General features: G+C 37.7%; 1 protein-coding gene and 1 long non-coding RNA gene across 2 annotated transcripts; one reads left to right on the top strand and one right to left on the bottom strand.

The window, feature by feature from the left end:
• Nucleotides 1–50,492: 50,492 nt before the first annotated feature.
• On the bottom strand, nucleotides 50,493–205,945 carry Sema3c (sema domain, immunoglobulin domain (Ig), short basic domain, secreted, (semaphorin) 3C). Its single transcript, NM_013657.5, has 18 exons — nucleotides 205,796–205,945; nucleotides 203,791–203,931; nucleotides 126,893–127,053; nucleotides 125,696–125,758; nucleotides 117,722–117,841; nucleotides 110,221–110,311; nucleotides 108,213–108,332; nucleotides 105,577–105,719; nucleotides 104,336–104,450; nucleotides 102,380–102,449; nucleotides 98,678–98,822; nucleotides 85,896–86,118; nucleotides 69,287–69,375; nucleotides 66,309–66,350; nucleotides 63,693–63,850; nucleotides 58,840–58,907; nucleotides 56,550–56,680; nucleotides 50,493–53,418 (listed from the first exon to the last, which is right to left on the bottom strand). Exons 2-18 carry the CDS (start codon nucleotides 203,891–203,893, stop codon nucleotides 53,005–53,007), a joined length of 2,256 nt encoding a protein of 751 aa, NP_038685.3. The 5' UTR covers nucleotides 203,894–203,931; nucleotides 205,796–205,945; the 3' UTR covers nucleotides 50,493–53,004.
• A 3,131-nt stretch (nucleotides 205,946–209,076) lies between these two features.
• Nucleotides 209,077–209,976, top strand: Gm31555. Its single transcript, XR_389765.1, has 3 exons — nucleotides 209,077–209,146; nucleotides 209,343–209,457; nucleotides 209,744–209,976. It is a non-coding gene; the product is annotated as a predicted gene, 31555 (long non-coding RNA).
• Nucleotides 209,977–226,223: the final 16,247 nt, after the last annotated feature.

Here is a 226,223-nt window from a genome sequence, read left to right as displayed (position 1 = left end):
GTAGTCAGCTCTGTGCTGGTTCTTAGCATAGCATTTAATAACATTTTACACAGAGTCTATAAAGTATGGAAAAAGTGCTACCTCCCTCAGTTGTGTGGATGTTGGTGCATGACCAAAGTGCTAAAACCATCAGGAAGCATGGAGTGTGAAAAGATGAGGACATGAACAGCATGCTCGGGAAGAATTCAAATAACTGACCTATAGATGTCATAGCAAATTTAAAATATAGGGAAACAACTGAATGCAGTAAGAAAATAATCTATGTGAGCAGACAAAAATATGATAGAAATTGAAATAGAAATAACATTCCAAGATCTTGAATCTGAGAAATACAAGAGATTTAAAAAAAGAATATCAGATATTGAAGACATGTTAGAAAAACATGGATAACTCCATCAAAGAAAATGTTATATTAAAAATACTCCTGGTACAAAATACTCAGAAAATCTGGGAAAATATGAAAATAACAAAAATAAATCAAAATGAGAATAATATGAATAGATGGGAGAGAAGAAACCCAGGTCAAACACACAGAAAATATTTTTTTCTCCATTTTCTTTATGGGATATGTGATATATTTACATTTCAAATGTTATTCCCTTTTCTGCTTTCCCCTCAGGAACTCCCCAATAACATCACCGCCCCACTTTGCTTCTACAAGGGTGCTCCTCCACTTACTCAACCACTCCTAACTCACCACACTGGCATTCCCCTACACTGGGGTATCGACCATTCACAGTACCAAGGACCTCTCCTCCTATTGATGGCATCCTCTGCTATATATACAGCTAGAGCCATGGGTCCCTCCATGTGTAATCTTTGGTTGGTGGTTTAGTCCCTGGGAGCTCTAGGAGATCTGGGTGTTTGATACTGTTGTTCTTCCTATGGGGTTGCAACCCCCTTCAGCTCCTTCAGTCCTTTCTCTGACTCCTGCATTTTGGTCCCAGTGCTCAGTCCAATGGTTGGCTGCAAGCATATGCCTCTGCATCTATCAGGCTCTGGCAGTCTCTCAGAAGACAGCTATAACAGGCTCCTGTCATCAAATGTGGCCAGCTGCGGCCACACAAACCAGGTACCTGACTGGGAGGCATGAAATGTAAGGGAGGGAATGGCGAGAGAAGAAATGAGAACAAGACAGATTTCTTTCTTTCTTTCTTTCTTTCTTTCTTTCTTTCTTCCTTCCTTCCTTCCTTCCTTCCTTCCTTCCTTCCTCTCTCTCTCTCTCTCTCTCTCTCTCTTTCTCTCTCTTTTTTTAAAAAGATTTATTTATTTATTATGTATACAGCGTTCTGCTTGCATAGATCCTGCAGGCCAGAAAAGGACACCAGATCCCATTACAGATGGCTATCAACCACCATGTGGAGTTGCTGGGAATTGAACTCAGGACCTCCAGAAGAACAGACCGTGCCCTTAACCTCTGAGTCATCAATCTAGCCCCAAGTCAGATTTCTGAACAAGGCCAATGTTTACTAAAAATCTGTGCCTATACAGGGGGAAAGCCCATCTCCCCCAGATCCACTCTTGATGCTTATCACCAGCCTGTAAGCAATGTGTCTGACAGCACTGCCTGTCTTCACAAAGCTTTCAGCCTCGCCTCCAGCAAGAGCAGGTGGCAAAAATTCATCAATATGAAGAAACATATTGAGTATATATTGTGGCTTTGATCTGATTGGGAATAAAGTGTGCTGTCGTGGACTGTCCAGTGGCTCGCAAGAAATGGGATATGGCTGAAGAGGCAGACTTGAGCTGAAAGAGAGGGAACTAGATGGACGAGAGAAAGAATGGAGCTAAATCAAGACTTCCTGATCAAAGCTCAACTTTAATGTTGGGGAACACGCCTTATAAAGAAGAGGGGGAGGCCCATTCCTGCCAAATCATCCTTGGAGCCCAGCTGCAGGTGACCACGTGTAGGGTCCAGAACAGCTAGGTAGCAGGTAGCAGCAGTGGCAGTGGCAGAACAATAGAGTGATCCAGGGAGGCAGGCTCCACCCCAAGTGATCTCCTAGTGACAACAAAGTCAAGCCTGCCTCAGCCTGCTTCAGGCTGTGGGGAGAGGTTACAGTGTGCTATGAGGACTGGTTAGTCAATGAAGGGCAACCAGATTTCTGAACTATATCAATCTAAGACAGAGGTATATGCCAAGAGGCCGTGGTTTATTAATAATACATTATAGAGCCATGATTGTGCAAAATAAACACAAGCAAGCTGCTCATGCTTCCTTGATGAATAAGAATAGTTCATAGAGAATCTAGTCCCAAGCCACCATAATTCCCAGGCAGGACTGTGGAGCATAAATACATTTTATGTCCCAGTCCAGCTAATTTTTATTGTATATTTAGGGAGGAATTGTAGCCTTCCCCAGACTTGAGCAGGCTGGCTCAGACCTTGCTGCCACTGAGAATAAAACCACCTGGGGTACAGCCTTTCCACCTAGATGGTTCTATTGTTCTGTCACCTGTACTGTTCTTCTCCAAGACACTGCTACCTGCTGCGAGGCTGAGAGATTCCTGAGAAAGCAGGCAACACAATGATTGACAACTTTTTGCCAAACTAGTGATGTCAGACAAATTGCTTACAGGCTGGCAGCAGTCATCAAGAGTGGATCTGCGGGAGATGGGCTTTTCCCCCTTTATAAGCACAGAATTTCAGTAAACATTGGGTTTTCATTAGCAGTTGTCTTGACCTTTATTCTCTTTTAACCCCAGCCTGCTTTTTAGGAGGACTCGGTTCGTGTGGCCAAATGGACAGATCCTGGAAATAGAAATTAAACAGAGACACATTGAAACTAACAGAAGTTATGAAACAAATGGATTTAACAGATATATACAGAACATTTTATCCTAAAACAGAAGGATATACTTTCTTCTAAGCACCTCATGGCACCTTCTCCAAAACTGACTATATAATTGGCCACAAAACAGGCCTCAACAGATACAAAGGTATTGAAATTATCCCATGCACCCTATCAGATCACCATGGATTAATGCTGATCTTCAACAACATAAATTATAGAAAGCCAACATTAACATGGAAGCTAAACAACACTCTACTCAATGATACCTTGGTCAAGGAAGAAATAAGAAATTACATACTTTTTAGAGTTTAATGAAAATGAAGCCACAACATACCCAAACTTATGGGACACGATGAAAGCATTTCTAAGATGAAAACTCATAGCACTGAGTGCCTCCAAAAAGAAACTGGAGAGAGCACACACTAGCAGCTTAACAGCACATTGAAAATCTCTAGAACAAAAAGAAGCAAATTCACCCAAAAGTAGTAGATGGCAGGAAATAATCAAACTCAGGGCTGAAATCAACCAAGTAGAAACAAAAAGAACTATTCAAAGAATCAACCAAACCAGGAGCTGATTTTTTTAAGAAAAGATAGATAAACCTTTAGCCAGACTAACTAAAGGGCACAGGGACAGTATCCTAATTAACAAAATCAGAAATGAAAAGGGAGACATTGAAAGACCCCCATTTCTGGGGAGACTCTCGCTCAAGTCCCGGGATGAGCAGAGGCCCCAATAACTCTAGAGAAACCATTCTTGATGCAATATTGCATGAGGTTTATTAGATCTCATTTTGTAGCTGTGTAGGCCACCTGTCGGCTCCCGGGATATTTTTTCTAGCCTCTAATGGAATTCTCTCTTGATCTTCGGTTGTGAAGAGCGTCTGCAGCATCTGCTGACAATCACCCCAAGTAGGCTGATGAAAGAAAATAAGGGACTCCACCAACACTGTGAGGTGTTGGGGATCCTCTGAGAAAAGGGGGTGGTTAGTTTCCCAGTTATAAAGATCAGCAGAGGAAAATGACCAGTACTGAAGGGGTTGAAGGTTGGTTGGGTCCACTGGAGTCTGTCAGGACTCTGCACTCTCTGGCTCAGTGTACCCGCAGCAGGTCTGCCTACTGCTGCCCAGAGGGGTTTGGTGGTGGACTTTTCCGTGCCTGGGCTGACACCTAGCAGACTTAGAACTGTTGCGGACCAGGGGAATCCGACTGTTTAATTAAAACAGAGCATCGTGGAGGCCCATGGTGGGTGTTGAGGCTGTGGATAAGTGGAAGGTAGTGGAGCCAATGGATTGATTAGCTGGTGGCTCCAATTCAGGAGAAGCCTTCACTTTCGATTTCTCCTGTGCTCTTGGTTCACCAGAGCACAACCACAATTTTGGGAAGCAAAACCCAATTTTTAGAGTGTAAACAATCAATTCTCTTTAAAAATCAACACCAAGAGCATTACTCGCTACAAAGTTTGTCTGCCTGTTCCTGAACACAAACGCAAGAAGGTTCAGCCCCCAATACTTCAGATACACTGTCTAAATCCTATCTTCTATAAGTCTGGTTCTAGGATAAGAATTACATAGAGTATTACCCAATTTAGGTGTATCTTTAGAGACCTGTTTCCTTGGGTTGTCTCATGCTGCATGTTGTAGTTCTAAATTACTCCAACCCAGAGTTATCAGTTTTAAACCAACTTTCTGTTACTAATGGTACAAATTTTTAATCATAACCAATAACTTATGACCAAATAATGTTAACCAAGACATATAAAACATATTTATACCTTTAAAACTATTCAGAAACAAAAATGAAATGGCTGCATACATTTGCTTATTTAAACCAAAAAAAATTTTTAATTTTTTTAGCTTTAATTTCAAGAGAGGAGCACCTTGTCACCTGATGAATCCAATAATCAGAAGCACAGAGAGTTTTGTAGGAAAAACAGCTATCCGTTCTCTTACCATAGAACTTGAGAAGCCTCTGGTCCCTTTAAGAGCAGCGTTTACAATCAGCTCCTAGCAGGACACTAGACTCCTAACGATAGGTGCAGGGCTCCAAAGACCAATTGATACTGTTTATTTTTTTCTTTTTCTCTTCCATGAGTTTTCAGAATGCCAGGACTTGGGAGCCTGGCTTCTGGACCAGGTCTTGCCATTACTGTAATGTACAGCTCTTGGTAAGGGTGCAATTCTGGTCCTTCCTGAAAGATAATGGCTTAGTCAAGTCAAAAGTTCCCTCCGGTGACCAGTCAATGTCAAAACTTGGCCACTCAGAGGCACAAAAAGTCTGCCAAGATCATTTCTTGATTTACACAGACAGGTAATGGGCTCTAGTTCTAACTTCAGTCCAATGGTTAAGAGTCAAGCTAGGGGAGTCGTCACAGTCTGTCTCATCATCTTAGTCACAAAGAATACAAACAGCACACAAACTGTCAACAAACACAAAGACCAAAACCAGAGAAATGACCCAGAGGGTCGCTGAATCAGATGGCCGGTTCTCGACAAGAGGGTTACAGTATCACTACAGACATTCAGATGGGACAGAGGTCCCCACAGATGGGGCGCCCCCCAGGGCAATTTTTAAACCAGACTCAGGCTGATCAGTATAAACTCAGGCGGATCAGAATCAAAAACTTAGGCTGATCAGAATAAACTCAGAGGGATCCAAACTCAGGCTGTGCCGTGCTTCAGAAACAAAGGACTAGACACAGACAAACAAACCAAAACAACAAGTGCAAGATCGTTTCAGAAAACAGACACTCAGAACAGAGACACCTGCCAGCACGCACACATTCCAGAGGAGATCCCCATACCTCCAAGTCAAAGCCAGGATCTGCTTCCTGTGGGACTTCCAACACCAAGAAACAGAATCAGATGGTCCAGTGGGCACAAACTCTCTCCTCTCTATGAGGGATTCAGGTTCCAACTTGGCACCCAGATAGGAAATCTCCAGGCATCCCTGGAGCTCCCTCAGACCTCCTGGGACTTCTCCTAGGGTGACAGCCAGTTATCCCCTGACACGTCTGTCTATAACCCTCCCTTCCGTCCTGGACAAGGAGTCTGTTGCTCTCACGAGCATGGACGACTACAAACCGAACCGAAAGTACCTAATTCAGACACAGCTGTCTTACCTCAAAGAGGGGTCTCCGAGAAATGGGGAGGCCACAAAATCCCGGAGAAGCCCCCAACTGAAAGACCCCCGTTTCTGGAGATACTCTCGCTCAAGTCCCAGGATGAGCTGACGCCCCAATAACTCGAGAGAAACAATTCTTGATCCAATAACGCATGAAGTGTATTCAAGTATCAGCATGCTGAGGCCAAGCTCGGAACCTACACAGGGGTAGAGGAGATCGACCCCAGCAGTTGCAATTGAGGGTTTTTAAAGAATAAACCGCAAAGTAAGGGGAGGATAAGATCACAAAGAATGGGGAAGCTGAGTAAACATTGTAAGAATTGGGATGATGAATTACAGCTCATCTCTCAGGCTGAAGGCGAAAGAACAAAGAACTCCATGCTGGGATTCGTTTCTAGGGGTCGAAGAAACACATTGAGTTGGGGGGGGTCTTACAACATAACAACAGAACCTGAGAAAATCCAAAACATCATCAGATCCTACTACAAAAGGCTATACTCAACAAAACTGGAAAACCTAGATGAAATGGACAATTTTCTAGACAGATACCAGGTAACAAAGTTAAATCCGGTTCAGATTAATGAGCTAAACAGCCACATACTCCCTAAAGAACTAGAAGCAGTCACTAATAGTCTCCCAACCAAAAAAAGCTCAGGACCAGATGGGTTTAGTGCAGAGTTCTATCAGACCTTCAAAGAAGACCTCATTCCAATTCTCCTCAAACTATTTCACAAAATAGAAACAGAAGGTACTTTACCCAATTCATGCTATGAAGCCACAAATTACTCTGATACCTAAACCATACAAAGACCCAACAAAGTAAGTAAATGAAGAAAATATCTAACAACAACAAAAAAAAAGAATTTGAGAATGCATACTTGCATGTTGTTGCTTCCAATTACGTGCAGAATTCAAATTGCAGGTTGTCTCTGAAAAGTCTTCTGTAAAAATACTAAATACTTAGGATTACATTAGTTCATGTACAACATCTGTCAGTCTTTTAACTTGTTAGCGTCATCTGAACTACATCACTTGCTTTCAGGCTAGGGTTCACATAGCATAGATCTTAGTGTTCCAAGCACAGGTCAGTGTGCTTGCTAAAGTCCTGTGTGTGTGAGATACTGAAGCTGTTCTCCTGTGGCCTGCCTCTTTTAGCTCACAAGGTTTTGAACTGAAATGCTATCCACTATGGCTTTTCCATTAAATGAACAAAACCACCTGTACTCTTTTCCTTGCTATTCATATGATGTTGCGATGAGCTACATAAATGACCTAAGAGTGAATTGTATTTATCTCTATCAAATACATACAGTAATCCTTGGCAGGTTTTTTGTTTGCTTGCTTGTTTGTTTTGTTTTGTGGCTCCAAGGAGCTACAATTTTTAAACTGTTAAATTTTTGTTCAAATGTTAAAAAAACTTTGCTCTGAATGTAACATGATCTGACTTGTTTTTATATTTATACTACATTTGGCTTCTGCGTGGTTTTAAAGTTGCTACTTTAATTTTATATTGTACAATCAGGAGTCATTTCCATTTTCCTTCTTTCTCAAATGTTCTAATACAGTACTTAACAAGTCTTCTGTTGCCCATAGTTTTGAAGGGAGACTACAATACAGCTAGGACAGGTATAAATATTTGGTACTGGTGTTGTTTTAATTATCTAAATTCTGTGGCCTTAGCAGCCTCCAGATCATCTAGGAACTTGTTAAAAGTACAGAATCTCAGGCCCCATACCAGTTAAAACTAGTAGTGCAATGTAGTACATAACAGACTCACATGTGCCAAAGGACTTGAAAAGTGAGGGGTGAAGTCTAAGGAAGCTGGATTACCTGAAAGACTTTTATTTCCTTGTTGCTGGTATTAAGTTGATTTATGATCAGAAGGACATAAGAGATCAAAGTTGGATAAGCATAGTGCGCTGAAATGAAATCCAACCAATTTGAGAAGGCTGCTATAAATATTCTTCTGCTTGTCATTTTACTCTGTTCAGATGGTAAAATGATATTTGCAGGCAGCAATAAAGCTAATCTGGATGGCAGAGTGGAGAGTAAAATCGTACTAACTTTATGTTCTCTCAGTTTGCTGTAATGTGTTATGTGATTGTCTCAACAAAATGGTTGACAAATAGTCACATTTACTGCACTAAGGAGAGGGCAGGTGAGAAGGAGCTTAAAGACAGTGAGGTTTGTTGTGTGCCTTAGAAGTCTGCTGAAACAGAAACAAATCCACTTGGAAAGGAAAGCTTTCAGGATCCAATAGTTTGGAGTAGATATTTTGTGTATACAGAATGTCATACTAGTTAACAGTTGTTAATGTTGGCACGACTTGTGCTGGTCACAGAGTCATTGTATGTCTGTTCCAGAGTAGTGAACAGGAAGAACAAAAATAAATAAATAAATAAATAAATAAATAAATAAATAAATAAATAATAAATAAACAAAGAGAAACATATTGTTGCCTGCTGTGTTTTGCTGTGCAACAACATGAGCTCTAATGTGCTGAGTGGCAGGCACAAAGGAGCTTAAATGAATGATGGATCAAGGTACCAAGTTAAAGGTATTTCGGCCCTAATCGTATCTTCATTCCTAATAGCTGAGGCCTAAGATGTTTTTGGAAAGATGGGTCTATAAACCTGGGAGAGAGAAGAGGTATGGAAACTGATTTCACATATTCTCACTTTTAGCCATTAAAGCAGATACTTTAATTTTTGTTGAGCTCCATGGGAATCAAGAATGAAAATAGACATGCTGAATATTTATCACTATTGAAAAATGTACTTTAGTGTCCCTAAATAGGAATTAGGGATGTTTTTCTCATGAAGAACCTGGTAAAAATAATATAGTTTCTGATTATTTAACTTGTGTATGATTTTAATATGGCTAGGATATAAAAAGGTCTCTACAAATTACTTAGTGTCTGAAATGTTAGTTGGCTCCCTATTTTCAAAATTCCATTGGCATATCACACATCCAGTTCCAATAGTGACTTCATGATTTTCATTTATATAAGATGTCTCTTTTTTTGACTACAAAGCTACAGGGAAATCTCACCATCAAATGTTCCTTAAAGTTCTTGCTGTAACTCCGTGGAATTCTTTCTAAGACCTCAAAGAGGTTGGTAAATGTTAAGCCTTCCTTTAAATTCATTACCCATTGCCAACTTTAGCCATCATCTTACAATATGTATGTAAATCTATCCCAGCCTTCCAGAATCATTACCTCATAGTCTGAATACCTGATTGTCGAAGATAAGTTGGGAAACTTCTAACTGTGACACAGTCAATGATGGTCCCTCAAGACTGTTCTGCATCGGCTTGTTTAGATACAATTAGGAGGGAAAACACCATGAATTCTAGGTATTTGTTTGTGGAAGCACATGTCAGATGATTCAATAATCTGCAGAAGCACAAAGGAGATTTCATACCCATGTCAACTGTTAGAACAAGTGATAAAAACATAGAGCAAGTGGGAAGCTGTAGGCAGCCTGCTTCCTGCCTAACTGCAGAGAGACTTTAGGAGCATGATTGGAGTGCCTTGGGGAATGCCTTGGAGATTTTATGAAGATTCATAGTTTTAAAACCATATATTTTTAAATGCTAATTTAAAGAATTTAAGAATCTCTCCAAGCTGAAAGCTTTTCAGGTTGTCTCTTGAGCTACCAATAGCTATAAAACTCTTGTTCTAGTCATATTTCTTGTAGCACCATTACATCTCTTCATATTGTAGCACATCTACAATATATATTATAGAATCAACCAAGTTCTTCACCATGAGAAAATAAAGAAAATGTGATATATACTACATCTATTATTTTATATAGTATATATTGTATAGACACAATGGAGGTTTATTCAAGAATAAGAAATAAAGTTATCTTGTTGGCAGAAAAGTAGATGAAGCCATATATAGTCATATGTAAAGTGAGATAACTTAGACATTCACAATTCCAAAGGATAATACCATCTTCTAGCCTCCATGAGCACCTGTACTCATAAGTGTGACACACACACACACACACACACACACACACACACACACACACACACAAACACACATGCTTAAATAAAATAAGTATTTTCTTGAAGAACAAAAGTGGGGGAAATATATCACACACTTAAACACACAGATGCATATATTCATGTGTTCATACAAACAAACACAGTAGCATTTGAAATGCTATTTACGCTCTGTTCTCTCATGTTTTCATGGACATGGTAGTTGTCTCACACTGGCAATGACTGCATACTTTTTCGCTCTGCACATTCCTCAATTACACATCAACAGAAAGAGGAAGGGGAGGGCCCATAAGGGTAGATATGGCAAGAGCATGGGAAACATCTGGAAGTTAAAATGTGTTATGAAGCTTATCACTATGAGCACATGCCAATAAAAAATTACCAGAAGAAGAAGAAGAAGAAGAAGAAGAAGAAGAAGGAGGAGGAGGAGGAGGAGGAGGAGGAGGAGGAGGAGGAGGAGGAGGAGGAGGAGGAGGAGAAGAAGAAGAAGAAGAAGAAGAAGAAGAAGAAGAAGAAGAAGAAGAAGAAGAAGAAGAAGAAGAAGAAGAAGAAGGACGATGACGACGACAACAACAACAACAAGAACTCAGGAAGAAAGAAACAAGTTTTAAATATGTTTACATAATGAAATCCTCACCTTGAAGAACTAAAGCAACCCACACATGGTGTGTCCTACCATATTTACAGATACATAATGGGAAAATGTCCTTATAATAAAAATTTTGGGAAGTACTGCACATTAATAGAACTGTAGTCACCAAACAAATAAACAATATTAATGTTAGACTCCATAACACTCTTACTTCAGTGTTTTTGTAAACTTTTGTATGAAACACATACTTTCTCTAGCCGATATTTGTAGTAGTGAGTTACAGAATTCATATTTAACAAATATCAACACAAATAAAACATTATTTTAAGGTTTCTATGTTATACCAGTCATGTATATTCCACATAACTAACAGCTCTGGGAAAAATAGTATAATATCTGAAAAACTCACTTCAACTTTAACTGTCTAAATTATAGCAAAAAATTTCCATTACATACAAAATTGTGAATTATGAACTGGCTGAGAAATTCAGAATGCTTTTGATATACTCACAGACATGTATGTTGACATATGTAGTTGTGTATCAACAGATGTGCTTATATAAAAACATAAAATAACCTTGTTTCACTGATAAGTTCCCATGTAAATGTATACATGCTCAATCATTTTGTAAACCTTAAAAATTAAACAAAATCCACTACCAATTATTTACCTTGTGTCTATTTAGCACCAAATTGCAGTATCACCATATTCTAGTTTTTCTTTTTGAATTATATTAAGTGATATGAGAAATTAAGAAATGCAGCCATAACTGAATTTACATTGGAGAAATGAATCTTTTGAGGACCTCCTTTGGTGGTCCAAGAAGATTTTACTAAGTGTGTGTGCAATGTGGTAAAAAGAATGGCCCTCATATTTCATTTTAAAATTGTTATCACCAGACACCCATTGTGCACAATGATGAGTTTCAAGATTCCTGAAAACTACAAATATATATCATTCCATGAAAATGACTTAGAAAATGTAATAAAAGTCTCCATTTGCTAGAGTTGGAAACTGCAATGTCTTTCCCGCATTCCTGTTTAAAATACTTGATCCCTAGCTGGTCTCTCTATATGGAGAGCTTCTGGCAGCTTTGAGAAGAGGAGGTAGTTGAAGGAATTAGGTCTTGGTGATTGATATTTATGGGGGTATATTTTCCTAGAACCTTCATGTCCTTCCCATCTTATGTCTTCTACATCCCTGCCCATAATGGGCTTCTCTGTCATATCTTCCACATCCTGATGGATGGAACTCTCTGAAACCATGAATCAAAATAATTTTTTCCTCTTCTGAGTGTTCCATGCCTTTTTGCTGTGCCAAGAGCTACAGAATTAACTTGTACACAGCTCTTACACCAGGCAGAATATCCAGCATTATTTTTGTGGGTTTAATTATAGTTTGTGAGTATCGAGACAAAGGAATCACAGCAGCAGAGAACACAGTAAGATGGCTAACCAGAATTTCCTAGTGTACACACACACACACACACACACACACACACACACACACACACACACACACACACACAAACACCAGAACAAAGGGGAGATCACAAAATAAAAAATCTCACAGGGTATCTATTACCTCACTCCACCTGTAGGCTCAAACAAGAGTAAGAAAGGATTTCTCCCTTAGGGAAGACTTGGATGTGACATCCCCACAGCTTCTTTGCTTGTTAGGACATCTCCAATTTCTACTGTCAGAGCCTCCTAAAGCCTCCAGGGGCTCTGCCAGCTGATAGGTTTCTAATCATATGGATGATGAGCTGTCCTAAAGATAGAGCTGATGCTGTGTGCCCCTTCCTGACCATGGCCTATGGTGCTGTGCCACTAAATTAGACTAAGTGCTAGAGCAAGTTCTAGTCCATGGGCAACCAGCCTTTTCATTCTTTTTCCTCTGAGGCTAAATAGAGTGCTTTATTCTCTATTTATGCTAATAATACACCATACCTGCATGGGAAGATAGGAACACCTTTCCCAACCCTGAAGTCAGGAAATGCTATGAATCTCCATCCCAATTGCTGATGCCCTCTCGCTATAGTGTCAAGATGAAAGAGTATTTTCCTTGATCGTTTATGTCTTAAATTAGTGGAAAGTGCTATTCCACACAGTAAAGGCAAAAAGCTAGATCCAGAACATCTAGCAAAGCCTAGAAATTGCACATTCCAGCATCACAGACGACTAAGGAACAACTCTGTGATACCAGCTGTTGTGTTCTATGGGCAGAGCATACACTATGTTTCAGGAAATCAGAGACTTCACTGTGTTGCTCTACCCTGCACATTGCAGCCTCAGCACTCCAAGTGAAGCACTTGAAGCTGAACTGACCCTCCAAAGTGCTACCAGGCAAATCTCTTCTCTTCATAAAGTAGAGTCAGTGTTGTTCTACTCAGTCTGGCCACAGGTGGATCTTGCCCATGATATGAACATATTCAGTGGATATAGACATACCCAATGTCATAAACAAGGGTAGAATAAACCTCAACACAACAACAGTTAGTGATTACAATGCCCTACCAGAACCTTAATACACTTCACACACACACACACACACACACACACACATCCACACACACTACATACATATATACATGCATACCGACATAATACATAGAAAAGAAACTCCAGAGTCATATGACACTAGAGATTAATTGGATGTAAGGGACATCACACAATAGTCCATTCAGTTGCCTCAGACTGTACATTCTTCTAATCACATAAAATGTTTTACAAGATATAACAAATTTCACATAATAAAATTAAAATAGCCAGGCAGTGGTGGCACACACCGTTAGTCCCAGCACTTGGAAAGCAGAAGCAGAAGGATTTCTGAGTTTGAGACCAGGCTGGTCTACAGAGTGAGTTCCAGGACAGCCAGGGTTACACAGAGAAACCCTGTCTCCAAAAACCAAAATAAATAAATAAATACATAAATAAATACATAAATAAATAAATAAATAAATAAATAAATAAATAAATAAATAAAATTAAAATTAAAATAATTTGTACAGAGGAGTGGTGAGATGGCTCAGTGGGTAAGAGCACTCACTGACTGCTCTTCCAAAGGTCCTGAGTTCAAACCCCAGCAACCACATGGTGGCTTACAACCGTCCATAGTGAGATATGATGCCCTCTTCAGCTGTGTCTGAAGATAGCTACAGTGTAGTTACATATAATAATAAATAAAATCTGTAAAAAAAAATGTACATTTTATCTGGTCAGCAAGAAATAAACTCAAAACCTCAAACCTCAAATAACTCCAAATAAACTCAAAAATTGTAAAAATAAACTCAAACTACAGAACTAAAGAAGACAGCCAAACCATTAAAGATTAAGGAAGAAATATTAAATGATCAGAGAGCTAATTGTTAGATCAACAAGAAAGTTAACAAAAACAGAAACAAAAAATATCTCAACAACAACAAAGCCCCAGCCAATAAAAGCAAAAGTGTGACTCATTAGCTACGGAATTGTAACAAAAGCTGATCAAAGAAGGACATTTGAAGCTGTGAATGCTCACATTAAATATGAGAATATTAAAATAAATAACTAAACAAAGAAACTTAAGGTTTAAGAAAAGCAGAGAGAGACAAATTCTGTCGGCCGAAGACAAAAACAATGTTAAAAACTAAAAAGGAAGTAAATATAATTAGTAAGACAAAGGTTTGAGTCTTTTAAAAGATTGGGTAAAATGGACAAGCAGCCAAACTAAGGAGAGAGAATGAAGGGGGAGGTGTGGGGCAGTGGGCAGAGATAAAAACACTAGCAATACCCAGAGGGTAGTTATATACTGTTTTGAAAATGTATTCTGAAAAAGAAAAACAAAAAAGCCAAGACCATCTTTTTAAAAATCAGTAAATTTCTAGACATATAATGTAACAAGTTTGAACCAAGATAGAAACTTACTATATGTACAGACAAATGGGTTTAAACTCCTACAAGGATGATCTTGAAAATTTTTACATGTGATTTGTCAGTATTCCACTAGATGGCAGACAAAATCTAATGTTAGCTCAATGAGAAAGGAAAAGGAGGAAAAAACAAAGAGCAAGTCATTCTATGGTAAGAACAGGCTGCTGGCTTTGAAAGGCTTATTCAATTCGTTGACATAAAACCTTGCACTAATTGAACATATGTATAGGTGCTTCATATACTGTACTTTGTAAACACCTTTTAGTTGACGCCATGGCATGCCTACATATGTAAATAAGGACTTATTTGTTATATTGGATAAAGAATGGATTGAAACTTGGGTCTTGGTATAGTTCCTTCTCCTACCTTCTTCCTTCATTTCATTTCTTTTCTTTTCTTTTCCCCTTCCTTTTCTTTTTGCCTCTAGCTAGCAAATGCTATGAGTTGGAAGCACCTCATCCACCTTACATTTTAATTGTCATTGAATGTCCCTAAAATCTCAGACTAAAGTGTCTTGATATTTTTCAATCATCTGAGAGAATACACAAGATTTTTGGATTTTCTTAATAAATAAATGGGCAACCAGGGAAGAAATAAATAGAAAGGCTATTTTCAGAATGATTTGCCACAAAACAGGAAAATTAAGAGAGATGTGTGTTTGTTTTTATGTGAAAAGTTGAGAGAGATAAGGACAGGTCTTGCAAAATATGATGTTAATGTGTTGACTGACAGGCTTTTACCTGAATAGTTCTAGAATGGGTGGCAGCAGATCTGGACACCCATGGATGGAACAATGTGGAAGAGGTCAAAGTGAGAGACCAAATCTCTTAAGTTCAGACTCCATTTTTCAAAACTTGAACTCGGGTAAATTAACAGGCCGGTACCTAACATTAGTTTCCAAGTTACTACCTCCTCCCCCCACAACAAAACCCAAGCCTAGCTCCACTTTCTAAACTAACCCCAACAGACCAGAGTCAATTTCCCCCAACAATCCAGTGTTTCCCAGTAAATTCCCACCAAGCCTGCCCTTGTCTGACTACTACCAATGCAGAGGGAAAAGAAGTTAAGTTTGTGGTTTGACTCCCAGCACCAGCCAATTATGCTAAAGGCCACAGTAGCTCTCCAATTAGATGCTTGCCAGGCTAGAAATGCTCACTCCCCACTTGTTGCTTTCTATAAAGCCTTACCCCAATTGATGTGGGCACACATCTCCACCAAAACAATCCTGCAGGTAGGCACTGGGCCGAGGGGCCCAAGCTAGCTTGAATAAAGGCCCTGTTGTGATTTGCGTTGGATCAGCTCCTGTCTGTTTTGGGAGGGGTTCACTAACACTTTCTTGGCACTACAAACAGATATGAACATCAAATATCTTACACCCCTGAGGATGGGACAAGAGCTCCTCAAAGTTCAAAGAAGATGAAAATGTTGCCTGTTTTGTACTCTGATATAAGGTTCAGTTTATCCAACGCATTGAGAAGCACACACAAGAGCCCAGGAGAGTAAGCACAAAATGATAACTGAAAGGCACTCTTCCTGGCATCGCAGCAAGAAGTAAATCAAAGCAGAGGACTGAGTAGGTGACATGAGGAATTCAGCACTCATCTGCCTTCTATAATTTAACAATTATGCAATCACTCTCTCACTTTGTTTTTTATTAGATAAGCTACTTCTCCCAACTAGCACCATGTGAACGTATGCAGGTCATTTTCCACAGGGGGCCTATAGTGGCTTTAGAATATGTATGTGGTTTTTGCTATTTCCATCCAGGAAGGGATCCTGGTTCTCCCTCTGTATGTGTTGGCTTCAATAATTAATTTAAGAGCATGTGCTGAATTGATAACCGCTTTATACAGGTCAAATCCGATAATATAGCTTTGTCTTTCTGTTAAAACATGACAATTTGGACCTTGAGGTCATCGTAAGATCAGCTTGGCTACATTCTGTGAAAGACAACATAGAGAGAGGAAAATGACTACAGTTTCATAATACCTCCATTCCCAACTAAGAGATGAGTCCTCCATCTTCCTCAATATGAAGGTGAAGGGGGGCTTTTTGGATGGTTCCAGTCTCAGTCATCATCCTGCTGTCACAGAGATTTGAAATAGTTTGTACTACTGGGTAACACTATTAAATATCTTAGAGGGCCATTCTTGCAAAACTGCATTTCCAACCTGAAGGCTGGAGGTCTGAGATAAAGGTGTAGTAATAGCCACGTTCTGCTGTAGGCTGTCTTCCTGAATTATAGTAATCTTCTCATAGTGACAGTACATGACAGCTCATAAACAGAAAATGCTTGGTATTCTTTCTATAAATGGAGCTATGCCCATCAACCCAGCTTCTAACCCTTATGCTTTTATCTTATCTTGATTCCCTCACCAAGGCCCCATTTCTATGTACCATCCATCACATTGGGATTTAAGGTTTTAACATAAAAGTTGCGATCACGGTGGGGATAGCTGACCTGCCTGTAAACAGCTACGAAAGGAGAGGTGTAATGAATGGCCATGGTTGTTTGGTTTTATGAATTAAACTGTAAATAATTTGAGAGCTAGTAGGAAACCAAACCAGTTGACTCCTTTTCATTTTCCATATTTCTGTTGTTTCTGCCCTTCTTCATTTCTTTCAGCCAGATGTAGGACAGGTATTTCTTCTATATCATTATTCCCAAGCTTTCATTTTATTTAATGCATGTACCACAAAAAAGTACTATTTTATGCTTTCTCTAGAGCATGACCTCTGAAACATAACACCCTAGTAGTTCTGTTTTAAAAACCTTTGAAAGTTGAAACATTTAAAACCTCATAGTATTCCGGAAGGGCAGAGTTGTAGGTTAAAGGCACAAGAATTTTTTTTTTGTAGGACTATATATTGCAGTAAATAAAAGAGCATTTGTTTACCACTTATATTTATCACCCCTAGTATATAATATATAATTATATCATATAACATTATATTATTAGTAACATATATAATAGTATATACGTTGTGAATGGCCCTGGTGCTGCTTGTATTTTGATGTTAATTCTGCTTTCCCAGTAGGGGTTATCTGGAATGAGGAATGAGTCATGTACTCAGGTGACTTCTTTTGAACCCTAATGAATTATCCCCTAATGAATGAAGGAACCAATCACTGGGCAAGTAGGTGGGACTTCCGGGTTTGAGGGAGGAAGAGAGTCCGCAGGAGAGAGATATGGGGATTTAGGACTGGGATAGGAAGAGGACAAGATGTAGCTCCTGGTTTATATGGCAAATCCATCAGAGGATTTAGATTTATATGGCTTACAAGATTAGGATTCTAGTTGATGTGCCCAGCGATTGAGTTACCATTGATTCTGAACTAAGTTTGTGTGGTGTTTTCCTTCATGCGGCAGTTCAAGCGGGCTCCAGAGAGAAAGGTACAGCGGCAAAGTGTGGGTTTGCCAGAAGTGCACTACAAAAGGCCACGGGAATTTTGAAGTATGGGGCTGGTGTGGTAACGACCTGCCAGAGGAAACTTAGCAAGCTGGGTGGAGAGATTTCAGAATACTGAGTCAGAGAGGCTCCACAAGATGAGAACAAGACAGCCATTGCCTGCCAGTGCCTGGCCTATCAGCCCACTCTGCTGGCAAGAGCGTGGATTCTTTTTAAATATATCCTGAAACATATATAAGTCAGCAAGACAGTGGTAGGAAAGAATAGAGCACAAAGAGACATTTGAACGTGTATCGACAAATCTGATATATGAGTCTCCATTTATCTGAAGGCTTCACAGACATACAGAGGAGGGTCTGAAATTACATGCTTGGTTTGTATTTAATTATAGAAGAATTCAGAAGAGCCACAGATGGTAATTAATACTGTAAACACTAAACAGAAGAGAGTCCATATGCACTCAATTAATCAAAGCATATTTATTGAATATCTGCTGTGTCTAGATTCATCTTATTTGCTATGGAGGAAATAAGAGGCATATAATAATACTTTCTAGAAAGTATTTTACTAGTCAGTGAGGTAAGACAAAATTACCAAAGACATTCTGGAGAGGCAATAGATCGCTTGCCCATTACCCTAAAAAAGGCTATAAAAATCGGAAATGATCCATGTAAATGGCTCAAAAACATTTTCACTAGTAGTAGTCTTGGGTGGAAATAGAAGGAATTGGGGAGACAGAATGCAAATATCAGAACAAAGGATGGATAAATCTAGATTTAACATGCAATCTAAGAACTACAGTGAATGCTCTATCAAGAATTTTAGTTGAGATTTTAGCTTCTCCTGTCACTAACAAAGTGGTAGCTATGGTGTGGCTTGTTTCTCTATAGTGACCATTTTATCAGCATGCATTATTTGACATATTTAAGGTATGTGTTGCATACCTTAAATAATGATTCATTAATAAATACTTTAACAAACTGGGCATTTATTATTTATGAGTTAGTATTAAGTATGCCTACCCAAAAAAGCAAAGACTCTATTTTTATGTCTTAATGCAAGAATTATATACACATAAGTATTCACTGACTGAAACAAAAATATAAGATTGTTAAAATTAGAGAGATTAACTGCTAACATGTATCTATTGGTTTCCATCATACACACACACACACACACACACACACACACACACACACATATATATATATATATATATATATATATATATATATATATTTCATATATATTTATATGTATTTCACACACACATGTATATGTATATGTATACTATTGCTCCTTAGTGTTTTCAAAATGCAGACTTTTACTTTTTTCCAGTGGTCTATAGAAATAACACTATATTAAATTTGCCTTGAGCCATAGAGTAAATTATAGTAAGAATTATTTTTTGTTTTCATTTTTACCCCAAGGCTCAACTTAGTAATTTTGTTTGGTCAAAATGTAGGGCTTTTTGTTCTAATAAAAGGACATTAATATAACTGCAGAAGTAGAAAAATACAGGGCAGATGAGCCAGGAGATAATTAGTTTAGCACTTTTCTACAACTCTCTACCCTGTGCTTTTCCTTTTTTGTTGTTAAGAGTGAATAAGTCCTCCACTTAAGCCTATTGTTTAGAAGATGAGTCCAAGTAAACCTTATTTCATGGGCATGAAAATAAGAGAAGAGGACCTGCCACTATATTGTTATCTCCTGCACTACAGGTAGGATTGAAGCCTATGGCACCAAGGGACAACAACAAAGTATGAGAAACATGATTATGAATTAAATCGAATAAGGGTCAATTCTGGACAGAGTTAAAATCATATGAAGATTCACAGGACAGAGAGAAATAAAAGAGCCAAACCTACCTCATTTGGTAAAATTTTAAGGGGAATTAGAGACTGACTAGAGAGGGCTGGTAAGAGGAAAACTGTGAATAGCGAAAGACCCAAAGAAGCTAGCTAATGGCAATTGGACTCACTGAGGGCAATGCATGATTTTCCAAGGGAGATTGACACTGTCAATAATATTACAGAAATAGTCCACTTAGAGGATTAAATGGATGATTGTTTAATAAGTTTGATGTAAGATACTGGCAAGCTGAACTATGACAGTGAAGTTTGAAATTGACATAAATTCTGTCCAAGAAATACCAAGGGAATTAAATTAGGATTTATATAGAACTTTTAAAAGTAGACTCTTGTATAAATGGGTGGATAGACTTATATGCTAAACATTGCATAGCCATTGTATAAGTAAAAATGATTGGAAATGAATCATGTAGATTCATTATGCCTTTCTTTTGAAATGTTGCTATTTTTGAGGTGTATGTAGATCTTGTAATGGTAAGGGACTATAGAGATGGGAACTGGCAGGAAATGAGTATGATCACATGACTAATTGGGTAGAGGTAACTAAAACCAAGGACTTGCATGAGATTACTCAAGACATGAGAATCAGTAAAAATATAAAGTAGTCTAAACAGAAATCCGAGGCACACTGACTTTAATGATGGGCTGGAAGAAGAAGCACTTCTGACAGAGACTGGAAGGAATGCTAGAGCACAGCATTCACAGAGCCAAGAGAAAACGGAGCCTTAGAAAGCAGGCCTGGTGGTTAGCTGCATCCATTCTAAGGTAGACCTTTAAAGGGGCTGTGACAGGGGCGAGCAGAGTTGGTAGACAAAGAATGATTAAGTGCCAAATGTAGAAGAGAAAATACATCATTATTTTCAGAGTCTGGATAAATTTCATCATATAGACCAGTCAAATTTTTCAGGCCTGCCCAAATGAGTTTTAATAAATGGGACCTGTATGATGGAAGAAGACAACCGAATCCTGCAAGTTGTCCTCTGATCTCCACATGTCACACACACACACACACACACACACACACACACACAAACAAATATATAAATACTGTAACATAATAAGTGCTTCTACTGAAAATTAAAAAGCAGATATTTTGGACTTTATGAGTTTCTGTACTTACTTCTATGCTTTCAATTTTGCCTAAGTGCCACATTATGACAGCATCTCTTGGCAAGTTTTCAAAAGTCCATACATTTCAACTCAACATTCATGATCCAGTGAGTCCCCACATAAGATCTGGTCTCTCAGACACTTGTCCTGTTTTGTTAAAATTCTAATTTCTTTGATTTTCTGCTTTTCACCTCATTCAAACGCAAAGACTGAAATTTTCTTCTGTTACAGGAATGTAAGTGCCTGACGACAGACACTGGCAAGAGCCTCACTTTGGGATCCAGATAGGAGGAATGTGGGTTTGAAGAATGTCTTCTAGAATCTTTAGGAGCCATATCAAAATATGACTTTAACTTGCCCTGTTTACTGTTGCATTTCACTACTCTGAAAGCCTCTATCAGGAGAGAATATTTTTGTTTCTTTTAACGAGTATTGAAGCTTGTATTCCAGGAAGTTTACTGAGCTCTTTTCTATCATGCTGACACCAATAGGTAAAACTACTGCCATGAGAATGGCCTCTGTAGTGTCTTTTACCCATGTCTTTTCCTCTGCTAGACTTTGTGAAGACACAGCTATGTCACTATAATAACTTAGCATAAGATACCACCAAAGTAAACCTGTGAAGCCAATCTGCTTTTGATGGGATTATTTTGACTCTAATGCTTGCCTGCCAAGGTTATTTCAACCAAATAATGAAAAAAAAAAAACCCACAACCAAAAAAACTACAAACAATAAGCTTTGTTCAAAGCAATTACTCTGTTAGTAGATAACAAAATTCTGATGCTCCAAGAAAAGAGAAAATAAGTTGAGCTGGAGGTTGTTACAGAATCTCTTTCTTCCACAGTTGAGTTTCAACTCCTTGGTAGACAGCCCGTGTAATTCAATATTTAACTAGGCTAGTATGAATGTTTCTTACACCATATAAACTTCTTCTAGCTTGTCTATGTTACTAGAATTGACATAGACTTTATATCTTTTTTTGCAAGCATCAGGACAATCTTGATCCAAAATGTCTGCCTGTAAATCTTTGATCCGTTTCTTACTATATTTGTGACACTGGGAGAAACAGATTAATTTTCCTGCCTTCAGTTTGTTCGTGTCTAACATAGTGATTCTCGTGGAATCTGATCCACGGTGTTAAGATGTAGAGAGTTAGCATTTCAAAAGAACTTAGACTGGGACGTAGTATATAAAACCACATATTCTACCTCACACGTAGTTCATAGTAAAATAGAATGGAAGGAAGATTTCCAAACTCCTCTTTGTGAAGCTAGAGTTACACTGATACAAAAGCCAGATAGAAACACCAGAAGAAAACGACAGACCAATACCTATGATGACTATGAGAGCAAATGTTCCCAGTAAAATGCTATGAGCAAAATCTAACAATACATCCAAAAGATCATATAACATGAAAAAAAAATGGTTTGTCCTTGGATACAAAAGCAAGTCAGTCAATGTGATACCTTATACTAATAGATTGATTGATAAATTATATGATGTATTTGACAAAATTTACCATGGTTTTTAGTAAAGACTCAGAGAAAAATTTATTCAAACCCATAGAAGCGAGTTTTGAAAATACCATAGTTAACATTTTAATTAAATGGTGAAAAGTGTGAAAATATTCTTCTAAGGTCTAGTAAGGGCAAAAATGTTCACTCTGACTGCTTTGTCAACATAGTTCTAGTAAGTTCTGGTAAAAGTATAGATCAGGTAAGAAAAAAGACAGCCAAATCAGAAAAAACAAAAGTATTCCACTTAACATCCTATGAAATAGCACATGTCAGATGGCCTAAAGGCCTCACAAAAACTTTGCAATCAATGTATTCAATAAAGCTCAATGGTACAGAAATCAACATAAAAATTATCTATCTTTCTCTTTTTGTTTTCCAAACATCCATATGCTATTTAATTTATTTTATACATAGATTATTTAAAAGGATTTAAAATATTTCTATACATTTATGGGTTACAGTGATATATATATATAGTTATTTATTATATATTAAGTCAAGCTAATTAATAGATCAATCTAAAATACATCTCTGCTTCAGATTGATTTCTCTTATGAACATTTATATAAAAATATCCAATAAAATACTAGCAAACTGAATCCAGGAACACATCAAAAACATCATACATCATGATCAAGTAGGATTCATCCCAGGGATGTGGGGATTGTTCAATATATAAAAATCCATCAATGTAATCCACCATATAACCAAATTGAAAGGAAAAAATGTTATCCTCTCATTAGATGCTGAAAAGTCTTTGACAAATCCAATATCCCTTCATGTTGAAAGTATTAGAGAAATCAGGACTACAAGGCACATACTTAAAGTTAATCAAAGCAATATACAGCAAGTTGGTAGTGTAAATGGAAGGAAATTAAAGTAATTCTTCTAAAATCAGGAGCAAGACAGGCTTCCCACTCTCACTCTATTTATTCAATACAGAACTTGAATTTCTATCCAGAGCAATACTTAAAGTGATTCTACTAAAATCAGGGACAAGACGGGCTGCCCACTCTTACTCTATTTATTCAACATAGTATTTGAAGTTCTAGCCAGAGTAACAAGACCACTGAAGGAGATCAAGGGTATACAAATTGGAAAGGAAATGTCAAAGTATTGCTATTTGCAGATAATATGATACTATACCTAGACAACCCCAAAAGTTCTACCAGAAAACTCTTATAACTCATAAATCATTTCAGCAAAGTGAAGTGGCTGGATAAAAAATTAACTCAAAGAAATCAGTACCCTTCCTCTATACAAATGTTAAACTGGCTGAGAAAGAAATTAATAAAATACCCTTTACAATAGCCACAAATAATATAAAATATCTTGGTATAACTAATCCAGTAAGCGAAAGATCTGCATGACAGAACTTCAAATGCCTGAAGAAAGAAATTGAAAAAGATAACAGAAGATGTAAAGATCTCACATGGTTCTGGATAAGTAAGATTAATATAGAGAAAATGACCATCTTACTTCAAGCACTCTACAGACTCAACGGAATCCCAAAAGATGCTCTACCATCGCACATGTGTTCAATTGCTTTATTTGTGATATCTAGACTAGAAACAACCCAGATGTGTTCCTCAACTGAAGAATGGATAAAGAAAGTGTGGCACATCTACACAATGGAATACCATTCAGCTATAAAAAAACAAAGACATCATGAATTTAGCAGGTAAATTGGTGTTTCTTAGAATATCATCTGGATAACATTGGTAACCCAGTCCTAAAAGGGCATCCAAGGCATGCATTCACTTATAAGTGGATATTAGCCATAATGTACAGTATGTCCATGCTACACACAACCCCAAGGAGGCTGGACGGGAAGGGCACAAGCTAATATGTGTGAGCCTCACTTGGAAGAGGGAATGGAGTGGTTGTAGAGGGCAGATAGACGGAGGATCAGGACAGGAGTGAGGGGGTTTCCAGGTGGGGTGTTGGAGGGGGAGGGGGGAATGGTCTAATAGCCATGAGAGTCAATGGAAATCTGCAAACATTTGGGGCAGGGGACAGGAGAGGGCATATCCAGTCATAGGGACCTGGGAAAGGGGAGACACCCAAGGATGAATGGGGTTGTCCTTATCTACAACTCACAGCTTTAGAGATATGTAGCCTAAGGGGGCTGCCTCCTGGCCAGATAGGGACACCAACCCACCCACAAGACTTTCAACCTCCAATTTATCCTGTCTTTGAGAAATGCAGGCACAGGTGATTGAGCAGAGACTGAGGGACTGGTCAACCAATAACTGACCCAACTTAAGACTCATCCATCCCATTGGCAAGCATCAATCAGTGACATTATTAATGACACTCTGTTATACTTGTAGAGAGGAGTCTAGCATGGCTATGACTGACCCACCAACTGACTCAGACAAATGCATACAGCCACAGCCAAACAGAGGATAGAGCTTGGGGACACTTACAGAAGAATAGAAGGAAGAACTGCAGTCTCTAAGGGGATTGGAAATCCACAGAAAGACCAAAAGAATCAACTAACCTAGAACCTTGGGTTTCTCAGAGACTGGACCACCAACCAAAGTCCCTGGGTCCAAATGCTACATATGTAGCAGATATGCAGCTCTATCTTCATGTGGTTCCTGAAAAAGTAGAACTGGGGGTTATCTCAAATGCTGTTACCTGTATGTAGGATGTGTTCTTCTAGCTAATCTGCCTTGTCTGGCCTCAGTGGGAGAGGAAGTGCCTAGACTTAGACAAGACTTGAAATACCAGAGTGTGGGATATCCAGGGGGCCACACCCACTGAGAGGAGAAAGGGAAAGGAGATGAGGGAAGGATTGTGGGAGAGATGAAGTGAGCAGGATGTAAAGTGAGTAAGTTTATGTATGTGTGTGTGTGTGTGTGTGTGTGTGTGTGTGTGTGTATTATGTATATATCTAAAGAGGTAATTAATATCCCCTTCCCTCATGATCATCGGTACACTATTGTAAAAGCTAAGAAATACAGGCTTAATGCTCTATCAATAGATAAACAGAGAATATGGTGCCTACCCACAATAGAATTGTATTCCCTATAAATAAATGACCAGGTCCTGTCATTGCAACAATGTAGATACAACTGAAAGTCATTATGGTAAGTGAAATAAGACATGTACAGAAGTGACACAGACACGTATATCGATTATTTCTTTTTACCTTGATCACATTGTGGCTGAGAGTAGAATAAATTTATGACAGAAGAGGCTAGAGCTTGAGAAATGTTGGTCAAAAAGTACTAATAATTGAGAAAAACTTTTTGACATGCTATTCTTATCATCTGGATCAAAAAAAAATCACAGTGGTAGCTTCACAGTTATAAGAACTGGTTCTAAATGGAATCAGCATAACAATTATAATGTTTAAGAGTCAGATGTGTTTAACCTGATATAAGTTTTGCACAATGAATATATGGATCAAAATATCAATTGATACCTGTTAAGTATGTATAAGTCTGTCATTGCCAAGATGATTCATTTGAGAGAACAGTAAAGTTAACTCCATGAAATTTTGTATTTAATACATTAGTTAAAATAATTGAACTTGAATTAAACATAGAAAGGCAGTCTTTTTGTTTATTGCAATGTTGCCCACAAGAACAATGATAAAGAAATAGGTTAAGTAGCTGTGGAGGTGGGATTGCTACAGTGTAACAGAGCTGGGCCTTACCAAAAGGACGTATGCCATTTGCAATATCACCAATAAACCTGGAAGTCATTGTCTTAAGTGAATAAGTCAAACACTGTGATTTAACTTTGAGGTGCAATTTAAAAAGCTGAGAACAGAAAGCCAAGAAAAAAATATATTTTTTTTTTGTCTATAGGCAAAGAACAGGGATAAACAAAGACTGGTTAAAATGTACAACTTCAAAGCAATATGGTTTGACTCTTGTCAGCCCATGAGGGTATAGCATGGTGGTCAATGCTGACCCTGCCCTGTGTCAGAAGAACCTAGGGTGCTTCAAGGCACCTTCCTGACGATAAGTTGCTTACTGCAGAGCAACACAACATGCTACCAACCTTAAACAAATTTCTTATTATTTTCAATTGAAATAATTTTTTAGATAATCTAAATCACTTTAGCACACCAATTGGGTTCACTCACATCTAAATTGCATGTTGTGGATCTTGAAACAGAGTCCTCTATGCATTTTACCTGTGTTTCCTGCACATAGCAAGTAATTTTAAAGTGTCAATTTATTGTTTTTAACTTTTCTCCCTGAGAGTAAAAGCCTACCCAACGCTGAAGAATTTGAGCCAGGGGATACTCTCGCTGTATGCCAAAAAGAAGACAGAGCTCTGGGAAGTATTGTAAGAACATGAGTGTACCATATGCAAACAGTGGGATTTCTGGTCAGAGCTATAATAATCATACTAACAGCAAGCATTTCCAAATGCTGAAAGTGTGATAAATGCTGCTGTCGTGCCTGGTATGAATTTCTATTTATTATTACCAAACATCTCTGGCTCACAATTCAATTCTCCCTGACCTAACTGTCCTCCTCTCTGTGTATACGTGACTCAGCTTGATGCCTTGGGTCTCAGGAGCATCCCGTGGCTCTGTTCCCATAAGTTCTTTGTGGCACGTGCAGCATAGCACACACCTCATGGTCAGGCACACCCACCTGAGCCATTTTCCCCCTGGTTTGAATGTGATCTGGATCCTGCCAACTTCTTCATCATCTTCTTGAGTCATGAATCCTTAGTGGCATTGCATCAGGCTGAGGGACTTGGAGAATTACAAGTCCAGCCCAGAATTCCTGGATATCTCTCACTGCCAACAGCGATTAACATCTGTGCTGGACAAGAAAACCTTTCAGCATTTCTGAACTAAGGAGTGCAACGGGCTAAGGGTGTAGAATGACAGCGGATAACTTCCTAAATCCCCAAGCTTTCTATACACAGCCAAGACTTAGAATTTTTCATTTCTGTTTCATTCTGTTGCATAGGGTCACACCCATAATTTTCTTTAGCTATTGCTAAATGGGTGAGGACCCCACTAAATGGAACTCCAAGAATGTTAACTTTTCATGAGATTAAGAAACAAAGTAAAAATATTTTAAGGTAACAAGGAAGCTTTCTAATTCATCAAGACTTACTTCATGTTGAACACAATTAAGTGTAAATTGTTAGAGACACTATTCTACTGATGGTCTGAGTACTATTTCCAATGACCATTTCTCCTTGATAGTAAAAGCCTACCCAACGCTGAAGAATTTGAGCCAGGGGATAGTCTTGCTGTATGACAATACTTATCAAAGAAGGAAGGGAAGGGAGATGGGCATCGAGCTGTGATGCTGGGTGGAGAGTTCAGAGTGTAACGTTACTTTACTGCTAGATTATTCTGCCACTGATAAGTATCAGTGTAGTACATAGAAAAGGTTCTCCTAATGACGTTGCTACAGACCGGATCACACAGCCATGTGCATGCTTCCAGTAGGGAACTGCTGATTCTTTGGCTTGCATTAATATGGATGCTGAAGCTGACCATCACCCACATTTTGTGCTGATTCCCCTGTAGACTTAGCTCAGGAGAATCTGTGCTTGGTTAACTTAAGCAGGTCACAGGTTCATCAGCTGAACACACTACTATCAAGTTCAACTCAGTTACTTTGTCTAGACTGAAAGCAGTTAACCTGTTTTCTTCACCAGCCAAGTACTTAAGTTGCTTGACATGATCGCTAAAGAGCCCCTCTAAATGGAGAAGTTGCAAGATAAGAGACACCTAATAAGGTATAATTTCCTTTTTAAAAATAATAAATTAATTAAAGGTGGTCTGATTACCTAGGGGCCAGATTTTCTTATATTTCTACACTTAAAGAAAACATCAACTAACGTACAATAGTCTGGTGAACTCTGTTCTTGAAATGACTCAGCTGAGAAGGACCCAGTTTTGGAAGACACAAAAAGGAGAAAGGTTCCTACTCACCTACTATGGTCAGAGTGTGTTGAGGAAACTGGCATGGAGAAGTCTGAATGTAAGAGAGCCAGGCTGATTCGATGAAAGGCTTCAAATGGGCAGTAAAGGAGACTAGGCCTAAATCTCTGCTTGTAAGAACCGCGCAACTGTGGGACCATGACAGGTAGCCTTGTTCCTGGTTGAGCTAAGGCTCGAAACCCCAGAAACTTTGAAGGGACTGTAGGTGTTTCGCCTGTTCCTGGGCTCCAGACCCCTGTCAGTAGTCGCAGCCCCCCATAGATTTGTGGTTATCAGCCACATAAGAGCAAAGCCCCAAGCCCCTCCACAGGTAGAAGATGTGACCTGTGGTCATGTAGGCTCAAGACAGATCTCCATTTTAAAGAGATACCTAAAGGCCTGGAGGCTTAGCCAATAAGCTTTCCTTCCCAGACACTCCTCCCTGCAAAAGGTATTTAACCTCAGGCCCACCCTGAGTAGTGGGGTACAGTTTTACTCATCCATTTTCCGCAATGACAATAAATGCCTTAAAACCACGGACTGTCTCTTTTCATTGGGATCCACTGTCAGGAGTCATAGAGAAGGCCTTCACCTATAGAGCAACTGTCTAGTCTCCTGAAGAAGGCCTCTCTGTGCTCCCAGCCATGGCTTCCACCAAGCCAAGCCCAAGCCAAGGACTACAGCTCAAGCCAGCCACCATCAAGCCAAGGACTATCCCCTTGGCATCAGCCAGAACTTCTCTTTCCCTCCACCGCTCTCCCCACCCAACCTTAGGCTAGATTCCAGCCTGCAGGGGGTGGGACACTTTTTTTCTCAGCTCTTCATCAGCTCCCAGCAGTGCCTGGGTGTCTGAGAGCCTGAGAACCAGACAGCCCCGGTCGTTGCAGGCCTGGACACCCTGAAACAGCTCTGGCTGTCCCACACCGCAGACTGTGCTTTCCCACCCCCTGACCTACAGCCCCACACCTGCCTGACGTGGGGCGAGTGAGGTAAAAATTTCCCATGTCCTGCCTCTGAGAGCGACTGAGCCTTGTGTTGGAGCAGACGCTGGAACCATAGCCCTACAAGCAATTCCCTTCCCGGCAAGTCCAGACCTCAGAAGCTGCCCAGTCTCCTGTCCTGAGGTGAGGGCAACAGGTCAGAAGCAGTTTCTAGACCTCTGCAGCAAATTCCCAACCCCTACATCCCAGTAATGGAATGTTCATAGAGATGGACCCAGCAGATTTACATAGATGTCACCTACCCCATAATTCCCTAATGTGCTTTAAATCAGGCCTCCAAAGCTCACTTGGGTGTCTCCCTATTCTGGTAATGGAAGACCCCAGTATGCTGGACTTCCATAGAACACTCTTTGCGTCTACATACTATTTGAGTCCAGGGTGTCATTCTTTGGTGAATCATGGATCCTTACAAAAATGGTGTACCCAGACGTCTTCAGTGTTGTTCCCTGAGAGATTACTGAGTCCTCTTATCTGGGCATGGAAGAGCTTTGGGTTCTTAGGAAGAGGGAGAACATATTTGCGTTGAATGTAAGGTGTTCTGCTTAGACATGTTTGCTTAGTAGAGTTCTCTCTGGACATGTAGGTTTGCTGTTTCTATGTTGCCGAGCTGCGTTAGTGGTGTCATGCAACACTGACAGAGAGTAGTGGCTTGTGCCACAAAGTGAAAGAACAGTAACAATTCATTGAGGCAATAAGAGCCATCCAAGCTTTATCTCCTCCATGTAGAAGGTATTGTGTCAAGGAAATGAAACCGAACCTGCACAGAACCAGCAATCTTTGAGAGGCTTAAGTAGGAATGTGGGTACTGCAGAGTATGACAGTAGAGTGTATAAACCATGTCGACAGAGAACTTATATAACGACATGTACTAACATGTTACACTTAGCTATTAAGCTCTAATGCACATAATATGTAAACTAAAATAGTAATATATTTATTAAGATACACATTTTAGTACAACTTTATAGTAAAATATTTAGGAACTAAATAGTTAATGAAGATAACATGAGCCTGTAATGATTCCAAGTGATTGTAAAATGCTATTTGACCATGGTAAGGGGATTAATTTTATGTACATTATATATGTATATATATACATCTATGTATGTGTGTATGTGTGTGGATAATTAAATAGTGAAATAAGCTCAAATATCCACCAATTCATATGTGGGGAAATAGTTAACGTTAGCATACACACCCAATAGAACATTTAAAAAATAAGAGAGAAAGAAGTAACAGATAACACCCTACAGACTACCGGGTGCCTTGAGTTAAAAGAATACAGGAAATCAATCATGGTGACAGTGTAAGACTCTGGTGCGCCTTAGCTTACTGGGGACTTCTTGAGTGAGTGATGCAGAGCCAGGAATCAATGCAAAAAGCAAGAGGAATTTATTGTTCCAACATGTTGGGGTCTCCCTGCACATAGAGAGAGAATGACCACTCGCAGCCTGTCCTGAGAGCCTTTATGCAGTTCTCCAGGCAGCAGCCATTAGGCACAATGTGATTGGCAGAACAGTGTGACTTATAAACTGATCGGTCTATAGGGAATGTGATGGGTGGTCACCTGTCACTGAATGTGTGTGTCTATGAGCTGCCTTGGTCTGGTCGGTCCCTCCTCCCTGTGGTCTGAGGAATGTAATTGGTCAGGTCCTTCCAGAGGGGAGGGATCCCGATGTATTTTATGACCTTTCACTTCCAGGAGGGGAGGGGTCTGGTGGAATTTCTAAAGTTCCTGAGCTGACCTCTTCAATAGTTGTAGGACTCTGGATATACTGAAAATTACTGAAGTATACATTTAAATGGGTGAACTGGGAAATAGACATATTATTTATGGAAAAGCCACACATGCAATAAAATGTTCTTGTGTCATAGGATCATTTTGCACGATTGTTTTATGAGGATTCAAAGGTTTTTGTGTGTGCCAACTAAGGAAAGAATGCTGAGATGTTTTAAATTAACTCCAAGTATTTTCTTTTACCTCTTAATTTTCAAACAATTTCAGCTTTTCTTTTATAACCTTGGGAAGTGCTTTCTCCCTCTCTCTCTCCCCCTCCTCTCTCTCTCCTCCTGTGTGTGTGTGTGTGTATGTTTTTGTGTATGTGTGTATGTATGTGTAAGCTTGTGCATGTTTGTGTGTGTGTGCTTGTATGAGCATGAGCATGTGTGTGTGCTTGTGCATGAGCATGCACATGCTTGTGTGTGTGCATGTGTAAGTGTGTGTATATGTGTATGCACATGTGCTTGTGTATAAATAGATCCTGTGACTACTTTGTTGACATGATCTGCACTCTTGTCACCATAAACAAGTTATATCTCCCTTAGTCACACAAACTTTTAGAAACTATTTCTTTTGAACACCAGGGATGGTCTTGGTGATGCTATTCTGACAGCCTTAACTCTTATAGGGATTTCAGAAGAGTAAGGGTCAAGGTTTTTATGAATATTGTGTTCAAAGATGGAAGACTTATACTAGCAGTCTCCATCAAACAAGATCTTTGTCTGAAATGTCTGTCACTTTTTAGGTGCCTGTAATATCCCCAGGAGCCAAGAGGTCTGCATTTAGGGACAAATACTTTTTCTTCCTTCCCACTCTCAAGAAACCGTATTCTCCTTCTTCCCGCCACCAGTCCTTCTTTATAGTCTCTCAGCATGAATCCTATGAAGAGTTCAGTCTTTCTTTCAGAAAATGGACCATAGCACCTACACTTCAAGGCAACGTACTTTTTAATCAAGCTTTACAATTCTCCCCAGGTGTCAGCTGGTACCATGGTTTAGGAGGAGGGAACATGCGGTGTATGCAAATTAAACTATGCTTAATCCAGTCTGCCTCCTTTGACCCTGCTTTCTAACACTATACTCTTAATACCTCTGTAGTTAAATGAAACCAACTGTGTTATGCCATTTGCCATAGCTGACGGTTCACATCTTGTGACCCATGTTAGTGAGTGGTGATTCTTGCTGATGCTCAGTCAGCTCTATTGTTGTGTCTTCCAGCCATTTTATCAGCATGAGTCACTCCCCTTGTGCCAATGCCTGCTGATCACACTCCACTTTATGCTTTCTTCTTAGTCATCCTGGTTGCCAGTCTTTATTTAGACAAACTAGCAGCTCATATAGCGCATTTCTCCCATCTGGCATTAACTGTTTTGTTTGTTTGTTTGTTTATTTATGTTTTCTCGTGAAGCCTTTTGCTCTCCTGCTTTCTTTTTCTTTTAATCTGATGGCTCTATGATAATAAATGAAGACTACAATACATATTTGTAATTTATCTCATAGCTTCTTCAACATTCATTTGGTTGTAGCTATTATACTAAATCTTAATATGTAACATTAAAGATTAGATTAATAAATTTTCATCATTTAAATGAGATTATTTCTTTAGTACACTTTCATGCCAGCTGGAGTGTGTGTGTGTGTTTCTTCCCCATGTATATCGTGGAAGTAATGAATGAATAAGATAATTATATAAATCAAATGAGAAGGAAGGATGAAGATAGGAAAGCAACTGATTTAAGTAGCTCATCTTATGCCACATTACTTATATTAAAGATTCAAAATCATCTGATATGATGCTTCCACATAAAACAAAACAAAACAAAACAAAACCAGTGTCAATGAATTCTACTGTCTGTAGGTAACAATTTTTTTTCCTTCTTTCCTTCTTCCTCTTTCTTTCTTTCTTTCTTTCTTTTTTTCTTTCTTTCTTTCTTTCTTTCTTTCTTTCTTTCTTTCTTTCTTTCTTTCTTTCTTTCTTCCTCTCTTTCTTTCAGAACACATTCAGAGGCCTGTTCAAGCTCATACTTTAAATTTTACATGGAATGAGTATTCAGTAGACATTTTTTGTTTGTTATTACCCCTGCCCCCACCAGGAAACCATCTATATTCATAAACGTCAGGGCTAATATTGACAGATGGTGCTACAAATGAGATTGGAGAAATAAGGACAAAAGAAAATTCAGAGAGAAGAAAGAGAAAGATAGAGTTTAAAAGGAGGAGAGGTAGATACAAAAGCAATAGAGGAAGACAGACTCCAGTGCCACGTGGCTCAGCTGCACCTGTGACGGATCCTCCTCCACACGAGGGTGGGGATGCCTGAGGGAAGTCAAATCCACATGAGCATGTCACTCAATTCACTTCTCTCATTTTTCTTTTGGTAAAGGGTAAACCACATGTTGGTGATCACCAGGATTCCTTTTTACTGAGAACTCCATAAAAGGTCACATACTAAGCCAGGTGGCAGCTTGGCAACTCCAGCAAATGTTTACATTCCAAACATACTCCGAAGGCACCCCACGGAGCTTGAACAGGCCTCTGAATGTGTTCTGAAAGAAAGAGAGAAAGAAAGAAAGAAAGAAAGAAAGAAAGAAAGAAAGAAAGAAAGAAAGAAAGAAAGAAAGAAAGAGGAAGAAGGAAAGAAGGAATCTTAAATATGAATTGCTTTTTGGAATTTACTGAAGTGTCCTTTCATTCTTTTCTAAAAGAATTCTGTCTGAGAAAGCCATCTGGGAAGTATGCAGCTCAGGTCTTCCTGTGGGTTGCAAACACTACTGTGTGCTGATTACAAACCAATGGAAGGGTCACTTTCTGACATTGAAAGTCTAAATCACTTTCAGCATGGAGGAGACATATGTGTTGGGATGGATCCCATTTAATTAGTTTGCTGTAGCTGAACTCCAGAGTGAATCTGGCTGAAGCCAACTGTTAACAAATACACCAGATTTTAGCATCTGGAAGGAAGGCCATCCAAAACAAATTATATGAGCTACATAGAATGTAGCTCTGGTGTGGTCATCTGATTCCTTAGCAGTGACCATAGCCTGCTTATGTAGGATGAACTTTTAACCCAAGAAATGACAATTTTGCAAACAACAGCTGCACAGCTCTTATGCCAATGGAACTATAAAGATTCAAATAAAGTGATTTGTGTGTTTAGTGGTATTAGCCCTTCAGAAATGGCTATTTCTTTCAGACTGAGAAAATAAGAATGTTTGGAGCTCATCTTTAGAAGATAAACCATGACTTAGGGAAAACAAATATAATTGTTTCTCCTTCTCTGAATCAACTGAATCAATGTCTATTTTTCTCTTACATCTGAAAATTGTGTTGTGCCATAAATCAATTTGTTCCCATCCTGACATAGTGTGGTCTTCCCTATACCTGCCGACCTGCCATGCTTGGCACTTTCAGGTAGTTATTGATTGAATCTACAGATTCAGTCGCATCTCATGACATACTGTCATCACTCTCTTAATTACCTAATGTAGTTGCTGCTGACCATGACAATGTGCGCAATAAAGTAGACACACATTAGTAAAGTGTAAACAGAAAAGAAATTAGATGAGCTAAGGCAATTTTCATAAAAGCCCCTTCACCTAAATGGGAGGTATCACAAATTTTGTTAGAGACTTTCAGGGAATGAGATGGATCATCTTTACAGCCATCTGAATGGTGGTATATGTTATAGATGAAGTGAGCATATTTAGAAAGAAAGTCAATAACACCTCCCCCCCCACACACACAAACATACAGATATAGATACAGACACACACACACAGACACACACACACACCTGTATACTAGGGTTCTTTGGGAAGGGTTGTGCTGTGTTTGTCAGTACATTTACTTCTCTAAGCACGAATAGGAAAGCATCACCTGTCTCATCACTAAGCAAAGTTCCACAAGGTCTTGTTAAGGACTTGTCCTGAGCCTCAGCATCCAAAAAGCTTCTCTAACAGTGAGTGCAGACACTGAGTAGTCCATAGCAGGCCATCAATTCATCTGCAGCATCTGTCTACTTTTGACATGTCTTAAGAGTGAACAAGACAAATTCTCTTGCTATTCTCTATTCTTTAGTAGGTTGAAGGTAATTTGGTGATTATGAATATTTTCTTCTCACTTGTTTTTCCCCTTCTTTCCTGCCTTCTTCATTCTATTTGATTAAAAAAAACATTTCAAGGAAGACTAGGCAGAAAAAAAGGGGTTATAGAGAAAGCTTTAGATTTTGGCAGTCAAAAGGAATGAGCATATTCCATTTTTTAGAAATTTCATGGTAGCTAAAAACCCTTTAATTATCTGAAAGTTATGTATATTTTCACATCGATTAATCATTCCATTCATACATTCCTATCATGGCATATATGCATTTTCATTAGGAATTTTGCCAATTATATTTTTATGGAACTACTAAGACTCAAAGTCCAGAGCTACATGCCACTTAAGATCATATATGTATATGTGTATGTGTGTGTGTATATACATACATCAGTATTTAGATATCTATATAACTTGGAAAAGTACAAAATAGATCGAGGCTTTATCAGGATTTTTAATGTTTCTCTAATTGTTATATTACTTTCAAAATCTAGTTAAAGCACCACTTTATACTCTGCTATAGAAATATTTTATACTGATTTTGTGATATGGGAAAGGCTGTGTCCATGAGAAGACTAAGGTATTTTCTCATATAGAAGCCAATTCAATTTGCTAATAAGCATGGAATAAAAATGCCAAAGAAACTGCTCTTTATTTGCTCAGGAAATGAGTGCATGGTAAGTGTTGTGGGAATTGATTTTTGAAAAGTAAAGCTGTTCCTTAAACTCAAGTAGCTATGCTGTTTTTCCTATGTATTCGTCAAACTCATGAACTCTGAGATCATAAGAGTACAACATGAGTTTAAAGTTAAGGAAATTTGAACAATTCTCTTATGACTCATGTGAACCGCAACCCCTGTGCCAGTTCAATTGCACTGTTGAGAAGTTTCATCTTCAATAGACGTGACAGACAAGTTCCTTTTTGCTGACCCACTACCATCTGTGATCCTGGATTCTACCTACAGTAGGTTGTAGGAGCTACAGCAAATAGGATTCACCCCGGCCAAGGTCACTACCCAGCCAATGGGAGCTGCCTGGGTCACTGAAAATATCCAAATTACTTCCAAATGGAGGTGCTGACAGACACTGTTAATGAGCACTGCTTTGTCAGACTTATTGATGACCTTTGACAACATCTTTCTTTCAGACTGCCAAGACTAGTCTAATTTCTCTTTCTCCCTGACATCTAGGTGGTATCTGATACTTAAATGCACATTTGAATGTAATCTTAACACAGTGTCTGAAGATGAAGTTGCAGAAGTGGTACAACTGATGGCATCATTACCCATCCATTAACTACGAAAATGTTTTCTTTGCTTATCTTAGTACTGTATCCACGGATAACTGTTACTGTGGAAATGGCTGTGAGGGGAAGAACATGAGTCTGTATGTTTGTAAGTATACCCAATGATGAGCACAGAAGAAACAATCCTCTTTCAGGTCCCCAAGCTTTGCAATTGTGCTTGGCCTCTGCTGGCAGTGAAGCATGGCACACAGGAGACTACAGATCAAGGATCCACATTGTCATTCTTAAATAACAACATATGCCATTGCTGATCTTGGGCTATTGACAAAACTGCCAGGCTCATTACTCAAAAGATGTTGCTCATATTACTTTAGATCCCAGTCTCAATCTTTTATATGTCTGTATATCCTCTCCAATTTCTAACACATTAAAGCACTAATTAACCCCAATAGCCCTGAGCGAAATAAATAGTGTCTGTGGTTTTCTAACACCTGACTTTTAATTATACTGCAGAGCTACACACACACACACACACACACACACACACACACACTCAGAGGACATAGATTTATGAAATGAAATAGAAGAGACAACAACAACCTATAACAATGTCCTTTGGCAAATAGTGTTTTGGAAACTGCATAGTCACACACAGAAGATGGATATTCCAGTCTTATTTCTTACAGTGTACAAAACTTAGTTAACAAAGAAATAAATGAATCAAAATAAGACCCTAAGCTTTGAAATTAATAGTAGCAAAAAAGAAGACAAAGTATTTTAATAATTAAAAGTCTTTTGAGCTACAAAAGATATAATTATCAGTATGAAGAGACAGTATACAAAATGGAAAAATTCCTTAACAGATATTCACAAAATTGGGAATTATTAATAATATATAAAATATATAACTTATGTAAGACATTAGCTACAATAAACATAGATCATTGTACTAGTAAATGGACAAATGAAAGAGTCAGTTAATTTCTGAAAGACAGAGTGGAAATTGCCAATAAATCCACTAAGAAATGCTCACCCTCCTTATCAACAGGGAAAACCAAATCAAAACTACACCCAGAGCCCATTCCACCAAAGCCTGCATGGCTGTCATCTAAAAAGCAAACAAGTGCCAGCAAGCTATCATGAAAATAATCACTTATAAAAACATTTGATGATAATGTTGATTAGCTGAACTGCTAATGGAATCAATATAGAAATATCTAAATATAGAAATATCTATAGTACTCTAAGTACCCCTTTCCATCTAACCGGAGCACTTTGGGATTATACCTGAAAGCATCACTGTTTTACTATAGTGATACAGACATATCCATATTTACTGCTAGATTAAGCACAGTCACCAAGTAACGGAGTCAACTTCCGTTTCTACTAACACAGAGTGTGTAAAGATGGTGTGGACATACACACAATAAAGTTTCATTCTGTCACAAAGAATGAAACTTCGAGGCTAAAGAGTACACCATCCTGTTAAACAGATTCAGAAAAGCAAACACTGTTTTTTCTCTTCCTGGTAGGATCCATTTAGACAATTTAGGAAAAAGCTGAGAGTCTACTGAGTGGCGGTGTGAAGGTGTAAAGGGCCTAGAGGAGGCAATGAGGGGTGAATATGGCCAAAGTATATTATATAGTCATATGATAACAGTGTAATGAGACCCAGCATTTAGTAATGCATATGTACATTTTGTAAGGTATATGTAATGTGAGGGCATCACGAGAAATAATGCTTTACAAAAATTCTGTTTATCGCAATGTGTGGGATTATGCTGGTAAAATCATAAACCAAGAGCCGAAAACTTGATGGTTCAAAAATGGCAAGTTTGATATGAAATTTTGTTCCTTAATTTTAAAACTGGATTGTTTGCCTGCGCATTCCCACACGCAGGTGTCTGGCTGATCAATGCTGCTTGGTTTCAAACCTCGGCCTCACGGCCACTCTGCTTTACCTCCTCTGCTCACTAGCTCACGTAACCTGAAGGGAAATGTATGCCGGCTCTATGCTTCGCCTCACATCCATTTAGTCCTCAAATGAAATTCCATTATTTCTGCCCTCTGGTTGGCTTGACTTTTCTTTATTTCTCCGAGTCATTTCTAATTGTCAGCTTCATCAGGATTCTACTATAAGTTTCTTCCAAACTAGATTTTAAAGGCTGCTTTACCACAGCTTTATCTCATCAGGTCAAATTCCTATGGAAGTGTAGATAATTCTTCAGAAGAGCTGTAATTTAACAGAACTTTATTCATAAAATGCGGTTAAAGACACTTGCTTCATTAGCTAGTCTATTTTTAATTAGAAAGTTGTACATGTGGTACAGACATTTTTCTTTGAAAATATATTTAATAGAGAAAATATTTATACTCCCTTTCCTCTGAAATGCAGAATCTAGTTTTGAAGATCAATTATTATGAAGAAAAATTATTTTAAAAATAGGCCCATGCTCTAATGTCTGAAGGAAAAAGCATAAAGTGATAGAGACATAAATAAATGAAAAGGAAGCTTTGATGCAGACTTGATACCATTTGATAAAGCTCATCAAATGAGGTCCTCATCATTCTTTGTCCTTGAGATGTTTTTCTTTTTTTTTACTTTTTTCTTTCTTGTAGGCTCATCTCTCTCTTCCTCTCTCTTCACCCCTCTCTTCCGCTCTCAGATTTATTGATTCATTTATTTATGTATTTTATATATGTGGGTATTTTGTCTTCATGTAAGTTATTGCACACGAGAAGAGGGCATGAGATCCACATCAGACACTATGGCACTACTACAGTGACAGATGGTTGTGAGTCACTGTGTAGATATTGGGGAATGAACTCAGGACCTCTGGAAGAGCACCCAGGACTCTTAATCACTGAGCCTTACCTCTAGTGGATTCTTTTAAGATTGTTTTTAAAATTTATTTATTTATTTATTTAAATGTATGGGCACTCTGCATGTACATCTGAGTACCAGATGAGAGTATCAGATCCTCTTACAAATGGTCCTGAGCCATCATAGTGTTGGGAATTGAACTGAGGACCTTATTTATTTATTTATTTATTTATTTATTTATTTATTTAAATGTATGGGCACTCTGCATGTGCATCTGAGTACCAGATGAGAGTATCAGATCCTCTTACAAATGGTCCTGAGCCATCATGGTGTTGGGAATTGAACTGAGGACCTTTGGGAAAGAAGCCAGTAATCTTAATCACTAAGCCATCTCACTAGTAGTCCCCTCTATTTTATTTTTATTTTTATTTTTATTTTTATTTTTTAAGGCAAATTGTGTCATTCACTTCCTATGTCCTGTTAACCTAATCTGCAGTAGGTGACAATGCTAACATCATCATAATAGCAAGCAGATGATCCCTTGGGAAGCTCGGTCCCACTGGAGCTTCCAAACGTGCTCACCCACTGGAGCAAGCGAGCTGCTACTACTTCATAAACGTTCACAATCTTACCCAGCTGAATTCAGATAATATCTTGGTGAAAGCAATTTGATTTGAAAATGGGCATATCAAAATAATAAAACTTACCAAGTGTCTGCTAAGAAAAGTAAGCAAAATTGACCATTTTGGCAAAATCGTCATCATAGGTTAACTCAAAAGGTACCAGGACTTGAATGAAAAATATAATTGTGTAGTCTCAGTTGCTGATATGCCTGCTTGCAGAGAAAAACATTTCTTTGAGAAGTACAGGGAAGAAAAGAAAAAAAGAAAGGTGAACTCTATTCTTTTGTAATTTTCATTTATTCTTTCTATCATTGATTATAAAAGTAAGAGCCTTGTCACTCAATGTCCTGGAAATTGTCGGTCTGAGCACCTCTGAGGATGATGTTACAAGTGGAGATACTTCTGTGTAGTTTCTGACCTTTTGCAGAAAAACCTACATTCCAACTAGGCTCAGTAATGACTGATGGTTATAGTCAACTTTCAGTAGCAATACAATTGAGATAGATGGAAGGAGTGGTAGGCAGAGGAAGAGTCAGGGACGATTAGGGCGACATTAGGTAATGTCAGACCAATACTTCCAATCAGGAGCTGATGTGCTGCCATCCCTGCAAAGACAAGTCAAGGACTGCCTCGCCTCTTTAAATGGCTATTTTCCGATGACTTCCTGAAAACAGCTGTGACTGCTCATCTCCCTTTTGACACCCTATTGAAATGAGGGGATGCTGACATGAGAATCCCTAACTACTGTTGAGGAATCTAGAGAAAGTTGCCAGTTTGACCCAGAGGCTGAGGCCCTTTGCTTCTTACCCAAGCAGCTGTAGATCCATGAAAATCAATAGTCTTCTGTAATTTTGGCCCCGTTTCACACTAAAGCCACGTGTAGCTGAGCAAAACCAAAGGAGACTGACCAAAAAAATCTGGCCTAGTTATGCAGGCTTACTAAGCAGCTGCCAGGCCATGAACTGGAATTTCAGGAATTCAAGCCCCTTTTTAATATGATGCTGACAGCCTAGAAGAATAACTGTTTGGTCGTGTGTGTGTATTTTTCTGCTACATAACCATGTCTCTGGGTCACTTGAGTATATGGAAAAAAAGCCCTACATGGAGACACTGAGAACCTGGCTTTGTTGCAAAATGTGTGACCTCTTTGCAGGCCCCAGCTTTATCATCTGCAAAATGCTCTCCTTTGACAGCTCCAGGGACCACCTTGGTTTTCCCACCTGCCATCATGCTTTTTACTGCAGAGTATTCTGTTCTGTGAGAACCACTTAGTGCAAAGCAAATTGTTCTCTGGCCTCAGCTGCTTTATCACATCCTGATAAAGTATGTCCTTTGCCATTATCTTTGTTTTAAAGCCGAACCTTACATTGTTTGCTTCAAAGATTTTCTAAAATGTGTGCAGATTTCACAAGTATATCCATATATGTAAACTATCTTATTTATTAATTTTCTTGTGACAGAGTTATATTCTGAAATTTAAAAATTATTTTTCCATACTCTGGATATTCTAGCATCAAATGATGAAGTTATTTACAAAGGTGAACATATACAGATAGAAAAAGCCAGGAGTCCATATTTATAGAAATTACACTGATGCCTTCTCTCTTAGCACCAACATTAATGCTTGACAAAGTCTGAAAGAACAAATATAATATTTCTGCATAACGAAAACCTTACCAATTTCAGAATATTCTGCTCATTTTATTGTTAATTGTTTCTTAATATCATTATGCTTCTTCCTTTGTAAAAGAGAAATATTACCAGTCTCAGTAGGTTTGAACATGGGATAAATAAGGTCATGGGATTAACCACAACCCCCAGCGATTAGTTAGCTTTCTTAACATGTTTTTACTTTTAAAACTTATTCTTAAAAAAATTCATAAACTGTAAATATGGCAAAATTAAAATGCGTTTAAAAATTACTTGACCAAAAGCTAACATTTGTGCTTTAGTAATATATGTATTAGGAGAAAAATTTCAATGTGCATGACAAATTGTTGAAAAGGTTAAACTGTTGTTATTAATGTGGTTTCTACTGATGTGGTTTCTGTATAATTTGGTCTTGAGGTCTTAAGATCTTCATCACACTAGAGACCCCCTTTGGGAGAGGCTGGGGTAGATGAAACTAGGATTTCATTCAGCTTAGAGTGATTGATGATATAAGAGCCAAGGAGATAGCAAAGCTCAACATACTGGAGCATAGGAAAGCATTTACACATTTCACAGAAGTAGGGTATGGATGGAAGACCAAGTATCATAGTGCTGTGGTGTGCATTTCAGCAAACTGGGATGTGATAGAGAAACTGGGCATTCTGGTTTTATTTATATAATGCACATGTAAAAGAGAGATATTATTAACATGATTCATGTGCTTGTTATCGGGTGTTACTGTTGCCTGCATCTGTGGAGTGTGTTGACTTTCAGTTAGTGAAATGAAAAACAAATAGATAATAGGGCATCAACCCCCAAGAGTATCTACCATGTCAAAGGTGATAATGCATGGGAAGGTTTCAAACAAGTTGTTAAACCTAAAAGTGAATACCATGGCAACTTTTTTAAACCAATGTATGATGACCACTCTTCATTGACCTCTTCGCTTTATGGACTCTTGTATCTCCAAACATATATCCCAGACTGGACAACAATTAGTTATCTGATCACTCACAATAAATGTTTGCATCTCATCTTTTCCTTCCTACATATGAGTTGCAGACTTCCAACATTGATCAACCTTTCTCAAAATTCAAGGGCACATAACGTTTACATTCTCTGTTCAGTCTCTAGTTCAGCAGCTCTGTTCTTATTAAATTTGGGGCTTTATTTTTCTAACTGCAAAAATTCATGTAATTATGTCTACCAGAGAACTGTTTCTATGATTAATAGATTAAAAAATACACCATTAAAACAGCACATGAAGAGAAAAAACTTGATTTCATATCAAGTTCTCTTGCCTGCTGTGCTATGTACTAAATATTTCTCCTATAGGTTCATTTCCATACTGTATACTCTGTGCTTTATTTTTCTCAACATTTACTCTAGGAAAAGAAACATGGTGCAGTTTCCCATGGTGGCTCACACTAGTATTTTAATTGCCTAATTAGTGTGCTTTGTAAATGTTTGACTTATCATAAAGATATTTATACAGATTTTCAAACCAATAATTGTTCATGTTCTGAAATTTGTGTTTATAAAGTACCAGCAATACTCTATTGATTAACTGTGTCTACAAGGGTTCACTGAGTGAAAACCTCAAGTACATACTGTATGTATGCTTTAAGCAATTAATAAACTGTTCCATAGCTGGCACTGACTCAGAAACAAAGACTAAGACACAATTCCGACACCACCTTTATTCACTAATAGGTAAGAGAAAAAAATTATAGATTGTATGGAAGAGGGTGAGTGATATAACACTGGGCAAGCCATGCGGGACCAGCAGAAAGGGTCAGAGGGCATAAAATGCCTTAACAAAGCTGTGTTTGCCGTTTCCTCAGTCATTGGCATGACAGTACTAAAGCATGCCTAGAAAAGCCTCACCTGAATTTTTTTCTAAGTCATAAAAAGGTGTTAACAATTTCAGAGAATCCTAAGCAGTTTCCTCTGATATTGTTGACTAATATTAGTCCTGGTGCCAGTTCCTGGCTTTTGGGTTGGTGACAATGGAGGCTAACACCCAATGACAGACAAACACAAAATTCTGCTGTTTGTTTTTCTTTTCCTCAGATTAATCTTTCTTAAGTTATTTCATCCCCCAAAGCTCATAATTATTCTGCTACAGAGAAGGAAACTAGATTATTCTTCAGTTTCCATCCTCAATGCCAACTTCTGGTTGCAGACATCTCAAGGAAGTCTGGATACCATTGTTTTTTTCTAGAAATTGTTCCCCTTCACTAACCTAGCCATCTGTGGAGAAGTTACACTGAGACATAACAGTTTGGGTGTCCTGCTTCAGTATAAACTCCTGGTCCTTAACTAAAGGTTGAGTTCACAAATAAATAATGCTGCCCTTTCTGTAAAGGAATATCTTATCACAAACTCTATCACAAAATCACAAACTCCATTGTATAAATGTCCTTTCACTTAGATAGCTTGTTTCCAAATCCAGAAACAAAATGCATTTCCCTGTAAGTAATATCAGGATTGAGTAATGAGCACAAGGCCTTACAGAGAATTGATAAATTGAACCTCACTATTTTATCTTCAGGTAATGTTTATTGTGACCTGTCACCCAGAGATGGAATCGCAGCTTCCAAGTTTAGATCCACTGTGTATAAGACACAGCTGGCCACACTAGCATCCATACTATACCATGGCTGCTTTGGTTCCCATAGTGAAAGCTATGCTATTTATTCCCCTGGATACTATTGGATAACCTACCCCCATGACAGTTTCTACATATTATAGGATCACGACTACAGCATTCTTGACCTCTTTCTGATGTTGGTGTTTCCCATAGAGCAACTCTTCCTAACCCCCAGGGGTTGGAAATCAGTGCATTTCATCTATTTCACAGGTGCTTCAGAGAAGAGACTGTTACAGTTGGTTATATCTCTTTGCATGCATGGAAGCCAACAGAATTATCAATATATTTTCTACTATGATATTTATGTCAGCTTTTTTTTCCCCTAGTGAGTGTTCCATAAACATTTGGTGAAATAATTAACAAATAGTATTTTCAATAGCAGAATCAGGAAAAATAATGTACAAAATTTTTAGGATGTTCTTTTTAACTCAAGCAATTCCTCTGCATTCTATGTGAACAATCTCAATTAACCTTGACAATAGGACCGGGAGATTTGAATTATAATTGAAGATTATCATAGTTAAAAGTAATGGCTTAGTAACCTGAGCCCATGGGGAATCACAGATTCAATTGGCAACTAGGGAGCATGCATGGGTCTGATCTAGGCCCTCTGCTCATCTGTTATGTAGCTTTGTCCTCATATGGAACTCCCAACAGCAGGAACAGAGGCTCTTTATGAATCTATTGCCTGCATTTAGGACCCTTTCTTGCCTCATCTTGTACAGAAATTTTAATCCAGCAAATGGGTGCTCTGGCAAGGAATCACATCCAAATACCTTCTAGGTCTGTGTGATCTGACTGGAATATAGACACACGCTTAGTACATACTTTTAACCCCAAACAATAAAAATAAGTTTATATTTAAAAGAAAGCAGTCATGTTTCAAGTCAAGTATAACTGAGTGGCTGATAAAGTGATAGATTTGACAGAATGAGTTTGGATATGCTCAATTCTTAGGAGAACATTAAGGAAAGAGAGGTAACTTAAGAGAAAAGCAGAGAGAGAGGGGGGAGGGGGAGAGAGAGAGAGAGAGAGAGAGAGAGAGAGAGACAGAGACAGAGACAGAGCTTGAGAGACAGTTTCTACAGAAATAGGTAGAAGGCGAAGACAGAAGGAACTAGAGAACAAAAAGAATCCAGAACATTAGAACAAATTGGCAGAGTTATTTTGAAGCCAAGCAGAGGAATTCAGTGAGAAGCCAAGTCAAGTTGTAAAGAACTTTGAGCCAGAACAGCTAAGTTGAACCAGCCAGTCCTAGTTCAGAAAGAACTAGAAAAGGAGAGTTTATTTAGCAGTAAGCCTCCAAGATGAAAATTACATCTGGAGAATAAAAGTTACTTTCACATCATCTAGCCTCCATAGAAGATGCACCTAGTCTTACTGTAACTTGATTTGCCAGGGCTGGTTGATATCCATGAGAGGCCATGCCTTTTATAAAAAGAAATGAGTGAGGAGACAGAGCTATGGCCCTGGGAGTGGAGTGCAGATCCAGGAATGTAGGTAGAGGTGTGGACCAGAAGATGGAGCTAGATGGGATGGAGCAGTCCTCATGGCTGCTAGGATTTTCATTTCTACCACAAGAACCCTGCTCATCGAATACAGGAAACCCAGGATATAATAACCCCCCTGAAAAGTAAGACCATGACCTTAAATCTCAACTTGTGAAGAGGTTAGAGGCCTCTAAAGATAAAAATGAATATATATATATATATATATATATATATATATATATATATATATATATATATATATGGAGAGAGAGAGAGAGAGAGAGAGAGAGAGAAATGCAGGAAAATACAATCAAACAGGTGAAAGAAAGAAACAAAGCTATTTAAGACATGAAAGTGGAAATAGAAACAATAAAGAAAACAAAAAAAGGAGGCAATCCTGGATGTGGAAAACCTAGAAATCTAGAAAGAGAACAGGAACTACAGAACAAGCATCACCAACAGAATATATGAGACAAAAGAGAGTATTTCAGGTATAAAAGATACGAAATAATAAATTGATACATCTGCCAAAGAAAATGCCACATCTAAAATATTTCTAACACAAAACATTGAGGAAATTTGAGACACTATTAAAAGACCAAACTTAAGAATAATAAGGAGAAAAGAAGAAAGAGATTCCCAAATCAAAGACTCAGAAAATATTTTCAACAAAATCATATAAGAAAACTCCCTAACCTAAAGAAATAGATGGCTATAAACATAAAAAGACCTTACAAAACATCAACTAGATTGTATCGTAAAGTACAATCCTTTTGCCACAGAATAAAACACTAAATGTACAGAACAATGAAAGAATATTGACAGCTCCAAGCTCCAAGGGGAAAAGGCCAAGCAACATAATAGCAAACCTTATGTTTCCACTAATCCAGCCTTAAGATATTGGAAGAAAAACTATAACACAAGGATGCTAACTCTACCCAAGAAACCAGAAATTATTATTTTCAAAGTAAAACTGAAAGAAAAGAATCTCTCTGTCTCTGTGTCTGTCTTTCTCTTTCTCTCTCCCTCTTTTTCACACACACACACACACACACACACACACACACACACACACACACACACTAACAGCACCAGCATCAAAAAAATGGGAACTAACAACCACTGGCCATTAATATCTCTCAATATCAATTCACAGATGAAAAGACATGGAGTGAGAGATTAGATGCATAGACAGGATCCATCATTCTGTTGTGTACAAGAAATAGACTGAAGCAACAAATGAAGAAAGCATCTTCAACAACAGGTGCTGGTCTAATTGGATGTTTGTACATATATAGCAGATGTGTAGATTGGTCTTCATAACTCCCCAACAAATGGAGCAGAGGCTGTTCCTCATACTGTTGACTGTGTGTGGATGCCTTTTACCTAAATGGCCTCAGATTGGGGGATACTGAGAGTGAGCCTTTACCCTCTCAGAGGAAAAGGTGAGGAGGGAATGGAGGGAGGGACTATGTGAGGGGTGGGCTGGGTTTGGGGGGGAAGATATTGGGTTGTACATGAATGAATGAATGAATGAATGAATGAATAAATAAATAGACAAATAGAGGGCATACTACTCATTGGTATGATATTTCATAACATCCTGAGAAGAAAACAGACAATTATGGAATGAACTTCATATGGAAATTGTCAGAGAATATGTTCCATAAATGAACATTTGTAAGAAGAATGGAAACCCTTATGCTGCTGTAAGAGCAGCAGTGATAAGTTTGCGTGGTGGTGTTTAGATTTTTTTCCTGGGTTAAGTCAGATTGATGCTCCAAAATACCTGGTAAGGACAAAGCCATAATGAGGACTGAACTGTGTGAAATAAGATCCTACCCTTCTGGGGCTGAGAAGAGAACTTAGTGTGGTTCAGAGGCATTGTTGCTCTTCTAGAAAGCATGGATTGGATTGCCAGCACCCAGAGGTTAGCTAACAACTATAGAAGAAGAAGAAGAAGAAGGAGGAGGAGGAGGAGGAGGAGGAGGAGGAGGAGGAGGAGGAGGAGGAGGAGGAGAAGGAGGGGGAGGAGGAGGGGGAGGGGAGGGGGAGGGGGAGAAAGAAGAAGAAGAAGATAAAAAGAGAGGAGAGAGGAGAGAAGAAGGCAAAGAGAGAAGAGAGAGGATGAGAGTGAGGGGTAAGAGGTAAGAGGGTGAGAAGTAAGAGAGACAAGAGAACGAAGTGGGTGGGGCTAAACAGTCCTTTTTATGGTCTTTACTATTGCTAGGTAACTAGGGAGGAGTTTAGCCTGAAGGTCAGAAGCTTGGGCCATTGCCTATTTGACTACTGACCATGCTTCTCTTGTGGGGGTTGTGGGGGACGGTAACTTAGGCAGGAGCCAGAGTTCCAGGAGCATGAGGGAATGCCACCGTCTCATGTAGGTGAATTATGACTTCAGGGTTCAGACCTCAGCTCAACTGGAGACCAGCCTGTCTGTGCATAACCTAATGCCCCACCTATCTCTCTCTCTCTCTCTCTCTCTCTCTCTCTCTCTCTCTCTCTCTCTCTCTCTCTACCTCTACCTCTACCTATCTATCTATCTATCTATCTATCATCTATCTATCTATCTATCTATCTATCTATCTATCTATCCATCTATACATATATATATATCCACATACAATAATACAATCTATCCACATACAATAATAACAAAATTTGATTTAAAACAAAAATGCAATAGTTATTGAGAGGGGTTTGAAATATTTCTAAGTATAGATAGTGGAATAGATATTTGAAGCAGAAATTGAAATTTCTTCTTTAATATCTAATAAATTAAATGTAGCCTATATGTAAATATAAGTACATAAATCCACCTATACATACAAGTCCATAAAGAAATCACTAGGACTGTCCAAGGCTTGTGGGTCTCTGATACGGTTTGTTTCCTGTGGCCATCTTTCCCTCTCCATGACACAATCTATTGGCATCATATCACTCCTATCAACTGCCAGTTCCTATTGCCTCAAAACAAATTATCTCATCAGTCTACATTCTGAGTCCTAGTATCTGAGATGCGAATGGCTAGTAAAGAAGATAATGATTTATCTTCAAAATGAATACAAAGAAAAGTAAAAGATGTAGCTTGTTTTTCTTATTTCAAATTGGAGGAATGAAATTATGACGAGAACTGAGAAAAGAGAGAAATCATTCCATTTTATGAGACACAGTGTTCACATGGAATGACACCCAGAGTAGCAAGTGCGGTGACATAATTTTATAACAATTTCATCAAATATCCATTGCGTCTTGAATAAATAATTCAGTTTTGATTTTATAAGCTATTTGAAATGTATTTTTACACTAATTACTCAAAAACAAGAAAAGCATTTGAATAAAAGCACACCCTCTTTTTGTTCTTGGGGTTGAGAAGTAACCCTACCTAGAATAAACAGCTGTAATGTGTTTGTTATAATGTCATTCTTTAATAGCACTTTATGTAAGTAACACTCAGGCATGGCAACATAATAGCCCTGGGAAACACACAATTCTAACTATTTGGAAAGTGGGACTTTATGAGGTGAATCAATAAGTACATTAGAGTCACTAGAAGACAACATTTGATACATTATGAAGCTTGCTCTTCTGCCTCTTGATGCCTGTATACTAGAGATATTATCATAGTCGAATCATGAAAATAAGAATGTCTATTAGTGGGCACCAATGTGAACAACCTATTGATGGAAAAATTCACCAGTTGGCATGTATATAGATATATTGTGTGATCTTCCAGGACTGTATTGTCATGCATAGACATCCACCAAAACCTCTAACTATCCAGTTAAATAAACACTCTGTTTTGCTTGCTCTTGTTATGTCTTTGTCTAGACGGTTTGCTTTTTAATAGCCTTAAGTACACAGTAAAGCTGGCTCCCTCTCCTGGCTTTAGCTAGCCCCAAACATGTCAGAAACTGTTATTTATTTCATTTAGATAAGAAGCATAAAAGATCAGAAATATATCAAAGCTTCTTTTTAAGCTCATTAAATGATGTTTTTTAAAGGGCAACTTTTAATTCGCATGTGAGAAAGATACTGAGGAACAATAAGACCATCAGTGGAAAGCTGAGTAATCATGTTGGATGTGATGCTTCGGCGAGTATTTGTTTCTTACTACTCATGTTGATGTAGATAGATTCCCCTGGAACAGACAGAACACAGTGGCAATGGTCCTCTCACTCAGATGGGCTCTTTGTGCTAATCTGCGGCTTGCTCCTCCCGTGTTTATAACTGCCTTTCTCACTTGTGAAGGGACCAGCCGATCCTTTGAGCACAGATTTTCTTCCTGAAAGACTGATGTTGAATTTTACATAGAATACAAATCCTCCTTATTGTTCTAGCAAATATGGCAATGTCATAAAACATTTTTGAAAACATGTGCATATATGATGTGTTCTGTCCGAACACTTTCCAGGTGGGGACTCATGCAGAATGCTGAGGTAGAGAGAAACGCAAAATCTTTCTCAAAATAAAATCATAAGCCTGGAATTAAAATGTAGGTAGAGTAGATTTAATCATATACATTCCCAAACTATGACTGTTTCAAATTATAGACATAATATATCATGAAAATTTTATATATGCAAGAGTAAATATAAAATATTGAGTCTAAAAATGTGTTGATTTTCATATGCTAATATATTTTTTATGAATATGCATAGGAGATGAATGGCACTGGATGATTCAAGTTTGGACTTGAATGAAAACTGCTGGTCTAATAGTTAGAAATACATATATCGTAATTTTTAAATTCTGAAGCACTTAATGGTTTGTTTTTAAAACATTGGATAACTAATTCTTTAAATGATAATAACAATTCAAGTTTCTGTCATGTGAACACATACCACCTTAAAAAGAAAAGTGAAAGACATCTTTCAGGGGAATTGAATGCTTTATTTTTCCAGACAAATTATTTTTTTCAACATCTAATTAAATTCTCATGTGGTAACTACATCTAGTTTGCTTTCTCTACACAGGGTAAGCATTCACTGTAAAGACAGCTTCATCATGCTAAGTCTATTCACGAACCTACATTTTGGAGGAAAAGTGCATTTCTAGGTAATTTTATGTACAATACAAAAGAAAAACATGTTTAATTATTAATTTTCCCAAGTAAACAAAATAAAACCGAGTAATCACCCATACTCAATATGTATTAGTTATGCTTTTGAGAGATATATGTTTTAGTTTTGGCCGGGCTATGCTGCACAGCAATTTCTATATCTTTAAAGAAAAAGAAATGAAGATTTGAAATGTAATTATGGTTAAAAACCAACCCAGGAGGTACTAAATAGAACAAATAATAGCCAAGTGGCTGGCAGTTTGAAGGTAAGTGGAGCAAGGGGAAGTAGCTGTTTCCATACAATAGATTAATTACAAACACAGAAAGAGGATGGTGTTAGCATCACACGTGAACGCATGGCTATTTTTATATGTATAAGAAAACCCAAAGTGTGAACATTTTAAACATGCTAACCAAACATTTTAACCATATGCTAACCCCATAGATTATTGTAGCACTGTACACATTTGGGTACATTTATGCTATTTTAACTGGTGTTTTCTACAACACTGAGGTGCACTCTTAAGAACACCAGAATTGACCATCATTTAACTACCATTTTTTAATCTTCTGATAATGAATGTATTCCCTCCATCTTTCTTTGCCTTCTTTACCACTTTCCTGCCCTTCTTCTCTCCAGTCAGTCTGTTCTTTTTCCTGCTTGCCCTCCTTCCTTGGTGTCTTTCTTCCTTTCTTTCTGTTTGAGCCCAGGTCTTTGTGCATGCTAAACACGTAGTCTACTACCAACTTACACTCCTATCCATAGTTTTACTTCCTGCAGGTTTTTCCACAGCATTATAAAATGATGTAGATCCCCTGTAGTTACATTCTAGATGAACTGTTAATAAGAAGTATGTTTCAATGGTGTTTTAGTAAAACTTCTCTTTTTATCTGAAAATATAAACATATTAAAATAAAATTAAATAAAATGAAAGTTGTATAATTAAAAGACATATAAGAAAATCTCCTATATTTTATTCATTTAAATTGGAGAAACTAATTTTAGTATTATACTTTTCTCATTAAACAATCCAAGTATATAATTAGAAGATAGTGCTAAAATTTTCCAATAGTTAAACATGTGTATCAACATTCCTAAAGAAGTATTATCAAGTGGAAAAAATATCTGGGTGAAAATAGATAGTCTTTAAAAGAAGTCTGTTTTGTTTAAAATGTGTTGAGATTTTCTTTCTTGATGTAATAATAACTTTCCCATCACAGATATGTTTACAAATCATGAAACCTTGCCTGAAAAATCATTATGCTTTGTGAAACTGGTTCCTTGGATGTACAAATTACTCCTAGAATTTGATTACTAAGGTAGAAAACAAACTACATGTTACTAATTCCTTTACATGACAAATTGTATGCTTTTTTTTTAATCTTCCTTTTCCCTTTGGATAGCTTCACTCTGCATGGAAAAGTTGAATGCTTTAATAATACTGCATCCTTGTTGTCTTTAATTTTCCAGGTAGACTAGGGGATTAAAACCAAAACAGTAAATCAATTAAATAATGCAATAGTTTATGTAAGTCTATAATAACTTAAATAACTTCCAAAAAAACAAAGCACTTTTGTTTGGAAGATGATAACATAACAGTAGAAACGTCAATGGCTCACTGATAGATCTCCCATCAAAGGCCTTGGATGGTACAGGCCATTTCTTTTGTTTTTCTAAAACAAGAGAACAAACATTGATGGCAGCTATCAGCAGCCGACACATCTTACAATCTTAAACAAAGGAACAAGCAAGAAGATAAATCACTGGAAGCATATGAACTCATCACTTGCTCTTTATGAGTCACTCTTGACTTTACGTAACATCTGGATGCTCTCTTCCCTGTCATTTGTGTAACCTACATGACACTGGATGTCACACACATTTATATGACATTTACTATGTGAAAATTGTGAACTGGAATTCTTTTTCATGTATAAAAGCCAGTGACAATTAGAAAGCTAAACCCCTAGAGCACGGAAGGAAGAGCACAGGGAAATTTATGGCCCTCGCTCAACCGAGGCTGTAACAGTTCTGCTTCTGTTGTCGCATTGATTTTGAAGAAAAGACACATAAAGATATAAATAAAATCTGGGATAAGTTAAATATTTTTTATGCACCACAAGGACCATGACATGTCTAGTGCTAGTCTGTATCATACAAGAAAATGCATGCTCTTTTCAGTTCACAGAGAACACACTTTAGAGTGAGTCTCCAGCTTTTGTCAGAAATTTCTCATGGGTAAAGCACAAGATTTTATTTAATAGTTGACTAGTGAAGACAGAGCATTTGTTCCTGGAAGCAAAACTTCATGGATGAATGTTTTATGACTCTGGAAGCTGATTCCTCCTGTTTCTGCTTTTCCTGCTGTTGATGAGAGCCTTCAGCTTGCCATAGTCCCCTCTCATCTTCTGTGGTTCTTCCCCCAGCTGCTGCTGCTGCCGGGTGTCTTTGCAGTACTGATTGATGAGCTGCATTTCCGAGTGGCTGAATGCCCCCAGGATGTCCTTTGGATGGAAGGGTAGAGCCCTCACAGAGCCAGCCCATGTCCACGGGGACCACTTGTCTGTCACAACGGCCACCATTTCTGAATCTAAAACTTTGAAGTTGATCTTGGCTATGGTCTGTTTGAAGCTGTTCTCAGTGGCAATGCAGTGGTAGAGTCCTTGGTCAGAATCTTGAACAGAGCGAATCAGTAGTCCTTGGGAAGTAGCTATAATGCGCTCGTTCAGTTTAACCTATGAGAGAAACACAGTGAATATCCCAAATGGAATACTACAATTTTAACATAACACAGTCAACATATACAATACATGGTTGACTTTCACAGCTAGGCAACAGCATTGAGGATCTTCCTTCTTAAAGTATGTAGCATTATGGTTAGATCCACTGCACATGTACCCTTTTCTCTGCAATGTATAATCTTGTCCCCTGGGTTCCGAACTAAGACATAGTGAAGTAAGACACAACAAGAAAATCTGAAATGTGTTTCTGTGCTGGCTATCAACTTGACACAAGCTAGAGTTATCTGAATGGAAGGAACTTCGACTTGAGAAGATGCTTCCATAAGCTCCTGCTGTAGGTCATTTCCTTAATTATCGATTGACAGGAGTGAACCCTACCCATTGTTGGTGACATCATTCTTGGCTTGATGGTCCTGAGTTCTACAAGGAAGTAGTGTGAAGCAATCCAAAAATACTGCAGGGGTCTGTGTTAGGTCATCTGCATATATGTTAGGGTTGTTTAGCTTGGAATTATAATGGAACTACTCCTAGCCATAGGAGTATAGTGTCTCCAACTCTTTTGCCTGCTCTTGGGACCCTTTGCCTTTTACTGCTTTGCCATATCCAGCCTTGATATAAGGACGGGTGCCTAGTCATATTCCTTTTGTTATACCACGTTTGGTTAATATCTCTAACAGGCCTGCCATTTCTGAAGGGAAGTGGAGAAGCAGTGAATCCCAGGGAGAGAGAGAGAGGGTGGGAGGAGTAGCTGGGAGAAGTGGAAGGAAGGGGGGAGGCTATGGCTAATGTGTATTGTACTGGACAAGAACATTAAATGGGAAGAACATGCATCACACTGATGTGTTCTCTTTTCATTATATATCTTATGACATTAAAAATAAAGTAGTATATAATCCATGCTAGGAAAAGGAAAGGGAAGGGGAAGGAGGCTGAGCAAGTCAAGGGAAGCAAGCCAGTAAGCAGCACTTTTCCATGGCCTCTACATCAGTTCCAGTCTCCACGTTTCTGCCCTGTTTTAGTTCCTTTCCTGATTTCCCTCAGTGATGAGCAGTGATAAGCAGTGCAAGCTAAATGAAACCCTTTCCTCCCCAAGTTACTTTGGTTGTGGTGTTTGTTCATAGCAACAGTAACCTTAACTAAGTCAGTCCTCTTCAGCCAAATGCAGTTTCATTCTTCACAAACACAAAGTTGGTAGGTTGTTTTATTTGTTTTGTTTTGTTTTGTTTTTGTTTTTGTTTTTGTTTTTGTTTTTGTACCTGACTCAATGGGAAAGGTTATATTAATGGAACTCTAACATGGTATCTAGTTCTAAAATTATTTTTTATTTTTGAGAAATTACTCACTTTAAAAGCCCAAAACAAATATGATGTGGTTCATTTCTTTTTATTTCAATAAGTACTCTCAGAACACACACACACACACACACACACACACACACACACACACACACAGAATTTTGAATATTTCAAAGGCCTCATCCAATTATCACACACTATAGAATGTCTAAAAATAAGTTGCAAGGGCATAACCTTACAAGACTTTCAAGAAATGCTATTTCTACAAGGTAATAAAAACATGTGACAATGTTTAGTCACTACAAGGCATATAACAGAAAGAGATGTAGCTGGATATTGGCTACATACATAAGTCATTAATTTGGTTTACAACTGTAAGTGTTGTATTGTCAATGAAGAGATTTATAATCTACTGGAGGGAAATTTGATGACATCTATATTTTGGATTCTCTCTCTTAACAAAAACAAATATCACCAAAATTAAGAGAAGTAATGCATTACAGGTAAATTTTTTTATATTATGAAAGTTCTGTACAAAAATTTCATTGTTAATAGAGTCCAAGTCAAAGATTGCATTTAGATTTAAAATGTGTAATCTTGAGTGAGTTACTATGGGTCACGTTCCATCCTGCAGAGAGCAGAATGATTTGGATTCCCAGAAACTGGAATGAGAGGATTGCGTGCTTCCTGATGTGGGTGCAGGGAACCAAAACTGGATTCTCTGCAAAATCCCCTGAACAAAATCTAAACTAATTCAGAGGACATAGGGCGATCTAAAGCCCACCCACCCTGCCCTTTCTTCTACAGACTTGAATCTCCATTTGTATAAATGGTCATCAGCCTATGTTTAATGTTTCAGCCTCACGGCATTCAAGTTGTGAAAGACTACATAACATGTTTGAATAGACAAGTGTGAGAGTTGCACATGTTTTTTCCTGTGGAGCAGAGGTCTCAGGCACTTTGACAGTATCTACAGGTTTCAGTAGTGTGCACTTGCACAGACTTAACTAACAATATACAGGAATAAAATCACCTGCATGAGAACCCACACAAATGCAGGGGGTTGTCCAATTTTCACTTGGCTCCATCAAAATTCAGAGTGTATTAGCCACATGCAACTTTAGAACTAGGGGCTGCATATATAATTTTTTTCTTCTCAGTTGTCAAGACAGATGCTAACAATATTATGGAATTCCGTATGTGTTGCTCTATGCCAATTTGCAATATCATTCTTTTAAAATTTGTTTTTAATAAAAACTGAAAATTTAGAGTAAGAATGTGTTTATTTACTAATCTAGGGGACTTTTCCCATACTAATAAGTAAATCCAGTGGTCTCACAATAATTGCATAAATTACCTGAGTGACATACAAGGGTCATGAATGCTAATACAATGGAAACATGACCACACAGCAAAAAAATGCTCCTTGCTTCAAAGGATTAAAGTTCAATGTAATTACTTGCTGAGGAAAACGGAACATTTTTAAAGGTCCTTTAATCTTGTGAGTCACACAAAGGTGCTGTTGTATGCAGTCTTAGCTTCTGAATTTGAACACATTTTGTATCTTTCACAAATGCTTCTTTTTTGACACTGTCTCTTGTTACAAACACTAGGCTATAGCGGTGGCTGGCAAGAGTATTTCTAATTAATCCTTCAACTCTAAGGGCAAAGGATTTTAAAGCAGATGGCACTTGACATGCCATTGACATAAAAAGGATGTTTCTATGTCTCTCCTTCCCAGTTTCATCTGTGCCTCCCTGAGGAGTGGTGATTTAGTGCTCCTTCTACAGCAGTGATGGATGGCTGGGAAGGTGGGGGCCGGCCACTCACCTCCTTCCTCCTGTCTTTGTCTTTCTGCAGCAACCACTTGATAGATGCCTGTGGAGACTTGGGAGCACACTCAAGGAAAGTGCTGTTATTTCTTACTCCATACTGAACAATTTCAGCTGCATTTCTGTATGCTGAAAAGCAAAAATAGCAGCAGAGTGAGAGAGAGCTGATTTCAAAGATGACTCTTCCATGTGAATGTTCCTCTAAGATTGTGCTCAGGATGGCTGTCACCAAAAGGAAGTAGGCACACTTTCATGATAAAATGTTTTCATAGGCTCTAGCGGTTTTGTTTAAATGTAAAATGAAATAAACCCTAAAAAAATTTATCTAAGGTTGTGTTGGTACACATTTATTGCTCTGCACTGAGGATTGTAATGTAGCTTTAGTTATCTAATTATTGTATGATTATCTAATTATAATAGCCTTTTAGTTAGATTTTCTCAGTTGTGCAAAGTGGTTAAGAGTCATAAAGAATTATAATATAATATTCATACATGTGTGTGTGTGTGTGTGTGTGTGTGTGTGTGTGTGTGTGTGTGTGTAAATTTCAGGCAAAATGGGATTTGAGTTCATGCCACCCATGAAACCATACTCAGTGTTGAATAGAAGAAGATCAACCAGAAAGCACAGTATATCCAGTGTGATGCAATGATTGAGTAGCCAGGCTTTAGAGTACGAGGAACACGGGATACATTCCTGTGCACCCACACTACTGGCTGTGTAACAAGCGACAAGTTACTTGAACCATCTCTGTGCTCATTTTATTCATTTCTAAATCATAGATTATAACATTTTAAAACTTCAATAAAAACTTTACAGCAAATAAAGTACTTACAGAAAGGAGACAGATGTTAAATGAGCATCAGACTGCTTTATTTATAAATCAGGGATAGAAATCGATGTTGATATAGGTTTTAAACAATGAATGAGGCTATCACAAGAAAGTACTTGAGCCAAAGCTCAAAGTCAGCACAGATACTTGACAAATGCCACCATTCTCACCACTGTCAAGATGGACATTATAAACAGGAACTGGCATAATGCTTTATAAAATGCTTCGTGCTTAGCATATGCAAAGCAGATGCATGCCCCTGAGTTAAATGTAGAAAACAATGGAATAAAAATCTACCTCGGAGTGAGATCTTGCAGTTACCATAGTAAGGAAGAGGAGTGGCATTCTTTACTACATGAAGGCCCAGGCTCAACTGTGTGGTCACTGTGAGTCTTCCTCTCTAGCTCAGGACTGCTGTCCCCTAAACCTGATTCCTGAGGCTACAGACCTGGCTGACACTCTCCCCTTCAGCTGCTGCTGTTGTTTTAATTTTATAAGGTTTATTATATGAAAATTTCAGTGTAGTTTTATCTTTAAAGCCACATGCCTGCAGCTCCACGGAGCCAGAAGGAAGAGCTGTTTGAGAAGGAGGAAAGCGATCAAGGAATAGTTTCACAAAATGGACTCTTTGTAAGGACAGGGTTGGGTTAACTCTCAAACAGGATATAGGCCTATGATTGAGTCTCAGCCTTGACCTCTGATGGTTTATTCTCTGCATCTATGGAACTGGGAACAGTATATGTCTCTAGAAAGGGAAAAGTCAATAAACAAACTGTGCTATGAACATATAATGAATTCTATAAATAGGAAAAATTGTATGTGTTTTCAAGAGAGTGAAAATATGAGAAGAGTGAAATGAAACTGCAGATTCTGTGTTCAGGCGCTTAGGAAAGGAGGACAGCTCCTGGCCGGCACTAGGGAACAGGGGATGATTAGTGAATTGTCAATAAATTCTGTGTGCAAGTTTGGGAAGACAGTAAGCATCATACAATGCCTGGCAGATTGTCATGAAATATGAATGTTCTAAACAGTACAGAGGTTCCAAATAACTAAACTAAGTACTAAGTACTATTGTTCACAATAACTAAAGTCATAAATGTTTTCTTACATCTATTTTCTTCAATAAAATAGTGTTTAATGTGTTGTTAGTCAATATTAAAATTACAAGTTTTGCCTCAGAAAGAAATAAGTAGCTAAGAAAATCTGTGTTGGTCATTTGTATGTGAGACCTACCCACTCATACACTGGCAACCGTTTGTTCCAGAAGATTTGTGTTTTGTGGTTCAGTATTCACATGAAGAGCACTTACAAACGTAAGTAATTATCATTAACAAATATTAATCACAAACTTAGGAGGATACACTCTTAAGTGAATGTCGCGGGTGAAGGTCCCTTACTAACCGACCTACAGAATGTTGCTTCTGTGCACCCTGACTAACACTCCCTCCCTTCTCGTACCTTTCAGATTGAACCCTCGGCATTGTGTCAGTGGGTTTCCATGTCTCACATCTTGTCTTCGGCTCCTCCTGTAAGTGCAGAAAAATATTCCAAAGAGTTGGCATTAATGACAACTATTCCACATTAAAAATATTCTGGTTTAAATTTGGTAGCCTTCCGATTGCCTGGGCTTTAATTTAGAGAGCCGATAGGAGAGTCTCATTATCTCACTCAGGGGTCTGACCTGTGGGACCCCTTTTTCCTTGGCATCTAGTCTGTTCCTCTCCTTGATCTGAGAGCCGACAGCCACAAAATCTCTAGTTGATACTAGATTGCCTAAATAACTGTATTAAATTTTATTTCACAGTGGTTAATCTGAAATGCACTAACATGAAAACACCTAAACAATAAACATACATTTCTCATACAAGTATTCATATATTTATAGAGTAAACTAGCAAATTTAAAGATATATGAACATATATGAAAACATTTAGACAATTAGATATAGGTATGATATCTTACCCTATTAATAAGGTAATATTCTTATGCTAATGATACTAACATTTATTTAATATCATCATTAAATAGTTTCTTTGTCCCCCAAAATACTTAGTAGGAGATTTTTAAGGTTTACTCTGTTCCCAGTCAAATAGATTCTTTGCTAGGAACATATTAATGGAAAAACATTTTATTTTATTATTTTTGTTTGTTTGTTTGTTTTGTTTTGTTTTTTGAGACGGAGTTTCTCTGTATAGCCCTGGCTGTCCTGGAACTCACATTGTAGACCAGGCTGGCCTCAAACTCAGAAATCCGCCTGCCTCTACCTCCTGAGTGCTGGGATTAAACCATGCCCGGCTGTGGAAAAATATTTTAAATGGAATCCTTGTCAATGAAAGATTCATTATATAAATTATCTGGATTTGCTCATTATGGATTTCACTGTGTGCACTGCAGTTTCATGAGGTCTCAACTTCATAATGGAGAGGGGAGCAGCTGGATACATACAGTCAACACTGAAAATCATATGGGCCCTCACTTTAAATACTGGGAATGCACAGCTAAATGGTTTATGAATGAGAATAGTATTAATTTGATTATGTGTTAAGTCCTAATATCTTGGCCTGATGATAACATATTGAACAAAATTAACAGAAATAAAAATGTACACAGCGATAATTAAACATACAAAGCAGTATTAATCTCACAGTCACCCATAATTTTAAAATCTCCATGTAAAATTATCAAAAAGGGTAGGTACTTTATGGTCACCAATATGTTAAAAGAAATATTGATTTATAAATTGTACCATTCAATTATTTATGTGTATATTATCTCTCTCACACACAGATTGGCAGACATACCATTCACTCTTATGCAATGAAATATAGTCAGTGTCCTCTTCCGACTAGCTCCATGCCAGTTTTCCTGCCACGAATCTGCATTATTTACTATTGTACATCCTGGGAACATATACTCACTTTGTGAGTGTTCTTACGGCTGACCTGGTCACTTTCTGATTCTAGATACTCAATACCATTCACAATGTGTAAATTTATTGTCCTTTAGTCAGCACCATGGGGTGCTGCTCATTCACAGTGCCATAAACTCTCAAGCTAGGCGAACTGAACTTGCCACATCAACTTCCAGACATTCAAATGGAAAGCCTTGTTATAACACTTTTCAAATGATGAGATCAGCGAGAGCCTTTGGGATGTGTCAGTTCCCTTGCAAACATTCCTGGCGTGTAACAGCGCCATGCTGGTAGGGAGCATGATATTAGATTACATGTAGGATTTGGGATTTGGCTCAGTTTGCTGAGGTTTCATCATTATTCTCAATTCTTTTGGATAAACAATGAAATCATTTTCTACTTTCACAGAAAAGATGTTTATAAAGATTGAACTGATTACCCTATCTTACATTTACTATCTGCCTGAATTCAGGCTAATACAAACAGATATCGAGAAAAAGTATATATTGTTTGCTATATGCCTGGTTCTTTCAAATTAAAGAAATCATTTAGACAGTATTTAATGATGTGTAAATGTATGGATTTTGTTTTCTGGCTGTAATTGTACTTCTCTGCTCGTATGTAAAAGGTAAATTTTTCTTTAGTTACAATAAATTCATCTATGTAGTGTTTGCTACAGAGAGATAATTCCAGGATAATAAAGACAGATAACACCAATAGAAAAGGAAGCTAATACTGAAAATATTAAAAATGGTCTTTTCCACAACTACTGTTTAATCTGTATAAACAAAAATAGGGAGAATGAATCAATTTATTCTGCAAAAACACTTTACATTCCCCAAACATGTTTGAGTTGAAAATATTTTGGAATGTTTAAAGAACATAGATATTTTTAGTGAAACTTCTATTATACTAGCCAGAAGGAAATCTGGGTAAGCTATAAATATGGGTAAGCTCATCCGCACACCCTCCTCCCCCCGTGTGCATGTGTGCACATGTATGTGTGTCTTTTGTATTGTGTAGGTCTTTGTCATAGAATTTGAGATATTCAAAACAGTTATTTAAAGAGTTGACACTTTATTTTCCAGCCCAGCATGTATGTTTCAATACTAGGCACAATAGGAAGAGAAATCAATGTAAGACAGTTTCAATAATTTGTATATAAAGAGCCATGACTAAATATATGGTTTGTGGGGGTCGAATGGCAAAATGAAACCATACTACAGTATGGATCTTAGAAAATGTAACTGGATTTGCAATAGGAGAGGCAGCATCACAACTATGTATTGATACTCCTCACGTGGAATGAAGTTTTACTTCAGATGCATTGCTTGTGTGAAAATTAGGATTCCTATCAGCCTAGGACAAAGTCTTTGCAAGGAAGAGGCACCGCCCTTCTATTCTCTCACATTACAAGCATATATACTTACACATAGGCTGTTGCTTATATCCTATTTATAATTCCCACTTTACTTTGCAGAAAGTATCATGTGTGAGTTTTGTCTGGCATTAAATCTGGCTAAAGGGTCAGGACTCTAACTCTGGTGTTAGAGACACCATACTTAGCTCTAGAACTCTTATGAAGAAAAATGTGTCCTCTGGTTAAAAGCTGGGAGAACACTTTCAAAATACTACTTTTATTGTATTATAACTAGAAAGGACATATTGTTGAAGAATCTACTGATAGCTACAAAAATCAAATTTGTTTGAGATTATGTTTGAAATTTAACTCCCTCACATGCCTTGTTCAGGTTCTGATCTCTTTGGCCAATGCAAATGAAAACAATTGCTGGGGAAGGAAAGTTGATAGAAGTGAAGGACTTCCTGCCCAACTCCTATGACAAATATGGGAGAACACTGGGTATTTGAGGAGAAAGTAAGACTTCTGGGTTAAAGATGGAGTCCTCCTCAAACTCATGCATGTAAAGATCACTCCTCTCTACCCCAGATTCACACTTCTTCCTCCACTCCATAGCCTTGCTGGAGTATCTCATAGACTTACGTGGTTTAATGTCTTCTTTCTCCCTCATAACTGCTCCTTTTACAGGGTTAACTCTCAGACAGCACACATTTCCTACTGCTTTGCTTTTCAGAAACTGCGAGTATTTTACCTCTCTAGTTTTCTAAGCTCCCACGCCGAATACTTCAACAAAGTGCTTATGTGAGCATACAAACTCAGAGCACTCTTTTGCTACCTCTGCCTCTGCCACCCCCACACAAACCACTCCTGTATGTGACCAAGATTATAACCGACTTCTGGATCCTTTGTCCTTCTGCTGTGTTTCAACTGCTTCCAAGGAAAGAAACACCCAGCCTGTGTTGGGAACCAAGAGTCAGATGGTGTCAGTATGTTCCCCTAAATCAGTCATCTTCACCTCCATTCTAAACAAAATTAGGTTCTGATAGATTACTGATACAGTCCTCATTACCTGGCATTGCAAACTTATTTCTTTCCAGCCTTCCTTCTCCTTTTATAGGCTACCAAGTCCTGTTATGATATTTGATTTTTTTTTTTCTTGAATGTTTGATAGCACACTTCTAGAGTGCTATTCCTCCAGAGAATTTCTTGGTATTGTCCTTCCCACATTTTTCTCCTGGTTTCACTTTTCTATGCCAACCATGGCCCTTTCTGACCATCCTCTCAACCTTTCAGAAGCTGCTTCCCCCATAATATAATCCCCCTTTCACTCTCCCATCCAGAGACCTTGTGATTACTTGACATACTGGCAGTCTTCTCTATCTGGGGTCTATCTTCTCTCTGGCGACTATTTTATACCTAAACACGGATTTCTTATTTTTGTTGTTGTTTTTCATATTTTGTAGATATTTTTCTACAACAGTGTCTGAAAAGGATTTGTTTCAAGATAAATATTTGGTGAATTAACAGAAAAAAAAAGGGACAAGATGCCCTTGACATATGAAAATAAAATAGCATGGGTCTTGTACTGCTTAAAAACCAACTATAATGGTCTCCAAAGTTGTATGTATGTATGTGCATGTGTATGCTTTCACTTAGTTACAGTTTCGTTGTTTTCTTTTAAGTCATGGTTTTATTTTGTATTCTTGGTTTTAGAGGGATTTATTGTATTGAGTTTTTGTTTTTGGAGAAAAAAATTGGATGAGTAGGATGGAAGATCTGAAAGGACTTGCAGGATGAAAAGATACATTTAAAAATAAAAATGGTTTTAAATTATCAAAATATAACAATTAAAAACTTGAAATGTTTTCCTGGACAGTTCAATGTTGCTTAAGACTGTAGTCATCCCTGAAAAGCTGAATGCCATGGTAAACATGGCTTCATTTTGCACTGTCTTTTAGAAAGAACTGGCCATAGAACTCATCCTTGACTACCCTGCCCTGTGAAGTACATGTGGATGTTCACAACCATGCTTGCACTCACCGCTTCCCAGTGGGGTAGAACCTAGAGCAAGAGTGGCCATCCCAGGCACAGTATGGATCCCTCGCCAAGCAGCAGTCCGCACAGGCTGTGCCGTAGATATGGCAGCGATGCAGAGAGACTTGGGAAACCCCCTCATTGGAGCTCACGTACAACTGTTGCTATAAGAAGAACCATGATGATTTATTTCAGAGGTAAAAGTTAAAAAGCTTTCAGCACGAACGAACACATTATAATATATAGCCACAAACCCATGGATTTCTGTAGAAACAGACTCAAAACAAGAAGCAAAGAGAAGATAAAGCCAAAATAAATAGACTTTTCCTACATTTATATACCTATAATATTACCACTTTCTGTTTAAAAAAATACCTCTTAGTGTACTATGTAGAATGGTAATGTGTTTTAAACATTGGGGTCCATTGTTCTCTAAGATTTGACCTATTTATTGCAGATTTAAATTACGATGTTTTCTTTTTCCTTTGAATGCTGTCTCTTAGCAAATGACAAGAAAGCTTTCACAGTCTTCAAGTACAGCAGCCCAAGTCAGTTTTGAAATAAAAGGCAGTTGTGTTCAGAAGAAAAAATGTTCTCGATAATCAGTCATATTTAAAGTGAAAACATTTGGATACGTGTCTTTGAAAGTAACAATCATACTTAAAACTATGTTTCGATTATTTGGAAAATGTACTTGTTTGTTCTGTGTGGGTACTTGGATTGGATGTACATGTATGTGACAGGCATGCATCAGTGTGTGTGCCTGTGTTCTCATGCAGAGGCCACAGGAGGATACTGGGTACCTCTGTAAATCACACTGTGCCACAATCCTTTCAGTAAGTTACTGCACCTGGAGTTGTGGTGGAAAGTTGCCATCCTCCTCTCCCTTCTGTGGTATTGCTGTGCCCAAAGTAACCTCTTGCTATCTAGTAAGGCTATGTGACCAGCCCTAATATACAGGTTTACATTTAAACATGATTCAAAATTTCTTCTTTGTCTAGCAATCTTTATTACCATAATAGAGTAAAAAATAGTTTACCCCTTCATTTGTAAGACATTGAGACATTTTTTAAAAACAGACTTTTTAATTTTTTAGTAATGTCAATATTTTTGCAATTTGGTACAAAGAGTAAATTGAAAGAATCAAAGGTACAAGATATATGATTAAATAGTTTGAGTACTAGGGAAGACAATTTCAAAACTAAACAGGTATAACATTCTCTTCACAAACTTCAGTATTCCCACCTCGGAGAGTAATAAAGTACTTAGCAAAGCCAAAGATGTTCAGAAAACCAAGTCATTACCCTAGCTGTGACATTCACTGCCTCACTGAAACATTTTAAACCATCTGCATATAAGATGTTGAAAACCAACATAACAAATGACCTATTAAGACTCAGAGACATACATTTTATGTACGAGGAGGATGCCACACAAATGACTGTGAAGACTTTGAATCTTGCTTCTATATTGTGTCCTTCCATTAAGCCATCGTAAACTAAAAGCTTCCCTGCTGGCTTCAAAGACAATTCTGACTTGAGATCAGCTCCATAGGACATTAGCAAAATGACAAATGACTTTTTGTTACTTGGGAAAATGTTTGTTATGCACCATGCAAACATTTTTACAGATGAGATCTTTAACTCCATTATGTCATATTTATTTGTTCTCATAAAACTCAGTCAAGTGTAAAGATCAGAAGTCTGACTATGAGTACCACATCATGTCTAGTATGTTGGATATGGCAAGGAGCACTGCAATTATAAAGTCAGTTGTTCAAACATCTAACAACTTTAGTCTGTGTTCCAAGAAAAATAGAACCCAAGGTTCTTAGAGACAGGACTAGCTAGTGCCATTTTATTCTAGGCAATTTACATATATCATTTGTGAGAAAGGCATTGCTTTCTAGATGTAGAAACTTAGGTCAGGGAAGTTAAACAACTTCCCTATAATTTATAGTCAAGTAGAGATTAAAGTACATGTGAAGATGACTCATTCTGACTGTAGGGAGGTAACCCTTGAGGCTTTAGGAATTGGAGCAGGGTGCATCACAGACATGAAAAATTAGAACTGCCATCTCCTCTTTGTGATCATTGAATATTTGTATGTTTAAGAAACTTAGATTAACTTAATTCTTGATAATCACCATCACTCAGTCCTTTTCCAAATCCACTTCCCTTTGATAGGGTACAGTAAGGGTTTTGTAGCTATACATAAACCGTAGGAAATAACATTGCACAATTCTCTTAAAGATGTAACACTGGCAGGAAATCAGAAGTGGGTGGATTATTCACTCTAGTCCTTGAGGATGTCTTGACATTATAGTAGCCCAAAAATTATGCTGCCTCCTTTTAGAATACTGATTTTTATTAGCGTGGGCATACCATCATAGTTAAGGATATAGCATATATAAAAAGGTGGAATGACTTTTGTATATGTGGTTTGTTCTCATTATCTTTGAATCAGTTTTCACTGACAGACAAGTGAGGTCTACGTCAAATCAGAGAGCATTCTGGATGATTATTTGTCAATAATAAAACTTATCTTTCAGAAGTTGGAAACATACTATCCTGACTGTAATATTTTATTATGCATAGAACATGACATAAAAACAGTTCTTACCTTTTTGGATGAGATTTTCATTGTTGTTATGGGAACATGATTCTAAAAGATTAGAAAATATACATTACTTGCTCATTTGATCTTTAGAAGCAGTTTTAGATGTAAAAATTCATTTGTACAAAAATTCAAAAGTCATATCTGTTTTCAGTGCATATAGTCTCTGTAGCATGTATTTCTTCTTTGGGACTAAAGATAGACTCATATAACATGTGTTTAAACTTGAAAGAAGTATAATTATCATGCACTAATTACAATGATCATTAAAATGAAAATGGACAAATGAGATCATTCAAAAAAGTATTTGGAACATTGACTGGAACATTGGATTTGTATGCAGGAGGAAGCCACGATAGTGCAAACTCTGCAAGAGATGTTACTATTCACCTCTCAAGAATTGTTTAGGAAAAACCTGCTGTGCTAAACCATCCTGTAGAGTTCTCATTGGTAAAAACAGAGACATATATAGTTATAAGGGTCTCTTTGTGAAAGGATTCACTGCGATGCTAATCCGGCTGAAAACCACTTGATAACTTTACTTCCTAAATATTATCAACTAATTTTAAACTTAAAGTTAAATTTCTGATGTTCTGCTGCTGTTCCACGATTAATTCAGGAAGGGTGGTGCTCCCAAATCCAATAATCCCCACCACTCTAATTCCTTGGGTTGCATATATTTGTAACCATTTAAAATGAACAGTGGTGATCTCGCTAACTTTCAGTTGCCATGATTTGTATTACCCTTCATTAACATACTCACATACACATGTGCAACAGATGCGATGACTTACAATCACTAAATCAACTGCTAAACTTGTATCTCATTTCAATTTCAGCTTAAAGAAACTAGACACCTTCAGAAACACCAATAAAGGATTAAAGAGGAGGTTATGGTTCTGTGCTGTGTAATAATTCCTCTAATTCTTCTGAAAAGCTACACTGATATTTCTGCAGTATGTCCATATGACACTTAACTAAGGATATTTTCTACTTAAATCTATTTTATCCTTACAGGACCATCATAATATATCATACACATCCAATGACTTTTTTTTAACCTCACCTCAAAAATGTGACACAAACACATGCCTAAGACAATTACTACAGTTGCCAATAGTGGCTTTTGACTCTGCTGTTTCAATAACCGTACAGGCATCAGTAAGTAAGCTCAAACACCTTTTCAAATGATGGCCCATTCATGAATTGTGACTGTGTATTTCCACTGGGAGCTTCTTTTCTTGATGATAACAACAGAACAAATCATGTAACAGTCCATACATAGTTCTCACTTGATCAGAATAACACTAATGTCTTTACAGATTTTCCATAATATATATATATTTAGACTTGTGTCAAACTCACTTCATTTTCCGCTAACCAAAACTGATACTTCAGTATTAAAAATGAAGTGTTTGTGCTATATAACTTTTTATTATCTTCAGGAAACATGAACTTATTCCTGGTTGGTTGCATGAAAACAGGTGTACTCTGCAATACAATTTCAATTAGTGCAGTGAGACATTCCATTTCTTTACAAAGCAAAGCAGGCGAAACCTGCTGGGATAGATACTGTCAATCAATATTTATGTTAGTGTGATGGTCACAAAAACCCTAGTGCAAATTAGAATCAAGTACTAAAAGTTATAAATGTAATAATACCCTGGATAGTATTTGGAGAATCTCCAACTGATATTGGACTCCATTCATTGTTATATTCTTCAATTTTAAAATTTAATTGCAATCCAGTGTCGTTGATTAAGCAATTAGATGCTTATGAGACCAATAGCTTCAGTAAGCACAATAATGATCTTAATGAGACAATCTGTTTTGAGTCAAGTCAGCTAGGCAAAACATAAGTGGGAGAGAGAGTGTTTACTTCTGGGAGTTCCGAGGTACTACAGAGTACCAACATCCTTAGTCAGAGGCTAGCTCTGCTCTTCAGGATCCCATGTCTCTTAATTGGCAGAGCTGTAACGAACAGTCTATGAAAGCCTGGATGCCTCACTAAGGTTTCCTTCCAATTCGTTTGCTGTGTTTTCCCCAGGTTTCCAGATAAAGACCATTATAAAGGAGCAATGGTCATGCTAGGAAGGAAGCAGCTAGTTAGGACCAGCAAGGAATGGTTCTGCGAGTTCCCAGATACCTGAAAAACAGGCAGCGCAGTATGGTGGCCTCAGGCTGTTATTGCAGAACTTGGGAAATTAACTAGGCAGATAGGAAGCTGGAGGTCAGCCTATCATCAGAGGGATTGTCTAAGTTATAAAAAAGAAAGGGGTATCTGGACCCATGTCATGAATGGCAGAGATCTTAATGAAGTGAAATGGCCCAGTGGACACTTTGTGCTTTTTTTTTTTTCTATTTCCTTTTTAAAAACTGAAGCTTCAAGGACTACAGTGGAATCTAAAGTATGGACAGAACTTAAGCCTTCAAGTGCTAAGAAGGGACATTTGTTTTATTTAACCAGCTAGGTATTTGAGTGAAAGGCAATCAAACAGCAGCAGCTTTTCTGGAAAGGACTGCTTGTGAAACTATGAGGAAGCTTATCTATAATCACTAATGTGAAAGCATTCGGGTTATAGTGGCATGTGAAGGGAATGATAAAGCCTCCTTCATTACAGACTCCCCTAGACCTTGGCCAGAGGGCATCATTTTTTTAAAAATAATTATGACCAAATCTCTTTGAGTTGTGATGATAGCTGGTAAAAAATGTCAGCCTTTTATGTTGAGATAACTTGAGGAATAAGAAAATACTTCATGAAAATATTTGTTCTCTCTTCTTTTATCTGATGCTTTCCTGCTCTTCAAATTTATTACATTTGCTTATTTAATCTTTTATTGGCTATTTTTATTGGCTAGAGGAAAGGAGTGATGTCATCATGCATGTGATGAGATAGACAATAGAAGTGACCAATGATGTCATCATGCATGTGTCAATGATGTCATCATGCACGTGATGAGATAGACAGTAGAAGTGACCAAACCTTGAAGACTTCCAGCTCCTCCAGGATGAGTTCCCCACTGGCAGAGCTATTGGTAGGAAGGACTACGACCTTCTGCACGGTGCCCCGATCTAGATGGGAGAGATAGCAGATGCTGTAGAATATTGCCTTCAGACCCAAACTATTGTTAATGCAAGAGCCCAGTCCTCAAACAGATTAAACATTTATAATACAATGAATTTGTCTTATCCCATATATTTAAATTGAGGGTATATACAACTGAAAGGAAAATATGGAATCTTATATTTTGCTTAGTGTTGAGTCATAGCTATCCTAGGACAAACATGTCTTTATAAACGTTATCCACATGTCTTAAATCAAAAGTTGTCAGTCAGGAATCCATACTCACATACATGTGTGTACGTGTGTGTGTGTGTGTGTGTGTGTGTGTGTGTGTGTGTTTGTGTGTGCACATTTGCATGCACACACAAACACACAATTATGCATATAACTTTAAAAGAAGTTGTCCACCAGGTATATGTTCTTGAAATGTAATAGGAAGCTTTAAGTTTTGCCATTAAAAGCATTCCTACTTCCCCAAGATAGTATTATAAAATGATACTCCTATCATTTTGTTAACATTTAATCTCCTTTTCGTTTCCTTATCTGAGAAAGTCCTAGTAGAAATAGTTGGCTATCAAAATAGCATAAAGTCACTAGTCTTGGACAACAAATGATGATTACCAATTTATATAAGGTAAAATATCTTATTTCCATTATAATGTACAGTTGAAATGACAAAAATAATTGTGGTTTGTTGTTGATAAAAAAAAGTTATGAAATAATCATACTGATATGATTTTACTTATCATTTGACAATATTTCTTATAATGTTCTTAAGATATAAGGGAAAATTTGAAATTATATGGCCCAAAGTAATGTACAGTAAAAATGTTCTTGTATCCTATAGACATATTGAATAATAATGGTATTTACAGAAAATAGTTTCTAAGCTGAGATGTATAACTCAGATTGTTTTATAAAGTCATGCAGACATTTTTATGCATATGATTATTTTACTTTACCAGTTACATGAATTTTAGATCTAAGAAAACTAGTTGAGATTTAATAATGAGAACATGAAAAAAAAGTCTAAGTAATTTGGTAAATAAAAACGTAAGTACTAATTAAAATAAGTTACTCTTTAAATAATGCATAAGATGGATAATAAATACCAAGTTATAAACATTCTCAGTTGTAACTATGAACTTATAATTTACAATTATCCACCATCCTCAACCGATAAGATGACTTTTTAAACAAATTTAGCTGAGAAATGTCCACAAGAAGAGTTACCTAGCAGCAAACTGTGAAGGATTTTTGATACTACAAGTCTTAAATCTTAACAACCTAAAACTGGTATCAATCTGTAAATAAGTTACTTTAGTGTAAAAAGTTGTAATTATGCTTACAATTCATATTTTATGAACCTTATCAAAAGCATTACAAAAGTTCTTATTGAGAAAATCATGGCTTACAAAATGGTACAAACCAATAGAATGGTTTGAAAAAAGAAAAACACTACTAAAAGATAGGCAGAACAGAAAGACCTGGTATATGCTAGAACAATCACTAGACTTAGAAGGGTGCAGCACATGAGAGTGCGACTTCAGAAGTGTTCAAGGTTATTCTGTGAGTGCAATATACTGTGCAAAGCCAACCAAAAGTTAATGGTGGTTCCAAAGCATTGACCATGCGTTGTGCAATTTACACACTCACAATATTTTCCTTCTCTGAGCTGCTCTCTTAAAATCAGCCCAGGTAATGAATTAAGGAACTTCTTAGAGATGCCATCCAAATATGTTGTAATGGAAAATGGATGAATGTGGTTACAGATGTTCCTCATTTTCAAAGGACTACCCATCAAAATGATCACTAGAGACATCCAGAAAAACCGCATATAACCAAAAGTCCTAATCAGAAAATCAGGAGGCTATGATTTCTTAGAAAAAGATGTGTGCTTCCTCTCCCCTACATGTCTCTGTGTGTGTGTGTGTGTGTTTCTGTCTCTGTGTATACATGCATATACGTTTATGTAGATGCTCCTGTTGTATATGTGAGTCAATGGTCTTCAAGGGCTTAGAAAAATCAGGGCAAGAGTGGGAGTATTTAATTTGATTGACATTATGTATGATAAATGTCATAACATTTTCTGGCTCCTTACTTTAATGTGTAAGGACTACTAGCATTCTAGCCTTCTCCACAGTGGTAGAGACTTCCTCCACAAAAGTGTATCCTGATTGCAATGTCTCTCAAAGACATAACACAGCTGTGAAAGGTTCAAATAGTTAGGTTGCTTTAGTCATTCCATAATGTATACATGTATCAAATGACTGTGCATTTACAAAGCAAGTGAACAATAGCCAATTTTCGATATAAAAGACAAATAATTAAATGTTTTCAGATCTGTCAGAAGTCTCTTGCTATTTTCTAATATGTTAACGTACTATAAAAGCAATTTTGTTTTATGAATCATCAGTCACTTCTAAAAGGTTCTTGGTAGAGTATCTCTATTTATCCATAATATGAAAAAAAAAGTGGCTCATAAAATATGGTGAAGAACATGCATTTGACTCATTAAAACAAAACGTACATTATACAATGTCTTTTGGTTTTCTTATTTTAGATTGTTAAAAATTTATCTGGCAATGGTGATTGTGTAGAAAATATATTTACAGTATCTCAGGCTGTATAACTTATGTTAAAATAAAGTAAATTTTGGTTATCTGCCATCTATTTAAACTCATTGACTTAGTAGAAAATTATCAAAGGTCTTTAGTGAGTAAGACTGTAAAGATAAAAAGATAAATAGATTCAAGGGCCCGTGGTCTAAAATTTATGGGTTTTAAATCGAGTGTTCACATTAAAATGTTAGGCATTGTGAGATATACATTCCAGAATGGCCATAAAGTTCCCCAGTACTGACATCCACATAAAGCCTTCTCTGTATCGTTCCCTTTGAAGAAAATATGGTTATCAGATATCTTCCTTTTAGGGGTACTAAGAATGGCTTTCTTTGAAAGTATTCACCATTATAAAACCATGGTTTTTTTCTTTGGAAAAGGCATCATGCCCACAATGGAGTTACAGTGGTGTAGTCTCTCAGGTTCTTCTCCAGCTTCACTTGGCGTGTGTGTACACAGTCAATACTTTCACAGTGGGTGTCTGCTTCTACAACTTATATCGAACCATTTTCCATCCTTACACTAATATCAACAAGTAGCTTTTGGAAAGAACATGTATTCCATTCCGAGTCTACATAGTAAAGGATACCTCTGCATTCAACAGCTCCAAGGAGACCTCCCATAACAGCATCTTTGCCTCTGTGCTCACACAGAGTAAGCCAATAAACAAGTCCGGGCATTGGAGTAGGACACAGCATGAGTCTCCTTTAACCCGTTATTAAATACTTCTACATAGCCTTGCTAGCGTCCTTCCAGCTACTGTGCATGAAACCCCCTTGGAGAGTTAGCCGCATAGAAGACAGAGCTGAAAGATGCTCTCTAAATTCCCAAATAGGAAGTCTTTTGTTGTGTTAACTAGCCTGGGTAAGGTATGTGGCCATTTTGGTTGAGTTTTTACTAAAAAACATACTATAGAAATCATGTAAAACCACGCCTGCTCTGGCACATAAGGTATCCTCAGAAGGTGAGACCACTTTACCTCTATGAATCTGACCTACCAAATTGTGGCTATATTGAATTATCTGTCTTTTATTGAACCTAGCTTCTTCATCTAGACTATGTAGATAATAGATCCCTGAATAGTAGATCCCTGAATAGATTAAAGCACTCATAAATGTGTGATTTACCAAGACAAACTTTAGAAGTGATTTCCATAATGCAAATTTACACACAAAGATAACAGAAGAATCATTAATATGCATTTGTTATTTAATTTCCTCTCTATTCAATATATAAAGAAACTTCCCCCAAATAAGCATTCTTTCTGATTCTTTATTTTTATTTCTTAGAAATTGTAATACAAGGGATCACAGCGCTAATCCTTCGAGCTCTTCTGTCTAACCCAGAGTCTGCATGCATTACACAGTAGGTGCTGGCTGTCTCAAGCAAGTGATGATGCATAGCTCTTTACTCAGCAGGTCACCAGAGTCATCATTGGTATTTATCCCCCTGCCTGCGTTTTAACTGAAGTCCTCAGGTTTCCCTGGAAACAAGCTGTGCCTGCCATTGGATTGGAGAAACTCTGCCTCCTCAATCAGGTCTAGTCCCTCCCTCTCAGTGGTTGCTAACTCCTGAAAGAATTCTAGTCAAGCCTGCTTCCTCCTTGTGTATCCCAGTAACATAGGCACCTGTGCTCAGGGAGGTCACAAGGTTGATTGAGTGGCCTTTATCACCTCCTTAAAAGCCTAACTTTTTTTTTTTTTTTAAAGAATAGACACTGAATTCTACTTTAGGCCATACCCTACAAATGATGCACACAGTTGTGATTCTGAGGGCTTGCTAATGAGTAATCACTCATGTCAGGCAAGATGCTGTCCTTGCTCCCTTTTGAAAAGACAAACACATAATCCCAGATGACCCACTAATTTCTCCCTTTTCCAGTTTTACCTCAGTGGATCGAGGTAGAGATAATTGTCATGCAAGGTTCTAGTATTTGTTTTAAAAGTCAAGCATTGGAAAATAATACACAAGTATGTTAGATGTCCACACTCCCTTATTATCATTTTCAGAGTCATGTCATTTATGGAAGCACCAAAAATGGTAGAGTGGAGGCAAAGCTGTAAAATCTCAGGCAAATGGAAGCGTTAAAGAAGTGTAACTAAGCTCCCTCCCTCAGCAGTTTTCAGAACTGGATCTAATTAAGTGGCTGCCTCTTTGGAAGTCAGGATAAGCATCCATTCCAAGTGGAAATCATTTCCCTGCTTGATCACCAACCCACTGCTGCTGTATTCTTTTGTTGCTACTTCTATAATGTGAAAATAAAAAGGGGGAAGCAAGTGTCTTTGTCACAGTCCTGATAGACGACAGAGAACTGTTGACAATCTCATCAGCCCCAGTCATAGGTGTTGACCCTACTCCATTCTTGGCCATCAATAGCATCTTAAGTGTCTCCTTTTAAGGGGACACACTTGAGCCACTAGCAGCCATCAGTCTTTTCTTGAGTTTGTTGTCATGAGTGTCTTTCGGGTCATATAATGGTTCAAGTACGTGTGCGCCTAAATTAAAACAGATTTCCTTGGGGAAGAACCTTTCAGAAAGTTAAAACTCCTCTGTGCGTTATAAATAAATAGGCAGCATAGAACTAATTGATTTTCAGTTTCACTTGCTGATAGCATTTAGTTTTATTTGGCTCCTTAGCACCTCTAGTCATGTTCAATTATATAAAGTTTCAAACACAGGCCCTTCATATCACCTCAGCCAAAGTCACCTACAGAGTTTACTAAAATACAGATGATGTTTCCCATGCTAAATTACAGAAGGCAGTTTTAGAAGTACTACATATGCATAAACTTTACAGAGAAACATATGCCTGTTCAAGTGGTTGAGACTCTCAAGTGATAAACAGTATAATAGTCATAAATGTATTTAACTTCTTTGTAGTTGCTTATATTCATCATAAGTAGAACTACCAAACCATTTCTAATCTATATTTGTGGAACTTTATTTCCATTTTCTATACATTAGGCTAAGATAACACATTTTCCACTAATGTATTAAATATCTCATGTACAATGAAATAAATATTATATAAAACTTCTATGAGAAATTATAATCAGTAAATTTTAGATACATAAAAATTCAAGCATATGATTATAAAGTTTCACAAGTATATTCAAACTCTAATAGTACTCTTATAGGTTAAAACTGGAGTGGATATGGAAATAAGGAGAGAGGGATTTCAAATACTTTTGAAAGAAATATAGGAAAATTTTTTGACAGCATTTATGATCAATGGCCACAAGGAGTCAAGGAAGCTAGAAAAGTTTCCTACAGGGAACATTGTAAGGTAAACCATATGAGAAACTCTTTTTAATATCATTAATTAATTGTATTCATGTATTAGTGTTCAATTGCAAATACATTTGCCATGGTGTAAGTGAGGAGATCAGAGGTATATTTTCTCTGATTATCATATGATTTATATTAATCAAATTTGGGTTTCTTAGCTTGGATACAACATGCATTTTCCTGTTGAACCATTTTTCCAGGCCCAGAGGCAATTCTATTATTATTTTTTATTATTATTATTATTATTATTATTATTATTATTATTACCATTAATCATATGGCACAGGATTCCATCCTCAGGGGCACTGTTCACTCTGCTCGGGGACAGTTTCCTAAAACGAGGTTCTGAGTGTGCGAGTACAGCACAGAGATCACACGGAGGTAAGTAGCTGACACTGGAATTTGGAGCACCAGAAGACAGTGCAGCTGGGAAAGACTTGTGGGACAAGGTGATGGGTACCCTCACCGTGAACAAGCAGAGAGGATATATGGGAGGTTCTGCAGTTGTGGGGAGGGAAGAAGGGAAGCAATGTTTTTGGAAGCCAAAATGTGAGCCTCACCCAGATCTTATTAACACACTGATAACTTTCTGGTCTCCCCCAAAGACAGAGATTTAAGTCGATCATATTTAAAAGCAAGACCTTGTTTAGGTCTAACCTAAAAACAAAACAAAAACAAAACCCAAACCAAACAAACAAACAAAAAGCCCAGTAACCAGGATCAATAAGGCAGAATAAGCATTTCTTGGCCAGCTGACTCTGCTATGCCTAATACTTCCCCTGGGATTTTCCCAGACGTCTAAGTCTTTAACTCCCAGAAACTTAGAAGTTAGATTGAGATGGTTAGATGATTAACAATTTGATTTGAAATAAGGGATGGTAAACGGTAATTTATTTTTCTTCTTTTGTAAACACGTTTTTGCAATAAATGTTTACAACTTAACACAAATAAACAAACAAAAAGGAGATTGAGTTAAGTAAAACTACAGAGTGAAATCAGACCATGTTTTAAAGTACACAGTTTGTCCATCCCCAGAAGAGGAGTGGCTTACGGTTCCCTGCTAATTAAGGATACCACAGCTGTGTTTCCCCAACAGCAGTTGTTGGAAAGCCTGCTTCCCAGAACTTTGATCTGGGACTAGCACAGCTCTGCTCTGCAATGGTTGTTTGCAGCAAGCATCCAATGGCGAAACAGCTGCTTGCCTAGTAGCCCAGTTAGCGGCACATCTTGAACTGGTGATCAGTAAATCATGTTCATATCCATGTAATCCAAAATTGTGGCCTAAAAGATTCCTTTGTCTATAAAATACAGATGTTACAATTTCCCAACACACCTAACAGGCTGCTTAAGATCAAAGGAGACAAGTTGTATGAACCTTCCTTGAAAACTCTAGAGAAAGTATATAGAATGGGCTTCCTTTTCCTGGCCTCTCCTTATTGCTAGCCTCTCCACCTGTCACAACATCCAATCTCATAAAGCAGTGCTTTGTTCTTTAATTTCTAAACTGCCACCAGCAGCTCCCGCAATGATCTGTCACTAAAGCTATTTTCCATTTATTTTCCACTTATTCTTTTATCGCCTTCTTATTTCTTTTCTTTCTTTTCTTTGCTTTCTTTCCCTTTCTTGCTATTCCTTTTGTTTTCATGTCTCTGCCCTTGCTTCGCCCCCCCCCCCCCGCGCCCCTTTGCCTGGTGGTAAGCATCTATTACTCTAGCTTGGCCAGGGAGGGGAGACAGGTGAATCTTTGAAGCTCATTCGCCCACCATGCTAGTTATCTGGTGATTTTTGAGCTTGGAGAAAGACTATGTTGCAAATAAAATTATGGAAGTATGATAGAGGATAACACATGCCATCTATGTGTTGTGCAAACACAAATACTTTACACACATATGTATACATTTAAAAATAAGTTCAAATTTCAAACAAGCATACTTTCTACAAATAATGCCAATGTATTATGTAAGATTCTTCGGGTCCTATTCAGGAAGCTATAACAAATTTCTAAATGGAGAACTGAGATCAGCCTTTCTAGTAAATCTCATATATTACTCAGGGACAGAACTTCTCTTCTGAAATCAAAGGGTTGTATGGTCATTAATGAGCCTCTTTCCAGCACTATTTTAATTGTAAGATGCACTCATCTGCATTAGCTTTGACGTTCAAATTGTTTGCACACAATGGCTTAAAACAACCTTGGTTTTGGATTTACAAATAAGGAAGCCCTCATTGCCCTGTAGTCATATCCAGACCCACCTTAACTTCCCCTTGTTGACCTTTCCCTATGGTTTGGTTTCCTTTATATACTAATGAAATGGTTATTCCCTCCTCAATGAGACTATAAGAAGATAGTGTAATGTGGGAACTAGCATGCAACAAGTACATGCAAATATAACGATCTTGTCCACTGCATCTTCCTGCCTGCCCCGCTCTTTTCGGAAGGTCACTATAAGATCACTTCTTTTGATTCTACACTTATTTAATCATAAATCTTCACTCTTATTAGGAAATACTCTTTCTTACTCATCCATGGAATTCTCGGTTACATCTTTACAATTATAACTCCTCATTGGGTCTCAGCACTGTCAGGGATTCATCTAACACATACTTGGCTAATGAGTCTCCTATCTCTCTCTGTAGCACAGCACTCTCTGCTGAAGTGCATCTGTAGTAACACCTTCTTTGACTTATCCATCTGGATAGTCCACCAAAACCTCAAACCACTGTGAGGGAGAAATCAGCTTTATTTTAATACTGTTTCCGAAGACACCACAATCTTAAATAAGCCATTTCGTTAACCAAATTCTCTGTTTATAGAGTTTTAAAAGGGAAGAGTTTCAATTAGTTAACTCAGTGTTAACTATTAGCAAAGCCACAGTGTGTATGTGTGTGTGTGTGTGTGTGTGTGTGTGTGTGTGTGCATGTGATGACAATGAATTTGCCATCATTTAATCTCTTCCTCTGCATATTTTTTAATTTATATAATCCCTTTCTATCTCCAAATTCCAGGTTCTATTTTATATAGGCACCCTTTCATACCTTTGCTATACAAAAAGCTATCTTTCCTCTTGGCTATTTTAATGTACTTCCTGCATTAGTATTATGGGGTGGATGGAATGGCTGAGTGGGAGATGGTCACTGCTCAACTGAGTCGGGATCCTTGTGGTGGAGTGGCAAGCAACTCCCAAGTATCTCTCTTCTGATTTCCACATACATGCTACATCATGAAAGCACATGCATGCATGTTTGCAAAATATACATTAAAACCTAACATGAAAATGCTTTAAATAGATTATAAGTGTGGCTGGCATATTTAAAGTAAATACCCTATAAGTCACCCCTTTGTTCAAGTCATGGAGGAGCACGTGACTTTGTCTGTAGGCAATAGCAAAATGCTACCTGATAGAACCTCAGTTTCATGACTGTGTGCATTGTATGGTTCTCAGTCTTAACAGACTGACGAAGTGACCCTGTCTACCCTAAAGTAGCCAATGAAGCATTTTGATTACAAGGCGTTGTAGTTTGTTATTGTGCTGTATCTCAGAAATTTAAAAAGAAGCTTAAATTGAAATATGATATTATCTTTATGCATTAGTCAGTGCTGGCTTTCCTTTCAGAGTCTGAAAACAGAATATTTGTTTAATCATTATTGTAAAGTTGTTTATATTTAATGAAATAAGCTAGAATTCAAAAGCTGATTGAATTAGTTTTTAATCGCTACATAAACAATTATTAGCAATTTAGTGTTTTTGAATAGCACACATTGCTCCTCTTAGTATTATGGTGACTAGAAATTCAACATGGATATCAGTATGCCAAAATAAATATTTTCAGCCTTATACTCTGGATTTTCTAAGGAGAACTGGTTTCCTGTGTTTTACAATTGTTTAGAGACTTCTATATTCCTCCATACATGATTGCTCTCTTCCATCTCCTGGGACATCAGTGTTACATTTTTGACATAGCTTCCTATGCCTTCCATCTTTTTTTTTACTATAGCCAAGGGCAATTCTTTCTTTCTTTCTTTCTTTCTTTCTTTCTTTCTTTCTTTCTTTCTTTCTTTCTTTCTTTCTTTCTTTCTTTCCTTCTTAGAGACACAAGTTTGTGTTGAGCACACTCACACTGTTTGCAAAAATGCCCCCCTTCTCAAGGTCAGAAACATTAAACACACCTGGGAAACCCTTTGCTAATTAAGTGCCATCATCTCCAGTTTGACCTTTGAGGAAGAGATATTTGGGTGTTCAATATTCTGCAACTGCATGAGTGGGAAAGAAAACTAAGCATGCAGATTTGAAAAGTAAAACATACAATTTTAGTCTCATACACTTAGCTCAGAAATTCTGTGTTAAAACATTTCTATTTTTTTTATGTCCACTGCATTATAAAAGCATTCCCTCCACTTTTCTAAAATTTAAACATTCCCAAGAGCAATCATTTTGTTTTTGCCAGACGTGATTCCCACACAAACACCCACTACAGACATGACAGACAACTACAGGCCTATGGGAAATCATAGGAGGTCCAGGTTGCTGGGCATTTCTTCTAGGACAAGGACTTTGAGGCTTGTCCCCAGGAAGCTGGCAGTACTGCAAGAAGAAAAACCTATCATGGTGATTTATGCCTGACACACAGACAACAGACTTCATAAATCAGCACTGATGCTCCTACGTGAGCAGGACTAAACAGAGGCAACCATGATGAGGTTTGACTCTAGTTGTCCTCAAACCAGCTAGAAAATACCAGTGATTAAGTAGAAAACAGAGCAAATCACTCCATCTCTTGCTGAGAGCTCTATGCTCTTGCATACTCAGAACCCCTTCAAATACATCAACCCATTTACAAAATCCATTCAAGTGAAGCAAAAAGAAACTTGGCAGGCTTTCCTATGTGTTTGGTCAAACGTTTGAAACATTTTGGATACAGGTATAATCTCAAATAAATGTAGCGATATTCCAAAAACTCAGGTGAAGTTCTACGTTTCCCCATCAAAAAAGTGTATACCTTCATGTCAAAATGGAATATAGCAGACAAGAATGTATTAAATTTACAGATTAAATTTTAGCAGTTAATTTACACACAAAAATCCAGTCAGTTTCATTGAAAAGTGTGCCTTTGTCTTTTCTCTCTCACCTTGTTAGGTATATCTGGCTCACATGTAGGAGCTGGTGACAACAGTTAGATGAGGTTAAGTGTGTGATATTGTTCACACAAAGGAATGCCAAGGCCAGTGTTCTGTCAGTTTATTATCAACATCAATTTGGTAAGTGCAGGTAAAACATGTTTGAAGTCAAATAAGAAAATGAAAATCAAATTAACTTTAGTAAAAGAGAAATGTAAATAGTCTATGCTAAACAAAATAGGAACTTGAAGGTAAATGTCTAGAATGTGAAATTAGTCACCAGGTATTTGTATTCTGAATCTGTTGCAGCCAACACAGAAATAATTTTACATGACCTAGAATGATGTCTGACCTAATACACAAAACTCATTTTCTCACTCACCAAAGTAATTCCTATAAGGCAGCTACTTTTCCTGATATATCAGTCCAGTAACTTGGTGTTCAATAATAAATATACCAAATCAAGTCACCTGAACCCACAAAGTCTATCTTCAGGTTTGGGTTTTGAGACTAGCCTTTGAGGGCCAAGTTATCTTTCCAGCTCAATGGAGCTTATATTCTTATACTTCCTCAGAGAAAAAATTTGATGGTTAAATAAAATTATTCATGTGCCTGGGAAAAGCAAGCATCATTGTAATAATAAGATATCTCAGAAAGGTTAATATTAATTTATTTACTTTACACAATGGTAATCAGTGCATATTTTAGGCAAGTCTAGATAACCTATGAGACTTTTTCTACCTTACAAAGAACTCATTTCCAAAGAATGGCATAGAGGAAGATATGCTGTGTTTGAAAGAATTATTTTCAGTGATTATAAATATATTTTGGTTTTAGTAAAGTATCATCCCATAGAATAATTTATTATCTTAAATAAATGTCTTGTGTATATATGAGATGAGTGTGCATGTGTGCATGCATATAGACCTTCATGAGCATGTATGAGTGTTTCCAAGTATGCCTTGATTACTCTCTGGAGATCCACTGTGACAAGCAGTAACCCCCTTTGTTATAAAAGCCCACTTATTTTAAAGAGACTTTTTCTCTGCTCCAAAATGACAGAGAAATGTGTACATCATCCTTGGAGTATTTTCATGTGTAGTTCTCAATTGATGGTAGGCTGTTCCCAACTCAAACACATTTCTACAGCTATCAAATTTTACATGAGTATTTTTGAGAGTTCCCTAAAACTCAGCCTTCCTGGCGCAGCAGCTCATTCAGAATGCCATTTCAAGAGCAGTGACTGCCAACACCTCTAGTTATAAAGAAAGCAGTTATTCTGTGGTGTTGCCAAGCAGGCATTTTCAGGCTCTGCTCACACATGTGGCACATACTTCAAGACTTCCTGGAGCCAACATTTCAACTCAGTACTCATCCAGTTAAACGGAAGCTAATAAGAAGCAAGAAATGGTATATTCCATATAGGAGTTGTGGTGGAAGACCACTCACACTGATCCTACCTAAAAATCCCACAATGCTGTTAAATCATCCTAAATCTTTGACACCATTCCCAAGAACACTAACCTTTTCATCAAAGATCGCATCCTGATTCACGTGTAGTGCTAAGAACGGAAACTTGACAGAATGTATCTGAACCTGACCCAGACACTTAAATATTTTCATAACTCCAGAAGCAAAAGGAAAACAGCCTAAAATTTCTTGACTATGTAATAAAGTCTGCTCTGGGTCAGTGGTCTGGATGCTAGTGGTAGATGGAAAAGTTAAAGGAAAATTATTAATCCCATGATAGCATTTACCAACCTTCCTAAAGACTAAGATTTTTTAAAAAGGAAATTGAATATTAAGGAATAAAACAAATAGTTGATTTTACTTACACACACACACACACACACACACACACACTTTCTTAAAAGTTATTAGCCAGAACTTTTAGAAAATAATTAAATACACTCAACTTAAAACTTTACTAAAGTAGCATGTGGTAAATATAACTTACCACAAAATAAATTTTATTTGGGAAAACATGAATATCTATACAGTCTCCACGGATTAGAAAATACTTTTTTAAAGATTAATTTTATGAAATTCTATGTTTATCAACCCAAATAAGGGAAGGTATTTTTTTTCTATAAAAGACCAACGAATCTCTATAGGCTTTGCTGCCTGTAACCCATCTCCAACCCTGCTGATTCTCTTCTCTTATCCTCTCTGTCACTCTTGTTTCTCCTTTTATTTAATTATTTTCTTCTGACCTCATGACACACAAAGAAAAATTTTATTTATTTTTTTGTATGTTGGGTCATGAGCCATAGTCTGATAATTTAGTCTGATGATGAAGTTTAATTATCAGCATCCAAGACTCAGCTAAATTCTATAACGACAATGAGTTAAATAATAATCAGGGTTTGAGCCTACACAGCTAAATTGGAGGTTCTGTGAGCTACAGTGTCATTCATAATACTCAAAGTGGGTACACTTACATAATTACATACTATCCTATTAGAATACCAATGACCTTTCACGTTAGTTTTCTCTATGGAAACTCTCTTGATAACAGACACTTGCATTGAATCCTCCTGAAGGTCTCAAGATAGCAGAGTGTAAGTGAAACCATGATAATGGCTTTCCTTATTGTCACCATAATCACTGCACCATATTCATTTATGACAATGGAAATACTCTCCTGTACTTAAAAAAAATTGGCAACATCCAAAGAACTTGACTTCCCCCTACTTACATACAGATTTAGTTACACTTAAGACAATGATTAGATAGTTTTATCAAAAGCCACTTCAGAAAAGATTAACTGATGATCTACACAAAGAAATATTTTTAAAAGAAACGTCATTTCATATCAGTGTACTATTTATCCCAGCTTCATAAATGCTGAAACATTTGTCCAAAAATTACAGTGTTCTCTGGTTGGTCAACATAAATAATGGTCAGTGGTTAAGACAGTGGCCATCTTTCCAGAACGGTGCTGTGGGCAGAGGCCTTGCCGCAACATGCACTCTCCTACTTGGACAGAGTTCTCAAGACACTCCTGAGGCTTTGTAAGCAATCATTAGGGAAGTCTCCACTACAATTAAAAGCATATGCCCAAACACAGATTCTGAAATGGCACACATGTTTAAATACACACATAAAAAGTCTTTGACTTATGTGGGGAGAAAAGCCGAAGCATCCTTGCAGAATGCTTCTTGCTCTCTTCTATTTAAATAAACATTGCTGAACAGTTTTAAAAGACTTGAACATTCCACCCATGAAATCTACATTTATTATGTAGATTTTCACAAGAAAGCAATCCTAGGATGACATCAACAAACACCTCCTAAACAGGTTTCAAAAGAAGCAAACAGACTACAATCATCTAATTAACAGACACTGAGAGAAATGGAACTCCCAAATGGCACTGTCTTTTGAGAAATATATGTTTTTTTTTCATGAAAATTCCACCTTGAATATTTTATCGTTCTAAAGGAAACTCTTTGTATTGATTTAGTAATCATGTATGAGACCATATTCATATATAAATGAATATTGTCTTCTGAGAGCATGCATGAATTCACTTTATTGCCTGGGTAAGAGTGGACATACTCAAATGCCTGTGGTATGCCTATAGAGAAACTATAGGTTACAAAGAAATCAAAGCATGAGAACAATATGCCCTAGAGAATGCAATATGGGAACGCATATCAAGCATTAGTTAGAAAGTCTTGGACGAGTATAAACTGAGTTTGCATCACAGAATTTGAAATCTAAATTCATCCATTCATTTGCCAAGGATTACTGACACACATTTAAAATTTGTTTGCTCATGATACATAATTAAATGTGGTCAAAGAATCTATAAGAATAAGAAGACAGAAAGAACCTCCAGATACACCAATGAACAAGAAGAATGAGGACAAGGATTGTATGTCCCATGGATGAAGTAACAAACAAGGATAGATTCTGAAGTGCAAGGGCAGGGAGGTATTTTAGTGGTCAGAGCATGAGAACATTCAAGAAGTCTGTAGTGAAATAGCATTGGCAGCAGGGTGAATACTCACTAGTGCTTTGTGTGTGGGAAGAAGCTTCCTAAGCCAAAATTGGTGTAGGATGAAATAATAGGATCTAGGGATTGAGATGATAACTGACAGCAAAGGTCCTAGAGATGGCAGGATAGACAAGAGACAAGGACTGATTAGATTAGGAAGGAAGGATTTTATGTGTCAGAAGCCACAGAAGCAAAGCAGAACCAGAATTCTTCCAGATTCTTCTAGGCGTGCCAAAGAATACATTTTAGAAGATTCTCTGTCTCTAGGATTTCAAACAAAAATTATGTGTGAATGGAAGATTTAGATCCAGGGTTTTTGTCATAAGAAGGTATAAAATAAGAACTTCATAAGAAAAAGCAGGCTGAACATTTTATTTAGCCAAGAAAAAGTTACCACATTTTTGAAGTTGGTTGAAATCTTAGCACTACTCCTTCAATTCAGACTACATGTTCCACAACCACCACATTTTACAGTGACTTTCACAGGCATGTTTTATGTCTGTTTCCTTAATTAGAAGACACACTGCATACTTCATGGAGTTGTTTTTACATTCTAGAAAGACAACTGATGAGATCTGTATTGCTGCCTCAAGGGCAGAAAGTGTGTGAGATCCTGCTGCTTGGACAATATAGAGGAACCTCGGAGACTTTGTGTAAATGGAATCAGGCAGCCATGGAATTTGTAATCTTCTCTACCCATCAGGCAAAGACTACTTTCTCCCTTCTAGTGCTTTGCAAACATAGTGTGCATTAGAAACACCAGAAGGGCCTGCTTAAGCACAGATGGCTGGGTTTCCTATCTGCCATTCTTGGCAGAGGGCCTACAGATGTACTTCTAACAAGGTCTGGGTGATATTGATCTTGCTAGTCTGAGGACCACACTGTGAGAACTAATGCTATAAAAAAAAAAAACACTTATAACTCATTGTCCCCAGTAAGGAAAGATTTTGTAAATAAGACTATTTTTGTTGAATTTCTCGTAAAAAAAATTGAAAATTTAGGACACTGGCTCTATTAAAAGAGCAGACATAATATTTTCCAAATGTCTTTAATATTTTCCAAATATCTGTCTATACTTCAAGCAGCTTACCAAGGTTACCGACGAGAATGTCTTGTCTATCATTTTCATTCTGGAAAATGACTCCAAGTCATTATTAAGAAGTCATAGATTCTGCTCCATTCAGAAGGATACTATCATATTTAAAACTCCCTTCTGGCCCCTAATTTAGCCCTCTTTATATTTATTTTTCACTATGATACAGCTAAGGAACTATTTTGGATGCCTTGAGTATATGAAATTCGGTTGTTCATCACAGCCTCATAAGTAACTTACTAACTCCATTTACAGTTGTAGAAAAGGAGTCAGGTAAAGACTAAACGCCTCACTAAAGACCAAACAAAAGGAAACATTGATATCCTTTTTAATTTTAATATTTTGGTCTTACCTTTTCATGTAAATTTATGCATAGTCTTTAACAGTACAACATGAGCTTAAACACCTACCTGTGCCCAGAAACAGAACGTGGTATCTCCCATCAGCAGCGTTGACACGGTCCACAGCAATCTTTGTGTACTTGTAGTCAGTGCCTATGCGGACTATCAGAGGCCTTCTGTGGATGGGGTAGATGGAATTGTACATGAGAGGGTGGTTCCGAATAAAAGTGACAACGTCATCTGGGAAGTCCTTGGTGGTTCTCATATTGGGTGTAAAGGCCCCTCCTGGGCACTGAAAAAAGTAATAATAAAGAAAAGGAATAAATTAATAAAAAGCATCCCTTTGTCATGATAATCATTTCCAAAACACTTAAAAAGTCAACTTGACTTGTTCAAAGTACATTGAAGATCTTCTGAGAAGGACAAGGAGAGTCTTGAGCCTCAAGTTTTCACAGGCAGGAAGCAGTGATGACATTACAAACATAGACAACTGGGAAGGTACCACAGTTCTGTAAGGGGACCCAACAATGGCTTCAGAGGAAGAAGTTTCCACTGTTAGCCAGTACCAAATTTTCAGGTAAAATGGAACTGCTGAAGCTTGAAGTTCGAACACAGTAACCAATAGTATTCAAGTGTTAAGTCCTGTGAGCCAAATTGTCAAATACAATTGTACAATGGACATGTGCCTAAGTGTATTAAACACTTCATAATATATCTTCAGAAATAAAGCTGGCTTTTATGTTTCTCTTGAAATAAATTATCTCTGCTGTAGTTTTTACTTAATATTTAAGGAGGTTCTACAAAACTGCTGTTCTTAGCATCTTGGTAACTGTGATATGCTATAAGGACTATGACCCTCTAGAACATTACACCTCACTCAAAGCTTACAGCAACCCTTAAAATGAACTGTTTACTTCTATCAGGTACATAGGATGAACACTGCTACATTTTAACAGAAGACAGAAATGGAGAAATCTGTCAAATCTTTCCTGCTGATTTAGTTAAGAAAGAGGAGCTACAATGGAAACCAAGCAAGATTTACCATCCTCTGTGTTAAACCTTTGCATTAACTAGTCAATGATGCCAGGGTCTTTGTGTCAACATGACAGACAAACATTCACTCAAATCTGTCAGCAGAATTCAATACAAACCTATTATCATCAGGAAGTTTTAGACCAAGATCAATCAACTCAACCAAAACTTTTTATAGGACACACACACACAGACACATACATATACAAACATACATACACACAATCACACACACTCACACACACACCTTCTGTTTTTAGAGAAAATCAACAGGAACAATGAAAAGATTCGTGAAATAAATAATAAAAGACAGCCTGTCCCTGAATATTCCCATGATCTGGGAATATGTTTTCATTACAAGAAAAAAAATTCAATATTCCTGTTTCTAAATTTCCTAAAATGAAGGCCAAATGTGGACAAAGAATTTAAGTTGAGGTTGTTCCGAGCTGACAGTTGTGTTCCATTCTTCTTCAGAGTATGGGTTCTGCTGTTTTCAGCCCTCATTCTTCACACAAAGTGGAAAAAGGGCAATATGATGCCCACTGAATGAAACTATGGAAAGAACAATGCAAGGGCAATTTCTGCAGCTCCAGACATGCAGAAGACACCACTAATTACAGCTTGCTGTGTTGAGCCACCTTCCTAAGTGTTTGTAGGAACTCTTGCTAGTACACTGTAAAACCTCCACAGTTAACACACATCGCTTGGCAATTTGTACAATTTCCAATTGTTAGTTTGATTTATGATTTCCTTTAATAATTCTTTCTTTTGTTCTTTGAGATTATGCTATAATTACATATTGTATGCCTCTCTTTCCTCCCTGCACACTCTCCCCTATATCCTTTCTTGTTTTCTCTTAAATATTTGGCTCCTTTTCCACTAATTGTTATACACATGTAAGTGATGATTTATTAAATTTTCAGTATCCTATTTAGAACTTTTACTTAAAAATAAAGATCTTATCTGCAACCCTATAGGTGGAACAACATTATGAACTAACCAAGTACCCCGGAGTTCTTGACTCTAGCTGCATATGTATCAAAAGATGGCCTAGTCGGCCATCACTGGAAAGAGAGGCCCATTGGACACGCAAACTGTATATGCCCCAGTACAGGGGAACGCCAGGGCCAAAAAAAATGGGAATGGGTGGGTAGGGAAGTGGGGGGGAGGGTATGGGGGACTTTTGGGATAGCATTGGAAATGTAATTGAGAAAAATATGCCATAAAAAATATTTAAAAAAATAAAGATCTTAATGAAAGCTTTGTTAAGGTTGCTCAAAATCATGCTGGTTAAACAGGTAACAGAAATCAATAGTTTTCAAAAGGTATTTTTATTGTTACATGCATTATGATTGTTATTGATATTGGTAGTGGTGGTGGTGATGTGTGTGTGTGTGTGTGTGTGTGTGTGTGTGTGTGTGTGTATGTGTGTGTGTGTGTGTGTGTGTGTGTGTTGTAAGGATAACTTTGCAGAGTCAGCTCTCTGCTTCTACTTTACATAGGTGCCAGGAATCGAATTCGGGTGATAAAGTTTGCAAGACAAATTTCTTTACCTGCTTAGCCATCTTGCCAGCCCCTAATCAGTGACCTTTACATTTTTATAATCAGTGACTCATCTTCTACTTTTGCTATGGATGCACAATGTACTCCTCCCTTAGAAATAAGACTTTCCCAGTATGACATCATTTTCAAGTTTAGAAAAGAAGTAATTATGGTATGAATCATACATTCCCCTGCTTCATGCCATAAGATTAGCATTCAAGGCAAATTGAGTTGTGAAAATGGTGACAAGATAAAAAGTTGTCTTCCTCCTCTCAAACTCTATCTGAACTGGTGCATTTCCTCAGTGAAATACAGCCAAATATTTAGTGTTTAATAGTATTTGTATCATCTTAAGGTATAGGCAAGTATGCACATTGGGACCTTGAGATATTGTAAGTTATCTTCAAGAAATTTCAGCAGTTCAATTGCACTTGGGAATCTTTTTCAGAGTTGATTGTTGTTCAGGATAATAGATAGGTACCCAGTTTTAACTATCTGATCGGAACTAAGGGTCTGTAAATTAAATTGGGACCATTATTGTACTATGTATTTATCCAACTGCCTGTGGCTGGAGGGATCATAGACTCTAGGGGAAAACCCTACATTGATATTCTCCTAGAGCAATAGAATTTTTAATGGTATTGTAAATCTATATCTTTATATCTTTATATCTATGGATAAGTACAGTTGTCATCCCTCATCAATGAAGGTTTTTTGAGCAGATGAACACTATTGCAGTGACTCATAAATGGTCAAAATGTAAAGAGTAGGTGACTGGAGGATACCCAAACCCAGCTATATCTACAATATAACCCTCCATCTAAGGATAGAATAGCCCCAAGTAGGAAAGGGTAATAGATTTATAAGAGTAAGAGGCTGAAGACACCTGTTTCTAGCTAGTGTTCCCTAAACATGACAGGAAAGCTGATCTTATGAGATCTCAATAATTTGTTTGCATAAACAAGACCTGAATAATGGATACCAGCTGGGAAATTTCACAAGAACTTACCACTAGATGAAGAGGGGTGGGGGTGGAGTCAGACCTGACCCTAATAGGTTAGTCAATCCCATGTAGTCACCTCTAAAGCACATTGCACATATAAGTTTTTGTGTGTGCAACAATGATAATGGAAACAATAATAATTAAAGAAAAGGTCATGGGTTTGAGAGGGTTGGAGTATGGGAGAATTTGCAAGGGGCAAAGGGGTAGAAATGATGCAAATACAAAAAGAAAATGATAGCAGAATCAATAAGCATTATCATAAAACAGCTCCATTCTGTAGGTTAATTTTATCATACAGATTAGCATTAAGTAATTTTAGATAAACTCAAGTATTGTTTTCCCAGTTATTCTATCCTGTTTTGAAGCAGAGGTAAATACCAGTTTCTGAGACATTTTGACTAATGATGAAATGCCAAGGGAGAAACTGAAAACAAGGATTGTCAGTAACATTAACATTGAGCATTGACAGCTGCATGCCTAACTCCTGGGTTACACTCAGGTGGTCATAGCACCCCTGCCGCTAGTCCTCCCATGTTCTGCTCCTCAGCTCTGTGATGGAGGTCCATCAGTTCCAAGGCAGTTCTAGACTACTGCATAGATGAATAAATATTCCTTGACTATTTATTTTTTTCTAAATGTCATTTGATGAGTCCTGTAGTGAACATTAGAACAAGAGATGATGGCTTTACAGATATAAGCACACTAATAAAGAAGAAAAACAGCTTTGTGACAACAAAGTAATGGCTGGAGACATACATAAAATATAAATGACAGATCATGGTTCAGGAACAATTGTCATAAACATGAATGAGTCAGTATTTTTAAAACCAATTTACAGAGGCACTGAGGGCTCAGCAAGTTTACTGCCAAACTCGATGACCTGAGTTCCATTCTACCTACATGGTAGAAGCTGAAAATTGACCCTACCTACCTACCTATTTACCTAAACACACACACACACACACACACACACACACACACACACACACACACACACCTCACTAAAATAAATATAAAAGCAACATTACAGGACGGAGCAGGTAGTATTTATGAGTACACACACATTTAAAAATACTAAAAATTTATAAATTTCATGTGCTAGCAAACAGCTCAACTAGCATGAAACAACAAAGAGGCCATGAATTTGAAAGAGACTGAAGGAGGCTTTGGAGAGAGGAAATGAAAGGAAAGATATAATTTTGAAATTATAATCACAAAAAGAAAGAAAAGAAAACAAATTTAGAATCATGGGTAAATATGACTTCTAGGATCATTGAAGAATCTTGGAGAACAGCAAGCAGGCTGTGCTCTTTAGGGAACTGTCCTTGGAACAATGGAGGATGTGGTTCTGGTACACGTCTAGATGGGAGTTTAGAATGAACACATTGTTAGGTTCTGTTTCGGCTGGATGTACAGGTTACACAGAGTCTACAGAAGCTCTGTCCTCACAGCAACAGGATAATGGAACGCATTAGCTCAGCCGCAGAGAGTCTGAGGGCTTTGGATGCCCTTTGCAACATACCAAAGGTGTCTTGTTTCTTCCACAAACTTGAGATACTTATGGAAAAACATTATGACACAATTGGCAGCCTTCCCAGCACTTAACTTGTGCTTGCTGGTTGGGCTATTTGCTAGCACAGCTACACACCCTGCTTTGAAGGAAACACCTAGAGGGAACACGAGAGTGGGGGTATAAGATTTCTGCCAGTGTCCTTTACTTAAAAACAAAGTTATGTATTTATGAGGTTGACCCAGCAACCTGACTACTGTGTGCAGAAATGAAGAATGACAATCACAGTTGATCCCTCATTGGGAAGACTTCAGAGACAGGAACAGCATTCTTCACCCTAGAGGAAAAGGACTGTTCGAGTTCACTTGGCTAAAGATCTTCTGGCTACAGAAGCAGGAAGCACTGAGCTGAGGCCTCCACTGGCAACTGAGTTAGAAAGCTGACTTCATGCTGTTTTGCTGGGCTCAGGGTGGAGTGACCAGATCTTCAGGGAAGCATACTTCTCTAGGAGGAGTTTTGGGGTCATTCCTCCACCCTGCCCCTTTGATTCCCTAAGGACCACTCATCTGACAATTTCTGGATTTAGAGGAGCTGTTGTGGTCTCAATACCAGATGTAAGAAACCACATTATAGAAACATGTCTTAAGTACTGTCTACTCCCTTTTTGCAGAGTCTTTTCCAGATGTGTGTCACTAATCCCTGGCTCATTCCACACTGTTTTAGAACGGAGGAAAATGCTTATTCTTAAGAGCTTTTTAAAAATGAGACTGTTAGCAGAATTTTCTAATTTAACCTTGGTTTATTTGTGGAGAAGGGTTGATCTCTTCCCACAGTGTACACAATGATTGCTTTTCAACAGTGGTTTTCTGTGTGATGCTCAGAGCCTTGTACACATGTCAATGTGGCTTTTAGGTGCCACAAGGGTAAAGAGCCATAGTGGGAACCCTGGCTAATTTCAAGTTACTGCTTGAATGTCTTCGGTTAATGAAAGGAACAAATCATACAAAATGTCAGTTCGGGGAGAGAAGAAGGACAGCCTCAGAACATTGTTCATGAGAGTCTGAGCCCTCAGTTTAATAAATGTACCTTTTTAAAATTTTTAAATGCTTTATGGGGATTTCACTTAAGTAACAGGAGGGGGTGCATAGAGTTTTATTGAGTTTGCAAGCTCATTGCTCCTGTACTATCTGTTCACGTACTGGAGAAACTACACCAGATCACTATCACCGCTTACTGTCGTGTATTAAAGTATAAACTTAATTAGGTCACAGTCTAATCATTTTACGATTATAATTCATCCTTGAATAAGTTATTATTGAGGCGTCTGGAAATATATAGAGTAATTTGTATGAAATAAAGAGATTTTTACTCCCATGAAATTTTCCCAAACTTTTCTCCTCCTAGGTCAGTTTTGCTTCAGACCTACTATCAGACTTAAAGTACCCTGACATGACTATATCTATTGATAGTTTTTCTTCATTTTAGAAGCAGTTAGTCAGTATTCTGCCCAGGTTATTTTGAGCTGTAAACATCAAGGAGACATTATTTTCAAAGGGAATTAAATCAAGCTAGTTGCTAGACTTGATAATTATAGTACTTTAAGTACAATATTTTTAGGGATCAATAGCAATTCTAATAATTTTCAAAAGTAACCAAAAGTTTCTTCTACACACACACACACACACACACACACACACACACACACCAATGTGTTCAGTCTTAAGTCAAGTCTTTTATTTTTATTTTCAGGAGATAGAGTCTCTTTAAATTTAGTGGATGATTTAAAAAACTTCACAGGATAACTTAAAACATTCAGAAAACAAAGGACTGGACAGTATAAAACTGCCCTTTTGTCCTGTAAAATTAAAGTGAATCAGCACTTTAGAAAGCCTGGTAAGATGCATATCTTAAATATGGATTTTAAGACTTTTATTAAGAACATTCTTGTCCACAGGGAAGAGTGGGAGGCGTAGGAGCCAGACAGGTCAAGGACACCATGAGAACAAGGCCCACAGACTCAACCAAGCAGGGCCCACAGGGGCTCACAGAGACTGAAGCAGCAATCACGGAGCCGGAGTGGAACTGACTAGACCCTTTGCATACACACTGTGGTTGTTTAGCTTGCGTTTTTTTGTTTGTCAACTCCTAACATTGGGAATGGGGATTTCTCTGACTATGCTTAGAACTCTTCTATTCCTACTGGGTTGATTCATCCAGGCTTTACATGAGAGATTGGATCTAGTCTTATTGTAGCTTGCTGTGCTTTGTTAAGTTGACATTCTTAGAGGCCTGGACTTTCCTGAAGGGAAAGAGAGAAGCAATGGATCTGGGAGAGACTTGAGATGGGGGGAGACAGAGAGGAGGGAGGGGAAGGGAAACTGTGGTTCAGATGTGTTGTATGAAAGAAGAATAAATAAAACGGGGGGGGGATATTTTTAATCTGTGTTCATCAGAGAGAGCAGCTCGTAGGTTTTAACTAATTTCATTACGTTTTTATGTGGTTTTTCCTTCAAGAGAATGCTACTTCCGTGGAATAATGTTGGTAGTGTTCCTTCCTTTTTTAAAAATTTTATGAACAGCTTGATCAGTAATCTTGCCAGCTCTTCCATAAAAGTTTTGTAGAATGGAGCAGTGAACACATCTGGTCCTCCTTGTAAGGACAGCTTTTTTTTGCTGCTTCAGCATCCTTGTGTGTTGTTACTTGTTTGTGTTTTCTTGATTTAACTCTAGCAGGTCATATGTGTTTAATAATTTATCAAGTTCCTCTAGGCTATCAAGATTTATATCTGGGATATAACAGTATTCCCTAACTGTTAAATGTATTTTCGTGGAGTAGTCTCTAATTTAATTATTGTGAGTCTTCCTTTTCTTCTTGTTAGCTCAGCTATGGATCGGTAAGCCTCATGTATCTATTAACCATATTGTGCTTGCTTGTTTGCATGTACATGTTCTTTACATGTACATTTGGTTAGTATCTGCCATGAAGATAGGTGGTAGTGGCTCATATTTTCATCCCTGCACTTGAGAGGCCAGCCTGGTACACAGAGTGAATTGCAGGAGAGTCAGCGCTACAAAGAGAAACCCTGCTCAAGCAAACAAACAAACAAATGTGCCACGATCTCTCTTATTCTTACTGCCTACTACTTTTGAACTTATGTTGGTCTTAGTTTTCTAAGACTTTTAAGCACAGGGTAAGTTATTTGAGATATTTGATATTTTATTAGATTTATTCATTCAACGAGATTGGTCAGTCTTTTGCCTGCATGTATGTAGGTGCATCACATGTGTGCCTAGTCCATACGAAGTTCAGAATAGGGCATTGAGCCCCTGGAAGTGGAGGTATGAATGGTTGTAAACGTACATATAGGTGCTGAGAACAAACCTTTGTCCTCCGCAAGAACAACAAATGCTCTTAACTACTGAGCCTTGCTTTCAGACCATTTTATAGTATTTATTAATCTTACTTTATGTGTCAGTGTTTTACCTACATGAATGTGCATCATGTGTTTGCTTGGTACACACAAAACTCAAAAGAGAGCATTAGATTCACTGCAGCTGGAGTGGGAGATGAATGTGAACCACCACGTAGGTGCTGGGTCCTCTGCAAGAGCAAGAAGTGATCTTAAGAACTGAGCCATCTCTCCAATTCCATTTTAACTTTTCAATGCAAACATTCCCACTCACAAATTTCCCTTTTAGAACTCACTTAACTTTATTCCCAAAGGTCCCAGAAAGCTGTGCCTGTTCATTTGACAAGGATTTAAAAGAAATGCTCTCTCATCTTATTCAACTAACTACTCTTAATTTAAGCAGACACATAAATTAAAAACAAAACAGTTAAATTGAGTTACCTCTAAGTTAATATTTCATGTGATCATATAGAAGATGAAAATTTTAATATAAAATATAAAACACACACACACAACTAGCAAGCTTAGCATGGTGGCACGTGCCTTTGATTCCAGATCTTGGGAAGCAGAGGCAGGTGGATCTCTGTGAGTTCAAGACCAGCCTGGCCTGCTTAGTGATTATTTATGTTGGCCAAGGCTATACAATGGAACATTATCAACAACAAAAAAAAAAAAATGAAAAGTGTGTGTGTGAGTGTGTCTGCATGCATGCATGCATGCACGTGCTAGCAATTGTGTTAAAATATTTAGTCTTCAACTGAAATTTACAACGTTAGAGCTTTAAAATTAGAAAAAACCCTCTATCATATTTAACTAAGTTGCTTTGGGATCTCACTGTGATTTTGTTGGTAATTATAGTGCTTATAAAAATAGCAGATATTTTACATATTTATAACACATATGGCATATTAGCAAAATCTCAAACCACAAAAGGATTAATCTGGAACCAAACCTGAAAAATTATAATGAGCATACCCATAGGACCACAGTTATATGTTGCGCGCGCTCAACAGGCCAGGAAGAACGACGCTGCTACAGGATCCTTCTGCACACGTTTATTCAGTCCTGTTTCTTCTTTCTCTATATCTCCCTTGTTCATATCTCCCCTGTTTATATCTCCCCTGTTTTTATATCTCCCCTTGTTTATATCTCCCTTGTTTATATCTCTCTCCTGTTTCTATCTCCCTTGTTTTTATATCTCCCTTGTTTTTATATCTCCCTTGTTTTTATATCTCCCCCGAACCCTGGGCCTCTCACTCTTTTATACTCTCAGTTCCCATCCATGCACAGCAGGCCACGCCACCTCACCAGGCACGCAGCTTCAGCTAATCAGGGCAGCAGGGGCAAATCTCCACCAAATTGGATTCACCTGTATCCTGGTACACCTGCGCAGCACTCAAGATGTTTGTGTCTTATATGAGGAAGTCAGGTGCAAGTCATATGACTTAGCTGCAGTCTCTGGCGCCTTTGGGACTGCCGCCACACCCGCTCCCCACAAATCCCCCTTTTTTCTTTTTTGGCAGAGAGAATGTCTGTAGAAAGCCCCCCGCAGCCATGTCCCTTACCCGTCCTTGGGTGACAAACAGCATTGGTTTGATCCCTGTCTTAGGTTGGCGACATGCCCAGGGAGTCTTATCACTGACTACCTCTCAATCATGCCAAGCCACTCCTGGGGAGATTGTGTTTTGCTTGCGGCAGGTGCATCAAAAGGCCAGGATGTTGATTAATCTATGGCCAGATCTTAATTGCTGCAAGCAAGCCTCATGGGTGAAGGTAGAGGTCTGATCCCCAGTGTGCAAGCATAGGGGCCCTACACAAAACCATCCCTTAGGCTCATCACCCAGAGAGGTCTTGGCCAGCTCCCGTGTCGTTTTTCCTGAGGGAAGGGAACTAGGACACTGAACCTTCATGCAATCAGACATGCCTTCCACAGGATGCCAACAGCAAGCTATCCTCTGTGCAGTGCTTAGCCTCGCACCCCACGGCATAACGCAGCATAATTTCTTTTAGAGCGGCAAACCGAATCTGAGGAGATTGTCCCGCCTCCACTGCAGCAAAAGCCTACGCTACCATGGCGAAAGTGCGGGCCGCACACTCTGCACCTAACACATGTGCCAAACACAAAACACACACACACTATAACAAGCATACATCCCAGGGCTCTCATCCCCGCTCATCTTCCCTAAAGCAAGGGATAGATAGCCAGAGGAGCTATATCTTTAAGGGGAATTCAGGGATCAAAAAGCGTGGAAAAATTTGAATGTCATGTCGAGCTGGTATCGGCTTCTGGAATAACGAAAGGATCTCTCATCTCGGCTCCATTGTTTGTGCTTGTGGGACCATCCACCACATCCACAGGGGCAACTGGATCAGGAGCCTCATTCTTGCAGCGTCTCACCAATCTCTCCAGCACCCAAAGAGGTTCCGTCTGGTCCTGTGGAAACACACAAACAGACCCTCTCGCCCACGTCAACACCTGATCTGGTCGATCCCAGGGGGGATGGACACAATACCTCGTGGTGATGAGACCATAACCTCAATCACCTGTGTGTCCATCTGGGGAGTCAATATGAGAGTCAAGTTTTCACTAACTTCCCCTCTGTTAGGCAATGATTTCCAAGCCCTTATAGGAATCTGATTCACCTGCTCAAACACCTGCAGTGGATATCCTGTCTGTTGTTGTGCAAATCGACCTTGATCAAGCAGCATATCTCTATCCCATGCAAATTCAGCTTGATCAGTGAAAATAGGACATCCCAGCAAGGAGAATCTATCCTCTTTCCAGACCTCCGGACAGAAGGTCTGCCCATAGATGGCTGACGAGGAGGCATAGGGAGGGGGAGCAAAAGCTAATTCGCCTTCCTCCTCTGCCTCAACTCTTTTGTTTCGTCCTTTCTGACCACCTGATAACACTGTGTCTCCTTTCTTTTTCCTTTTTCTTTTTAAGCCCTTCTCTTCTTCCGACATACTTTCTTGTTGCTCTGTAAGGATTTTCTGACCTGTCTTGACTGCCTCTCGATTCAAACAGTAACAGAGTCCATATATCAGAACAAACAAGACCAAAACTATCAGACCTACCCACAAAGGGTCAATGGGAGAAAAAAGCATAACTACACAGCGAGGATCTATTGATCACTACACTGAGGTTATCATAGTTCCTTAACTTGTCCCCAAACCAGGAACCTTAACTTGTCCCAAAGCCAGGAACCTTATCGTTACTTTGTGCCTCCTTCCTGGCAACTTTATACTTGCCTCAATTTTATCCGAGGTCCTTCCTAAACTCCTGGGTTACTTTGTGCCTACTTCTTGGCAACTTTATGCTCACCTCTATTTTATCCGAGGTCCTTCCTAAACTCCTGGGGTCGCAAGTTTCACTCACCGTGAACTTACCCTGCGGGCAACCACTGACTGCTGAAAGTTCTGAACTCGGTGGGGGAGTCGGTTCCCCGTACGGGCCACCAATTGTCGCGCCCGCTCTCGACCAGCAAGAACGACGCGACCACCAGTCCTTCTAACAGCAGTTTATTCAGTCTTCATCTTTCTTCTTTCTCTTCATCAGTACCGTTCCCCAGCTGAAGAGTTCTGAATCCACACCAGATCCTTCTCAACAGTCTGTTTTACAGGAACCTTTATTAACTGCTCCTTTGCCGTGATGCAGTTCTGAATCCTCCCTGTAGCAGGGGGTCTTCGCTCGTGCCTGCAGATGTTTCTTGTCCCGGATTTTCTCGTCCCGGGATTTCTCGTCTCGGGTCTTCTCGTCCCGTCCCGGGTCTCAGCACCAACTGTTGCGCGCGCTCAACAGGCCAGGAAGAACGACGCTGCTACAGGATCCTTCTGCACACGTTTATTCAGTCCTGTTTCTTCTTTCTCTATATCTCCCTTGTTCATATCTCCCCTGTTTATATCTCCCCTGTTTTTATATCTCCCCTTGTTTATATCTCCCTTGTTTATATCTCTCTCCTGTTTCTATCTCCCTTGTTTTTATATCTCCCTTGTTTTTATATCTCCCTTGTTTTTATATCTCCCCCGAACCCTGGGCCTCTCACTCTTTTATACTCTCAGTTCCCATCCATGCACAGCAGGCCACGCCACCTCACCAGGCACGCAGCTTCAGCTAATCAGGGCAGCAGGGGCAAATCTCCACCAAATTGGATTCACCTGTATCCTGGTACACCTGCGCAGCACTCAAGATGTTTGTGTCTTATATGAGGAAGTCAGGTGCAAGTCATATGACTTAGCTGCAGTCTCTGGCGCCTTTGGGACTGCCGCCACACCCGCTCCCCACAGTTATATTTAATAATGTAAATGTAATATTTGCCTAAGTATGATGAGAGTACATTTTATGGGTACTTACAGTTCCTGGGCGAGGATATGGGATTCTACCTTGATAGGAGATCAGCTGGTGATTGGGCCCTTCCTTGTGGGCAAAGGGCCCATTGAATACAGTCTGTATATCAGATAAATGATACACACACACTGCCGATCCCTTAAAAACAGAGCTGAAAATGAAAAAAAAGAGTCTCTTACTTTTCATAAAATATATTACAGTTGTTGTGCTAAGATGGCTCTGTGGGTAAACACACCAGCCACCAAGTCTTACAACCTGGTTTGAATTCTGCTAACACACAATGTGGAAGCAGGAAGCCACCTTCCACATGTTATGCTCTGACCCTTCATGTGTGCTGTGTCATGCATATATATATGTGTGTGTGTGTGTGTGTGTGTGTGTGTGTATCACAAAATAAAGAAGCCTGTGATAAAAATATATACTACACATAAGTAATGTTCAAATAAAAAGCTGAAATTTAGCTAAAAGCTAAGTACTTTTGTAAACTTTAAAAATTTAATAATATCCAGTTATTTTGAAATAAGTCATAGATTATAAACCATTGCCATATTTAATTAATTAACTCAGCAGTAAACAATAATAAATTATAACAAAGTTCTTAACATTTCAAAAATTAGAATGATAAAATTTTTAATTAGTTTATTTTAGCAGCAACAAATATTCAGTGATGATTGAATTTAAAAATGTGAATGTGAGCACTCTGGCCAGGGAAGCAGATCAGTGCCTTGCTCAGCCATCAATAGAGAAACTTCCTTTTGAAGCAGAGTGGAACCAACAAAGAGACCCATAGCCAGATATTATACAGGATGAAAGAACTTGTAACACTCTTCCCTGATAGGGATGTGTCCATCAAATCCCTCCCCGACAGGGCTCAGTAAACTCAGTGGAAGGTCTAGTGCAAGAGCCAGAATGAAAGGAAGACATCAAGAAACAAAGCCCTCTAAATCAACATTATCAGAGCATATATGAACTCACAGAGACCAGGGTATGGGTCTGCAATAGATGAGAACCAACAGCTAAGAGAAGCAGACACAGATGCCCTATCTTTAACTCCGAAGCAAACTCCAGTTGATAACCACTTGCAAATGCAAATTCAGTTTTCTCTAAGGGTGTCTGACTGGGGAAATGATCTATTCTCAAGGGTAGGCTGCATGCCCAACAGGAGATAGCCAACAGGAAATTGACTCAAGGACATCTTTGGAGGTTCTTGTCTCAATATTGTCATGTCAGGACTTTTCCATTTTAAAAACAAAAAAAATATTTTATTATTTTTTGTTTTAACATTCATTTACTTGCATATTTTTCCTATCTCTATTCACCCAGAAGTTCCTTTGCGTATATAGTATGACTCTCCAATTTAATGTTTTTATAGAATTCCTAAATGTGCAAATGAGTGAACGGGCTTTATGTTTCCTCTTGGGCTACTTACTTTTGTCTGTTTGTTCTGTCCAGTTGATGTGTTAGTTTTTGGCTTATCTTATTATATTAAATTTTATTACTATCTCTTAGAAGTCTATTTTCTAATGAGAGACAGAAAGGTAGTGGATCCAGATGTGAGAGATCTGGGGAGAACTGGGAGGAGTAGAGGGAAAGAAGCTGTAATCACAATAAATTATGTGAGGAAAAAAATCTATTTTCAATAAAATAAAAAAACCGAAACTATGATTTTTTACTCTAATCAACCACAAACAGAATGTTGATTTCATGCTGTATTAATTCCCATTAATATGTGAACATCGTGTTTCCTTACAGTAGTACTATCATAACTTGGCTGTTCTCCTATGAGAGCCTGATTGGCAAGTGGAGAAGTCCATGTTGTCTTTGTATGTGTATTTTTCCTTTAATCACACCATGAAAGAGATCCAAGGAAGGAGATGAGGAGAGAGCTCAATTGATAAAGCACTGACTTTGCAAACATGAGAGTCTAAGATCAATCCGCAGTACCCACAGAAGAAAGAACAACAACCGTTGTTCTTAGTGAAGTGTGTTGATAACCGCACTGAGGGGGAGACACTCACTGGGTCTCACCCGCAACCTGTCCAGCCTGCAGCCTGGGTGAGCTGCAGGCTTCTGAAAATCTCTGTCTGAAAAAGCAAGATGGATGATGACTCCTGAAGAAGAACAACTGAGATATTTTTCTGGCTTACACACACATATGCGCGTGCGCACGCACGCACGCACGCACACACAGAGTTTCATAAGTACTCTCACATAGCAAGATGCATGCAAAGTCAGGCATGTGGGCACACCCATGCTTTCCCAAAGAACTCAAGACCATTTTATTAAGGTCTATTTAGCCATAAATTTGTTTACATCCTTAATAAAAATGATTTCCATTATCATTAGTTCAGAATAATTGAAATCATGCTTTTGACAAATATAAAAGTAGAACAAATTATATTGAAATCAATATTGGATTGAAATTTTGGCAATTTTGCTGCTTGATAAGCCATGTGAGACTACTCATTTGCTAGAACAGGAGCTGAGCCCACTGTCCGGGAGGCCCGTCTGGAGTTCTTCCAGGGCAAACATAAGCGATTGTTCATCAGTATTCCTGCCAACTCTTTATTTTGAAAGATCATAGCAGTTTACAATTGTACCACCACATCTTATGCTCCTTTTTTAAACTATTTTGTGTGTGGTGTATGACGGACTGCACATATGCATATGTCTATACATATTATGTCCATGTGTGTACAACTGTTGTGCACATTCAAAAGTCAGTCCTCTATCATTGCCAGCCTTATTCCCTTAATATAGGGCCTCACAATGAACCCGAGACTTGCCGTTTTGATGACACTAGTTAACCAGCAAGCTGCTCAGGACCCACCCTCTCTACATCCGGAACAATCCCAGGGCTAAACGTGTGATGTCATGCTTGGCATTTCCATAGAGGTCAGGGTCTCATGGACAGCAAGATCTCTTTCTCACTGGGGCATCTCCTCGGGCTCTTCCCTCATTTAAAATTCACTTATAAAAGAATTCTTTCAATAACTCCTTTGAAGTTTTCTATTAAGTTACAAGGAACCAATGCATACAACTAAAGGCTCAATAGACATATCTGGAGTTTGTGACTGAATTCACACTAACACCCTAGTACAAAACTAATCTACAGAAAAATGTACACATGAAATTTTGGGTATATGAGAAAGGCATGCAAAACATGATAAAGTTGACATTGCACTCCTATTAAGCCAATTTTGAAATGCAAAAATATTATTATATTATAGAATAATAGAACCAGTTCAGTTTTTTTAGATCCTCATAATAAAGGATGTAGATTAGTGAAGAACTGAAAGTTATTTCAATGCAAATTCAATCTTCCCTTTAGTTTTCATAATGCATATTTATTATAAAATTTAAATAATTAAATATACACATTTTTATGGGTTCTCTGTATATACTTGTGCTACCACTGCCAAAATTCAGAAAAGAAACAGATCCATCATTACTAAAACCTAGGATTCCATAGATTTTATTAGAATTTACTTTTGTTATTTAAATAAAATACTTCCAGCATTTTACTTCTTCAATTTAATTTATAGTTTCATTTTTTCCTAGAGAACAACACATAATTGTTTTTAACAATTTAACTCTTTGAAAACTTTTTTGGGAAGAATTCCTTACGATCAAATATATTTTGATAATCTGGAACAAGTAAAGAGCAGGAATTGTTTAACTGAGGAGCTGTGACTGCTCCAGGGTTACCTTGATGTGGTGAAGATGCCATACACGAGTGTTGTCCTTGGATTGTCAGTTTCCAGCAGAAAGACATCCTCTATACAAAGGAAAAGGACATTCTTTTAATCTTTCAATGAAATTTTAATTGCTTAGTTTTGATTACCCCAAGACACAAATTTCAACTATGAAAGGGAGTCCTCAGGATGCTGCTTCTGGAGATCAATACAATTTGGTATAATGTGATGATACACGCTTGGACACCTAAATAAAATGCTGGCCGGGCATTGGGGGCATTCATGTAGACTATATCTCTATGAAAATGATGATATATAAATGCTAAGAGGAAGACCCCAAATTGTACATAATGTGGACAAGATATTTGAAAATCTTACTTCTACAAGACACAAGAGAAAACATAGTTGTCTATGGTGGGAATGACACAGCTGTTCTCCTGTTGCTTGTTTCTGTGTTTTCTCAAAGTCCTATACTGATGAAACAGTAAAAGACTTTTTAAAAATTTTTTTAAAATAATGGAACTGTCAAATTCCTCTCAACCTAGGATTTAAAGTTATAATGCCGAAGATAATATTTTTCATAAGGCCCTTCCTTCATAAGATATAGAACTTTATATAGGCTTATGATTAAAATTTTCAGGAATATCTTACCTAATACAATTCCTCTAACAAGACTTTAAAGGATATTATAAGGCAGAGTCATATGTATTTATAATATAATAAATTCACACATGAATTTTGACTCCTGAAGAACCAAAGATTATTTGATAGTATATCCCTTTTAAGGTGAGCAACAGTCTCCTTAGGGTTTATAACACTGGATTTTGTAACAAATATTTATATTTCAACTCATATTAATCAAAATCTGAGAATGAATGTCTTATACATTTCAATGGACAATGTTTAAAAACATTTGCTTCTTAATGAAGCTTAATTACCACAGCATTGTGATATATAATATATCACATTAATATAGAAAGCTATTCATACCTATACTACTAATCCTTATTTGATATGGAGACCATAAGCCTTCTGTCATAGGAGGAATACTTAGTCTGAATCACCAAGAAGAACCAAGCTAGGAGCATAATGCTTGTAATTTATAATTGAACATTTTCCTTAAACTTTGAGGAGCGGGTGTGGCGGCAGTCCCAAAGGCGCCAGGGACTGCAGCTAAGTCGTATGACTTGCACCTGACTTCCTCATATAAGCCACAAACATCTTGAGAGTTGCGCAGGTGTACCAGGATACCGGTGAATCCATTTTGATAGAGATATGCCCCTGCTGCCCTGATTAGCTGAAGCTGCGTGCCTGGTGAGGTGGCATGGCCTGCTGTGCGTGGATGGGAACTGAGAGTATAAAAGAGTGAGAGGCCCAGGGTTCGGGGGAGATATAAACAAGGGAGATATAAACAAGGGAGATATAAACAAGGGAGATATAAACAAGAAGAATCAGGACTGAATAAACGTGTGCAGAAGGATCCTGTTGCAGCGTTGTTCTTCCTGGCCAGTTGGACGCGCGCAAGATTAAACTCTACTAAATATTCTATGAAATGTAGTAGTTATATAAATATACATGCATGTCATTATATAAATTGATTTAAATCATATCAGAATTTAAGGATATTACATAATCTGATTTAAAATATTTAAATTTATATCAGAATATTACATATATATAATATTGATTTATATATAAAGAAGTAAACATATTACCTATATATAAATTATACAAGTCCTTCCACCCTATATTCATTCATGTCCTAGTATTCAACAGTATACTTAATGGTAAAAGAAATTATGAAAATACTAAATACACTGGTGAGCAGTGCGTGATTTCCCCATTCAAGGTGAAACACCTTTTACACTGTAAATATCCAAGGAAGAAGCATCCTCTCTGAGACTTCATTAAGCCACTAGATGCTCCTAAAGTCTTCTGAGGAACAATGTGAATTCTTACATCCACCCACCTAGTTCATCAAAATGTGTCTCTGGGCCATCTTCATCTGTGACTGAGCATACAAGTCTTGCCTTTAAGAATGTGGTCCACTTGTTGACAAGACTACGTTGTCCACCAGTGTCATTCTGAAAACATTTTATAAACACAATTCAGATGATTGGAGAAACAATTGTGTATTAAATTTTCAACTTAAACTCTAATTCATAATTTATTGTAATCTGAAGATTAGAAAAAACATTGTACAGAAAGAGTAGGCTATATAATCTTTTATAGTACAATGCCAGAAAGAAATGGACTGTGTGACAAGTATATGGCTCAAGTTTTACAGTATGTTACATAAACTCTAATATGTGATGAATAGATAAACATTTGCCTCTTCGCAAATGAAAATATGTTTAGCTTTCGGAGCTTACTATATTCAGAAGAATAGGTATATTCCATATCACATGGCTATATATAGTTCTACTTTACCTCTGTTCTCTCAGTATTTTTACTTAATCCTTAGTATTTCTGAGTGGGTTGTTTATTATATACATTTTCTTGGCTAACACACAGAGCATTGGGTTTGCCCTTTCATACAGTCTACTGATGAGTTTTGTCTTCCCCTGTGTCCAATGGCCTTTTCATTTCTGTGAGCTTTGCTATTTTGATAAAAATTATCAAGAAATAGTTGTGTTCTAGTTCACAGAATATTGTGGTAATAAAAGATAAGTAGAAACTGGACAGTTCAATAAATACATCTGACAAATTATCATAAATAAACCAACAAAAGTTTATAGTAAGCCTATAGAAGATTAAGTCATGAATTTTAGACAATATTTTTATATACACTGCCAATATGCTGATGACTTGCTCTTTAAAAGTAGAAACGTATTTTTAAATTTTCCACTGGTATATTCAGTTCCACCATAACTACGTCTTACTGAGATTCAAGTGTCTTTTATTTACAAGAATTATTTTGTTTTCTTTGGTAATATGCATTTTCCCATTTGTGTGAATGCAGCACAGTAGGAAATTACAAAACTAGCCAAAACTAGTTTTATGTTTAGAACAATAATCAAAATATTTCCTTGAATATTTCTACTGAGATGTGGTACAATTGTCTCACACAAACTGTAAAGTGCATGATATACTAAAAATCTTCTTTCTATAGTTTACTGATTGATAACATTAAGCAATAAAAACAAAAATATACATTGGAAAGCATATTACATTATTTAAAATCTTTCTTTAAGTAGATATTCTACTCACAGGGCATATTCTTGCAATCATGGAATGAATCTGTTTTGTGCTCCTATTGTTGTCAGTCAGTCTTTCTTTGAAGAAGAAATAGACCTTAGCATCATTTGGATCAGTGCCATCTGGGATCACATGTGCGTCCACAAACATGGGTTCTGAAAAAGAGATACAAAGATAATGTTCTCATTATTAAAAAACCCACATACCATTCTTTGAAATAGACACAGATGCATTTCAACATTAAATAATCCACTGTATATAGGCAAGATTGCAAAAAGTAGTATCAACATACATCATGGAGAGTATCACACAGGCCAAACTAGAGCTCTAGCTTGACAGGTGTTTGTTTTCTTCAAGGAAGTCAAGAAGCAAACCACTCTTAGAGGCAGGCCCTATGCCTAGCAGTAGATGTCCAAAAACACCAATTCAATGAGATTTTTGGAGGGGCTCTATCCCCTAATGTTAGGTCAGGGAATTCTTTTGGTTTGTGTCAGTTTTACCTTATAGGTCTTTGTTTATATATACTTGTTTCATGTTTTTATGGGATTCTTGTGTGTGTGAATGTGTTAGTGTCTGTGTCTATGTAAGTTTGTTGTGCTTATCTTTGGCTCGTTTTCATGGTTGGTTGTCTTGTCTTATTTGAATTCACTTGTTTTTCTTTATCTTACAGTATTTTATTTTACTTTATTAGTATGAATTTGGTGCCTCTTTGTCTTCTTATAAGAGATAGAAAGGGTGTGGCTCTGGATGAGATGAGATGGAGGGGAACTGGAGGAGTAGGGGAGGAAAAACTATAATCAGAATATATTGTATGGAAAAAGTCTTTTCAATTAAGGGAAACAAGATACAACTTTAATCAGAAGAACAGGAAGAAGGAGGAGAGGGAGGAGATGGAGGAGGAGAAGGGGAGGAGGGGGAGGAAGCTGATGAGGAGGAGGAGAAAAGAGGAGGTCATAGTACTGATGAGGCATGAGAACCCTAACACTTTTTTTTCCTTAAAAGACAGCAAATGAAGTGAAGAGTAAACTTCCCAAGGGAAAAAATTGTGGTTAGTGCAGACATAGAAGCTTTCCTTATTTCAGGAACAAAACAACTTTTTAGAACATTCTATTTCTAGATACACTGACAGAACAATTTGAAGAAGTAAAATGACAATCAGTGCTTTCATAAGTTGCCCTATCAGTGAAATAAAATGTTTAATTATGGTGATTCATGCTAAACTGCATCATTAACTAAATAGGCAATTTTGAGTGAGCTTGCAGATTCCCTGGGGGTAGAATGGCAAGCGCTCAGTGGTTTCCTCCCCTCTACATGACAGAGACTGATTGTAATGTTACAGGAAAATCAAATTATTCTCCTGTCAGTGTGTAAATTCTTGGTGGCCCCAAGAATTTGAAACTGAACAAGTATTATCATAAAATCATTATACCTTTGACTTATATTTTATATTAGTCATTTTAAAAAAAAAGTAATTGTGATGGTTTGTATATTCTTGGATCAGGGAGTGGCACATTTGGAGGTGTAGCCTTGTAGGAATAGGTGTGACCTGGTTGGAATGGATGTGTCACTGTGGGTGTGGGCATACAATCCTCACCCTAGTTGCCTGGAAGTCAGTCTTCCACTAGCAACCTTTGGATGAAGATGTAGAACTCTCAGCTCTGCCTGTGCCATGCCTGTCTCGATACTGCCATGCTCTCACCTTGATGATAATGGACTGAACCTCTGAACCTGTAAGCCAGCCCAATTAAATGTTTGTTTTTATAAGACTTGCCTTGGTCATGGTGTCTGTTCACAGCAGTAAAACCCTAACTAAGACAGTAATATATAACCCAAAGTGGACAGGGAATCCACAACAGAGTCAATTAACCTGGACCTTTGGGGGCTCCCAGAGACTGAACCACCAACTAAAGAGAGCAAGGGATGGACCTAGTGCTCCCTGCACCCTGCAAATATATAGCAGATGTGCAGGTGGATTTTCATGGGGTTCCCCAACACCTGGAGTAGGAGCTGACTCTGATTCTGCTGACCAATTATGGACCCCATTCCCCTAGCTGGGACACCTTGTCTGGCCTCTGGGGAGAGGATGCACCTAGTCCAGCATTGACTTGATGTAGTGGTGTGGTGGGGAGCAGACACGATGGTAGGGGATGGGACAGGAAAATAGATGACGAGAGGAAACAAACAAGAAATGGTTCCCCTTTCTCAGAAGAGAAGAGGAGGTGATAACCAGGACGAGGATTTGTGTGAGGGGGTACTGGGAGGAGAGGGTGGCTGATACTAGAATGTAACATGTATAAATAAATTAAAAATAAAAATTGATAAGTAATTCTCTATCACTATAGGTTCTTAGTGTAAGCAAACACAAACATTTTACCATTTAACAAGTAGAAGTATTCATGATGGATATCACTGACATTTGTATTTACGTAGCTCTATAATTATTGTATCATTTATAAATCAATCAATTGGAAACGAGTGATGGCTATTTATTTATCTTGAATATTGGTCACTTTGAGTATAGAAGTATAAGTACTCCTGTAAGATCCTGATATTTTAGTTTTGAATTTCTTTTTCTATTACCAACATATAATTAAATATTAATTTAAAGTAAGATATCAAAGGAGAAAATGCAGTAAATGTTTCTTTACCACTCAGCCATTTTGAATTATGTTGATCAGTTCGAACTGCATTCCTCTTAGTTAAACTTCGGAAAATAGCAGCATCTGTTCCCATGAAGTCTATATACATTCCTGAGAAGAGTTCCTCATCTAGGAAAAAGGAAAATTTGTCAGAGAAATTCTAATGCATTTTGAGCTCACTTTAACATTCAAGGAGCTTTAGCAAAATTCATTGTCCCAATTATTAGTAGAGGTTTGTAGTTAACAATTAGTTTCTGTTGTCTATAATTTATAAAACACTTGGTTTAATATGTTCTTATTGTGATGATTCTATATGGTTAGAACAAATCCAAAAACTACTTGTTCAAAATTTTAAGTAAGGAACAAACTTGGATGTAGTGCTATGTCATTCAACACACTGAATCTTAACATTTTTATTCATAAATTATCAGAAATGAGCTACAATCATAATAGTACGCATCACATGTTAAACTTAGGATTTTACCTAAAAGATGGACATAGTACTTTTATTACCTGATGACACAGAAAGTACGATAATATTGTAATGAACAATATTGGTGAACAAACTAATCATTTAAATCCTACATTTTGATCTTCGGTGGTACAATGCTACTGGTAATGTAAACACAGCTCACTTTTTCAGCCATAACTCTGTTGTAAAAAAATAAACCAATAGGAAAGAAATAAACAATTGTCATAACTGGCCTATTCAAGTAGTTTAATATACATCTACATATATGTGTGTGTCTACACACATGTATATTAATGTATATTATATGTTTGCCATTAGAATAAATATATATGCACATGAAAATATACATATGTATCATTAGAAACTTTGAAGATTAATTTAAATTTTTATCCTAAGTATGGAGCTGTAAGTATTTATTTGGTAAGAAGCAACATAACCTTCTAGTACTAAACAGCTGGACAACATTTGGAGCAAGTGTCAAGTCCTCATGTTTGGCCCATTGACCTGGCCTGCTTCTGTGCAATGCTCTAGATTGCTCTCAGGATTGGGACATTTGAGCCTTTCTCAATAATCCTGTTAGGCAGGCCAGACTACAGAATGAAATGTTTCTAAAATGAGCTCATCAGGTTTTGTATGAGAGCCCCTATCAGTTAAGGACCTAGAATGACAGGCCTCTTGATATTCATTTCTTCTTCCCAGGAGGAACAACAAACCCATGATGACACTTTAGAAAATGACAACGAAAATAAGAATCAAGCACTTTTTAAATAGTTCAGCTGTTTAAACATTTGTTTGAATATTTGTTGTGTACACAGATTTGCCTATTAAGTCAATATAACACACAATCATTTCCCATTTTGTTATAGCTTATTAGTCATAAAAGCAGGGATTGTAAATCTCCACTGTTCAATAATATTGATGAGCACAGCTCTTGGCTATATATACTTATCCGAGAGGGAAGGGAAAGAAATTTAGAAGTCAACTTACAAATTTCAAACCCCATTTATCAAACATCACACTATCAATTATATCTAAAACCTTACAAAAGTCTAATTGTCAAACTGACTTCATGTCTTTCTTTATATCTTCAGTGCCTCTAGCAGAAGACAGATTTTACATATATATATATATATATATATATATATATATATATATACATATACACATATATATGTCCTAAATAAGTACCCTAAATAGCAAAAGACCACTGGGCTTGAGAGAGTAGATGCCTTGTGTATTGTAAAAAACAGAGTTATTCTAATTCATAACATTGATCAGCATTTAACTGATAGACATATTTGAAACTTCGCTATTATTTTGTGAGTTCAATCAAATGGACATAGCAAATCCTTACAGCACATTGAGAGATCCACACAAACAATGATATGCAATTTTATGGAGATAAACCTTTGACAAGGCAAATAAACACACACTGATTCATGATCTTCTCATGTACATCAGTAAATAGTTCAAACATATTAACTAATTAATAAGTTGTGTGTTTTCTATTCTTTAATCCCCTTCCCCCCTTCATTTCCTACTTACTGATCATAACAGACACAGTGTTCACATTCGGGTTGAAAGAGCATCGTCCTTTGCCAGATTCACACTTAGAGTCGATCATGAATACCTGGTCCTTTGTAGTAGAAAAATGTATCAGATGATAATATTACATTATCCAGTGAGTAGAACAAACCATAATTATAATTAATTTATTTTAAATGATCGTTATCCAATAAAATAAACCATCTTCAAAAAATGCTTTCTATCTCTATGTCTCCAATGTGCTATATTAAGACTTAATTGCCCTCTATGAAGCATTCCCTTTGTAAATTACTATGCTCTAATATCAGCAGGGCTAACCCTCATCACACTTTATAGCCCCAAGAACAACATTCCTGAAGTCAACATCATTAAGCCAGTCTTGAAAATGTAAAATCATTATACAGATAGTTGGATATGTTTGTAGAGTCCTATCCAAAAGAAGAAAAGGAACAGCAATGATTATAATGTCTCTAAAATAAGATATTTTAAAACTAAAGCTCCCTTAAGGTCTGCTTTCCCACCAAGGCAGATCAGCAGCCAGATACACTCTACACCCTACAGTCTGCATGCCTCTCAGCAGATCTGCAGTAACCAAAGACATAGGTGAGAATCACGTCCAAATACCCACAGAGTCCAGCTGACATAGGACCTATCCACCCTGCCAAGTTCATCTTCCTTCAGGTCCACATTTTCTCCTGGGCCAAATCAGTGGGCCCTATACTCTCCCACCCCTTACAGCCTGTTTGCCTCTCTCAACAAAACCAGAGAAGAAAATTTCCCTAACCTAAAGAAAGAGATGGTTATATTGTACAAGAAACCTACAGAACACCAAATAGATTGGGTCACAAGAAAATACTCTAGACATGTAATAATCAAAATAATAAATGCATGGAACAAAGAAAGACTATTAAAAGCTAAGTAACATATGAAGGCAAACCCATTAGAATTATGCCAGACTTCTCAACAGAGAATCTAAAAGCCAGAATATACTGGACTGATGTCATCCAGACCCTAAGAGAACACAAATGCCAGCCCAGGATGCTATACCCAGCAAAACTCTCACTTATCATTGATGAAGAAAACACATTTAAACAATATCTTTGTACTAATCCAGCCCTACAGAGGATACTGAAAGGAAATCTCCATCACAAGGAGGGTAACTACACTCAAGAAAACACAAGAAACTATACAATTCACAATAAACCCAAAAGAAGTCAATCATACACACATAATATCACATCCAGCAACAAAAATAACAGGAACTAATAATCTGTCTTTAGGATCATCTGTCTTTAGTATCTCTCAATGTCAATGGACTCAATTCCCCAATAAAAAGACACAGGCTAACAGACTAGATACATAAACAATATCCAGCATTCTGTTGCATACAAGAAACACAGCTCAGTGACAAAGACAGACACTACCTCGGTGTACCAGGCTAAGAAAAAGTCTTCCAAGCAAATGGTCCAAAGAAACAAGCTGGAGTTGTCATTGTAATATATAATAAAATAGACTTTCAACCAAAAGTTATTAAATGAAATGGGATTTCATCAATGGAAAAATCCACTAAGAGGAAGTCTCAGTTCTGCATATCTATGCCCCAAATTCAAGGGCACCAACATTCATAAAAGATACTTTACAAAAGCTTAAAACACACATTGAAGCTCATACAATAATAGTGGGAGACTTTAACACCCCACTCTCACCCATGGACAAGTCATTGAAACAGAAACTAAACATAGACACAGTGAACCTATCAGAAATTATGAAGCAAATGGAATTAACAGATATCTATAGAATATTTCACCTCAAAACAAGAAAATATGCTTTCTTCTCAGCACCTCATGGAACCTTCTCCAAAATTGACCATATAATCAGACACAAAACAAGCTTCAACAGACACAAGAAGATTGAAATAATCACATGCATCCTATCAGATCACCAAGGACTAAGGCTGGTCTCCATTAACAACAAAAGCAACACAAAACCCATATAGCATTGGAAACTGAACAACTCTACTCAATAATAACTTGGTCAGGGAAGAAATAAAAAAAAAAATTAAAGACTTCCTGGAATTCAGTGAAAATGAAGAGATACCATACCCTAACTTGTGGGACAAAAATGAAAGCAGTCTTAAGAGTAAAATGCATAGTACTAAGTGGAGAGATTCCATACAACTTAACAACACACCTAAGGGCTATAGAACAGAAAGAAGCAAACACACATAAGAAAAGTAGAAGGCATATAATAGTCAAACTTAGGGCTGAAATCAACCAGTTAGGAACAAAATGAATGATACAAAGAATGATAATAATAATTTAAAAACCCTTAGATCTGGTTCTATGAGAAAAAAAATCAACAAGATAGATAAAACCTTAGTCAAACTAACTAAAGGGCACAGAGACAGTATCCACGTTAACGAATCAGAACTGAAAAGGGAGACCTAAGAACAGAAACTGAGGGAATTCAAAATATTATCAGAATGTACTACAGAAGCCTATTCTCTACAAAGCTGGAAAGTCTAGATGAGATGGATGCTTTTTTCTGGACAGATACCATGTACCAAAATTAAACCAAGATCAGGTGAGCTGACTAAACAATCTCCTATCCCCTTAGGAAACAGAAGTCATAAAAAACATTTCAACCAAAAATATCAGCCCAGGGCCTGATGATTTCCATGCAGAATTCTAGCAGACCTTCAAAGAAGACCTAATACCAACACTCCTCAAACTATTCCATACAATGGAAACAAAAGAATCACTACCTAATTCATTCTATGAAACCAGAGTCACTATGATACCTACACCAATCCAAGCTCCAACAAAAAATAAGAACTGCAGACCAATCTCACTTATGAATATCGATGCAAAAATCCTCAATAAAGTTCTTGAAATCTGAATCCAGGAACACATCAAAACAATTATTCACCATGATCAAGTATGCTTCATTCCAGTGATGCAGGGATGGTTCAACATACAAAAATCCATCAATGTAATACACTATGTATACAAACTTAAGGAAAAAACTCACATGAACATCTCATTAGATACTGCAAAAGCCTTTGGTGAGATACAACTCCCCTTCATGTTAAAAGCCCTGGAGTCATCAAAAATTCATGGTTCATACCTACACATAATAAAAGCAATATGCAGCAAACCAACAGTCAACATCAAATTAAATCAAGAGAAACTAGAAATAATCCCACTAAAATCAGGGACAATAAAAGGCTGCCCACTCTCCATCATCTACTCAATATAGTACTCAAAGTTCTAGCTAGAGCAATTAGAGAACCAAAAGAGATCAAGGGGATACAAATTGGAAAGGAAAAATTCAAAGTATAACTATTTGTAGATGATAGGATAGTGCACATAAGCGACCCCCAAAATTCTACCAGAGAATTCCTATAGCTGATAAACAACTTCAGCAAAGTGACAAAGTGGCAGGATACAAATTAACTCAAACAAATTAGTAGCATTCCTTTTTACAAATGATAATCAGGCTGAGAAAGAAACAAGGGAAACCAGACCCTTTACAATAGTCACAAATATTATAAAATATCTTGGTGTAACTCTTTCCAAGCAAATCAAAGAACTGTACAAGAACTTCAAATCCCTGTAAAAAGAAATTGAAGAAGACTACAGAAAACGGAAGGATTTCCCATGCTCATGGATTGGTAGGATTAGCATAGTGAAATTTGCCATCTTACCAAAAGCAACCTAAAGATGCAATGATTCTTCATTTCAACACAATTCTTCACAGACATGGAAAGAGCAATTCCTAACTTCACGTGGAAAACCAAAAATCCCAGGATAGCCAAAACAATTTTCAACAATAAAAAATGTTCTGGGAGGATCACAATCCCTGACCTCGAGCTGTACAATAGTGGTATTGAAAATCACATGGTATTGGAACTGAGACAGGTCAATCAATGGAATAGAATTGAAGACTCAGAAGTAAACCCACACACCTATGAACACTTGATCTTTGACAAAGAATCCAAAAACAGACAGTGGAAAAAAGAAAGTATCTCCAATAAAAGGTGCTGGTCTAACTGGCAGTCTGTATGTAGAAAAATCAAAATAGGTCTGTATTTACTACCTTGCACAAAGCTCAAGTTCAAGTGGATCAAGAATCTCAAACTAAACCAGGCATACAAATCTATTAAAAAAGAAAGCGGCAAAGAGCCTTAAAGTCATTGGCACATGGGAAATTTTCGTGAACAGAACAGCAGTGGCTCAGTCTGTAAGATCAACAATTGATAAGTGGGACCTCAGGAAACTGAAAAGCTTCTGTAAGGCAAAAAACACCATGAATAGGACAAATCGGCCACCTACTAGGATATAAATAAATAAAATAATTTTTAAAAACCCTAAAGCTCCATGTTGCTATTTAATTTTTGTGGAATATGTTTTCAAGATTTATTTGTACATGAAATAAAAGTAGCTAAATAAAAGGAGGCCATAAAATTGAGAGGTTGTAGCAGAGGGGAACATCGGAGAAGTATCAGGAAGACGAGAAAGAGGGAAATTGTGTAATTATATTTTAATTTTATAAAATCTGGGTAGTAGATGACAATCATTTGACCTTCGTTGACCTCAATGGTCATGGCAAAACCAATTTAAAATGTAAGAGAGTTTGCATCATGGTAATCAGAGTTGAGAGGCTAGTTAGAAATGGCTTTATTAAATGAGGACAAAATACATAGCCAGAAGTTTTCTTTACTTGTAGAAAATATTAGTTTGCTTTTGATAGATGAAGTATGATATAGGGGGAGTTATCCCAAGGCAATAATAGCTAAGTGAAGATAAAAACAGAATGGAAATTCAGCCTCCTGACACCTAACACATCTGCTTTATGAAGAAAATAATTATAAAACTGAAAGGAAGCAGGAAAATCGAATAATCTTGCTTGTGGTCCTAGAGGCAGGAGCTGATTTCCCTGGATAAGACAGTGCTGGCAGAGGAGGAACTGATAAAATAGCCTAGATGGTCTCTAGTGGCTCACTCCTTCACCACTTGGCATCATCTCCTCTCCATGATCCTGATTACAGTCTAGTTACAGTCTACAGGGGTGAAATATGAATGATCTATTTCAAGAAGAAATAAGAAATAAGACTCTTCATCTACTTCCTAAGAATTCAGCACTATTCTTCCCTGGTTGGTCAGTAATCCTTCTTTTCTAAGTATTTATGCACTTGACCTTGTAATGTTTGAGTCCTAACTTTGCATTTTAATAACATTTGAATTAGCTTTTCTGTGGCATCTATAGACATACTTTGTTATATCTCCCTTGACTCCATCCACCTAACCCTGTGAATCCACTGAGCATTCTCTTCCCCTCCTGCTATTATATCTCAGATATTCCATCACCACCCACACGCCACTGCCCCCCTCACACATAAAGTTAAACTCTATGATGTGCATGTGAGATAAAATATGTAGTGGTTTTTTTCTCTGTCTTTGTCAAACTTTCTGTGACTAGCTATTTCAAGACACAGCTGCTGTGATTTCCCTGTGACTTGGAACTATGAGCTGACTAAACCCTTTCTCTCTTAAGTTGCATTAGGCAGAGAAGAGTATTTTATCTCAGCAACAGAAAAGAAAGCAAGGCAGTGTCCTCTGTATATACTCAGAAGTAGAATAGCTGGGCTATAGTGGTGCTACCTACATCTTTTTTTAAATCCATTTTTATTAGATATTTTCTTTTATTACATTTCAAATTTTATCCCCTTTCCTCATTTCCCCTCTGAACCCCCCCCCCCTCATATTAACCCTAAGCAGCTATGCAGGAGCTCTCATCAGCAACGAGTACAACACCATTCTCATCGTTTTCTCAACAGCATTTTTTTCTGTACACAAACAGCAAACTTGCTGAGAAAGAAATTAGGAAAAGTATTCCATTCACAAAAGCTTCCAGCCTACCTAGAGGATAAGCTTAACCGTGGAGGCAAACCCCTCTACAGTGAAGACTAGAACACTCAAGAGAGAATTGTACAAGGACACTAGAAAATGGAAAGACCTCCTATGCTTACTAATCCACAAAATTAGTGTTGTTTAAAAGGCTTTATATCTAAAAGTGGTTTGCAAGTTCAACAAAATCAAAATATCAATAATGCATTTTTCAGAATTAGGAAAAACAAACTTAAAATTCATATAGAAACACAAAGGTCCTGAGCAGCCAAAGCAAATGAGCAGAATGAACAACCCTAGAGGCATACAATTGGTGACAGTTAATTATACATGGAGTCACAGCGACAAAAAGAGCAGGTGAGAGTCAACATGGCCGTTCATCAGGTTTTGTTGTTGTGTGGAAGAAGAGCTCTATTTAAAATGTTTGACAAGGTCTTGGATAACTGGACGGAGAGTTGTTAGGAGAAGCTACGTGGCTGAGAAGTTTTTCTATGGTTAGAGGAGGAGAAATCCCAGAAGTTACAGAACAGAGATAACTTTAACAAGAGGAAACAGTTCTGTCTGAAAATGGAAATGAGATTAAATGGTGAGAAAAAGGGAGGACCATATGACTTTTATTCATCTAACTGCATATGAGTATATATAAATTATATGAAATGTACTAGAAAGTAATCTTTGTCCACCTACGTTAGCAGTAAAGAACATTGCTACTTACTAAGGAAAAATAATTTCAAAAAGATCATGAACAGTAATATCTGGAGTTTCAGATCCATAATTCTGATCTTTAAAAGCCACTTAAGACATGACTTAGGAACTGGACTTCCTAAATTTAAGTTAAAAAGCAACCTAAATATCACTTTAAGTAATTCAGTTTCTAAAAAACCGTGTTATGGGAAATAAAGAATTAAAGCTGGGTAAGGCTCCATGCATGGCTTTTTTTCTGCATGGCTTCTACAGTCTTCTGCTGTACTGGGCAAAGAAACCCAGCCTTTGATAGCACATGTCAAACGCAGGCAGCCTTCTGTTTGACTATACATTCACTGACTGTTTGACTGTATTAAGCAAGCTCCATACCATAATAACTTATATCACCTTAAGCAATAAAAGTGTGAGGTGAGAATGAACATAGGGTGATGTTAGTTTTAAATGAAAGCATGGTTTATCGATTTAGAAAGTTATTTTTCAACAAAACATGTAATATCCTGTTTCAAACACATCTTAAAGTATATATCCATAAGGGTGAACTGAAATTAAAATATAAGTGAAATGAATATGTATTTAAAAGAAATAAGAATAAACATGGTATTTCTTGCTTCTGAATTTAATACTTTTTATTTAATACAATATGAAATTACAGTTTTCCTTTGTTTTAAAGTTTGTATGTTTAGAAAATAGTAAAAACATTGAACTTGAAAGTCCAATGAGCACAATTTAGCTTGGCTTGACAGACAACATCAATATAAAATATATTTCTGTGTTTAAAAATATGAAAATATTTTATTATCACTGACAAACCCAAATCTTTAATTCTAAAATGCTACCAAGTTTCTGGCAGTAACACCAAAAGTGACCGTAGAAACTGTCAGGCTCACCTCTGACCTCCTTCCCCGGTTCAGGTAGGTGCACACTGGGCTGAACGCTCCACTCCCACAGACATACAGGTGAGTACGGTTGAATGTCTGAATCACCCGGACGAAATTTCCACAGCCATGCTGGCAAAAGAAAGCCATTTAGTGAGGCCACATCTTCCTACTGTCCACAGCAGCTCTGCTAACCTGAGCTTTCATGTGGAAGCTGACCTCTGCTGTTATCAAATCCTACAGAAACTGTGTACAACTTGTAAAGGGAATCTGGAAACACCCATCTAACTTACAGAATAAGAAATCAGATGTTGAAATTTGGCAGCTGAAAAGTCTAGCTGCTTGTAGATGGCTATACATTATTACAGAAGAATACCTCAACTGAGATTTACCAAACCTAAGCTGGTGATCTCAGAACACCAGGCGTTTTCCATGACTAGAACAGACAAAGCCTCGCCTCTTAACAGAGCTCAGGTGGAAAAAGTAGGGATTGATACAGTCTTTGCTGTTTCTACTTCATCTTTCCCAATTCGAAGACTTTAGGTGAAAATGCTCTCAAGTTTATTCTCCACAACATGTTAATGAGTCTAACTTTGGACATGTTCATCTGCACATTTTCTACCTGTTTAATGCTATCATTAGGGGACATCTTCCAAACAACAAAAACAACAACAACAACAACAACAACAAAAAACAACATCAAAAAAGCCCCACAAAAAACCAATAGGAGAACAACCCGCTTTATTGCAATCATCTGTCTTGCGAATAAGCAGTATCAATTAAAATAATTCATTTTCACTGCAATGCTTCATATACTGTGTGAGGGTACATCATACATATGTGGGAAGGTGTTGATGCAAATCATATATGTGTGCTTGTGTATGGAGACTTGATATTGATGTCAGGAGTCTTTCTCAATCACTCTTCAACGTATTCACAGAGGCATAGCCTCTGAGTTAAACCTAGAATTCACTGATATGGATAAACTGGCCAGACAGTTTATTCTGAAAAATTTACGGTCACCATCTGAGCACTGGAATAACAGGTGACTCTGCTACCAAGTCCACCCAGCATATCATTTACAAGGGTTCTCTGGACTTGAACCCAGGTCTTCACACTTGCTGCTTGCATGCTAAATGCTTTAACAGCTCATCTGTCAACTAAGCTGAACCTATGTTGGGTTTTATGCTGAACAGTTTTACAAGCTCATTCTTTTATATGATCAAATTCAGAAATGCAGGTGTACAACATCCAGTCAGCAAGGTGAATCAACAGGAAAGTTTATTTTTACCAAGCCTGAAGCCCTGAGTTTCATCCCCAGAAAATACAGTGTAAAAAAAGAAAAAAGAAAAATGAAAAAATAAAAACAGAAAAAAGAAAAAACCTTTGAAAATACATTCTCAGACTTCCACTTGTGTTTGTACTTACAGAAATCATACACAACTAGATAGATAGATAGATAGATAGATAGATAGATAGATAGATAGATGCAAAAGGGTAATGCAGACATACACCTAGCACTCACACACACACACACACACACACACACACACACACACACACACGTGCATGCACAATGTATAAACATGTTTGAAGTGGAGTTGTGCTCATTCGTATTCCGTATTATCATGAGTTCACCATGGTAACCATGGCCACCTTTTCTAGTTAATACATGAAAGTCATCTTAGAATTCATGCATAGCTGCAGCTCTCTATGAAGGATGGTGGAATCATTCTGTCTATCCAGTGTCCCCACTAAATAAGCTTTTAATTTCATGTTTCTCACTTGGTTCCAGTTTAAGTGGGCAAGGGTGTCATTGCTGTACTTCTAAATTATCTGTGACCTTTCAGGAGTCTGTAAGTTCTCCATGGCCAAATTAATCACTCCAAACTCCACAGATGATAAGCTCATTACTTTTGCTGATTATAAATTAATCAAGCCTGAAACAGAATGATATTCCCTCTACAAAGTCATTTTTCTCTCCAGGAACATTATTGAAAATACTTTTATCATCTGAGGTGAGTATTGTGTAATAAAAGCTATAAATGTATCAAATTTAATGGCATTGTCTCCCTGTATAGTTTATAATATGTGCTTCTCTTTCACTGTTTCTGGGTCCACCATATAGCTAGTATTTATGTTACTACACAGTACAACAAAGTGCTACAATAAAAGCTAAACTTGATTAAAAATTTATATTGTCTTCTATATTCCACCAATTTTATATTAATTTTTACTTGTCAGCAAATATATATTTCTTTTTGTGCATGGGAATTCTAAGCAAATATTTCTACTATAAATTATTAATAAATCTTTAATTCTAATGTCAAAGAAATTAATCCTTAAAACCCAGACTATACACTTTATTTTTAAAGTTAAGACAGTAGTAGGCTATGTTAAATACACAGTGTTATTTCTTGACCCCTGCTTTTAGAGGTACCTGGAGGTTAAGTATATAACCAAGAATGATAACATAATACCTGGAATAAACTGCCTCACTGAAGTGTGGTGTGTGTGTGTGTGTGTGTGTGTGTGTGTGTGTGTGTGTGTGTGTGTATTACATGTCTGTGTAGGATTTGTGAGCAGAGACATGTGGTTATCTTTTTCACACTCAAGTTTAGACACTCTGGAATTCTCTATACATTAACTTCCAACAAGACATACTTCAGTGAAAACTTAGAAAGGGGAGTTTCTGGCTGGTTTGCCTTGAGCTCTGTAGACAACTGACTTGGATAAATCGTTGCTATAGTAAAAGGAAAAAGGTCAACAATATATTTTATATTTTCATTCATAGAACTATACTTATTTCGTCCTACGTATATGTCTATTTATTATCGATAATACTTTCTTTCTTTTGTGATAGAAGGCATGGGAGTAATTATTTCCTCTATTTTACTATTATGATTTCCCAGAACACTCAACGTTTCACCTTATAACAGACATGTATTGAGCATTTCATATAGTTTTCTTAAGGAGTTTTCATGATTCTTTATTTTTTTTCTCTTTGCATCTCAGTTTCCTTAGAAAAATAAACCAAAGATACTTTGATTGCCTTTATTCATATAGATAGCTACAGTAAGAAAGGTTTCAAACACATGTATAATAATTAATCCATGCCTTTACCCATCTTATCATATATCACAGATTAAGAACCCACATTTTAATTTTACAGTTATCAATACTAATGCAACCTTAGCATTTTTATATTATTAACATTTTTAGGCTCCTTTATCCACATACTTTGATTGCATTTAGTCTCACAGCAATGCTTCAATTAAGTAGCTGGATTTCAATTTACTAATAAAGAAGTTTATCTCCAAAAGAGATTAAATGGAGTCTTCCCCTTGGACTGGGACTCTGGCTACTACTATTGTCCATATTTTCTCCAGCATTTTTACTATCAGCAGACAAATTTCTACTATGTGATACTCAGTGCACCTCCCCCCTCCTCCTCTAGAAAATACTCAAGTGATGCTGAACAGGTGAGGCAATCTTGATAGCTCTGCTCTTCCCTTGTACAGCATCATTTTCTGACCTTATCAATTCTGACATAAACTGCTGTGTAAAATCCTTTTCAGCAAATATTTATTATGACACTGTATTTAGGGTTAGGAACACTTGAATGCCTAGTCTACTTTCTGCCTTCAAACAAAGAGGAGAATATATCAATCCTGTGGTAAGACCCACGAAGTTTTCATAGGGTTCTATACTAGTGCATACATGCATAAATACATTCATATATGAACTTAGTATAAAGCTTTAGAATAAATATAATTTCATCTTGGTCTTGCATAATAATGTTAACAGTCAAGATACATAATGAGAGAATTTTCCAAATGAAAACAGTACAATCAATCAACGAAGTCATGAGTCTGGGGAGACAGCTCGGTGGTTTGCCTAAAAGATATGTGTTTGGTTGCCAGCACTGACATTAAATTGCTCACAACCAGGTGTGGCGCCAGCTCCAATGGATTGGAAATCAACTTTTAGCCTGGGCAGGGAGGCACTCACATGCACATAACCATACACTGACATATACACATATCTATAATTAAAAATAAATAAACAGATAAAAACAAAACAAGTACATGCATTGGTGGGCTTTTCTTTCTTTTGGAGTGAATGTCCTAGGATTACATTGAATTCAGAGTCCCATGCCATGAAACAAGGAAGTTATGGGAGTTGGTCTGTCATTGTGTTGTTGTCTTCACATACACAGAAGAAATACTGATAGGATTAATAATAACCAAATATGCAGATCACAGAACAGAACCTGGTTTTAAACTCTGGCTTCAAGTTTTTCCAAATGTTATTAAGTCCATTATATAGGTTTTCTATGGTTCAAATTTTGTAGCAGGAAAATGACAGTAATAACATTTGTTTTGAGCAATATATTAATAAAGTAATGTCAACATTTTGATTTGGGTAGGCCATGTGTCCTTTAGAGAATAGTACTAGTCCTGTTCATAATACTAATATGGAAAAGATTTGGTATTGAAGACTTTAGTATAAATAAATATGAAAGATTCCATTTTAATTTTTTGGTTTTTTTTAGAAATTAATATAATTATATCATTTCTTTTACTCTGTCCAATGCTTCTTATTTACCGCTACCTCCATTCTCTTTGAAAATCATTTTTCTTTATTTGTTGTTACCTGTGTGTGTGTCCATGTCTGTGTGTGTATGTGTGTGTGTATGTGTGTGTGTCTGTGTGTGTGTGTTACATGTTTTCAGGGCTGTATCTTGGGTATTTGATAATCACTTGGTGTGTTTTTTGACTTGAATTGTTTTCTCAAAAGCATTCCCCATCCACATGAGTTGTTGGACAGGGATGTCTGAGAGATCCCCACAACATTATGGGCTATTCATATATATGGGCTATTCATATATATATATATATATATATATATACACATTTTGGGGGACTTCATCATGATTTGAAAGCATGGCAAAACCGCTCTGTGGAGGTGGGAGCTTGTAGCAAGTGTTCACACATCAAGGACCAAGAAGCCGACTGAGAAATTCAGAAGCAAAAATGGGTGCAGTTTTCCAAGGCTAGTGTCTATTGTGCCAGTTTGGGCCACCTCCTAAATGTACTTTAACCTTTAAAATAGTGCCACATAATGAATACTGAGCCATCAAAACAGAAGCCTGTAAGGAGCATTTTAGAGCCAGACCATTAACACTAGGTATCGTTTACCTTGGTTCTTGCCAGTTAATGGCATGTGTCACTTACAGATGTGACTGATGGGAATTCCATTATTCATGCTGAGCCAATTCTAGCACTGTGCCTCTCTGTGTGTGCGTGTGTGTGTGTGTGTGTGTGAAGTCAATAAGGGTGAACTGAGAAAGAGTTGAAAGAAATGGATGAACACAAACAAAACGTGTGAAATTCTTAAACAACTAATAAAATAGTCAATTTCTATGTTCTAAAAGTGAAATAGTATATAATTCAGTAACAGGTATTTTAACACTGTGAGTGTATTTGCAAACACTTGGTGTCACTGAGAAGTAAAACACAATATGTTGTCTATAGAACATTCATTTTATCTATTGCCGGTTATTTTCTCTAGCCTTTTCTCTTGAAGTCAAACTAAGAAGAGGTCTCTGTAAGGGCTGCACCCATAGCACACGAGCTGTATTTGTTGGATTCTCTTTTCCTACACAGATAGTATAGGTAGCTGAAAGAATTTCATAGATTGTAGTTTCCAAGGTCTTAATAGTTTTATCTGCAAAATCAAAACCCGTTCAGTTTAGTCATCAAAGTTCATAGAACAGATGTCTCCATGGATGACCTCCCAAGTGTATCGCTACTGGCTATACAGAAGAATTAACAATAACCATGCTTGATACTACAGCACAGTAGAATTGTGGGGAAATGCAGGCATGTATTGTTGAAGGTTTTATTAAACAACTCTTAATCATCACAAAACATATAACAATAGGTTTCTATTTCACCAAAGGGAGAAAATGGCCAAGTGAATTGGCTAAGACACATTAGAAAAACATCAAAATCACTATTTGGAAACTGAATGTACACCAATATCTACAGTCTACATAGTCTCCCTGTAGCAATTGCTGTGAATCAGAAATGCAAACCTTCTTGAACAAAGTACCAGGAAATTCAGTAATATTGCCATGGGATATTGTTGTTGTGAAAGGCACGACATGATCAGACACGCACCAGTGAGAAACTGTTGTCATGAGGAAGTGGAGGAAAATTGTTCACCACATGGGCAATTATGGAAAGAATACCCCCAGAACAGCACCTTTGTCCATAGCACTGCCCCGCATTCGGCCCTGGATGGCCAACAAAATGTCCAATTTTTCTCCTGGAATTTTACCCACTAGGCTTCCATTACATTATAACTATGTGTTGTCCTGTTTCTTCTACCTCTTTTCTGTTTCTGTTTTCTGGATGAAATATAAATTGAAAATGTAAGACTTAGGCCTGGGTCATGTTTGGAAATGGTTTGCAAGAACTCTTGTGGATTATTACTGTGAGATGGTTCACTCCAGAGCTGCAGTTCTCAACCTTCCCAATGCTACCACCCTTTGAAACAGTTCCTCGTGTTGTCGTGACACTTCCGCCTTAAAATTGTTCCTGTCATTATGGATTAGTTTTGATGATGACTGGCCTATCCCAATACCTCTCTGGAGCACTTCCTTTCAAGGCTCCATATAGACATCAATCCTTTTAGCTCCTCTTGTTTCTACTGCGATGTGCTCAGTCAGACTTTTCTAGACAAAAAGTTGATGCTAATACTTAATATGATCTCAAACCCAGATGCATAAGTGTAAGTATATTAGATTTTCTACACAATAATTTTTATTTCTATCGCATTCCTTAATTTGCATCTATTTTCTTGCTTATTTAAAATAGGTCAAAGTTTTTCAACTAGATATGGGGAAGAAAAACAAAAATAGGTCCATATTGACAAAAATTATGTCTTTCATAATGAGAATTATGCTAAATATACAATTGGTTATCAAATGTTCTTTCTCAAATGAAAAATTGAGAGTAAATCTAAATGAAAAGAGAACTTTTTATCAAATTATTTGTGAAAGGGCATTTGTATTTTTTATAGTAATCTCATCATGGTATTTGTCATGATTGAAGCAAAAATGCATATACATATATATGTATGTATATGCATGATTTGTTCATCAAAGACTAGCTCAATGCATTTCTTATGTAATATTCAAGAATAATTTAGTGTCAGTGAGAGTAAGTCATGCACAGAGATCAATATAGGTTCCTTACTTGACTCTTTCTACTGAAGTCCAGTTAAGGGAATCCATTTTGCACAAGTGTTGAGCTGCCCATTTGTCAATATTTGCTTTGATTGTGGTTTGCAATTGTTTTAATTAACAAATGTACTATTCATCATTGTTGACTTATTTATCTGGAATTTGCAGGCTCATGACTATTTTTCTATCAAGAATCTTAAGAATAGTTCCCATGGTATCTGGGAGCTACTCCAGACACTCACAGCATCATTATTTCAGCAGCCTGCTGAGAGTTCTGTAGGTTGGAGCCACTTGGTACAAGATTTATTGGTGAAATCAATCATGAAAAGTGTCTGTGTTAAATAATGAAGCATGGCTGGAAAGTTTAAGCAGTCAGGAATTCTAAAGTTACAGATGGTACGAGAATTCCAGTCCCACCACATTTACACTTTCAACATTAGTCCTGCCAAGGCTCCCCAACACCACTAATCTCAGATTCCAATGTTCTCAAAGTAAGTACATCTGAAGACTAAGTATCTTTGTGTGTGTGTGCACATGTGTGCATGTGCATGTGTGGTGTGTAGTGTGAATGTGTGTGTAGTGTGTAGTGTGAATGTGTGCGTAGGTGGGAATATTTGTATATATATATATATATGATGTATATAAAGAGGGACTCTGTGTGTATATGTATTGTGTGTATGTTTGTGTGTGTGTGTGCGCGCGTGCATGTGTGTGTGCATGCTTTAACTACTTACTGTAGGATCTTTGCCAGCCATTTTGCACTCTTCAACTTTGATTGTTGATGCTGGCCAGAAAACCTGCTCAGAAAGAAAAATAAGGTTTGTATAGTCCCATTCAGGTACATACTAACACCGTATTCTTAGTTTGCCTTTGACTATCTTCTTTCTTTAAGGAGTTACTATTTTTGATTTTCAAAATTCTTCCTATACCTTCTGAGTTCAAATTATTGGACTACTATGTTATTTATACCATTTATGTTTTGATTATCCAATCCGTTTTTATTTAACAAAACCTTTTCAATAACACATGAAAATGTGTGGTTGTGTATTTAAATAAAGGTATTATAAAGATAAATGTGCAAAATACAATGCCCATTTGCCCTTTGGACTTATAGTCTTACCAACTGCTGATATCATTATGGGTCAGGCTTATGTGGCTATCTTAGTTTAACGCTACCTTTGGTAAAGCACACAGCTAGACTAATAGGCTTAGTTAAAGTGGGCTTCCATATACCTTAACAATGAAACACATGAATGTAACACATAACCACAGAGTCTCACTAGAGCATTGCTCTCTCATTCTAAATCACTGCACGGGGTCAGGTGTGGCAGAGAAAAATACTTTTTGAGTTGTAGGCCGTTAATAAAATAAGTGTGAAGTGTCCTATCTATAATAAATTTAGATCGTTTTACTCTTTTAATAGAGTTAACACCATTTTGCTCTTATTCCACTGATGGTTAATTTTGCTTTTTTACTGTAAAATTAAATGACAAATGTAGGTTATGATTATTCAACTATCCATGCAGTTGATAGCCCTATTCCTCACACTCTCTGGATACATATCGATGATATGGTACTTCTTCTTCCTTTATCCGAACCAGGCTTTGCATGGGAAACTTCCCTTAACACATTGCTTTTTCTTTTAAATACATAAATATACAGGACATGCAAGACATGTTTATTTTTTATTCATCAGCAGTTTAAATTGATTTCTAAAACACTTTAAACGAAATGGGAGGAATTAAACTAAACATATGTTTCAGTTGTGATGTAAAAAATAACTTAGAGGGTGTGTGTGTGTTTGTGTGTGTGTGTTACTCCATGTGTTTAGTAGTTTTGTTTTCTAATCCGTTACATATTATATTCAATATATTGAATTCTTTTAAATAACTATAATATCAAGATATCCTTCAAGAAAATGATATACTTACACTCAAAGGTTCTTGACTGATATTGTTGATATTCAAAGACAGGATGTGGTCTTTGCTCCCCACATATATCCGGTCTTGATCTTCATCCATCAGCAATATTCTGTAGTCTAACTGCTGGTGGGACAGACTAAAGTACTCAGAGGTTTTGGTTTCTCGAAGCTCTGAAATAGAAAACAAGGAATGATAAGAGCGTGTGTTGGTTCTATAATTCTATGATTATACTGAAAATTCTTAGAGAAACCTTAACCAAAAAAGCAAAAATAAACATAAACATATCTTCCACAACACTAATGTTTCCACTTATAACTAGCTTTAGCATAACCAACAGCTGTCATACTAGACTTCAGGCCTTCTGAGGAAATGGGAATTCATACCTGGTAGCGTAAACTTTGCCACCTACGCGTGGCTGAAAAAGTCGTGAATTAAATAGGAGAGCCTGGTGGTTTCCCTAAACTAACACAGTTTCTAACTCCATTGTAAATAGTGTAACTTTTACTCCATGTCAAATAAGCTCTCTGCATCAGATGGCAACTACTACAGAGTTTCACAACTGGTTAAAATGCGGAGGATAAGTGTTTGTGTGGTGTCTAAAACCCCCTAATACATCAGCAGTGCAACGTCTCCACCTAAATCACAAATAATACTATAAAAGGGGAGAAAGAAACATTGTCAAGCCATAGGATTAGGATGCCTGTTACTAGAAAGTTCCCTCTAGACAAAGAAAATGCACCCATAGACTCTCAACACTATAGGTGCCTGAACAGGGTTGATTAAGAGCAGCACGAATCGACATTTCAACATGAACTGAGGAAACTCCACAAGATCCTCCTGCTAGATGAACAGCTACTGGTGGTCAGTGGCTGCCAAAGAAAGGAAGACTCAATTTCCTCTAGCTACAAGCACCCACACAGTTTGTCATTCCTGGACATATACATACAGGCAACATTAAATGTGTGTATGCATATCTGTGTGCATACACACACATAAAATTAAAGAAGATAAGAACATGAATTTGGAAGTGGAGAACATGGGGAAGTTGGAGAGTGAGGAGGGAGGAAAACAAGTGATATACATGAAATATTCATATACAAAGATCTTCAGAATTAAATTTAAAAGTCAATTTAAAAGTAATGTTTGTTAATGTAGATTTTTAGTTCTTGACTTTCTGCTGAAAGAAATCAGCAAATTAAAGTTCATGCTGACTCCATAGAATTCACAGATTATTCTCATTTACAAGAATGTCATATTTATTAGCAGAGGGCATCAGCCAGTTAAAATGTAAGTATCTACAGTGAGTAGGAAGAGAAATCAATAATGTGAAAAGTATGTTACTTATTCATGTCTTACTCTCAAATGCAGTTCATTGGCCATTTTAGTATCATCTCCAAATAACTGAATAACTGACACAGGTCCTCAAAGCAATTTCCATTGCCTTAATATTCTCTACTTGGAAATGATTATTTTCCTGTTTCTCCTTCAAGAGACACCACCACTTGAATGACAATGTGTCTATGAATATATCAAAAGGAATGCATGGATTCAGTTACTTGCATCCTCAGATTTATAACCTCCCAATGACCAGTGACTCGGGCCCTTTAATCTGCTCCTTGTACATTGAACATCTTTCTGTGAGCTGAACACTGAAAGCCAGGAAGGCACTGGAACAATAAGGAAATCAACACTCATGACGCAGGCAGCTTTCTCTGCAGGCACGAGGCTCAGAGGCAAAACCTACGACTGCTTTTCAGACCTTAAATTCCTTTGCACTTGTGCTGATGATCTTAAACAGTGGCGAGCTTTGAAAGTAGGTGCTTTCTAAGGTTTTTGATTTCATGACATATTGATTTTTCATTTGTCGGCATAGACCACACGTCGTATTTCTAGAACAATTGTTAATGGCTATAGTTTGGCTTACAGCAAAATAAAACAGAATAAAGATTGCTATAGGAAGCAAAGGATCCCATCTGTGTGCATTAGACACACCATGGAAGGCCGAGCAGACTCATATTTAGCCAAGTTGTTCAGCTCACCACTTCAGAATGGTGCCATGATATAGTTCACACAGTTTTAGCCAATAACATGGGAGGATAAGGAAATGTGTTTAAAAATAAACAAACTAACCTTCCTGTGCCTCCCATTTCTCCTTCAGTAAATGAGTTAAGAGTTTAGTTTTTATGGTATGTGTGTTTGTGTTTGTGTGTGTGTGTGTGTGTGCATGTGTGTAAGATTCTTTATTTTGCTTACACTTCCATATGACAGTCCAGCATTAAGAGAAGCCAAAGCAGGAAAAGTAAGCCAAGATCTGAGGCACAGACCATGGAGAAGCACTGCTCACTAATGGACTCTCCATGGCTTGCTTATGGATTGCTCAGCTACTTTTCTTTTTAATTTTTTAAACTCTTTGTGTCTTAATTAAATATAGTTACATCACTTTGTCCTTTCTTCTTTCTGCGTCCTCCTACGTCTGCTTCCAACCTTTTCCATTCACATCCACGTAATAGTCTCTATTTTTGATTATTATTGTTAAATATGTATATATGTGTATATATAATATATGTGTATATATGCATGTATACATGTATATATACATATGTATATACATACACGTGTTGCATCTGTAACATCCCATGACTGTTCCTATGGAAACAAATGAATTAACATATGAAGAGATTTACAATGAGTACAAATGTTAAAGTTCCAGTTATTATGAAATGAATAATATTAACTCTGGATTAGTAGTTGCAGGAGAAACTTGGACTAGAACAGTTGCTGGGCTCATTCACAGCCAAAGCCTCCATATGTTTGTAGAAACCTTGACTAGGTTGTTTTGCTAACAGTTCTATCTTTTGTATTTGCAGCTCCTGTCACCTTCTCAGCTGCCTAACACAACATAGTATGGCTAGATTCTCAAATGCTTCTCTTTTCTCCTTCCTTCCACCACTTTCCCTCCTTCATTAGGTTCTTTCACCATTTTGTTGCCCAATCTGCATTAAAATAAAGCCAAGCATGTGGTCCTTGGTAGGAAATAAATACTGAATGCAATTTGCAGGTATTCTCTACCTATTTCATCAGAAAACAAAGTTGGTGCCAGACTGGGCAGTAACCACATCAACATAAAGACATATTTTATCTGGCTTTTCTGACCATAAAGCATCTTCAGATTTAATTATCTGAAGCCCATTGGCAGTTGACAGTTGTTATCCTTGAAAATTTACTTCACAACTGTCACTTCTGTGATTGAAGCCCTGGGTATTTTGTTAAAATGCTACTTAAATTATTGTGAGTAGTGATAACTCAACTTTGGAATTGTGGGCATGAAAAAGGAGGAGTTCAAAGCAAGGAGAATTTCATTCGCAAAAAGAACAACCCAAGGACCTGGTTTTTCCTTCTATGTGGCTTCAACATGAGGAGCCATAGTGGAGTGGCTTTGTCACACAGCAAATGACTGGTCTAATTATTGGACTGCCGGGAAGGGAAGACATCATTCTTTTTAGTAAGAACTGTCTCTATAGCTCTCTCCTGAGAGGTTCTGCCAGTGTCTCACAAATACAGAGGTGGATGCTCACAACCATCCATCGGACTGAGCATAGGATCCACAATGAAGGAGCTAGAGAAAGGACCCGAGGAGCTGAAGGGGTCTGCAGACTCATAGAAGGAGCAACAATATGAACTAGCCAGTACCCTCAGAGCTCCCAGGGACTAAACCACCCACCAAAGAGCACACATGGTAGGACTCATGGCTCCAGTTGCATATGCAGCAGAGGATGGACTGGTCAGACATCAATGGGAGGAGAGGCCCTTTGTCCCATGAAGGCTGTATGCCCCAGTGTGGTGGATTGCTTGGGCCAGGAAGCAGCTGGAGTGGGTGGGTTGGTGAGCAAGGGGAGGGAGGAGGGGATAGGGGGAGGATGTTTTTCAAAGGGGAAATCAGGAAAGGGGATAAGATTTGAAATGTAAATAAAGAAAATATCCAATAAAAAGAAAGAAAGAAGAAAAGGAACTGTCTCTAAACAAGGCCACAGCTGAGGCTGGCCTGCGCTTCTTTTAAATGTCAATAATGACAATATCGTTTGCACAGAATTAGGGCCACAGCACTGTTTTCAGGCAATGCTCACATGGTTGAGAAGGAGCTTGGCTGAGGACACAGTTTGAAGCCCTAGAAAAGATAGAAAACTCAGTGGCTCCACCAAGGGCAGTATAGGTCTTCAAGTTCCTGAGAAAATCTCCTGGGAAAGAGCATTAAAAATACATAGCTCTGCCCTGATAGCCACATCATAGTAGATGTCTGTGATGGAAAAGTACTGTAATGTATTCTAGGCAAAAGCTGTTTCAGGGAAACTTCCCAGAATAATATGCTTACCTAATATTTGCATGCTCAGATGGGCATTTCTATAATAGAAATCATTGTGAGCCCTGACTGTAACTAAAACTGGGAGGACAACAGGGTCCCTAGCAAGAGAAGCTCCCCACACTGCAGTAGTTAAAGTATCATTCCTGCAATGAGAATATGGGTCAGTATGTAACATATTATGTCTGTCAGTAATGCAATATGCCTAACCACATGAGAAGCAATTTAGACCAGCAATAGTAATAATTTAGTGTTCAGAGGCTGTGCAACTATATTGTGAAGAGTGTTCTTCATTAAAAATGTATTTATATGTTCAGATATGTGATCCTGGTAGAATGCATGGGGATCCTTTTATGAATGATAAACATTACTCATGCCCCCTACTAAGGGAAATCATTTACTAAGAATACTACACTGTCTTCTGTCTTTTAGAAAAGTCCTGATTAGGTAATGAAATATTGCAGTGATAATCAATTCCCAGGACTCTCTCAGTTAGAGGCAGATATAATGGTTACTCATTAATTATATTTAAAGCTCAGGCTGTGCTATCAGTTTATTTATTCAGCCCATATTTATGGCCTGTTTAGCACTGTAGGCTAGATGCTTTGCTCAAATACACGATGCAGGTAAGAAGATAAGCTCTCCTGACAATTTAACCCCACCGCCGCCCTTTGTTCTATTACTTTTATGGAGCTAGCCTGCAGAAAGTCTGGGGCGAAACTTCTTCCAAGCCTCAGGCAGAAAGCACACAACAGATAGCAAAGCTTTGGTGCTTTTTACTTCAGAGGTAGTGATTTTGACAGGATAATTTCCTCTTCAGGATGCCTTGTCTTAGAAAGGTTTTTAAGTAGAGAAGGCTCCTTGAGGCTCACTGTTTGGAAACTGGGTTAGAAACTGAATTTTACCTGTCCCTTCAGGAAAAAAAAAATAGATAAGGAGTTGGAAGGGCAGCTCAGTAAAATTATAGTTCTTAACTCCCAATGTAAACAGAGAGCAGCAGGCAGGTTGTTAAAATCACATTTGCTCAAAATTAACAGCCCCAAATAGCAGCCACATGTGGGCTCATCAGGAGAGCAAGGAATGTAGCTTTAAGCACTCTCCTCACTCACTTTCTAGTCCAAGCTTCTGTACCAGCCCTGGGACCTCCCTCAAACCCTTACAATTCAGTGAGTTTCTCTGGCCATCTTAAACCAGGTCACAAGACTGGAATTTTTGCAAAGCAAAGATGGTTTTTAATTTGAGAGCAGAACCAGGTAGCTTCAACCCCATTTTTCTAAACACAGAGACCCAGCACCCTTGGAGTTCTGGTATGTTCTTGCCCTGCACATGAGTCTGTGCAGAATTAAAGAAGCAATGTAAATGCTTCAATGTCTTGAATTTTCTTTGCCCCTTTAGAAAACGCAAAGACCACAGGGCAAGCAACTGGCACCCAAGTGTGTCCCAGCTTAGCGGTGTCATTCTTAATCCGTGCCAGGGCCTGGAGGCTTGGTGCAGAGAGTATGGCCATGCATGGTTCATGCAGAAGATAAAAGGTTCTTTCTTCTGCTTACTGATGGATGAATGAGATTACAGCAAAGGAACGAAAGTAACACATGGATGAAAAAAAGGACCATGGGAAACAGCTCTATTCAGTGAGTCTGGCCAGGGAAAGGCAACTGTGACGCAAAATGGATTTCCCAGGCATTGCATAAGGGAGAAGATTAACAAACATACAGGGGCCTTTATGAAGAACGAGTCTCACTCCGGTTGTCCACAGACAGACCCAGTCTGTGCCTGTTTTTCCAGCCTAATTGCCAATAATGCCCCTTTGATTCTCAAAACACTCATGGTCTAGATGGTAAGTTATATGCTCACTGTACTTTAAAGCTCCCACTTAATAACGTTCTCAAATAGCATTCTATTACATTTGGAAACAAGGCCAACATTTTAACCTGTCCTTCAATGCCTGCTATGGGTTAGCTAGATTACTTCAGTAAAAAACCCAGTCATTGCTACTAGTGTAATTTCTGGCTTTTTTTTTTTTTTCATCTTTAAACTTGCCTTACATTTTTGTGCCTCAAGGCCATGAGATACATTATTCTTTCTGGATCACAAGATTCTTCCTGCCATTTTCTAACTATATGCATAACTCAAATAAGAATTTAAACATAATTTAAATGGGGCTGAGTTGTTAAAAATGGCTTGCGTTTTCAGATCCTGACAGGTCTTCTGTCGCTGATATTTACGTATTTCCCCTTGGGCTTTTCCCTCTTTTGGAAGTTTTGCAAAAGTTCAGAATGTTATGTATGAAAGTCAGAAGATGAAGTAGACCCCGTTGCTAAAATACATTTTGGTTTTTTTTTTAACTTAAAATTCTAAATATGAGACTAAAGTATTTTTCCATTTATGTTGTGTTTCACAGATCTCTGTCTCTCTCGCTCCCTCCCTCAGGCTCTCTGTCTCTCTCACACACTGCTTCTGTGCCTTCAAATCAGCATCTAGAAAACTTAAGAGAGGATGTTGTCATTTAGTGGGATGGTTGATGTTCTCTACTGGCCACATTCTAGGGTCCAGTGGAAGACAAGCCTCTAAAATGACTGTGAGGATTTATACAGACTAAGTTAGCCTCTGGATATGTCTAGGAGGGATTATCTAGGTTATATTCATTGAGGTGGGCTGACTTGCAGTACATGTGGTGCTATATTAATTAATATCACTACTCAAATCACCCTGCCTGTGGTGGTGTGCATTCCTCACCACCTGCCAAAATGCTCTGGATTTTTGAATGAAAGACACACACATGCAGCCTTATTTCTAATATGTCCTTAGCAGCTCAATGGCAAGGCCCCTCACTCCCAAACTTTTATGGTGCTAATGCCTCTCTTCCAATACCCCTGAATTATTACTTACTAAAATCTACACTCTATCTTTACTAGCCAAGACCCAATTGGGGAGGGACCTTGGGTCTGCTCTTCCTCAGCTCTTACATGACTCTTACTCTGTCTTCTGCAGCTCTCTTGCCTAATCCTCCCGCTTCCTTAGCATGACCATACTCAAGTCTTCTTCCCCGAGTTCCCTTGCACTGGAAATCTAAAGTCCTGACTCTGTCTCCCTGCCCAGCCATTGGCCACCAGCAACTTTATTAGAGCCAACTGGGGACAGGGACCCATGGTGTCTAGGATGTAGATGTGCGAACTCCCATGTAATTGAACCTAATTAACATTGTATAAGCCATAAGCCAAATCCACAACAATGTGGTAGTAGCAAACTAGGGCTGTGTGTCCCCACTGAAAGAGGAGATAGCAAGCTCTGCAGAAGCATGCCTCATTCCACTTTCCAGCTGTGGGTGAATTGTGCCTACTTCTGCTGCCATGTCTTTCCTTTGACGATGGCATATTTCCACTCCAGGTATAAATTGAACTATTTCTCTCTCCTTTAATTTTTTTGTCATGACAGGGACACAACAGGCACAGGAATTAAAAACTAGAATGAGCTCTTATGTTTCATACAGCAGTAAAATATCTATGAAAAAATACTTCTATATTGATTACAACTGTCACCCACTATAAATGTTTCTTTATATCATTATGGAATATCCCTAAGTCTTATATACTTTATATATTCTTTTATGAATCTTAAAGGAATAAAAAATATCTCTAAAACCTTTTCTTAGAAATAGAGTTGCATCGTTAATAGTGTGTATTCTCTTCAAGATAGATGGCGCTACACCAAAGAACAAGAATTTTTTCTTTCTCTATCAAATTCATGTTGCATTTCTGATGAGTGCTTTAATTCAATAAGAAATCTTAACTTCTGATTTTTTTTTCTAAGCTCATTTAGAATGTCTGGGCACAAACAGTAGGATCCTTGTTGGGGAGTTAATGGTCAAGATCACTTGAGGTAAAGAAGATTCAGTTCTCAGATGCCTTCCAAGACTCCGAAACGGAAGGAAGTAATTTCTGGAAAGAGACTCAAATCTGAAGCTATTCCTAAGCTGTGGGGGGATAGCATAAATGTACAGAGAATGCACACTCATGCTGCTCCTTGCTCAGAAGACACCTCTTTCAGCATTCCCATTTGAGATGTGAATACGGAAACAAACTTGTGAAACAGTACGCACTTTCCCCTGACTGCTCTGGACTCCTCTGGTAAAGATACGCTGGAGCAAGATGTTCAGCAACAGTGGTCCCAAGGTACCCAGTGTAGCAGAAGAAGCGTGATTACAAAGACAAAGAGATTATTAGAAACTTCTTTAGTGTGGGTGGAGGAACACTCTCGTAGAAGTAGTGGGAGGGGAGATGGAATGGCATAGGGGTGTGCTGAGGGAAAAGGGGATAGCATTTGAAATATAAATAAATAAATATCTAATAAAAAAGAAACTGCTTTAGTGATCAGACATCCATTAAATATACTACTTTCTTATTATATTTGATTATATACAGTTTAAAAGTTTGTAGACTATTTTTTCATGTTGTTGTTTTTAAAGGAATTAATTAACAATTTCAAATAAGATCAGGAAAGGAATAATGTAAAACATGAATATTCACAGACTTTGAGTGGTTGAACAAACTTAATGACAAAAAATTAAAAAATACTTCACGCAGTGTGTGTGCACTGGGCAGGGCTGAGGACTGGACCTGGGTTTTCTGGTGAGCAAATCCCTAGAAAAGAAACATGAATCTATTTCCTACCACCTTCCACTGTAACAGCATCTGCAATGATATTAATAACAGTGACGTTTATCACTTGTCTATTCCACATTTCCCATATTTGTTTGTTTTCCATTATGTTGGACCTTATAGGACATGTGGTAATTTTGGAGTGGAACTTCTAGAGAGTAGAATTCATAGACATGAAAGGAAGAGGTCTCACATGTTGGGTGAGGTCTTCACAGTTGACTTTTATGAACATCTTCAGTACTTCAGTACTTCATTCAGTACTTCTAGCCATGGGTCTCTCTACACAAAAAACCCACATTTATACATAATGAATTTGTATCTACTTTATAAATTATTATTTGAAGCATATCCATTTGGATTAGTACAAAACAAACAAACAAACAAAACCCGCAAACAAAAAAAGAGAGAAAATCTTGGTACCCTCAAAGAAGGTCACCTGGGGGTAGATACACACACATGTGTGCACACACACACACTGAACAAGATGACCCTGTAGTACTAGAGAAAAATGACTAAGACTTCCTAATTAGACAGAAGGAAATACTTGACTGTTTTTTATTCAACAAATACTAGCTGAGCCATTCTCTATGATAAAGCTCAGTGTATTAAATGCATAAAATGAAGTAAAGGAGAAAAAAATGGTTAAAGCCAAGGATAGCTGCCTTTCATCAGGGCTCAAGAAGTGTCTAGCAAACAGTGACCTGAAGACAAAGTCAATGAAGTGAAAGGCATTACCCACAGAACACACAGAGCTTGCATAGAAAACTAGACCAGCTGAGGAAGGGTCAAAGTGTGGTTTGGCATAATTGGGATTAATAGAGGCAATTTGGATTGGATGCTCTGAGAGGAAGCATCTCCCCATCACTGTGCAAAGGGAATGCTACAAGTTCCTTGACTCTCACAAACAGCCTTTAAAGATGCAAATCTTAAATAATGGCCAAACTTGAGTTGCTAGGTTGTTCCCACATCACTAGAAATAGCATCAAATAGCTTGAGAAGGTGCAAGATAATCATGGATGAAGTTTTGGAATGGCAGTCTTAGCTAGTGACCACATTGTATGAGATTTTTTTTCAATGAAATATTAAGAGCGTAAAGAAGAGACTGTGTGTATGCCAGAATTATTGCATGTTTCCAGAGATAAAATACACATAGGAAGGATCTGGGAAATATTGACCTATAAATAATTTTCTTAAAGATTTATTCACCTGGAAATGGGCAGTACTGATAGGTCTCTCAGTGTTTTGTAAGTTCATATACATGTAATTACCCCTGGTTAATGCTCAGGGTGTGTGAGATTTCTGAACAAAACACTGTGGTGCATATACAACCTCAAGCAGGCTTCGCTTGTATGGTACTAACAAATGAGTGAAGTACGTGAAGAGGGAAACACAAATTACTAACTGGAAAGGAGCTGCACACTGCCAAAACTTCTCTATCTCTAATTCCTTCAAAATAAGACCACCCGGCTTTACTCAGGACTGAACAACCTGGCTCCCCCAATCACTGCAAGGTCTTGAACTACCCTTTCATTTGATGCCTTTTAAAGCCCATTTTTAACTTGAGAACAGGAAAACATGTAATAAACTACATATTGCACCACCTCAAATTTAAAGTGTCAGATATTATGAACAAAGAGATATGGAGATATTTGCCCTAAAGTGACAGCCATTTTATCTAAATATTATTTTGTTCAATGTGACTCATTGTTTAGCCAAGTTATTGCACTTGGCTTTAAAACAAGACACAAATTTGGAGAGCTACAGAGAACAAGTTCACTTTGTTTTAAACACATTGGTCAGTCTTCAACGCAGAGCCCTGTTCTGTTTTCCATGCTGTCTTCTCTTTATCTCTTGAGACACAGTCTAAAACATAAAATCAGTCAGTACAGCAGGGTCTACTGCTCAGCTATTGGTAGTGTGCTTCACTGCCTTTTCACTATTTTCAAGAGAATAACAAAGGATCCACAGAATAACAATGGAACCACCTTTGTTCCGTGTGGATTTAAATCATATATATTTCCTTACCTTCATACTACACTGGGAAAACATTTGATTTTTCTCCTTTTCAGGATGATATCTGAGAATGTATCACTCAGTGCCCCCCATCCGCCCCCACACACACACACACAAAAATTTCAGTGTTACACTTCTTTGGTTTTGCTCTGAAAACATAACGTTTATCATTGTTTTCATGTGCTTCAAGGAGAGAGTCAGAAAGTAGAACTCAAAGTTTATTTTACCAAATGCTTCTGCCGTCACGCTGTAAACATTAAGCATGGCTGTCCCTTTCGTTTTCAACGTACAAAAGGGAACAAAGCCCGTTCAAAAGCTATGGGAACAAGTGTATATAAAAGAGGATACAGCAAGTGTCAGAAATATTAAATTTAATCTGAATATTGATGAATCAGGATATACTTTAATGTATGGAAATGTTTTATTCCATTTACTTATAGCCATTTTAATCTGTGAGCCTTAAAAGCAAAATCTATTTTATTGATCAAACGCTGGTTTTAATAGCTGTGATGAGGTGAAGCACTGTTTCCTCAACCATCTAGGTGGTTTAATGCAATTAAGTCTAGACAGCCATCTTGCTGTACATGCTGAAGAATAGGCAGACAGGGTTCCTGTCAGGTATTTGCCTCTGGCTTATTTTCATCACAGATGAACACATTGTACTTCTCCAGATTAAAATACACTGCAGGCTTTGTTACTTCAGCAATAATTAACATAAAAAATAACAAAGGGTGTATTTTTAAAACTTTGCAGAAAATTACATTTTAGACAATCCAAGTTTAAAATCAACTTACTCAAAAAAAAAAAAAACATACAGATAAATGGATTTTGTTGCTAATTGAATCCATTTTCCTGGAACAAAGTCTGGCTTTGGAAGACAGATCTATCCTTGGATCTTGGCTCTGCATTTGGCTAGCAATGCTGATTTCGGCAAGTTATTTAAACTGCGGGTGCTTAAGCATCCCTATCTGAATAATTATAATACTGCCTGTCTGCTGGGACTGTGGAGCTAACTGAGTAAGGAGGTAAGTGTGAAGGACCTCAGTCTTCACACTAGCTGGGGCGCCTCACATCAAAATGGGAGTTTCAGTTTTAAATAAAGTATTGCTGTACTGTTTAGGCTTTAGATTATTAATCCTGAGTTGTCTAAGTACTAATTGAACTTAATAAAAACTGGTGTAATAATTTTATTATCTTTATTATGGTGTAGTCTATCATACAAATGAGTTTAACTCCTCAAAATTTTTACAAAAATAATTCTTATTATCAATATAAAAGTAAATGATAAAATAGAAACAGTTTCCTTGATTTTGTCCAATTGGCTTTTTAATCTACCATTCACACTACAAAATTTGTGCCAGCATTATATCAATACAAAATACCTATATATTCTATTAATATTTGACAAGCAGTGTCTTGTCTAACCACCACAACAATCCTCCTAATTTGTTCTTACGAAGTGCAGGTGTCTGGGGGAAGCGAGTCCCCTGGTTCTTTGTGGAAGGTGAGATTATCCTCAGCCAAGGAGCTTGGCTTCTGTCACTATCCCTGTGGTAACTCTGATTTTTCATATTTCAATGCAAAAGAGATATGCAAATTGCATGTAAAATTTTGTAGGGATATAAATGGCTCTTTTCACAAGGAGTTACTTACAGAATCTTCTCAGCTCTATCTGTTAACCTTATCATCCCTAGCCCGAGGATCAAGGCCACTCCCAAAGTCAGCCTCCACTCTCCCAAGGTTGTTTTCTTTATGAGATTCAGAAATCAGGGCTATCTTCTTAAGGAGAACCATCCAACATCTCATGTAAAGAAACAGTGCTGACTGATATAGCTGTCTCCTGCGAGGCTCTGCCAGTGCCTGGCAAATACAGAAGTGGATGCTCACAGTCATCCATTGGACAGAACACAAGGTCCCCAATGAAGGAGCCAGAGAAATACCCAGGGTGCTGAAGGGAACTTAAGCCCCATAGAAGAAACATCAATATGAACTAACCAGTACCTTCAGAGCTCCTTGGAACTAAAGCACCAATCAAAGAAAACACATGGTGGAACTTGTGGCTCTAGCTGTATATGTAGCAGAGGATGGCCTAGTCGGCCATCAATGGGAGGAGAGTCCCTTGGTCCTGTGAAGGTTTTATGCCCCAATAGAGGGGAATGCCAGGGCCAGGAATGGGAGTGGGTGGGTTGGGGGGCAGGAGAAGGGATAGGGGATTTTCAGAGGGGAAACTAGGAAAGGGGATAACATTTGAAATGTAAATAAAGAAAATATCTAATAAAAAAAATAGAAACAGTGCTGATAATATTCTCTAACACAGCATAATCTGACAATCATCAATTATTTCTGGACTTCATTGAAAATTCCTTTTACATACATGATTTGAGGCAGAACTGATGCCAGTACCTAACTAGCAGAATGTGCATGGAAGTATATACATTTGTGAATAGTGCTAACAGTACTGCATATTTGAAACCAAGATCCATTAGAACTCATAAAGATCTGTGGTAATTTACAGCTGCCATTTCCCCCGTTCCCTCAGGAGGCTAGCAAGAGCCTTGACAATGCGTGAGATGGAAACAGGGCAGCTCCAGAAACCCTGTCCACAGTGCAAACCCCTGCACTGACAAGCCTCCCCCCACCCCCAGGGCTGTTCATAAAACTCTACATAGAACAGCCATTGAAAAGTTCATGATGTGATCAATTATTTGAGCTTCAAAACTGTTTTCCTACACAGTATTTCATGTTTATATTATCCTAAGACCCTCAGCTCTGTTTCCAAAGGCCCATCTGGCAAATTTTCCTCTAAAAGTTACCAATAACACTAATGGACAAAATGTGTCCCTCACATTGCTGTGGAAGACTCCGCATGAAATAACAATTACCTTATTATCGTCTTACAAAGTATTGAAGAATCAACAATGTGGGCCCTGTGGTAAAGGTGCACGCACACTTGTGGAACTAGTAGTTACTCTGGTCTCTGGAGCCTAACTTGCTTATTGATAAATTAAGGATACTGATCTTCTGCATCTCTCAGGTCTCTTAGGCTAAAGTCAACAGATTACAGCAGAATGGGTACATTTATACTGTGTCTCTCTGAGCACTGTAACTCCTGACGTCATCTTCATCTTTTGGCCAGAGTGTGAGTCATCCTCAAACTAGTGATACAGTTTCAAAGTCACCTAATCACAAAACACTGCTGAGGGAGAAATGGAAAGGATGTCTTTGTAGCACTAGAACATATGATTCGAATGTTCTAGAAAGGCTGTGCAAACCCTTTGTGAGCTCTCAACACTGCAGCACACTCCTTTAGAATTCCTATACTCTGAATGGGTCTCATCGGGTCTATATTAGGCAAAATAGATTCACTTATCCATACTTGTGGGCACAGCTTAAAATGTTACTGCATTTATTTTAGAAAGTCTCAAGTATTTTAAGAGACTGATTATGTGTGTTTAATGACAATTACTTAAACTGACCTTGGTAAAGACTTTAATTCTCTGTCCTATTTGAGAGATAGGAAAGGAAAAGAGAACAGAAAGAAAGAGCTGTTTATCACAAAAGCCTCAGTGCTGTGTGGCAGTTTTCATTTACCAGGCAGGAAATTTAAGGTGGAAGCAGTATAGACTGCTCTCAGATGGTCTCTGGTGAAGGGTAAGTGCCTTAGGGTATTTGTTTCAATTATGCAGCACACAGTAAAAATAAAATTTTGAGGCAATGAAAAACTTAAAATTCAGCCATCCAAATACAAGCCAGAATTTCTTTTGTTTGGAGTTGGTAATCTTGCCAAAGTACTATCCATTTTCTGAAGATGCGCTCCCTGTACCTACACTTGCATACCTAATACAGTAGCTCTAAGTAGGAGCTACTATTGATAAAAGTGTGTATCCTTGAATAAAATGTTTTACATACTAAGAAAGTGAAGTTTCCTAAGTTGCTCCCCTATTTACTCTATAGCAATGCTGAAAGCCTACTCATTTTAAAGTTAATTTTACATGATACTCCTATTGCCTTCAGGACTACTTAGACAAGGAATAAAAGCAAGCTCAGTCATGTCAGGGGCAGGCACCCTGTTCTATTCTGCCAAATAATTCATGCCTTTAGCATGTCTGTGGAAACATTCATTTCCTCCTTTAGACTAAAATACATTCTGAATCCCCTCGGTTTTTATAGTTAATGATGTTTTTATTCTTCAAAGTATTAGGATTTTTATTTCTCTGAAATATATTTAGAAAGAGACATAGTTCAGTGAAGTGTAAATTTCCCTCAAAGTTAGCTTTATTTTCTTTATCCTTTCCTCAAATTCTTGTTTAGTGTTTCTTCCCTTTTTATAATTTATGCCATCATGTACTCTATAGAAGATTGTCATTTTACATGCCATATTTGCATTCAGTTTTCAACGTAGGGTGGGCGTGTTGATGACGCTTATGCTGTAGAATGTACATCAAGGAGGTCTGTCATTTTCTAAGTCTGGAAGTTCTCCCTTGGAACTAAAAGCAGTCTTTTACACAGGAGTTGATAAGTTCACTCAGAAACCCACTTCAACACCCTTTCCCCATCATGCTTCACAGCGACACATTTCTTAATGCAGCAGATACTACTGCCTTTTAATCCATCTTTTGAATGTTATCTGCAGCATCATTTTGCAGCTAAGCTTCTAAATTTAGCCTTCAAGTGTGTCTACCTAATTCTACCATGAGTAGATAATTGCCCAATCTTCTACACTCTGGAAGAATCTACACTTTTATTTTCTTTTTTACTGTTCTTTAGGAAAAAGTATCCAAGATTACTTACTTGACCTTCATTGTATACCACTTATAACGAGATTTTTTTTTCCACTTGAAATTTCACACCCCAGAAGTTATAAACCTAGTTTTTCATAACTGCTGAAATTAATTACACTTGATGCTTTTGCCTGGAAGATATATAAAAAGTACCATGGCTGAAAAAATATTTTCCTTGATTTTAAAGTCTTAGTAATTCCTTTTTAAATGAGTTAACTGTATAATATCCTATCACAACCTCTTCCTCATGAATAACAAAATGCATTTTCATAATTGTAGGGCTATTAACTGCCGCAGAAATCATTCCACCTTTCCAGGAGAGATACTCAAGAAAAGGAAGATAAACAGGTGTGAGGATACAGGTGAAACAAGATGTGTTGGTAAAAATACTGATTAGAATTTTGTTTCTGCAAGACATGTATGATAAAGACAGAACTGTGGAAATTCATCTCACAAATATCTAAACCCATGATACAGAAGACCTTTGTCATGGTCTTGAGAAAACATGGCACAGAGAAAACTTAAGACAGAAGGAGACCTTTGCCCACTTTCCTTTGACATGACTTGCTCTTTCACACCCTTAAAGCCCAGAATGCCTCTGTTTATCACTGTCCTGTGCAGATGCAAGCACAATAGATTGTGTGGCCAGAATAGAGCATTTCTTTGCACAGCCATTAACAGACCTAGGCACATTGTTTTGTCAGTAGATGAGCCCCTTCATCAGAGCTTCTGACTGGATGTCTGCCAGAAGTTCCCAAGGAGAGGCAAGACCCTCTCCTGTACCAGTTTACCACAGCATTGTTCTACAGAAGAGTTTATTCCTGTCCTTTACTCCTGTTACTGGGTTGAAATGCCTTGTCCTATCCTTCTGTACAATAGCTTCTGCCATTTGCTATTCACAAATGTATTTGGGGCAATAAAACAGATTAAAATAAATAAACAAATAAAAAACCAGAGAGTAAACTTGTTTCTGGCATCCTGTCAGTGAAAAATAATGCTGCATTATCTATAATAAAAACTTTAGTGTACTTTGAAGAAATTATTTTGCTGTCCCTCATATGGTGTAATAATAACTTAGAAATTATAAAGAAAGATCCTGAAGGAACACATTTGTTCTTTTAGAGAGGTTTTTTGAGATTAAAAAGAATACACTCTTGGCTCTCTTCTTGGCTCTTTTATTATTATGCAACATTGTATCAGCCCAAACAAAATGCTCTGTACTAAAACAGCAAAAAGCCTTCAAGACTTTCTATCTGTCTTTGGCTGAGATGACTTTTGGAGCAGACCTGACATGAACTTTAAAAAAAAAGTAGATTATTAGTGTGCATAAAAAGACAGAGCTTATATCCCTTCTTATGACTGTCCTCTAGAGAGCAGTCATTTCCCTTTGTCACTTTCAAGTGATGATGTTCAAAGATGGGGTAGGATCTCCCCGGAGAAAGCCTACAGCCCTGGCTTGTAGCTGACCCTGTACTGAGCTAAAAGTGAAACTCTTAAGTGTCAGTCAGCTCTGGCTTAGCCCAAAGTTCTTGGCAATGGCTGAGAGCACCAGTGTGTAAAAAAGTCACCTAGTGTGTTTCAACCTAGATAGTTCTTTATATCTTGTCGCTCATGCATTTCTTCAACATTTTAATGGTCTGAAAGCCACGAACACTCGGTGGAAAGAGTGCTTTGTATTTTGAATTCTGGCTATGGATATGTGGCATAGTAATGGAGCTCCTGTCCTGTCACGTGATGACGAGGTTAAGTGGCCAATTCTGCACATAGTTTTAAAGTAGGATTGGAGCCATATGATTTTCCAAATTACAATATGAGTGTTCTGATATGCTTAAGGGAAATTAGGCTATGAGCAATCATGTCCATTGAACTGAGTATTTTCAATACATTCGGACAGGATACTCTCAACTTCCAGTGAAGTTTCATGTACACCCGGTTCTTAAGTACACTAGCGTGGTTACGGTAAAGCCCAGTGATTTATACCCATACTTATCGTCTGGAGAGAAGGTGGGCATCCATTGCGTTCTGTTTTTCACTGATTAAAAAAATGTTAACACTTATCTAGACAATAAAGATTTAGTTCAGCAATTAAAATCAGCTAAGTAATGCCTGGTTCATAGCATGCCATTTACCTAAAATACGTACTTGAAAGATCAAGACAAGCATAGTGCATATTTTCTACCAACAATATCACTTCCTATTTTCACATTTTATGACTGTAGTGCTATGCAATGTTTGGAATGTGGGCTCACTGAGAGAGCACAGGGTTTTAAATGCAGATAAAGATGGCATTATCAGATGGCCTGTGTGCAGATAAATATAAGACATTATCTGATGGCCTATAGATACTTTGAATGCCTCCCATATGCTCATGCTTTTCCATTGTCTGTTACATCTGCTTCAGTGGTCTGTGACTCTAGAACTTCCTGTGCAACTTATATTTCTTTGCACTGGAATTAAAATAAAAATACCATGTAATCAATACAATTGATTAACAATATTTCTGTATCTCCCTGCTTACAACTCATGTCATTTAACCATTATATTAACATGCCAGTAAAGAATGTATACATTATCCTCAATAGAACAAATCACATGGATCATTTTCAAGTGTATGGGGAGCCAAAGTTGGGAATAAGGACTTCTCAACAATTAGTACAACTAGGTATGGCTGTTTTTGGTAAGCTACAATGACTGGTTACTCTCAGGTGAGAGATATATTTCTCCTGATACAGATGAAGACGGCGGGAACACAGGAATTTCAATAGTGTGTCCATATTAAAAGACACACAGTTTGGCAGTTTACCTTCTGTGAGATGCTAAGTACTACTTTGAACCAGTACTATAGCAGTTTTTGCTTGTGTAAAATTTCACTTCAACATAAAAGTCTTGAGAAAACAAAACAAAACAAAACAAAACAAAACAAAACAAAAACCAAACACACCTTCAATCAATCATGCTAAATTTTAATTAACTTTGGTATGTACTTAGCAGTATCATTATCAGAAATGTAAGTACAAGATAAGTTTATAATCTCCTCCTTGCTTTTTAGGAGAGGGCATATGTAGAGGGGTGTCTGGACTATACACAATCACATAACATAGCTTTGATGGCTTTCTATTAGTTAGCAAAAGAAATTTCCATCAATAGTAGTTAATTAAACTTAAGTTGTTTTTTAATAATTTTTATGATTTCTTAACAAGCTAGTTTTTATTATTTCTTAATAAGATCACCATAAATGTTCAGGGAAATCTCAACTGTTGTAATTATATAAAAGTGTCAGGATTATAATGACTTTGACAGAGCACTAAATCTTAAACTGAACTGTTCAACGTCGTATTTTGAGATATTTGATGATTTTTTTTCCATTCTCTTTTAAAGAGCAAGTGAAGCATTTTTAATTTTGAGTCAAGAAAATACACCCACACAAGAACAAAGAGGACAAGAAAGATTAATTAATAATCAACCAGCAAAATGATAACCCTGGGTCAGGGAGGATTAGTAAAGGCAGCGAGGGTGGTACTGCCTGGATGCACAGAATCAAAGCTGTGCTGATGGCCCTGCATGGGGTTTGCAAAAGGCAAGCAACCCAGTGGTGGGGAAAGCCGGTAAGAAGAGGAATTTACACTGAAAATACGCTTTGTCCTTCAGGCTTAGTGTTTAAGGGATTAATAAACAAAGGGACATTGTGAATGTAATTTTTTTTCTATAAAAATGTTACAGCCTTCTCTTATTTATCTTCCTGGAACTTCTGTTCTTAGCAAAAACTCAACTGAACCTAACTGTACTGCTGAAGAGAATTTGTATGTGACCCTTTATCTGACCGAGGCCCGAGTGTGGTGGGAACAAGGGGCACCCCAGGCCTTGCATCACCAGTCATGGCTGAAAGTCAAAGTGTTATCAATCTAAATAGCCATTCCATTTCTCCTTCACAGCATGGAAAATCACTACCCTTGATTGAGCTTCAAGTAAAAGCCAACAACATCTCTACATTGTGTCCTCTTCTTCCTCCCTCTTATTTCATCCTAACCACCACATGCCACCAGGAAGTGGAAGGCTCTGTTACTTTGGTGACCCTCACCTCACATACTTCTCCACCAATCAGAGTTGAAGAGAAAATCTCTGCGCCTCCACTTCGACCTTTCCACCCATTGCTCTTGTAATGGAAGATACTAGGATTTCAGTTTCCTTCTTTGTATATGTATATTTCTCTGTCAGGGTCATATCCCTGACATAAACAGCACTTCTTAGAAAAGTTGGTAAATGCTTCAAGTAATGTAGGTGCTACATTAATGACACAGGGGATTTAAATATCAGGACAGCTCATATATCATATGTTATTAATCCTTTGAGATAAAAATTTCTCAAGGAAATTTTAGACAAAGAGAAGGAAAAAGACAAGCTTTTGTTGTTGTTGATGATGATGATGTTGGTGGTGATGGTGGTGGTGGTGGTGATGGTGATGGTGGTGGTGGTGGTGATGGTGGTGGTGGTGGTGGTGGTGGTGGTGGTGATGGTGGTGGTGGTGGTGGTGGTGGTGGTGGTGATGGTGGTGGTGGTGGTGGTGGTGATGGTGGTGGTGGTGGTGATGGTGGTGGTGGTGGTGATGGTGATGGTGGTGGTGGTGGTGGTGGTGGTGGTGGTGGTGGTGATGGTGGTGGTGGTGGTGGTGGTGGTGGTGGTGGTGATGGTGGTGGTGGTGGTGGTGGTGATGGTGGTGGTGGTGGTGATGGTGGTGGTGGTGGTGATGGTGATGGTGGTGGTGGTGGTGATGGTGGTGGTGGTGGTGATGGTGGTGGTGGTGGTGGTAGTGGTGGTGGTGTGTGGTTTTTTTTTTTTCCCCCATAAGGAAAACCCCCTTCACAATCCAGAAACCCAAGACCTAAAGTGCATTGCTCCTGACTAATTTATGGAGGCTATGTTAGAATTATCCATATTTTTAAAAGTATTTGTATCAGGCATTGAAAGCCAGGGTTACTTTGTAGCTTTCGAGCTGGAGACTGCACCTTGGTCATTGTGCATCTTAGATTAGAGCTCTACCAATGAACTGCACACCACCCCAGGATCGGTAGCTTTAATTAGTAGTAATTACTTGATATAAATAGTTTTCTACTCAAGAAATATTCTTACAACCCGATATCATATATTTATAAACATTCAGATCTATCAGAAAATAGTTTTAGAGTATAGTTGTAAATTCTTGATATTTACCACTACTTGAAGAAAATGTTTTGATTATGAATAGGAGTAAACTTGAAGAAAATAATAAGGAACTCAAAATTCATTATTAATTGCAGTGAGGATTTTCACTAACTCAAAAGTGAATTGTAGTGCCTTATTTACATAAGTATGCACTTAATAAATGTGATATTTGATACTATAGGTATGAATAATTTATGGTCACAATGTGTACGTTTTAGTAAATAGGCTTTTTCATTCAAGATGTCCATAATGCTTTAAAACTGAACCATAATATGCACGGTTTTAATCTGCTCCATACCTTTACCCTAAAATATGTAAAGGATTCAATCACATTTACAGTAAGCCATATTGAAGGAAAAAAATCTTTCAATATGCGTTATGCAATTTGTTACTGAAGTTAAGATGTACTTCTCAAAATAACTTCAGATGAAGAGAGCTTCCAAACAATTTCCTATGAGAGTATGTGCTTAAGTCTCTGTAACAATAGAGTTCCAATTCCTTTGACTGCACATCTTCTAGATTACAGTGAGACTAGAGCAGCTTGGAGAAACACTGGGTTGCACACTGGTGGAATAGGGGCATTCATTTGCAGAGCTTCCACCAGGACTGAAAGATAACAAGACACAAGACTCTACAGGAAAATATCAGTTATATGGACATGTATATAAGCATCTTCCAAACTGAGATATCTCTGTAAATAATGTATAGGAAAATAGTATATTTCAAGGCGTGGTCGCACACCCTTTTAATCCCAGCGCTCACGAGGCAAAGGCAGGCAGATTTCTGAGTTCGAGGCCAGCTTGGTCTACAGAGTGAGTTCCAGGACAGTCAGAGCTATACAGAGAAAACCTGTCTCAAAACAACAACAACAACAACAAACAAAAAACAAAAAAAAGGAAAAAAAATAGTATATTTCTCTTGAAATAGCTTAATATTAGTGTTTGAAATTGCAAATTCATAAACCAACATAATTTTGAATGTAGAAAATTCTTATTTTTATGTGTGAGGAAAGCATTAAATAATGATGGACATACTCTCTCCAAGCTTACAATTTGCTCATGTTCAAAGAAAAGCATACAAGTCAACTGCAAATGAAAGCACGTGAGAGCAAACAGACATAAGAAGGCAGAGCTGCAGTAGGCTGAACGATCGGAGCTCGGAAGCTTTCAGTTCTCAGTTATGCACTGGAAAACGTTATGGAAATGCTCACCTCCTGAAGCCCAGGGCCATTGCTTAGAGAAGGAGCATTGCAGCTCTGCCTGCAGGTAGCGCTTCACAGAGCAAGCATGGGCTAGAATGGCTATCTAGTCACTCTTCTCTCTTATTCCTCTTCTCGATTCCCTCTCTCTCTCTCTCTCTCTCTCTCTCTCTCTCCTCTCTTCCATGTTTTTACTTGTTTTTAGAATCCTTACTCTGAAGAGGAAGGAAATCTTTCCACTCCACAGGTTTAGTGATGTTCCTAGAGAGAATATGATGGTCCTTAAAAAGGAGGAAATTTGGGCTCCTCAGAGTTGATTCTTCTCATCCACACCAAGTCTGAAAAAGTTCTTAGTTATCAGGCTTTTAAATTTACATTTTGACATTCTTTTATCATTTTAAAATTATATCTCAAGATCTTTCTTGATACAAGCATTCATCACATTTCATTTTAATTTGTATATTTTTAAGTTACAATTGATTTTTACAACATATTTTTATATGTTTCCCTCCATAACCTCCTGCCACAACTACTCTATCTGAACAGCTCTGTAGAATTTCTTTAAAAAAAAAAATCCACAAATCCAAAATGATAACAAACAAGCAAAAGGCAAATGAGATTTAAAAATGTCCCCCCAAATTAAAAAGTTCACACCTCCCACAAATGTCTACTGGCTACTGCTATATCATAGATGAACCTCAGCCAGCCCTCATTAGGGAAGCTTATCCTTGAATTAGAAGAGAATGAACGCAGAGACCCACAACTAGATGTGATGCAGAGTCAGGGACTTCGGAACACTCAGTCTTAAGTAGAATGTCATCATCAACCCTACATCCCAAGACTTATATGCAGAAGTGGAAATAGAAATTGGAAGAACTAAAAATGATAAATAACTCTAAGAAACAGTGTCTTTTATTCATTGGGTTTTAATTTTAAATGCGTAATAAAAGAGAAGTGAGTAAAAGCAAACGGAAAACTTTGTATGTGTCTTCGTCAGGGTGTCTATTCCTGCACAAAACATCATGACCAAAAAGCAAATTGGGGGAAAAGGGTTTATATTCAGCTTACATCTCCCACATTGCTGTTCATCAGCAAAGGAAGTCAGGACTGGAACTCAAGCAAGTCAGGAAGCAGGAGCTGATGCAGAGGCAATGGAGGGATGTTTCTTACTGGCTTGCTTCCCCTGGCTTGCTCAGTTTGCTTACTTATATAACCCAAGACTACCAGCCCAGACATGGTCCCACCCGCAAGGGACCCTCTTCCCTTGATCACTAATTGGAAAAATGCCTTACAGCTGGATCTCATGGAGGCATTTCCTTACCTTCCTCTGTGATAACTCCAGCTTGTGTCAAGGTGACACAAATCCAGCCAGTACAGTATGTGAAATTAGATGTGATGGTAGGCTTGCATGTCTTTAGCATACATATTCAGGCATATTTTAATCTTAATGTTTCAAGTCAAAGCAATCATTTCCTCAAGTGACTAAGTTTGGTAGTACATGTTTCATAATTAGGACTCTTTTAAGAAAATACTCCATATCATATCTGTCTTATTACTTCTAAATTTTTCCTAGAGATTTGCTTCAAAGGATGGTAGCTTTGGGGCAAATGATGCCAGGGATGCTCGAGAGAGCCTGTTTGAGACAGGGGAGCTGCTCAGCAGCTCAGGCAGGGTTTTGTTTCATCTAAACATCCTTGAGAACTAAGTTCTATGTGTAGTAAATGGGGAAACCAAAGGGAGTGACATCAACCATGAAGTTCATGTGGCTGCTTGTGGGATCATTCACATTTCCCCAAACAGCCTCTGCTCCTGGCACCTGTATTAAGTTCCTCCACTTAGCCTTCACTGGGGTCCCCTGACAAGGCAAGAGCTGAGCCCCTTATTTGGTGATGAGAGCTCACTCTCAGCTCCATGGCTGGCAGCTAATGTTCCTGCACGAGACCTCCGTGGGAAATCTGCAACGCCTCTCACATCTGTTTTGGTTTAAGAGTTCTTTATATGTCTGCCAGACACAAATTATTATTTTGCTTTAATAATTGGGTTTCAAGAACACTTCATTCATTGGGCTACAAATCCATATTTAACCTTGGTAAACATCACTCGTAAGTATAAAAAACAAGTGTCTATTTATGGAGCACATGCTAAGATTTCACTTGAATATCTTAGTTCTACTCACATAACCCTGGAATTACCATGTGAATATAAACTGCAATGTTTTAAAGTAATTGCTACTCACTAACATTCCATTTCCTAGAACATATTAACTATTGCTAAATGTTTACCTCAGAAATCATGACTATTGTCTGACTATATAAGTTTATATCTCTAAAACAGCTTTTTATAAAACAGATTATTTGTGCTTTCAATACAGTTCAATAGTATAGCACCTGTCTGTCATTCCCAAGTCACTGTACTGAGTACTCCTACCCCACCTACACACAAACCTACAGGATTATGAATTTTTTCCTGATGAGTATTTCTGACTATTTCATTATGACTTTGTTAATGTAAAATACATTTCATTTCCTCCCCAAATATATCACCTTCTTAATATATCTCCTTTTCATGGAAGCACAACACTATGCAGTTAATAACAGGCCTAAATTCCTGCACATACAATAGATGAAGCCATGACCAGGAAAAAGCTGATATGATTAGGAAAGACGCCAGAGTACTATGATGAAGCCTATAGCACTGGGTTTAGGTGCTGTAGCCATGGAGGCATTGCCCTGTGCTCATTTGGTGGGCTTGAAATAATCACAGTCAGAAACAAAGAGGAGAAGAGAGGGAGGAGGGCTCCAAGTTTAACTTGCAAAAATCTAGGCTAGATGTTTCAGATCCCAAACTCCAAAGGTCAAGGGTCCATGTCCATTATTCTTCTGTGGTGACAACAACAAAAAAGGCTCGGGAGCTCAATCAAAGTAGAGGATGAGCAAAGACCAGGCCACCCATGCAAGCAGTGCTTTGCTTATTTGCTCCTTTTCAAAAGATACAATGAAGTCAGGTGTTCTGTGGTGTGGAAAATTCTGTTGGGGAGATTGAGAGCTTTGGTCACTGTTGGGGTGTACTTCAGATACATGGATTGCTTATTTCTTCTTTAAGAGATATTTGTCACGTTGGCATTCCTTTCCATGTAATTTTAAATCAAAGGCACACTGAATGTGATACGGATCTTCACTTACTTCACAATGCTTTTATCTAGTTGACTAAATGACTTCATGAGCACATGAAAACATACAAATAAGAATGTTACTTTGACATTTGCCTTCTGGAAATAAACATTACAGAACTAATTTTAGTATACTTTGCAAAAAGCGTAAAGTTCTTTTCTTTTCTGTATAGCAAGACTTTGTTGTGAAAATCTATTAGCAGAACCATTATCTCTAAATTATTAGAATACCTGTCCTTGAGAAGGATCAATCTGTCCACCTGTCAAATTCTTTCAACAGTTAACGCTTTAGAATCTGTGAGTTTTGAAACATTGTTAGCTGTACAGAATATTATGTAAGCTTTGTTAAACTTGTCACTCCATAGCATAATTTTCCATACTTTCAACTTTCTTGATCGTGATTTCAGCATACATTACAACTGTCTAAATCTTAAAGGCTGCTTAATTTTATGTCTCCATAATGTTTTTACAAGAAATATTTATGGAAAAATATCAAGTTAAACATATAACAAGCCAACTTTAGAACAAAATCTTGCTCTTTCCTCACATATTAAGTATCTATAAATTTAGATAATAAAATACTTTAAAAAGAAGATCTACAAAGTTATAAAACTGAACAGTTATTGACATAGAAATCATTGTTTCACCGATTCCTCTTGGGTGTATTATGTGTCAAACACTGTACTAGGCTCTGAGATTACTATATTGATTTAAGCAGTGTCCTTTCCTTAGAGAATTTCTACTCAGAGCTTAGTTAAATGATGTAAGGGTATAATAGTACTGCTAACATAATTGTACTGGCTAGTTTTGTGTCAACTTGACACAGGCTGGAGTTATCACAACGAAAGGAGCTTCAGTTAGGGAAATGCCAGCTTTGGGGCATTTTCTCAATTAGTGATCAAGGGGGAAAGGCCCCTTGTGGGTGGAACCATCCCTGTGCTGGTAGCCTTGGGTTCTATAAGAGAGCAGGCTGAGCAAGCCAGGGGAAGCAAACCAGTCAGGAACATCCCTCCATGGTCTCTGCATCAGCTCCTGCTTCCTGACCTGCTTGAGTTCCAGTCCTGACATCCTTTGGTGATCAACAGCAATGTGGAAGTATAAGCTGAATAAACCCTTTCCTCCCCAACTTGCTTCTTGGTCATGATGTTTTGTCCAGGAATAGAAACCCTGATTAAGACAATAATGTTTGACCATTATTAGGGATTCAATTATCTAGGGATTCAAAAAATATATTGAGGAAGGTGAGACACAATAAAGGAGGGAAATAAAGATCAAAGTGTCCTAACACCTTAGACTGCATTCACCAAACACTCAGGCAAAGCTGCTTTCATCCCCATTGATTTGCATGGACCTGGTGCTCTAGAGTCTCCTTCTTTCCTGAGCTATTTAGTCCCCACCCTCCAAATGCCTAAGGATTTTTTCTTGACTTTTATACATGTAACTTTTAATTGTAGTCTAATTGGTAGACCCAATTATCTTACCTTTATTCTCTCATATCTCTAGTCTTATATTTTTTTTTTTTTTTTTTTTTTTTTTTTTTTTTTTTTGGTTGTGAGCTTAGCCTTTAACAGCTGAGCCATCTCTCCCAGGCCACATCTATACTTTTAAATGAGCCTTAATTCTTACGTGTATCATCGATAATAGCACTAATGGGGGCATTCATTTTTACTTATTTAGTTTACCAGCACTTCTGAGATGGAAATTAATAAAGATCCGAACTTTCTACAGAAGCAAATCTTGGTTCTTTGCAGCTGATCCCTGTGCTTAGAGGATGTGCAGGAAGGTATATGAGGCTGAAATGCTAGAACAAAATTTGGGTGGGTTTCAGATAACAGAAGAAAATTCAGAAAAGAGAGGAATTTCAGAAGAGGATGAGCTGGTACACTCACTGGGGCAATTTTATACTTGGAATTTTAATTCTTTAATACATGCAACATACTAAATCACAAATTTACTGTTATTATGGGATTCATAGTAATATCTTATAATTAATGTTCTATAAAATATTTTAAATGAAGTATGCCTTTAGTAATAGCCAGAAGTCACATCTTACTGAAGTACACATAAGGTAGATTTCTTGATCCGACTGAGACCCACCCATTAAAAAACCGTATTTAAAACAATACAGTGTGGAAAACCCTAACCATAGCATTATAAAGTGAAGCATGTCCTCACATCTTTCTATCATGTTGCATTCCTGACTCTTCTATAGTAGTCTGTCTTGTCACAAGAGTTCTATAAATTTAGACAGTAGTCATACTGATGAATGCTGAAAGGGAATTGTGCTACAGAGTAGTGATACAGTAACAAAATCAATCTTGATATATATGTCATCTGATATATATGTGTGTATATATATACATATATATGCATATATCATAAGATATATCATAAGATATATATGTCATCTGATACATATATGTGTGTATATATATATGTATATACATATATATATATATCAGAAATAATACCATATGCATGAAATCCATATACATATTGCCTGTTCCTTGAAGAAAAAATCATGAAAAGGAAACATTTTTACTTTCTATCCTTTAATTTTGACAGTCTATTATTATTTTAAAATTTTCCTACAATATATTTAAATTATAATCATTTTTAAAAATTTTTTATTAGGTATCTTCCTCATTTACATTTCCAATGCTATCCCAAAAGTCCCCCATACCCACCCCCCCAATCCCCTACCCCTCCACTCCCCCTTTTTGGCCCTGGCGTTCCCCTGTACTGGGGCTTATAAAGTTTTCAAGTCCAATGGGACTCTCTTTCCAGTGATGGCCGACTAGGCCATCTTTTGATACATATGCAGCTAGAGACAAGAGCTCAGGGGTACTGGTTAGTTCATAATGTTGTTCCACCTATAGGGTTGCAGATCCCTTTAGCTCCTTGGGTGCTTTCTCTAGCTCCTCCATTGGGGGCCCTGTGATCCATCCCCTCCCTCTGACTACTCCCAGATCTTCCCAATACCCTACCCATTTAACTTCATGCTATTTCTCCAAATAAAATCAAAGCCCACTGAAATCCAAAGAATAAAACAGCAAAAAGCTCAGTAACATAAAAAACACCCCCCAAAGGAAAACAAAAAGCATACCGAAACCATGAAGTATTATTTTGTGCAGCCTGCCCAAGAGTACGACTGATGCCATTTTGGAGGAAACTGGTCTCTTTCCCAGGAGGTATAATTTGCAAAGAGCTTCTAAGTTAGGAAGCATCCTTTGAATCTAAGCAAGTACATTAATATTTCTGGACTATTTCTTTAAATGCTCTGTAAAGTTGTGATCTCTCTAAATGGATACAAAGTACTCATAGTTGACACTGTTCTACTCTGCCCTGATGTAATCTTGGACAAATAGACTGGTTGTTCCTTACAGTCTCCATCTGTAGAACAGTTTGTCTACACCAGAAAATAATGATGAGAATTTGATTCATTTAATCCTTATATGGAATACATAGGAAGGTACAACAGTAAGTGACAAGGCTTTGTCTATTAATATTTTCCTTTGTGTGTTGCTATAGTAACAACTGGACTGTTACTCAAAGTGACTAGTTTACCTGTTCACCACTATTCTTTTCTTATTATTTCTATATAGTTTCTATATACAGAGCCAGATTTACTAAGGCCAGAAATAATCCTGGCCCCAGCCATATATGAAAGAAATGGGTCTCCATCTCACAGGTCTTGTCACCCTAGTCCTGTTTCTGGTCCCAGCTTCCTTGGGTATAAATGAGGCGATTCATGGCCCCAGGCTCCCATGCTTGTGCAACCAAGATGGGCTGTACTCTCTCAAATGTGAGCCAGAAAATAAACCTTCCCTCCTCTTTTTCTTCTTGTCAGATATTTTATTACAGTGACAAGAAAGGTAAGACAGCCCCTCCTCTGTTTTCAGCATCAACAATAGCTAATTACTGCTTTCTCTTACCACACCACACCACTCTGAACCTTCCTCCATTTTTTCTCCCATCTTAAGAACTTTGTGATTACTTGGGGACACTCAGATAGTACAGGGTGTCACAGTTTTCTGGACCTGATTAGCAATTTTAATTTCACTGAAACCATTTACCCACACAGACCTCGCCCTGTCACATAGCATATTTAGATTCTGCAGAGTATGTGATAGGCTTTAGAAAATCTCACTCTGCCTATCAAACTCCTAAGAACCTCTTCCAGGCTGAGTCAAAAAAAAAAAAATCTGGTTTTCAGTTTTAGTGTTTTCCACGTTTGTTTGTTTGTTTGTTTTGTTTTTTCTTTTACCACTTTTTAAAAAGACTTCTTTACCTTGGATTTGAAAATAGCACCATTTCTACTTCTGATTCCTCTGGTTGGGTTCTTGCCAGCCTTTTGTTTTCCGTCTCTCCTGCCTGACCTGACCTCCAGGGTAATTACCAACAGGCTCACTCCTCTGCTACTCCGTCAAGCAATACACTTTTTTTTTTAAAGGAGGGAATAACATATTTCTGTTTTCCCAAATCCGCATCTCTGACCAGACTTGCCATCACTTTAGAATATCCTTAACAGTGCATGTGCATAACTGCGATTGCTCCCATTCCAGCCTGTGCCAGATCGACATCAACTGTACCTGCTACGGGATTCACTGCTTCATTACTAGGTGGGCAGTTTCATTGACACAGGTTAAGCAAGCCAAGGGAAGGAGCAATTGATGTTAAATAGGGAGTGTCTATCTGTTTAGAAAATGGTAGATGATGCCAATGAGGACACAGTAGAACTTAGGAAGCCTACTTTATCAAAGACTAATCATTTCTTGGTTGCTAGATTTTCAGGGAAAATAGATGATGTATTTTTCACAATGAAATCTTTATCATTTAAAACTACTGAAAGCCAAACCATTGGCCTTATCTTGTATAGGCTATGTAGACATCTATGAATTAATCTGACCAACTTTGGGTTTCCATGCTAGAGGCTGCTGCACACTCTCTTTCAGTAACAGCAAAAGAAATGAAGACTTGGGAGAGCAGCAGCACAAAAGACAATCCTTCCTGTCCTGACTTCCTGTATTGCAAAACAGAGCTTTGATTTATTAACATAACTGCTAATCATATGTTCATAACTTGATGATGACCAAGTGTACGCTCTAAACATAAAGGCTGTTCATAAAATTTAAACAAACCCCATTGTTAGTGTCATGCAGAAGGGAGGCACTGAGAGTCTCAGGGAATCCCCTAAGGAGCAGTCATAGCCAAGAACTGAATGGTTTCAGTCGCTGCTACTGTGAAAACACCAGGTATCATAAAGTACTGAAGCTAACAGTCAATGATATTCTGCAAACCACACATCTATAAATCAGGAATGAACCTTACTGATTTCATAGCAAGTTCAAGGCAAATTTTTTGTGTAATATTTTTAATATTACACTAATATATTTATTCTATTAAAGGTAAATATTAATAATACTAAATATAAATATTAAAATGCACTTTTAAAACGAGACATATTGATAACATGTCTGACTACTCCTAAAAGCCAAGTAAAATTCCTATTTAAAATTTCAACATCTCTTGTGCATTTTAATGAGATAAATTACAAATATCTACAATTTAATTACAATGAGATAATGACAATTTTTCAAAAGCATTCCTTTTTTTTAATACAAAACTCCAGTGTTCCAAATTATCACAGTACTCACTAACAGGCATGAGTGAATTCGTATAGCTCCTTCCTCTTTATCTACACATACCAATTTGGCAGTGCTACAAGCAATCACATATGAATTTAATGTTCACAATTAACTGTAATTAGCTAGCAAATGTTAATATGAGACAATCAGCATCTCATTACAAGAGTAGCTTGATATGCATACCTAGGAGTTCACAGCTCAGTTCTTACGTGTGAGCAACTATGTCTCTCTACAGATTTTTGGCCAAACCAAATTTCACAGAAGAAAGAATAATGTGGAGTTGAAGGTATTTTTCTACATGGCTTCATTTCCTTCTCAACATTCTGGACCTTTGCAGACTCCACACCAAAATAATCAGTATTAAAGGGAAAATAGTTATTGGTTGGTAGCCTTCTCTACACTAAGCACTATAAATGGATCAGAGGTGCCTTTGGCAACCAAGTATATCTTGATGGAGGGTTTCCTTCAAATGATGTGGTGGTTTGAATATGCCCGGCCTATAGGGAGTAGTACTGTTAGAAGGTGTGGCTCTGTTGGAGGAAATGGGGAGGTGGCCTGTGTTTGTAGGTCTCCTCCTATCCTGGGGCTCTACCCATTGTGGAAGGGAGCTTACTCCTAGCTACCTGAGGATGTGAGTCTTCTCCTGACTGCCTTCAGATTAAGATGTAGAATTCTTGGCTCCTCCACAACCGCATCTACCTGGCCACTGCCATGCTTCCTGCCATGATAAGAATGGACTGAACCTCTGAATCTGTCAGCAAGCCCCAATTAAATGTTGTCCCTTATAGGAGTTGCCTTGGTTATGGTGTCTCTTCTCATCAATGGAAACCCTGACAGAGACAGATGGTATTCACGATGGGTTAAAATTAAAGAACTGTGTCAATAAGTGAGTTGTTTCCTTTCACAAACAGCCTTTCCTTTTCCTAAAGCATCCTTAGTTTCAACTTTAACATGTTTTTCCTTTTTTTTAAATACCCTAAATGACAAATACCTTATGGACTGGAACCTGCCGTTCGGTCTCTAACGGCCACTGCAGGCAACTGTACCGCCTACTTCCTAAGTCTACCTTTATTTTCCTATATGACAAAAGGAACTAGCACACTCAAGAGTATTGTGTCTTCCTCTTCCTTGCAGAATAAAAGCCAAACCTATATGTGTAGTGTCAGAAGTTCTGATATATTCTCACCTGAGTCTCCACTGCACCAGTCATTCCTTGCTGTCATGATTGAAATGACCTCAGCTGCCACGGGAAGTGGCAGTGCTCTCCTTGTGAGTCCAAAATCCAGCTTAAATGTGGTTTCTCTTCCATGTTTTGTCTGTTTCCACCAATGGAAATCATTGTTTTCTCTACCATGGCATTTTATCAGTGCTTCTTCGAGGACTCTGAAGAATGCGTATACTCTCTTAGGCTGTACTAATTCGTTCTTTGTAAGATTCAAAACTGCCTAAAACCAGGAACCCTATTACCTCATGCAAGGAATCCCTTTGATAAAGAGATTTTTATCAGTTTAAGCACAAAAACTATACATTTATTTTCTGCTCTATTTTTTATACAAAGATACTAAAGCTCAGACACAACCAGAGTTATCCAGGGTCCCTTGGCTGACAGTCCATGACAACAACCCCTGATTCCTCATTCTGTCTGAACAAGAACCACTAGTATTGAAGGGGACATATTTCTAATGTGTTCAGGGTGGTTTTTATATTTCTATATGTTATTTATTTCTCACAACTAGATATGAAACCCTGTGTTACAAATGCAAAAACCTAAGCACAAAGACTCGTAGACATTACCCAAGATCATGGAGCCAGTTAAATATAGTCTCTTGGCACCAGGTTCCAAATTCTTAATACCCTCTATTATAGGATTTGTATTTCAAAAGCAGCAGAGAGAGAAGCACTTGGGAGAATGGCTCACTAATGACATTCTAAACTTTCTAGTTACTTTAGTCACTCCTGCCCCTGGGTGCGAAGGAGAAAGACCTCCACAGAGCAGTTCAATCCAGAGCCCAGGCACCTCGCCTCCTGGCTTTACAGTTAGGGCTTGCCTTAAAAGGGTATGTGTAATTTTGCCTCACTGAGCTCAGAGTTTAATATTGGATGTCTGAATAAGCCTTGGCCACCTTAAATTTATGTTCTCCTGTAAAAGTCAATCTACTTCTCTGCCTATAAATTTGTGGTACTCAACTAATGAGCTAAATTGTGTTTTCTGTCAGTGTTCCACTTAATTAATGTGACCTCAGTCCTTAGCACATAATGTATTTATAGTTGGAGGGAAAAAAAAGCATCACTAAGATTTCAGAAACATCCATCTTCCCAGAATGTCTGTGAAGAAATGTGATGATTGTGAAGGAGAGTGGAAAGGGATGGAAATGGGAATTTTATGTCATCTGCCTTTTTCTATACAGTAATATTTCTTATGTACTGCTTTAACCCTTGCCTTTTTAAAGATCTTTAACTTTTCTGCATTGATTTCACAGTTTCATGTTTGCTGTTATGAACACAAAGCTTTCTACACAACCAGCTCAAAGTTATGTTGCTCATTAAAGCTCCCAGCGAGATGTCTTGATTGGCTCACTCCCATATCCTCACTGTGGCTTTACGCTTCAGGTGCTCTTCTGGAAGCTTGTGGTTGCTAAGAAGGTAGTGAGCACTCGCAACCCCTTCCCTCATAATGCTTACATTATAGAGAATAAACCAAGTAAAGAAGTAAAACGATTTTAGGATCAGATTTCTTTCCATAAGGTAATTTTCAAATGTTCTATTCTCAAGCCTGTTTATAGTCTGAATGTGGTAAAGAAAAATTTTGATCTACACCCGCTGAATATTTTAAAGCATAATAAAAAGTTAAACTTGAAAGGCGAAGTGACCTAAAATAATCATTTTTTACTGAAAAATAAAATTTTATGAAAACTGACTTTTAAATATCAAGAAGGCTGACAATGTTTCCTGTCTTCATCGATCTCTTTAACATCTGGCTTAATAGAAGTCTGAATTCCTTACCATGTTTTTATTCAGCCTGTCTCAAGGTCAAGTGTGTATCTTTTATGAACAATTCTGCATTCAGAACAGAAGGAATGGAAACAGAAAAAAGCTGTATCCCACTCGCTCATGAAACCTTTGTTGGTGTTTTCCATGTCTAAGAATTCGGAATGCCCAGAAGCACAAATTGCAAACCACAAGCAGGTGATAAAGAGATTGAAAGCAAAGGGTGGCAGTCATGTTGAGCGAATGTGTTGGTTCATGAGGCTTCACATGAAAAAACTGAAAGATGAGCTGAGTTTTGAGAAATGCAAAGGCCCCAAATCTAACCATGGAAAAAAGGCAGCAATCAAGACCTAAAGTGGCCAGGGGCTTGAAATATTGGAGGGACATTATGGTGAGAATGTGGAGGGCAGGGGGCAGGCCAGCTGGAACTATGGACACAACACAAGCAGAGTTAGACTGCACAGGACAGAGGCCTCAGCCAGCAGCCTGAGTTCTCCTCTAACATCTGTTGCACATGTTGGGTGCTGAGTCTACACAGTCCCTTTGCTACTATTTTTATAATGTGGATGTGAGTCAACTTCTAAACTTTTTTGCACAAAAAAATCTGAATCCTCTTAAGCAAATTAGAGCATCAGGCCTAGCGCCTACTGCATGGGAGAAAGCTATAGTATCCACCACTCCTTATCACCTATGCAAAGTTCAAACTCTCTCTACATAGCTACTCTCCCTGGAGACCTTCCTGACCAGCAGAAATGCTGTGAGCAGTTGTGTGTGTGTGTGTGGGGGTGGGGGGTGGGGGGGTGGGGGTGGGGAGGTTGTAGCACTTGGCTTTTCATTCCAATTCAAAATCCTTGAATTATTGTGTTCCACGGAGTGATAAACTGTTGTGTTTTCAGGACTATCAGCTGTATGGCATGTGAACAGAACAGATCCATGGGAACCAATCGTGATTCAACATCACGAGCGATATCACCAATAGCACAGTCACTGTCTTGCTTTGTGTGCTGCTAAACCCTTCACATACATCTGTCTTTCTCTTTCACTGTGGTGTGACAGTAAATATCACTCATTATGAGATGCTCTACAGAATAAGTGAAATCATCCACAGAAACTACAAAGTTCTTGTTGGCTGGGCAGCCTATACATGCTAAGTGTCATCACTAGCCTCCTGGGTATTTCTCCTGCATATAACAGTAATGATAACTCATCTACATTATGCAAAATAAGTACAAAAAATACTTTGAGATTTTCACAAATATCCTCTCCACTAAAGGTCACCTTGAGCTATATCTTCTTTTATATGTATTTTCATTAATTAAATGTTTCTAACACACACAGCTAGCTATATATACACAAATATATGTGGAAAAGCATAAGCTATTAAGTCATATATTAAAAAGCATTCTGTATAGTATTTTTCTGGTGATCAATAGCTTAGTAACTTTATAAATTTGAATTCCGTCTATCGGGTTTCATGGCATATAATCAGTCCTTGTTCTATCATGATGAGCAGGTGGACTAAGACTTAAAAGATTATGCAGGACAGCATGGAGAAAAGAGACAGGACTGAGAATGGAGTCTCTGGAAACAAATGATTGTTTTGAGCCCTGAAACATCTCCCGTGTGTGTGTGTGTGTGTGTGTGTGTGTGTGTGTGTGTGTGTGTGTGTGTTTAAAACAACCTCTGCCCAGCCTCCTTGGGGTTTACCTCACAGCTTTATTCACCTATATTCATCTGCATATGGGAAGTACTAAGAATGTCTAACTTATGGCTTTTTTTTTAACTAAGGAATTCTAGAGATGCACTCTAATTTTTGTTGTGAACTACAAAATGTATCACTTAGTAAATTATTAAAGCATAATTGATGCTTTCTAATCACTGAAATACATGTTCAAACGTATTTTGATCATAAAATGGGTTCCTTTACAGTATAAATTAAAACTCTTTGATAATAATTAGGCTACCCAAAGTCACACGTGTTTTTCAGCCCCCTTGACCATTTGGTGTGCAATTTGGAAAATCTGCACTCCTGAAGTGTGAACACACTTCTCAGTACAGTGCACATGCTCCTGTCTCCTAATTCCACATTCCTGAAGTGTGAAAACTCTTCTCAGTACAGTGCGCATGCTTTTCCCTTCTAAATCACTCTTTTATAGCTCTCTGCATCTTGCCTTTCTGCCAGCAATTCCTCAGACGGTGCTTTGGGGTCATGTAAAACTGGACCCAATAGACTACAGTCATTGTATCCCACTATCGCTGGTGGTCAGCTTCATCCCAGGAGACACTGAGGACAGGTAGGGTGCCATCTGTCAGGTCAGATGCCACCACCTAGCAGTAGATATTGTCAATGCACAGACTACTTCCAGTCATTCCACAATTGACTTCTGAGTAAACCTGAGCAGAAGAGCACAGGAAAAAAAATATGCTGGAATGCACTTAATTACATACAAACCTTCTCTACAAAGAGGAATGTGTATTTTTAACAAGACTCCCAATTCATTATGTTTGTGAGCATTGGATATGTGTGAGCTATGCCTAATAAGTAAAGTTTTTCTCATATCTGAATATTTGACTCCAGTTTCTAAACTCCTTGGAATGTAAGTTCTTCAGTGTTGACAGAAAGACTTCATATGGAAAGACAATTTTTTTCACCCTTATAACATGGAGTATAATGTAAATTTTAGTTATAAGAAGTCCTCGTCTGCTCTTGTGTCATCTATCTGCGTGCTTCCTCACACATGCATAATGTAACACACATATTTACATATGTGTGTAAATTCATGTCCATGAGGAATTGAGACCAAGAAAGGCCAAATGTAAGGAGATGAGAAAGACCTGAGTGCAGGTAATGGGAAGAAGTTATGAAAAAGGAAATAAAAGTTCATTGATTTTATAGTTCTAATATTGTCTTGGATTTTTCTTTTGGTGGTAGATAAATGCATAAAATTTATAATGTGAGACTCCACAGCTTCTATTCTGAATGGCTATTCTAACTGTATAAAGGATCAGTGAGATGTATAGACTTTAGGACTGGTTAATTTGGGTGTTTTTTTTAAAATTATCTTCAAAAATATTTATAACACAGTTTAGAAAAAATAATTAATCTCAATATGGGTTTTCATGCCACTTGTCTATAGTGAGCACTGATATTTCAAACAGTATTTACACTCTTATTAATTGCAAATATTACTTGGCAGATGCAACACAAAGATATATTTACACTGTTTTTCTCTATTCATAAACAGTACACTTACACGTATTTAATAATTATATAATTATTTTTATCTGGATTTTTCTGCATTGATATTTCTTATGCCACAGTATTTAAAAATTTCCCCCCAAATGTGTGTTTGAAATGTAAGAACTAATTTATATGTAAGGTGGGATATAGTATACTGGAAGCAATAAAACAAGAAAGGAAAATTTTTTTCTCAAAACATTGCAAATTATTAAGTCACACACAAGGGGAAACCATTTTCCTACCTGTCTTGTAATTTTTCATATATAATGAAAACCTTAAAAAGTTTCTTCTTTATTTTAATTTAACTTCCTTTTATGCTCTGGGCTATTCAGATAAGATTGAATAATTTAATAATGGAGTTTATTTTGTCTCTAATTATACAAAATGAAATTCGATATAATTTCCCAAATTTGATGACCGAGGAAGCTTTCAGTTGTGACTTCTCAAGGGCGGGTGTGGTGGGGGAGAGGAGCAAAGGCAGCCACTCAGGTGGTAAGGTTGACCATTTGCAATGTCCACGTTCATGTCAGTCACAAGCATAGGGATAGATATGAAGACATTGATACACCCAAGACATATACTGGTGATAATACAAGAAAGGGCCTTGATAAGGGCATGTCATGGGGGCCACGACAGGGGATAATGTTGCCCGGAAAATACACTGTGATCCCTAGGGGCCCTAAGGTCAAATAGGAGGAACAAACAGATGATTTGAAAAGACTTGGAAGTACATTTAACAGCAAGATATGATGATGCATGTTTGTAATCTCATTACTTGAGAGGCAGAACCAAGAGGACAGCAAATTTGCAGCCAGTGTAAGATTCATAATGTGACTTTAACACCCATAACCCCATGAGGTGAAGCAACACCATCATTGTAGCTCTAAAGAAGATTTTTTTTTTACAGTATTTTTTTTTCCATTTTTTATTAGGTATTTAGCTCATTTACATTTCCAATGCTATACCAAAAGTCCCCCTTACCCACCCACCCCCACTCCCCTACCCACCCACTCCCCCCCTTTGGCCCTGGCGTTCCCCTGTACCGGGGCACACAAAGTCTGCGTGTCCAATGGGCCTCTCTTTCCAGTGATGGCCGACTAGGCCATCTTTTGATACATATGCAGCTAGAGTCAAGAGCTCAGGGGTACTGGTTAGTTCATAATGTTGTTCCACCTATAGGGTTGAAGATCCCTTTAGCTCCTTGGGTACTTTCTCTAGCTCCTCCATTGGGAGCCCTGTGATCCATCCATTAGCTGACTGTGAGCATCCACTTCTGTGTTTGCTAGGCCCCGGCATAGTCTCACAAGAGACAGCTACATCTGGGTCCTTTCGATAAAATCTTGCTAGTATATGCAATGGTGTCAGCGTTTGGATGCTGATTATGGGGTGGATCCCTGGATATGGCAGTCTCTACATGGTCCATCCTTTCATCTCAGCTCCAAACTTTGTTTCTGTAACTCCTTCCATGGGTGTTTTGTTCCCACTTCTAAGGAGGGGTATAGTGTCCACACTTCAGTCTTCATTTTTCTTGAGTTTCATGTGTTTAGGAAATTGTATCTTATATCGTGGGTATCCTAGGTTTTGGGCTAGTATCCACTTATCAGTGAGTACATATTGTGTGAGTTCCTTTGTGATTGTGTTACCTCACTCAGGATGATGCTCTCCAGGTCCATCCATTTGGCTAGGAATTTCATAAATTCATTCTTTTTAATAGCTGAGTAGTACTCCATTGTGTAGATGTACCACATTTTCTGTATCCATTCCTCTGTTGAGGGGCATCTGGGTTCTTTCCAGCTTCTGGCTATTATAAATAAGGCTGCTATGAACATAGTGGAGCATGTGTCCTTCTTACCAGTTGGGGCTTCTTCTGGATATATGCCCAGGAGAGGTATTGCTGGATCCTCCGGTAGTACTATGTCCAATTTTCTGAGGAACCGCCAGACTGATTTCCAGAGTGGTTGTACAAGCCTGCAATTCCACCAACAATGGAGGAGTGTTCCTCTTTCTCCACATCCTCGCCAGCATCTGCTGTCACCTGAATTTTTGATCTTAGCCATTCTCACTGGTGTGAGGTAGAATCTCAGGGTTGTTTTGATTTGCATTTCCCTGATGATTAAGGATGTTGAACATTTTTTCAGGTGCTTCTCTGCCATTCGGTATTCCTCAGGTGAGAATTCTTTGTTCAGTTCTGAGCCCCATTTTTTAAGGGGGTTATTTGATTTTCTGAGGTCCACCTTCTTGAGTTCTTTATATATGTTGGATATTAGTCTCCTATCTGATTTAGGATAGGTAAAGATCCTTTCCCAGTCTGTTGGTGGTCTTTTTGTCTTATAGACAGTGTCTTTTGCCTTGCAGAAACTTTGGAGTTTCATTAGGTCCCATTTGTCAATTCTCGATCTTACAGCACAAGCCATTGCTGTTCTGTTCAGGAATTTTTCCCCTGTGCCCATATCTTCAAGACTTTTCCCCACTTTCTCCTCTATAAGTTTCAGTGTCTCTGGTTTTATGTGAAGTTCCTTGATCCACTTAGATTTGACCTTAGTACAAGGAGATAAGTATGGATCGATTCGCATTCTTCTACATGATAACAACCAGTTGTGCCAGCACCAATTGTTGAAAATGCTGTCTTTCTTCCACTGGATGGTTTTGGCTCCCTTGTCGAAGATCAAGTGACCATAGGTGTGTGGGTTCATTTCTGGGTCTTCAATTCTATTCCATTGGTCCACTTGTCTGTCTCTATACCAGTACCATGCAGTTTTTATCACAATTGCTCTGTAGTAAAGCTTTAGGTCAGGCATGGTGATTCCACCAGAGGTTCTTTTATCCTTGAGAAGAGTTTTTGCTATCCTCGGTTTTTTGTTATTCCAGATGAATTTGCAAATTGCTCCTTCTAATTTGTTGAAGAATTGAGTTGGAATTTTAATGGGGATTGCATTGAATCTGTAGATTGCTTTTGGCAAGATAGCCATTTTTACAATGTTGGTCCTGCCAATCCATGAGCATGGGAGATCTTTCCATCTTCTGAGATCTTCTTTAATTTCTTTCTTCAGGGACTTGAAGTTTTTATCATACAGATCTTTCACTTCCTTCGTTAGAGTCACGCCGAGATATTTTATATTATTTGTGGCTATTGAGAAGGGTGTTGTTTCCCTAATTTCTTTCTCAGCCTGTTTATTCTTTGTGTAGAGAAAGGCCATTGACTTGTTTGAGTTAATTTTATATCCAGCTACTTCACCGAAGCTGTTTATCAGGTTTAGGAGTTCTCTGTTGGAATTTTTAGGGTCACTTATATATACTATCATATCATCTGCAAAAAGTGATATTTTGACTTCCTCTTTTCCAATTTGTATCCCCTTGATCTCCTTTTGTTGTCGAATTGCTCTGGCTAATACTTCAAGTACTATGTTGAAAAGGTAGGGAGAAAGTGGGCAGCCTTGTCTAGTCCCTGATTTTAGTGGGATTGCTTCCAGCTTCTCTCCATTTACTTTGATGTTGGCTACTGGTTTGCTGTAGATTGCTTTTATCATGTTTAGGTATGGGCCTTGAATTCCTGATCTTTCCAAAACTTTTATCATGAATGGGTGTTGGATCTTGTCAAATGCTTTTTCTGCATCTAACGAGATGATCATGTGGTTTTTGTCTTTGAGTTTGTTTATATAATGGATTACATTGATGGATTTTCGTATATTAAACCATCCCTGCATCCCTGGAATAAAACCTACTTGGTCAGGATGGATGATTGCTTTAATGTGTTCTTGGATTCGGTTAGCGAGAATTTTATTAAGGATTTTTGCATCGATGTTCATAAGAGAAATTGGTCTGAAGTTCTCTATCTTTGTTGGATCTTTCTGTGGTTTAGGTATCAGAGTAATAGTGGCTTCATAAAATGAGTTGGGTAGAATACCTTCTACTTCTATCTTGTGAAAAAGTTTGTGCAGAACTGGAGTTAGATCTTCTTTGAAGGTCTGATAGAACTCTGCACTAAACCCGTCTGGTCCTGGGCTTTTTTTGGCTGGGAGACTATTAATAACTGCTTCTATTTCTTTAGGGGATATGGGACTGTTTAGAAGGTCAACTTGATCCTGATTCAACTTTGGTACCTGGTATCTGTCCAGAAATTTGTCCATTTCGTCCAGGTTTTCCAGTTTTGTTGAGTATAGCCTTTTGTAGAAGGATCTGATGGTGTTTTGGATTTCTTCAGGATCTGTTGTTATGTCTCCCTTTTCATTTCTGATTTTGTTAATTAGGATTTTGTCCCTGTGCCCTTTAGTGAGTCTAGCTAAGGGTTTATCTATCTTGTTGATTTTCTCAAAGAACCAACTCCTCGTTTGGTTAATTCTTTGAATAGTTCTTCTTGTTTCCACTTGGTTGATTTCACCCCTGAGTTTGATTATTTCCTGCCGTCTACTCCTCTTGGGTGAATTTGCTTCCTTTTTTTCTAGAGCTTTTAGATGTGTTGTCAAGCTGCTAGTATGTGCTCTCTCCCGTTTTTTCTTGAAGGCACTCATAGCTATGAGTTTCCCTCTTAGAAATGCTTTCATTGTGTCCCAAAGGTTTGGGTACGTTGTGGCTTCATTTTCATTAAACTCTAAAAAGTCTTTAATTTCTTTCTTTATTCCTTCCTTGACCGAGGTATCATTGAGAAGAGTGTTGTTCAGTTTCCATGTGAATGTTGGCTTTCTGTTATTTATTTTGTTATTGAAGATCAGCCTTAGTGCATGGTGATCTGATAGGATACATGGGACAATTTCAATATTTTTGAATCTGTTGAGGCCTGATTTGTGACCTATTATGTGGTCAATTTTGGAGAAGGTACCATGAGGTGCTGAGAAGAAGGTATATCCTTTTGTTTTAGGGAAAAATGTTCTGTAGATATCTGTCAGATCCATTTGTTTCATCACTTCTGTTAGTTTCAGTGTGTCCCTGTTTAGTTTCTGTTTCCATGATCTGTCCATTGGTGAAAGTGGTGTGTTGAAGTCTCCCACTATTATTGTGTGAGGCGCAATGTGTGCTTTGAGCTTTACTAAAGTTTCTTTAGTGAATGTGGCTGCTCTTGTATTTGGAGCATAGATATTCAGAATTGAGAGTTCCTCTTGGAGGATTTTACCTTTGATGAGAATGAAGTGTCCCTCCTTGTCTTTTTTGATGACTTTGGGTTGGAAGTCAATCTTATCAGATATAAGGATGGCTACTCCTGCTTGTTTCTTCATACCATTTGCTTGGAAAATTGTTTTCCAGCCTTTCATTCTGAGGTAGTGTCTATCTTTTTCTCTGAGATGAGTTTCCTGTAAGCAGCAAAATGTTGGGTCTTGTTTGTGTAGCCAGTTTGTTAGTCTATGTCTTTTTATTGGCGAGTTGAGACCATTGATGTTAAGAGATATTAAGGAAAAGTAATTGTTGCTTCCTGTTATTTTAGTTGTTAAAGGTGGCATTCTGTTCTTGTGGCTGTCTTCTTTTAGGTTTGTTGAGGGATTACCTTCTTGTTTTTTCTAGGGCGTTGTTCCCGTTCTTGTATTGGTTTTTTTCTGTTATTATCCTTTGAAGGGCTGGATTCGTGGAGAGATAATGCGTGAATTTGGTTTTGTCGTGGAATACTTTGGTTTCTCCCTCTATGATAATTGAGAGTTTGGCTGGGTATAGTAGCCTGGGCTGCAGTTTGTGTTCTCTTAGTGTCTGTATAACATCTGTCCAGGCTCTTCTGGCTTTCATAGTCTCTGGTGAAAAATCTGGTGTAATTCTGATAGGCTTGCCTTTATATGTTACTTGACCTTTTTCCCTTACTGCTTTTAGTATTCTATCTTTATTTAGTGCATTTGATGTTCTGATTATTATGTGTCGGGAGGAATTTCTTTTCTGGTCCAGTCTATTTGGAGTTCTGTAGGCTTCTTGTATGTTCATATGCATCTCATTCTTTAGATTTGGGAAGTTTTCTTCAATAATTTTGTTGAAGATGTTTGCTGGACCTTTGAGTTGAAAATCTTCATTCTCATCCACTCCTATTATCCGTACGTTTGGTCTTCTTATTGTGTCCTGGATTTCCTGGATATTTTGAGTTAGGATCTTTTTGCATTTTCCATTTTCTTTGATTGTTGTGCCGATGTTCTCTATGGAATCTTCTGCACCTGAGATTCTCTCTTCCATCTCTTGTATTCTGTTGCTGATGCTCAAATCTATGGTTCCAGATTTCTTTCCTAGGGTTTCTATCTCTAGTGTTGCCTCGCTTTGAGTTTTCTTTATTGTGTCTACTTCCCTTTTTAGGTCTAGTATGGTTTTGTTCATTTCCATCACCTGTTTGTATGTTTTTTCCTCTTTTTCTGTAAGGACTTCTACCTGTTTGATTGTGTTTTCCTGTTTTTCTTTAAGGACTTGTAACTCTTTAGCAGTGTTCTCCTGTATTTCTTTAAGTGATTTATTAAAGTCCTTCTTGATGTCCTCTACCATCATCATGAGATATGCTTTTAAATCTAGGTCTAGGTTCTCAGGTGTGTTGGGGTTCCCTGGACTGGGCGAAGTGGGTGTGCTGGGTTCTGGTGATGGTGAGTGGTCTTGGTTCCTGTTAGTAAGATTCCTCCGTTTACCTTTCGCCATCTGGTAATCTCTGGAGTTAGTAGTTATAGTTGACTCTGTTTAGAGATTGTTCTTCTGGTGATTCTGTTACCGTCTATCAGCAGACCTGGGAGACAGATTCTCTCCTCTGAGTTTCAGTGCTCAGAGCACTCTCTGCTGGCAAGCTCTCTTACAGGGAAGGTGCGCAGATATCTTGTATTTGGACCTCCTCCTGGCCGAAGAAGAAGGCCCAAAACAGGACCTTTCTCAGACACTGTGTTGCTTTGGCAGTTCCCAGGTGGTACAGACTCTCACCTAAGCAGACTAAATTCCTAAGTTCGGCGGGTCCCGGACCAAGATGGCGACCGCTGCTGCTGTGGCTTAGGTCGCCTCCCCAGCCGGGCGGGCACCTGTTCTCCGGTCCGGAAGGTGGCCGGCTGTCCCCGGCCCACACAGGGTGCTGCCTCAGCCCCTCTGTGCTTCTGCCTGTTCCAGAGGCTGTCAGGTTCTCTGGCGCACCCTCTCACCTGTTCAGACTAATTTCCTAAGTTCGGCGGGTCCCGGACCAAGATGGCGACCGCTGCTGCTGTGGCTTAGGCCGCCTCCCCAGCCGGGCGCGCACCTGTCCTCCGGTCCGGATGGTGGCCGGCTGTCCCCGGCCCACAAAGGGTGCTGCCTCAGCGCCTCTGTGCTTCCGCCTGTTCCAGAAGCTGTCAGGTTCTCTGGCGCACCCTCTCACCTGTTCAGACTAATTTCCTAAGTTCGGCGGGTCCCGGACCAAGATGGCGACCGCTGCTGCTGTGGCTTAGGTCGCCTCCCCAGCCGGGCGGGCACCTGTTCTCCGGTCCGGAAGGTGGCCGGCTGTCCCCGGCCCACACAGGGTGCTGCCTCAGCCCCTCTGTGCTTCTGCCTGTTCCAGAGGCTGTCAGGTTCTCTGGCGCACCCTCTCACCTGTTCAGACTAATTTCCTAAGTTCGGCGGGTCCCGGACCAAGATGGCGACCGCTGCTGCTGTGGCTTAGGCCGCCTCCCCAGCCGGGCGGGCACCTGTCCTCCGGTCCGGATGGTGGCCGGCTGTCCCCGGCCCACAAAGGGTGCTGCCTCAGCGCCTCTGTGCTTCCGCCTGTTCCAGAAGCTGTCAGGTTCTCTGGCGCACCCTCTCACCTGTTCAGACTAATTTCCTAAGTTCGGCGGGTCCCGGACCAAGATGGCGACCGCTGCTGCTGTGGCTTAGGCCGCCTCCCCAGCCGGGTGGGCACCTGTCCTCTGGTCCGGAAGGTGGCCGGCTGTCCCCGGCCCACGCAGGGTGCTGCCTCAGCGCCTCTGTGCTTCCGCCTGTTCCAGAAGCTGTCAGGTTCTCTGGCGCACCCTCTCACCTGTTCAGACTAATTTCCTAAGTTCGGCGGGTCCCGGACCAAGATGGCGACCGCTGCTGCTGTGGCTTAGGTCGCCTCCCCAGCCGGGCGGGCACCTGTTCTCCGGTCCGGAAGGTGGCCGGCTGTCCCCGGCCCACACAGGGTGCTGCCTCAGCCCCTCTGTGCTTCTGCCTGTTCCAGAGGCTGTCAGGTTCTCTGGCGCACCCTCTCACCTGTTCAGACTAATTTCCTAAGTTCGGCGGGTCCCGGACCAAGATTTTTTTTACAGTATTAAATGTGATGAAAAAATTCAAATCAGACGAATGTGAAAAAGAATTGTAGGGAAAGTAGTGAACCTTCCAATGAGGTGTGCAGAGAAAAATCTTAACTACCAAGGACTGAAAAATCAATGAGCAAGAGAGAGGCCTACAAATAGCACCTACCAGGATGTGTACAAAGAATCTGTGTATCTCAAAATGCAGACTAGCTGCAACACTGGGCCTAGGAGGGCTCTCTTTTTACGGAATAGATGTTATGTGAACACATAGAAATGAAAGTGATCCTTTGAGCAGGACTTCTTGGAAAAGACAGAGTGATGGAGCATATTTCCCCTAATACAGAAATAATGCTTGGTTCCAAGATACAAGTAATCAAGCAGCATAAGCAAGGAGAGCACAAGACACAGGATACCTGGCTCACAGGGAAAGCAGGAGGCAACGGAAATGGAAGTAGGGAGACTGCAGACATCTGATTGTCCTATCCAAAATGCTGTAGAGGTCACACTAAGCACTCTGAGAAGTCTTTTTATGAGAGGATCTTACCATAAGTCCAAGCAACAAGTAACTATACTTCAAGACTAACTCAATTCATGGCCTGCTTTTAATATTGTAGCTTTCCTTTCCCCATAATAGTGTTAAATGCTATTATTCTACCCACTAATTTTCTCTCTCTCTCTCTCTCTCTCTCTCTCTCTCTCTCTCTCTCTCTCTCTCTCTGTGTGTGTGTGTGTGTGTGTGTGTGTGTGTGTGTGTGATTACCTATCATATGGAAAAATTTGCTAGTTTATATGCTATTGTTGTCTATCCATCTGATTTCATAAGAACATAAGGCCCTCTATGATAATAGTACTGTGCATCAGTGTTCTTCACATCTGTATTAATATCAGTGGGACGTGGTGCTAAACAATAAGTGTTAAATGTCCACAGTGACACTGTGTTGAGGGAGGTGCAATGCTTAATATCATAGCAGTTGCTTAGGTTAGAAATTCATGCTACATTATCTGCAAACTCTTCAACATGTCTAAGCTTTTCAGTGGTTTCTCTTTTAGACCAAAAATGCAACCTCATACTTATCTGCACTCTTCTAAGACAGAAAGAAATCTGTACTCCATTATACTGTTTTGGGGTATTCTTTGTGCTGAAATTGTTCTGTAGTAATCATTCTTGCAGACTTATTACTGGGTAGCATTTAATTGAATATAACTTGTCCTTAGGAAGTGCCACATCACTTATGATAAATATAAATATGGCTCAATGGGTACTGGGCTTGCCATACAAGTAGGGGGCCCTCCTGAGTTTAGATGTCTCTATATTTCTTATGAAAAGTGATGTGTAATGGGAGGGGTGTCTATAATCCCAAGGATGGGAAGGCAACGACAAGTGGAATCTCATAGCTCATTGGCCAAATTGATCTGGTGATTTATAGCTTCAGTGAGAGACCATACTTCAAATATATAAGGTGGCAAATAACTGAGAAAAACAGTCAACATCAATCCCTGGCCTACACACACACACACACACACACACACACACACACACACACACACACACATTCTCCCAAGTCTTTAGCTGTTTCAGGCAAGAGTTGATAAGAATGACATAAATATCTTTTATAAATGAACTTCAAATATAACTTTGCCTGCAGTTTCGTAGCTACTCTTCTATCATTATATGTGAACTGTAAGAAAGGGGGAGGTTTGAATGCACATTAAGTTGAAGTCATTTTTACTACTAGCATTGTACCACTAGCTTCCAAGAAAATCTAATTGATACATCCTCTGAGTGCACTCTGTGATTTATACAATCCCTACAAAAAATAATGGACACTTTTGGCACTGCTAAAGGCCTTTACATGTGTAGTTGATTAGGAAAGTGAATGCCAGGGTTGCTACATCCAGCCTGAGCTTATCATTTGTAGTGTGGAAAAAACTAAGCCTCTTTTTCTCCTACATGTGATGTTTATCTTAGCGATCATGGGAACAATTAACTGCATTTGCAATTGGCTGCATAGCAGCAGAAGTGAGTTGAAATAAGGATACAGAATTGTATTCATATTGTCTCTTGAGCAGATAACCAATTAGTAGTGCTAAAACCCTCTAATCAGCCAGTGCATGAAAATGAAGACAGCGTGAGGGACAAGATGTCAAGCCACAAACCATTTGTCATGGAAAGAATGGTATCCAAGTATCTTAACACCCTTAGGGTGTCTATTTGTGTGTGATTTTTATTCTATATTTGTGTGTTCAAATGTGACTTAAAGAGGAAATGGGGTCTGGAGAGATAGCTCACTGGCTATTCTTCCTAAAATCTTGGGTTCAATTCCACGCACCCACATGTCCGCTCACAACTGTATGAGATTTCAGTTCCAGAGGATCTGACACCCTCACGCAGTCTTACATGCAGGCATAACAGCAATGTACATAAAATAAAAATCAGCTTAAAGGAAAATAAACAAATAGTAATGAGTGAAGCTATTTATTCTAGCATTTTGCTATTTAATAGCACATATTCTGAATACATTGTATGTTACGCAAGTGGAAATATTCTAATAAATGAAAAAATGCTGCAGCATACAGATTATTAAGGTACAGAAAAAGTAGCTATGTTCTATTCAATTCTGTATATGCAATGCAGAATTTCCCCTGACCATTCATGAAAGAGCCAGAATAAATGCTGACTTTGATCAGTTCAACCGATAATACAATCCACTACATTCATGTTCCAAAATGCTACTGATGCTACTGATGCTAGTGTATGCACTACATGACTGAAATGTCTATCTCCAAGAGTTAAATATTCTCCATTGAAGAAATTTTCTGTATTGTTTCTGTCAAAACAATATTCATGATCTGGGAGGCAACTTATAAGACTGAAATATAACTTAAATTGATGCAATTGGTTTTGTTTACTGCAGACTACATTAAAGCAAACATTTTGAATTAGTATATAGTAGTCCTTTTTGAATGTGGCTCTGGATTTCTAAGTTTTAGTAATAGGCAGTCAACCAGAGTTGGAACTTAGAAAATTTTGAGTTCCAGAAGGAAATAATTCTTATTTTAAATTGTAGGCTGTTCTAAGCAGCATGATGAAATAACTCATTATACCTATTTCATCTTTCCTATGATATAAATGATCTTTTTGTCCAAAGTATCCACGTTGCATGTATATGCTACCTTAATTTTAGTTATTAAATAGCCAACTAAGTTATTGTACTGGCTGCTTTTGTGTTAACTTGACACAAGCTAAAGTCATGGAAGAGACTGGCGACTCAATTGAAAGAATGCTTCAAAAAGACCGAGCTATAGCCAAACCTGTAAGACGTTTTCTTAATTATTGATTCATGTTGGAGGAATCAGGCCATTGAGAGTAGAGATACTCCTTGGCCCTGGGTTCTATAAGAAATTTGGCTAAGCAAGTAATGGAGAGCACCCGTGCATGGCCTTTCCATTAGCTTCTGCCTCTAGGTGTCTACCCTATTCAGTTCCTGTCTTGATTTCCTTCAGTGATAGGCTGTAATGTGGAGATGTACCCAAATAAACCCTTTTCTTCCCAACTTGCTTTTTGCCATGGTGTTTCATCATAGCAATAGTAACACTAAAACAGTTATCTTTTATTCTATCACAGTATTTGTGTTCATATAATCCTAGTTCTACTTGACAATGATCTCATAGTGCAAGTGCGGTGACTCCAATGCCTCAGCACAAGACAGAGATGTGGAGATTTAGTCTAGTGTTGAGTGGCAAGAGTGCAGGAAGCAAAATATGTATGTAGTATGTAGTGTTCAATGGAACAGTGGTACCAGGCATGCAATTTGTGGTCTTACAAATAGATATGTTGGAGCTACATTCTAGAACTTTTAAGGAGTACATTTTCTGGTATTTCATATGGGGTAAGCTATACCTCGTATAGTTTCCATGTTTGTTAAAATAAAATCATATAAAAAGCCACTTAACGAACATAGAAGTGCTTGTTGGAGATTTGGTTATCAGCTAAGCATAATGTCAGTGAACAATTTCATCTAGGGCAGATTAGAATTGGCGTTACCCTGAAGGAGTAACGATTACCTCATATCTCACTTCAAACAATTTATTTTTCTTTCATGCATGGCTAAGTTCAAGAGTTCTTTTCTTGTTTTAATTGGATATATTCTTTATTCTTTTTTGTCTAAACCATAGAATAGAGTAAAGACATTCAATAGAAAACTGAGTGTTATCTGGGAAAGTTTTATACATCAGTGTTTAATTTGGATGCATTCCACATAAAAATGGATATACACATATAAAATTTCTTTAAAAAGAAAAGGCTATAAAGGAAAGACCTAGACCAGGAAGTGATGTTCACCTAATCCTTTTATACAACAAAGAAAGATGGAAGATAAATACATCTATAGGAATTGAATAAGGACACACAGCACAAACAGGGTGGTCCAAAGAAATGGGATTCTCTCTTCATGTGTGAACTGCTTGAAACACATTCTTCTATTACCATAGGTTATTTTCTTCTCAGTCATTTAAGATGCCTCTCATCACTTTATAAGTTCATTGTTTTACTTAGTAATGAATCCAAAATGCACGAATGGGCAAACATTTCTAAAACATCATCCTTTTCCCATATTTTTCTGAGGTGATATAGATGGCTCGGTATTAACAGTGGTTGCTGCTCTTTTCTCGTACAGGTTACAACCATGTCCAGTTCTGATTTCAGGGGACATAATAACTGTTCCTGGATTCCTTGGGCACCTGCTTTCACATGCACATATGCCTACACAGACAGATATATGCACATAATTATAACAAAGTAAACCCTAATTTAATAAAAAATAAAATAGTTGATTCTTAGTACCCAGTATGTGAACATGGAGTTTAGACTCTCTGGCAGGTCGCAGAACACTTAAGCACACACATGGCAAAGCTCAGCTCCAGGAATAGCTGTCCTTGGTCTCCACTAAACTGGAGCTATTAAAAACTAAATCAGAGGCAAATCATTTGAATAGTCAAGTGACAATAATTTTATAATCGTTCAGAATAGGCTTCTCAGGGGAAACTTTGATGCGTTCTTTATTTCACACACCTTTGAGTCAGTTCTTCTTATTACATGCAGCTTTGATTCAGTCCTTATTATAAGCACCTCTGAGACCAGTCTCTCACTCACTCAAGGCAGCTTTCAATATCCAGACATAAGATCAACATGTCATTTTGAATGACACTTGTGCTTCTGTCTTAGCTCAATGTTTTTCCCACAGAGGACACCTGTGCAGGTCAGGGTGCCCTCGGGACTGCTAAGCAGGACCTTTGCAAGTACTTCTGCTCTGGAGTCCTTCCCAACATCAAAAACACAACTTTAAGTCACAAGGAAATGGTGCAAGGTATCAACCTATCATTTATGCCATCAGCTTTCCCTAATTCAAAAGAATCACCACTTTCTTCCATTAGGCATCATTAATTCCCTTCAAGAAAAGTTTCCAAAGTCCTCAGTATCAGAGTCACTGTCATATCTAAACCCAGGGCATTCCTTCCTGGAACTCTGAGGTTTCTATCACTGCCACTGACTTTCAAGGCCACATTGGGAGAAGAAATTTTATTTCACCAAATGTTCTTAGGCTTAGTATTTTATCTTGAATTTATTAAATTGAATAATATGTCAGAATAAAATTGATAAAATCTAAAAGTATTTATATTGATTTTATCTCTAGAAGTTATGCCAAAGAAATTTATCTGCAATTTTATGTATATGCAAATACAAGAAAAGTTTCACTGTTAAATGTATGAAATATTTCAATTATAACTCTACCTTTGAAGTACTGTAATTTACGGATAATATTTAGAAAGAACCCTAAGATAATGTTGATTTCATCTCTTATTCCAGCAGACTCTGTACCTGCAAAGTTAGTCATTAATTGCTACAAAAATTTAAACCTCATCATCTCAGTTTTCAAAATAAGACACTAGAATATCTGATGTATTTATTTAGTGTTGCTCCTATCTGGGGACAGAAACTTTGGATAACCAAGTATACATGCTACAATAATAACTAAAGCAAAAAAGAAATGGATACAGATACTAAGGCAGAAGGAGAGACTAGAGGTACAGGAATGGGAACAACAGAAGAGGAAGGAGGACTTGACAACAGGGGATTGAAAAATATTAAAGTAATGAAACTCATTAGTTTATGCAATTATACAATAATAAAATAAAAGAAGAATATCTAATAAAAGATGGAGCACAAAAAAGACTACTGTGCGGCAAAATGGAAAATAAATACATGCCTCACATGTGTCACAGACTTCTGTGTGACAAGTCTATGATGAAGATAAGCAGACAGTATTTTTCATCCATGTAAACAGGAAGGCCAGGCAGTGAAACTGCTTGGGGGGAAAAGTGTTGATGCGAGAATATAAGCAGTGAACCCCTTACAAATGGCAGCACTGTTTTCCAAATAAACTAGAGGGAGGTACTGCAGATGTAAACCCTGGCCACATGTTCCATAACAACGGCAAAGTGAGAGCTTTTCTGAGCAGAGGAATGTCTTTATGTGTTTATGACTGCTTTGATGTCCACCATAAATATCTGCTGAAAGGTGACCAGATTGCGATGACACAATCAGAACCCAGGTTGTATATGTTAATAATACAGGAAAACTGTCTGAGGCACTGGAGAATAATAAACATTAAGACCAGAATATGTAGCAACAATGTAGCGACACACAGAAGCAAACCTTTGAAAACACTTTAAGAAAACCTGTGTTCCCAGGAAGTGTCAACCTAATGTTTTATGTTGTGCTGAAGTTATCCTTTGTATGAAATCCTTCCCATGCAAGGCTTCCATAAACTGTACTTCCATGAAAACATTGCCTTTGCAATAGGACCATGGGCAATTCTCAAGATTAGGCCTGCTAATTGGCTTAGATCCTTGCAATTCAGAATTATTTCTTATATTATTTCTGTACAAGAATTGTACCTGGTGTCTGAAAAAGATACATAATGTCTTTTTTGTTTTCATTTGAGGCATTGATATATACCTCATCTCCCATTTTCTTTATCTCCATGTCTACTATATAAACAAGAAAGAGGGCTATATCAGCCCCTTTAAAGTCTCTAAATATTGGGATGTTCAAATAACAATTACTGTTAAGAGTGAAAAATGAAGTGTCTCATTGAGATGTGAGATATACATGTAGAGTCAAAGCGACTGTTGCATCCATATAAACTTGTTATATTAAAATCCATTAAGAATCCTATTTTTTTTTTTTTTTTGTTTTTTTGAGGCAGGGTTTCTCTGTGTAGCCCTGGCTGCCCTGGAACTCACTTTGTAGACCAGGCTGGCCTCGAACTCAGGAATCCGCCTGCCTCTGCCTCCCACAAATCCTATCTTAAGCAGAGGCATTAATGCACTCTGTCCTGTGCCTCCATCCCAACCTAATTCACTCAGAAGAGGGATTCTTTGCCCCAGATCAGGGAGTCTCCTTACCCAGTTCTCTAATCTGTCATGTCTTTGCCCAGTGTGCTGCTAGTTTACACAAACCTGCTGAGCTAAGCATCTACTCCAACAAACCTCCTGAGAATGGATTGCTTTTTCTGAGCCAGTTTTTCCCCTTGAGACTGAGCAGCTGTGTGTTTGTAAGATTCTACCAAGTCTATAAGATACTCAGATTATCAGACTCCTTCAGACGGAGGTATCCAACATCATTAGGGAATGCTTATGTTAGTGAAGATATGAACAGTAAAGGCCAACCAAAAGTTTTGAATATAAAATATATTTTGTTTACTTGTTTGGGTTTATTTCTAGTATTTGGTAATATGTTTATTATACAACACATACATATATATGTGTGTGTGTGTGTGTGTGTGTGTGTTTACATATCCACAAATTGATGGGGAGAAAAAGTTTGATTGGGTGTTTTACATCTTGATTTAAGTTTCTTTCTTTCTTTCTTTCTTTCTTTCTTTCTTTCTTTCTTTCTTTCTTTCTTTCTTTCTATCTTTCTTTCTTTCTTCCCTCCCTCCCTCCCTCCCTCCCTCCCTCCCTCCCTCCCTTCTTTCTTTCTTTCTTTCTTTCTTTCTTTCTTTCTTTCTTTCTTTCTTTCTTTCTTCCTTTCTTCTAAATGTGTTACTGTGTTACTGTGTGTGTGGCGGTGTATGGTGCCGCAGTGTGCATGTGGAGGTGAGGGGATAACTCCCACCAGTTAGGTTCTGAGAATGAAGCTAAGATCACCAGATATGCTGACAAGTGCCTTTACCCACTGATTTATTTCAACAGCCCCATTCAAATTAGAGTCCTTGAAGAACACTGCCATCCACTAGTCTTACTATGCCAAATGATTTAGATGGTTGGTAGTTTAGGGTTCAGATAGCTAAAGTTCATCTACTCACAGGCAATGTCATAAGATTCATGAATTTTTTTCCACTAAAATCTGTCAATGTGTATTCAGCCCCTAAAAATAAAAATGGCAATAGAGTTTGAATGTGGAACTAAAAAAAATGAATTTATTTAGTGAAATTAGTCATTTCACTAATTAATTTTATGACTTAATTAAATTAGTAATTCCACTAAATAAGTTTTTTCAATACCAGTCTGTAAGACAGGAAATCTTGTGTTGTTGAGTAATAAATAATGATTAGTAGTTCTCTCATTCTAATATGGCTTAATGGATCTCCAGAAGTACGCACACAAGTGTAAAATCATTGTCAGGTTATATTAATTAAGTAAGCCATGTATTTCTTTATGTCTTACACACACAGCTATCAACAAGTTAAATAAAAACACTCCATAACAAAAATTCTATTTTAATGTGTTGTAATTTCACAGATCATATCTAAAATTTAAGGTATGATATACCAATTGACTTAAAATATCTTAGGTTAAACATGTATTTAAAAGTCCAGTGTTTCTAATCTTGTTGTAAAATTTCTATGAAAAATTATCACCAGTGGTAAGATCTCATTTAAAACCATTTCAATGTGATGACAAAAACAGAGACTATCAGGACAAGAGTAACAAATGCTAAAGTCGTTTCATAGTGACTCTACCTTCAGAAACTGAATTTAAAATAAGGCAGAAAGATTAAACTGATGACTAAATGGATGAATCAAATCCCTAAATCAAAACATTGTATGGCGTCTAACAAATTATAGTTTTAAATAGTACAGTAACCCGAGGCAAAGTTTAAACACTAATACCTTTAATCTGTCAATCTCCTTATAAAGATCTTAGTTGTGAGTTTTGCTTGTCTTAGAGGTAATGAGAACACGAATATATTGAGTTACTAGAAAAACCTGCTTACCTTAAATACAAAGTTCATGTCAAAGTGGATATATATTAGCCATTATATGTTATAGAAAAAGTCTAAAATCCTCTAAGTATATTAAACTCTGTAAGGAAATAGTCTAGTGTTAAGCATGGTCTAATAGGGTTTTAAACAACATGAATGATGTATGTGTGTCTGGTATAGGCCTACACGTGTAGACCTGTACACATTAGACAATTAAAGGAGTCAAATGCTCTTCTCTATAATTCTAGGTCCTATTTACCTGATGCAGGGTCTTCCTTTTAACCTGAATCTCATGTTTTGATGAATATGCAGGCAGCCATTAAGCAACAGCGATGGATTGCTCCTACTACACACAGTGCTGAGGTTTCAGGCATACAGTGCCCTGTCCAGCTTGTTAGCTGGGTGCTCGAATTTGAACACAAGACAGCAGTGTAACCATTGTGTCATCTCTCCAGCCACAACATATAGATTTTTGAAGTGTTATCATTATAGATACCCAGGCTTATACCTTTAGGCTTTGTGTGGGTATGTGTGAGTTCAGGTACACCATATGTTTGCAAGACCTTATGGAGGACAGAGATGGTGCTGTATCCCTTGAAACTACAGTTACAGAGATTTGTGAGCAACCATGTGAGTGCTAGGAACCAACTTGGATTTTCGTGATCCAGGTATCTGTTTTTGAATCCTGTAGAGTTTTTATTATATAACATTGCCTTTTAATATTATTTAAAAAAACTACAAGTTACTGGTATTTGCATGTGATTATACCCCTATATTCTTTTTTGCATTAGATTCTGTGACAGAATTTTCAAGTCATGCATAGTAGAGGTTCTAACTTGTATTTTAATCTTTAAAATATATTTTGCGAAGAAGTATGGCTACTACATTGTTTAAAACAGTCTATATTATTTTGTCTATAATAAACTCAAACTTGTATGAGCACACATTTTGCCAAAGAATGCTGTATTTTAAAAATGTATATGTAGCTGATCTAAACACCATTATAATTGTAAACATAACAATAAGTTAAATATTGTAAAAGTGGACAAAGATTCATTTGTAGAACTATACAATAATAACAAAGTTTTCACCCAGATATTTTTTAATAACTAACTAAGTTATTATAAATAACTAACCAAGTCAAGTATCTAGAGTTAAGATGGGCAGACATGTAAATTGTATCTTTGAAACCTGTAGGCACTTTTTATTAAATAATTCAGTTTTGAAATCATCATTTTCTGAGGTGTAGTCTATTATTATTATAACTGAAAAACAAATTAAACTATGATGAGATGAATCAAAGTAGATATACTTTAATAGAAAGCATTGGTTTTCAGGATTTTCATTCATGGGAAAAATTAACCTTGGTGCTAAAAGTCTATCATCTGATAGCTGTGCCCTCTACCCACTTAAGGTATTACATTTTTAATAGAGAAATCTTTAACACTAGCTAGCTTGACTTTTTGGTGATTTTCATGAATAAGTTGAGAGTAGAAAAAAAATCTTTTTAAAAGCTCTCTTGACTTTATGAGTTCAGATTAGCTAAAGATGAGGCCCTACAAGGCTGCCAGGCTGTCAGAGATTACACCCAGATTCTTCTCTCACACATCCCTGGGCTCTTAACGGAAAGACTAATGTTAAGGCTAAAAGTATGGAAAATAAAAGGAAAACAGATTCAGAAAGCTGACTGTTTTCAAGAGGCATCTGGAAAAACAAGCAAACAAACAAAAACAAAACAAAACAAAACAAAACACCTTCAAGAATACAGTTCTAAACAGCCCAGGGTCCAGGATGAACAATGCTTCTTACTTAAATTAGGCTAAATTATTCTATTAAATGAGCTTTCTACTTTAAAATCTGCTGTTCTGAAAGCTGAACGCCTGCACTTTTTTGAGCCTGGACTTGCCCAATTATATTGACACATGAGAAAAATACAAAGTTCACGGAGTTCCAGAAACACCAAAGCAGAAACAGAGCTTAGAACACGTTCTTCAGAGAAATTGAACAGACTGGCAAGATTCTTAAACATTTTGTTCTAGGTCATGTGATATCTGTAGCACAGGATTGGTTATCTCCAAGAACTAAGGACATTAAGCCAATGTCCCACACATCAAATGCAGGAATCATCTACTGCAACACCATCACTTTACAACTTTGCAACAGGACACTTTAGCCCTTTGAGAAACACACACTTGTAATCTCCATACTGCACTTCAGGCTTTGCTGCATTAACAAGATTAACATTTAGGAACAGCACACATCAGTCCTTCTTGTGCAGATTGTTTTATCCCTTGGTTCAGTGCTATCTGTTTGATAAAAGATAGGTTAGGACTTCATGTTGGTTTTCATGTAAATTTCTGATGTACTCAGAATTTTGTGATACTTGGCTAATTTTTTTGACAGGTCATGAATAAAATAAGAGAACTCGAAACAAGCATCCAAGCCCCACTACAACTCCCTTTCTTGAGCTAAAGATCCAAATCTGTGCACATCCTCTCCATGAAAAGTCTGTTAGAGAGTAAGCCCCACTCCAGTGCTCTTACCCATCCCTATTCATGGCCCACAGGATTTCTTCTGCTTCCTTAATAGAAACAAGGCAAAAACACCATATCTTCTCCCACCCCTGCTAAAATTTACAAAATTAAGCACACTTGTCCAAAACTCTTCAATAATTTGAAAGGCTTGGGGAGATATGGGAAAATAGAACAAAAGGAAAAAGAAAGGAAGAAAGGAAGGAAGGGGAGAAAGAAAGAAAGGAAAGAAAGAAAACAAGTGTATCCTCCATTCTCATTATTATCTTCTCAATTTATGTAATAAAATACTTGGGAGACATTGAATGTGGTGGCCCATGCTTGCAATCCCACCTTCTGGAATCTGACATAGGAGAGACATCACAGATTGGAACTAGCCCAGAATACATAGGAACCTCAAGGTAAGACTATACTATACAGTGAGTTCCTATCTGAAAAAAATAAAAACAAACACAAACTACGACGAAAGGAAGAGGTTTACTGATTTAAAAGCCATTTTAAAGGTAACTGTGAACTTTAAATTGGAAAGCAAAATATAAATGTCTTGAGTTTGTAGAGAACATTGTGCACTTCTTGCAGAATTAGTTAGAAGCAAACTTGGGAAAATTATTTGTAAACCTCAGAGATTGTGAAATTAGGTTGATTCATGTGAAAAATCATTTCCAAAAAAATAATTTTTATCAGTATTAGAAAATGAGAAATCACACATAATATAGAATATAATATACTATTGCTTTCAAGTTCAGTACATCGTTTTGGTATTTGTATTTACAACCATTTTTAAAAATATATATGAGGGTGGTTGGCCTATAAGACAGGTGGATCATGAGTTTCTTAATCTCTTTGGCTGTCATCCAGCTATACCATAAAAGGCATAGATTACATGGAATCCAGTATTTCTATCAGCAACAAAATTCTAGTTCCAAATACAGGAAAGTGGTACATATTCTTTTTGGGTACCAGAAATACTGTTTAGCATTTTGCCTCATATAACTGTTAGAAATAAGGCTTCAACCTAAAGCATGCCCCATCATTGGTTTTAATTACCTAATACCAAGTCATTTATTTGTCTGAATAGTACACAAACAAGCTTGGATCCCATAAACCCACATTCTCTTTGAAAGGGACATTTATTTTAGTTAAACCATTTCCTACCCCATTCTTTACAAATAAAGCTTAACCTCCCTGTGGTTTAAAGTAGCACACTACAGAGGGTGTGTGGTACACTTGTGGTCATGAATGAAAAAAAATCTAAATTTGAACATCAGAAAGCCATGAAAGTAGAAGCCAACTGAGTTTTCTTGTTGTGGTGGTTGTTGTTTGTTTTGATATGGGTTTTGTTTTTGTTTTTTAGCTGTTATACTGGCAAATAAAATAAAATGTCTTTGCTTATCATCTCATTAACTCCTTCTATTTATATGGACAATATAGGACCCTATGAAATGTGTCCCAAGGCCACACATTTCACACAGTGATGTCTAAATTTTTATAACACATTTATTGGCACCAGAATTTCAATAAGTGGAAACATTTCATAAAGGTGATAACATCTGCTGAAATTCAAACCTCTGATAAACAAAACATATTCAGGTTCTTAAATATGAACATCAAACTATATGACTAGCACAGAAAAACATCACCAAACATTTCAGAGATTATGAGCTGTAAGGAAATAAATGGCCTTTAGAAATGTAGTCCATGACAAGAAGAATAGACTTTCCTGGAAAACTCATAGTAGACAATGCCAAAAACCCTGCTCTTGCTGGACTTTCTAACACTTGTCCTAATCTCAAATATAACTCTGAAATGTTGAAAAGTCAAGATGATGCTTCAATTTAAAGCTCAATAAAGCCAAAACCAATATGTTATATAGAAAATGTGCTAATGACTCTCATTTTGAAACCTTCTACAATCTACCATAGCATTTCAATTATCTCTAAGCATATAAACACAATTTGAGGAACGTCTAAGATGTCATACTATTTTCTAAAAGAATATGACAAAAGGGAAATTACAGAGCACAAGAATAGAAATTGCAGATTCTGGGTTATTTTTGTGTTGACTCTACTTAGTAGCAGCCCCATCCTATAGCTATCATGATCTCAGTGCTGAAAAACACACTGTAATGGTTTCTATGTGCGTTAATTTCCAAGTTCCCCGAGAGAATAGACCCTTTCCTTTAAAACAGCTTTTCAATTCTTAGTGTGAGATATACTTATTATTCTTTAATAACATAATCCAGTCATAAAAAACTTACAAGGTTTTGAACCTCAAAGAAAAGGTCATAAACGAATGACTATGGGAGCCTCTTTATATAAGCATTTGTGTCACATCAAGGTAATAGAAAAGACTTTGAAGTCTACACACAACCATTACTAAAGCCAGAAATTTTCAGATATTTCACTCCCATTATTCAGTATCATTTTGTTAGGCTGCTACCTCAATCAATCCTACCATTAAGGATAGGGACATCTCAGATTGTCTGGTTAAAGTTATATGTGCATGTGTGTGTGTGTGTGTGTGTGTGTGTGTGTGTGTGTGTGTGTGTGTATGAATGCATTTATGAAGTAAAAAGAAAATCACAAAACCATTTGTTCAGCTTCTTGGATCATCTGGCACTCTGCTAGACTAAGCTCTTGTAGGAGCAAAGGGTATGTTGTGACTCTTTCTCCACACTACTTGTTACTCTTCAGAAGTGGCTGCTACAGAATTTATTGCTAGACATCAGCCTATGGCATCCTCTACTAAATGGCCTGTCTGCTGACTTTCTCATTTTTCTCAAATGGAACTTCCCCTTGCTCTGACCATCGAAGACTAGTTTCTAGTATCTACTTTTCTCCTAAGGTATGTGGATTTCTTCATCTTTACCAGTGCTCATGCTACAATTTGAAGAAAAAAAAAAAGGAAAGAAAAAGAAAACCCAAAGAGTCTGTGTGTGGTGGATGGAAAGGCTCTGTAGGGTCTGAGTATCAATGAGAAAAATCCACAAACCCCTCTGTGTTGCTGGGATGCTAAGACTGACCACAACCCTATTGTAAGGCTATGCTAAACCCCTCATCCATACACTCAGAAATCAGCAGCCTTAAAATCTAGACTGCTCCCCTGACCCACATGTCTAAAATAGAAAATCCTCTTTTTCCACCTATAGGTCCCCTCTAGTAACTATTAGAAAAATAACAGTATAACTCTATGACAGATAAAATTATTAGATTCAGTATTGGTTGTAGGCACTGTATGAAAACAAAAATGGAGGAGTTCTACCAGAACTGTAAGACAAGTAAGAAACAACACAAACCAATAGTCATTTTCTCTCTCTCTTTCTCATCACTCTCTCTCTGCATATGTGTGCGTGTGTTAGAAAGAGAGAGAGAGAGAGAAAGAGAGAGAGAGACATGGATTTCCATGGGCACTTCATATCTCTCTCTGAGGATGGAAACGGCAGGAACAATGTCGTAGTAAAAGAGCTACTGATGTAAGCTTTAACGAGTGGCCTTGCATCTGACAATCTCAGACACTTTTTCAGGGAGCCCAGAAAGGAAAATGATAATTACAATGAAGGCTGCAAAGATAATCAAGGACACAGAAAAGATTTGTTCATGTGAAAGAAGATAAGAATATAAAAATGAGATTCAAAGAGACATAACTGGCTGAGGGAAAATGAAGATAAAAACTCTCGTGGCATTGTGTGGTGTGGGTTCTCCTCTATCTCCATATAAATAGGAAGATGGCATTCTTACCAGTACTACCATTTTATTTAGATCTTAACTTTCTGTTATTGTGTGTCACTACACAGAATAAAACTGTATGCTGCAGGATTTTAGAGAGGTCAAAGAAAGGGAGAAAGAAATCTGGGATAGAAGCTATGCTTAGATCTCACCAGCACCACTATCCACAGGCTCTTCAAGAAAATGAGAAACCAAGATTGTCCATTAACATCTCTAGCCCTGTCCGTGTCAGTTGTTAATTTGATTTCAAATAGTATAGAAGCCAAGAACGCTCTCTCTACGCCAGCAACTATTGTCTTCCCTAAGTTAGTATTTCTTTTAATTTCCGTATTTTATATCAAATAATTATGTTCAGCATTTTCACTGTATGTCATTTGTTTTATAAATACTACAGCATTTGATATCCACAATTATAATATCGGGTCAGAATATATTGATATCATTTTCATTTTATGGACTAGTCAATGAAACTTACAAAAGTTAAATGGCAGAGAAATATGAGCCTTGTGTAGTGGCTCTGTGCTTGCCTTAGCTAGCAAAGGTTGTGCAAAGCAGAATCAATTGTTTGTGTTTTGGATCAATTAACATAAGTTACTGCTATGAACACTATTTCCTTCTGCATTATAAACTATCTATTAAATACAAAAAAGAAAAGTTTCTTTGTGTGATAAATGGAGATATGAATGAAATCATTTCATGAATAGCTCTTCGCATTGCACTATTAACTCTGCACTGGTTTGCTTGTGAGTTTTTCGGTTCTGGTTTGGTTCCATTTTGGTTTGTTTATTGAGTTTCTGTTCCTTATTGCTGACATGACATGGAGGGAAAAAATGAAGTATTCATCTATGTGTAATTTATGTTTCAGGGTATGTTGCTTAGGACAGAAGATGTTGTATAAACAGTTGGCTGAGTGACTGATAGATAAACGGGGAAATACTGCAGCAACAGATCATTTGTACACTGCCCTTAACAGATTTGCTCTCATTGGGTGGGAGAAAGTGAGTCATAGATTTGCCTACTTAGAGGGTGGTACAGGGAATTATCACATCTAATTTCGATGGATAAACTCTAGAAATAAAAGTAGAAAATAGTGATTATAAGGAAATCACACAGATTTCCAAACTGCCAACTTAGAGTTAAAACTGATTTAGCTTGGTCAACAATGTTCCAATCTACAAATCAGTCAACTATTGTGTGAAACAGTATAACTCTCTTTATCTGCACGATTGTAATATACTAAAATTTCTATTTGAGCAGAATACCTTCTGCTGAGAATATTAATTTCCCTGCGCTCCATTAAAAGGAAGTATAGTTATTCAATTCACATTTTGATTTTTTTACAGTCTTTAATAGAGTTTACCAAGCTGGATATTGACATTTTAATCCTAGGTATGTCTTAAGCATTTTTTTATTTGTCTGTTGCTTCTCTTTGTCTACCATCTGTGCAAGGTTTCCTGAAAGCCATGTGTCTTTTGAAGGTGAGGGATACATCTTTTTATTAAATATCAAAGCAACAAATACATGGATGGAATATTAGAAACAAGATTGTTTTACGTGATATAGTTTCAAAAACATAGTGTCCTAAGATATCACCTGTTGTAAATTTAATAAAATTACTGTCATCTCTTCTTTTCCACCTATACTGTGTACAATGAGCAAAATAAGCTTCTGATCACATTCTCTGTTAGGGATTGTAACGGCTATTCCTGGTTGTCAACTTGCTATATTTCTATTGAACTATAATCCAGAACTGGAGGGCCGCAACACACAAGTTTCTGACCTGGATCATGGTATTGAGATCTTAAGGCATAGTGGCAAAGAAAAGCTTAGGCCCAGGAAAGGTAGTATACACTTTTAATCCCAGGAGACCGAGGCAAGGAGATCTCCGAGTCAAGGTCAGCCTGCTACAAAGCAATCTGCAGATCCAGGTCTGGTGGTATACACATTTAATCTGGGCCATACCTTCTGCTGGAGGCCTACATAATGGCATTGAAAAAAAAAAGAAAATTCACTCTTCTTCACCTTCTTGCACTTACTAGCCAGCACATCTGTTGGAACCTACTTCTACAGAAGACCAGCTGAAACCACTAGCCTGGTGGGAATGAGCAACTACTAGATTCTTGGAATTCCCGTTCACAGCTGACTGGAGTTGGGTTAGTTGGACTGCAGACTGTAAGTCATCACAATAAATTCCCTCAATATAGAGAGATATTCCATAAGTTCTGTGACTTAGAGAACTCTAATATAGGGATATTGAAGATAATGGAATATTATGTTTATATCATCAACTAAAATGTTTTATATGTGTTCATTTTGTTGACAAGATACTCAGAATGGTATAAGCTTTTAAGAAAATATATACAAATCTTAATTAATGTTCAAAATTTCAAGATGACAAGTCTGCCATAGCGAATACTGACATTTCCATAGGCTCAAACAATCAATTTGCAAGAAGCTATCCATTAGGCTACTTTAAATAAACCTGAACCTGCCTATTATACTGCTTAAGTAATTTTTACTTCATAACTCCCTTTATCAGAAATAAACATACAGCTACGTTTCATAAGCTAATAAAAACACCTAAGTTTGTCTGTGTTGTAATGAATTAATTTCTCATCAAATTGTATGCAATATCTTTTAACAAGTCTACATAACCAACTGATCACACAAAACAACTCTAAGTTTCTTTATTGTAAACCGTTTCCACACCACACCATACGACACTCACTTTCAACACTGTTGATTCTTCACAAAGAACACGTAGTAATGACATCATACTATCATAGAAAATGTATGTATAATTATAATAAGAAGGGTCATCTTCCTTTCCAATTAAATTTTGGGTAATTTTTAATGGGATCCTGGACCAAATTTCCACATATCTTTAAACACTGATTCTTTATAGTACAGAATCTACTAAGGCAGAAATCTGGTCGATTACCACAGGAATCTCTCACTCTTCCACAGCAGTAGTAGCACCCAAGAAGTGAACTATGGCAGTAGAAGCATTGGTAAAACGATTTAAGACCTAAGTCAAGATAATTTACTAAGAAGGATGAGAGCACATTAGGGCAGACTTTAGAATCACTTACATTTTATGACCTGTAGGAAAAGCCAGGATAGGATGTGATCCACTAATTTCTTTCTTCATTACTTGATGAGCAATCTCATGCTGTCACAGAACAATAGCTAAGATACAGTCATTTTAAAATAAGAGAAATATACAGCCTCATTCCCTGGGAGGAAAGGGGAAGGAAATGGGTTCTGGATAGGGATGGAAGATGAGGAAGGAGACAGGGAGAAAAAGATGGAGCTCAGAGCTGGAGGACTTTTTACAATAAAACAAATTACCAATTAGTCTGAGGTGGATCTGGGGATTAAGATTTTTAACAGCCTCGACGTGAAAGCAGTTGGTTGCCATGGTTTGGAATCACTGTTTTACAGTCATAGTTCAAACCTACCTGTCATTTTCAAAATTCACAATTATAGATTTTTACAGGATTTACGGTCTAATTTTCTTCTAAGTCCAAGTGTTATATTCTTACAGTGACTAGCAAAGAGCCAATGAGAATAAAGCTCACAGAAAAGAAACCTCTGAACTCTGGGTACAGAATTTGTCATCAAGCATGAAAGATACTTCAGTTCATCTTGACAAATTCATTTGAGGGGCCTGATATTCAAAATATGTTCCCTCATGAAATCCCCAGGTTCTCAAGGAAGCTGAGGTGGGGAGGTGTAAGTCTGTGCAGCATCAGCGCAGTGGTAGGCAGCTTGCCCAGCAAGGACGGGGACCTGAATCAGATCCTGTGCCCCGAAGAAGGAAAACAAAGACAAAGGCAAGCGCAACAGTTCAGTGAGCAGATACCCTTCTTGATTCAATCCTTAAACACAGCTGTTATAGGAGGAGGTAGAAGGAAGACTGAGGCCTTGGGCATTAAATGATTTTGGTATTTAGAGTCAGTTTTGCAACCAGAAGTCAACCTTGTCAAGGATAAATCATGCAGCCATAATGACTACAGAGTTACAAGCACTGGCAGGAATTTGGAGGTAAAATCAAAACAAAGTCTAATAAGAGCAATTTGGCTTGGACTTTTGGAGCCCTTGAGCTAAGCAATAGCTTTATCTTTGGTATTCGAACTTATGCACTTTTTCTGTCTACAACAGAGATACATCTACAGGAATGCTATAAACATGACTAATGCTTACAGGGGTATGAAGCTAAAATTCAGAATTCATTTAAGATGTACATTCTTCATAAAACACCTCCTCTGTATGGTCTCTTTGCCTCTTTTATGGCACCCACCAGGCTTTGGCTGGTGTAACAGGTGTTTGTGTGGTTGACTCATTCTGTTTACTCTAATGAGAAGCCTCCCAAAAGACTGTTGTGTTGCTTCTTTGTATATACAGATGCAAAACATAACATTGGACTAGTATACCTGCAAAACTAAATGTAATTCATCTTGTCTCCCCTTTATGTATTTACTAGAATATGTCCTCACATAAAGCAGGTAGGAGAATGAGTGGTACGGAAAAGAATGAGACAGAAGGACATACAGTTGCTCATGAAAGAGGACAACTTTTTTCTCATACTGATCTTTAAGTTTCTGACAATCTACTCAATTGTATTTTCTAGTCTCCAATTTGAAGTGAATGAGATCTACATGGATGTGCCAGACTACTAGTACATACCTGGAAATATCTGTGCAGTTACCTTCAGGTATTAAAATTCTAATATCCCCTTTCTCCTTATGTCCTTTTCCCCACCTCAGAATCAGTATTAGAAAGTGTTTTAAATTCTGTCTTAGTTGCATATATCGACTGTGAAATTTGGAAACCAGTCATCTTAGAGGAAATTTCACTGAAATGCCACTTGGCACTGATAATGATTTCCAAATGTGACTAAATAGCACATCTTAGCACATAACTTCCTCTAACTCCATTCCTGCTAAAAGAAGGGAGGCTGAGATTTTTGTGATCCTAAAAATAATGTCATGGTCAGCATGATCATCTTTGTCTCCCAGCATGTAAACACTCATTCACAAATAAACAAAAAGCTGTAGTAAAGCAAGCATCCGTCATTACATAAGTAAGTGTACATTGCATTTAAATTTCTATATTTATAGGCATGTGTGTGCATGTATGTGTATGCATGTTCCCATGTATATCCAGTTGTACATGTCTATGTTTGTGTGTGTTTGTGTAGGCCAGAGGTTGATGTGAGCTGTTGTCCTCCATCACTTTCCACCTTAGGTAATGACTGTGGGTCTCCAGCAGAATAGGTTGTCTAGTCTGTCTAGCTAGCTAGGGATAGGAATACCCTGTCTTTGTCTCCTAAATGCTGGCATTGCTAACTGATCCTTCTACATACCCATCATTCTCGTGGATGTTAGGGGACTAACTCCATTCCTGATGCTCATATGGTAAGCTCTTCACCCACTGTACCAAACAAATGTGGCTTATGACCAAGTTTCTAGGAAGCAAATGTGAAAATAAGCAGATCTAAAGGAGACTCAGACCTTATGAACATAATCAGAAAGAAGGTAATCAGGTCCTTTAGTTTCTGATTCAAATATTTCAATGCCCTGCAGCTAATCCACGTGTAGCATTTTTATGTGTCCAAATAAAGCCACCAAGTGCATTTTTATTCTATAATAGACAAGTCATTACACTACTGCTGTCAAAATGATTAAATGAATAACAAGGGATACAAAAATGGCATAAACAATTATTCTTTATCCTGTTTAATATGTCAGAAACTTAAAATATAGCTATATCATGGGCATTAGCAGACTGCCTTGAAAAAGGTTTTGTATAATTAGATTTTCACACAGAGGCCTTGCAACTCTAGTAGCAGCAGGTTTGCTGGACTAATGGAAATTGGAATTGAGGCAATTATGTAGAACAGTGGCAGGAAGCATGGCTTTTAGGAGAATCAGCTTAAAGAAGAAAAGCCCAGTGGCATGTGCATTAATGCTGTCAAAACTCTAAGCAAGATTGGCTCTCTGTGCCAGCTAAGCCCCTGCCTGACTCTGGAAAGTAATTTTCTGAAGCCATGCCAAGCTCTTTGCTTGAAAATAACATCTTAATTGGTTTCTTCTAATAAAATTCAAAATGCTCTTTTGGTGATGATAATACACTCATTGTTTTATTCCAGTTCAACGTTCTGGTCTCCTGAAATGTCCCCAGTATTACTGTTCAGGGAAAGGGAAAGGAGCCCATATGCTTATATTTATAGAGTGACAATCTGGCTAGAAGGATCAACAAAATTGGAAGCTCTTGAGGCCAGAGAGACTGGTTCTATAAAGAATGGTTATTTTCAAACTCACATTCCTGTAAAATGGCAGCGAGACTCCAATTTCTTCCCATTCTTTTTCTACAACTTTTAGATACAGATACACAATGCTGGTGTTCAAAGGATGGTGATGTGTCTGCCCAATGACACAAATTAAATCTTCCAATGATTGTTTTCAAATTAAAGAATAATTTACATTATTTTCCTCCCTTGGGCTTACTGTAATTAGTGTTTGGTCGTCAGAATTTGTTTTTCTACTTATTTTCAACAGAGTATTATTTTTCTATAAAGATTTTGTATTACATATATTTGCATGTGAGAGAGAGAGAGAGCACAGAGAGGCACATATGTGTCACTGGGAGAGCACAGAGTGTACTGGTCAAAAGATATCTTGTGGGAGTCATTTCTCCTCTTCCACCATGTAGGTTCAAGAGATTGAGTGTCAGGCTTGACAGGAAGTGTCTTTACCTGGTAAGCCAGCTCCCAGGTCAACAGTCTGTTCCTGGGTGCTAAACTAAAATGTGTTTTTTTTCCCAGACTCTTAATTTAAACCATATCATTTATGATCAGATACAGAACCATTCTCCAAGATTCATTCACGTTTTTAGACAGTGAAGATTTGATCTTCAGAAAGATGCTTGATGAAATAATCTGTCAGACGTATGGTTATGTTTAGTATGGTTAACCTGACACTGAGTCAAATTTTTATTGATAGGTCAATATTCTGCACTTCCTCTTAGATCATAGATATTGTTTTCTGTAAAATCATATCCCTTTAATTTCTTTGATCTCTCTCTACCAGAAAGACCTTGGGCACTGCATTCTATAATACTGACAAATACTGACGTATTTGTCATTTTTATACTTTATTATTAGTGCTTCAACTGCTAGTCCATAATATTTAGCATTGACTGGCATCACTTCAAATCAGTATGGAAGATGAATTTAATATGTAGGAAGAATCATCTACAAACTGGTGATGGGAAACCTGAATTCTAATACATGGAGCACATCAAATTAACCTGATTACAAGAGCAGCAACATGGAAAAGACAAGTGAGGAATTCTAATTAATTTCCACAAATTAAAGGATATAAATATAAATAATTAGCATGTGTAAGGTTGCAGCCTACATGACATACACAGACTGAACATATTTTACTTTGAAATTTAGGACTATACATGGATATGAATGTTTGGTGGTGTCACAAAAGTTAACAAAAAAAGAGGCAATGAATGTGAAAAAGGTCAAGGAGAGGGAGATGGGAGAGACTGGGAGGGAAGGAAATGGAAAAATAATGCAATTACATTATTAACTCAAAAATTAAATAATTTTTTGAAAGGACATATGATATAAAAGAATGATTAATCTTTTTTAAAGTAATGATATGATAGTTGATTTGTCTCAGTCTTAGAGTTCTCTTTAGGAGAAATATATTTGCTATATAAAATTATTTCCAATGTTACTGGCCTGGGTCTATGGGTACATAGGCCAGTTGTGTAATGCTTCTCAAGTCAACTGAGACTCTGGTTTTCATTTTAGTACTGTAAATAAATTAATTAGATAACTGAGATAAAAATCTGTTGTGTAGTTGTCTTAAAATATAAAAATCAAGATCTAATTAAAATTTTAATATAATTAAAGTTAATTTAAAAATTAAGATATAATGAAGCTAAGTGTTGTGTACACTTTAGAGAAAATATCATGAGTTAATCTTGTTAATATTCATATTCATGGTCTGATATTTCTTTGGATTTAGTGCTTTGATTTGTAGAGTGCCTCTGCTTTAATACATGTTCTGCTTATGATTAATCTTCTTCTTATGCTTTTCTATCCTCTAGTACTCTCAGAACTACTATCAAGCTGTGGGAGGTGAGCAATGACTCAGTCTCTTAGGGCCTCTGTGCAGAGAAATTCTGTAACAGAAGAGATAACATGGAATTCTTCAAAAAGGAGAATGCACTCTGCAGAATTAATGCATTAACCTTGAGTTCTCCAAAGCTGTAAATTCCTACTGGATAAGAAGGGAGGCTTGAAATGATGGCTGAGGAGAAGCCTGCCCCTTGGATGTGAAGAGAGGACTTGCCATTTTTACAGCTCAGCACATTGCTCCCTGACCTAAAATAGCACATAGCTAAGCCCTGAGCTCTGCCTGTCCTGGACTTTTCTTGCCAGCTGGTCCTCTGTGTTAGCAACCGTCTCACCTCTCTTCTCTTCCCTTTGTAGTGTGTTCTCTTTGACAACTGAAGCAGCCCTAATCCAAATATGAAAGTACAGAAAGCAAAGGAGTGTTGGGATCTTCTCTGGGATGTGAAGCATCTTCACCCAATCGTTTATGAATCATTTTTGTGCATAGTAATGGAATGAAAACAAAAAGGATAGTGTCTTTAGGGGTCCTCAAATAAAAGATGTTGAGGAAGTGGGAAAACTGAGCGAGTTCTGGTTCTTAGGCAATGCTGCAGGTCTGTGAAGATGGCAGGAGAATCACTATTTCTTTACGAGATAGCATAAGATGCATGACCCTCTGGAATGTCCCTTGATCACTCTCCAAGCCAAATGATGAGAGTAAACGATACGTTTTTCCATAGAGTACTTTCACCTGAGCTCTGCTTCCTCTCCCAGTCACAATACCAGATCTTTCCCACAGCAAACAAACATCTATGTTCTGGAGAAGGTTTCACAGGTACCTCATAGTGGTTTGCCATTTCAAGGAACAGCAAAAACACTTTAGCTCTCTTCTTTTCTGGCGCCCATATCTCGGTAGTTTCTGAGTGTAGGGTCATTTGACTTAGTGATACAAATTAAACTCAGGCTCTTTGGCCCATGCTTTTCACTGAACTGTTCCACTGGCCCGTCAGATCTGTGTATTGGAATACTTGAAATAAATAGGTTACTGCGATCTGTGGCTACCCTCTGAGCTGTGTAGAGCACTGAGCAGTTTGCTCACACTGTATGCATAATATTTTTGATCTTCCTATCCTGACTTTCTCTGTTCCATTTCGACCTATTGGACTCTGCAGTGGGCTGTGTTATTCTCTGACGTAATGGGAGAGAGTGAGTTTTATGAAATGCCATCTTCGTTTTGATTTTAGTAGGTCCTGGAACTAATTCTACAAGTGTTTGTAGAAATGGTTCCGGCTCTCCAGAGCTCTCCAGTCTGACATGAGACTTCTATTTTAATATGTTCCCTTTGTATTCCTAGGATATCAAGCCAGGTACATAATTTTCTGATCTGCATTTTTGAGGCTAGGAATATTGCTTACCCTACAGTATTTTTGAGTGACACGAAGTACCACACACTATATAGAATATTTTCTGCCATAGAGACCATGTTAATGATAGTTGCTATAAAATAAAAACAAATTACTAAACAGTTTTTATTAACATAGAAGACAAAAAATTCAGAATTAAGAAGAAGAGAAAAAGACAAAATTCTACCTGTCTGATCTGAGACATTCCCTCTCGATCCCTTTGGGGCATTATATACTTTTATACTGGCATAATATCATAACCTCATATTTTGATATCAGAACAAGATTTAATAGAATCTGAGGAAATTTGCCAAGAATAAAAATAATGCTTTCAAGAGTAATATACAGATTTTCAAACTCATCCCAAGTATTTCTGAGAATATATAAATAGCATATCATAGAAATTATTTCCATTCTAATATTTTTCAAGTCATCCTTTGCAATACCTGAACTTAAATTTCATCTCTTCAATTCAGGCTTATGAATGAGATTGAGTCTATGTGAGCTTGCCACACTCCTATAGTCATGGACAGGAAAAACTGGGTTTCTGCTCTTTTTCTCTCATCTCCTCATCTTTTAATTGATTGATCTCAACATGCTGTTTTACATTAAATCCTAGAGTTACCCTTCTCAGTGTTCTGTCTTAGTGACATCTGACCCATATTTGCATTTATCAGTAACATTGCCATGAAAGAAAGAGTTAAGTATTTTTTATTTATACTGGGTCCCTTGTTGAGTTTGAGTTCATTACAAAAATTGCAGGTGAGCAAGATCCTTAAATGGCACTTAACTTAGGCTTCTGGAAGGAGCCTACAAAGGCACCACAGTCCCCTGCTTTCCTGAGAACGAAAAACTTCAGATTTATTGCATCCACAATGAGCATTCTCTGAATGAATGGAGAAATCAGGAACAACCGGCTTTGTTTTTATCTCTTGGGGTAACCACAAGACAATCTGTTTTCAACAACTGTGCCTGCTAATGTCAATGTTAGCGGAGTTCATGAAAAACTAATTCATTATTTTCAGTTTATTATCCAATAACAGTTCTTCCAGCTTTGCATGTGGCTCACTAATTCTCCAGGGTGCTTTTATGTGTTGCTTAATTAACTGAGGTGCTTGTCAAAGGAGGCAGATAGTATAAGATAAAAGATGTTTTGTCTTTTTTAATCCAAAGTGAAATTCTCTCATTTGCATACTATTCATGGCCTGAGGACTTTCACAGCTTATTACTGAATATTCAGCAGTGGATAAAAAGGCAAAAAGGAAGACAGAGTGAAGAGTAAGTCAAGGGTCTGAGGCAAGGTTTGTCCCTACCCTTTATGCTCCTGTTTCCAAACTCTGAACTTGCCTTCAATCACCTCTGTGCATGGAAGCCAGTTGCATTCTTATCTACAGGGGAGACTAAGACTTGAGCTAGAAAATTTGTCAGTGTTAGCAAGGAAAAAGATATCAAATAGGAAATCCTCGGGGAGTTTCAATCCTGTGAGTGCCATTTCCTTTCTGAGCTCCACATAACATAATCAGTAGCTGATGTCTAAAAAGCAATCTTCCAGTGGGATGTCTGCTATTCTAGCGAGCAGAGTCCAGCAATGAATTGCAGACTCATTAGTCAACTTCTCTACCATTTGTTTTTTCATGAGTACCTTGATAGTTATGAATTTTAAGCCAAAAGAAAATGTGAAGAGACAGCTAAACTTCAGCCAATAGAAGGAGATGACTGACAGACAGAATGATTTCGATGGCTTATTTAGACCAACTTAGTCTTATACAATTTTCATACATATAATTGATATTATCATGATGTCTGGGAGCAGCTCCTCATTTGTGGTGAGCCCTAACTGCCACTCTAGAAACTGACATTCATGGTAGTGAGTGAATCTTGAATTAAAATAAGTTTTGATATCTTTCTATCATACAATACCTTAGCTATAATAACCTGCTTAAACTACAGCCATCTTTAAAGGAATTTGGCTATTAGTATATATATACACATATATGCCTATTTAAATATATGTCCAAATAGTTTCACATTATTAAATCATAGAATGTATAATGAATATCCCTTACTTAATTATAAATGAATTATGGTATTTTTACTCTATATAAAGGTAAATATCATACACATCAAAACTGTATGTGATACTTTTACCAGAGCTAATCAAAGATGCTTCATAATAGAAATGTATTCAACAGTTGAAAAGGACAGTTCTTCAAAGTATGTCACTATAAAAAGGGAAACAAAAGACCTGAAACAAAACCTGACAGAATATGAAGGAGAAACACACAGATACATAGTTTAAGAGTCCATCTGCTTCTGCTAGCAATTGAAAAACAAATAGATAGAAAATAAATAAGTATACAAAAACATTATTAACCATCTAGATCTACTTGTGTTTCCTCATATACCTTGTGCAATAAAAGCAGAATATACATTATTTTCAATATAGACCAAATTCTGTTATAAAATGTTTAAATAAATTTTGCATAACTGTGAGCACACAATATGTGTTCTTTCAGGAAGTTAAGTCAGAAATCTACACAAATTTTTTAAATGCAAATATTGATGAATCACCAATATAGAGGTAAAATGAAGATAGCTAAGCAAATAAGAAAAAAAACTGACTGAATAAATGCATGTTAACAAAGTCTGTGGTAGACATTTGAGAAAAAGCTATAGCATGAATAAATATACTAGAAGAAAGAACTAAATTCCATTAGGTGAGCTTCTATGGAAGGAATTTTCCAACAGAAAAACATATTGAACAACAGGAAAAATTAATTCATAGTAAATTTTAGTGGATAGATTAATGATTATTTAACAGAAAATGAAAAAATTTTTAAATTCTGCATATTTAAAGAGATAGCTAAAATCTGTTTAGTAATCAACTAAGACATAATATGTGTACATGGTGCTGATCTCAGGAATGAAGTAGAGAACATTACTACAGACCCTACAGACTAAGAAAAGATAAAATGAAATATGATAAATAACTTTTATTTTTAAGACTATATTTCATTTTAAAAAAGAAATAATATTTAAACTATTTACCACAATAATTGGACTTTATATAATTCAATATGGAAACATTATCTGAAGTACAGAAACATTTTCTTAAACATTTAAAGAGAGCTGATTCATTTTATCAAGTCACAGAGCACTAATTTCCGGAAATAATATATAATAGAATACCTCTGGGGAGAAGACAGAACTTTTTACAACGCTTTGCCTAGTATACTAGGCTCTCTCCTTGAACACAGGTATTCACCTCTTTCCACAAAAATCCTTACTGATTCTAATATTTTTGATGTGGACAAGAAAGAGTCAACATAAATAAAGCAAGGAAATCTAAATCTGTGTATCTTATTGGCTTTTAAGGCATCAATAATCAGGCCAAATAGCACTGGCAGGACATTTCTATTTGTTTCAAAGATATTCAGAATACAAGAAGAATTGTAAAACTTACAAAGTATCTAATAGAAGTCTCCATTTAATAATATAAAAGATTCAGCTAGCAGGAATGTAACTAATTTATATCATCTGACATACATTCCAGGTAGGGCTGATAGCCATCTCCTTGACCTGCACTAGATCAACACAGAAAGCCAGCCAGTAAATCACAGTTCTCCAAATGTTATCACTCCATCAATCCACTGCAAGAAGGGACGGAATGTGGATGCTGAAGGTAGTTCTTTTTCACACACCTTTACGTTGACACCAGTGTTTACTTGGAATTCAAGTATGACAAGTCTGAACGGCTTTTAATAATGTTTTATACAAGAAGAGACAGACAGGAGACCCAGGTTCAGGGAGGGAGAAGATTAGAAGACAAAAGAGGGAGCAGACAAGGTACTAAAGAGGGCTTGCAGACATAAGACAGGTGAAACAACGAACCTCTGTCTGATGCAATATTAGCTCCCTCAGATTCCTTCAAATTCCAGATTTTAGGTTCAAAAAATAGTGCCATAGATTTGAAATATAAAATACGACCTAGATTTGTGTTTAGATAAATATGCAATCATATACCCCACCACCCTGTATATAAAATTTATACCTTAATGTTAAGAACAATGGTCATAATGCTGCATCAGGAGCAGAAGTTCAAAACTAGACTGGGCTACACAATGGGTTTCAAGCCCAGATAGCTACAGTGTTAGACAATGTCTCAAAAAATACCTGAATAAAAAACACTTTGGAGGAAACTTTGTAACTTGTTTTGCATTATTCCAAAATAGTTACTAAAAGTAATGGAACTCTTAAATAATAAGAAATTTATCCATGATAATTAGGTAAATGGTAAACTCTCAAGAATTTGATCTTAAATTAATTATTGAAACTTGTACACTTTAACTATTTTTCTTTAAGTTATTTTTCATAACATATTGATTAATATTTATGACTTTATTTTAGGAATGTTTGAAGTTATCATCTTAAAAGTTAAGAATTTAATTTAGATTATTCTTGTGGGTATATCTTTTCCAATCAGTATTGGAGTTAGAAAGATGGCTCTATGGTATGTAATATTCTATTCTAACTGTTGAGTCCTAATAATTTTGAGATGAACAAGTGTGAGGAACTATTTATTTATAGGTTGATTATTTTGCCATGCCATAGTCTACATAACTCCCACATTAGGGCAACCTATTCTTTGTGGATCTATTTTGATTTAAAACTGTTTAAGCAATAGACATACAATAATATAAAGTCTATAATAACTTACATTCTCTATAGAGTACTAACACTGTTTTCTAAAGACACAACTTTTTCTGGAAAACATAAATTGTACTTGTTTCTTTAAAGACAAATTTGCTGAAGTATCCTAAGTGACTAATCACTTGTTGCATACATTTACACAGAAAGTCTGGGTTAGTGTTAATGTCATAGAAGGGACCAGCCTTAGCTATCTGGTCTACCAGACCATGTCATCTCCTTCCACTGTAAGAAAAATATAGGTAATTATACTTTTCCTTGAGGTTTTCTTTCCTTCTTTCTTTCTTTCTTTCTTTCTTTCTTTCTTTCTCTCTCTCTCTCTTTCTTTCTCTCTTTCTTTCTCTCTTTCATTCTCTCTTTCTTTCTCTCTTTCTTTCTCTTTCTTTCTCTCTTTCTTTCTCTCTTTCTTTTTCTTTCTCTCTTTCTTTCTTTCTTTCTTTCTTTCTCTCTCTCTCTTTCTTTCTTTCTCTCTCTCTCTTTCTTTCTTTCTTTCTTTCTTTCTTTCTTTCTTTCTTATTCTGCATTGATAATGTCAACTTCAGAAACAAAATACAAACAACTGTAAAATGTTTCTGTGATTCAAGAAAAGTAGAAGGATTCCAAAGCAGTTATTGTTGCCCCTGTTCTTCACATCTAAACAGCATGACTATGGTTTCAAGGGGAAATGTCAGGCACAAAGGTTAAAGGTGCAATTAGAAGCTCACACTCAATAAGCTCTAAATATGGCTTCTCTGCTGCTCATGGTGACCTTAGGGGAGCACTTAAGAACTTAAAAAGAAAGGGAAAAAAGGACTGGTAAGTGTCAATCAATGTGCTTTCTGCAATTCCTCTGTGAAGGCCTAAGAGTGCCCTCATCAAAGCAACTAAGCACATGCAATGACAGGGTTTGTGTAAAACTTGGAAACGTAAGCACAAGTGGTCCTGAAGACATTTCTCATCTAGTTCATATTTTATCTGCCAAGTTAATAAGGGTTACATTACTAACCCAACCACCCGTCTAGAATGATGTGAGCAGTTTACATTAACCCCATGTACACATTTAGTAACCACACCCTCAAAGCACCATATGGCTTTTTCTATAAATCACTATTTGAAATTATTACTTTGCTAAGCTTAAGAAAACAAAGTTTTATACAATAATCAGTGCACTGTCCTGAATATTTTTATGTAATTTTCACTTCACTAGAAAAAAAAAAAACCAACCATGGAGAATAGAAAAAAAAAAAAACAAAAACAAAAACAAAAACAAAAACAAAAAAACAAACTTTAGAACAACTCCAGTTTTGAAGCAAATACTTGGAACTTACTGGAGTTACTACAGTGACAAAACTCATGATTCTATTCATGAAATTTGTTGAGAAGGGGCTGCATTCCAGCACAACCAGATGACATAAAAGATGCTACACTTTAAGCTCTTTATTATCTCCCTGGAATATATGTTCAACCCAGATGAAACTTAAGGGGAAAAACGTAAGGTAGCACACACTCCAGGCATTTTCATAAATACTTCCTCCAATGCAATGCTGACCGATAATAAATATCATGGCATTTAAAGAGTAGCCTTGTAATATTTTGAGAGCCAAATAATGTGATTTGATTCTCTTCAGTACGTTAAGCTTTCATCTGAGTAAGAAAGAAAAAAGAAAAAAAAAAAAAACAAGACCTCCAACAATGTTTTTTTGTAAGTGTTATCAAATTTCTTACCATCAAATGTTAAATAAACTCTTGCTTGGGGCTGGGAAGATCCTCGTACACAAATGGAACAAATAAATACTCCAACCAACACACAAATCGCCCGGAATGCCATTTCTTCTGATTTGGGAATTAATATCCAAGGGAAAATACCTTTAGAGGAAAGATAAGAAGAGATCTGTGGAATATTCTTTAACTTTTTGGTAACCAGAGATAACAGCTTTGAGAAACGCAGCTTAAGGTCTGCAGGCAGCAAGCAGTAGGAGGTGCTATGACTTAACTTCTCAAATGGAAACCTTTTGATTTATTTGTGTCTGAAAGTCTTTGCAACTGACAATTCTTTTATCATCCCATAAAAATGATGCTGACATCAAAGCAGAACAAAGCATCAGTGAAAACACTTAATTGATTTCCCCCAACGAATCTCAATACCTCATCTCTCTAGAACCCATTCAATTATACTGACAGAGTATTGAAGATTGAAAATACTCTCCCTAATAAATACAGTAGATTCCACCATCCTATTCATGGGTACCCATTCATTCCATGCTCACTAATTCTTCTGGATTAATTGCCTCTGAAATAGTGTTTCCATACATAAATCTACCTGTGCTCCATCCCTGATTATTAAACCACCCCAATCAGCTATCTGCCAGTGCATGCAGATGACCAGGCAGTGGTTAAGTGATGCAGATGAGGTAACCATGGACTCCTGCCAGATTTAAACCAATGACCTCGTGGTGAGTAATCCACTGGAGCCCCATATCCACCAAGGCATATTTTACATAAATCATCCAGAGAGTGCGCCATCAAAATTTCAAACAATGAATCAAAGAGACAATATTCTTGCTTGAAAATTGTAGCTATAAAATTAATATAAGCTATTAACTAATGTCTAAGTATAAAGGGAGGCCAGGTACTGTTAGAACAAACCTATATGAGCCCCACTGGCCATCAGAAATCCCATCACTTCTCATATAGTGTAATTATACAGTAAAATGACAAGCAGGTCTAGTCTGGAAATGCAACCTTACAGATCTTGTGTTATATGGCTTTTTTAAATTGAAAATACATTATTGATTCTATTCAATAAGGAAGTGAGGTTAAAAATTGAAAAGGCTGTTTCTCTGACACAGAAGGAAAGGACAATTAAACACAGCATGCAATCTCAAAGAAAAATCTAAACTGGTCTCATTGGTAGCACATATGCTGCAAGAGTGCAACATGAAACTCTCTGCCTCTACCACACAGATGGAGGAGACCCTAGAGATGTTTGTGTTGGTAATTTTCAAAAGAAACAGTTTCTTCCTGCTTCCACAACCTCTTCACCCTGTCATCCCTAAATTAACTTAGAAGAAAATTGATTTTTATGGGTGACTTTCCCTTAGAATTTTACCCCTGGGATTTGTTGACTTAGTAGTTAAAACCAGGGGGAAGGGATACTATTAATATGTCCAACCTTAGTCTGTTTATTAACCAAGTTAGAGACATTTGTACATTTTTACATATTGCTATTACCAGTACATAATCCGATATGCCTCCCCTAAAAGAGATATGCTCCATAAATTGCGAAGAACATTGCCTAGATGACATGGGAGATCAGACAGTGCTGATCTATCTATCAGAACACCCTGGTTTCAGTCCGACCTAGTGATGGGCTGTGACTGCCATCCCCCGCCCAAGTCCTTTACAACTTAGTCCCTTTAACTCGCACACTTAAAAGTGATGGCTAGTGCTTGGTCATCTATTATGAGTAAATACGAGAGTATAAATATATTATGTAGCTTCCACCGGTGTTTTTCCCCTTAGAAGGCACTGGAGCAACTTAAAGTCTTGGCAGGTGCCACAGCCTCCAGTCAGGCTCAGCTCCTCCCGGAGCGCTTTCCTCATGAGTCGCGTGGGCTCCTAAGAAAATACTCAGACTTGAGCACACCAAAGGAAAAACAAGTCAGTACACAGACCCAGAAAAGTTCTATTTCAGTAACTGAGTAAGACTGAAAATCTGAGTCCGGCTTACCGAGGTGGGAAAAGATCCAGGAGAAGTCAGCCACTTGCTCCGGGCTTGGATTTCCAGTCCCCTAGGTCCTTTCCCCAGAAGACCTTTAAAGACTTAGTGAGTCCGGAGGGTGGGATTCCTGCCGGCCGGTGCTGAGTTTCTTTGTAGCAGAATCCCGGGCGGCAGAGCCGCGGCACCCGGAGCCCTTCTCCACGTCGCTCAACCCCGCACCGCGGAGTGAATGGCAAGTGGCCGGGCGCCGGGGGCGAGCGCTCGGTGTCCGATTACAGCGACGCGGCGCGCGGCTGAGGCTGCCCGGGCGCACCGCCCAGCCGGCTGCAGCAGCGGCCCCGCGTGGCCCGCCGCATCTGCACGGGCCGCCGCCCCACCCAGGGAGCGCCTGGCCGCGGGTGGCAGCGAGCCTGAGGGCGGAGCACAGGCTGGCCTGGGCGCGGGAAGGCTCTGCTGCAGGCTAGACTCTTCTCCGTAGCGCTGCCTTTGGCAGTGAACAGTCGCTGAGCGCGCTCAGCCAGTTTTGCTATGCGCGCCTCTTGAAAAGCATGCAGGCTTGGCTACGCTGTAAATATCCGAGTGCAAAGCAGTTGTTTTGCCAGAGGAAGATTCCCTGCATCCTTTTAAGGCAAAGAGTTACCGTTTTAAACGGGCACGGATCTTGTCTTCACCCTGAAGCAAAATTTCTAAAGCTAGGGGAGAGTAACGTACGGTAACCCCCTTTCCCAGAAGTGTAATCTGTTGAGTATTGTTTCCTGCCGCGTTTCCCTAACGTCCTGAAATCAGTAATTATGCTGACCTTTCCACACTGAATCATATCCAGCACCTTCCTCTCCGGGACACTCCCAAAACAGAAGTTGTAAGAATTTTCACGTTTTTGTTTTGTTTTCAAGAATGCTGTTTCCAATGGTCCCAACACTTTGAGACTCATAAATCTACACACAGGCGAGTTATTTGCAGCCCTGCTTTCAGGAAAACTCGTTAAGCCGTGCAACTGACTTTGATGTGTGTGTGTGGAAGGGGGTTTCTTCTTCTGACTAGACTGAATTAAATGATTGAACATCAAAAGAAAAGACTTTCACTCCTTGTAAACTGAGCAGAGCTGGCTTAAAAAAAAAAAAATCACTGTTCGCTTCAGCCCAGTAGGTGTCACTGTGTGAGGGACCCTTGAGTGCAATTTATTCCCTGTGTATTTCCTCAGTTGCCTTACAAAATGAAGTAGAATCTTTACATTCTTATCAAAGTTGTCGCGGGAAACACCTCTAAGATTACAAAAGAGAATTCCCGCTCAGTCGGACCCAAGAAGGAGAGTTGCCGGAGTTAGTGATTAGAGGGCAGAATCTTTGTATCTATGTAGACACCGCCTCTGATGTCCAGTAGGTAGGATTGTCTGATTTTTGCCATATATTTGAGATATGTGAAAATCAAGTTAAAGAAGTTCATAATCGTTGCAAGATTCGCCTGCCTGAGATGGTTTGCATTTTAAGGTGGACTATCTCTGCGGTATACAGCTAAGTACATAGTAGACAAGGAACCTAAGTAGATTCCCTCAAAAAAACATGCATGAATGGGCAAGAGATGCTACAAAAGGCTCCACACCACTCATCACTTGAGCAATCCAAATGAAAGCCACAGGGAGATAACACTTCAAAGCTGTTGAATGGTTAATACCACAAAGAAAGAAGAAAAAACTTGCGGACAGTTTGCACAGACTGGGAGATGATACGAATTAGGGCAACTATTGTGGAAAACGGTATGAAGTATCTTTATAAACTAAAGATAAAACTAGCATATAACCCCTCAACCCCCCTCTAAATAATTACCCAAAGTACGGGGGGTCAGAAGATCTATATCTCTGTCTTTTCACGTCCCTTGGTCCAACGTTCATAATAGCCAGTCAGCCTAGGTGTCACTCACAGTCCTCATGAACCAACCAAGAGAATGTGCCTGGATTGGGGACACTATACCATAACTGCCACTGTATATACTTTCCAGACTTACAAAAGAGGAAACGCCTACCTTTTTCACAAACATGAAGAATGCCATGGTTGAGTGGAATAGGCCTAAAGCAAACAGGCAAATGTTCGGTGTCTTTATTTATCTATACAATTAACAGCCACTTTCTCAGAGAAAGAGATTAGAAAGGAGGCTACTACAGGGGATGTGATGGAAACTGAGTCAAACCAGATGAATAGTTTGACTTTGGTTTTAAATTCAATGGCACAGCATGGTGCATATGGATAACTGAATTGCATGCTTTCAATATTGGTAAGAGAATAAGTTTCTACCATTGTCACCTGAAATATTAAATGATAATTAGCAATTGCTCCTTATTAAGTTCAGATGTCATGCCACTACACGTTCCAGCAAATACAACTATCATTTAACTATGCATAATAAAATTAAGTCTACTTTCTTACACAGTGACAAGTTAAACTCAACAAATCAAAAATAATATTTCATGAATTATCTTCCAACTTATATGAGATCATTTTGAGAAAAGGTTATATTTAACAGATGTATTCTTTCAAAAATCAATATAGAAAGGATTAAGCTATCTTTTAGGACACAGATGTAATTAAAATGTGAGCAGCTTCTTGACAGAGGTTTACAAACCACGGGGGCAAATCAGAAACATCTGACTATATTGAAAAGCAATCAGGAATAAACATTATGTGTAGTTAATGTTTTTAAGAAATTAAGGTCACTGTTATGTCTTCCCCAGTTGTTTTCATATGGATGTAAGCAAAAACTGAATCTGTATCTTCAAGTGTACGAAATTCTCAATTGAATTGATAGGAAGATGATTAAACTATCAACTGAAAGCTGTGAAGCTATTTGACACGAATTAATATACAAACTCGGATAAAATAGAATTTTCTCACACACTGCTATGTAAATATCAAGACGATGAAGACAAACCACAAGCTGAATAAGAATCAAAAGTTGACCTAGGAGGGATTTTAACTTAAAACTAGGTACACAAGATCCCAGAGTATCGGTTCTGTGTTTCGTGACTACTCACGCAGCTTTGGAGAGTCTGACGAATAGCTTATATTTAATCACAGCCTGTGAAACTCGCACCAAGTTCCTCTCTACCAAGCCTGAGTGCATAGTTTTCAATGTGTGCCTGGGGTTTAATGGTATTTGCTTAGCCGTGAAACATTTGCAGTTTGGACACACCTCTAAATGAGTCACAGAAATACTGATACCACTAGCCAGGAAAAGTTCAAGCCCAAGGACATAATTGGGGCCCAGGCTTACCTGAACATGAAACAATAGTGTAAAATGTTTACTTATATCAGAGATTTGCTCCAAGCTGCCCAGGAGTCTGGAACGCTTTGACTGTACAGGATCCAGGTGAGATTCATGTGTTTTAGGCTCTTGTCTATGACTCTCTCCCTACAGATGGGAAAAAAAATAACTAATTTTAGAAGCTGTTTGGAGAAAGTGCTCCAAGAGTGGACATGCAGGAGCCACCCCCAAGTGAATCTGGAAGGTGCTAATTCCCTAAAGTTTTCTCATTAAGTTTTCTCATTAAGTTTTCTCGTCTTAGGGAGAACCAGTCCCAGTTTGAAGCACCATCAAGGAGCACCATATTTCTTGGAAGTATGAATGAGACAAACAAGCTCTGAGACCAGGCCAGTGAAACAAACCTGTCCTAGAAATCTGTAAGTGGAATGGCTATCTGATGGGCTTTGAATTTCCTTCATCAAAATCATTCCTGATTTGTTGTGTTTTGTTTTAAATAGGATGAGTGTACCTCCACCTTCTTTCAATTCACTGTCATTTTCTATCCCTGACTGTTGATATTTTCATTTTCTCTTTTTTATTTCTTTTTCTTTTTCAGTTTTCTTTTCTTTTGTTTTTTTTTTTTTCAAGACAGGTTTTTTTTTTTCTTCCTTTACTCCTGCCTGCCCATCTTTTTCTTATGTCAATCTTTCTCTATGACTCTAGGGTTTCAAATTTCAGGATATCAGGCAAAAGGAAGAAGAACAAGAAAAAAAAAACAAGGAGGAGAAAAAGGAAAAGAAATGAAGATGAATTACCATCAATGACAGCAGTTTTCTCTAAAAAAGACTCACTGGGAAGAAACTTTTATTGTTGACATTACAGTTTGAAACAAGGTTTATGTATTGTACTGGCTAGTTTTGTGTCAACACAGCTGGAGTTATCACAGAAAAAGGAGCTTCAGTTGAGGAAATGCCTCCATGACATCCAACTGTAAGGCATTTTCTCAATTAGTGATCAAGGGGAAAGGCCCTTGTGGGTGGGACCATCTCTGGGCTGGTAGTCTTGGGTACTATAAGAGAGCAGGCTGAGCAAGCCAGGGGAAGCAAGCCAGTAAAAGAACATCCCTCCATGGCCTCTGCATCAGCTCCTGCTTCCTGACCTGCTTGAGTTCCAGTCCTGACTTCCTTGGTGATGAACAGCAGTGTGGAAGTGTAAGCTGAATAAACCCTTTCCTCCCCAAATTGCTTCTTGGTCATGATGTTTGTGCAGGAATAGAAACCCTCACTAAGAAATGTATATATATAGAATTTATAGTTTAGAGGCAGTGGAGAGAGATCAATGGCACAATGCTTGTCTAATATGTATGAGGCCTCAGAAAAACCTCCAGCACGGCAAGTAAATAGCTATTAATTAAAATTACCAAGCCTAAATTTCCATTACTTTTTAAACACTGTTAAACATCTCAGATGCAGTTTAGTGTGTGCAGCTGAAGGACCTCGAGAGCTACAGTGTTTATGTTTAAGAGTATTTAGCTTGTAAGGTAGAATGAAAAAAAAAATGACAGTAGAAAGACTGTGTGTGTGTGTGTTGTTCTGCTTTCAAAAAAGTCATATGTGTCTGACAGCAATGGTAAAAGAATGTGCAATCCACACGTTCATCACAGGGTGAAATGTGAACTCTTTGTCTTTACAGTACCTACCAGGCAGAAAGTCCAGTGAGACTGATGTCTGCGTCTCTGGGATTAAGTGGATACAACTGCAGTTACAGGTGTTTCATAGTTCATGAATAATGTTTCTTTTGTACACATGCTCTTGGTCTTAGTCTTTTGTGGAACTGCTATAGCGAAAGCTTTCTCCTCACCCTTTCCCACATCCATTTCCCTGGAGTATCTTCGGGAGGCCTGTGGAAGTGCATCGGGTTGTCAGGTATGAGGAATGTGGCTGAGGCATAGGAACAGCTGGAGAAGGAAGCGCTGAACCGTTAGTTATAGCTAGTTGAGTCCCATCTCTAACCCTTCAACGTGTTCCAAAGCCTTTTCCATGAGATCTTCAGAATTTACTACTTTCCTACTCTTCTTTAACTTTTAATGCTTGACTAGAAAAGAGTATTAAATTGCACAAACAACTTTTGCCCTGGCAGATGCATTCTTATAATGAATGGCATATGACAAACTTGATTGTGTTGTCTAGCAAGGATTTCCACTAGACAGACTGGTGAGAGCGGAAAGCCTGAAGCATTGACTTAGTTTAATGGACCTACTTTTAGTCACAATACTTAACCACCTGAAACTCAGGTGGCCCTCACCAGCTCTATAAACATGTGCAGAGCTCAGCTCCCTTAATCTCAAGAATAAACATTTTAAAAAAAATGGAAGTATAATCCAGCATGCAAAAGAAATCTGGTTCAGAGATTTAAGCAGCCTTCCTCTACCTGGGCCCCAGGTAACAAATTCAGTTGTGCTGTACAAAAACCAGTATGCTTCCTGCCTTCAATACTCATGGTGTCTGTATTTAATAAAGAAGTACAGTAAATAGATTCGAAGCCTTTACTTTCTTTTTAGTTTATTAAGATCTTGAAGGATTTATTTTACTTTGGAAGATTTTATCTTGATGGATCTTGTTTGGGATACTTGTCCTATTGTCTCTCCAACTAGACTAACAAATATAAACAACATATCTTTGCTATGGAAGAACAGGCAGGCTGAGAGAAAAGTCAGTGTCTCATTCTCTTTGGGATTTCTTAGTAATACCTAAAACATACATGGGAAACAGGAAGCTAGAAATGTAAGAAATATGTTTAGAAGGGAAAAGAAAATCAGTCCGATGTTCCCAGGCAAAATACCACACCAGTATGAAAGAATACAAATAATGTCATCATCCATTCAAGTGCATTCATAGTTACATAAATTCAGTGTATTCCTTGCAAACACCTAATTTGTTGCTTTGGAAGATAGGTTTAATTGCAATCAAGAAACCAGCTTCAAACACAGAAGTGGATGCTCACAGTCAGCTATTGGATAAATCACAGGGCCCTCAGTGGAGGAGCTAGAGAAAAGCATCCAAGGAGCTAAAGGGAACTGCAACCCTATAGGTGGAACAACAACATGAACTAACCATTACCCTGGAGCTCCTGTCTCTAGCTGCATATGTATCAAAAGATGGCCTAGTCGGCCATCACTAGAAAGAGAGGCCCATTGGTCATGCAAACTTTATATGCCCCAGTACAGGGGAATGCCAGGTCCAAAAAGTGGGAGTGGGTAGGTAGGGGAGTGGGGGGGAGGGTATGGGGGACTTTTGGGATAACATTGGAAATGTAAATGAGGAAAAAACCTAATAAAAATATTAAAAAAAAAAAAAAGAAACCAGCTTCATGGTCCATGCAAGCCTAAGTTCATCACTGTCAGGGCTACGCTGATTTAAAACCATAAGTCAGAATGGACCCAGTCTGAAAATTGTCAGCTGGGTTGCCTAGAACTCTTGTGTTCATAGATTGAAAGGTGGTTGTCCACCTCAGTTGCACAGTTCACATAGCCCTTCCCAGTGTTCTGCCACCTCTAACTCAGTCTTTTACTGTCACCTTTCAATTCCAGATAAATGTACTTGGTGAAGTGTGTTTCATTTCAGTTTTTGACCATCCCATGACTCCTCCCAGGTCTGTGACTACACATGTGCTTTTCTCTACCCTCAAACCACCTTCAGGCAAACCGGCTCACCTCAAGCGTGGATCTCTCTGCAGTCCTTTCTTCAACCCTCAGCAAAACACATCACGTAGTGTTAGTTATAATATAGTAACATATCAGTTCCGATATATCTCAAGTATGTTTGACATTTATTTCTAATTCTTAACCTACTAATTATGTATTTGGGGAGTTGTTTGACATCAAGTTTTGTTTGAAAATATGAATTAAAACTATTGTTAGGTTTATAGGTTAATTAAATACAATAATGTGCTAACAGTTTCTGTTTTCTGTCTTACTACTATAACATTAGTTCTTCCATGTTCTTTAATGTTACCATGATGTGAGGCATCATTTTTGAGTTCTTGGGCATTTTATAGCTAGCAACAGAGTGAATTTTGGGCACACATCACCTCTTGGTAGCTGGCTGCTAAATTCAACTAAACATTTGTTTAAAGAATGTTTTGTGGACTTTTGAAACCTAAATCAAATATTTTGTTGTCTTTTATAGTAGGGCAATTCGACAAATGCAGATTAGGAGAGACATCTTAGGTAATATGTTTTTGAGGGTCACAATTTTGTCACCAAAGGTATTTAGTTGGTATTTCCACCTTTAGAACACACTTGAAGTTTATATTTGTTTTGAACAAACTTCAAGAACTTTTTAATAGCTGGCAATCAATTACTAAAAACACAAATGGTATGAGTTAATTTTTAAATTCTTCGCTGAAATATTTTTAAAGCTAAAATTCTAAAAATATTCTTGATTTCTCAGATTACAATTTTAAAAATATTTTATAAAAATTTATAAAATAAAGAGAAAACTAGTTATCCATTCTAGAAATTGAATATGTTCTTATTTATTCTCATACTTAAGTTTAGTTTGTTTCATTTTAAGTTTATTTTACTAGAATCTTAATAAGATACAATCTTCTAAGGCCTGAAATTTTATTAATTTTATGTTTACATTTAATTGATTAAATTATAAAGGTCACTCATCATTTTATTTCTTTACTTAATTTTTAGATAGATATAGGTTACTCAAAAGAACTCATATAAAAAGTGCAATTATCTAATATATTAATAATCAATGATTTTAAATTGTCCTTTAAAAAGAATTCTTCAATGTGCCTAAAGAACTGTAGAAAGATACATTTAAAATATTTTCATTCTTAATGTAATTCTTTTAGGTCAGGTGTTTGTGTTTAGTTAATGTATACAAAGTAGGAAAGAAGTCATTAGTGCTTATAACTGTGTATAACACTTCTCACCTGTCATTTTGCAAGAGCAAACCCTGATGAGAGTGACTATTCTGTGGCTATAGAGTCAAATACAGTTGGAGTTTTCCTTCAAGGTCTTCTAGAATAAATGCGCGCCTGTAATCCTAGAATTTTACCTTTTAGTTGCTTCATGGGGGTAATATTTTATCTAGAGAACTTCCCTTTTCAAAATCATTTTTTCCTGGCTTTAAAAATCCCAGCCTTCACAGTCTTAATATGCATGTTTATTTGGGAAAATAAATGTTATTTTCAAGATTTTAAACAAGATTTTCTCTTTGGAATCAAAATGGTTACAAACATTAATCGACTGTGATTTTATGACAGCAGAGGCACATCAAAGCCTTGACTGTGGCTGCACAGTATTTAATAGCTCTGCATACCCTTCTATAGTTTATCAGTGTTAGCTTTTGTCTGTGTGGCCATAGGAAACCCACTGGAAAGGATACTGAATCGCTGCAGACCTCAGCACTGAGATCAAAGTTGTTTATGGGTTCACGTACTCCTGGAATATGGAAGGCTTAGATGCATGAGATATTTATATAAGCCATACAAAATAGTTTGTTTATCCTTGAGTTTTCACTAGCAGGACTTGAAATGCATACCCATACCTCACTTTTATCTCATATTTTCCAAAACTTTTCTTAAATCTAATGTAATAAGTTGAGTGCACCCAAAGTATGAGGAAGATGTTTTCAAAGTAAAATGGAAGAAATTATTAATATCAAAGAAATTAGGCATTAGTGACATTTTAAACAATGGCAACAGAGAGCAATGAGCTATAATCTCAAGCACTGGATCATCTATTCATAAACTGTTGAAGTTGTTATATATCTTTTTTATATATTTTTATTAGGTATTTTTCTCAATTACATTTCCAATGCTATCCCCAAAGTCCCCCATGCCCTCCCCCTGTCCCCTACCCACCCACTCCCACTTTTTGGCCCTGGCGTTCCCCTGTACTGGGGCATATAAAGTTTGCATGTCCAATGGGCCTCTCTTTCCGGTGATGGCTGACTAGGCCATCTTTTGATACATATGCAGTTAGAGTCAAGAGCTCCGGGTACTGGTTAGTTCATAATGTTGTTCTACCTATAGGGTTGCAGATCCCTTTAGCTCCTTGGGTACTTTCTCTAGCTCCTCCATTGGAGGCCCTGTGATCCATCCAATAGCTGACTGTGAGCATCCACTTATGTGTTTGCTAGGCCCCGGCATAATCTCTCAAGAGACAGCTATATCAGGGTCCTTTCAGTAAAATCTTGCTAGTGTATGCAATGGTGTCAGCGTTTGGAGGCTGATTATATACGGCCATACCACCCTGAACGCGCCCAATCTGGTCTGATCTCTGAAGTTGTTATATATCTTAAAGAACAAACAAATGTCCTCTGCATTGAAAGTCGAACATGTCTTCCTATGTTTAGCCTAGAAAAAAAAATCATTACTGGGTTTCACTACAATAAAATTTAGATCCCAAATCCTCAATTTATGTATAAATCTACTTTCTACAGGCATGAAAGTCCTCTTCAAGGCCCAGTGTCTTCCCAGTCTTGTGGAAGCTGCTAATTTATAGGGCAGCTTAATGCACGCACGCGCGCACACACACACACACACACATACACACATACACACATACACACATACACACACACACACACACATACACACACACACACACACACACACACACACACACACACACACACACACAGAACAGTACCCAGTATTTCTTTGAAATATTGTCCACAGATGCAGTCAGCTCCCCTGACAGGCTATTGTCTCTTTCCATTCTCACTGTTCTGCCTCCACCCTTGCCTCTGAGCCAACCTTCATCCAGCTGTTGAAGTGTGAATGCCTCCAAGGGTCAAGGTTTGTTTTCTATGATGCCAATTGGGGTAAATGAAGAATACTCTGGATCCTAATTGTGTTACTTCCAAGCAGAGATGTACTCAAGCAGATGTTTTCAGTTGACTTAAAGAAGCAGTTCTCATTCCACCTTATACCAGTCAGAATGGTTCAGATCAAATATTCAGGAGATAACAGATGCTGGCGAGGATGTGGAGAAAAAGGAACACTCCTCCATTGCTGGTGGGATTGCAAGCTTGTACAACCACTCTGGAAATCAGTCTGGCGGTTCCTCAGAAAACTGGACATAGTATTACCGGAAGATGCAGCAATACCTCTCCTGGGCATATACCCAGAAGATGTTCCAACTGGTAATAAGGACACATGCTCCACTATGTTCATAGCAGCCTTATTTATAATAGCCAGAAGTTGGAAAGAACTCAGATGTCCCTCAACAGAGGAATGGATACAGAAAATGTGGTACATTTTCAAAATGGAGTACTACTCAGCGATTAAAAACAATGAATTTATGAAATTCTTGGGCAAATGGATGTATCTGGAGGATATCACCCTGAGTGAGGTAACCCAATCACAAAAGAACTCACTTGATATGCACTCACTGATAAGTGGATATTAGCCCAGAAGCCTAGAATACCCAAGATACAATTTGCAAAACACAAGAAAATCAAGAATAAGGAATACCAAAGTGTGAATACTTCATTCTTCCTTAGAACATGGAACAAAATACCCATCAAAGGAGTTACAGAGACAAAGTTTGGAGCTAACACTAAAGGATAGGCTATCCAGAGACTGCCCCACCCGGGGGTCCATCCCATAATCAGCCACCAAATGCAGACATTATTGCATATGCCAGCAAGATTTTGCTGAAAGGACCCTGATATAGCTGTCTCTTGTGAGTGCCTGGCAAATATAGAAGTGGATGCTCACAGTCATGTATAGGATGGAACACAGGGCCCCCAATGTACAAGTTAGAGAAAACACCCAAGGAGCTGAAGGGGTCTGTAACCATATAGGTGGAACAACAATATGAACTAGTCAGTATCCCCAGAGCTCATATCTCTAGCTGCATATGTAGCAAAGGATGGCCTAGTCGGCCATCATTGGGAAGAGAGGCCCCTTGGTCTTGCAAACTTAATATGCCCTAGTACAGGGTGAACTCCAGGGCCAAGAAGTAGGAGTGAGTGGGTAGGGGAACAGGGCTGGGGGAGGATATAAGGGACTTTTGGGATAGCATTTGAAATGTAAGTGAAAAAAATATAGAATAAAAAATTAAAAAAAAAAAGAAGTAGTTCTCAGTATTTACAGCTTGGGTTTCCTACCTCACACCCCTTAACCTGGAGTTGAAGAAACTAGAGCTGCAGGGAAAGATATAAACAGCACAGACTCATGGGAAAGACAAAGTGCTGTACTTAGGAACTACAGTCCTTTTCTCCCATTCATAGTCACAAGTAAGGAATCCAGCAGTGGGCACAGGTCACAGGCTGTCACTATGTAGCCCTGCTACAGACTTGGTATCAACATGTAGGCCAATGGCACATCATCTTAATATAGAATTCAATGGCCCTTGGGATGATGCCTGCATTTGTCAAAGGAATTTATGGGATGAAATGAGTTCCCCTTAGGAGAGCGAGAGAGAGAGAGAGAGAGAGAGAGAGAGAGACTGAACTCCTAGCACCTTTGTTACTCTGATATGAACCTGCTGGGAAAATGGGATCTTTGTAGATGTAATCAAATTTGACAATAGGTGGGCTGCTTAATGCAACATGATTGGCATAGTTTTAGAGAAGGTTGTGTGAAGAAAGAAAGAGTAAAAGACTATGAGAACCCAAGGAAACACTGAATTTACTTTAGCTAGTTTAATCAAACAAGCAGCCTCTTTGCAATGTGAGGGAACACAGCCTGCTATCACCTTGGATAGACTTTGAACCTAAGACACACAAGAGGATATGTTTCTGCTGTCGAATCCACCCATTTGGTGTGTGTTGTTACAGAAAACAGACACATTTATGTAATATTAATTCTGTGGCTTTAACATTAGAAATTTGGCATCTTCATTCTTATGAAACACACTCCTTATTATAAATTAATATTTTACGAGAACTTGGACAAATATTTTATTTTCTCTGAGTCACAGACTTCTGGCTTCTCAAATGTTATTGAGTGTATATACAAGTTTTGGTTCTGATTTTTTAGGTAGCCCTTTATAGTACTTACATACAAGTTCAAACATACACATATGCATACTCATACAAATACATATACATGTATATATTTTTATCAATTGCATATTCATAGAAGCCAACACACCACAGAAACAACAGTCAGTCCCAACACCACAAATGTGTATAGATTTTTAAATATGTTTTTACAAATATAACTTGCTGAGTTGTATATCTATATATAGATATATCACATATAACACTATGCACATATATTTGTTACATGTGTATGCTTGTAGGTCTGATCAGTTGGTGTTGAATAACCTATCAGGAGGCTCTTCTCTAGAGGAAAATGACTTGCCCTATCTCGTTAACCTATAGCTCTTCAATATTTTGAGACTTCTCTCATTCACATTGTATGTCAACTGGTGTAGCAATCTTCATCTCTAATTAAATGATCATTGGTTACATTCAACATATAACCATTATTATTACATCTCTGGGCATCCTCTATAGGCTATTGCTATGGTCCATAGACTTTAAAGCTGGTTAGGAATTTTAACTTCTCTTTTCCCTTAGAAGCTTGCGTAGCATCTTTATCTGCAATCAGAGGTAGGACTAGGAGGAGGCTTCCAAGTCAGCTCCACTCAATTCCTCCAAGTACTCTATCTAAAGCATGTGGTATCTTCAGCAATTAGGGTTTTAATTTCAGCTTCGAGAGACAGACAAGGATAATCACAATGTGGTGTTTGTTTAGTCTTTACATGTTGGAATCTATGAGCCAACTTCCTTTTGGATCTTCCTGAAATAAGTCATCCTTCTAACCTGTATTCAATGTAATATGAGCAATCATTTTTGCACAGTTCAATTATGACTTCAATGTTAAATTTAATGTGGTTTGTCTTCTTCTTTGTCCATTCTTCTTCTTCTCTTTTTCATCTTCTTCTTTTCTTACTTTCTCCTACCACTCCTCTTTCTCTACCTTTTCTGCTTCCTCCTTACCTTCCACTTATTGCTTTTTATTTCTTTCAAATTATTTCATCATGTTTTTTAGTAGTGTCTATAATTTCCACACTTGGAAAGAAAAGTGATAGCAGGAAAGTCGTTAGGTCAATATCATCCTCTAGAATATACTGAGTTCAAGGCCAGGCTAAGTTCCATGAAACTACGTCTCAAAATAAGTTTTGAAAATAACATTCGTAGGTTATTTTTGTGGGTGTTTTCTCCTCTTCTGTGAAGTAAATTTCTTCTAGGTAATTTACTTATTTATCTTGGGTTTTTATTGTTTCTAACTTTCTTAAGTTGTCCAGTCGAATTAGGTTATCCAGTTATGTTGGTCCATGACAGTGGTTCAGTAGTATTCAGTCCCTGGGTTATGCTTCCATTTGAAGTAAATCAACTGGAAGGCTGAACAATTGGAATTTGCAAATGTTCTATAATCAGTTGCGGGAAAGACAAGGTCAATAAACAAGTGAAGGATGTCTGCAGTCCTGAACTTCTCTGTAGTTCTGTAGTACCTAGTGACCCTCTGCCCAGGTGCTAACTTCTTCCCTTCTCATACCCACATATATCTGCCCACTGATTTCTGTCTTTTAAAGATGTTGAAAGCCTATGAATGGCTCTACTCTACCTTACTGTTGTAGATTTAAACACTTCAACAGTAATATAGGATAGCCCTTTGTTATTGAAAACAACAAACTTGATTCAAATGGTCTGCCAATAGTTTTAAACAAGTTTCCTTCCTCTTACTCACACCTGCTCCTTTTTCCATGAAAGGACTGTTACATTGTCTTATCATATTGGTATTTGTGTTTGTTTCTTGCTTTCAAGAGGAAGATTTGCTCATTAAGGAGCAGGTGCTCGCACATGTGTTCACAGTAGAATTTATTTAAATACTGGCTGTTCTAAGAGGTTGCTGCACATGAGAAACTTGAAAATTCCTTAAAATGAACAACATTGTTTGTCCAGAAAAGCAATTCACTTTTAACTCTGGGCACTTCTTCCTTATTTACAGAATGAAAATTTCAAAATATAATCTCCCCTTTGATTTTTGTTTTTAAAATTATTTTGTTTGTTCTTGAGGGATGGTCTTTTGGAATAACTCAGGACGGCCTTGAACACACACTTCCTCTGTCTCAGTCCCTGGGTGCTGGCATTCTGGATTACTAAATCTAACTGGACAATCCTGTTTAGATGGATGCACTGAATTTTACTCATGACCCTTTGATATTATTTTGTATTCATCTGCTTTCTTAAATATCAAAATTATAAGAAGGAAACATTTTAAAACATTTTAAAGATTCACTCCAAAATTTTTCCATAAGTGATTGTGCTAAGTCAACTGAAAAAAAAAAAGGCCCAGAATTTGTTCACACATTGTTTCTATTTAAAGTCATAGTTTTTTCATTTAATAAGTTAACAAGAATGTAGGTATCCAGTGTTAAAACTTCTCAATCATTCACTAGTCTTGAACTTTCTGTCAACCGGCTTCTTTAGGAATATTTTCCTTTATCACCAGGCAGTATAATTACCTTTCAAGTGCAGTGGATCAGTAGCTTTGGTGACATTTTAATGGGTTTTAAGTGGATCCTGACCCTGACCTTATCTTATTTGTATGTGAATTTCCGTAAACCATTAGGCCTACATTCTTCATTCAGTTCAATTCTGTGGAACAATGTTGGTTCATTATTCACCTGCCTTTCATTGCTTTTGTCATATGATAAACTCATACTTGTAAGTATCTTTAGGTCAAACGATAATTTAGTATGAAGACTGAACACTTCTTTTAATTATGGCAGAAAAACATTGGTGAGTTCATTTTAGAATTGAGCATTTGAACATTCCACTTCCAGTTTCAGCACTGGACTCTATCTAATGTGTGGTCATTTCACTGGGGGTGTGGGCCACCTTATCTTTTTCTACTGGAAGTATTTATGGTTTCTTTATATAGTGGCTGGTCTCTGTAAATAACTTATTATAAAACGCTGCCCATCTTCATTTCTGTATGCATAGGAAAAGCTAAATTCAAAGCAAATGCACTAAAGCAGAAGGTTTGTGTTCATTGTTTTGGTTGTGATAGCTAATAACTTGGCAAAAATTATAAACGGTTGTTTTGCTTAATTTAGAGGATATTCTTAATTTTCTTTTGGATGGAAAACAGTATTATTTTCTAAACATGTTTCTGTTTGATTACATTAAAATCTGGTTGAATATTTCTTTACTTTAAAATTATGTTATCATTTATAATCCTAGACTTAGAAGGAGATTGAGACTCCCACAGTCAGCCTAGAAAATTATAAGTACAATAAGGTTAATGTCCAGCAGAGCCTCAGAGAGAAAACATATCAGTTAGTCACTTTATTGTCATTTTATGTCTCTCTTCACCCCACAGCTCAGTGAGCTGTATGAATGTTCTCTCCTCACTGCTTTAGAGAACTAACAACACGTACAAAAATAAGTATTTGTCATTTGACATTACATAGAAATTCAGGCAGTCCTTGAATTTATTGAGTAATGACAAGGTTAATAGCCATTCAATTCGCCATCTAGCTCCTGTATCCTAAGTGTGTGTGTGTGTGTGTGTGTTATGTATTATTACATCTGATTAATATAGATTTAAATATGAATTAAATCTGTTTTCTCTTTTTTTGTGTCCCAATGGAATATCAATTCCATGCAAAGAATACATATTTGTCTGTCTTCTATGATCTCTAGTCAAATAACTATATAAAATGGTTCACAAAACATAGAATTGAATGAATAAGTACATTTCCTAATTTTTAATACTGTAAGGATATTCTGTGTAGTGTTAAGCTCATCATACATGCCAATAAATATCTTTAAACTATGTATTTTCAATGATACCATATTTATCTTATTAGTAGATAAATTGTAACTTGTTGCATAGTTTTCTATTCTTGTTTGTTTGTTTGTTTGTTTGTTTTTGTTTTTTTTGAGACAGGGTTTCTCTGTATAGCCCTGGCTGTCCTGGAACTCACTTTGTAGACCAGGCTAGCCTTGAACTCAGAATTTCGCCTGCCTCTGCCTCCCAAGTGCTGGGATTAAAGGTGCACACCACCACGCCTGGTGTTTTCTATTCTTTTAAAGTCCTTCTTTGCTTCAAAGGTTTTGTTTCTTATATCTGGCCTTCTCAGATGAGTGCTATTAAAATTTTTGTGTGGCTATTTCTTTCTTGACTGCTATGCCTGTCGTTCCATGTCATGTAAACTTTTTACTACTCTGACAGTCTTATGTAACTTTTCATCTGTGAGCTGCTCAAACTTCTCTCCCCAGTACCTGAACTGGGGAACTATATCTCTAAGTCGCTCCATAGTAAATATGTTATTCACATACAAGATAGTATGTCTAACTATAAGCAATTCTAGCTCATTTTATAGATAGAATGGAGATGCTTATGGAGTAAGACACTTATCTAGACTATAAGGACTGTGTGCTTATGAAATTCAAATGTTGAAATTTGTTGTTCAATGAGTTTACATTCAAGGCTTGTGCTTAAGCAGCTTCAGGCCCCCCATACCCAGACTGTAGCCCCAGATTTGAACTATTTTGACTATTGCCCCTTTTGAATCCTGCTGCCACATACTGTAGGCCTTTCTTCCCAGTTCACCTTGTGGTCTCCTAGCCTATCTCCCTATGCTCTACTTTTCCTTCTCAAACTACTAGTTGTGCTTCCCCCATTCCCCAGTTTTCATTCTCTTCTCCCCTGTGGTCAGGTTAAGCAGAAGCTCATGGTGTCAGATTTACTAAGGAGGAACCTCTGGAGGCTACTACTCCAGCAGTAGGAAGAAGTACAAGGAGGTAGGAAGCAAGTAAAATGATGGCACAGGGGCTTCCTCAGGCATAAGACAGACAAGTTATCTGTAGTGTGACTGCATGAGCTCTTTTGTGTATGTTTCTCCCTAGAGCTTCCCCAACCAGAGAGAAGAGACTTAGATCACAGGGAAGTTTATGATCTTCTTGGTCTTTCAACACTGTTAAGTGGTCGTAGACAGACTCTATTTCAAGCCCTAAAAACTCTCTCCTCAGTTCCCAAAGGAAAAAAAAATAATCCATTAAAAAGAATCTATAAGAAGTTCCTATAGAGTATACTACAACTGTGTAATGTACTGAATCTGGACTCTCACACACATGCCATTTTCCACGAGTTTTCCTTTCATTGTCATAACCACTCGACTAGATAGTAGACAAGGAACACTTAATACAAGCCCTGTGGGTCAAGAATGCCAGTACAGCCTCCTGAGAAATGGAAAAATGAATGAGAACCAGTTCATGTGTGTGGTAACACCAACTTATACTTGGATGACAAATCTCTCCACCCAAAGTGACTTCTAGAACACTATCAATTTGAAAGCCCAAACTTACGTAGACTTAACTAGAATAGGAATGCTTAGCCTTATGAAAATGTCAATGGCCTGTCTCAGCTGGAAACAGCTGTCACCTTTGTGGAGGTTGAAATTTAGGTTTTCAGCTAGCCACTGACCATCTTCAGCTTCATAAACATGACAACATTGTTGAAAAGACTAACTAGTAACAGAAGTAGAGACTCACAAAACACAATTGCAGCACTGCTTCAGAACCATACTGAAATTGCCCTAGGAGTCTTGACTCACGTATTTCCACAACTGAGGACTGTACAGCTGTTGCTCAATAAAGTAAATACAGAGACTGTGCTTTCACTCAGTCACCAGTTTTCCATTGTGAAAGAGAGATGATGAATAACACAGACATTCATTATCAACAACATTTAAAATCTATGTACAACAGAGACTGTGGCACACAAGTCACAAATAAATGTCAAATTTTCAAGTCTCCCATCAACTGCGTATCCAGCATCACTTACTAGGATTCACACTATCAGTTCAATGCTGTCTGGGCTGTGGCCTTGGATGACTCTCTTTGCCTGTTTTCTCACTCCTATTCATTTGTCCGAATCATATCTAGTATCTGTTTCTAAAGAAACAAGTTAACAGGTCTGTCAACAGAATATTCTTCACTTTTCATGGGAAAAATTCCATAATCTTACTAAATATTTAATGCAAAGAGGAATGCCAATGCCTAGAAATTAAGAGTTGGCCTCTAGGCTTTTTAAATCCATTGACAGCATTGGGGAAAGCTGTAAGCAGAGAGCAAACTTGAACTCATTTTAATGCTGTTACACTGACAAAAATCCAAGCATTTATAATCACATTGTTCCCTAAGAGCCCCAGTTCTAATTAACAGATTCATTTTTCTCGTCCACAGTCAGCATGGTCAGCACACACACACACACACACACACACACACACACACACACACACAGACACTGTTCCTCGCAGCCTGCCTGCCTTTTCTTAGCTGCCCCAGACAGTCTGTTGTCGAAACCAGCTGAGTCATGTCACTCTGCTGCTCCTCAGTAATGAGTCGTCTCTAGGCACGTTGTGAAGACATGCCAGAGATGTGTTTTTGATCTCCACCTAGTTTTTAGTCATGCCTCAGGCTGTGGCCACATTACTGAAATTTCCCGTGCGTTGCCATGTTCAGTAGGACAAAGGGAAATTCTACAGAACTGCTACTCAATGTTACTCAATAAATCAGTAACAGAAGCAATGAGTGGAATGGAATGAGAAATCCTTGGCTCATAGCCTTAGAACCACTTCCTTCCTGCAATCAAAGAGTGGTTAGTACGTTGGCTTGCAGGGGCTATGGCCAAAGGATAGTTTTAAGAAATTAATACGACGATGAAAACTTGAGCTATACGTAGAGTTTTCAAGACAAGAAATTGCTACTTTTCCCTTTCTTGGAGATTCTATTCATCTTTTCAGATTTATCTGGTGACTAAATATATGCCCACGTTTAATGTTTAATCAAAATTGTTCATGAAATTAGTAGGTGAACATAGAATTAATTGGACGCCATAACTAAAATAATAATTTACAAGTAACACACTAAGTCGGTAAATACTATATTCATTTAAAAATAATAATTTTCTACTCTTTTGTCTAAGGAAAGGGTTGAGGAGAAAATTGCTGCCGCCAAGTTAAAACATTAAGAAATGTCTCTGGAAACATTAATTAAATAGTAGCAAGGTGCTAGAGATACTTGAGGAAAGTGAAGAATCAATTCTTTTTATTTAGATTTTCCAAACATAATATTTTATATATTATTTGGAAATTTCTCATAATACACCCTGCTCATATTCAGCTCTCAGTTCTTTCAGGTCCACTCCAAAACCCTATAACCTCCCACAAAATAAAATAAAATAAAATAAAATAAAATAAAATAAAATAAAAAAATAAAAGAAAAAGAAAAAAAATTACCAAGTCCCATACATAAAATCACTTGAACATGTTCAAAGTCCTATGACCAGTCCCTTCAAGAAAACCAAGTCCTTCTCCCCCTCGACCTCTGCCAGGCGCCATCAACGTGAAGAGCTCCACTTCAGTGTCCCTATCACAATTTTGAAGAGTTCTCTTCAACGGCTTCCTGTCTAGACTGTTTCTTTTTTGGGGGGTTGGGGGTGGGGAGGAGAGGTTGTCACAGAAGCCTTCTAAGTCTCTAGTTACCAAATGTGACTCTGCAGTCATCAATAGCTCTGCAACAAAAGCTTACTTGTCCACTTACAGTCAGTGACAGCCCAGCCATGGACTTCCACACGGCCTCAGGTAACAGCAAGGTCCACCTACCTCAGCATGGTCTCCTGTGGCAGAACAGAGCACAGAGATCAACAAAGCCCTGGGCCACAGCATGTGCCACAGACACGTACTACAGACACCACCATATCCCTCAGAGAAAGCACAGCCCATGAATAACATGATCCATGCAGCAGCACGGCTCATGACCCTGATGATATCATGGACATCAACACTGATTCAAACGGAAGTACAGACCGTGGACCACCACATAGACCCCAGGCATCAACACGGCCTGCAATGGCAATATGGACTAGAACACCAGCACATTCCCCAGCGGTAGCACCGACCATGGATACCACAAGTCCTCGGGAGCAGCAAGGACCATAGAGGTCTTTCCAGAATGCCCGAGTCGGAAAATGAATGCTTTTCCATCTCAGACATCCTGTTGATGCTCAGAGAGAGGGCAATCTTGCTGCTGGGCAACGTATCCAGTGGCAGAGCCCACTGGCCCTAATGTCCCCTTGTCCACCAGAGTTCTACACCTGTCACCTCTGTTTAGTGTTCACACAATGCTCAGTTTCTACATCTTTCCCACCT

Source organism: Mus musculus, chromosome 5, assembly GCF_000001635.26.
Source record: "Mus musculus strain C57BL/6J chromosome 5, GRCm38.p6 C57BL/6J".
NCBI lineage: Eukaryota > Metazoa > Chordata > Mammalia > Rodentia > Muridae > Mus > Mus musculus.
The sequence above is the reverse complement of the archived record's forward strand: the minus strand, read 5'-3'. Positions and strand labels throughout refer to the sequence as shown.

What these genes read in the sequence shown, in the direction of transcription:
- Sema3c (NM_013657.5), bottom strand. Translation starts at nt 203,893, where the DNA reads ATGGCATTCCGGGCGATTTGTGTGTTGGTTGGAGTATTTATTTGTTCC. An exon ending in GACACATTTTGATGAACTAG is followed by an intron (nt 102,450 to 104,335) that starts GTGGGTGGATGT and finishes TCCTTTGTATAG; the next exon opens with AGGATGTCTTTCTGCTGGAA. An exon ending in GGCATCTTCACCACATCAAG is followed by an intron (nt 98,823 to 102,379) that starts GTAACCCTGGAG and finishes TTTCATTTTCAG; the next exon opens with CTCTGTTTTTAAGGGATCGG.